The sequence below is a fragment of the Anomaloglossus baeobatrachus genome, chromosome 5 (genome assembly GCF_048569485.1).
Source record: "Anomaloglossus baeobatrachus isolate aAnoBae1 chromosome 5, aAnoBae1.hap1, whole genome shotgun sequence".
In the NCBI taxonomy this organism is placed as follows: domain Eukaryota; kingdom Metazoa; phylum Chordata; class Amphibia; order Anura; family Aromobatidae; genus Anomaloglossus; species Anomaloglossus baeobatrachus.
The window spans coordinates 561,632,692-561,898,584 of NC_134357.1; the positions used below are offsets into that span (position 1 = coordinate 561,632,692).

The 265,893-nt window shown below is 47.3% G+C and overlaps 1 pseudogene; it reads left to right on the plus strand.

The window, feature by feature from the left end:
- Positions 1–23,491: 23,491 nt before the first annotated feature.
- Positions 23,492–206,566, plus strand: LOC142313016 (uncharacterized; annotated as a pseudogene).
- The last annotated feature ends 59,327 nt before the right edge of the window (positions 206,567–265,893 follow it).

Consider the following 265,893-nt stretch of genomic DNA (forward strand, 5'->3'; position numbering starts at 1 on the left):
GCATCCACCGCTGGATCCAGGTAACCTCCGTGACAGCTCAGCCGATCACAAGGCTCTCTTCATTAGCTGCGTGGAGGTGACAGGAGCGGCGGTGTCTTCTGCTGCTCCTGTCACCTGCATGCAGCAGAGCTGGATGCGACGCTGGAGGACCGTGGATTACGCCGGACATGGAGGGCTTTGTTGTGGGTAATAAATTGGTAATGAGGGAATTTGTTAGTGTTTTTTATTTCTAATAAAGGATTTTTCGGGTGTGTGTTTTTTAACTGTAATTTACAGATTAATCATGGAAGGTATCTCGGGGAGACGCCTGACATGATTAATCTAGGACTTATTGGCAGCTATGGGCTGCCAATAACTCCTTATTACTCCGATTTGCCAACGCACCAGGGCAAATCGGGAAGAGCCGGGTACAGTCCCAGAACTGTCGCATATAATGTATGCGGCAATTCTGGGTGGCTGCTGACTGATATTGTTAGGCTGGCGGGCTCCCCATAACGTGGGGCTCCCCATCCTGAGAATACCAGCCTGCAGCCGTATGGCTTTATCTGGCTGGTATTAAAATAGGGGGGGACCGCACGCCGGATTTTTTAATTATTTATTTATTTACACGGCACACAGACAGAGCCGCGCGGCATTAAATGAAGTCGGGTGAAGTTCACCTGCTTTTTTGACACGTCCCCAACGACCAGCTAGTCGCTCTGCAGGTCCGGATCGCTGTTAGGTCGTTGGCCAGGTCTGCCTGTTTGACAGCTCACCAGAGTCTTTGTAGCGATCCCGGCTAGGTTGAGATCGCAGGTTGGATCGCTAGAAAGTCTCAGTGTGTAAACCCAGCTTTACAGTGCCACGAGAAAAACAACAAAGTGGTACAATAAGCTGTGAGTGCAGATCGTACAGACGGCTCCGTATAACATCACCGTGTGCAGGACAGACCGGGGCTTTACTTCATCTTCAGAAGTAACACATACGCTCCTCTCATGGTTGCGCTCTGTAATATAATATTTATATAGCACTATTAATTCCACAGCGCTTTACATACATTGGCAGCACTGTCCCCTTTGGGGCTCACAATCTAAAGTCCCTATCTGTATGTCTTTGGAGTGTGTGAGGAAACCCACGCAAACACGGGGAGAACATACAAACTCCTTGCAGATGTTGTCCTTGGTGGGATTTGAACCCAGGACCCCAGCACTGCAAAGCTGCAGTGCTAACCACTGAGCCACCGTGCTCACCTACTGTACACACACTGAACTTGGCTGCAATGAAATACTCGTAAAGAGTGGAAAATGTAAAGGTGTCTGAATACTTTCCGTACCCACTGTACATTGTAATTAGGTGCACCTGTTTTTTGTTTTTCTTTTTATACACACATAGGCACACACATGGCTCCGCTCCGTACACCTCGTACACATGCGGCTCCGCTCCGTACACCTCGTACACACACGGCTCCGCCCCGTACACCTTGTATACACACGGCTCCGCTCCGTACACCTCGTACACACACGGCTCTGCTCCATACACCTCGTACACACACGGCTCCGCTCCGTACACCTCGTACACACACGGCTCCGCTCCCTACGCCTCGTACACACACGGCTCTGCTACATCCACATTGTAAACTCCTCCTGACCCCACATATAAACTTCCCCTCATCCAGCACCATGACACCCAGCACAGCAGAGTCCTGCATACACTGAGGAGCTGATCATGTGACCCCTGACTCCTCCCCTCCATGTGACATCATCACAGGTCCTGGAAGCACAGAGGAGCATCTAGTGTTGGATGAGCCTAGAATGTACAGGCTGTTGTTAGGATCTGGAAGGAGTCTTTACATTGTAGCTGATTCACTAATGAAGACACTAGAATGTACGGGCTCCTTCCAGGTGAATATTAGGGTACATTCACACAACCGTCCCGTTTGTGCAGTCGGGAAAAACCTGTCCTGTTTTTCCATGGATTTATCTGTGTGACATCCGTATCCATTCCATTCCGTATATGGTCCGTGTGCCTTCTGTTTTTTTTTGCAGTCCGGAGGGTTACATACAGTCAAAAGCTAGAAAGATAGAAAGCTAGATGGATGTCTAGAGGGGTATATAGATAGAGGGATAGAACAATAGAGGGCTACATAGATAGCTACATGGATGGATAGATATTAAAACACGTCTTGCGTGTTTGAATCCCGGTGGGTTTTTAATCCTAGCCATATTAAACAAGTAAATGCAAGTAAATATACCAGTGAACAAGTGGACACTCCCCAATACCAGCTAACACTTCATGATCATTAATTAGTGAAGACAAAAAAGCAGTGTTATCAAACATGAAAATGTAAAGAATCCTTAATTCATTAGTAAATATACATCAAATCCGATCTGACATTCATGCCCTTGGGCACACATGAATCATATGTCAAAATCCATATTGCCTCCTTGTCCTATAACTCTCACAATCGATCACCTGCTCTCCAGGGATGGGGAATATGTTCCACTGCGTTGACACGCAGAGAACTAACATCACCTGCATGTTCCTGCAGAAAATGACGCAAAGCGCCCGACAAACTTCTTGAAGTAGGATTTAATGCATCATAAATATGCTCACCAATTCGCTTTCTAAGGGACAGCACACACTGCGAGTAATACAGAGCAAGTGGAATGCGATTAAAAAAAAAATCGCATTCCTCTTTGACCAATATTACTCTATGGGGCAGCTCCCATGAGCTATTGTTGTCTCAGTCCTAATCGGACCGAGAAAACAATCGCCGCATGCTGCGGTTCAATGCAATCCTGTTTCACTCGCACCCATTCAAGTCTATGGGTCGAGAGAAACATCGCATTGCTCTCGCGTTACACCGGTGTAATGCGAGAGCAGTGCGAGAATCGCATCAGTCGGCAACGGAGGCTATAGGGAGATAAATCCCTCCCTCTCCTCCGCAGCGTCGGCCCTCCCCTCAGTAGCTGTGGTCTGATTGGACCACAGTCATACGACACTTGGCTCCCGCTGTGCTGCGAGCGTGAGTTGAGTATCATGCGACACTCGCACTAATCCCCATGTGGCCTCAGCCTAAAGCAGGCTTTACACACTACGAGATCGCTACAGCGATCTCGTTGGGGTCACGGATTTTTTTACGCACTTCTGGCCAGTGTAGCGATCTCGTTGTGTGTGTGAATCCTAGGAGCGATTTTGGATCGTTGCAAAAACGTCCAAAATCGCTCCTCGTTGACATGGGAGTCCTCTCCCAAATATCGCTGCTGTCGCGTGGACGAAGTTGTTCCTCGTCCCTGCGGCAGCACACATCGCTACGTGTGACGCCGCAGGAACGAGGAACCTCTCCTCCTTACCTGCCACATGCCAGCAATGAGGAAGGAAGAAGGTGGGCGGGATGTTCGTCCCGCTCATCTCCGCCCCTCCGCTTTGATTGGCCGGCCGCTTAGTGACGTCGCGGTGACGTCGCTGTGATGCCGAATGTCCCTCCCCCTTGAGAGAGGGATTGTTCAGCAGTCACAGCGACGACGACGACCAGGTAAGTGCGTGTGACGCTGCCGTAGCGATAATGTTCGCTACGGCAGCGATCACAAAATATCGGCATAACGATAGGGGTGGGTGCTATCATGCTCGCCACCGCTAGCATCGGCTAGCAACGTTGCAGCGTGTAAAGCCCGCTTAAGGCTATGGCTAGTACAGCCAATATACTGTTTATTGCAAACTGTACAGGAGATCGCATAGATACAAAATTCACTACTACAGTTAATATATGATTTTATGTTGTAACGGTATCCTGTAGTTGATAACACTTTCTTTTGTATTGTACATACAAAAACACAACCCACATTGTTTGCAGCCACCCTTATAAGATCCTGTGGTGGGCAACCAGTTATTAGAAAAGTCTTTTTAACAAGATCACTGGGAGGAACAAAAAGTCAAAAGTCTTGTTAACGTTAGTTTCATGCGTTTGTTTAGATTGCCGCAAATAGTATGACCTGGGTTTACGATCTGCTATTTCTTTAGCCCTATTCAATAGCGCATTAGAATAAACCCTACAAGTCAATCAATTGTTTATCCGTCTACATTCCTGGGAATAGATAAGCTCAATGCTGCATGCCCTTCGTGCCCCTATGTACTCCCCCACTGGGATGTTTTTGACTATATGCCAAGGGTGGCTACTATTCGCGTGAAGAAGCGAATTCCCAGCTACAGGTTTTCTATAAAACCCAGATTTTTTTTTTTTATTTTTTTTTACCGCTACCGCAGTCACCAGTGAGACCCAAGTCTAAAAAATAAATGGATTCTCTCTGGAAATTAGACACAAATCTGCCAAATCTTGGAATAATGTGCTCTGTGATTGTTCTGCGAAATTAATGCAGTTAATTGTGGAAAAGGAACATCTTTGAATATCTGAGTTTGAAAAAGAAATCAATTGGTGGAAACATCGCTGATTAAATAAAAAGATAGTGCTTCCTATATTAAGCTTAAAAAAAGATACTATGGACACATTGGAATGCCTTGAAAAAAAGGTTACAGAATGGCAGGCCGCAGCCGCCCCAGAAGTGGTGCATCCATTTGATGCACCAGTCCTGGCGCTTTGCCCCAGCTCATCCCGTTGCCCTGGTGCGGTGGCAAATGGGGTAATATATGGGGTTGATATCAGCTGTGTAATGTCACCTTGGAGCAAGCCCTGGCATTAGTGATGTCACAGCATCTATCAGATACCCGACATAACTAAACCAGTCAGTAGTAATAAATAAAAATAAAAAAAGGGAAAAAACAGTCCCTAAGGCCTGCGACACACATCCGTGCCACCGGTACATGTGTGCCATTTTTTTAAACGTACCGGAGACACGTGCACACGGGGACCTAGGTAATCCCAATGGTTAGGAGACATGTAAGTATTTAGGAACGGAACGTGTGTCCGTTCCGTACTTACGTGTCCCCGTGTGTTAAAAACGGTGACATGTCCATGTGGCAATACGGGTGTCACACGTATCACACGGATGTAGTATGGATGCGGGGGCCCGTGTGACACGTGCCGTAGAAACACACGTGTCAGGTAAAAAAAAACAAAACACAAACTCACCTCCACGAGCCCTGCAGTCTCTGCCACGGCTGTCCCCTGCATCCGTCGCCCAGTAAATTTGAACAGCGCTTCTCCTTCACTGGGGGCCGGAAGTAGCGTCAGCGGGGCGTGGCCTGGGGCGGACACTGGCAGACAGCACCGGAAGAAGCGGGTAAGGCGGAGCTTTCCATTCTCCATGTGTTAATTCGTATAACACACGGAGAACACGTACGTGCCACAAAAACGGCACACAGGGAACAAACCACCCCTTTAACACGTACGTGACAAAAACGTTACGTTTTGTCACGTAAGTGTGGCAGAGGCCTAAAATATTTTCTCTTTAACCAATTTATTGGAAAGGAAAAACAAATCAAGGTCGTGTGTAATCCAATAAAGGGGTCCCATGACTATCCATACCATACTCAGTGTACCAGTGAATGAAGAACAGAATGTTCCCCATTGGCTGAGAGAGCAGTCCAGTGACCTGAGTTAACATAATTAGGTCAGGCCAGGTCACTGCAGGGCATAACGAGCTCCGATGTCATGAGGTTAGCGCAGGTCATTATCTGCAGTGATGAACTCTGCTGCACTTCTGACCATAGCTATCTCACCGCAAGTCTCGCGGCCGACCGGAGACTGAGACTGGGAGTGATATTGTTGCAGGCAATGGAACTTGATGATGAGCGCTGACGTCAGTTCAACGGAGATCATAACAGCAGGTAATGATTTGCGCTATCCTCCTGACTGCAGCTCTCCTCATTCCCGCAGCTGTGCGGGCAGATGCTGACACACTGTAGTGCTAGTGTGGCGCCCTAGGACCTGGTCGCCACAACGGCATTGCCCTCCTGAGGGTTAATGCTGAGCCTGGAGGTAATGGGGAAATCTACTGGCCAGTAAGTTAACATCCACCGCAGTTTCTCCCTCAGGCCAGTAGGGGGAGCTCTGAACCTGAAGTTTCAGGGAGCTTCCTTAAGCCTGACCTGGGGGAGGAGTTAGTGAGTCTGTAGGGAGCAGCAGAAGTGAACAGACACAGAGTGTGCTGTCCTGTGAATCTGGGGCCTAGAGCTGGAGCAGTTTGGCCCAGAGAAGCAGGAGTAGCTGAGAGGCAGCAGAGAGACTCGGACATCGGAGTCTGTGGTTGCCAGGGTATAAAATCCGTCCCTGGTAGCCGAATCCGAAGGGCAGGGGAGCTGCAAGCCCCTGGCCCAGACACATCCAAGGTACAGCTGCAGCATCAGGGCCCGGTGTGGACCCCAGCGGAGAAGCACCAGGGAGTGGGCCTGCGCAGCCACCTACAGAGGGAAGGGACGTGCTATTGGTCCCAGCAGCGAAGAGGGCCATTGCTGGATTCAGAGAAGCAGGGTCCTATCATAACAAAGAAAAGCACAGGAGTAGGCCTCATACTCAGCTGGCCAGAAAGATCACCCCAAGTACTTCCAGGCCGACCGGATCCCCATCACCACCTGTAACGGTCTCCCAGGACTGGACTGTTCCCAGAGTAAAAGAGGAAAAGGTAAAGAGACTGTTGTTTGTGCCTGGTTCTTTCCTCGCCTGTCGGCCCTGCACCGTGTTAGTCACACAGCACCATAGACTTTCACAAGCACCAACTGTGCCCCGGGCATTGCTCCACCTGTGGGGAGCAGTACCATCATAGCTGCCATAATATCATCCCGGAGGCCTCACACAGCAGCGGCGGCTTATTAGCCGCATACCACAGGTGGCGTCACGAACACAACCCTTAACAAGCAAGCCACATATTCTACTGACACCCACCAGGGCCACGGAGCCGGGCCCAGCCACCACTGACTACCACCGGACTAGTCCAGCCCGGCACCGGGTGTCCCATAGCCCTGGGGTGGGCGAGTCAACTTTTGGCGCTGTGAACAGGATTTCGTGCCCGGTCCCACCGGGTACTGTGCGCCTGCCGGAATTGTGCTTAAAAGATTGTGTACTGGCTGCAGACCACCGCCGCCATTAGCCTCGCCGAGCGCAGGAAGAAGGGGGGCGTGCCTGACAAAGAGCGCGAAGGGAGCGCGCCATCAGAGCAGAGCGCTGTTAACCCCGCGCGACCCGGAAGAAAATTTGAAAAGTGAACGGAGCCTGGTAAGGTTCACTAAGGGGGAGGAAGATGTCCGACTCAGAGGGAGGGCAGGTGGCTGCCATAGCCCGAGACGCCGCAGCACCAGCAGAAGCAATCCCAGTCGCCGTCGCCCCGGCCCCCACTGTAGCGCCGGTAATGCCGATCACCATGCCATACATACCGGGAGCAGAATGGCTGCCGCAATACTCCGGGGAGTCCCATACCTTGAGTGACTTCAGAGAAAGCCTGCACAGCTTATTCCGGGTGTATCCGCTGACTGAGAGCCAGAAGGTGGGCATATTAATGGGACAGCTAGCCGGCGCAGCCCAGCGTGAAGCGAAGTCATGGCCTGATACAGATAAAGGGACAGCAGCCCAGATACTGGCCAAGCTAAAGAGTACGTTTGACACTCGCACCGCAGCAGAGATAAAGATGAGATTCTTTGGGTGCAAGCAGCGGGCCACAGACAGCATAAGGGACTATGCCCTAAACCTGCAAGAGGCCCTGAAAGCAGTTAAACAGGTGGACCCAGAGAGTGTACGTGAAGAAGACAAACTCCTAACTGAGCAGTTCATAGAGGGGCTCCTGTCAGATGCCCACAGGACCCAGCTGCGTATCCTGGTCCTGCAGAACCCTGCTCTGGACTTTGCCAAGTTTAAGGACCAGGCCATCAGGGTACTAAGAGAATCTACGCCGAATGACCCAGTACCCCTCCGGCCTCCTGCTATCACGTACCCCGGGGTGGTGCCTGCAACACGAGCCACTGCAGGGGCTGAGGCGCAGTCCCTGGATAAGGATCCCACTGCGGAGCTCAGACAACAGGTCCAGGAGCTGACCAAGACTGTGGCTGCCCTTGCCAAGACCGTGCAGTCTCTACAAATGACCCCCTCGCCTGCGAAAATCGAGTTGGCCTCCAGCCCAGAGGACGTCCCATGGATGCGACAGAGAAGGATTCCGCCGACCCGAGGCAGAGACACAGACCGGTACGATTCAACAGGACAACCGATCTGCCGCAACTGCAACCAGGCGGGCCACATTGCACGACGCTGTCCTTTAAATGGGCCGAGCCTGGGGCCAGGAGCCGACCCCCAGGTGTAAGGAAGCCCGGCTCAACCCCCAGCCGCAGCAAGTATGTGGGAGGACGACCGGTCCTTCCTATTGTGCTGGATGGAATCCCGTTGAATGCCCTCCTGGATACGGGGTCCCAGGTAACAACCATCCCCCACAAACTGTACAAAAGATATTGGGCCGATTCAGACATTGACCATGGCCCAGATGATGATTTAACAATTGTGGCCAGTAATGGTCAGCCCTTACCTCAGATTGGGTACAAAGAAGTAACCATTAAAGTGGGGCGGGTGGAATTGCCATGTCAGGGGATGATAATTGTAGATATTGATCGCAAAGAATCTGACCCACTGCTAACTCTTGGTACAAATGTGATAGAAAATTGTATTGCCGAAGTGATAATTTTGTTACAGCAGGCGTCTGAAACTGCCAGCTCCGGGCAGCAGCGTGTCCTACAGAGGGAGATCGGAGCCCTGATGAGGAGGCAGCAGGTAGAGCTGGCCGGAGGAGAAATTGGCAGTGTGAGGGTAAGTGACCCCCTCCCCATTGTAATACCCCCAAGAAGTGAAATGTTGATATGGTGTCGGGCAGCAATAGGCCTCAAGGGTCAGGATTACCATGCCTTGGTAGAACCAATGTATTCAGACAGTAGGCCTGGAGTCCTGATAGCCAGAGGGGTAGCGGACGTCCGCAAGGGGAGAGTGCCCGTCCGTGTCCTGAATTGTGGGGAGGAGGAGGCCAAATTGCCCCGGTATGCCACTGTGGCAAAATTGTACACTGTCAGCAACAATACCATTAAAGCAGTGGAACCCTTGATCCCGTCCGACCAGGCGGAAGACAATGGCTCCAAGGGGCAGCCGGAAGACTGGTGCCAAAAATTACATGTGGGCACCGACTCCACCCCCTCACACCAAAAGCATGGGGTTTACCGGGTGGTACAGGAGTACGAGCGGGTCTTCAGCAAACACCCCCTAGATTTTGGGCAGGTGAAAGGGGTTCAACATCAAATCCCCACGGGTGATCATCATCCCATTAAAGAAAGATACCGCCCTGTACCCTCCGCACAGTATCAGTGTGCCAAGGAAATGTTACGGGAAATGAAGGAGGCTGGGGTTATCAGAGATAGTTGTAGCCCCTGGGCAGCTCCACTAGTGCTCGTAAAGAAAAAAGATGGTACAATGAGAATGTGCGTAGATTACAGACAAAGTAACCGCATTACACATAAAGATGCCTATCCACTACCCAGAATAGAGGAGTCACTAACAGCCTTAAAGTCAGCTAATTATTTCTCCACCTTGGATCTCACCAGTGGGTATTGGCAGGTTCCCGTGGCAGAGGCGGACAAGGAGAAGACTGCATTCACGACACCAATGGGTCTCTGTGAGTTCAATTGTATGCCATTCGGGCTCTGCAACGCCCCAGGGGACATTCCAAAGGTTGATGGAGTGCTGCTTGGGCCACCACAACTTCGAAACCGTGCTGCTGTACCTGGATGACGTAATAGTCTACTCCAAGACTTATGAGGACCACCTGAAGCACTTAGCAGAAGTGTTTGAGTCCTTGTCGAAATATGGCCTGAAGATCAAGCCGTCCAAATGTCACCTCTTGAAGCCAAAGGTACAGTACCTGGGTCATGTGGTCAGCGCAGAAGGCGTGGCACCTGATCCGGAGAAAGTCACGGTAATTAAGGACTGGCCAAGACCCACCACGGTGAAGGAGGTGCGGCAGTTCCTTGGACTGGTGGGCTACTACCGAAGGTTCATTGATGGGTTCACCAAGATAGCAGCGCCCCTTCAAGATCTCCTGGTGGGCCAGCCGAAGCAGGCTAAGAAGCAGAGCCCTCCATTTGAATGGGGCAGCCAACTGGAAACATCCTTTGTCCGGCTGAAAGGGGCTCTCACGGGAGAAGAAATTCTGGCCTACCCTGACTACAGCCAACCGTTTATACTGTACACAGACGCCAGCAACGTGGGACTGGGAGCAGTTCTGTCCCAGGTACAGGGAGGCAGAGAGAGGGTAATAGCGTACGCCAGTAGGAAGCTTCGGCCCACGGAAAGGAATCCAGAAAACTACAGTTCCTTCAAGCTGGAGTTCCTCGCTATTGTGTGGGCAGTGACTGAACGCTTCAAGCACTATCTGGCATCGGCCAAGTTTACCATCTTCACGGACAACAATCCGTTGACACACCTGGCAACAGCCAAGTTAGGTGCGATGGAACAGCGATGGATGGCCCGGCTGTCTAACTTTGACTTTACCATCAAGTATCGGGCTGGCAAGAAGAATAACAATGCTGATGCGCTGTCCAGAATGCCTCACTTACCCGAGTCTGGAGAAGACCTGGATGAACTCGAAGAGATAGAGTTACCGGCTTTCCATCACCAGGGTGTTTCACAGTGTGAGCATGCTGTGGGAGTGAAGCGCTTAAACCAGCACGAGGTCTCGGTCAATCCATTACTCCACCATAATTGGGAAGAAACACAGAATGGTGACCCGGCCGTGCGATTGGTCAAAGAGAAGCTAGCGCAAGCTGAGACCCATCTTGGCCCAGACGCTCCAGAGGAAGCCCAGCAGCTGTGGAAGGAGAGGGGACGACTGTTCACCTACCAGGGCAAGCTCTGCAAGAGATATGTCAACTATCGAACAAATGAACTTGTCTGGCAGATAGTGGTTCCGCAGAGGGATGCTCCAATGGTCCTAGCAGCGTATCATGATAACGCCGGGCACTTCGGGTGGAAGAAGTTGGAGGCCTTACTCCGTGATCGGTTCTACTGGGTGCACATGAGAAAGATGATCGAGAAATGGTGCCGAGACTGTGGCCCGTGTAACTTGAGGCGGAAGGATGATGCCAGCCAAAGGTCTCCCCTACAGCCAATTGTCACGAAGCAGCCCCTGGAGTTGGTGGCCCTGGACCACGTGAAGTTAACACCAAGCCGGTCAGGCTATGTGTACGCCCTCACCATTGTGGACCATTACTCTCGTTTCCTGGTAGTAGTGCCTGTGAAGGACCAGACAGCCAGGACGGCAGCTAGAGCGTTCCAGGCATCCTTTTGTCGACCGCACGGCTATCCGGAAAGGGTACTGACGGATCAGGGTCCTGCATTCGAGGCTGAAGTGTTCCAAGAGTTCTGTAACATGTACGGTTGTAAGAAAATTCGAACCACACCGTACCACCCCCAGACCAATGGACTGTGCGAGAAAATGAACCATGTGGTTATTGATATGCTGAAGACCCTACCGCTGGAAGAGAGGAACCAATGGCCAGAAAAGTTGCCAGATCTGGTAGACTTGTACAACCATATCCCAGTGAATTCGACCAACTGCAGCCCCGCTTACCTGATGCGAGCCAGACCAGGCAAGTTGCCTGTAGACTTTGAGATGGGGACTGTGTCGCCTGAGGCGGTTCAAGAAATAGAGGATTGGGATGCAGAACGGCAGCAGCGGTACCGTAAGGTCCAGGAGTGCGTGGAAAGGAGCCTGTCTCAAGCAAGAACGAGACAAGAACAGCATTACAATCAAACAGCCCCAGCAACTCCCTTAGCACCTGGAGAACAAGTCCTCAAGAAGAAGCGGAAGACGCATAAGTTGGATGATCAGTGGGAAAACGAGCCCTACACCATTATCCCCAATCCGGATTTTGTTGGCCACAGTTTGTGCAGGTTCATCCCGGGGGTCCTGCTATTTTTGGAGTTGTTGCTGGAGTAGCTGACAGGTACGAAGGAGTCTGCTGATCCTTATTACCGTGTTTTTCCAAAAATAAGACACTGTCTTATATTTTTTTTGCCCCCCAAAAAAGCGCTAGGGCTTATTTTTGGAGGAGGTCTTATTCTTGGAGAAACACGGTTGGTGGTAAGTTTACCCCCCAAAAAAGCAGACCCCCCCCCCCCTTCCCAGGAGACTCATACTCACCAGACCAGGACGTCTGCGTGGTTCCCAGGTCCTCCTGTGATCTCCGGTCGGTGCTGTGGTGATCACACCGTCCTACCCTGCTGCTAGCTGACACACACAGCAGATCACACACAGACACACAGCAGATCACAGATATACACAGCAGATCACACACAGCAGATCGCAGGCACACACAGCCGATCACAGATACACACAGCCAATCACAGATACACACACACACACACAGCATATCGCAGATATACACAGCAGATCACACACAGCCATCACAGATACACACAGCCGATTGCAGACACACACAGCCGATTGCAGACACACACACACACACACACAGCCGATTGCAGACACACACACATCACACAGCCGATTGCAGACACACACACATCACATCGCAGACACACAAACATCGCATCACCTCGCCTCTCAGGATTCTCCCGGCGAGAAGAGATCGGTGTCACTGGATGCAAGGTGAGTGTGTGTGCGATCCGATGTGTGTGTGTGTGTGAGAGCTGAAGTGTGCGGGTGTGTGATCACTGCAGGTCCTCTGCTCGGTGTCGGGTGAGTGTAATCGCCGGGCGCCGCTGTCTATAATGAAGTGTCCTGCAGTATCTGTATCTTTTTTAGCTGCACGGACACTTCATTATTGATCCGGGACTAGGGCTTATTTTCGGGGGAGGGCTTATATTTAAGCCTTTCTCCGAAAATGCTGAAAATCCCTGCTAGGGCTTATTTTTGGGGAAGGTCTTATTTTTGGAAAAACACGGTAGTCTTCTTCCCAGCTTCTTTCCATGTGTCTGATTCTTCATGGTATATACAACCTTGATCGTGGGCTGTTTTTGCCATGTCAGAAAGAGTTCTGACTAGTTTAGTTTAGTCCATGATTTATCTGCTATTACTCCTGCTCTGGTAGTTCTTATTTTGTCCCATTTGTTGGGGTCCAATTGATCCTTCCCCTTCAATCCAAATGTCTTAAAAACTTCCTTAGACTGACTGGCTGTTCTTTTGCCATGATAACATGTAATGAGATGTTGCAGGGTGCATCCAGCTCTTCTATCCTTTGATATTCCTTGCCCCATTCTTCGTCTATCTTCTTCAGCTTTTAGACCCTTGAACGTCCCTTGGACTAAACCTACCTATCCTGGAGATACTCAGAGACTAACTCCTTATTTGTATTCCTGCTGAAAGGTGGTGTCCTAACTGTTCAGAGGGGGCCGAGTATGTTGAATGGCGCTTGGTTACCCTTCTTGTACCAAAGGTACACTCTATATCCGATAACAATGGCAAACAGGGCTCCTCCAACTAACACTAGGGCAGTGAATATCACATCCATTGGACAGAGCAGGTACACTATTCCTTTTCAACACTCACTGATGTATGGGATCTATGACAACCAACAAGGACAACAGCACAGAAGCAAACGGCAGGAGAGCCGACACACGGAGACTAAGCACAGAGGGGCAGAGAAACAAACAAGGCACAGAAAACATTGTAAAAACATTAAAATTAATACATCTAGTTATCAAACATTTTATAGTAGGACATATTATATATGTTCACAATTCTGTTTATGTTGTAAGGCATAGCTTATCGATAAAGTTCTTTATAAGGAATAAATATTAAGATATCCATATTGAATATACATAAGTGCTGACATAGTATGGTATATTTATCTATCTGGAAGCTTCTAGAGATTACACCATGTGACATGCGTCTAGCAGTAATTTCCCTATATGGTTTGGACAGTTGTCATATAACATGACACGAGGGAGGGGGTCGTTCACTCCTGCACGTCGCCAACTGACCTAGGATCCTTCCAGCCCTTCCACCCGAGACGAAGCAAGATGAACACATGCTGTCAAGCCTACAGTATATCACCTCTGCCTTACCATTCAGGATCCAAGGAGAGATGGATGAAGGTTTTCTATTGATCAGTATGGACTCATTGAACTCTTTTACGTAAGCTAATGCAGTATATTTTTTTCCTTTTCTGTAACTGAACTGCAACTTTATAATTTAGCAATCATTTTTATCAGATATAAACTACATTTATTTTTTACACATTTTGTAGTCCATTTTTCCTGCGTCTTATCGCGTATTTGAAGAAAAATATATTTAAGAGTATATTTTTAACAAACATCTGCTGGCAAAAGCTCTTAGAGTTCAGTAGAAACCCGCCAATAACCCAGTATCTTACTCACAGTGTACCTCTTGCACGATGAGGAGAAAGATAGAATCAGACATGGGGAGCAAAAAGAGAAGAATAAGGTTCAACTACCTGGCCAGGTGATTCTGGTCCCCACGTCTGGTCCACCCCTCATCTGGATGGCAAGACAGTTCACTGCGTCCTGGGATTAGAAAGACGGGTGCCTGCTTTTTCGGGCGCCAGATAATGTTAGGTTGACCTAACGGTCACAGCTGTTGCCAGCGATGTCCGAATGCGGAGAGGGTACCGGTAACCCTCTCCTCTGCTATTCTAGGCTCAAGGAAAACAGGCAGACACTGTTATACACATAAGACCTGGAGATGTGCGGCTCTGAAATAGAAGTGTATTGATTTTGTTTACATTACAAAGTTATACAAAGTTGATTAGGGTGTAACTATGCAACATACATATTCATTAATCTACATTCATTAAAGGTGTCGATTACATGTTCCCAGCAAGAGAAATTAACATAATGACTTATATTTCCATAACAGTCTATAACGTTTCTTCTTCCCATAATAAGATGTTTTTCAGTTGTCTCTAAGTCAAAACATTCTGCATCCTTGAGTTTGGTCTGAGTTTATTACGTAAATAAGTCTGGTCTTGTTCTTGCAAGGGAGAATGAATTTCTATCATTTTTTCTAACCAGTGGAAAAGGTTAAGGCTATGTGCGCACGTGTGCGCTCTGCACGGCACTTAAAAGGTGCGCTTCAGAGCGCAGCTGAAAAGCTCCGTTCTGAAGCGCATGGTGCCGGCGAGAACGTGCGCTCTGCCTGCAGCTCCTGCCATAGACAGAGCAGGAGCTGCCGGCAAAGCGCACGGAAGAAGTGACATGTCACTTCTTGAACGCAGCGCTTCGGGCAGCAGCCGAAGCGCTGCGCTCTAAGACGCCACATGCGCATGGCCCCTGCACAATCTCCATAGACTGTGCAGGGGACGCAGGACGCATGCAGTTACGCTGCGCTACAAAGCGCAGCGTAACTGCACGAATTACGCACACGTGCGCACATAGCCTTAAGGTCCAGTCACACTAAGCAACTTACCAGCGATCCTAACAACGATAGGGATCGCTGGTAAGTTGCTAGGAAGTTGCTGGTGAGATGTCACACTGCGACCCTCCAGCGATCCCACCAGCAACCTGACCTGGCAGGGATCGCTGGAGCGTCGCTACACAAGTTGCTGGTGAGCTCACCAGCAACCAGTGACAAGCCCCCAGCGCCGCGTGGAAGATGCTGCGCTTGGTAACTAAGGTAAATATCGGGTAACCAACCCGATATTTACCTTGGTTACCACCGCACGGAGCTACACGTGCAGAGAGCAGGGAGCAGCGCACACTGAGCGCTGGCTCCTTGCTCTCCTAGTTACAGCACACATCGGGTTAATTAACCCGATGTGTGCTGCAGCTAAATGTGCACAGAGCAGGGAGCAGCGCACAATGCTTAGCGCTGGCTCCTTGCTCTCCTAGTTACAGCACACATCGGGTTAATTAACCCGATGTGTGCTGCAGCTAAATGTGCACAGAGCAGGGAGCAGCGCACAATGCTTAGCGCTGGCTCCTTGCTCTCCTAGTTACAGCACACATCGGGTTAATTAACCCCATGTGTGCTGCAGCTACATGTGCACAGAGCAGGAGCCGGCACTGACAGTGAGAGCGGAGGAGGCTGGTATCAAAGGTAAATATCGGGTAACCAAGGACAGGGCTTCTTGGTTACCCGATGTTTACTGTGGATACCAGCCTCTGCAGAAGCCGGCTCCTGCTGCCTGCACATTTAGTTGTTGCTGTCTCGCTGTCACACACAGCGATGTGTGCTTCACAGCAGGACAGGAACAACTAAAAAATGGCCCAGGACATTCAGCAACAACCAACGACCTCACAGCAGGGGCCAGGTTGTTGCTGGATGTCACACACAGCAACATCGCTAGCAACGTCACAAAAGTTGTTCGTTAGCAGCGATGTTGCTAGCGATGTTGCTTAGTGTGACGGGGCCTTTACTCTTTCCTCACACTCCATTAAGCCTGACCTGGGGGAGGAGTTAGGTAGTCTGTGAGGGAAGTTCAAGGAGAGAGGAGCTGAGTAGTACGGTCTTGTGAGCTGGGGTCTGGAGCTAGGCAAGCTCAATCCAGAAAAGCAGGAGCCGTAACGAGGCACGCAGGGAAGATTCTAGGGGAGAACTGGTCAGCACCTGTTCGCCCCCAGAAGAACACACTAAAAATTGGACATCGGAGTCTGTGGTTGCCAGGGTGTTAGATCCCCCAGTAACAGAATCCGAAGGGCAGGAGGACTGTAAGTATCCAGGCCCCCAAAACAACCCGAAGGTATAGCTGCATCACCAGGGCCCGGTGTGGACTCCAGCAGAGAAGCATCAGAGAGGGCCTGCGCAGCCTATCCTACGAGAAAGGGACGTACCACCGGTCCCAGCAGCAAGAGGGCCATTGCTAAACCCAGAGTGCAGGGTCCTGTAGAAGCAAAGGAAGAACAGGGAGTAGGCCTCAATACTCGACTGGCCAAGGAGATCACCTCAGGTACTTCCAGGCCGACCGGATCCCCTTCACCACCTGTGACTGTCTCCCAGGACTGAACTGTTGCAAAAGTAAAAGAAAAGAAGGTAAAGAGACTGTTGTTTGTGTCGGTTCTTTAGGCTAGTTTCACACTTGCGCTGGACGGCATCTGTAGCATTGCGTTGTGTCACGCATGCAACGGATGCGTTGCATATAGTGGCACAACGGATGCTACGGATCGTACAAAATAACGCAATCCGTTATAGGTTTTTTTTCCCTGACTTTACACATCTGAGCATGCGCAGTTGTGTAAAGACGATGTGTTAACGGAATCCGTCAAAATGACGGATTCTAACAGAATCCTCCACCATAGGCATCCATTATAAAAACAACGGACGCCGATGGAATCCTGCAGGTTGCATTTTTTTTACACTCCGCCAAGCGCAGAAAAACGCTACATGCAGCGTTCCATCCGCCCGACGGTCACTGACGGTCAGCGTCAAAACAACTGATGCGCCGCGGGGCGGATGCAACACAAGACCATCCATTGCTATCCGTAGCTAATAGAAGTCTATGAGGAGTATAACTGTTTCCTGCAACGGTTATCGTAATTCCTCAAGGCTGCGGATAGCAACGGAAGCCGTCCAATGCAAGTGTGAAACTAGCCTTACGCTACCTAAATAGCCCTGCACCATTTCCAAAGCCCCATGGACTTTTATAAGCACCAACAGTTGCCCCGGGGCACCACTCCACCTGTGGGGAGCAGAACTATCCTAGCTGCTAATCCATCAGCCCCGGAGGTCCCATCCAGCAGCGGCGGCTCCATAGCCGCAATCCACAGGTGGCGTCACGAATATTTCCACAAACTTTATTATTAATCACCATCCCCACAACTGCCATATTAGTTGACCCCGCCAGGGTCACGGAGCCGGGCCCTGCCACCACTGACTACCCCCAGACTAGTCCGGCCCGGCACCGGGTGTCCCATAGCCCTGGGGTGGGTGAGTCAACCTAATATAACCACTTCCCATCTTCCACCACCCTCTCCTATTACCTTTCCCCTTAGGCTGCTTTCACACTATTTTTAGCATGCCTCATGAACGTTTTGTTGGTTGTTTTTTTTTTTGCTGTAAAAGTGGATCCTGTTTTTGCAAAGAGAAACGAATGTTATTTTACAGGATCCTGTCATTTGAAGTCTGTGGGCGGGCATTGGAGTCATGTGATCGGGAGTGAGGGGAACTGATCGTGACAGACTGGAAATTCAAACGCAGCTGGGGGCAAAAGAGAGGATAGAAATGAGAAGAGAGGAGAGAGAGACTGTGATCACACCAGGCTGGTTTCTGGGCATGCTCAGTAGAGCAAGCAGGATCCTGTCTATCAGCATGCCAGCGTTCACATGCGTTTGCATGCAGTATAGTCAGGATCCAGCAATTTGCAGTATTCGGACGCAGCTCAAAAACGCTACAAGTAGCGTTTTTGAAAAATGTTAAAAAAAACCTGCAAGTTGCTGGATCCTGACTAAACCGCACGCAAACGCATGTTGACGCGCGTCCATTGCAAATGCATTGAAATTAAAACGCATTTGCACTGGATCCATTTTTGCGTTAAACGTTCAGGACGCATGTTAAAAAAAGTGTGAAAGCAGCCTTAAGGCTACTTTACACACTGCGATATCGGTCCCGATATCGCTAGTGTGGGTACCCGCCCCCATCTGTTGCGCGACACGGGCAAATCGCTGCCCGTGTCGCACAACAGCCGTCACACATACTTACCTGTCCGGCGACGTCGCTGTGACGGGCGAACCGCCTCCTTTCTAAGGGGGCGGTCCGTGCGGCGTCACAGCGACGTCACTGAACCGCCGCCCAATAGCAGCGGAGGGGCGGAGATGAGCGGGACGTAACATCCCGCCCACCTCCTTCCTTCCGCATAGCGGCCGGGAGGCAGGTAAGGGGAGCTTCCTCGTTCCTGCGGCGTCACACGCAGCGATGTGTGCTGCCGCAGGAACGAGGAACAACTTCGTTACTGCTGCAGTAACGATTTTTGAGAATGGACCCCCGTGTCGCCGATTAGCGATTTTGCACATTTTTGCAACGATGCAAAATCGCTTATCGGTGTCACACGCAACGGCATCGCTAATGCGGCCGGATGTGCGTCACAAATTCCGTGACCCCAACGACTCCGCATTAGCGATGTTGCAGCGTGTAAAGCCCGCTTTAGTTAGGTTTCCCTTATGTATGTCATTGTAAATTCCCTATTTGTAATAAATCTCCTTTTAAAGATACAGTAGCTCTTGTTAATTATGATTAACTGGCACCCCAAACCTCAGCAGATTTCTACATTTATAAAGTGTTTATGTTCTACACAGCGGTCTTGGCTCTTATATACAGCATGTTAGAATGCTGTATATAAAAGCCCACTGGTGTTGGCCGCAGCTTATAGGGCAAAAAATTGGTGACAAGTTCCCTTTTAAGGTTATGGGGGACAGATACAAAGGTATGGCTGATATAAGACGTTCATCAGATCCATACATGTGTGTTTGATTATGTATGGTCATCCACCAGAAATATTAAGTTGAAGATTCCTTCTTGGAAACTAGGTCCTGGATTTATTGGTCTGTAAAAGGTGACCGCTGTTAATAATCCTGTGGCCTTTCATCTTGAGATACCTCAAGCACTTAAAATCCATAGTGGTTTTTTTCACAGGTCGTTGGTCAAAAATATGTTGCGTCTTTGGAGCCATCACACTTACAGCCGCCTCCAGTTATTGTTGATGGTTATTTAGAGTTTCAGGTACCAAGAATCGTGGACTATCGTGTTTGCCGCTGTTTCCAATATTTGGTGCACTGGAGAGGTTATGGTCTGGAAGAAAGGATGTGGTACTAGTATTGGATGTTAATGCCAGTAGGTTGATACATTACTTCCATACGACTCACAGTGAAACCTGGCCCTGAAGGTCCAGAGGCCCTTTGTAGAAGTGGGGTAATGTCACAAGTGTGTTGAGTCCTTATGTTACCTCTGGGGGATGTGGGATCAGGAGGTCTCAACACTTGATTGATTACAGGTTCTTGCTAACTTGACTGTTATCTTGTATTGGAGCAGATATACTTTCATTTGATACAGAATGGGTTAAGGATCCTTTCCCTACTTGCTAAGATTACTAATAGCTGTAATCATAGCTGCAGCATCTAATCATCACTGCCTTTCACTATATCCACTCCTGGCATCACTCCATGCTAGTTATAGATTGTGAATACTGAACACTTTGAAGGAGCCTTCAGTTGCAGCATTGAAGTTTTCTTCTAGTGAAGCCCTGGAGTGCTGTTTGTTGACTTTCCCCACAATGAGACTATGAGAACATTGAGGTGGGTGAGGGAGTTGATCTCTGAGTCCTCAAGCCGTAAGGTGGCTTTACACACTGCAACATCGCAAACGACATCGCTGTAACGTCACCGGTTTTGTGACGTTACAGCGACCTCCCCAGCGACATTGCAGTGTGTGAAACACATCAGCGACCTGGCCCCTGCTGTGAAGTTGTGATCACTACAAATCGTTCAGGACCATTCTTTGGTCCTTTGTTTCCCGCTGTGCAGCATGATCGCTAGAAAGTCTGTGTGTAAAGGGGACTTTACAGCGACTCCGCGGCTCTGTCTGTGTAGCGTCCTGATTAGCGGTCACCTGTGAAGGATTCACCGGTGACCGCTAATCCCCCTAGTGTCCCCCCCTCTCTCATACTCACCGATCCCCGATCACCGGCGCTGCACGGCATTCACACTGCTCCAGCGGCTTTTCCTTTTTTGAAAAAGCCGGCCGCTCATTAAACAATCTCGTATTCCCTGCTTTTCCCCGCCCACCGACAAATATGATTGGTTGCAGTGAGACACGCCCCCACGCTGAGTGACAGCTGTGTCACTGCACCCAATCGCAGCAGAGCTGGAAGCGACGCTGGAGGACCGTGGATTACGCCGGACATGGAGGGCTTTGTTGTGGGTAATAAATTGGTAATGAGGGAATTTGTTAGTGTTTTTTATTTCTAATAAAGGATTTTTCGGCTGTGTTTATTTACTGTAATTTACAGATTAATCATGGAAGGTATCTCGGGGAGACGCCTGACATGATTAATCTAGGACTTATTGGCAGCTATGGGCTGCCAATAACTCCTTATTACCCCGATTTGCCAATGCACCAGGGCAAATCGGGAAGAGCCGGGTACAGTCCCAGAACTGTCGCATATAATGTATGTGGCAATTCTGGGCGGCTGCTGGCTGATATTGTTAGGCTGGGGGGCTCCCCATAACGTGGGGCTCCCCATCCTGAGAATACCAGCCTGCAGCCGTATGGCTTTATCTGGCTGGTATTAAAATAGGGGGGACCGCACGCCGGATTTTTTAATTATTTATTTATTTATTTTACTGCACAGTATAGACACGCCCACCGGCTGCTGTGATTGGGTGCAGTGTGACACCTGTCACTCAGCGTGGGGGGCGTGTCTCACTGTAACCAATCATAGGCGCCGGTGGGCGGGGAAAGTAGGGAATACGAGATTGTTTAATGAGCGGCCGGCTTTTTCAAAAAATGAAAAGCCGCCGGAGCAGTGTGAACGCCGTGCAGCGTCGGGGATCGGTGAGTATGAGAGAGGGGGGGGAAATCACCAGCAAATGAGGTGAGTAACGCGATCAGCTGCGCTGTCACTGAGGTTACCCGGTGGCCGCCACTGGATCCAGCGGTGGCCGCGATTAACCTCAGTGACAGCTCAGCTGATCACGCTACTCACCTCATTGTGGAGCTGACAGGAGCGGCGGTGAGTAGCGCGATCAGCTGAGCTGTCACTGAGGTTACCCGCGGCCACCGCTGCATCCACCGCTGGATCCAGGTAACCTCCGTGACAGCTCAGCCGATCACAAGGCTCTCTTCATTAGCTGCGTGGAGGTGACAGGAGCGGCGGTGTCTTCTGCTGCTCCTGTCACCTGCATGCAGCAGAGCTGGATGCGACGCTGGAGGACCGTGGATTACGCCGGACATGGAGGGCTTTGTTGTGGGTAATAAATTGGTAATGAGGGAATTTGTTAGTGTTTTTTATTTCTAATAAAGGATTTTTCGGGTGTGTGTTTTTTAACTGTAATTTACAGATTAATCATGGAAGGTATCTCGGGGAGACGCCTGACATGATTAATCTAGGACTTATTGGCAGCTATGGGCTGCCAATAACTCCTTATTACTCCGATTTGCCAACGCACCAGGGCAAATCGGGAAGAGCCGGGTACAGTCCCAGAACTGTCGCATATAATGTATGCGGCAATTCTGGGTGGCTGCTGACTGATATTGTTAGGCTGGCGGGCTCCCCATAACGTGGGGCTCCCCATCCTGAGAATACCAGCCTGCAGCCGTATGGCTTTATCTGGCTGGTATTAAAATAGGGGGGGACCGCACGCCGGATTTTTTAATTATTTATTTATTTACACGGCACACAGACAGAGCCGCGCGGCATTAAATGAAGTCGGGTGAAGTTCACCTGCTTTTTTGACACGTCCCCAACGACCAGCTAGTCGCTCTGCAGGTCCGGATCGCTGTTAGGTCGTTGGCCAGGTCTGCCTGTTTGACAGCTCACCAGAGTCTTTGTAGCGATCCCGGCTAGGTTGAGATCGCAGGTTGGATCGCTAGAAAGTCTCAGTGTGTAAACCCAGCTTTACAGTGCCACGAGAAAAACAACAAAGTGGTACAATAAGCTGTGAGTGCAGATCGTACAGACGGCTCCGTATAACATCACCGTGTGCAGGACAGACCGGGGCTTTACTTCATCTTCAGAAGTAACACATACGCTCCTCTCATGGTTGCGCTCTGTAATATAATATTTATATAGCACTATTAATTCCACAGCGCTTTACATACATTGGCAGCACTGTCCCCTTTGGGGCTCACAATCTAAAGTCCCTATCTGTATGTCTTTGGAGTGTGTGAGGAAACCCACGCAAACACGGGGAGAACATACAAACTCCTTGCAGATGTTGTCCTTGGTGGGATTTGAACCCAGGACCCCAGCACTGCAAAGCTGCAGTGCTAACCACTGAGCCACCGTGCTCACCTACTGTACACACACTGAACTTGGCTGCAATGAAATACTCGTAAAGAGTGGAAAATGTAAAGGTGTCTGAATACTTTCCGTACCCACTGTACATTGTAATTAGGTGCACCTGTTTTTTGTTTTTCTTTTTATACACACATAGGCACACACATGGCTCCGCTCCGTACACCTCGTACACATGCGGCTCCGCTCCGTACACCTCGTACACACACGGCTCCGCCCCGTACACCTTGTATACACACGGCTCCGCTCCGTACACCTCGTACACACACGGCTCTGCTCCATACACCTCGTACACACACGGCTCCGCTCCGTACACCTCGTACACACACGGCTCCGCTCCCTACGCCTCGTACACACACGGCTCTGCTACATCCACATTGTAAACTCCTCCTGACCCCACATATAAACTTCCCCTCATCCAGCACCATGACACCCAGCACAGCAGAGTCCTGCATACACTGAGGAGCTGATCATGTGACCCCTGACTCCTCCCCTCCATGTGACATCATCACAGGTCCTGGAAGCACAGAGGAGCATCTAGTGTTGGATGAGCCTAGAATGTACAGGCTGTTGTTAGGATCTGGAAGGAGTCTTTACATTGTAGCTGATTCACTAATGAAGACACTAGAATGTACGGGCTCCTTCCAGGTGAATATTAGGGTACATTCACACAACCGTCCCGTTTGTGCAGTCGGGAAAAACCTGTCCTGTTTTTCCATGGATTTATCTGTGTGACATCCGTATCCATTCCATTCCGTATATGGTCCGTGTGCCTTCTGTTTTTTTTTGCAGTCCGGAGGGTTACATACAGTCAAAAGCTAGAAAGATAGAAAGCTAGATGGATGTCTAGAGGGGTATATAGATAGAGGGATAGAACAATAGAGGGCTACATAGATAGCTACATGGATGGATAGATATTAAAACACGTCTTGCGTGTTTGAATCCCGGTGGGTTTTTAATCCTAGCCATATTAAACAAGTAAATGCAAGTAAATATACCAGTGAACAAGTGGACACTCCCCAATACCAGCTAACACTTCATGATCATTAATTAGTGAAGACAAAAAAGCAGTGTTATCAAACATGAAAATGTAAAGAATCCTTAATTCATTAGTAAATATACATCAAATCCGATCTGACATTCATGCCCTTGGGCACACATGAATCATATGTCAAAATCCATATTGCCTCCTTGTCCTATAACTCTCACAATCGATCACCTGCTCTCCAGGGATGGGGAATATGTTCCACTGCGTTGACACGCAGAGAACTAACATCACCTGCATGTTCCTGCAGAAAATGACGCAAAGCGCCCGACAAACTTCTTGAAGTAGGATTTAATGCATCATAAATATGCTCACCAATTCGCTTTCTAAGGGACAGCACACACTGCGAGTAATACAGAGCAAGTGGAATGCGATTAAAAAAAAAATCGCATTCCTCTTTGACCAATATTACTCTATGGGGCAGCTCCCATGAGCTATTGTTGTCTCAGTCCTAATCGGACCGAGAAAACAATCGCCGCATGCTGCGGTTCAATGCAATCCTGTTTCACTCGCACCCATTCAAGTCTATGGGTCGAGAGAAACATCGCATTGCTCTCGCGTTACACCGGTGTAATGCGAGAGCAGTGCGAGAATCGCATCAGTCGGCAACGGAGGCTATAGGGAGATAAATCCCTCCCTCTCCTCCGCAGCGTCGGCCCTCCCCTCAGTAGCTGTGGTCTGATTGGACCACAGTCATACGACACTTGGCTCCCGCTGTGCTGCGAGCGTGAGTTGAGTATCATGCGACACTCGCACTAATCCCCATGTGGCCTCAGCCTAAAGCAGGCTTTACACACTACGAGATCGCTACAGCGATCTCGTTGGGGTCACGGATTTTTTTACGCACTTCTGGCCAGTGTAGCGATCTCGTTGTGTGTGTGAATCCTAGGAGCGATTTTGGATCGTTGCAAAAACGTCCAAAATCGCTCCTCGTTGACATGGGAGTCCTCTCCCAAATATCGCTGCTGTCGCGTGGACGAAGTTGTTCCTCGTCCCTGCGGCAGCACACATCGCTACGTGTGACGCCGCAGGAACGAGGAACCTCTCCTCCTTACCTGCCACATGCCAGCAATGAGGAAGGAAGAAGGTGGGCGGGATGTTCGTCCCGCTCATCTCCGCCCCTCCGCTTTGATTGGCCGGCCGCTTAGTGACGTCGCGGTGACGTCGCTGTGATGCCGAATGTCCCTCCCCCTTGAGAGAGGGATTGTTCAGCAGTCACAGCGACGACGACGACCAGGTAAGTGCGTGTGACGCTGCCGTAGCGATAATGTTCGCTACGGCAGCGATCACAAAATATCGGCATAACGATAGGGGTGGGTGCTATCATGCTCGCCACCGCTAGCATCGGCTAGCAACGTTGCAGCGTGTAAAGCCCGCTTAAGGCTATGGCTAGTACAGCCAATATACTGTTTATTGCAAACTGTACAGGAGATCGCATAGATACAAAATTCACTACTACAGTTAATATATGATTTTATGTTGTAACGGTATCCTGTAGTTGATAACACTTTCTTTTGTATTGTACATACAAAAACACAACCCACATTGTTTGCAGCCACCCTTATAAGATCCTGTGGTGGGCAACCAGTTATTAGAAAAGTCTTTTTAACAAGATCACTGGGAGGAACAAAAAGTCAAAAGTCTTGTTAACGTTAGTTTCATGCGTTTGTTTAGATTGCCGCAAATAGTATGACCTGGGTTTACGATCTGCTATTTCTTTAGCCCTATTCAATAGCGCATTAGAATAAACCCTACAAGTCAATCAATTGTTTATCCGTCTACATTCCTGGGAATAGATAAGCTCAATGCTGCATGCCCTTCGTGCCCCTATGTACTCCCCCACTGGGATGTTTTTGACTATATGCCAAGGGTGGCTACTATTCGCGTGAAGAAGCGAATTCCCAGCTACAGGTTTTCTATAAAACCCAGATTTTTTTTTTTTATTTTTTTTTACCGCTACCGCAGTCACCAGTGAGACCCAAGTCTAAAAAATAAATGGATTCTCTCTGGAAATTAGACACAAATCTGCCAAATCTTGGAATAATGTGCTCTGTGATTGTTCTGCGAAATTAATGCAGTTAATTGTGGAAAAGGAACATCTTTGAATATCTGAGTTTGAAAAAGAAATCAATTGGTGGAAACATCGCTGATTAAATAAAAAGATAGTGCTTCCTATATTAAGCTTAAAAAAAGATACTATGGACACATTGGAATGCCTTGAAAAAAAGGTTACAGAATGGCAGGCCGCAGCCGCCCCAGAAGTGGTGCATCCATTTGATGCACCAGTCCTGGCGCTTTGCCCCAGCTCATCCCGTTGCCCTGGTGCGGTGGCAAATGGGGTAATATATGGGGTTGATATCAGCTGTGTAATGTCACCTTGGAGCAAGCCCTGGCATTAGTGATGTCACAGCATCTATCAGATACCCGACATAACTAAACCAGTCAGTAGTAATAAATAAAAATAAAAAAAGGGAAAAAACAGTCCCTAAGGCCTGCGACACACATCCGTGCCACCGGTACATGTGTGCCATTTTTTTAAACGTACCGGAGACACGTGCACACGGGGACCTAGGTAATCCCAATGGTTAGGAGACATGTAAGTATTTAGGAACGGAACGTGTGTCCGTTCCGTACTTACGTGTCCCCGTGTGTTAAAAACGGTGACATGTCCATGTGGCAATACGGGTGTCACACGTATCACACGGATGTAGTATGGATGCGGGGGCCCGTGTGACACGTGCCGTAGAAACACACGTGTCAGGTAAAAAAAAACAAAACACAAACTCACCTCCACGAGCCCTGCAGTCTCTGCCACGGCTGTCCCCTGCATCCGTCGCCCAGTAAATTTGAACAGCGCTTCTCCTTCACTGGGGGCCGGAAGTAGCGTCAGCGGGGCGTGGCCTGGGGCGGACACTGGCAGACAGCACCGGAAGAAGCGGGTAAGGCGGAGCTTTCCATTCTCCATGTGTTAATTCGTATAACACACGGAGAACACGTACGTGCCACAAAAACGGCACACAGGGAACAAACCACCCCTTTAACACGTACGTGACAAAAACGTTACGTTTTGTCACGTAAGTGTGGCAGAGGCCTAAAATATTTTCTCTTTAACCAATTTATTGGAAAGGAAAAACAAATCAAGGTCGTGTGTAATCCAATAAAGGGGTCCCATGACTATCCATACCATACTCAGTGTACCAGTGAATGAAGAACAGAATGTTCCCCATTGGCTGAGAGAGCAGTCCAGTGACCTGAGTTAACATAATTAGGTCAGGCCAGGTCACTGCAGGGCATAACGAGCTCCGATGTCATGAGGTTAGCGCAGGTCATTATCTGCAGTGATGAACTCTGCTGCACTTCTGACCATAGCTATCTCACCGCAAGTCTCGCGGCCGACCGGAGACTGAGACTGGGAGTGATATTGTTGCAGGCAATGGAACTTGATGATGAGCGCTGACGTCAGTTCAACGGAGATCATAACAGCAGGTAATGATTTGCGCTATCCTCCTGACTGCAGCTCTCCTCATTCCCGCAGCTGTGCGGGCAGATGCTGACACACTGTAGTGCTAGTGTGGCGCCCTAGGACCTGGTCGCCACAACGGCATTGCCCTCCTGAGGGTTAATGCTGAGCCTGGAGGTAATGGGGAAATCTACTGGCCAGTAAGTTAACATCCACCGCAGTTTCTCCCTCAGGCCAGTAGGGGGAGCTCTGAACCTGAAGTTTCAGGGAGCTTCCTTAAGCCTGACCTGGGGGAGGAGTTAGTGAGTCTGTAGGGAGCAGCAGAAGTGAACAGACACAGAGTGTGCTGTCCTGTGAATCTGGGGCCTAGAGCTGGAGCAGTTTGGCCCAGAGAAGCAGGAGTAGCTGAGAGGCAGCAGAGAGACTCGGACATCGGAGTCTGTGGTTGCCAGGGTATAAAATCCGTCCCTGGTAGCCGAATCCGAAGGGCAGGGGAGCTGCAAGCCCCTGGCCCAGACACATCCAAGGTACAGCTGCAGCATCAGGGCCCGGTGTGGACCCCAGCGGAGAAGCACCAGGGAGTGGGCCTGCGCAGCCACCTACAGAGGGAAGGGACGTGCTATTGGTCCCAGCAGCGAAGAGGGCCATTGCTGGATTCAGAGAAGCAGGGTCCTATCATAACAAAGAAAAGCACAGGAGTAGGCCTCATACTCAGCTGGCCAGAAAGATCACCCCAAGTACTTCCAGGCCGACCGGATCCCCATCACCACCTGTAACGGTCTCCCAGGACTGGACTGTTCCCAGAGTAAAAGAGGAAAAGGTAAAGAGACTGTTGTTTGTGCCTGGTTCTTTCCTCGCCTGTCGGCCCTGCACCGTGTTAGTCACACAGCACCATAGACTTTCACAAGCACCAACTGTGCCCCGGGCATTGCTCCACCTGTGGGGAGCAGTACCATCATAGCTGCCATAATATCATCCCGGAGGCCTCACACAGCAGCGGCGGCTTATTAGCCGCATACCACAGGTGGCGTCACGAACACAACCCTTAACAAGCAAGCCACATATTCTACTGACACCCACCAGGGCCACGGAGCCGGGCCCAGCCACCACTGACTACCACCGGACTAGTCCAGCCCGGCACCGGGTGTCCCATAGCCCTGGGGTGGGCGAGTCAACTTTTGGCGCTGTGAACAGGATTTCGTGCCCGGTCCCACCGGGTACTGTGCGCCTGCCGGAATTGTGCTTAAAAGATTGTGTACTGGCTGCAGACCACCGCCGCCATTAGCCTCGCCGAGCGCAGGAAGAAGGGGGGCGTGCCTGACAAAGAGCGCGAAGGGAGCGCGCCATCAGAGCAGAGCGCTGTTAACCCCGCGCGACCCGGAAGAAAATTTGAAAAGTGAACGGAGCCTGGTAAGGTTCACTAAGGGGGAGGAAGATGTCCGACTCAGAGGGAGGGCAGGTGGCTGCCATAGCCCGAGACGCCGCAGCACCAGCAGAAGCAATCCCAGTCGCCGTCGCCCCGGCCCCCACTGTAGCGCCGGTAATGCCGATCACCATGCCATACATACCGGGAGCAGAATGGCTGCCGCAATACTCCGGGGAGTCCCATACCTTGAGTGACTTCAGAGAAAGCCTGCACAGCTTATTCCGGGTGTATCCGCTGACTGAGAGCCAGAAGGTGGGCATATTAATGGGACAGCTAGCCGGCGCAGCCCAGCGTGAAGCGAAGTCATGGCCTGATACAGATAAAGGGACAGCAGCCCAGATACTGGCCAAGCTAAAGAGTACGTTTGACACTCGCACCGCAGCAGAGATAAAGATGAGATTCTTTGGGTGCAAGCAGCGGGCCACAGACAGCATAAGGGACTATGCCCTAAACCTGCAAGAGGCCCTGAAAGCAGTTAAACAGGTGGACCCAGAGAGTGTACGTGAAGAAGACAAACTCCTAACTGAGCAGTTCATAGAGGGGCTCCTGTCAGATGCCCACAGGACCCAGCTGCGTATCCTGGTCCTGCAGAACCCTGCTCTGGACTTTGCCAAGTTTAAGGACCAGGCCATCAGGGTACTAAGAGAATCTACGCCGAATGACCCAGTACCCCTCCGGCCTCCTGCTATCACGTACCCCGGGGTGGTGCCTGCAACACGAGCCACTGCAGGGGCTGAGGCGCAGTCCCTGGATAAGGATCCCACTGCGGAGCTCAGACAACAGGTCCAGGAGCTGACCAAGACTGTGGCTGCCCTTGCCAAGACCGTGCAGTCTCTACAAATGACCCCCTCGCCTGCGAAAATCGAGTTGGCCTCCAGCCCAGAGGACGTCCCATGGATGCGACAGAGAAGGATTCCGCCGACCCGAGGCAGAGACACAGACCGGTACGATTCAACAGGACAACCGATCTGCCGCAACTGCAACCAGGCGGGCCACATTGCACGACGCTGTCCTTTAAATGGGCCGAGCCTGGGGCCAGGAGCCGACCCCCAGGTGTAAGGAAGCCCGGCTCAACCCCCAGCCGCAGCAAGTATGTGGGAGGACGACCGGTCCTTCCTATTGTGCTGGATGGAATCCCGTTGAATGCCCTCCTGGATACGGGGTCCCAGGTAACAACCATCCCCCACAAACTGTACAAAAGATATTGGGCCGATTCAGACATTGACCATGGCCCAGATGATGATTTAACAATTGTGGCCAGTAATGGTCAGCCCTTACCTCAGATTGGGTACAAAGAAGTAACCATTAAAGTGGGGCGGGTGGAATTGCCATGTCAGGGGATGATAATTGTAGATATTGATCGCAAAGAATCTGACCCACTGCTAACTCTTGGTACAAATGTGATAGAAAATTGTATTGCCGAAGTGATAATTTTGTTACAGCAGGCGTCTGAAACTGCCAGCTCCGGGCAGCAGCGTGTCCTACAGAGGGAGATCGGAGCCCTGATGAGGAGGCAGCAGGTAGAGCTGGCCGGAGGAGAAATTGGCAGTGTGAGGGTAAGTGACCCCCTCCCCATTGTAATACCCCCAAGAAGTGAAATGTTGATATGGTGTCGGGCAGCAATAGGCCTCAAGGGTCAGGATTACCATGCCTTGGTAGAACCAATGTATTCAGACAGTAGGCCTGGAGTCCTGATAGCCAGAGGGGTAGCGGACGTCCGCAAGGGGAGAGTGCCCGTCCGTGTCCTGAATTGTGGGGAGGAGGAGGCCAAATTGCCCCGGTATGCCACTGTGGCAAAATTGTACACTGTCAGCAACAATACCATTAAAGCAGTGGAACCCTTGATCCCGTCCGACCAGGCGGAAGACAATGGCTCCAAGGGGCAGCCGGAAGACTGGTGCCAAAAATTACATGTGGGCACCGACTCCACCCCCTCACACCAAAAGCATGGGGTTTACCGGGTGGTACAGGAGTACGAGCGGGTCTTCAGCAAACACCCCCTAGATTTTGGGCAGGTGAAAGGGGTTCAACATCAAATCCCCACGGGTGATCATCATCCCATTAAAGAAAGATACCGCCCTGTACCCTCCGCACAGTATCAGTGTGCCAAGGAAATGTTACGGGAAATGAAGGAGGCTGGGGTTATCAGAGATAGTTGTAGCCCCTGGGCAGCTCCACTAGTGCTCGTAAAGAAAAAAGATGGTACAATGAGAATGTGCGTAGATTACAGACAAAGTAACCGCATTACACATAAAGATGCCTATCCACTACCCAGAATAGAGGAGTCACTAACAGCCTTAAAGTCAGCTAATTATTTCTCCACCTTGGATCTCACCAGTGGGTATTGGCAGGTTCCCGTGGCAGAGGCGGACAAGGAGAAGACTGCATTCACGACACCAATGGGTCTCTGTGAGTTCAATTGTATGCCATTCGGGCTCTGCAACGCCCCAGGGGACATTCCAAAGGTTGATGGAGTGCTGCTTGGGCCACCACAACTTCGAAACCGTGCTGCTGTACCTGGATGACGTAATAGTCTACTCCAAGACTTATGAGGACCACCTGAAGCACTTAGCAGAAGTGTTTGAGTCCTTGTCGAAATATGGCCTGAAGATCAAGCCGTCCAAATGTCACCTCTTGAAGCCAAAGGTACAGTACCTGGGTCATGTGGTCAGCGCAGAAGGCGTGGCACCTGATCCGGAGAAAGTCACGGTAATTAAGGACTGGCCAAGACCCACCACGGTGAAGGAGGTGCGGCAGTTCCTTGGACTGGTGGGCTACTACCGAAGGTTCATTGATGGGTTCACCAAGATAGCAGCGCCCCTTCAAGATCTCCTGGTGGGCCAGCCGAAGCAGGCTAAGAAGCAGAGCCCTCCATTTGAATGGGGCAGCCAACTGGAAACATCCTTTGTCCGGCTGAAAGGGGCTCTCACGGGAGAAGAAATTCTGGCCTACCCTGACTACAGCCAACCGTTTATACTGTACACAGACGCCAGCAACGTGGGACTGGGAGCAGTTCTGTCCCAGGTACAGGGAGGCAGAGAGAGGGTAATAGCGTACGCCAGTAGGAAGCTTCGGCCCACGGAAAGGAATCCAGAAAACTACAGTTCCTTCAAGCTGGAGTTCCTCGCTATTGTGTGGGCAGTGACTGAACGCTTCAAGCACTATCTGGCATCGGCCAAGTTTACCATCTTCACGGACAACAATCCGTTGACACACCTGGCAACAGCCAAGTTAGGTGCGATGGAACAGCGATGGATGGCCCGGCTGTCTAACTTTGACTTTACCATCAAGTATCGGGCTGGCAAGAAGAATAACAATGCTGATGCGCTGTCCAGAATGCCTCACTTACCCGAGTCTGGAGAAGACCTGGATGAACTCGAAGAGATAGAGTTACCGGCTTTCCATCACCAGGGTGTTTCACAGTGTGAGCATGCTGTGGGAGTGAAGCGCTTAAACCAGCACGAGGTCTCGGTCAATCCATTACTCCACCATAATTGGGAAGAAACACAGAATGGTGACCCGGCCGTGCGATTGGTCAAAGAGAAGCTAGCGCAAGCTGAGACCCATCTTGGCCCAGACGCTCCAGAGGAAGCCCAGCAGCTGTGGAAGGAGAGGGGACGACTGTTCACCTACCAGGGCAAGCTCTGCAAGAGATATGTCAACTATCGAACAAATGAACTTGTCTGGCAGATAGTGGTTCCGCAGAGGGATGCTCCAATGGTCCTAGCAGCGTATCATGATAACGCCGGGCACTTCGGGTGGAAGAAGTTGGAGGCCTTACTCCGTGATCGGTTCTACTGGGTGCACATGAGAAAGATGATCGAGAAATGGTGCCGAGACTGTGGCCCGTGTAACTTGAGGCGGAAGGATGATGCCAGCCAAAGGTCTCCCCTACAGCCAATTGTCACGAAGCAGCCCCTGGAGTTGGTGGCCCTGGACCACGTGAAGTTAACACCAAGCCGGTCAGGCTATGTGTACGCCCTCACCATTGTGGACCATTACTCTCGTTTCCTGGTAGTAGTGCCTGTGAAGGACCAGACAGCCAGGACGGCAGCTAGAGCGTTCCAGGCATCCTTTTGTCGACCGCACGGCTATCCGGAAAGGGTACTGACGGATCAGGGTCCTGCATTCGAGGCTGAAGTGTTCCAAGAGTTCTGTAACATGTACGGTTGTAAGAAAATTCGAACCACACCGTACCACCCCCAGACCAATGGACTGTGCGAGAAAATGAACCATGTGGTTATTGATATGCTGAAGACCCTACCGCTGGAAGAGAGGAACCAATGGCCAGAAAAGTTGCCAGATCTGGTAGACTTGTACAACCATATCCCAGTGAATTCGACCAACTGCAGCCCCGCTTACCTGATGCGAGCCAGACCAGGCAAGTTGCCTGTAGACTTTGAGATGGGGACTGTGTCGCCTGAGGCGGTTCAAGAAATAGAGGATTGGGATGCAGAACGGCAGCAGCGGTACCGTAAGGTCCAGGAGTGCGTGGAAAGGAGCCTGTCTCAAGCAAGAACGAGACAAGAACAGCATTACAATCAAACAGCCCCAGCAACTCCCTTAGCACCTGGAGAACAAGTCCTCAAGAAGAAGCGGAAGACGCATAAGTTGGATGATCAGTGGGAAAACGAGCCCTACACCATTATCCCCTCCAACTTTGACAATAGTAAGGTATGCCTCATAAGCAAAGATGAAGGCAAGACCTGTCAAGCAATTTCCCGAGACCGCCTGAAAGCGTGCCCTGAACGGTGCCGAATCCAAAGAGAAATGGAAGGAGTACAAGGAAGTCCCCAAAGTCAAGAGAAAGAAGGGGAGATGATTCAAACCATCCTTGGGAAGTTCCCCAAAACTTGGACCCGAATCAACAATGCCATAGTGGTACCAGTTTTGGCGTTTCCGCAGTTGGTCGAGCCAGAAACAGAAAAGGTTCCGGATCCACCTAAAGAATCGTCCGCTCCAGCACGAGATGACACACCAGCAGTGGAACAGGAGGATCAACCCCCTGTCAGTGGTGAACCTGTCATACCCTTGGCGACTCCTGGACCACAAAGGCAACCATCACGCTTACCTATTGGGGTTAGGCCCACCTGTAGTGCTGAGATAGAAGACGTACCACGTAGTCAGGGGCAAACACCAGAGCTACGTAGGTCCCAGCGCAGCACTCGGGGACAACCCCCTCTAAGGTATAGGGAGTCTACTGTATAAAGTAAAGAGTACTTATTAGAGTGTAAATAGTTATGCAAAATGTCTGTCATGTTGTGCACAAAATGTTTTCTTTTTCTTTGATTGCGAAAATGGACAATTGGGCCACTGGACTATGGGTGGCCAACACCTAAATTGTTCATAGTTAGCACCAGTGTGCTCAAACACCCCTGAAGAAAAACCCGTCCGGCGTGCATAGAGTGGGGTCATCAATGCTCTGACGCACGCCCAGAGCCTACGTTGGGGGTTTGATCGCGGCGGGTCCCCCATGGAGCAGTGTAATGGACACCCGGCAGGGAGCCACACTGGACTCTTATAGAAATGTTTAAGATTGTAACGTTAAAGAGAATGTGCCTCCCATATTGGGATGAAATGTATGACATGTTATGTTTTGTTTCTACAGTCCGGGAGTACTGAATTTAACTAAGGGGGAGTGTGGCGCCCTAGGACCTGGTCGCCACAACGGCATTGCCCTCCTGAGGGTTAATGCTGAGCCTGGAGGTAATGGGGAAATCTACTGGCCAGTAAGTTAACATCCACCGCAGTTTCTCCCTCAGGCCAGTAGGGGGAGCTCTGAACCTGAAGTTTCAGGGAGCTTCCTTAAGCCTGACCTGGGGGAGGAGTTAGTGAGTCTGTAGGGAGCAGCAGAAGTGAACAGACACAGAGTGTGCTGTCCTGTGAATCTGGGGCCTAGAGCTGGAGCAGTTTGGCCCAGAGAAGCAGGAGTAGCTGAGAGGCAGCAGAGAGACTCGGACATCGGAGTCTGTGGTTGCCAGGGTATAAAATCCGTCCCTGGTAGCCGAATCCGAAGGGCAGGGGAGCTGCAAGCCCCTGGCCCAGACACATCCAAGGTACAGCTGCAGCATCAGGGCCCGGTGTGGACCCCAGCGGAGAAGCACCAGGGAGTGGGCCTGCGCAGCCACCTACAGAGGGAAGGGACGTGCTATTGGTCCCAGCAGCGAAGAGGGCCATTGCTGGATTCAGAGAAGCAGGGTCCTATCATAACAAAGAAAAGCACAGGAGTAGGCCTCATACTCAGCTGGCCAGAAAGATCACCCCAAGTACTTCCAGGCCGACCGGATCCCCATCACCACCTGTAACGGTCTCCCAGGACTGGACTGTTCCCAGAGTAAAAGAGGAAAAGGTAAAGAGACTGTTGTTTGTGCCTGGTTCTTTCCTCGCCTGTCGGCCCTGCACCGTGTTAGTCACACAGCACCATAGACTTTCACAAGCACCAACTGTGCCCCGGGCATTGCTCCACCTGTGGGGAGCAGTACCATCATAGCTGCCATAATATCATCCCGGAGGCCTCACACAGCAGCGGCGGCTTATTAGCCGCATACCACAGGTGGCGTCACGAACACAACCCTTAACAAGCAAGCCACATATTCTACTGACACCCACCAGGGCCACGGAGCCGGGCCCAGCCACCACTGACTACCACCGGACTAGTCCAGCCCGGCACCGGGTGTCCCATAGCCCTGGGGTGGGCGAGTCACTAGCAGCAGTGAGGCTGGTGTGAGAGTGGGACACAGACTGCCTGGGTACCAGATGGAAGCCACATTGAAGTGCTTCCGTGCGGCTTCCGGGGATTTCGCAGACCCATTGACTTGCATTGAGTCACGGTCTGCAATTTACGGAACAGAATAGGACATGTTCCATCATAACCGAACGGACATACGGCATCAAATGTGTGTGGTGTGGTGTTTTTGTTTTTTTGAGTTTTTTTGGTAGGAACTGATGCACACAGAAGTAATTCCGTGTGCTAATCAACCCTACACAGAACACATTGAAGAGATGGGCCCACAAAAAAACAGGAACTGACCTGAACAAACGGAACGGTTGTCTGAATTAGCCCTTAATGAGGATTTCAGTTTTACGGGCTCCTTCCAGGTCCTGACTGCAGCCTGTACATTGTAAGACTCATTACTGAAGAAACTAGAATGTACAGGCTCCTTCCAGGTGTATAGTACAGAGTATACAGAGTATTTGTTAGGACCAGGAGGACGGGTAGGCCCAGGAGGTGGATCCACTGGGCTGAACACCTCACCGAGGGCAAGGTGCCCGGTAGCTGGAGCACTACGGGTAGCAGGACAGTCCGTTGAGAGGAGTGAAGTGAAGAAATCACTGGGACCACGGAGTCTCTGAAGGTAGTCCGGGTGACGGAGCTCAGGTTCGGAGGCCGAGATGATGTCAGGCAGAATCCGGAACCAACGGAGCGAGCAGGTGGGTCACCACACGGATCCAGGGAGCGGAGATGATAGAGACTGACGAGATGGCGGACAGTCACCGTTCGGGGTTCTGGAGTCGTCAGGACCGGTTGGCGAGACAGGAGCGACTCTACAAGAGAGATAGGTAAGTACGAGACAATGGCACAGGGAGACCTGACTCCTAGCTTAGCAAACACGAAGAACAGGCCCCGCCCACATGGAAAGGAACCCCCTATATACCCTGTACCTGCATCTTCAATATCCAGTTGGAGGACGCTGGCCCTTTAAGAAAAGGTCAATGACCGCGCGCGCGCCCTAATGCGCATGCGCGAGGCCCGGGTGCCAGAAGCCAGAGCAGGATGCGGTGTGCAGGAGGCAGGAGTGCCGGGCCGGCTCAGGACAGCAGACGGGCGCCGGGACCGGGGACCGGGTTGCCTGGAGGATGCAGGTTGAGGGAGCATGGAGGCTGAGGAGCGGGGGACCGGGGAGCGCGGCACGGGAGCGGGGAAGCGAGGTCCGGGAGCCGGGGAGTGTGGCAGGGGAGCCGGGGAGCGAGGCAGGAGAACCGGGGAGCGTGGCACGGGCACCGGGGAGCGTGACAGTATTTCAGATATACAGGCTCCTTCCAGGACCGGACTGCAGCTCTTAAATTGTAAGGTCCCTTTCAGATGTTCGTACACATACCAGTATGGTCATCCGTGTGACTGGTACCGGTTAAAAATGCATGATACTGAAATGAAACATTTTTTAAAAGATGGGCAAAACCTGAAAAATTATAGATAGCACAGATAAAATACAAAAATAGAACAAATACGATAGAACGAACATATGTATAAAAAAAGAATTAGAACATAAAATAGACAGAACAGAATAGCTCAATAGATATAGAGATGGCTAACTTCGCCAGCTGTTTTGCAGCATTTTTATTTTTTATATATATATATATATATATATATATAATATGTATGTATGTATGTATGTATGTGTATATATATATATAATATTATAAAAAAAATATGACGTGGGGTCCCCCCAATTTTTCATCTCCAGCACAGGAACAGCAGCAACTGCAGGCTGCAACCCTAAGCTCTCTGCTCTACCTTGGCTGTTTGTTAAAAATAAAGGGGATTTCATGCTTTTTTTTTTTTTTTTTTTTTGTTTTTTAAATAAAAAAAAACAAAAAAAAAAGTGGGGTCCCATACATTTTACTAAAACCAGCCAAGGTACAGCAGCCCACAGCTGCTCCAGAAGTGGCACATCCATTAGATGCACAAATTCTGGTGCTGGACCCGCCTCTTCCCATTGCATGGTGCAGTGGTAATATTTGTGGGGTTGATGCCAGCTGGCATCAAGCCCTGGTATTAGTAATGGGTGGCATCTAGCATTCACCCCTATTACTAATTCAGTAGTTGAAAGGAGACTAAAGTTTATTTGAACAGAAACCTCCTGACTCGAGCCCACATTCACCAATTAGTTGTTTTTTGTTTTTTTTTTAAAAAAAAAAAATTAAAATTGAAAAGTCCACCGTAATCCATTCTGAGGTCCCACGACCAGCAGTGTGTGTGTGTTGCTGCAGCAGCAGGGATGTCATGGGTTAATCGAAGTATCCAATGAAGTTGGATGACACCCCAGCGACATCCATGCTACTGCTACCACAGAGAGCCCCCAGCAGCATAAACCCATTACCTCACAAGAGCCCACAGCAGTGTCAACCCCCCCACCTCACAAGAGAACCCCATCAGCATCAACCTCCCACCCCACGAGAGCTCATGGCATCAGCCCCCTACGCCACAAGAGAGCCCACAGCAGCATTAACCCCCCCCCACTCCACAAGAGAGCCCCCTGTAGCTAAGCTACCAGCACTATCATGATCTTACTGCTGTATACATTATCATCACCTGCGGCGGCATCCCGACGGTCTAATGAGCCACGGCCGCATGTCATTTTAATACACCTGGCAGGGGGCACCTGCAGGCTGACGGAGACAGCTTTGATTGAAGATAAGGTTGGGGCCTACCGGAGATTTCTCCGGTAACCTGGCAAGCCAAACCGACGCTGCTCCTGACCAAAATCCGACTAAAGGTTTGTGGACTCGTTGAATGCAAGTGTATTGTGTGAGATCGGAAACATTATTGCACATTTGTGGGTACGTGAACGATGTTCCCCGCTCTGACACCAGAGAATCCTCAAACCACACAGTGCAAGCAACGTGAGGATTCACAAGTCTCCTGGCTCCGCTGCTTGGCAGTGAAGCAGAAGTAACCCCACCACTGGTCATCCCCATGGGATACCAGAAAAAATAGGGTGTTTCATGCAACCACTGTGATTTCTATGTATATTTTATGCTATGATGTATTGTGACATCTGCTGATAGGCAGCACTAAAAGGGTTAACCTCCCTCCTGCAGGGGATTAGTCATGTGACTGTTAGCATGCAGAAGGTTCTGGAAGATGCTAGAAGAAGTTTCCCTGGGCAGTCAGCCAATGACTGAAGCTGTGAGAGTCACATGGAAGGGGGAGGAGAAAGCTCCGGCTACAGAGTAGGAGATTTGTTGTCTTGGAGAGAGGAGGGAGCTGAAGGGATCTTTGGTGGAGAGGTTACTATTGCACCTGGAGGAGAAAGTTCTCTGCAGAGGAGAAGCAGCTCAGCCCTAAGGAAGGCAGACGGAGTGCGGATTACCAGAGGGACAGTCTGAGGACCAGTGACCGGATTCATTAGGAAACGTCTCCCTCCGAGGTCTGCCTGTCTACAAGTGTGAATCAACCCTTCACTGTAAGTGCAAAAACTGACCAGGTCCTATCTACCATCTGTGTATACGTCTCCATCTTCTCACCAGTAAAGAGTCATTTCCAAGATGTAGTTGTTTTCTTCATGATTGAAGATTAAGGCTAGTTTCACACTTGCGTTGGACGGCTTCCGTAGCATTGCGTTGTGTGACGGATGCAACGGATGCGTTGCATATAGTGGCACAACGCAATGCTACGGATCGTACAAAATAACGGAAAGCGTTATTTATTTATTTTTTTTTCTTCTTTACAGTACCGGCAGCTGACTATTGTGAACGATCAGCTGATCGCTGATAATAGCCGGCGGCCGAGCGCTCAGCTGAGTGCCCTGACGTGCCGGCAGCCGGGCGATCAGCTGAGTGCCCTGACGTGCCGGCGGCCGGGCGATCAGCTGAGTGCCCTGACGTGCCGGCGGCCGGGCGATCAGCTGAGTGCCCTGACGTGCCGGCGGCCGGGCGATCAGCTGAGTGCCCTGACGTGCCGGCGGCCGGGCGATCAGCTGAGTGCCCTGACGTGCCGGCGGCCGGGCGATCAGCTGAGTGCCCTGACGTGCCGGCGGCCGGGCGATCAGCTGAGTGCCCTGACGTGCCGGCGGCCGGGCGATCAGCTGAGTGCCCTGACGTGCCGGCGGCCGGGCGATCAGCTGAGTGCCCTGACGTGCCGGCGGCCGGGCGATCAGCTGAGTGCCCTGACGTGCCGGCGGCCGGGCGATCAGCTGAGTGCCCTGACGTGCCGGCGGCCGGGCGATCAACTGAGTGCCCTGACGTGCCGGCGGCCGGGCGATCAGCTGAGTGCCCTGACGTGCCGGCGGCCGGGCGATCAGCTGAGTGCCCTGACGTGCCGGCGGCCGGGCGATCAGCTGAACGTTCGGCCACCGAGAAATAAAATAAAGTTTTGTGATTTTTTTTTTTTTTTTTTTTTTTTTTTTTTTTTTTTTTTTTTTTAAAAAAAAAAAGAGCATGCGCAGTGAAAAATAAAGGTTTCCGCTGCTCAAAAAAAGTTACATGCTGCGTTCCATCCGCCCGGCGCAGCGTCAAAATAACAACTCTGCGTCGTCCAGCGGATGCAATGCTGACACTTGCGTTACAGTGCGTCGTTCATACAAGTCTATGGAGAATAGCGCAGTGCGTTAACGGACTGCGCTATTCTCCATAGTGACGGACTGCGCTGAACGCAAGTGTGAAAGTAGCCTAACTCACAACCAACTATCACCACCATCAGATTCTACCTGAAGGGGGAGCTACTGTGCGAAACTTATATTCCGTTTTTATTGGGCAACTTTGTGTGCGATTTGGAGGGACCCACCATAACGGTGACCTCATCCACCGAGAGGTGGATTACAGGCCTCCGGGAGCACAGCCTCTGCCACCAACACACCAGGTTACCACACCATATTCTCCTATTACATTTTTTTGAAAATTTAAAACTTTGGGTCAACATTTCAGTGGTAATTTTCAATTTTCACAGCCCAATGTTATACAATTTTTATTTTTTCTTATTAATCTGAGGGTTAAAATTGCTCACTACACCCCTAGATTTTCTTGAGGTGTAGTTTCCAGAATGGGGTAACTTGTGGGGGTTTTCTGCTGTCTTGTCAGTGGATCTTCAAATATGATATGGCATCTGCAATGTATTATTGCCAAATAAGAGCTCCTCCCCTTCCACCACATATGGGGTATTGTGAATTTAGCAGATACTGTCCATTTCCTCCTTTTGGGGCTAAAGCAATTTTGTTTTTTTTATTTTGTGGGAAAATAACATTTTCATTACTCCATCCACATTCTCTCATTCCCTGTGAACCATCGAAAGGGTTAATAAACTTCTTGAATGTGGTTTTGAGCACTTTGAGGGGCGCAGTTTTTAGAATGGTGTCTGTAGCGTAGTGTTTGGTATATAATTTTATCTGTATCCCTCCCCCCCACCACCATCACATGTGCTGGAGGAATAGACAAAGAGAAGCCATGTGCTGAAAACCAGTTTTTCCACTTCAGCCATCTTAGCCTTCTGCTTTCTCCTGAATGGGTGCCGCATTATGTGTGTCACTATGTGCACAGCGCCGTATAGGGATCCGCATTGTGCCAGTGGTGAATGCAGGGTATGACAGGATTCCCCATTTATTAGGAGGAAGTTCTGTATATTTATACAATTATCCTTTTGGGCTTAGCAAAAAGATTATATATATATATATATATATATATATATATATATATATATATATATATATATATATATATATATATATATATATATATATATATATATATATATATATATATATACTATTGATTAGTTGTATTTCGGTCTTCTAAATAATAGGATATTTCAAACTAACGTGTTTATAGCTTACATCTGATGCCTTTGATTAGCATAGTGTGGCCATACTGACATGGGGGGTGTACATCTTATCTATGAGAAATGGACATTAAATTCCTTTTCAGCAGGAAGCTTAGATGGAGTGTAAAGGTGGCTTTACACGCTACGATATCTCAGCGTGTGACACTTACCAGCGACCTTAAGCAACCTCCAAAATAGTGAAAATCGTTCACCATGGAGAGGTCGTCCCAAACTCAAAAATCGGTAAGGGTTGTTTATCCAGGTGGTTCATCGCTCATGCGGCAGCACACATCGCTATGTGTGACACCGCAGGAGCGAGGAACGTCTCCTTACCTGCCACCGGTCGCAATGCGGAAGGAAGAAGGTGGGCGGGATGTTACGTCCCGCTCATCTCCGCCCCACCGCTTTGATTGGCCGGCCACTTAGTGACGTCGCGGTGACGCCGAACGTCCCTCCCCCTTGAGGGAGGGATTGTTCGGCAGTCACAGCGACGACGCCAACCAGGTAAGTGCGTGTGACGCTGCAGAAGCAATAATGTTTGCAGCAGCAGCGATCACACGAGCGACGGGGGCGGGTACTTACACTCTCGATATCGCTAGAAATTGCTAGCAATATCGTAGCGTGTAAAGCCATCTTTAGGCTAGGTTCACATTTCCGTCAATTTGTATCAGTCACAATCTGCGGCTCTGGTAGACAAAGGAATCCGTTTGGCGGATTCCGTTGTTCCCATAGACTTGTATGAGCGGCGGATTGTGACTGATGATGCTGCGTTGCATCCTCCGCCCGACTGATCAGTCGTGGAACGACTGACCGCCGGTCGGCAGGAACGCAGCCTGTAACTGTTTTTTGAGCAGTGCAATCCGTAGGCTTTCGCTGCGCATGCTCTCTCTGGCTCCCTGCACACGTAAGCAAGGTAAATATTGGGTAACCAAGCAAAGTGCTTTGCTTAGTTACCCGATATTTACCCTGGCTACGTGTGCAAGGAGCCCGACAGTTCCCCCGCTCGGCCTCGCCCCCTCCCGCACTCCATGTACACGCGCACATATATGTATAGGTGTGTATATGACACTCACCTGTCCCCAGCCATACAGTCACCGGCGCTGACGTCCTCAGCACCATGGCACCGCTCGACTCCACCCACCCCGCACTTCGCCCCCTGCACACATTCCCGGCGGCCGGCTGCTGTGAGCGATCGGCTGATCACCCGGCGGCCGGCTGCTGTGAGCGATCGGCTGATCACCCGGCGGCCGGCTGCTGTGAGCGATCGGCTGATCACCCGGCGGCCGGCTGCTGTGAGCGATCGGCTGATCACCCGGCGGCCGGCTGCTGTGAGCGATCGGCTGATCACAAGGCGGCCGGCTGCTGTGAGCGATCGGATGATCGTTCTCTCTTTTACAACGGAGGAGTCCGACAATGAATTCTATTCTTGTCATCTGTTGTACAACGCATCAGTCACAAGCGTCAAGCAACGCATGTGACTGATGCAAAACAATGGAAATGTGAACCTAGCCTTAGAGTGTGTGTGTGTGTGTGTGTGTGTGTGTGTAATGGATCTTCTTTTAGGCATTTAAACATAGACCCATTATGTGATTAAAAAAAAAAAAATCAGAATCCAAAATGGATACTACAATTCCAATACTATATGTGGGGGAGGATTGTGTGTGTGTTATATATTATATATGGGGAAAGAGGAGGAGAACTTGTCTGTCTACATACTATATGGGGGGGGGGGAGAATTTGTTTGTGTAAATACATCTCTACTCTCTTGGTTTACAACCTTCCACAATCTCAATCTGGAAGAAGAGGGGTAAGAGCAGGGGCCGAGCCCAGAGGATACTAAATACTTGCATTTGCCATAAATCCATTCTGGAGATTTATTTTTTTTTTCTCTGCATTGTGATTGCCGTTCTTTTGTTCTGCCACTTAGAAATTTAGGAATATATTCTCAATTGGGCATTTCCACTATAACAACACTCTCAGCTGATTGGTCAGAGCAGAAACAGATTCCTATTTGTTGCACCTCACAGTAATCATCAGTAGGAAGAACAGAGGCACGGTACAACACAGAGCTGTAAGGAAAGATGCCCTAGAGTTATTACATTAAGGGTAATGAAGGGAGTTACTAAAGCTGATGGATCCTTTTTACTGATCTCCGATCATCTAAATCCTTCCAGGTGAGGGTTCCTTTTGTCGGTAACTTATCCATTATTTCTTTCACAGTTAAGATATCCTGGTAAAGAGCTGAAGAATCTTAATTCTGCATCCATAATGGAGAACGAAAGTGATGTTCGGGGCAAAGAGCGGCGTACAGAGGACAATCCTACAGGTAACCGGCGAGGAGATGCCGCTAAATAAAGCAGAGAAGAGTCACATTCTTCTCATTCTCCGGACCAGACAGTTCAAGGCCAGAGATTCCCTTGTTCAGATAAAAATAAAACATGATATCTGGCTGATAATGTGATAGCGCTGTATGTAATAACAGCGCTGTGCACCTATAATATGGAGGTGAAATAGAATTATGTGCCCCGGGACCGAAACCTTCATTATCTGCTGTCTCTACTGATGAGGAAGAAAGATTTTCCAACTTTAGGGTCTGTAGGCCCATTAGCTGCTATTAGACTATGAGAATGGGTTATATACTAAATACAAATATATAAATCAAAATTTTAGTTTTGTTGTTTATAGAACGCCATTGATTCCATGGTGCTGTACATAGGGGGTAACATACAAAATAGATGTTCAAGTTACAATAGACAGACTGGTACAGAGTGAAGAGGACTCTGCCCTTGCGGGCTTATATTCTATAGGATATTGGGGAGCAGACAGTAGGTGGGGTGATGGTGGGTGGCAGCTCCGGCAGTGGTAAGGCAGTGAGGCCATGGGAGACTATAGGCATTTTTGAATAGATGACTTTTCAAGTTTCGTTTGAAACTGGCAAGTGTAGCAGATAATCTGATGTGTTGAGGCAGCGAATTCCAGAAGACAGGGGATGCTCGGGAGAAGTCTTGGAGATGGTTGCATGAGGAGCGAATGAGCGAGGAGGAGAGAAGGAGATCTTGGGAGGACCAGAGATAGCGTGTTGGAGTGTAGCGGGAGATTAGTTCAGAGATACATGGAGGAGACAGATTATGGACAGCTTTGTAGGTCAGTGATAGTAGTTTGAATTGGATACGGTGGAGGACTGGGAGCCAATGAAGGGATTTGCAGAGGGGAGAAGTGGGGTGGTAGGAAGGAAAAAGGTGGATCAGTCGGGCAGCAGAGTTAAGGATGGACTGGAGAGGTGGGAGAGTGTTAGCAGAGAGGCCACAGAGGAGGATGTTGCAGTAGTCAAAGCGGGAGATTGAGGGCATGCACTAGCATTTTCGTAGATTGTGAATTAAGGAAAGTACGGATTCGGGAAATATTTTTTTAGTTGCAGGAGGTGATGAGGGATGGTATGAAGGACAAGGCAGAGTTGAATGTTCCTCTGAGGCAGCGGACTTCAGGTACTGGAGAGAGCATGATGTTTATTGTAATAGATCAGGTAGGGAAGATAGGTGAGATGGAGAAAAGATGATTAGTTCAGTTTTGGCCACATTCAACTTTAGGAAGCGAGAGAACGAGGAGGATATGGCCGGTAGCCACTCTCTGGGATTCTGGACAGCAGAGATGTAACAATAAGGAATAACGTTTGGAACACCATTCTAAGTCTGAACTGGGTGCAAAAAACCTAAAAAAACATCACTATGGGGAGATAAGGTATGCACACCAGTGACTATGTAAGGGGAATACATGGAATAGCAGAAACTGCTGTGTGAATACTGACTTGAAAAATCCAATAGCTATATGTAAGAGTGAAAATGTGAAAAATGGAATCTGCATTACTGCCATGGACATATGAATCAAGAGAAATTTAGCTACTGAATTGATCAATGCAATAGAGCCCCAACACTACGCCAAAGTATTTCTCTACGTTGGGGTCCCTAGCTTGTGTGTGTCCTCTCATGCAGTTAAAAAACTTACCGTGTATGGGAAGCTGAGACCCAGGCTATTTATGCGTATGATATGGATTGGCAATAGGTGTGGTTGGGGAGGGTTCACAAACGAAAAACTACTAACAATAAGGAATAACGTTATTCCTTATTGTTAGTAGTTTTTCGTTTGTGAACCCTCCCCAACCACACCTATTGCCAATCCATATCATACGCATAAATAGCCTGGGTCTCAGCTTCCCACACACGGTAAGTTTTTTAACTGCATGAGAGGACACACACAAGCTAGGGACCCCAACGTAGAGAAATACTTTGGCGTAGTGTTGGGGCTCTATTGCATTGATCAATTCAGTAGCTAAATTTCTCTTGATTCATATGTCCAAAGCAGTAATGCAGATTCCATTTTTCACATTTTCACTCTTACATATAGCTATTGGATTTTTCAAGTCAGTATTCACACAGCAGTTTCTGCTATTCCATGTATTCCCCTTACATAGTCACTGGTGTGCATACCTTATCTCCCCATAGCAGAGATGTAACGTCTGGGCCAGAGAGGTAGATCTGAGTGTCATCTGCATATAGGTGGTACTGAAAGCCATGGAACTTTGAGTTGTCCCAGGCCAAATGTATAGATGGAAAAGAGTAAGGATCCCAGGACAGAGCCTTATGGGATGCCAAAAGAGAGAGGGCGGGATGAAGAGGTTGTATGGGAGTGGGAGTCACTAAACGTGCGGTTGGTAAGGTATGAAGAGATCCAGGAGATGGGAAGGTCTTGGACACCAAGGAAGAGAGGATCTGTAATAGTTGGGAGTGGTCGACCGTGTCAAAGGCTGAGGACAGGCCTAGATGGAGGAGTATAGAGAAGTGTCTGTTGGCTTTGGCAGTAGGTAAGTCATTAGTAATTTTGCTCAGGGCAGTTTCAGTAGAGTGAGGTGGATGGAAACCAGATTGTGGGTTGTCAAAGAGAGTTGGATGAAAGTTGGTAGGAAAGTTCAGCGTGGACATGCTGTTCGAGGAGTTTTGAAGCGAATGGGAGCAGTGATATGGGTGATGGCTTGTAGTAGAGGTCAGATCAAGAAAAGGTTTCGTTAGAATGGGTGTGATTGCTGCATGTTTGAAAGCAGAACAGAAAGTACCAGAAGTTAAAGATAAGTTTAACAGATGGGTTAAGGCTGGGATAAGTGTGGTGGTGAGGTTGGGGAGGAGATAGGATGGGGTCAAGTGCACAGGTGGTGAGGTGCGCTTTTGAGAGATGATGTGCAAGCTCTCCTTCAATGATGGCGGGTAGAATGTTTATGGAGGAGAGGCAGTGGTCTGGTCTGTTATATGAAGGGGATGCAGTCATTGAGCAGAAAAGACTTCCCTTGTTTGGTCGATCTTGAACAATGAACAAACTAAGGCTACTTTCACACATCAGTTTTTTTCCATCAGGCAGAATCATGAAAAAGGATAAAATGGATCTGGCGCCGGATCCGTTTTATCCCCATTGATTTGTATTAGCGTCGGATTGTGCCTGATGGCCTTGCGTTGCATCCGGTTTTTGCCGGATCAGTTGTAATTGGCTAATGCGGTGGCCGGATGGAATGTCTCTTGTAACGTTTTTTTGTCTCTGAGAAAAAACGCATTGCGCTGGATCCAGAGATACGGCGTGATTTACAATGGAAGGCTATGGATGCTGGATCCGTCGTAATGCGGTAAAAAACGGATGCGGCCGCAGGATCCGTTTTTTTAAATTGAGCATGCTCCAATGTATTGCAAAAAAACGGACGAAACAGATGCAAAAAAACGGATGCGCCGGATCCGTTTTTTGACAGATCAGGTATACCAGATCCGTCAAAAAAAAGGATCCGGCGCATCCGTTTTTGCACATTCTGCGCCGGATCCGTTGCATCAGGCACTGCCGGATTGTGCCTGATGCCAAAAAACTGATGTGTGGAAGTAGTCTAACACTGACCGACTGGTACAGAATGGAGAGGTTCCTGTGCTTATGGGCTTAGTCTACAGGATAATTGGGAGGAGACAGTAGGTCAGGGTGTTGCAGCAGCTCTGGTGGTGATGTGGAATTGGGGTCATTGCCAGCTGTAGCTTTTCTGAAAAAGGTTTTCATATTCCATCTGAAGTTCCAAATGTGGTGGATGATCTAGTGTGTTGGGGCTCAGAATTCCAGAGGACAGGGGATACTCATGAGAAGTTTTGAAGGTGATTGGTTGAGGAATGTACAAGTGTGGAAAAGAGGAGGTCTTGTGATGACGTGTTGGGAGATTAGTTCAGAGCTATATGGAGGAAACAGATTATGGATGGTTTTTGTGGTCTATTTTAGTAGGTTGAATTGGATAAGTTGGGCAATGGGGAGCCAATGAATGGATTTGCAGAGTAGAGAATAGAGATGAGCGAACCGGTCGCGGTTCGGCTCGAGGTGGTTCGCCGAACGGAGGTCTCGTTCGAGTTCAGTTCGTCGAACGTTCGACGAACCGAACTCGAACGTATAGGCTATAATGGGAGGCAATCACAAACACATAAAAATGCATTATAAATGTACACAAACAGTTAATAAACATTGCCATAACACTTACCGGTCCTCGCGATCCCTTCTGCACTCTGTCTCCTGCCGCTATTCCATCCGATGATCGCTGAATCCTCCCGGTGACCTGCACTGCCAGCAGAGAAGCAGGACCTATCGTGACGTCAAAATAGCCATGTGACCAGTCACGTGGCTATTATCTCATTGGCTACAGACTGGTCACATGACTATGACACGTCATGTAGGACCTGCGAGTGCATCTCTCCGGTACACGGTGCACATATGTGTATCGCCGTGTACCGGCGACATGCTCTAGCACACGGTCGACTCCCCGTTCCGTCAGGGACCGGCTGACACAGCCGGTCATTAACGGAGATCACCGTTGCCATAGCAACGCAGTTAGCGGTGACGTCACCGCTAACCGCGGCTCCGAGAGCACCGTTGCTATGGTAACGCGTCTGTCAGCGTTACCGCTAGCAGCCAGCAGTGATCACTCACGGAATGAAGGCTGCACGCTGCTTCCCGATTTGTAGTGAGCATTGTAGTGAAGATGGAGGTTCCCCAGCCCCAAGTTATGAGCTGGTGAATCTCATCCTCACTACAATCGTCACTACTACTACACTAGAAAGAAAGAAGACAGAAGAGCAGGATCGTGGAGGGCTGACAGGGGGTAATAAAGATGGAGTCTCTAATGTGTCTGTGTATTTATTTCTATTAAAGTATTTTTTCTCTGTGTGGTGTCTTTTTTTTAACCCTTTATTGGAGATTCTTAATGGCCGGGTCAAACGTGCCTGACATTAGGAATCTCTGGCTTAATACTGGCTGGTAAAACAAAGCCAGTATTAACTCATGATTACCCAACAAGCCACCCGGCTCCAGGGCTGTTGGAAGAGTTGGATACAGCGCCAGATGATGGCGCTTCTATGAGAGCGCCATTTTCTGGGACGGCTGCGGACTGAAATCCGCAGCAGAGGCGCCCACAAACCTCGGGCTAACCTGTGCTGCGGATTCCAATCCCCAGCTGCCTAGTTGTACCCGGCTGGACACAAAAATGGGGCGAAGCCTACGTCATTTGTTTTTTAATTATTTCATGAAATAAGTGAAATAATTAAAAAAAACGGGCTTCCCTATATTTTTGGTTCCCAGCCGGGTACAAATAGGCAACTGGGGGTTGGAGGCAGCCCGTGGCTGCCAGCTGTACCTGGCTAGCATACAAAAATATGGCGAAGCCCACGTCATTTTTTTGGTGGGCAAAAAACTTCTGCATACAGTCCTGGATGGAGTATGCTGAGCCTTGTAGTTCTGCAGCTGCTGTCTGCTCTTCTCCATACAGACAGCAGCTGCAGAACTACAAGGCTCAGCATACTCCATCCAGGACTGTATGCAGAAGTTTTTTGCCCCCTGAAAAAATTATGTGGGCTTCGCCATATTTTTGTATGCTAGCCAGGTACAGCAGGCAGGTACGGCTGCCCCCAACCCCCAGTTGCCTATTTGTACCCAGCTGGGAACCAAAAATAAAGGGAAGCCCTTTTTTTATTATTTCATGAATTTCATGAAATAATTAGAAAACAAATGACGTAGGCTTTGCCCCATTTTTGTGTCCAGCCAGGTACAACTAGGCAGCTGAGGATTGGAATCCGCACCACAGGTTGGCCTGTGCTTTCTGGGCCCCACTGCTGTGAATTGCAGTCTGCAGCCACCTCAGAAAATGGCATTTTCATAGAAGCGCCATCTTCTGGCGCTGTATCCAACTCTTCCAGCACCTGCCTGCTATACCTGGCTAGCATACAAAAATATGGCGAAGCTCACGTCCTTTTTTTGTAGTTTTTTGGCAAAAAAAATAAAAAATGCTTCCCTGGATTTTCCATTGCCAGTGAAGGTAACACCAAGCAGTGGGGGTTAGCAGCCAGTAGCTGCTTGGATTACCCTTAGCTAGCAATACAAAAAATGCAGCGGGAGCCCATATATATTTTTTTTAATTATTTATTTAAATAACTAAAAATAAAATGGGCTTCCCTGTATTTTGATTGCTGGACATCACAGTGCTGTAAAAATAAATCTTTAAAAAAAGGACGTAGCGCTCCGCGGTATTTTTGATTCTCAGCGCAGATAAAGCAGACAGCTATGGGTTGCCACCCCCATCTGCCTGCCGTTACCTTGGTTGGCAATCAAAATACAGGGAAGCCCATTAATTTTTTCTATTTAAAAAATAGTTAAAAAAAAATGACGTTGGGTCCCCCCATTTTTGATAGCCAGCTAGGGTAAAGCAGACGGCTGTAGCCTGAAAACCACAGCTGGCAGCTTTACCGTGGTTGGGGATCCAATGTGGAGGTCCCCTCAGGCTCTTTTTTTATAATTATTTTATAAATATTAATAATTACACAATAAAAGTAGGGTCCCCCCCAAATTGGATCACCAGCCAAGGTAAAGCGGACAGCTGTGGTCTGGTATTCTCAGGGTGGGAAGGTCCATAGTTATTGGGCCTTCACAGCCTAAAAATAGCAGGCCGCAGGCACCCCAGACGTGGCGCATCCACTAGATGCGCCAATCCTGTCGCTTCACCCCAGCTCATCCCGTGCCCTGGTGCAGTGGCAAACGGGGTAATAAATCGGGTTGATACTAGCTGTAAAGTCACCTGAGATCAAGCCCAGCAGTTTGTGATGTCATGGCGTCTATTAGATACCCAACATCATAAACTGTCAGTACTAACAAAAACAAAAAATCGACAAAAGAAATTTATTTGAAAAAACAGTCCCCAAAACATTTCCTCTTTCACCAATTTATTGTAAGAAAAAAAAATAAAGGGGTCCCACGACGACTCTGGACCGTCTAGAATATGGGGGGGGGAGACACTCGGGGAACGTATCCCCCATTTTCTAGGAGTGCGGACCCTTCATGTGAGGAGTGTGGGAGCAATGAATCTGCACTCACTCTCCCCGGGTCCACAGCAGCAGAGTCCATGTCGTAATGGTTGCTACCAAAGCTGCAATGCCCTGCTCATGAGGTAAGGGCATGCCTAATCAGGAGAACTACTGTAGAGGAAGCTCTGCTCACTGGTATATAGGTGCTCAGAGGTAATAATAGATAAAATTAGTGAGTAACCTCGGCACTTTAAATCTCCCAGACTAAGTCAGTAAGTCACAATGGATAGTAATGCAAAATCACTCTTTATTGGTCCATATTAAGAAAAAATTTTTTTTCATAAGCATATATGTTTTTGTCCAAAACAAGTTACAAATGACGTTTCGGCCTGAGCCTTCGTCAGATTGGACTTATCTGCATGTAATCATGAAAAATGACAATAATCAGTATCACATAAGAGTGAGAGAACAATAACATAAACTCGAACAATGTAGAGGTACAATTGGGATGCAGCAAAAAAATTGCAACACAGCAAGAAATGAAACACATGATACAAATGTCATAATACAGTACAAGGACAATATAGTAATGACAAATATGGGGTCAGAGTAGACTTAGACAGCTCTGGTACGAAAGAGATGTCAATCATAAAGTAACATGTGCAGTAGGTGTAGAGCTACAGTATGCATGGCAGAGCTAATGGGTAGACCGACCATAGAAAAAGAACGGAGCAAAAGTGGAGCAAAAGTGGAGCAAAAGTGGAGCAAAAGTGGAGCATAAGAGGAGAAAAAAGTGGAGAAAAAAATGGAGAAAAAGTGGAGCACCCTTTGGTACCTTTTCATGCGGCACTAAGGGGTGCTTAGCTTTGTATTTAGCCAAAAAAATGAAAAAAAAATGACGTAGGGTTCCCCCTAGTTTTGTAGCCAGCTAGGGTAAAGCAGACGGCTGCAGCCTGCAGACCACAGCTGGCAACCTCACCTTGGCTGGTAATCCAAAACTGAGGGCACCCCACGCTGTTATTTTAAATTAAATAAATAATTAAAAAAAAAAACACGTAGGGGTCCCCCAAAATTGGATCACCAGCCAAGGTAAAGCAGACAGCTGGGGCCTGATATTCTCAGACTAGGGAGGTCCATGGTTATTGGAATCTCCCCAGCCTAAAAATAGCAGGCCGCAGCCGCCCCAGAAGTGGCGCATCCATTAGATGCGCCAATCCTGGTGCTTCGCCCCAGCTCATCCCGCGCCCTGGTGCGGTGGCAAACGGGGTAATATATGGGGTTAATACCAGATGTGTAATGTCACCTGGCATCAAGCCCTGGGGTTGGTGAGGTCAGGCGTCTATCAGATACCCGACATCACCAACCCAGTCAGTAATAAAAAAAAATAGACGACAAACACATTTTTATTTGAAAAAACACTCCCCAAAACATTCCCTCTTTAACCAATTTATTAGATTGAAAAACAAATCCAGGTCTGGTGTAATCCAAGGGGTTGCCATGACGATCCACACTGTCCCAGTCAATCAAGAGCAGGATGTTCCCCATTGGCTGGGAGAGCAATGCAGTGACCTGAGCTAACATCAATGGGTCAGCCCAGGTCACTGCAGGGGGGTGACAAGTGCTGCTGTCAGCGAGGTACATTACCTGCGCTGATCTCCAGCACTGCCGACAGCCCCTGTCACTGAGGTCAATGACCGGCGCCTTCACATCAAGTATCGCGAGAGGTCCGTGACGTCACCGCCAGTGTCAGTCTCGGGTCGGAAGCGATAGGTAATGTGACAAGCGGCGGCCATGGAGGAAAGTGACAGCGCTGAGGTCGGGATGGCGGGACTTCATCACCGCAGGTAAGCCGAGCGGGGGGGGGGGTGCGTGTGTGAGAGTGTGTGTGTATATGTATGTATACATGCCGCGGGCAGGAGGGGGCGGAGTGAGCTGAGCGGGAAGTGTGGGCTTCCTGCACGTAACTAAGATAAACATCGGGTTACTAACCAAAGCGCTTTGCTTGGATACCGGATGTTTATCTTGGTTACCAGCTTGTGGCAGGCTGCCAGCGATGGCTCCTGCACACTGTAGCTGGGAGGGGGGGGGGGGGGTGTGCGTGAGTGAGAGTGTGTGTGTGTGTGTGTGTATATGTATGTATGTATACATGCCGCGGGCAGGAGGGGGCGGAGCGAGCTGAGCGGGAAGTGTGGGCTTCCTGCACGTAACTAAGATAAACATCGGGTTACTAACCAAAGCGCTTTGCTTGGATACCCGATGTTTATCTTGGTTACCAGCTTGTGGCAGGCTGCCAGCGATGGCTCCTGCACACTGTAGCTGTAAAAAGCCCTGCTTTTTGCTGCTAGAACCGTTCTCGAACGTTTCTAGAACTATCGAGCTTTTAGCAAAAAGCTCGAGTTCTAGTTCGATCTCGAACAGCCCAAAAATCACTCGAGCCTAGAACTGGAGAACCACGAACCGCGAACCGCGCTCAACTCTAGTAGAGAAGCTGAAAAGTAACAAGCAGAGAGGTGGAGTAGTCAGGGAGCAGAGTTAATGACATACAGGAATGGTGAGAGTGTTATCAGAAAGGCCACAGATTAGGATATTATTGCAGTAGTTGAGGTGATTGAGGGCATTTACTAGCAATTTAGTAGATTCAGAGTTGAGGAAAGGATGACTGATTCTGAAAATATTTTTGAGTTAAAGGCTGCAGGAGGTGGTAAGAACAGGATGTGAGGTTTTGAAGGCCAAGGTAGAGTCAAGGGTTACTCCTAGACAGCGGACTTCAGGTACAAGGTTAGAGCATGACAAAACAATCACTGATCTCAGGGAGACTAGCCTGAGAAAACAATGCTGGCAGCCGGCAAAGGCACTCAACACAGTGAAATCCTAGGTGCATTGCCCCCTGGGAAGTATGCAAATGAAAAAAGGTCCGTGGAGCCTCTGTTAGGAGTCTTGACACGTAAAATAGCCAGATATCCCTTCGGGAAGGACCTAGCCAAAGAGTGGCTCTTTTTAGGAGACCACCATATTAAGTTGCCCTTTTTAGTCAATATCCAGCTCTTGACGAGTTTAAAGATATGACATGGGTATTTCCCTTTGTCATATCTTTAAACTCGTCAAGAGCTGGATATTGACTAAAAGGGCCACATAATATGGTGGTCTCCTAAAAAGAGACACTCCTTGGCTAGGGCCTTCCCGGAGGGATATCTGGCTATTTTCCATTTTGAGACTCCTAACAGAGGCTCCATGGACCTTTTTTCATTTGCGTTTATTGTAATAGAGAGAGTGAGTGGAGGAGTTAGGAGAGATGAGGAGTTCAGATTGAGCTTTAGGAAGTGAAAGGTGGAGGAGGATATGGCTGATAGAAACTACAGAATCTGGACAACAGGATGTCTGTGCCAAAGAGGTATATCTGAGTGTCATCGGCATATAGAGGCACTGGGTCTTTGAGTTGTCCCAGGCTGAAGGTATAGATTGAGAAGAGTAGTGGTTGCAAGATAAAGCCTAAAGGGCCTTTGACAAAGGGAGGGTGGGATGAGGAGGTAGTGTGCAAGTGGGAGACACTAAATGTGTGGTTAGAGAGGTATGACAAGATCTGGGAAAGGGCAATGTCTTTGATGCCAAGGGAAGAGAAAATTTGTAGCAGTGACTAGTCTATTGTCTAAGGTCCTGTGCGTACTGGAAAACGGAATTTTCTTAAGAAAATTCCGCTGGCACTGAAAGATTACCGCACTCGCGTAAAAACCCCGCAAAAAAAGCACCGAAATCCACATGCGTTTGAGAGGGAGATTTTATTTTATTTTTATGTCCGTTTGATTTGTATGTGTATTCTATGTGTGTGAGTGTGACATGTGTGTTTTACTCTCTGCTCCGCTTCCTCTTCCTGTCATAATGACATCACTTCCCTGCAAACCGCAGGCAGTGATGAAAATTATGTCCCGAAAAATGCAAAATACCGCAGGGAATAACGCAGGAAAACGCAATGAACTGCACAGAATTTGCTGCCTGCGTTATTCCCTGTGGGATTATACGATTACATTGCAGTCAATGGAGTGAAATACCGCAGCTACCTGCGGAAAAGAAGTGACATTTAATTGTTTTTGCTGCGGGAATCCCACAACAAAACATGCAGCTGTCAAAATCCGCCTAGTGCGCACAGCATTTTTTTTCCCATAGGATTTGCTGGTGAATCACTGCAGAGATGTTATGAACATTTCATGCAGGAAATCCGCGGCAAAAACTGGTAAGTGCGCACAGGGCCTAAAGCAGAGGACAGGTCAAAAATGAGGAGTTTAGAGAATTGTCTGTTAGCTATGGCAGTAAGTCGTTAGTCATTTTGGTTTGGGTTTGGTTAGGTAGGTTGTCAAAGAGTTAGATGAGAGGTGGTAAGAAAGTTCAGTGTTCGGTTGTTTGAGGAGCTTGTGTTAGGGTGAACTCTTAACCAGAGGTCACTTGTTGCCTACTGACTGGCTTAATTGGTGTGGATCAAGTGCATGTGTAAGGAAATCACATCAGACAGTCGGATGTGAAATCTCTTTTTGATCACAGTAAAAATGGCAGCCAAGAGAGCAGGAAAGACCATGCGGCCTCTGATATATAGGCTAAGGGCGTACACTAGTTTGGATATGCCCATTTAGAGGGACAGTTCATGGGCTAGCCAATGGGGAGATCCGTGTAGATGCTGATGGGCGGGTCTGACGTCAGTGGATGAATCCATGGTGCAGGTTAGTCCTCTAGCTTGGCCAGTGGGTCTTTTCCTTATATGGTGGTCGTCTTACATCTGGACACTCCTTGCATTCCAGCCAAGGTGTGGAGAACAGGAAATGGTGGTCATCTTCAAACCTGTGTTGCGTATCATCTGAAAAGCTGACTTGTGTAAGGCAAATTGACACACTTCTCACAATTCCCTGTCAAGAGGTCAATCAAGTATTTGATGGAAAGGTCCTCCTCAACACTTGGAGGCGAAGGGGGTCAGCGATATTGGCCGATGGCTGGACTTAGAGGTCAGGTCGAAGGATGGATTCTTAAGGATCAGTGTGATTGTGGCATGTTTAAAGCAGAGGGGAAGATACCAGAGGGTAATAAGTTGACAACATTTGTTAGGGCTGGGTTAAGTGTAGTGGTGAGGTTTGGGAGGAGGTGGGATGGGATTGAGTCAAGTACACAAGTGGTGAGGTGTGATTTGGAGAGACGATTTGTAAGGTTTCCTTCAGTAATGGTAAAGATTTAGGTTAATGGGGAAGGGCAATGGTCTGTTCATAGGGATTGTGGTGGTTGATCAATAAAGTCTTAAGGTACCGTCACACTAAGCAACATCGCTAGCAACATCGCTGCTGAGGCACAACTTGCTAGCGATGTTGCTGTGTGTGACATCCAGCAACAACCTGGCCCCTGCTGTGAGATCGTTGGTTGTTGCTGAATGTCCTGGACCATTTTTTAGTTGTTGCTCTCCCGCTGTGAAGAACACATCGCTGTGTGTGACAGCGACAGAGCAACAACTAAATGTGCAGTGAGCAGGGAGCCGGCTTCTGCGGACGCTGGTAACCAATGTAAATATCGGGTAACCAAGAAGCCCTTCCCTTGGTTACCCGATATTTACCTTTGTTACCAGCGTCCGCCGCTCTCAGCTGTCAGTGCCGGCTCCCTGCTCCCTGCACACGTAGCTGGAGTACACATCGGGTAATTAACCCGATGTGTACTGTGGCTAGGAGTGCAGGGAACAGGGAGCCGGCACTGGCAGTGTGAGAGCGGCGGACGCTGGTAACGAAGGTAAATATCGGGTAACCAAGGGAAGGGCTTCTTGGTTACCCGATATTTACATTGGTTGCTAATCTGTACCTTGCCTCCATGCACTGTATTTTAGATGTTCTGAGTGACCCCTATGCTTGAAGCTGTCGGGGTCCCGCTCCCCACTGTTAAGTAGGGAAGCTGTGTTCTCGATGGCTGACACTTGGGATTTCAGTGGGCCGCATAAGCTGGAAAGCCCTATCCCCTCATTGTGTTGATGCCTTCGATCTCTGAGCTCTTGGGGAAAGTTCATAAGTAACCTATGGAGGATAAAGAGACTATCCTCCACAGGTTAATTATCAGGTTGCGTGAAGCTACTCCCTGATCTAGGGTTCAGTACCCCGCCGTGCTCGGTACCGGTTCGGTTACTAGGTACTACGGTAGCCGACCGTTCCCCAAAACTAAGCCTGGCACCTTTTTCCAATACCCTGCGGCTGGGTCTCAGACTCCTTCAGTCCCAGACCACCGTCTGCACCTAGCCAACCTCTCCCAGGGAGCTCAACTCCCCCCTAGCTCCTCACTCTGAGGGCTACCACTCTTCTGACTCTGCCCCTCCCACCAGTCTGCCTGACCCCTAGGCGGGTGGCCCTGTTCTAGCTAGACCACCCACTGGTGTGCCTGACAGGGTGTGGTGCGAGGTATTACTAGGATTTGCATGCTGATGGAGCAATACCAAAAGTTAGGATCCCAGAACCTTGGGGAGGGGGGGGGTTTGAGTCCTGCACCAGACAAGAAAGACATGCAGACCTGGGACCAGAAAAAAATGGCCTGGATCGTGATCTCCAGAATCAGCTGAAACTGCAGAGATTTTCCGATGCTGGGGGGCGCTATTCGCTTTTTTTCTTACCACCGAAGAACTACCCTTAAATGCTAAAGTTTTAATCCATAAGCTGTCATAAGGGGGTTAAACGTTTAACCCTACTTTTGTAAGAGATATATATATATATATATATATATATATATATATATATATATATATATATATATATATATATATATATATATATATATATATATATATATATATATATATATATATATATATAATATATATACAAAGCAAGAAGGCCTGCGGAGACACCATCACATGTTTCTCAACGCTGGCAGGAAACTAGCCAGGTCTTTCACCGGGACGGAACAACCACGGGAAGGGCAGTCTCCAGTCAAGGAGACCACCTATGCCAAACATGGTATCCATCCACAGACAGCCGTTTCGGGGTATTTGCCCCTCATCAGTGTGGAGTAGGAATCTGGCTAGTGGGACATTGCCTAGTAAAAGACTATGTGAGCAAGGATGGTTGACCTTAGGGAGATCAACATCCACCACTGTGGAGACACCATCACGTGTTTCTCAACGCAGTGATTCTAGAGCAATGCCCCCTGGGAAATATTCAAAGCAAGAAGGCCTGCGGAGACACCATCACATGTTTCTCAACGCTGGCAGGAAACTAGCCAGGTCTTTCACCGGGAAGGAAAAACCACGGTCAATCATCCTTGCTTATGTAGTCTTCTACTAGGCATTGCTCCCACTAGCCAGTTTCCTACTCCACACTGATGAGGGGCAAATACTCCGAAACAGCTGTTTGTGGATGGATACCATGTTTGGCATAGGTGGTCTCCTTGACTGGAGACTGCCCATCCCGTGGTTTTTCGTTCCCGGTGAAAGACCTGGCTAGTTTCCTGCCAGCGTTGAGAAACATGTGATGGTGTCTTTGCAGGCTTTCTTGTTTTGAATATTTCCCAGGGGGCATTGCTCTAGAATCACTGCGTTGAGAAACACGTGATGGTGTCTCCGCAGTGGTGGATGTTGATCTCCCTAAGGTCAACCATCCTTGCTCACATAGTCTTTTACTAGGCAATGTCCCACTAGCCAGATTCCTACTCCACACTGATGAGGGGCAAATACCCCGAAACGGCTGTCTGTGGATGGATACCATGTTTGGCATAGGTGGTCTCCTTGACTGGAGACTGCCCTTCCCGTGGTTGTTCCGTCCCGGTGAAAGACCTGGCTAGTTTCCTGCCAGCGTTGAGAAACATGTGATGGTGTCTCCGCAGGCCTTCTTGCTTTGAATATTTCCCAGGGGGCATTGCTCTAGAATCACTGCGTTGAGAAACACGTGATGGTGTCTCCGCAGTGGTGGATGTTGATCTCCCTAAGGTCAACCATCCTTGCTCACATAGTCTTTTACTAGGCAATGTCCCACTAGCCAGATTCCTACTCCACACTGATGAGGGGCAAATACCCCGAAACGGCTGTCTGTGGATGGATACCATGTTTGGCATAGGTGGTCTCCTTGACTGGAGACTGCCCTTCCCGTGGTTGTTCCGTCCCGGTGAAAGACCTGGCTAGTTTCCTGCCAGCGTTGAGAAACATGTGATGGTGTCTCCGCAGGCCTTCTTGCTTTGAATATTTCCCAGGGGGCATTGCTCTAGAATCACTGCGTTGAGAAACACGTGATGGTGTCTCCGCAGTGGTGGATGTTGATCTCCCTAAGGTCAACCATCCTTGCTCATATATATATATATATATATATATATATATATATATATATATATATATATATATATATATATATATATATATATATATATATATATATATATATATATATATATATATATATATATATATATATATATATATATATATATATATATATATATATATATATATATATTATATACCTGGTTTAAGAGCATAAAAATTAACTGTTTTGAAAATTGTGACATTTTCGCTAAATTTTAAATATTTTTACAAACCAACGCAAATATCATCCTAAATTTACCACCGACATGAAGTACAACATGTCACAAAGAAACATTCTCACAATCTCTGAGATCCATTGAAATGTCAGAGTTACTAGTGATAAGCGGGCACTACCATGCTTGGTACTCGTACCTAGTGATGAGCGAACACTACCATGCTCGTGTGTTAGGTACTCATAACTAGTGGTGATCGGGCACTACCATGCTCGGGTGCTCAGTACTCGTAACAAGTATTTGGACACTTTCATACTTGACTCGTGTAGCAAGTATAATGGTAGTCAATGTGGAACTCGAGCATTTTTCTAGATTTTACAGAAAAATGCTTAAGTTCTCCATTGACTGCCATTGTACTCGGAACGAGCATTTGGAACCTCAGACTCGACTTGTGTACCAAGTATAGTTCTAGGAAGTTCATCACACAGGAACGGACCGGGCTACTTGCAAAGTCTGACATGGAGCACAAGAAAGTCTAGCAGACCAGTGACAGGTGTAGAACAGTCACATCGCAGGGTGGACTGCAGTATGAAGAAACATAGCTCCCAAGACCTGTGTCTCAGTTGACAAAGGAGCTGAGTCATAAACACACGTACCACCATGAGCCGAGGAGAAGGGCTGTGACATCAGAAGATATAAATCTTCTCTTCTGCTGACTGAGCACAATGGAGATGATTTATTTCTTCTGATGTTACAGCCTTTCTCCTTGGCTCACAGAGGTGCTTGTGTTGACATTAAGACACAGGACTTTGGAGCTTTCTTACTCCAGACTGCAGCCTGTCCTGACACATAACTAAGACAGACTGACATTTGAAATGCATCATTTGTTTTTTTCACATTGTTGGAAAACCCCTTTAACAGCATTATTGACTACTGTGACATTGAGGACTTTTGTCTTACAATAGGTCCTCAATATCTGATAGGTGGGGGTCTGACATTATATTCATATTATAGTAGCTGATCTGCAGTACTGAGAATTGGACGCTGAATGTGCGGAGCTGCGGTATTCTGTTCTGTGTACTGTTTGTATTCATCTTCTTCCAAACCATGTAAGAGCTGATCAGTGGGGAGCCGGGTGTTGGATCCCTATTGCTCTAATATTGATGGCTGGGACTCAAACTCGTGAACTAGGCAGTAGCTCTACCATTGAGACACTGCCTTTATTGAAAGACTTAGGAAGATTTGGTAATCTTGACCAGTGTTGCAGGCAGAAAAAACAGAAGCAGATTATTCAGCTACATACATAAATACACAATAAATAGATACTGCATCTCTCTGTAGGTGAAGGAAAGAGTCAGATTTTTTTTCCCCAATAAAACTATAATGTAAAAAAAAATGAAAAAAAAATCTCCTATCTAATATTTTTTATTTTTTTATTTTCACCCCCTTGGATTCAAACAAACAGCTTTCAAACATGTAAACCTACAAAATATATTCCAGGAATGGAGAGGTCCACAATGAAGATAAAAGTTGTGACCCCCCCTATGGAGATGTGGTATAGAATCAATAATCGGGTACTCCGACAAGAAAGGACCACAAGAGATATATAGTGAAATACAAATATAATTTGATACAAAGGTGAGAAAACAAGTGCACATTGGTAGCAAGGAAAAATAGAAAGACCCTTGCTCAGAAACATAACCCACAGAAGTACCTGGAAAGGCCACAAGATGGCAATAACACCTGCTAACAAAGTATGTGTACATGTGCTATAGTCCTGCAATAAACCATTTTTTTTATTTTTCTTACGTCCGTATTTATTTCGCCAAACTAATATTTTTTTTTTTTGGGGGGGGGGGGGGGCTAGTTTCCAAAATGGGGTAACATGTGGGGGAGCTCCCTTGTTTGGGCACATCAGGGGGATCTCCAAACGCAACATGGTGCGGCTAACGAGTCCAGCTAATTTTCCATTTAAAAAGTCAAATGACGCTCCTTCCCCCTGGAGCTCTGCCGTGCGCCCAAACTGGTTTCTGCCACATATGAGGTATCAGTGTACTCAGAACAAATTGCCCAACAAATTTTGCGGTCCATTTTATCCATTTACCCCTGTAAAAAATTGAGCGTAAGATAAAAATTTTTTGTGGGGAAAAAAAAGTACTTTTTTGTTTTTATGGCTCAATGTATGAAGCCCGTGGGGGTTCAAAGTGTTCATTACCCATCTAGATTTATGCCATGGGGGGGTCTAGTTTCCAAAATAGGGTCCCTTGTGGGGGAGCTCCATTGTTTAGGCACCTCAGGGGGTCTCCAAACGCAACATCGCATCCTCTAATGATTCCAGACAATTTTGCTCTCAAAAATTCAAATAATGCTCCTTCCCCTCCGAACTCTGCCGGGCCAAACAATTAATTTCCACCACATATGAGAGATCGGTGTACTCAGGAGAAATTGCGCAATTAATTTTTTTCCTGATACCCTTGTGAAAATGTTCAATTTTATTGCTAAAGTAAGTAGTAGTGTTTTTGTTTTTTTTTGGTTTTTTTTGTTACACAAAGTTTTTCATATTTTCTTTCCACATTGCTTTGGTTGCTGTGAGGCTCCTAAAGGGTTAATAAACTTCTTGGATGTGGTTTTGAGCAGAGTGAGGGGTGCAGATTTTAGAATGGGGTCTCTTTTGGGTATTTTTTTTTTTTTGGTATTTTCTGTCACCTAGGTTTCTCAAATCACTCCAAATGTGATGTGGTACATTAAAAATATTTTTCCTTCCTCGCCTTTTCATTGGGGGACACAGACCGTGGGTTATATGTTGTCTCCAGGGGAGGCTTGACACAGCTCCTTCACCCACAGCATATAACCCCAGCTAGGCGGGAACTAGCTCAGTTCTTTTTAGTATCAGCAGGGAGGCTGACACGTCTGGCCTGAGCCCCAGGCCAGCTCATGTTTTTTGTTTATTTCTTTTCTTTGTGATTTTTATTCTATTTTTGACTATGGGGCAATACCAGGGTGTGCTCACCCCCGTGTACGGGCAGAGGAAACCTGGCGTGCAAAGACCGTCGGTCTTCCCTCGCGCCCAAGTGGTCGGGTCTGCGTACCCCTCCAGGCTCCCTGGAAGCACCTCACAGAGGTAGCTCCAGAGGGCTAGGCAGAACAGAGTACCTGCTAGCCTTGAGCCGAATATGCGTCCCCGAGATCTTCGCATCCCAGGACCGACGCATCTTCAGACGGAGCAAGAGCAGGTAGGGAGACTACGTGTACCCGTCCCCTGCATCCAAACCGCCGCCTGAGGAGGCGCCGGTGGGGCGATGCAGGCCGTGATCCCGGGGAAGCATCATTAATTTAGCTCCCGGCGTCGGCCTGCATGTTTAGCAACGCCCCCTCCACTGCTCTAGAAGCCGCTCCCTCTAGTGGGCCGTCTCTCCCCTCCACGCTGCCAGAGAATCCTGGACGCCATTACATGAGGAGCAGACTTGGGTGAGACTGCCTCCTTGGCTCTGCAACTCTGCAGCACTATATACCGCTCTGTTCAGTGGTATATCGCTGTCTTCCTAGCGGTGTGTGCCTGCTGGCTGGCGGTGTATATCAACTTTCAGTGGTATATACTAGCTGTGCTTGCAGGTATATACTGACTGTTTGGCAGTGTGTGCCACTTTACTATTGGTATATACCAGCTCTGTATAGCAGTCCCTTTCTAATACTGCTACTAGCTCCTCACCCACAGTAGTGTAATACTTCTAAAGGCTCACAGTATAATTGTACGTTTGTTGCTGACATGCGTAAAAACCGCAAGGGTGATAAAGCTTCCCAGACATCCTCTATGGACCTGTACTATGCTTGTACCACCTGTGGAAGCTCGTTTCCCAATGGTCGAAGCTATCCACTCTGCCGAGGCTGCGATGCCCCTACTACAATGTCACAACAGGCGTTGCCGGACCAGGGGGTCTTGCATTCAGGCAGCACCCCCGTCTGATGAGGCTATCCCTACATGGGCTCTTCTGATGTCTAAAAGGTTAGATGACCTGGCCGCTCAGATATCTCAGCCTTCCACAGGCTCCCACAGCCTCCCCCCGGCTCAGCTCCCTCAGAGGAGCCCGCCTTCGTCTGGCGTATCATCCCCAGTACGTAAAAAGGCTGTCTCCAAAAGGCGCCATTGCGACCGCTCCGCCTCTTCTGACTCACACGATGGTCAGTCTGACTCAGGCTCCGTGACCTTTAGTAGTCACGATTCCCGAGACTCTGACTCTGATTCAGATGTCCCTTCTGAGTCTAGGCATATGGAAGACACACTGATAGCGGCTGTCAATCACTCTCTGTCGATTTCTGATCAGCCCTCGGACCCGACTTCTCAGTCGGCAATCAAGCGAGCCAAGAAGCCTCCTAAGTCCTTTGCCCAGGATCCGATTTTTCATCAAATCGTATCTAAACGGTGGGATCACCCTGATAGGAGGTTTAATAAAAAATCCTCCTTCATTCGCTTATCCCTTTCCCTCGGAAATAGTTAAGCCCTGGTCGGTACCCCCCGTTGTGGATCCGCCAGTATCCAGACTGGCTAAACACACGGTTATGTCTGTTTCAGACAACGCATCTCTTAAGGACTCGTCCGACCGCGCAGTTGATGGTGCGGTCAAATCTATTTTTCAGGCTTCGGGCTCCTCTCTGCGCCCCCTGTTTGCCATGACATGGGTGGCAAGAGCTATGAGCGTGTGGAGTAGGAATCTGCGCAAGTTGCTTCGCCCTTGCAATATTCCTCCGGAGGTTCTTGAGATTTTTGATTTGTTCTCTCGCCTCTAATTATCTTCTTCACGGCTCTCTAGATGCAGCCAGCTGGTCAGCCCTTATGGCAGCCAATGCTGTCTTCGCCCACAGGGTTCTGTGGCTAAAGATCTGGAATGCGGACAGTGCCTCCAAGAAGTGCCTGTCCACACTTCCCTTCCAGGGTCTTCGTCTATTTGGTGAATCCCTGGACAAGCTCATATCTGAGGCGACGGGTGGTAAAAGTACTATTCTACCACAAAAGCGGCCTGTAGCCAGAAATTTCAAAATATCTTCTTGGCGCAGGCAGTCCTTTCGGCCTGCCCCCCAAAAGCCATCGGCCCAAGGACCGTCCCAACGCTCAGATCGAGGATCCAGTCCCTCAAGAGGCTCGTCTTGGCGTTCCCACTCCAAGCAGCCTAAATCCAAGGGACCTCGCTCTGTACAGGCCCCCTCAGCATGACGCCAGGTATCCCGCAGATCCGACTTCTGTGGGAGGGCGGCTTCTGCTTTTTCGGGATATCTGGCTGGACCACACTCACGATGCCTGGGTTTGAGAAATCGTCACCTCAGGTTACAAGATCGATTTCCATTCCCTGCCGGCCAACAGGTTTCTGCGTTCTCGTCTCCCAAGGTCCGAAACGCAAAACCGGGCATTATTTCAGGCCATAGCTACTTTACAAAAAGCAAACTTTATCATTCCAGTGCCCCTGGAACAGCGCGGCAAAGGTTTCTACTCAAACCTTTTTGTCGTTCCCAAATAAGATGGCTCTATCCGCCCTATCTTGGACCTCAAACGGCTGAACAAATTCGTACGGATTCGAACTTTCCGAATGGAATCATTGAGAGCTGTACTAGCCGCCATGGAACCTAGAGAATTCCTAGCTTCCATAGACGTTCAAGATGCTTACTTACACATTCCCATATGTGTCTCTCAACGGTTCCTTCGCTTTGCCGTAGGACACCGTCATTTCCAATTCAGTGCCCTCCCCTTTGGGCTGGCCACTGCGCCTCGGGTCTTCACAAAGGTCATGGCGGCCGTCATGTCCATTTTACACCCCAGAGGAATCCTGGTCGTTCCCTATTTGGACGACCTTCTTGTCAAAGGGAGCTCTCCTCAAGTTTGCTCAGAAAGCTTGCAGATTTGCCTAGACACGCTGTCAAGGCTACGGTGGTTTGTCAATTTCAACAAGTCATCCCTCATTCCTCATCAGCGCATCACCTTTTTAGGTATGCTGATAGACACGTCTCAGTCCCGGGTTTTCCTTCCAGAGGACAAGAGGTCTTCCCTGATCCGGGCTGCCCAATCCCTCCGCTCTCGCCGTCACACATCCCTTCGGAATGGAATGAGAGTGTTAGGCAAGATAGTGGCGGTCATAGAAGCCGTGTCCTTTGCCCAATTCCATCTGCTCCCTATACAACTGGATCTTCTATCCTCCTGGGACAAGAATCCAGCTTCCCTGGACTCTGTCTGCGCTCAGCTCCCTCGTCTGGTGGACTAAAGCCTCATCCCTATCTCAAGGGAAGGCCTTCCGCCCGGTCCACTGGCAGGTAGTCACGACGGATGCCAGCCTGATAGGCTGTGGGGTGGTGTTTCTCCACCACACTGTTCAGGGACGCTGGTCTCCTTCCGAGCGCTCTCTGCACATCAATGTTCTGGAGATCAGAGCCATATTTCTGGCCCTTCAAAATCTTCAACCCTTATCACTGGCGCTCCCTGTTCGGATCCAGTCAGACAATGCCACGGCCGTGGCTTACATCAACAGTCAGGGAGGAACTCTCAGCAAGGCAGCGATGAAGGAGGTATCCAGAATTCTTCTTTGGGCAGATCCCCATCATTTCAGCTGTCCATATCCCAGGGGTAGACAACTGGGCCGCAGACTTTCTCAGCAGGCAGGGTCTAGCGGCAGGAGAATGGTCTCTCCACGACGAAGTGTTCCATCAGATCACTCTACGTTGGGGACTCCCGGATGTGGACCTCATGGCGTCTCGAATGAATGCCAAGATACGTCCCTTCATATCTCGGTCGAGAGACCTGCTAGCGCTCGGCTCCGACGCTCTAGTCTTTCCATGGTCGCAGTTCCGCCTACCCTACATCTTCCCTCCGTTTCCTCTCATTCCGAGAGTATTCAAGAAAATCAAAGCGGAGGGAATTCCGGTGATCCTCATGGCCCCGGACTGGCCCAGGAGAGCCTGGTACCCAGAGCTCCTCCAACTTCTCAGCGACACTCCCTGGCGTCTTCCCGACCGCCCGGATCTTCTGTCGCAAGGGCCAATATTCCACCAGAATACAGCACAGCTGCATTTGACGGCGTGGCACTTGAATCCCTGATTCTAGCCAGATCGGGTTTTTCTTCCAGGGTAGTTCATACCATGCTTAATGCTCGGAAGCCTTCCTCCGCCAGCATTTACCACAGGACCTGGAAGACCTATCTTTCCTGGTGTGACCGTCATAATCGGTCACCCCTGACCTTTTCAATCCCTAATGTTCTTGCCTTTCTGCAAGACGGTCTGGACTCGGGTCTTGCTCTCAGTACCCTTAAAGGACAAGTTTCTGCCTTGTCGATATTTTTTCTTTTTTCCCCAGAAGCAGCTGGCTTCTCGCCCTCAGGTCCGTACCTTTCTTCAAGGGGTAGTGCATTTGGTCCCTCCTTATCGCCACCCCTTATATCCCTGGGATCTGAATCTGGTTCTCGGAGTCCTTCAACTTCCTCCTTTCGAACCTCTGCGAGAAATCTCTCTCCAGCGACTGCCTTGGAAAGTTGCCTTTTTGGTCGCTATCACCTCTATCAGGCGAGTGTCCGAACTGGCAGCTCTTTCCTGTCGTTCACCTTACTTGATATTCCATCATAAGGTGGTCCTTCGGCCTTCCCCCGCCTTCCTTCCGAAGGTCGTATCCTCTTTCCACCTGAACGAGGACATTGTGTTGCCGTTATTCTGCCCGGCCCCGGTCCACTCCTTTGAGAAAGCCCTTCACAATCGATCTTGTCAGGGCTCTGCGGATCTACATCTCCAGAACAGCGCCGTTGCGCAAGTCCGATGCCCTTTTCGTCCTCCCAGCAGGACACAAGAAGGGCGACCCAGCGTCTAAATCCACGATTTCTCGATGGATCAGGACCGCCATCTGTGAGGCATACAAAGCACGAGGTGCCGTTCCCCCTCAATCTGTGCGGGCCCACTCTACACGAGCAGTGGGTGCCTCCTGGGCTATCTGCCATCAGGCCTCGGCGGCCCAACTTTGCAAGGCCGCTACCTGGTCCAGTGTGCACACGTTCACAAAATTCTACAGAGTGCATACGCATGCCTCCGCGGATGCTGCTCTTGGAAGACAAGTCCTTCAGGCGGCAGTGGCCCATTTATAAGTGGCCACTGCTCTGTTCTGACAGTGTTTTCATATGAGTTCACTGCAGTTGCAGTTGTTAGTCAGCTCTTAGTCTGATGTTATACACTGTTATTAGTTCAGTTCCCATCCAGGGACTGCTTTGGGACGTCCCACGGTCTGTGTCCCCCAATGAAAAGGCGAGGAAGGAAAGGACATTTTTGTGTACTCACCGTAAAATGTCTTTCTTGGAGCCTTTCATTGGGGGACACAGCTCCCACCCTTGTGGTTTTGGTTGTCCTTCTCCTACTGCTTTACACCAAACTGAGCTAGTTCCCGCCTAGCTGGGGTTATATGCTGTGGGAGGAGGAGCTAACTCTTTTTTTTTTAAATTTAGTGTCAAGCCTCCCCTGGAGACAACATATAACCCACGGTCTGTGTCCCCCAATGAAAGGCTCCAAGAAAGACATTTTACGGTGAGTACACAAAAATGTCCTTTTTTTTGTAAATTTTGTTGGACATATGGAAAATTGCTGATGAACTTTGACCCCTTCTAACTCCCTAACGAAAAAAAAAATGTTTCGAAAATTGCGCTGGTGTAAAGTAGATAAGTGGGAAATGTTTTATTAGTAACTATTTTGTGTGTGACATATCGTCCTAAATTTACCACTGACATGAAGTACAATATGTCACGAAAAAACAATGTGAGAATCGCCAGGATCCGTTGAAGAGTTCCAGAGTTATAACCTCCTAAAGTGACACTGGTCAAAATTGCAAAAAAATGGCCTGGTCTTTAAAGTGAAAACAGGCTGGGGGCTGAAGGGGTTAAAAACGCAGATTCACATCTGAACCAAAAACTCATTAAATAATGGAGAAAAGGCACAAAAAATGCAGCAAAACTGGAATAATCAGAGAAGATTTATTGTGTAGTTTGATGCAGACAGTGGCGGAAACGAAAACACAATTTATGCTATGTGTGAACACTGCTTTTATAGGCACAAATAAGCAATATTGTCCTATAGGGACATATAAATATCAGAAAACTCTGGCTGTTATGACTATGAATGAAAAGGCCAGGGCATCTGCTAAATGACCCTTACTGCCAAATGGGTGTGGCTAGGGGTTTGTCAATATTTCTTCAAAGGTTGGGAGGTATGCAAAGGGAGATTTGCTTGTGACAATAGAGATAATTGTACCTTATAGAATGCAAATTCAACAGGTTTGATAAATTTATTTTCCCAAAATTCAATTTGAGGTGAATCCTAGTATTGTGAAGCCCGTCCTGCCTCAACATAACATTGTTCGCTTGCTGGAAGCAGAGGAGTGTAAGTGTGACCTGCGTTTGGTGTTAATGTCCTGGTAGCTGGTGCTGGCGGTGATGCTGTGGTGTTTGTTTTAGGCTATGTGCGCACTTACCGGATTTTGCCGCGGATTTTCCGCGCATTTGCTGCATGTTTCGCTGCAGAAAATGTTCATAACATCTCTGCAGTGAATCACCAGCAAATCCTATGGAGAAAAAAAATCCTGTGCGCACTGGGCGGAATTTGACAGCTGCATGTTTTGCTGCGGGAATCCCACAGCAAAAACAAGTGCATGTCACTTCTTTTCCGCACATCGCTGCGGGATTTCACTCCATTGACTCCAATGTTAATCATGAAATCCCGCAGGGAATAACGCAGGCAGCAAATTCTTTGCGGTTCACTGCGTTTTCCTGCGTTATTCCCTGCGGTATTTCGCGGTTTACCTCCAGTAATGTACATCGCTTGTCTGCGGTTTTGCAGGGAAGTGATGTCATTACAGGAAGAGGAAGCCGTGCAGAGAGTAAACACACACACACATCACAGACACAGAACACATCACAGACATAGATCACACAGACACAGACACATAGAACACACATAGAAAGAAAACGGAAATATAGAAAACAAAGAACGTGGGCTCCGCTGCATATTTACCTTCCAGCCGAGGTAAGCACACAGCGGCGGCCTGGTATTCTCAGGCTGGGGAGGGAGAGGGGCAGGGTTATTGTCTCCTGCCTCACTCCCCTTCCCGCAGCCGAGAATATCAGCCGCAGCTGCCCCGGCACTGTCGCATTCATTATGCGGCAGCACCGGCGTGTCCTCGGCTCTTCTTGCCACCGTGTAGCAGTGGCAGCAAGGTAATACAAGGGATTAATGGTGGTGGGGGACCACCGCCATTAACTCCAGGCTTGATCATGGCAGCGCCTGAGACAGCTGACATGATCAACCCGTAAGTAAAATGAAAAAAACACAGACACCGAAAAATCCTTTATTTTAAATAAAACAAACAAGCCTCGTTCACCCTTTTATTAACCCCTCCCGCACCAAAGCTCCGGCGTAATCCACCGCTCCGGCGTAATCCACAGGTCCTGCGCTGCTTCCATCCAGCTGCGACTGTCACAGACACAGCGCTGAATGAAAGCAGCAGACAGCAGAGGTAATTACCGGTCATTTCCCACGGCCGGTAATGTGAACTCACTGCCGACCGTGGGAAATGCAGCGATCTGTCCTCTATCTATCTATCTATCTATCTATCTATCCCTCTATCTATTCTTCTGTCTATCTACTATCTCAGAATTAAATGACTTTTTTTTTTTTTTCAATGTGCTTTATTGCATTGAATGCAATAAAGCACATCCCAACCCGCACGCGGCAAAACCGCGGCAATACTGCGAATAATACCGCGGTAAAACCGCGGCAAACCGCATGCGGTTTTCGGGTGCGGTTTCCCGCGGTTTTTTACCGCGGGTGCGGTAATCTTTGAGAGCATGCGGAATTTTCTCAAGAAAATTCCATTTCCCAGTGCGCACAAGGCCTTACACTGCCCGTCCATTGGCACTTTTTTTTTTTTTTTTTTTTATCCTTATACAAATTGTATGCAAATAAGAAAGCCGCGGAGACACCATCACGTGTTTCTCAACGCTGGCAGCGTTGAGAAACACGTGATGGTGTCTCCGCGGCTTTCTTATTTGCATACTTCTCAGGGGGCAATGCTCTAGAATCACTGCGTTGAGAAACACGTGATGGTGTCTCCGCAGTGGATATGTTGATCTCCCTAAGGTCAACAATGCTTGCTTAAGTATACAAATTGTATGGTATATCACTATCATTTTCTCCTGACAATATTTTCATGCCCAATTATTCAAGCATTTGGAAAATGGAAGTAACAAGATGTGAGGTCAGTAGATAAACATATATAGAAAAAAAGCGTGGTGTGTAGAGTTGTCAAACTGGACTTGGTAAAACAGATGTGTGAACACAGACAAGCACAGCTAATTTGATACTTTTTTTTTTTTTTTTTTCTAACAAACTTTACAACATTTTTGGGAATAGTGTTAACATACAGGCTGTGCTGGTCCCTCCTTATTAACGGCTGTATACCATGTAATACTTGGAGGCATCATGGAGAAGCCGGCATAGTTGTGTTTTGAAGTCATCTGAAGCTGATAATCTTGTACATTCCGTAATCACGGAAAGAGCGTTTCTGCGGACGATTTGATGAATTGAAAATTATTCGGATTTGCCAGAACCTGCAAATTTAAATAAAATTCAATATGAATTTGATTCGCTCACCTCTTGTTTTCAGGAATAATTTTTATGGTCATGTTACCTATGCAATAATCAATGACTGACTTATAATGTTTGAGGTTCACACTGGTTAGTGATCGGGAATGAACATTAGTACAATTGGTCACTCGTCACCTCAAGTAAATAACACTTTCAGTAGTTAATATAAATAGCTTATGTATTTGTTTCAATTATAAATAAAAAAATGATCATATTCATAAAATATTATTCAAAAGCAATAAAACCAATTTTATTCTTGGCAGATAATGGTACCAGAAGTGTCGAACAGCCCATATCTTCATATAAAGAACTTGCCAACATCTCGAATTTATTCACCGACCCTTACAGGAATGATCTACCATCTGAGCCTTTTGCTGAAGTCCGATTTCCTAATTCATTCCAGAAGCAAAATAAAAAGAACAGAAATGTAGAAGATCAAAGAGCATTGAAAAAGCAGAAGAAATATTCATGTTCAGACTGTGCTAGAATTTTCACAAACAAATCAGATCTTGTTAGACGTGAGAGAATGCACACAGGGGAGAAGCCGTTCTCATGCTCAGAATTCGAGAGCTGTTTTAATCCGAAATTAAGTCTTGGTGCATATTTAAAAATTCACGGCGGTGAAAAAATCTATTCATGTTTAGAATGTGGGAAAAGTTTTTCCCACAAGTCACATCTTGTTAAACATGAAAGAATTCACACAGAGAAGCCGTATTCATGTTCAGAATGTGGGAAATGTTTTACTAATAAATCATGTCTTATGCTACACGAACGTTATCACACAGGAGAGAAGCCATATTCATATTCCTGTTCAGAATGTAGTAAAACATTTCCTACAAGTCTTCGTAGACCTGAAAGAATTCACACAGGAGAGAAGCCATATTCATGTTCAGAGTGTGGGAAATATTTTACTCATAAATTCTCTCTTGTTCTACACCAACGTTTTCACACAGGGGAGAAGCCATAATCATGTTCAGAATGTAGGAAATGTTTTACTAATAAATAGTCTTGTTACACATGAAATAATTCATACAGGGGAGAAGCCATTCTACTGTTCAGAATGTGGGAAATATTTTACTCATAAATCTCTTATTCAACACCAAAGTTTTCTCAGTCAGAACATGAATATGGCTTCTCCCCTGTGTGATATGTTTTACTCAGAAATCGACTTTTAAGAAACATCAGAGTTCACTCAATGGAGACTTAATTTTCATGTTAAGAATGAGATGTTTTAATCGAAAATAAGATCTGGTTCCGTGAGAAAATTGGCTTCTCATTTGAGTAATTAATGTTCAGTATATGGATGACGTTCTTTTCGGAAAACTACTCTTCTACATAAATGACCTCACGCATGATGAAATCCATTTTCAGAATGTTGGATATTTTTCACTTGGATATGAGCTCTCGATCTGTGTAAGATATTTCAGAAATTGCTGAAAGCATTTTAATAGTTTGATTGTCAGAGTGACGCACCATTATGAGTTTTATTGAACTTATGCATGAGTACATGCACATTTTTATACTTAATAAAAAGACTATAGGTTTCTACAGCACTGTGTGTGAGCGTTTCTGCCTTGTGGCCTGTGCAGCATGGGAGGGTCTAAGTATCTAGTTCCCTTCGAATCAACAGGAATGTTAAATGACTATTGCATATTGCAATGTTTAAAAGTTTTGCTACAATTAAAATGCCTAACTGACACACAAAAGCATTATTGCCTAGTACAAAAGATTTATTGTAATGACCAAATTACAACAATAACAGTATAGGAAAACAAAAATACATGGCCACTGTAGACTTTAGGCTTGAAAGGTCCTATTACATTCCTGCAGCGATACTCGTGTACCACACTGGCAGCTTTCTGCTCCTATACAATGTACATAGAAAGCTGCTAATCAGTGGTGCGGGTTTTATAGAGCTCATGCATCTGTTGAACTACCTACCAGCAAGCCAAGTAGTCCTTTTAATGATAATCTACTGCTGATTAATCAAGAGATTTTATCATAACTACAGTTAGCAGCCAAGTAAGTGATACATGGCTGTAATCAGGATCTCTGCCCCTACATTATGCTGCTCAAAGATTAGGTGGCAAAAACCTGATGACAGATTCCTTTTAAGTGGCCACTGTAGTTAAGCCCCTTATACATAATGGATTGGCTGAGTGTTCAGCCGGCAGATTTTGCTCCTGATTCCTCCATACACTGGAGCTCGGTTTGGCTCGGCTGAGCTTTATCACTGTGGGAACAAAATAGTTTTCTAAAATTAGACACGCCAGAAAAGTCAATGGACCCCATATACATTAGTCTGTCGGCCAATCCAGTTAATGGCTCTTTCGGGTGACATTGGTGTAATGTTTATGGGTCCTCTACTCATGCACTGGTTCTGTATGATAATATGCAATGTGTGGCACATTGGCATATCCCGACCGAGGACTTATTTAGCAGTGGTACCTTTCAACAAGTGTGTTTGTGACTGCGCTATTGCTGGTCTGATGTGAGTTTCAACAGGGTTAATCTGCAAAAAAACAATGGTGTCCCTGATGTGCTCAATGGGAGATGAGTAGTGATGAGCGAACCTAAACTGTAAAGTTTGGTGAGCTGTCAATCCGGCAGATCTGACCAGGGACCAGCGACGCGTGGAAGTGATGCTGCGCATGGTAACTAAGGTAAATATCTGGTAACTAAGCAAAATGCTTTGCTTGGTTACCAGCACACACCGCTTAGCGCTGGCTCCCTGTACTCGTAGCCAGAGTACACATCGGGTTAATAAGCAAACCGCTTTGCTTATTTACCCGATGTGTACTCTGGCTACGGGAGCAGGGAGCCGGCACTGGCAGCCTGAGAGCGGCGGATGCTAGTAACCAAGGTAAATATCTGGTAACCAAGCTAAGCGCTTCTCTTAGTTACCCGATGTTTACCATCGTTACCAGTGTCCGCAGCTTCCAGAAGCCGGCTCCCTGCTCCGTGCACATTCAGATCGTTGCTCTCTCTCTGTCAAACACAGCGATGTGTGCTTCACAGCGGGAGAGCAACGTCCAAAAAATGAACCAGCACTGTGTGTAACGAGCAGCGATTTCACAGCAGTGGCCAGGTCGCTGCTCAGTGTCACACACAACGAGATCGCTGATGAGGTCACTGGTGCGTCACAACAACCGTGACTCAGCAGCGATCTCACTAGTGATCTCACTATGTGAGAAGTACCCCTTAGAGACAGGATAGATGATGTAGATAAGGTTAAGGTTTATTTAGTTTAAGATTAATAGCAAAACGCGTTTCAGGGATACAATAATCTCCCCCTTCCTTAGTTAGTACCTGAGGAAGGGGGAGATTATTGTATCCCTGAAACGCGTTGTGGCTATTAATCTTAAACTAAATAAACCTTTGAACCTTATCTACATCATCTATCCTGTCTCTAAGTAGTGTGGCAGTCACCGTGAATTTTTGTAACCTTCTCTTCAGGCAGATAGTAGTACAGTACCAGCAATTGACCCCTTCCACATAGGGCATTAAAACAGCAGGGCGGTACGGTCCATGCAACACACAGGCTGTGGGCCAGAATTTTAATTTTAAAAATGAAGACATGCCTGAGTGGTAGGTGTAGACCTTTTTGCTCACAGACGCCTGGCAGGACTGCACAGTCTGAGACTAGGGTGGCAAAGACACCAGTGTCTTCAGACACCAGACACCAGTGTCATCCACGACTTGCTCAAATTAATGAACGTTACGCCATCTATGCTTTCAAGTGATCATCACGATCTAAAACTTGAAAATGTGGTGCTGTTGTCCCCTAATTAAGAATGTAGTGTAAAGACCGGGTCGGACTGGGGTGTCTGGGGCTTACCAGGGGAATTGACTCTAAGGACACACCCTACAGCTATATGCAAATACCTATTAGACGCTATCTCCGTTATAGTGGAGCGATGACTGTAAAGCACAGGCGGCTCCTGCACATCTGTTTTTTGCACCATAACTGATCTACAATTACTGTAGTTTGCAGAAAAGGTTCTTTGGTGACAAGTTATCACCGATCCACAGGTTAGGTAGGTTATAACTTATTGATCAGAGGTACCAGACCAGTGGAAACCGCACCAATCGGAAGAATGTGTAACTTTTATCCCTAACAGGACACTTTTATCCCCATTATACAATGCAGCGGCAGGTGGGATGTGTGACCGCAGCTCCATTCATCACCCTTTGGGGCGGTCAGATAAAAAAAAAAGTACAGCGCTCACAGCCACTGAGGGAATGAATGGATCAGGGATTGAGTCAGACATGAGCTCCAGTGTAATGGGTTTAAAAGTTGCACATTTTGCCGATCAGTGAAGGTCCCAGTAATCAGACCCCACTGATGAATAAGTTATCACATGCTTAGGCCATGTTCACACATTCGGTATTAGGTCAGCATGTTACATCAGTATTTGGTGAGTTTGTTATCTCAGTATTTGTAGCCAAAATCGGGAGTGGGTGTAAAATGCAGCAGTGGTGCCCGTGTTTCTATTACACTTTTCCTCTGATTTTAACACTCCTGGATTTGGCTTCAAATACTGAGGTAAAAAACTCACCAAATACTCAACGTGTCCACGTGGCCTTAGTAAAGGCGATAACTTGTTTTCACTGGAAAACCGCTGTAAGTGCATATTTGCTGCTGTGTAATAATCACAGGGCAGGGAGGAGTTAAATGTTCAGATATTTAAACTATTGGAAATAAAGAATTTCTTCGGCGCTCCATTGGGAGACCCAGACGATTGGGTGTATAGCTACTGCCTCCGGAGGCCACACAAAGCATTACACTAAAAAGTGTAAGGCCCCTCCCCTTCTGGCTATACACCCCCCGTGGGATCACGGGCTGCTCAGTTTTCAAGCTTTGTGCGAAGGAGGTCAGACATCCACGCATAGCTCCACTGTTTAGTCAGCAGTAGCTGCTGACTATGTCGGATGGAAGAAAAGAGGGCCCATACTTGGGCCCCCAGCATGCTCCCTTCTCACCCCACTCTGGTCGGGTGTTTGTTAAGGTTGAGGTACCCATTGCGGGTACGGAGGCTGGAGCCCACATGCTGCTTTCCTTCCCCATCCCCCTGAAGGGCTCTGGTGAAGTGGGATCTTACCGGCCTCCAGACTCTGAGGCCGGGCTCCATCCACAGACCCGGAGATCCTGCTGGATACGGAGCTGGGTACCATCAGGGACACGGCCCTGCAACATTCAGGTACTCTGTGTCCCCTACAGACAGGCACAGAACACGCCAGAGTTGCTGGGTGTTCTAGTGCGCCGGGGACAGTAGCGCTGTGCGCTGGGGTTATATGCACTACAGCTTTGCTGAGTGGCATTATTGTGGGGAACTACCGCGCCGACTGCCACGGAAAGCTGCGGCGCGGCTGAGACCTGTGGTGCGCCGGGGACTTCGCGCCGGCCGTGCTTTTACGACGGCAGCGCTCATAAATCTAGTCCCCGGCTTTTGCGGCCTAGTTACGGTTCGTTCCCGCCCCCAACCCTGTCATTCAGGGAAGGGGAGAGACGCGATCCAATGATCAGCGCCGAGGGCTGGAGTCTTATTTACATACTCCAGCCCTCTCACTGGGCACAGTGGGACGCCAGTTTCCCGCTCTTGGTCTGAACACGCCCACGGGCCGTCCCTCTTCACAGGACGCCGGCGGCCATTCCTGCAAGCAGTCTGGCTGGAGAACGGACATAGCCCTGGGAGACCCAGACAGGGGATTCTGGCGACCACACAACCGCTCTTAAGCGGGCGGTAAGCAGCACATATGTGCTGACCCCACTAGTGCCACAGTGTTATTTTGTGTACTTTTTGGCGGTACCTATATATATATATATTGCACTGTAGGTCGCTTCTTGGCTTTATACCCTAGATTGCTCTGAGGAGACAACAGCATGTCATCCGCAAAAAGCAAGGGTGCCAAGGCACGGGCCTCAGATGCTGCCTGTACCGCATGTGGGGCTGATCTACCGGCAGGTTCCACTGACCCCCATTGTGTGCAATGTTCGGTCCCTGTGCCACTTCGTCAGCCGGAGTCTATGCTAGTAGTGGCCCAGGCAGAGACGCCTGTGAACCCTGTCCCGGTGACGGGGACAGAGTTTGCAGTTTTTGCTGATAAGATGTCTGTGACTATGACAAAAATTCTGGAAACTTTGCAGTCCAGGCCGGTCACTCAGACCATGGGTACTGCTGATTCTAGTCCCCCTCAGTTGGAACTAATCCGGGCTCCAAGGAGGTCCCAGACATCACAGGCTGAAGGCTCTGACTCGGACGACAGTCCCAGGCAGCCTAAGCGAGCTCGCTGGGAGAGACCCTCGGCGTCATCACGCTGGTCAGGGTCTCAGCGAGAAGATTCTCTGTATGATGAGACAGAGGCAGGTAATCAGGAGTCTAGCCCTGAGACCGCTTTCAATCCGGATACCCCTGATGGTGACGCCATGGTAAATGACCTTATAGCGGCCATCAATAAACTGTTGGATCTTTCTCCCCCGGCTCCTCCAGCGGAGGAGGCAGCTGCAGAGCAGGAGAAATTCCATTTCAGGTATCCTAAGCGTAAATTGAGCACTTTTCTGGACCACTCTGACTTCAGAGAAGCAGTCCAGAAACAATGCTTATCCAGATAAGCGCTTCTCCAAACGTCTTAAGGATACACGTTATCCCTTTCCCCCTGACGTGGTCAAACGCTGGACCCAGTGTCCAAAGGTGGATCCCCCAATCTCCAAGCTTGCGGCTAGATCCATAGTTGCGGTGGAAGATGGGGCTTCACTTAAAGATGCCAATGACAGGCAGATGGACCTTTGGTTGAAATCTGTCTACGAAGCTATCGGCGCGTCGTTTGCTCCAGCATTCGCAGCCGTGTGGGCGCTCCAAGCTATTTCAGCTGGTCTGGCGCAGGTGGACTCTATCATACGTCCATCAGTGCCGCAAGTGGCGTCCTTAACTTCACAGATGTCTGCATTTGCAACTTATGCTATCAATGCTGTCCTGGACTCTGCGAGCCGTACCTCAATGGCGTCCGCCAACTCTGTGGTGTTACGCAGAGCCTTGTGGCTAAAGGAATGGAAAGCAGATTCTGCTTCCAAAAAATGCTTAACCAGTTTACCATTATCTGGAGACAGACTGTTTGGTGAGCAATTGGCTGAAATCATTAACCCCTTCACGACCGCGGGCCGTAAAATTACGTCCTATTTTAACGTGACTTAACGACCAGGGACGTAATTTTACGGCCTAAACTTCATTTGATTGCCGTGGCCATAGCAACGGCTTTCAAATGATGTCCCCTGCTGTTTCTTACAGCAGGGGACCTTTGCTTGACCCCAGGGGGGCGGCATCGCCACCCCCTATCGACGATCGATGTGATTGGCTGTTCAAATCTGAACCGCCAACCACATCGATCGCACTAATTTCGGCAAAAATAATGCCCGAATTAGTGCGATCCTGTGAGATCCAGCTATGAGATGCCGCAGCTGCTGCAGCATATCATAGGTGGACCTCAAACATGCCGCCCCCAGCCCCTGCAGCACTGATTGGAGCGATCGTGCTATGACGCGCAATCGCTCCAATCAGTGTGCAGTGGGGCGGTCTGATCTGCCGGTGGCCGACCTCCCTAGGCCTGTGCTGGCCTGCGAGCCCACCCCCAACATGTCTGCAGCGTGCAGTGGCTGGTACTTGTGGTACCACGCCACCGCTGCTGCTGCCACCGCCGTAGCTGAGGTCACCGCTGCTGCTGCACGTGAGTACTGTGCTCACTTTGCAGCCAGCCCGTGCGCGCTCCCGTGGTGCCCCTGCGCGCTGCCGTGATAGCCCCTGCCGTGCCCCCCCCGCGATCTGCTCCCCTCAACCGTCCCCCCACACCCACCCCCCCCCCCCGACATCCCGATCTGCTCCCCCGCGATCTGACTGCCTCCCCCATTATCTCTGTTCTGCTTCTGCAGCTCCCTCTCTGGTCTCCCCCTCTGCTCTACCCCCTCCCCCTCTGCTCCCCCCCCCTCTGCTCTCAACCCCCCCTCTGCTCTCACCCCCCCCTCTTCTCCTCTGCTCTCCCCCCGACGTCCTCTTACCTGTCTTCACCGGCCTGATCACATCTGCGTCCATCGCTGGGTCCTTCCTGGGCATTCTGCTGATCTGCCTGCTGCTCCTGTAAAGCTGTCCATCTCTCTGCCATCTGTTCCTCTGCAGCTCTTCTGGTCAGTGATCCTCCTGCTAGTCCTCTGGGTACTGTGAGTATAACTTTTTTTTTTTTTTTCCGTATCCCCTGTCCATTTTTACACCTCATCCGTCCGTGCGTCCCGCCAAGCGCTGATCAGGGATGCAGATAACGGATCGGCATCCCTGCTCAATTTTTGGCGTGACTTTTTTTTCCGTATCCCCGACGCTTTTTGTATCGCATCCGTCCGTGCGTCCCGCCAAGCGCTGATCAGGGATGCAGATAACGGATCGGCATCCCTGCTCAATTTTTGGCGTGACTTTTTTTTCCGTATCCCCGACGCTTTTTGTATCGCATCCGTCCTTGCGTCCCGCCAAGCGCTGATCAGGGATGCACATAATGGATCGGCATCCATGGTCAATTTTTGGCGTGACTTTTTTCCGTATTCACGACGCTTTTTGTATCACATCCGTCCGTGCGTCCCGCCGAGCGCTGATCAGGGATGCAGATAACTGATCGGCATCCCTGCTCAATTTTTGGCGTGACTTTTTTCCGTATTTGCGACGCTTTTTGTATCGCATCCGTCCGTGCATCCCACCAAGCGCTGATCAGGGATGCACATAACGTATCTGCATCCATGGTCAATTTTTGGGGTGACTTTTTTTTTTACGTATCCCCGACGCTTTTTTTTATCGCATCCGACCGTGCGTCCTGCAGCGGCCGATCAGTGCACTGCATCTGTGCGTTTGAAAAGTCAAATGGCACTCCTTCTCTTCTGAGCCCCGCCATGCGCTCAAACAATTACTTTCCACCACATATGAGGTATCTGCGTACTCAGGAGAAAATGCACAATACATTTTATGGTGCATTTTTTCCTGTTACCCTTGTGAAAAAAAAAGCTACCTAGTTGAAGCAACCGTTTTGTGTTAAAAAAAATAATTTTTCTTTTCACGGCTCAATGCTATAAACTTCTCTGAAGCCCCCAGGTGTTCAAAGTGCTCACCAAACATCTAGAAAAATTATTTGAGGGCTCTAGTTTCCAAAATGGTGTCACTTGTGGGGGAGCTCCACTGATTAGGCACCATAGGGGGTCTCCAAACGTGACATGGCGTCCGCTAATGATTCCAACCAATTTTGCTGTCAAATGGCGCTCCTTCTCTTCTGAACCCCGCCATGCGCCCAAACAATTATTTTCCACCACATATGAGGTATTTGCGTACTCAGGAGAAAATGTACAATACATTTTATGGTGCATTTTTTTCCTGATAGCCTTGTGAAAAAAAAGCTACCTAGTTGAAGCAACCGTTTTGTGGTAAAAAAAAAATTTTTCTTTTCACGGCTCAACGCTATAAACTTCTGTGAAGCCCCCAGGTGTTCAAAGTGCTCACCATACATCTAGAACAATTATTTGAGGGCTCTAGTTTCCAAAATGGGGTCACTTGTGGGGGAACTCCATTGTTTAGGCACCTCAGGGGGTCTTCAAACCCGACATGGCGTCCGCTAACAGGTGCAGCTAATTTTGCACTCAAAAATTCAAATGGCGCTCCTTGCCTTCCGAGCACTGCTGTGTGTCCAAACATTTGATTTCCACCACATATGAGGTATCTGCGTACTCAGGAGAAAATGCACAATACATTTTATGGTGCATTTTTTCCTGTTACCCTTGTGAAAAAAAAGCTACCTAGTTGAAGCAACCGTTTTGTGGTAAAAAAAAATTTTTTTTCTTTTCACGGCTCAACGCTATAAACTTCTGTGAAGCCCCCAGGGGTTCAAAGTGCTCACCAAACATCTAGAACAATTATTTGAGGGCTCTAGTTTCCAAAATGGGGTCACTTGTGGGGGAGCTCCATTGGTTAGGCACCTCAGGGGGTCTTCAAACCCGACATGGCGTCCGCTAATGAGTGCAGCTAATTTTGCGTTCAAAAATTCAAATGGCGCTCCTTCCCTTCCGAGCTCTGCCGTGCGCCCAAACAATTGATTTTTACCACATATGGGGTATCAGCGTACTCAGGAGAACATGCACAATAAATTGTATTATGTACTTTCTCTTTTCTCCCTTGTAAAAATGAAAATTTTATGGCTAAAGTAACATTTTTGTGTTAAAAAGTAAAATTTTCATTTTTTCCTTCCACATTGCTTTGGTTCCTGTGAAGCACCTAAAGGGTTAATAAACTTCTTGGATGTGGTTTTGAGCAGTGTGAGGGGTGTAGTTTTTAGAATGGGGTCACTTTTGGGTATTTTCTGTCACCTAGGCCTCTCAAAGTCACCTCAAATGTAATGTGGTCCCTAAAAAAAAATTATTTTGTAAATTTTGTTGGAAAAATGAGAATTTGCTGATGACCTTTGACCCCTTCTAACTATCTAACGGAAAAATTTTTTTTTTCGAAAATTGCGCTGATGTAAAGTAGACAAGTGGGAAATGTTATATAGTAACTATTTTGTGTGACATATCTCTCAGATTTATGGGCATAAATTTTCAAAGTTTGAAAATTGCGAAATTTTCAAAATTTTCGCCAAATTTCCTAAATTTTCACAAATAAATGCAACAAATATCGGCCTAAATTTACCACTGACATGAAGTACAATATGTCACGAAAAAACAATCTCAGAATCGCCAGGATCCGTTGAAGCGTTCCAGAGTTATAACCTGTCAAAGTGACACTGGTCAGAATTGCAAAAAATGGCCCGGTCATTAGGGTGTTTTAGTGGCCGGGGGTGAAGGGGTTAAACAGTCCAAAGGTAAGGATTCCTCCTTACCTCAGCCCAGATCAAACAAGCCTCAACAGAGGAGGGGACAGTCGAGGTTTCGATCCTTTCGAGGCTCGGGCAGGGGCCAATTCTCCTCGTCCAAAGGGACTCAGAAGGAGCAGAGGAACTCAGATTCCTGGCGGGCTCTCTCACGCCCAAAGAAGTCAGCCGGAGGTACCGCTTCCAAAGCGGCGACCTCATGACTTTCGACCTCCTCCCTCCGCATCCTCGGTCGGTGGCAGGCTCTCCCGCTTTTGCGACATTTGGCTGCCACAGGTCAAAGACCGGTGGGTAACAGACATTTTGTCCCACGGGTACAAGATAGAGTTCTGTTCTCGTCCTCTGTCGCGGTTCTTCAGGACTGTTCCACATCCCGACCGAGCCGATGCTCTTCTGCAGGCGGTGGGCTCTCTAAGGGCAGAAGGAGTGGTGATCCCTGTTCCCCTTCAGGAACAAGGTCAAGGTTTTTACTCCAATCTCTTTGTGGTACCAAAAAAGGACGGCTTTTTCCGTCCTGTTCTGGACCTAAAACTGCTCAACAAGCACGTGAAAACCAGACGGTTCCGGATGGAATCCCTCCGCTCCGTCATTGCCTCAATGTCTCAAGGAGATTTCTTGGCATCAATAGACATCAAAGATGCCTATCTCCACGTGCCGATTGCGCCAGAACACCAGCGTTTTCTACGCTTCGTGATAGAAGACGAACATTTTCAGTTCGTAGCCCTGCCATTCGGTCTGGCGACAGCCCCACGGGTTTTCACCAAGGTCATGGCAGCAGTGGTAGCAGTCCTACACTCGCAGGGACACTCGGTGATCCCTTACCTGGACGATCTACTTGTCAAGGCACCCTCTCAGGAGGCATGCCAACACAGCCTGAACGTTGCGCTGGAGACTCTCCAGACTTTCGGGTGGATCATCAACTTTTCGAAGTCAAATCTGTCACCGACACAATCACTAACGTATCTTGGCATGGAGTTTCATACTCTCTCAGCGATAGTGAAGCTTCCGATGGACAAACAGCGTTCACTACAGACGGGGGTGCATTCTCTCCTTCAAGGCCAGTCGCACCCCTTAAGACGCCTCATGCACTTCCTAGGGAAGATGGTGGCAGCAATGGAGGCAGTCCCGTTTGCGCAGTTTCATCTGCGCCCGCTTCAATGGGACATTCTCCGCCAATGGGACGGGAAGTCGACGTCCTTAGACAAGAAAGTCTCCCTTTCCCAGATGGCCAAGGACTCTCTTCAGTGGTGGCTTCTTCCCACCTCTTTATCACAAGGGAGGTCCTTCCTACCCCCATCCTGGGAGGTGGTCACGACAAATGCGAGTCTGTCAGGGTGGGGAGCAGTTTTTCTCCACCACAGGGCTCAGGGTACCTGGACTCAGCAGGAGTCCACCCTTCAGATCAATGTTCTGGAAATCAGGGCAGTGTATCTAGCCCTACTAGCCTTCCAGCAGTGGCTGGAAGGCAAGCAGATCCGAGTTCAGTCGGACAACTCCACAGCGGTGGCATACATCAACCACCAAGGCGGGACACGCAGCCGGCAAGCCTTCCAGGAAGTCCGGCGGATTCTGATGTGGGTGGAAGCCACGGCCTCCACCATATCCGCAGTTCACATCCCGGGCGTAGACAATTGGGAAGCAGACTTCCTCAGTCGCCAGGGCATGGACGCAGGGGAATGGTCCCTTCACCCAGACGTGTTTCAGGAGATCTGTCGCCGCTGGGGAATGCCGGACGTAGACCTAATGGCGTCTCGGCACAACAACAAGGTCCCAACCTTCATGGCGCGGTCACGCGATCAAAGAGCTCTAGCGGCAGACGCCTTAGTGCAAGATTGGTCGCAGTTCCAGCTACCCTATGTGTTTCCCCCTCTGGCACTCTTGCCCAGAGTGCTACGCAAGATCAGATCCGATTGCCGCCGCGCCATCCTCGTCGCCCCAGACTGGCCGAGGAGGTCGTGGTACCCGGACCTGTGGCATCTCACGGTCGGCGAACCGTGGGCGCTACCAGACCGGCCAGACTTACTGTCACAAGGGCCGTTTTTCCACCTGAATTCTGCGGCCCTGAACCTGACTGTGTGGCCATTGAGTCCTGGATCCTAGCGTCTTCAGGATTGTCTCAAGGGGTCGTTGCCACCATGAGACAAGCTAGGAAACCCACGTCTGCTAAGATCTATCACAGGACGTGGAAGATTTTCTTATCCTGGTGCTCGGCTCAGGGAGTGTCCCCCTGGCCATTTGCATTGCCTACCTTTCTTTCCTTTCTGCAATCTGGTTTGGAAAAAGGCTTATCGCTCGGCTCCCTTAAAGGGCAAGTCTCAGCGCTATCGGTATTCTTTCAGAAGCGCCTAGCACGACTTCCTCAGGTACGCACGTTCCTGCAGGGGGTTTGTCACATTGTCCCGCCGTACAAACGGCCGTTAGATCCATGGGATCTGAACAGGGTTCTCATAGCTCTACAGAAGCCGCCCTTCGAGCCTCTGAAAGATGTTTCACTTTCTCGACTCTCACAGAAAGTGGCCTTTCTAGTAGCGGTTACGTCTCTTCGGAGGGTGTCCGAACTGGCAGCGCTGTCGTCCAAAGCTCCCTTCCTGGTGTTTCACCAGGACAAGGTGGTGCTGCGCCCGATTCAGGAGTTTCTCCCTAAGGTGGTATCCTCCTTTCACCTCAATCAGGATATCTCCTTACCTTCCTTTTGTCCTCATCCGGTTCATCGGTATGAGAAGGATTTGCATTTGTTAGATCTGGTGAGAGCACTCAGAATCTACATTTCCCGCACGGCGCCACTGCGCCGCTCAGATGCACTCTTTGTCCTTGTCGCTGGAAAGCGCAAAGGGTCGCAGGCTTCCAAATCCACCCTGGCTCGATGGATCAAGGAGCCAATTCTTGAAGCCTACCGTTCTGCTGGGCTTCCGGTTCCATCAGGGCTGAAGGCCCATTCTACCAGAGCCGTGGGTGCGTCCTGGGCGTTACGACACCAGGCTACGGCTCAACAGGTGTGCCAGGCAGCTACCTGGTCGAGTCTGCACACTTTCACCAAACATTATCAGGTGCATACCTACGCGGCGGCGGACGCCAGCCTAGGTAGAAGAGTCCTGCAGGCGGCAGTTGCCTCCTCGTAGAGGAGGGCTGTTTTGCAGCGGTATCTTGAGGTATTAATTTACCCACCCAGGGACTGCTTTTGGACGTCCCAATCGTCTGGGTCTCCCAATGGAGCGCCGAAGAAGAAAGGAATTTTGTTACTTACCGTAAATTCCTTTTCTTCTAGCTCCAATTGGGAGACCCAGCACCCGCCCTGTTTCCTTCGGGATTTTTGGTTTTTTCGGGTATACATGTTGTTCATGTTGAACGGTTTCAGTTCTCCGAGGTTCCTTCGGATTGAATTTGTTTAAACCAGTTATTGGCTTTCCTCCTTCTTGCTTTAGCACTAAAACTGAGCAGCCCGTGATCCCACGGGGGGTGTATAGCCAGAAGGGGAGGGGCCTTACACTTTTTAGTGTAATGCTTTGTGTGGCCTCCGGAGGCAGTAGCTATACACCCAATCGTCTGGGTCTCCCAATTGGAGCTAGAAGAAAAGGAATTTACGGTAAGTAACAAAATTCCCTTCTTTCCCCATATTGATATCAGAGAGGAAGTGACCTCCATACACAACACAATCGACTATACCAAGACCAATAATACTACATACAAGGGAGAAATACCACCACATAGTGACCAGACAACACATTACCACCACATAATGACCGAATACAACCACCTACAAGAGAGAAATACTGCCACACCGTGACCAGATAACATATTACCAACACATAGTGATCAAACACAACCACATACAAAAGATTAATACTGCCACACCATAATTAGATCACATAGTATCTAGTGCTGAGCGGGCCCGGACTGTAAATGTCCAGATTCGCACGGTTTCAGCACTATTTCCGGGCCCGACCCGGATGCGGGATTCCGGGTGCACGATCCGGAACCGGCAATTAATAAAAATGAAAAAAGAAACAATAAATAAATGACCGAGACTCTTGTCATGACGACACACTGCTTCCGGGTCGCGCCTTCACTTCCTGTGCTGTGTACGCAATCACACAGCTTTCCGTGTTTTCCCCGCCCACCGGCCGTCCTCTCAGCTGTGATTGGTTCGTGGCTGATGCACGTGACAGTCTCTGCCATGCAGTCATCGCTTATCGCGGCTCAGTAATAGGCTGCACTCAGAGTGGGCAGTCGTGCTCTATGGCTGCTCGCTGTGACATGTAGCAGAGCTGTATGTGTCTTCGCTGGATCTCGTGTGGATTACGCCGGAGCTGGAGGGCTGTGTTGGGGTAATAAACTGGTGAAGGAGGAGGCTGCGTTTGTACTTTATTCCAAATAAAGGATTTCTCTGTGTCTTGTTTATTTACTGTAATTTACAGGTTTGTGATGCGGGTATCTCACAGACGCCCGTGCGATCACAAACCTAGGGGCCCGTGCGCTGTTATTAATCCCTGCTATTAACCTTGATTACCACCGCACCAGGGCAATCAAGATGAGCCGATATCGCCCCGGAATGGTCACATCTAATAGATGCGGCCATACCGGGCGGCTGCGAGCTGAGGATATACCAGCCCCCAGCCAGCGTTATCATGGCTGGGAATGAAAATTGGGGGGACCGCACGTCGTTTTTTTTTTTAATTTTATTTATTTAAATTAAAAAAAAAAAAATGCATGCGGTTTATCTTCCCGCAAGTCTGACATCGCAGCACAGCCGCACACATCTGACAGGAGCGTGCATGTGTTTCTAGGTACATGCACGCTCATGTTCAGACAGTGGCAGGCTGTGCGGTATGATGTCATGTCAGACCCGCACGAGTCTGACATTGCATCACCCGCACACATCTGACAGGAGCGTGCATGTGTTTCTAGGTACATGCACGCTCATGTTCAAACAGTGGCAGGCTGTGCCGGGTGATGTCAGACCCGAACGAGTCTGACATTGCATCACCCGCACACATCTGACAGGAGCGTGCATGTGTTTCTAGGTACATGAACGCTCATGTTCAGACAGTGGCAGGCTGTGCGGTATGATGTCATGTCAGACCCGCACGAGTCTGACATTGCATCACCCGCACACATCTGACAGGAGCGTGCATGTGTTTCTAGGTACATGCACGCTCATGTTCAAACAGTGGCAGGCTGTGCCGGGTGATGTCAGACCCGAACGAGTCTGACATTGCATCACCCGCACACATCTGACAGGAGCGTGCATGTGTTTCTAGGTACATGAACGCTCATGTTCAGACAGTGGCAGGCTGTGCCAGGTGATGTCAGACCTGAACGAGTCTGACATTGCATCACCCGCACACTTCTGACAGGAGCGTGCATGTGTTTCTAGGTACACGCACGCTCATGTTCAGACAGTGGCAGGCTGTGCGGTATGATGTCATGTCAGACCCGCACGAGTCTAACATTGCATCACCCGTACACATCTGACAGGAGCGTGCATGTGTTTCTAGGTACATGCACGCTCATATTCAGACAGCAGCAGGCTGTGCCGGGTGATATCAGACCCACACGAATCTGACATTTCATCACTGGTACAGCTGCACACTTCTGACAGGAGCGTGCATGTGTGTGCAATTTTATCCCACATCTGCATCTCCTGGCAAAAAACAGCCAAAAACCAGCAGTATGAAAACCATTTCATTATCGTTTTCTGCCAGGAGATGCAAATTTGTTGGTGAAGTAATACACCAAAATCCTGCACCAAATTTGGACCTCCTGGCACAAGACCGCACAAAAACAGCGTCTAAACGTTTGTTTCTTTTAAATTTTTGGACCAAGGGATGTAAATTGTGTGGGTTTTTTTTTTTTTTTTTTTTACACCATATTCCGGCACCCAATCTACACCTCCTGGTAAAAATAACCGCGGCAAAAACCACAGCAAAAAATTGCATCAAAACACCGCGTTTTTTTTGCCAGGAGGTCTAGATTGGATGCAGGAATATGGTGTAAAAATCTCAGCATCAAATTTGCATCCCTGGGCCCGCAAAAATAAAAAAAAAAAAATTCTGCCACAGGTGGAAATTTGGTGCTGAAAGCTGGTGCAGATGATTTCAGCACCAAATGTGCACCTCCTGGCAAAAAAATCGCGGCAAAATAACCGCGGCAAAAATTGCGTCAAAACACCGGTTCTTTTGCCAGGAGGTGTAGATTGGATGCAGGAATTTGGTATAAAAATTTCAGCACAAAATCTGCATCTCTTGGCCAAGAAAACTGCGATTTTTCTGCTAGGAGATGCAGGTCTGTGAACTCATTGACCTCCACCTGAGATCAGGTTACCTGCGATCACAGATGAAGGACCGTGGGAACCTCCAGCTGTGAACGCAAATGACCTGAGTGACGTCACCGCTCAATGCGCAGCTCATTCATTTTTTGGAGCTCACAGAGAGCGGTCAGTCGTGCCACTCTCTGTGATATTCAGATGTAGCAGAGCTGAAGCGGCGTGGGACCTCCTGTGGATTACGTCGGAGCTGCAGGGTGTTTGGGGTTAATAAAGAGGGCGTGTTTTGTATTTTATTCCAAATAAAGGATTGTTCTCTGTGTCTGTGTTTATTTACTGTCATTTACAGGTTAGTGTGATGCAGGTATCTGATAGATGCCTGTACCATCACACTAACTTTGGGTTTAGTAGAAGCTATATGCCGCTATTAACCCCTGCTATTACCCCGACTATTACCCTGACTGGCACCGCATCACGCCTGCGGGAAGAGCCGGTATCGTACACCGGTATGGTCGCATGTAATAGATGCGGCATTACCAGGCGGCTGCGGGCTGGAATACCAGCCCCTGGCCGGCGTTATCTGGCTGGGGATGAAAATAGGGGGAACCGCACGTCGTTTTTTTTCTTTTCTTATTTTCACCGGAATCACACATGCGAGGGGTTCACGTGAGTCTGCCATGGAAGCACCCGGCAAAGCCTTGTACGTGTGACTGTGGGCACTGGATACACAGCACAGATACAGCACGACAGCTGGGGCTGCAGCCGCGCGCTATACCTGTGCTGCCGAGTGCTTATTTTTACCACCGTGAACTGACCGACAGTGCACTGCTTTCCCCGCCCACCGGCCGTCCTGGCGCCTGTGATTGGTTACAGTTAGCTGACACGCTGACACTCAGGGTGGGGGCGTGTCTAGCTGCAACCAACACGCGCCGGTGGGCGGGGAAAACAATGAATATTGAACTGTCAGCTCTGGAAGGTAACAGCGTGACCCGGAAGGAGTGTGCCGCCATGACAGAGCCTCGGTGAGTATGCCGCGCTCGCTCCCAGCCCCCTAGCCCCTCTACAAACGTTTTTAACCTCCGGTACCCATTCACTTATGTGGGCACCGGATTCCGGAGCGGATCGGACTTATTTTTAAGTCTGTCAATGATCCGCCGGCCCCGGATAATTGGCATCCCGCTCAACTCTAATAGTAACCAAATATTACCACACACAAGGGAGAAATACCACGACACTATGACCAGACTACATAATGACCAAATAATACTACATGCAAGAGACGAATACCACCAAACTATGACAAGACCACATATTACTGCTACACAGTGATGAATACTAAAATAAATGATCATGAATGAAAACCACAATACTAATAACACTACTATTGCCATCAGTGCCATAATACACAGGAGCTCTGTTATACAGTGATCCCCAGTGACTTTATAAACAGGAGATCTGTATATAAGTAATCTTGATCACCAGTGACATTATACACAGGAGCTGTGTGTGTGTGTATATATATATATATATATATATATATATATATATTATAGTGTGTGTACATGTAATACACTGACTTACCGGTGACTTCTCTAGCTGAGGTTATTCACCTTCGCTTTTCCTCTTCATCTCTCGCTGACCGTCATCACTTCTTCCTGCCATGACGCAAATATGCAGAAAATAACACAGTCACCTGTAGCTGATCACTCCCAGAGCACATTCCACACTTTTTCCCCAATTTCTACACTACATCATTGTTCCCCCATGGAAGACAGTATCCTCAAAATTAACCTATATTTAATCAGTAATAATCTCCCCTAATTTGCCCCTACAGTAATTATGCATTATGCCCCACTTGCCACCATAAACCAATAATGTATGTCACTCATCCTAGCCCCTTTTAATTTAATAATATCTGGGGGAACAAGTGCAATTAGAAGGGGTTGATAATTGCTTCCTGCACAAAATATCCCCCCACACACTGCTCCTCTCCAAAATAGGGCCACAAAGTGCCCCTTACCATAATGTACCCCCAAAACTTGCCCTTTCTATAATATATCTCTGCATAAATTCCCCCCACTCCTCATTATACTATGCTGCTTTTCACAATTCCCTTCCTAATTGCCTCATAATGATCATTTCCCCATAAAGTCCTCCACTGCCCCATAATGTCACTTGTAAAGTAATACCGCTCCTCTCCCACCAAAGCCCCCTCATCTCAAATTACCGCATATACTCGAGTATAAGCCGACCTGAGTATAAGCCGAGGCCCCTAATTTAACCACAAAAAAATGAAACTTATTGGCTCGAGTATAAGCCTAGGGTGGGAAATGCAGCAGCTTCTCGTAAATGTCAAAAATAAAAAAAGACCACAATAAAATGTAATGCCCTCATCCTTGTGCCATGTAGCAACGAGCCCCCCATCCTTGTGCCGTGCAGCAACGGGCTCCCCTTCCTTGTGCCATACAGCAACGGGCCCCCCAACCTTGGCCCCGGTATCCCCGTGGGCCAGTCTGACCCTCTGTAAAGATCATACATTTTGGACAGTCCCAAATTCTTGGTGAAACACCCAACTACTTGGCTCGTGAGGTGTTGAACACAGAAGGAGGAAGAAGCAACAGACACAGTTGATTTAGTGGTCGATGGCTGGGTAGGCCCGGTAGTCCGCATTTTAGCTCAATGAGGTTCCCACAGTAATGCACGTTGGTTGCGCTTGTGCCTGTTCATGCATGTAGTAGTCAAATTATTTGAATTTTTACCTCTATTGAGTCGTTGTTTACAACGTTGGCACATAACGAAAGTTGGGTCATCCTTTTACGGTTTCAAAAAAGGCCCAGGCTAGGCATCACTTCCTACATGTTTGTGCCGGAATCGCCAAAAAAAAATCATCACACTAAGTGGGATCTACAACTTCATCACCAGGCTTTATGTTGTCCCACTCCTCCCCTTCCTGACTTGACATCACAGGACAGTATGCTTGCGCCTCAGGTATCTGGCTCTCATCTTCATAACGACCACCCCCGGGGGTTAACGTCAGTTGACGAGGGTCGGGATCCTGCTTGGACCTTACTTCTAGTGATGGGAAAACCCCCCCAATGTCAGTGTTTGGGGGGCCTCTCCTAAATGTTTTGTAAAGTTAGAGTTTGGGTTCTGAGATCACGCGAACTTGGGTCCGAACAATGAACTTGGACTTTACAGTTATGGGATGGGGTGGGGGGGGGTCTGTAAAATAAAGAATATAGTTTATAATAAACATTGTCATTATACTTATAGGTCCCGCGACGCATCCTGCAGACTCTGTCTCCTGGCCACTTCTGCCACATCATTGCTGTGCCCCTGGGTAACGACCACTGACTTACAGGACCTTCCATGACGTCATAGTCATGTGACCAATTTCGTGTGAATGTTGTACAGAAATTGGGTTACAGACTGGTCACATGGCTATGACATCACGGAAGGTCCTGTAAGCCACGAGGTAACAACATTCACACCAGACTGTCACATGGCTATGACGTCATGGAAGGTCCTGTAAGTCAGATGTAGCAGAGCTGAAGATGCTCGCCCGCCTTTGGACTGATGGAATCCTTAAATGTCTTCTGTTTTATTTCTAATAAAATATTTTTTTCTCTGTGTTGTTTTATTTTACTGTTAAAATAATAGACAATCACAGACGCTGTCAGAGTGGGCGTCTGCGATTGGATGCTGGAGTGACCTGAAACTAGCTCATACAGTCTAGCATCTAGAATGTATGAGCAGATTCCAGGTTCCAACAGCCAATCAGATGTCCATTCTGCGTGACAGCGTCTATGATTGGCTGTTGGGTCCCTCTTTCATATAGTAGTGTAAAAATAAATAAATCATAAAAAAAATGACGTAGCGCTCCGCAGTATTTTTGATCCTCAGTGCAGATAAAGTGGATGGCTATGAGCTGCCTCCCCATCTGCCTGGCTTTACCTTGGCTGGCAATCAAAATACAGGGAAGCCCATTAATTTATTATTTTTAATTATTAAAAAAATAATTTAAAAACAATGCATGAGCTCCCGCCGTATTTTGATTGCCAGTCAGGTAAAACAAGGCAGCTGGGGGCTGGGATTCTATGCAGCCCACAGCTGCCCCTGTAAATGGTGCATTGTTTCTTAGCGTAATTTCCAGGTGTTTTACTTGGCTCGTCCAGCGGCCCTGATGGTGGTGTCATGCTGGATAATAAAGGGGTTAATACCAGCTTTGTATTCTCAAATGGTACTAAGCCCGAAATTCATGGTGTCACGCCAAATTAGACATGGCCACCATGAATTTCTAGTAAACAACAAAAAAACACAACACATAGAAAAACATTTTTTTTATTAGAAATAAAACAAAAAAAAACATGTAGAGACTCCATCTTTAGTATAAAAAAAATTCTTAGTCCGACGTAGTCCACAGGTAGAGCAATGTCAGCTCTGCTTCATCGCTCTGTAAAGACAAGCGTCTATACAGAGCGAGAAGCAGAGAGAGCCATGTCAGCTCTGCTTCATCACTCTGTACAGAGCAAGAAGCAGGCTGACAGTGAGGGTATGATTACACTTGTATCTCGCATTGCATCAACCCGCATGGCCTGATGCTCTCTTGACAGGAACGCCTCAGCTGCATGGAAATACATGCAGGCGACCCGCTCCTTTCAGGAGATTGTGCGCCGTGCTGCCAATGATACCGATGCGAGACTTGTACAGTGACAGTCAAAGTTCAATCGAGTCCATTGGAGCCATGGACTCGGGTAAACCCTGACGTCACTGCGAACACGGCCGAAGACTGACGAGTGACGAGCAGTGCAGTGAATACCCCCGGAAGTTAACAGGACCTTCCATGACATCATAGCCATGTGACCAGTCTGTAAGCCAATGTCTGTACAACATGCACACCAGACTGGTCACATGCCTATGACTTCATGGAAGGTCCTGTAGTCAGTGGTGGTTACCCCGGGGCACAGCAATGATCGGACGTGGAAGCATAAGCGGCTGGGAGACAGAGTCTGCAGGATGCGTTGTGGGACCTGTAAGTATAATTATAATGTTTTTTAATAATGTGCTTTGTTGGTTTTTTTTTTTTACAGCCTTTGGACCTGAACTGTAACATGAGCTTTCCAGGAAAGCTCATGTTCGGGATTGTGTGAACGAACACTATGTGTTTGTAACGGACCTCGAACTTTACAGTTCGGGTTCGCCCATCACTACTTACTTCGTCTGGGCTAGGACCCAACTCACAAATATTTTGGGCATTGGTGCAGATGATTTCCATCTCAACAGTCTGGGAATCTTTGGAGCGGACCTGTGATGCCCATGAGATAGAATGTGTGAAGAGCTCTTGAGACTCGCCCATGTGTGGCTCCCCACAGTCCGTTTACTGCTTGGAGATTTGTGACATGGGTGCAAACAAATGTAATTGAGGTGGCACCTCTGAGGAATGATCTGTGTTTGATGTTGAGGTGGAGGAAGAGGAGGAGAGGCCACTTGATGCAGCACTTGAAATCCACTCCAGCACCTGCAGCTTATCAGTCTCATTTCGAAGTTGAAGTGATGTTCAGCTGTCAAAGAAATCAAGTGGAGTAGACTGTCCAGTAACAGAAGTTGTTCTCATTTCTCTTGAGATAGGATGAGCTAGAGTTTGCTCACTGGACCTTTCACTAGCAGAGATTCCCACACATACACCTCCACAGTGGCGTAACTAGAGTTTGATGGGCCCCAGTGCAAAGTTCGGACCTGGGCTCCCCTCCATGTACACCGACACATAGGGTATGGGACAATGACACTAACACTCGGGGTACGGAATAATGACTTGGCTCTTACCCTCAGCATACAGATTTCCCATGATCTGAAATCCCTCTATCAGCACACAGCTTTCCTATGTTTTGATATCCATCTTGTCCTCGGCACCCTGCTTCCCCATGCTCTGCTATACATCTTTCCCTCAGCACCCATCTTTCCCATATCAGAGCATGGGAAAGCTGGGTGCTGAGAGAAGATGTATAGCAAAGCATGGGAAAGCTGGGTGCTGAGGGAAAGAGCCTTTTCGCTCAGCACATAACTTTCCCATCCCATGCTTGTATCTTTGTCCCCCTTGTATATAGTTCTCCAAATACAATAATGGCCCCTGTATAGCCTTCCATATAGTATAATGGGTCCCACATAACCCTTCATATATTAGAATGCAGCTACATAGTCCTCCATGTATTATAATGCATTTCCCATAGTTCTCCATGTATTATAATTCACCCCATAGTCCTCCATGTATAAAGTAGCCCTCATAACCCTCCAATTATTATAATGAATTCACCAAAGTTCTCCATGTATTATAATTCACCCCATAGTTCTCCATATATTATAATTCACTCCATAGTTCTCCATCTATTAGAATGCACCCCATAGTACTTCATATATTATACTGCACCACATAGTCCTCCATGTTTTAAAATGCACCCCCATAGTCCATGTATAAGGTAGCCATCATAGTCCTCCATATATTATAACGTAGCCCCCATAGTCCTATATGTATTATAACGCAGCCCCATAATACCTTCATATTGTGTTATGCAGCCCCATACTCCTCCATGTATAATGCACCCCTATATTCCATGTATAAGGTGTCCTTCATGTTGTATAATGCAGCCCCCCATGCTCCATGTATAATGCAGCCAGCCCTCCATGCTCCATGTATAATGCAGCCAGCCCATGCTCCATGTATATTGCAGCCAGCCCCCCATGATCCATGTATAATGCAAGCTGCACCCATGCTCCATGTATAATGCAAGCTGCACCCCATGCTCCATGTATAATGCAAGCTGCACCCCATGCTCCATGTATAATGCAAGCTGCTCCCCCATGCTCCATGTATAATGCAAGCTGCCATCATGCTCCATGTATAATGCAGCCAGCCCATGCTCCATGTATAATGCAAGCTGCTCCCCCATGCTCCATGTATAATGCAAGCTGCTCCCCCATCATGCTCCATGTATAATGCAAGCTGCCATCATGCTCCATGTATAATGCAGCCAGCCCATGCTCCATGTATAATGCAAGCTGCTCCCCCATGCTCCATGTATAATGCAAGCTGCTCCCCCATGCTCCATGTATAATGCAAGCTGCCCCCCCATGCTCCATGTATAATGCAAGCTGCCCTCCATGCTCCATGTATAATGCAAGCTGCTCCCCCATGCTCCATGTATAATGCAAGCTGCCATCATGCTCCATGTATAATGCAGCCAGCCCATGCTCCATGTATAATGCAAGCTGCCCCCATTCTCCATGTATAATGCAAGCTGCTCCCCCATGCTCCATGTATAATGCAAGCTGCCATCATGCTCCATGTATAATGCAGCCAGCCCATGCTCCATGTATAATGCAAGCTGCTCCCCCATGCTCCATGTATAATGCAAGCTGCTCCCCCATCATGCTCCATGTATAATGCAAGCTGCCATCATGCTCCATGTATAATGCAGCCAGCCCATGCTCCATGTATAATGCAAGCTGCTCCCCCATGCTCCATGTATAATGCAAGCTGCTCCCCCATGCTCCATGTATAATGCAAGCTGCCCCCCCATGCTCCATGTATAATGCAAACTGCCCCCCCATGCTCCATGTATAATGCAAGCTGCCCCCCCATGCTCCATGTATAATGCAAACTGCCCCCCCCATGCTCCATGTATAATGCAAGCTGCCCCCCCATGCTCCATGTATAATGCAAACTGCCCCCCCATGCTCCATGTATAATGCAAGCTGCACCCATGCTCCATGTATAATGCAAGCTGCCCCCCCATGCTCCATGTATAATGCAAGCTGCCTCCATGCTCCATGTATAATGCAAGCTGCCCCCCATGCTCCATGTATAATGCAAGCTGCTCCCCCATGCTCCATGTATTATGCAAGCTGCCCCCATGCTCCATGTATAATGCAAGCTGCCCCCATGCTCCATGTATAATGCAAGCTGCCCCCATGCTCCATGTATAATGCTGGCAGCCCCGCAATGCTCCATGTATAATGCAAGCTGCCTCCCCATGCTCCGTGTATAATGCAAGCTGCCCCCCCATGCTCCGTGTATAATGCAAGCTGCCCAACCATGGTCCATGTATAATGCAAGCTGCCCCCTCATGTTCCATGTATAATGCAAGCTTCCCCCCCATGCTCCATGTATAATGCAAGCTCCCTCCCATGTTCCATGTATAATGCAAGCTGCCCCCCCATGCTCCATTTATAATGCAAGCTGCCCCCATTCTCCATGTATAATGCAAGCTGCCCCCATGCTCCATGTATAATGCAAGCTCCCCCCCATGCTCCATGTATAATGCAAGCTACCCCCCCATGCTCCATGTATAATGCAAGCTGCCCTCCATGCTCCATGTATAATGCAAGCTCCCCCCCCATGTTCCATGTATAATGCAAGCTGCCCCCCCATGCTCCATGTATAATGCAAGCTCCCCCCCATGTTCCATGTATAATGCAAGCTCCCCACCATGCTCCATGTATAATGCAAGCTGCCCCCCCATGTTCCATGTATAATGCAAGCTCCCCCCCATGTTCCATGTATAATGCAAGCTGCCCTCCATGCTCCATGTATAATGCAAGCTCCCCCCCATGTTCCATGTATAATGCAAGCTGCCCCCCCATGCTCCATGTATAATGCAAGCTCCCCCCCATGCTCCATGTATAATGCAAGCTCCCCCCCCATGTTCCATGTATAATGCAAGCTCCCCCCCATGCTCCATGTATAATGCAAGCTCCCCCCCATGTTCCATGTATAATGCAAGCTCCCCCCCATGCTCCATGTATAATGCAAGCTCCCCCCCATGCTCCATGTATAATGCAAGCTCCCCCCCATGTTCCATGTATAATGCAAGCTGCCCTCCATGCTCCATGTATAATGCAAGCTGCCCCCCCATGTTCCATGTATAATGCAAGCTCCCCCCCATGTTCCATGTATAATGCAAGCTGCCCTCCATGCTCCATGTATAATGCAAGCTGCCCCCCCATGCTCCATGTATAATGCAAGCTCCCCCCCATGTTCCATGTATAATGCAAGCTCCCCCCCATGTTCCATGTATAATGCAAGCTGCCCCCCCATGCTCCATGTATAATGCAAGCTGCCCCCCCATGCTCCATGTATAATGCAAGCTCCCCCCCATGCTCCATGTATAATGCAAGCTCCCCCCCATGTTCCATGTATAATGCAAGCTCCCCCCCATGCTCCATGTATAATGCAAGCTGCCCCCCCATGCTCCATGTATAATGCAAGCTGCCCCCCCATGCTCCATGTATAATGCAAGCTCCCCCCCATGCTCCATGTATAATGCAAGCTCCCCCCCATGTTCCATGTATAATGCAAGCTGCCCCCCCATGCTCCATGTATAATGCAAGCTGCCCCCCCATGCTCCATGTATAATGCAAGCTCCCCCCCATGCTCCATGTATAATGCAAGCTCCCCCCCATGTTCCATGTATAATGCAAGCTCCCCCCCATGCTCCATGTATAATGCAAGCTCCCCCCCATGTTCCATGTATAATGCAAGCTGCCCTCCATGCTCCATGTATAATGCAAGCTGCCCTCCATGCTCCATGTATAATGCAAGCTCCCCCCCATGTTCCATGTATAATGCAAGCTGCCCCCCCATGCTCCATGTATAATGCAAGCTGCCCCCATTCTCCATGTATAATGCAAGCTCCCCCCCATGTTCCATGTATAATGCAAGCTGCCCTCCATGTTCCATGTATAATGCAAGCTCCCCCCCATGTTCCATGTATAATGCAAGCTGCCCCCCCATGCTCCATGTATAATGCAAGCTGCCCCCCCATGCTCCATGTATAATGCAAGCTGCCCCCATTCTCCATGTATAATGCAAGCTCCCCCCCATGTTCCATGTATAATGCAAGCTGCCCCCCCATGCTCCATGTATAATGCAAGCTCCCCCCCATGCTCCATGTATAATGCAAGCTCCCCCCCATGTTCCATGTATAATGCAAGCTGCTCCCCCATGCTCCATGTATAATGCAAGCTGCCCTCCATGCTCCATGTATAATGCAAGCTGCCCCCCCATGCTCCATGTATAATGCAAGCTGCCCCCCCATGCTCCATGTATAATGCAAGCTGCCCCCCCATGCTCCATGTATAATGCAAGCTGCCCCCCCATGCTCCATGTATAATGCAAGCTGCCCCCATTCTCCATGTATAATGCAAGCTCCCCCCCATGTTCCATGTATAATGCAAGCTGCCCCCCCATGCTCCATGTATAATGCAAGCTCCCCCCCATGCTCCATGTATAATGCAAGCTCCCCCCCATGTTCCATGTATAATGCAAGCTGCTCCCCCATGCTCCATGTATAATGCAAGCTCCCCCCCATGCTCCATGTATAATGCAAGCTGCCCCCATTCTCCATGTATAATGCAAGCTCCCCCCCATGTTCCATGTATAATGCAAGCTGCCCCCCCATGTTCCATGTATAATGCAAGCTGCCCCCATGCTCCATGTATAATGCAAGTTGCCCTCCATGCTCCATGTATAATGCAAGTTGCCCCCATGCTCCATGTATAATGCAAGCTGCCCCCATGCTCCATGTATAATGCAAGCTCCCCCCCATGCTCCATGTATAATGCAAGCTGCACCCATGCTCCATGTATAATGCAAGCTCCCCCCCATGCTCCATGTATAATGCAAGCTGCCCTCCATGCTCCATGTATAATGCAAGTTGCCCTCCATGCTCCATGTATAATGCAAGTTGCCCCCATGCTCCATGTATAATGCAAGCTGCCCCCATGCTCCATGTATAATGCAAGCTCCCCCCCATGCTCCATGTATAATGCAAGTTGCCCTCCATGCTCCATGTATAATGCAAGTTGCCCCCATGCTCCATGTATAATGCAAGCTGCCCCCATGCTCCATGTATAATGCAAGCTGCCCCCATGCTCCATGTATAATGCTGGCAGCCCCGCAATGTTCCATGTATAATGCAAGCTGCGCCCCCATGCTCCGTGTATAATGCAAGCTGCCCCCTCATGTTCCATGTATAATGCAAGCTGCCCCCATTCTCCATGTATAATGCAAGCTGCCCCCCATGTTCCATGTATAATGCAAGCTGCCCCCCCATGTTCCATGTATAATGCAAGCTGCCCCCATTCTCCATGTATAATGCAAGCTGCCCTCCATGCTCCATGTATAATGCAAGCTGCCCCCATGCTCCATGTATAATGCTGGCAGCCCCGCAATGCTCCATGTATAATGCAAGCTGCCCCTCCATGCTCCATGTATAATGCTGGCAGCCCCACCATGCTCCATGTACAATGCAAGCTGCCCCCTCATGCTCCATGTATAATGCTGGCAGCCCCACCATGCTCCATGTACAATGCAAGCTCCCCCCCATGTTCCATGTATAATGCAAACTGCCCCCCATATTCCATGTATAATGCAAGCTGCCCCCCCATGTTCCATGTATAATGCAAGCTGCCCCCATGCTCCATGTATAATGCAAGCTGCCCCCATGCTCCATGTATAATGCAAGCTGCCCTCCATGCTCCATGTATAATGCTGGCAGCCCCACCATGCTCCATGTACAATGCAAGCTGCCCCCCATGTTCCATGTATAATGCAAGCTGCCCCCCATATTCCATGTATAATGCAAGCTGCCCCCATGCTCCATGTATAATGCAAGCTGCCCCCCCATGTTCTATATATAATGCAAGCTGCCCCCCCATGTTCCATATATCATGCAATATCTGGGATAGAGCTCTGCGTCACTGAATCACAGGTGCTCAGAAAAAATGTATATCAAATTTGGAAAGAGAACTCTGGCACACTGTCTACCCCACAAGAATAGAAACAGGTTGGGTAATCAGGTATTTTTATTGATCAAATAAAAAAAAAAATCTTGATGACACATGTATTTGTCCAAAAAAGTCGACGTTTCGGCCGTTGGGCCTTCGTCAGACTGGACTATTATCACATGTAAGGCGTAAGTTATCTGTTGGTATGTATATATTCGTAAGGAAAACGGACATATGTATGCCAGGAGAGCCCCTGCAAATGTGATATCTGTTGTATAGTTCTCTTCAGCAATTGCGATACTTAATTGTAGGTATACAGAGCTTTATTCTACATATGGCCGTGATGTCACGTAGACGGTCAGGCAGGGTAAAACATTCGGTACAGGGAGTATCAACTCTCCTATGTATTAAAGAGGATATTGGGATAAGGAACCATTCCTAGGGACACTAATGCAGGAAACAGCAGTAGTATGCTAACTCCGGCTGGACCGGGTCCAGATATGTGAGATATTATCCATGTGCTGCTCAGCGTGGAGCGTGTCTTGGTGATCCCTGCAGTGTCACTAGAGAACAAATGGTTTGTATCTTCAGCAAAGCTTGCTGGGAGACCTAGTTATTTAAACCCAAGGGGGTGTGTCTACAAAGCAGGTGCAGCTGACCATAACTGCAGGAGAGCTGTGGGTAGAGATAAGGGGCTCCAGTCCTCAAGCTGCCACAAGTCTCAAAAAAATAGGGAGACGGCCATGGCAGTTGTGACACTATAAGGCTATGTGCGCACGTTGCGTATTAACATGCAGTTACGCTGCGATCTGCACCGCAGCGTAACTGCATGCGTCCTGCGTCCCCAGCATAATCTATGAAGATTATGCAGGAGACGTGTGCACATGGCGTCTTAGAGCGCAGCGATTCGGCTGCTGCCCGAAGCGCGCGTTCTCAGAAGTGCCATGTCACTTCTTTCGTGCGCTCTGCCTGCAGCCCCCGCTCTGTCTATGGGAGGGGCTGCACTCAGCGCGCATGAAATTGGCTTTTTTTTCCATTACGGACTCCTTCTGCAGCGATTTGAAGCGCACGTGTGCTGTTCAAATCGCTGCAGAAATTTCTGCAGGGACAGAATGCTACGTGCGCACATAGCCTAACTGTGTTTGCAGATTTTTCACCAGACAATTAAAATTGTCAAGCACCACTTTTTAGATACTTCACTTGATATTTTTTTAGGCTACACAGTATCAAGTAACAAGACCTATGACTGTGTTTGCATACTGTTCAACAGCTAGTAATACGTATCAATACTTATTTGCCTGCTTCACTGGCAACTCTTTAGAAGGCACTTCAAGTACCAATCCCTATTTCGATCATGAAATTTGTGGATATGTGGCACACACACACACCTTTCCATACAGTGCACGTCACTAGACAGCATTAAACCCGTAGATATGCTCACCTACACTGCACATTTCTATTATGAACTATCGCTTTCCTATCTATGTGAACTAGCTAGAATATTTCCACTAGCTAAGCTGACTATCTAGCAGCACTAACGGCAGCAGCTTCCCTATCATTTCACATTCACAAAATGGCGCAGACAGAGGCAACATGTCCACAATTTATATTGCACATTGATATGTGATTTAGCCAGCCAATCACAGTGCCCGCAAAGTCCCACTGCTCAAGAAGGCCCATGTGCAGCCGCCCTGTCTGAAGAAGGCCCATGTGCAGCCGGCCCATCTGAAGAAGGCCCATGTGCAGCCGCCCTGTCTGAAGAAGGCCCATGTGCAGCCGCCCTGTCTGAAGAAGGCCCATGTGCAGCCGGTCCATCTGAAGTTTGCCAATGACAAGCTGGATGATTCTGAGAGCGATTGGGAGAAGGTGCTGTGGTCACATGAGACAAAAATTAAGCTCTTTGGCATTAACTCAACTCCCCATGTTTCTTTGCCTATGACCCAAAGAACACTGTCAAGCATGGAGGTGGAAACATTACATTTTGGGGTTGTTTCTCTGCTAGGGGTACAGGATTACTTCACAGCATCAAAGGGACAATGGATGGAGCCATTTACCATAAAATCCTGAGTGACCACCTCCTTCCCTCCGCCAGGACGTTAAAAATGGGTCGTGGCTGGGTCTTCCAGCATGACAATGACCCAAAACATACAACCAAGGCAACAAAGGAGTGGCTCCAATAGAAGCGCATTAAGGTCCTGGAGTGGCCTAGCCAGTCTCCAGACCTTATTACCATAGAAAACGTATGGATGAGCTGCAGTTCCGAGTTACCAAGCGACAGCCTCAAAATCTTAATGATTTAGAGATGATCTGCAAAGACGAGGTGGAGCAAAATTCCTCCTGACATGTGTGCAAACCTCATCATCAACTACAAAAAACGTCTGACTGCTGTAGTGCCAACAAGAGTTTTGCCACCAAGTAGTAAGTCTTGTTTGCCAGAGGGATGAAATACTTATTTTTCTCAGCAAAATGCAAATAAATTTACATAATTTATGCAATGTGAGTTTTTTGGATTTTATTCTATTGGTGATATTCTATTTCTCACTGTTAAACTTAACCGACCCTTAAAATTACAGACAGTTCATGTATTTGTCAGTGGGCAAACTTACAAAATCAGCAAGGAATCAAATACTAATTTCCTTCACTGTATACACAAGATAGCGGGCACACAACTTCTTGGTAGTTTCAGTAAAGGTACCGTCACACTAAGCGACGCTCCAGCGATCCCACCAGCAACCGGACCTGGCAGGGATCGCTGGAGCTTCGCTACACGGGTTGCTGGTGAGCTGTCACACAGGCAGATCTCACCAGCAACCAGTGACCAGCCCCCAGCCAGCAGCGTCGCATGGAAGCGATGCTGCGCTTGGTAACTAAAGTAAACATCGGGTAACCAACCACATCGCTTAGCGCTGGCTCCCTGCACTCCTAGCCAGAGTACACATCGGGTTAATTACCCGATGTGTAGTCTGGCTATGTGTGCAGGGAGCCGGCACTAACAGCGTTAGAGCGGTGGACGCTGGTAACGAAGGTAAATATCGGGTAACCAAGTAAAGGGCTTCTTGGTTACCCGATATTTATATTGGTTACCAGCGTCCGCAGAAGCCTGCTCCCAGCACATTCAGTTGTTGCTCTCTTGCTGTCACACACAGCGATCTGCGCTTCACAGCGGGACAGCAACAACTAAAAAATGGTCCAGGACATTCAGCAACAACCAGCGACCTCACAGCAGGGGCCAGGTTGTTGCTGGATGTCACACATAGCAACATCGCTAGCAAGTCGTGCCTCATCAGCGATGTTGCTAGCGATGTTGCTTAGTGTGACGGTACCTTAACACAGAGCATTGTTAGATAAAACTTTTCCACCTCCATTACGGTTGTTTCTGTCCTCATGGGACTCGCTCATTTCAGCAAAACCATAAGTAACAGTACATGAAAGTCATTCTATCCTCCTGTACTGGTTTTACGTCTGACTCTCCTTGTAGAGGAGGGGGTTTGCTGGATTTGAGCTCCAGGGTCTCAGACAATTAGGAAATGCCAGCCAGAACACTCATTTTGGCTAATGCCCTAGTCTGTTTTGGCCCGTTACCTTTATGAGCTGTAAACTACTCAGGATCTTGTCGCTAGACATCCTATGGTCGGTCATAGACCCTGACTTTGTCCTTCACCTTGTGCCCAAGTGAGCTCCTTCTGATTATGCAATCTCCTTTCACCAGTCTTCTCTAGCTGCAGGAACACCCAACTCATGTGGCTCTACTGTGCACTCAGACCAGATCTTAGATATGCTACTGTGACAGACTGGACCCTATCTGAGCAGCAGAAAATTGTCTCTTTACCCCTCCTACTATGGGATAGTCCCAACTGTTAACTGTATCATAACCTACCCACTGTCTATTAGTGGGCAGAACAGAACTTCCTGACAGCACAGTGAATCACATTAAACAGGCAAACATCACATTGTACAGAGGTGTATCTAGGCTTTCCAGCACCCGGGGCAAGAATTCAGTTTGTGGCGTCCCGTCCCCCCCGGGCAGCTTGGGTGGTCGTCATGTAACCAATCACTCATACGTGATTTGCACACTTAAGAGCGCTTTACCCGCCCCCGTCGTTTGTGCATCACGGGCAAATCGTTGCCCGTGGCGGACAAACTTGCTGCTACCCGTCACATATACTTACATTCCTTACGATGTCGCTGTGGCCGGCGAACAGCCTCCTTTCTAAAATACTCACCAAATCGTTGATTGTTGACACGTCGTCCATTTCTTAAATATTGTTCCTTGTTCTCGATGCAGGTTGTTCGTCGTTCCTGAGGCAGCACACATCACTACGTGTGACACCCAAGGAACGACGAACAACACCGTACCTGCGTCCTCCGGCAACGAGGTGGGCGTGACTTTCCTGCGGCTGCTCTCCACCCCTCCGCTTCAATTGGACGCCTGCTGTGTGATGTCTAACCATGTAGTTGACATTTTATAGTCTCTATTTTCACACTGTATATTAATTTATCCGTATATACATTTTTTTGGACTGCATTTATATATATATATATATATATATATATATAAATATAATCTAACCATTATAAATCAGATAATTTATGATGTGATTTAATCACAAAAATAATAATGGGATATATTTATTATATTAAATAATCACCACCTTTCTTGGTTAAGCAGCTTTTTGTATTTGTAGTTTAATATTGTCTATCTATTTTGTATGTCATTTTCTGTGCAATATAATAATCTTTTAGCCCAATACTTGGAAATTTTTGTGCTTTATCTTCTGATAGGGGCATCAGCCTCCTATTAAAATCAGTGAGGTGGATGTGCAGTACCCGGCCGCAGACACTATCAGAGGACGAAGCAGATCCAGAAATAAGCATTTCCGACCACCTGCACCAAGAACAGCTGATTAGTGGGGTCCCATTGCGCTCACATCAGAAGCAATGAGCAAGTGGCACCAAGGCCTAATGATGAGACATAGTTAGTATCACGAATAAACATTTAGATTCAGGTACCTTATAGATGATGTTGCCTCTGAGTCGTTTCTTTCTATTCGTCACCTTGTCCTGACGCCATGATGACTTTTCACATTCACATCTCGTCTCTGCAGATTTCCATCTTCTCTGGTCTTCTGCAGCACATCCCGACACGATGCCCTGAAAAATAGCAGAATTAATAAGAATTGGAATACTCCTATTTAAAAAATATTTGCCCTACACTGTGCCCCAGAATAAATAATGGCCCTCACTGTGTTCTCTGCACAAAATATGACCTCACACTGTCCCTCTTATGGTACATGCCCCACACACTACCCTCTCCTTTCCATACTGAGCCCACTCTTCACACTGTCCTTTACACTGTGTTCCCTTTTACTGCCCAGTTTTTATACTGTGCCCTCATCACACTCCCCCTCCTCGCTATGACCTCACACTGTCTCCTGATATTATCTTCTATCCATACTGCCCCCCTCCACTACCCAGTCTCTATTCTGTGCTCCCTCACATTTTTCTCATCCCTTACTGTCTCCTCACTACCTCCTGCGTGTCCATATACTCACTCCCCATCCTGCCCACTTGCTTCTCATACCATGTCACTCTTTATTTTGTGTCCTCAAAATTTCTTTCCCATTTGCTCCCCATACCATGTCTGTATACGTCACCCCTCCCTTTCCCCATACATCACCCCTCACCTTCCCTCTCCCCATACATCATCCTCCGTCTCCCCATACAGCACCCCTCACCCTCCCTCTCCCCATACATCACCCCTCACCCTACCTCTCCCCATACATCACCCCTCACCCTCTCTCTACCCATACATCACCTTGCATCCTCCCTCTCCCCATACATCACCTTGTATCCTCCCTCTCCCCATACATCACCCTTCACCCTCCCCTTACATCACCCCTGACCCTCCCTCTCCCCATACATCACTTTGCATCCTCCCTCTACCCATACATCACTCCTCACCCTCCCTCTCCCCGTACATCACCCCTCACCTTCCCTTTCTCCATACATCACCTCTCACCCTCCCTCTCCCCATACATCACCCCTCACCCTCCCCGTACATCACCCCTCACCCTCCCTCTCCCCATACACCACCCATCACCTCCCTCTCCCCATACATCACCCCTCACCCTCCCTCTCCCCATACATCACCTCTCACCCTCCCTCTCCCCATACATCACCCCTCACCCTCCCCGTACATCACCCCTCACCCTCCCTCTCCCCATACACCACCCATCACCTCCCTCTCCCCATACATCACCCCTCACCCTCCCTCTCCCCATACATCACTTCTCACCCTCCCTCTCCCCATACATCACCCTGCATCCTTCCTCTCCCCATACATCACCCCGCATCCTCCCTCTCCCCATACATCACCCCTCATCCTGTCTCTCTCCATACATCACCCCTCATCCTCACTCTCCCCATACTGTGTCCAAAGATGCTTCTCCCTCCCCATCCTCTCTTCCCACCATACTGTGTCCAAAGATAGTTCCCTCTCACCCCTATTGTGTCTATAGATACTGCTCCCTTCCCATCCTCTATCCTCCATACTGTGTCTTTAGATACTGCCCCCTCCCCACCTCTATCCCATCATACTGTTTCCACTAATAGTTCCCTCCCCCCACCCTCTGTCCTTCCATTCTCTGTGCATAGATACCTCCCCCTCACCCCATAATGTTCCTTTTCCATGTCTTCAGCTCCACACTGGAGCACTTATCAATGCTCTCTGCCGCCTCTGCGCTGTGGCCCTGACTTCCGGGTCAGCAGTCCGATCAGCTGATCTGATCACATTACAGCCGTCACTCTGACCCGGAAGTCAGCGCCGGCGTCACCGCTCCAATTGTCGTCGCGTCTGTCAGATACAAGGATAATTGAGCAGGGGGAGCCGCGCGTTGCAGTTTCTATTAATGCGGCTGTCAGCGTGAAAACTGCGCTTAGAGATTAGCCGGCTCCCACTACAGAGCGGCAAACGCAGGGAGACTTTCACAGCGCAGCATCAGGCAGTCTGACAGCACCCCCTGACAGCTGCGCAGGAGCAGGACAGGAGCAGATGCCCCACCAGCCCCCCCCTAGATACGCCTCTGCCTTGTATGGCACATTACCTTCACAATGACACAAGATATAATTCCCATTACATTACATGATAATAACGCCATTGGTGTCTTCAGGTGGGGAACACGGCAACATGTCCACCTCCTTATATTCCTACCCTCTTTAATGATGCTTGTTTTCGACTATTCTGAGAACTAGAAGACACCAATGCAATACCACATACATGCCATTAATCAATAAACTATAACCCAGATGATGTCTTCTCTCTTTTTTTGACTCTCAATCCGCCATCCTGAAGCTTGTGAATATCCAGATGAAGGAGTATCCACTCCGAAATTCCTTGAATAAAATCACTTGAACAGCAACCGTCTTCATCTTTATGTGAACAGCAGCGCGGGTTAACCCTTTCATATCCACTGTTATCTTGATATTATCAAGCCATTGAATTTCTGGTGTTCTCCTTAGCCTTGTTCTATTTTTTCCACCATGATGTCCTTCTCCATTGACTGCTTTATTCACATGACATGTCCAAAGTAGACAAGTAGTAGCATGGTGATCCTTGCTTCGAATGACATGTCAGGCTTGATTTGTCCCAAAATTTATTTTTTTGTTCTTCCTGCCATCTATGGTAATGATAACATCCTTCTCCACATTTTAAAGGTCTTGTTTATTATTCTGCCTTATTTCTCTATCGTCCAGGTTTCGCATCCATCCGCTACCATATAAAAGACCAAACTATGTACGAGCCGTGCCTTCGTCACCACTGACATGTTTCCCGATTTGAGGACAATGTCCAATGACTTAAGGCTGCTTTACACACGACGATATCTCGTGCGATTGCATTTGCGATCGCACCCGCCCCTATCGTTTGTGCGTTACGGGCAAATTGTTGCCCGTGTCGCACAAAGTCAGTAACCCCTGTCACACGTACTTACCTTGCAAACGACCTCGCTGTGGGCCCACCTCCTTCCTTCCGCATTGCCGGCGCCCGCAGGTAAGCTGCAGTTCATCGTTCCCGGGGTGTCACACGGAGCGACGTGTGCTGCCTCGGGAACGATGAACAACCGGAGCACAGAAGGATGCTCGATCTTTTGAAAATGAGCGACGTGTCAACGAGCAACGATAAGGTGAGTATTTTTGCTCGTGCACAGTCGCTCATTTGTGTTACACGCTACGATATGTCAAATGAGGCCGGATGTGCATCACTAACGACGTGACCCCAATGACATATCGTTTGATATATCGTAGTGTGTAAAGCCCGCTTTAATTGTTTATTTGCCCATAGTTATTCCCCTATTGACTTCTGGTGTCATCTTTGCATCTTGAGTGATCATTGATCTGAGTAGGTTGAACTTCCAGTTCTTCGCCACCCATCTCATCTCAAAAGGGTCCCGCTTGTACCTGGCAGTAGTCAATATTTTTGTGTTTTTTATATTGAGTAGGAGTCCCATGTTCGAGCCTTACAGCTTCACACTCCGTAATAAACTAAAGGCCGCTTTACACGCAACGACATCGCTAAAGAGATGTCGTTGGGGTCACGGAATTCGTGACGCACGTCCGTTCTCGTTAGTGATGTCGTTGCGTGTGACACGTACGAGCGACCGCTAACGATTAAAAATACTCACCTTATCGTTGATCGTTGACACGCTGTCCATTTCCTAAATATCGTTGCTGTTGCAGGACGCAGGTTATTCGTCGTTCCTGCGGCAGCACACATCGCTATGTGTGACACCGCAGGAACCTCACCTTACCTGCGGCCACTGGCAATGAGGAAGGAAGGAGGTGGGCGGGATGTTCGTCCCACGCATCTCCGCCCCCTCCGCTTCTATTGGGCAGCCGCTTAATAACGTTGCTGTGACGCCGAACGAACCGCCCCCCTTAGAAAGGAGGCGGTTCGCCGGTCACAGCGACGTCGATAGGCAGGTAAGTAGTGTGACAGGTCCGAGCGATGTTGTGCGCCACGGGCAGCGATTTGCCCGTGACGCACAACCGACGGGGCGGGTACGCTCGCTAGCGATCTCGCTAGCGAGATCGCAGCGTGTAAAGTGGCTTAAGTCCTTCATTTATGCTTGTTTTGTCACGCTGTATTACTGGTAGTTCATGCAGTGTAACACAAGATGGCAGCAGAGTGGAGAATGAGCAGCGTAATCCTGCACTGAAGCAGACCAGTAATGGAACAGCGAAGTAACCACTAGGTGGCAGAATAGTCAGAAAGCCAAGTCGATGCCAGAGATAAACAAGGTAGAAAGGGGAAATACAAAACACAAGTCAGACGAAAACAAAGGTCAGTGGCCGGTCAGAAACAGAGATGTCAGAGGGGAGTGAATCAGGTCAGGGACTAGTGTAAGGGTACCTTCACACTTTAGCGATGCAGCAGCGATCCGACCAGCGATCTGACCTGGTCAGGTTCGCTGCTGCATCGCTACATTGTCGATGGTGAGCTGTCAAACAGGCAGATCTCACCAGCGACCAGTGACCAGCCCCCAGCCAGCAGCGACGTGCAAGCGACGCTGCGCTTGCACGGAGCCGGCGTCTTGAAGCTGCGGACACTGGTAACTAAGGTAAACATCGGGTATGGTTACCCGATGTTTACATTAGTTACCAGCGCACACCGCTTAGCTGTGTGTGCAGGGAGCAGGGAGCCGCGCACACTGAGCGCTGGCTCCTTGCTCTCCTAGGTACAGTACACATCGGGTTAATTAACCCGATGTGTACAGCAGCTACATGTGCAGAGAGCCGGAGCCGGCAGCACAGGCAGCGTGAGAGCGGCGGAGGCTGGTAACGAAGGTAAATATCGGGTAACCACCTTGGTTACCCGATGTTTATCTTGGTTACAGCTTACCGCAGCTGCCAGATGCCGGCTCCTGCTCCCTGCTCGCTTCATTTGTCGCTCTCTCGCTGTCACACACAGCGATCTGTGTGTCACAGTGGGAGAGCGCCTTTGAAGAAAACGAACCAGGGCTGTGTGTAACGAGCAGCGATCTCGCAGCAGGGGCCAGATCGCTGCTCATTGTCACACACAGCGAGATCGCTAATGAGGTCACTGCTGCGTCACAAAAAGCGTGACTCAGCAGCGATCTCGGCAGCGAGCTCGCTGTGTGTGAAGCACCCCTAAGTCAAATACCGGGAAATCCAAACAAACAGGGAGATAAGGAGCAGGGATGACTGGGGAAGGTAAACACACACAGTTCAGGTAACTGCAGCAGGACAGATCATGAACTCACCAGAGCCAGCTACAAACGCTGAAAGCAAGCAATATAACTGGCACTGCACACAGGTTGCAGCACAGAGATATAGCAGGCTGGAAGCAGGAACAAGGCAGGAAAAGTTAACCCCTGACATGATCAGATCAGGAAAGGAGAAACAAGGAAATCCCAGCCCGGATCATGACAGTTGCTATCAGTGTTGTGTAGTCTGCGTATGTAAGATTGAGGATGGTTCGTCCAGCAATTTTGACTCTGTATCCTTTTTCGACAAGAAGAGAAATGATGACAGGATGCCGCCTTGTCTGACTCCTCACTCTACCTGGAACCATGCTGTGTCACTGTGTTGCATTTGAACTGTTGCTTCTTGGACAATGTAATTGTTTCTGATGAGGCTGATCAGATGGTTCGGACTCATATACTTCATGGTATTCTAAAGTTTCTGGTGATCACCACAGTCAAAAGCTTTGCTTTAATCGATTAAGCAAAAATTAATCTTTTCGCTATATCCTTTGTTCTTTTCCATTATCCATCTAATGTTATCAATTACATTTCTTTTTCCTCTGACTTCTCTGAATCTTGCTTGTTCCTCTGGCAGCTCTTTGTCACAGTAAGGCTGTAGCCTTTGTTGTAGGATCTTCAGTAGTATTTTGCTGACCTGAAGTATGAGCCCAATGGTCCGATAGTTTTCACAGTCGGTAGCATCTCCCTTCTTTGGAATAGAAATAATCACCAATCTCGTCCAGACTTTTGGCCATTTACCAGTTGTCCACATCTGTTGACACAGATACCTTGAATAAAACAGGAAAAAAAATCATACAGAAGCCTCGATAAAAGTCGTGCCTGATTCATATGGACACTAAACTGATCTCCAATGTGTCTAAGGAGAGGATACAGCCCATAATGTGGAGTCAACAGTCCATAGCACATAATACCAGCCCTGTCCCCAAGTGTGTAACATCAGCTCACCAGTGCCATATGCAAGTAACATCACCCCCTTTCCCATACTGCCTCCACAATATGCAGCAGCAAATATGTAATATCACCCCATAACCAGCACACCTCCATACACTGCGGAGCTGATCATGTGACCCCTGACTCCTCCCCTCTATGTGACATCATCACAGGTCCTGGAAGCACAGAGCAGCCATATATCTAGTGTGCGGCTCTGCAGGAGGAGGTGTGTGGAGATTCCCCATTACTGGGCTCAGGCTCCATACACATTAGATGCTGGGGGAGAACAGTCGCTCTATAGAAGAGAATCCTCCTGATTGCCCCGTGAAGGATGGATATGGACAGGGACAAGATGGCGGAGAGGATATTACACCTCACCCTAGAGATCCTCTTCCGGCTTACTGGAGAGGTGAGAGATTCTGATGACGTCACATTACACCATTCTTATCTATGGGAATAACAGATGGACAGAACTGGAGAGGTGAGGACTCTGGAAATGTCTGGAGTGAGATTTCTTACTGTGTCTCTCCATAACCAGGATTACACAGTAGTGAAGAAGACCTCTAGTGAGCGCTGTCAGGCCCCTGTGTCTGAGGGATGGGGAAGACCCCTGAGCCCAATCACGGGGCCTCCACCTCACCCCCCGATACATGAGGACATCAATGACCAGAAGATTCTAGAACTCACCTACAAGATGATTGAGCTGCTGACTGGAGAGGTGACACTGCTGGGAATGCTGGGACATTATACAGTAACGCTATGGAGGGATCGGGGGTGACGGTATCATTGTATGTGTCAGGTTCCTATAAGGTGTCAGGACGTCACCGTCTATTTCTCCATGGAGGAGTGGGAGTATTTAGAAGGACACAAAGATCTGTACAAGGACGTCATGATGGAGGTTCCCCAGCCCCTCACATCACCAGGTAATAGACAGGACTAAATACACACGGCCTATAATTATCTGTATGTAAGGAATGAATTCAGTCCCTGTATGTGTCTCCTCCAGGTCTATCCAGTAAGAGGACAACACCAGAGAGATGTCCCCGTCCTCTTCTCCCACAGGACTGTAAACAAGAAGCTCCCGATGTTCCTCAGGATCATCAGGTAGATGGAGAGAAGGGACCATGAAATCTCCCTATGATGTGTAGACGGCTGTGAAGGTCTTGTGCTCAGTCTTGTTTTATCCTCCAGTATTATATGTGTTATACTTGTGTAATGAGAGCGGTGGAGATGGCAGGATTAGAGCTGATCATAGATGGGACTTCTCCATGTGTCTGTGACTTTTGGTATGACATTTATCCCTTTCTCTACACTGAACATGTACACACGTTGTCAAAATTGTTGGTATCCCTCGTTTAATGAAAGAGAAACCCACAATGGTCACACAAATAAATTGAATCTGACAAAAGTAGTAATAAATAAAAAAATCTGTGAAAATGAAAAAATGAAAGTCAGACATTCTGCTTTTCTGCTTCCACAGAATTTGTTAAAAAATTTAAACTCATGAAATAGACCTGGACAGAAATGATGGTTCCTTAACTTAATATTTGGTTGCACAAACTTTGAGGCAATCTGTGAAATCAAATGATTCCTGTGACTGTCAATGAGACTTCGGCACCTCTCGACAGGTCTTTTGGCCCACTTCTCAAGAGCAAACTGCTCCTTGTGTCTGGTGTTTGAAGGCTGCATTTTCCAGACGGTATGTTTCATTCTCTTTCCAAAAATGCTCAATATGATTTAGGTCTGGGCCCATAGAAGCCACTTCAGAATAGTCCAATGTTTTCCTCTTAGCCATTCTTGGGTGTTTTTAGCTGTGTTTTGGGTCATTATCCTGTTGCAGGACCCATGACCTGCGACTGAGACCAAGCTTTCTGACACTGGGCAGCACATTTCTCTCTAGAATCTCTTGATAGTCTTGAGATTTCATTATACCCTACACAGCTTCAAGACACCTTCTTCCAGATGCAGCAAAGCAACCCCAGAACGTAACAGAGCCTCCTCCATGTTTCTTAGTATGAACAGTGTTCTTTTCTTGTGCTTCATTTTTTGCTTCATAGAGCTGATGTGCCTTGCCAAAAAGTTCCATTTTTGTCTCATCTGTCCATAGGACATTTTCCCAGAAGCTTTGTGGCTTGTCAACATGTAGTTTGGCAAATTCCAGTCTGGCTTTTTTATGATATATTTTCAACAATGGTGTCCTCCTTGGTCGTCTCCAATAAAGTCCACTTTGGCTCAAACAATGACGGATGGTGCGATCTGACACTGATGTTCCATGATCTTGAAGTTCACCTTTAATCTCTTTAGAAGTTTATCTGGGCTCTTTTGCTACCATTCATATTATCCGTCTCTTTGATTTGTCATCACTTTTCCTCCTGTGACCACATCCAGGGAGGTTGGCTACAGTCCCATGGATCTTAAATGTCTGAATAATACGTGCAACTGTAGTCGCAGGAACATCAAGCTGCTTGGAGATTTACTTATAATTTTTATCTTTAACATGCTTGTCTATAATTTTCTTTCTAATCTCCTGAGACACCTCTTTCCTTCGCTTCCTCTGGTCCATGTTGTGTGGTACACACCATGTCACCAAACAGCACAGTGAGTATCTGTAGCACTATATACAGGCCCACTGACTGATTATAAGACTGTGGACACCTGTGATGCTAATTAGTGGACATACCTTGATTTAACATGTCCCTTGTGTCACATTATTTTCAGGGGTACCATCATTTCTGTACAGGCCTGTTTTTCATGAGTTTTATTTTTTAAAATTTTTGTGGAAGCAGAAAAGCAGCAATGTCTGACTTTCATTTGTTCATTTGCATAGATTTTTTAGTTATTACTTTTGTTAGATTTAAGTTATTTCTGTGACTATTGTGGATTTTTCTTTCCTTAAACGAGGGGTACCGACAATTTTGACCACATGTGTACATCAGGGTTTTGTAATGGGGGTATCTGGACAGAGAGAGAGGTCGCCCCTATTCCATGGGTCAGAAGGTTGCAATGCACGGGGCACTAATGCGATCCTCGCATGACACTCGGCTCGTGCTGGCAGTACAGCAGAGCAGAGTGTCATGCTAGTATCCCTGCGACTGAGGTCCGACTGTGTGAGCGGACCTCAGCTGCGGGGGGCGGGCCGGCGCTGAGGAGGGGAGGGAGGGATTTCTCTCCCTCTCTCCTTCGTAGCCGGCTATTTCCATTCTCAAACTGCACTCACGGTACACCAGTGTACCACGAGTGCAGTGCGATTTTTCTCTCGACCCATTCACTTAAATGGGTGCGAGAGAAAAGAGTCTCGCCTTACAATCGCTGCATGCTGCGATTGTTTTCTCGGTCCGATTAGGGCTGAGAAAATAATCGCTCATGTGCGCTGACGCACAGGCTAGAATTGGTCCGAGGGGAATGCGATGTTTTATCGCACTCCACTCTCACCGTTTTTCTCGCCGTGTGTCTTAGGCCTAAATAGTTGCATCTGCTTTGCCTTCCAGTTAGCTGTGCAGACTTTTCTTGCGCTGGCGCTGCTAGGGTTAAGCAGTTCATTTTGCCTTTCTTGGCTTACCATCCTGAGTTGTCTCAGCTGTTCTGATTTTGTACTACCCCTGTTAAAAGTACTCACCACTTTACCTTAGTAGTTGCCAGTGATAACTTGCTTTTCCATGGTCCTGGCATGGAGGTGTGAGCCAAAGAAAGAGAAATTGTTTTGAATTTGATCCTGGAGATTGTTGCCTGGAAGTTTCTTTGGTGTCTTCCTATTATCTCCCTTTTTAAACTTATTTTGCTTACCTTCCCTTTTTGTACTCACCTGTTGTTTGGGAATGCAGTTTCTTTTTACTTTGTCATACTCCCTTTGTGTCATTATCAAAGAGCAGGACTAGTGTTCCTCCTGCCCTGCTCACTAGACACAGTTGTGATTAGGATAAGACAGGAATGGACACGTAATTGACGCAAGTGGTGAAAGAACCTTTCTTAGGACATCGGGCGCTCAGGGTTGATCAGAGTAAGATTTATCCTTCCTGTTCTTCCCTAGAGGCAGTGGTTTCCACCCCATCCTTTTGCCTTGCACCGTTCAGCCTCTTGGTGGAAATCGACAACTAGGGACTGCCATGGATTGGTACCTGGTGTCTACTGTCAACAAAGTCCAACCTCACCATCAGAAATTCTGATGATTACGGGATAGGCACTTAATCATACCCCTCTGGGTAAACCTGTTTCAGGGTGCAGTGCGGCTACACCCTTCTCCCTAACCTATTAGCATGTAATTCTTCAAATGGCATGATTCAGATGAAATCTTTTAGGGATCCATTCACTGTAATGAGGCAGCAGAGTTAGTCTGCACTCCTCATAGCAGCATGGCAATCATCTTTATCTAGCAAACGGTTATCTCCAGTTATTGTATTATTACAGCGGATTCTTTATGATGTTACATCGTCATCTTCTCCCCATTCAGGTCCCTACAAAATTGGATCCTCTCAGTGGAGATCTTCTATATAAGAAAATTCTCCTGATTGACCCGTCAGGGATGGATATGGACAGAGACAAGATGGCGGAGAGGATATTACACCTCACCCTAGAGATCCTCTTCCGGCTTACTGGAGAGGTGAGAGATTCTGATGACGTCACATTACATCATTTTGCACAAAGACAATTATGCACCATATAAGTATGATGCATTGAATTAGGCCAGAAATATTATTATGATGCACTTGGTCATCTATCATCACTTCTCTGCCATCATCTAATGATCATGTCTATCTTCCAACAAGTATGTTAAATCATCCACCCTACTTTTCCCAATATATCTGACCTGTTCTCTCATTGCTTCAATATCTCCCTGGCATGCTCCAGCATCTCACTGTGACCTCCCCCTCCCCCGTTCCTCAAATTCTTTTTATGACCTTTGTTTACTTTGCCTATGTGATGCTGCATCTGGTTTCTTTGATTGAGTGATCAAGAGGTTCTTGTTGCACCCCACCCCTTCACAGCTGATTGCACTTGTATATGTATATATTGGGGCAACTAAAAGTTTGCACAAAGACTTTTCATCTGCACCATATAAGTATGATGCATTGAATTAGGCCAGAATTGGGCCGGAAGTGACCGGAAGGTAATTGGCCACATAGTCAATGTAAACAATGTTTGTGTTTCTATTCACTTTCACCCCTATAATACTTCACTTTCTACTGCCCCCTCTGATCGCTAAACCCAATAATGAACTTTTCATCTCTCCCTCTATCCTCGCCACCCATCTCACCTTCCCCTCAGATATTTTCCTCCACATTTCACCCAGTGTCTCCAGACACACGCGACCATCTCATGGCCTCTCCTGTCCCCACCTACTAACACTCTCACTGCTTCTCCTCACTGCTGGGGATATCTCTCAAAATCCTGGTCCTCCTCACCACATCCCTATTGTCACTTCAAACTCTCATCCACAACCTATCACAAATTTTCGCAACCTCTCTAACCTCATGCCCATCCACCCAGCCCCCGCTCTCCTAGTCCCACTGACAGGAGCTCTATGGAACGCTCGCTCTGTCTGCAACAAACTTTCCTACATTCATGATGTTTTCATCAGTAATAAACTTTCCTTCCTTGCCATCACAGAAACCTGGCTCACCCCCTCTGACACAGCCTCTCCTGTTGCACTTTTTTATGGAAACTCTCTCACACCCCCCGCCCCACTAACAAGCATGGTGGAGGAGTTGGTTTGCTCCTGTCTGACCAATGCTTCTACAACACTACAATCTCTGCAGCTCTCGAATCTGCTGCCACCCTCACACACACCAAAACCAGCACAATCAACAGGCAACCCTGGCACACGAGTCAGACTGAAGAACTGAGACTGGCTTCCAGAATTGCTGAGCGCAGATGGAAGAAGTCTCATTCCACTGAGCACTTCGTTGCATATAGAGTCCCTCACCACCTTCAAGTCCACACTCACTACTGCAAAACAAACCTACTTCTCATCTCTCATATCCTCTCTCTCTCACAACCCTAAACAGCTATTTAACACTTTCAATTCTCTCCTCCATCCTCCAGCACCACCTCCCTCTCCTCTCATGTCAGCTGAAGACTTTGCCTCTTTCTTCAAGCAGAAGATTGACAATATCAGAGCAAGCTTTGGCCCACAATCACCACAGCCCCTCATCATAGCTACTCAGCCCTCTTCCTCCAAATCCAGCTTCTCCACCATGACAGAAAACAATCTTTTCACTTTATTCTCAAGATCACATCTAACCACCTGTGCACTTGACCCGCTCCCATCGCACCTCATCCCCAACATCACCGCAGTCCTCATCCCAGCCCTAACCCATCTCTTCAACCTATCACTAACAAGTGGTGTATTCCCCTCTTGCTTTAAACATGCCTCCATTACACCCATCCTCAAAAAGCCCTCCCTTGACCCATCCTCTGTGTCAAACTATCGCCCCATATCCCTTCTCCCCTATGCCTCAAAACTACTGGAACAGCATGTCCATCTTGAATTGTCCTCATAACTCTCCTCCTGCTCCCTCTTTGACCAGCTACAATCTGGCTTCCGACCACATCACTCTACTGAAACTGCCCTAACCAAAGTCACCAATGATCTACTAACCACCAAAGCCAAGTGACACTACTCTATCCTCCTCCTCCTGGACCTGTCCTCTGCCTTCGACACAGTAGACCATTCCCTCCTACTACAGATTCTCTCATCTCTGGGCATCACAGACTTGGCCCTATCTTGGATCTCCTCATACCTAACCGACCGAACTTTCAGCGTCTTCCATTCACACACCACTTCCTCATCTCGCCCCCTATCTGTCGTGTCCCCCAAGGCTGAGTTCTTGGACCCCTGCTGTTCTCCATCTACACCTTCAGTCTGGAACAGCTCATAGAGTCCCACAGCTTCCAATATCATCTCTATGCCGATGACACACAGATCTACCTCTCTGGACCTGACATTACCTCTCTACTAACCAAAATTCCACAATGTCTGTCTGCTATTTCATCCTTCTTCTCTGCACGATTCCTAAAGCTTAACATGGACAAAACAGAGTTCATTGTCTTTCCTCCTCCTCACTCATCTCCTCCAACAAGCCTTTCCATCAAACTTGATGGTTGCTCACTCTCCCCAGTCTCACATGCTCGTTGCCTTGGAGTAACCCTGGACTCTGCTCTATCCTTCAAGCCACACATCCAAGCCCTTTTCATTTCATGCAGACTACAACTCAAAAATATCTCCCGGATCTGTGCTTTCCTTAACCAGGAATCAGCAAAAACATTAGTGCATACCCTCATCATCTCCCGCCTCGACTACTGCAACCTCCTGCTCTCTGGCCTCCCTTCCAACCCTCTTGCAATCTATCCTAAACTCTGCGGCCCACTTAATCCACCTCTCCCCTCGCTATTCCCCAGCCTCGCCACTCTGCCAATCCCTTCACTGGCTTCCTATCGCCCAACGACTTCAGTTCAAAACATTAACCATAACATACAAAGTCATCCACAACCTGTCTCCTCCCTACATCTGTGACCTAGTCTCCCGGTATCTACCTGCACGCAACCTCAGATCTTCACAAGATCTCCTTCTCTACTCCTCTCTTATCTCCCCTTCCCACAATCGCGTACAAGATTTCCCCCGTGCCTCCCCCATACTCTGGAACGCTCTACCTCAGCATATCAGACTCTCCCCTACCGTGGAAAGCTTCAAGAGGAACCTCAAGACCCATCTCTTCCAACAAGCCTACAACCTACAATAACCCTCAGTCCAGTAAACCACAGCGCAACCAGCTCTGTCCTCACCTATTTTACCCTCACCCATCCCCTGTAGACTGTGAGCCCTCGCGGGCAGGGTCCTCTCTCCTTCTATACCAGTCTGTTTTGTACTGTTAATGATTGTTGTACGTATACCCTCTTTCACTTGTAAAGCGCCATGGAATAAATGGCGCTATCATAATAAATAATAATAATAATCATTCTTATCTATGGGAATAACAGATGGACAGAACTGGAGAGGTGAGGACTCTGGAAATGTTTGTAGTGAGATTTCTTATTGTGTCTCTCCATAACCAGGATTACATAGTAGTGAAGAAGACCTCTAGTGAGCGCTGTCAGGCCCCTGTGTCTGAGGGATGGGAAAGACTGCTGAGCCCAATCATGAGGCCTCCACTTCATCCCCCGATACATGAGGACATCAATGACCAGAAGATCCTAGAACTCACCTACAAGATGATTGAGCTGCTGACTGGAGAGGTGACACTGCTGGGAATGCTGGGACATTATACAGTTAGGTCCAGAAATATTTGGACAGTGACACAATTTTCGCGAGTTGGGCTCTGCATGCCACCACATTGGATTTGAAATGAAACCTCTACAACAGAATTCAAGTGCAGATTGTAACGTTTAATTTGAAGGTTTGAACAAAAATATCTGATAGAAATTGTAGGAATTGTACACATTTCTTTACAAACACTCCATATTTTAGGAGGTCAAAAGTAATTGGACAAATAAACCAAACCCAAACAAAATATTTTTATTTTCAATATTTTGTTGCGAATCCTTTGGAGGCAATCACTGCCTTAAGTCTGGAACCCATGGACATCATCAAACGCTGGGTTTCCTCCTTCTTATTGCTTTGCCAGGCCTTTACAGCCGCAGCCTTCAGGTCTTGCTTGTTTGTGGGTCTTTCCGTCTTAAGTCTGGATTTGAGCAAGTGAAATGCATGCTCAATTGGGTTAAGATCTGGTGATTGACTTGGCCATTGCAGAATGTTCCACTTTTTTGTACTCATGAACTCCTGGGTAGCTTTGGCTGTATGCTTGGGGTCATTGTCCATCTGTACTATGAAGCGCCGTCCGATCAACTTTGCGGCATTTGGCTGAATCTGGGCTGAAAGTATATCCCGGTACACTTCAGAATTCATCCGGCTACTCCTGTCTGCTGTTATGTCATCAATAAACACAAGTGACCCAGTGCCATTGAAAGCCATGCATGCCCATGCCATCACGTTGCCTCCACCATGTTTTACAGAGGATGTGGTGTGCCTTGTATCATGTGCCGTTCCCTTTCTTCTCCAAACTTTTTTCTTCCCATCATTCTGGTACAGGTTGATCTATGTCTCATCTGTCCATAGAATACTTTTCCAGAACTGAGCTGGCTTCATGAGGTGTTTTTCAGCAAATTTAACTCTGGCCTGTCTATTTTTGGAATTGATGAATGGTTTGCATCTAGATGTGAACCCTTTGTATTTACTTTCATGGAGTCTTCTCTTTACTGTTGACTTAGAGACAGATACACCTACTTCACTGAGAGTGTTCTGGACTTCAGTTGATGTTGTGAACGGGTTCTTCTTCACCAAAGAAAGTATGCGGCGATCATCCACCACTGTTGTCATCCGTGGACGCCCAGGCCTTTTTGAGTTCCCAAGCTCACCAGTCAATTCCTTTTTTTCTCAGAATGTACCTGACTGTTGATTTTGCTACTCCAAGCATGTCTGCTATCTATCTGATGGATTTTTTCTTTTTTTTTTCAGCCTCAGGATGTTCTGCTTCACCTCAATTGAGAGTTCCTTAGACCGCATGTTGTCTGGTCACAGCAACAGCTTCCAAATGCAAAACCACACACCTGTAATCAACCCCAGACCTTTTAACTACTTCATTGATTACAGGTTAACAAGGGAGACGCCTTCAGAGTTAATTGCAGCCCTTAGAGTCCCTTGTCCAATTACTTTTGGTCCCTTGAAAAAGAGGAGGCTATGCATTACAGAGCTATGATTCCTAAACCCTTTCTCCGATTTGGATGTGAAAACTCTCATATTGCAGCTGGGAGTGTGCACTTTCAGCCCATATTATATATATAATTGTATTTCTGAACATGTTTTTGTAAACAGCTAAAATAAAAAAACTTGTGTCACTGTCCAAATATTTCTGGACCTAACTGTACAGTAACGCTATGAAGGGATCGGGGGGGGTGACGGTATCATTGTATTTCAGGTTCCTATAAGGTGTCAGGACGTCACCATCTATTTCTCCATGGAGGAGTGGGAGTATTTAGAAGGACACAAAGATCTGTACAAGGACGTCATGAAGGAGGATCCCCAGCCCCTCACATCACCAGGTAATAGACAGGACTAAATACACACGGCCTATAATTATCTGTATGTAAGGAATGAATTCAGTCCCTGCATGTGTCTCCTCCAGTTCTATCCAGTAAGAGGACAACACTAGAGAGATGTCCCCGTCCTCTTCTCCCACAGGACTGTGAACAAGAAGATCCCAATGTTCCTCAGGATCATCAGGTAGATGGAGAGAAGGGGCCACGAAATCTCCCTATGATGTGTAGACGGCTGTGAAGGTCTTGTGCTCAGTCTTGTTTTATCCACCAGTATTCTATGTTTTATACTTGTGTAATGAGAACGGTGGAGATGGCAGGATTAGAGCTGATCATAGATGAGACTTCTCCATCTGTCTGTGACTTTTATAATATTTATTTCAGGGTGAAGATCTGACCCATATTAATACTACAGAGACATATGTGAGGGGTGATGAGCAGAGTAAAGAGGAGATTCCTACAGATAACCGCCCAGGTGAGTAGTGACCACTAAATGCAGAGAAGTCACAGATTCGTCTCCTTCAGCAGCTGCTACAATGTTGTATTAAAAAGAATGAACAAAATACAGTATATTATTAATATAAGGTAGAAGAGGTTCCCACGGTCCTCCACCTGCAACCGCAAATCACCGGAGTGACGTCACTGCTGATCACGTGGCTCACTCAGTCTCTGCCTGAAACTCACAGCGAGCAGTCATTTTACATGGCCACTTGGTGTGACTACAGGCTGCAGCCCCCAGCTGTTTGCTTATCTTGGCTATGTTTTAAAAGAAGAGGAACCACCTGCGCCTTTTTTTTTTAATTTTTTAAATAAATAATTTAAAAAAATGTGTGGTCCTCCCCCCAAATTTTGATACCCAACCATAAGATAGCCTAAAAGCTGGGGGCTGGTAGTCTCAGGGTGAGGAGACCCATGCTTATTGGCCCCCCAGCCTAAAAATAGCAGACTGCAGCTGCCCAGGATTGTCTCATTCATTAGATATGAGAATCCCGGAACTTTTTCCCAACTCATCCCAAGTGCCCAGGTGCAGTGGCAACTGTGGTATTCATTGGTTAATAACAGCCCACAGCTGCCAATCAGCCTTAGATTAGTAATGGGAGGTGTCTATGAGATCTCCCATTACTAATCTGTAAGTGAAAAGAAATAAACACAAAAACCAAAAAAAATCCTTTGTTTGAAATACAATACAAAATAACACCCTCTTTCACCCCTTAATTAACCCCCAAAATACCCAGGTCCAGTGTAATTCAGTGGGACTTGTCAAAGCGCCGGTTGCCGGTGCGAAACAGCTGTCGTCCTTGTGTGGTCAGTCCCTCTTCCCTCCGTCCTGTTTTTATGCCTGCTCCATGTAGCAAATAAACATAAGTTTTCTACTGCTTATATACGGTGAGTGCCCTCTGTTCTTATTTTTACAGGAAAAAAAATAGTTTTCTGAATAAAGACTCCCCACACTCCCTCATTCACCAGTTTTTCATTTAAACAGAAATCCTTGAAGTTCCAACGTAATTCAATGGTGTAATATCCCACGGCGCCCATTGATTCCTATGGAGCCTCATTGTCAAAACAAGGCTTTGTAGGTCACTCCCGCTCAGCGGCAGGTACAGAATTTCTCATGAGTATGAAAAATTCAGGATCTGCCACAGATAGTCACTGACTTATGGGGCCTTTTTCTAATACTACTGATTGACATGCTTTATTTATGATTCTCCACTGAGGTTCTTACTACAAAATAATGGTGACCGACACTCTGAGACATGAACCTAGGAAGATGCTGAATTCAACACTGAATTGGAAAACTACTAGAGCTGATCCTGGTGGCTGGATATCATTATCTAGTGGTCTTTGCTTTGTGGTCTTTAATTAGAATGTGAACTGTTTTGTCACAAATACCTTAGTGATATTCAAATTTTTCAACATGACTTGCAATTTCAATGGACATATTGTATTGTTAAAAAATGTGTTTTTCCAAGATTATATTATTGAAAAAGTAATAAAAGTGTTATTTTTTGCAGATGACTATATTAGGAGATCAAAGAGACTTCTAACACCAGACTTTCAATCATATAATCTTGATGTACTACAAGAAACATATGAAGAACATTGTGTTATCCCACCTGTACCCTCGGTGCTTCACAACAAAGTTCTATCTTCTGAATCATCACAGACAATTAAGGAAAATAAAAGTAGTAGAAGGGATGTTAGAACTACCAAAGGAAAGAAGACGTTTTCATGTTCAGAGTGTGGGAAATATTTTAATGATCAATCGAGCCTTATTGTACATAAGAGAATTCACACAGGGGAGAAGCCATATGCATGTCCAGAATGTGGAAAATGTTTTACAAAGAAATCAACTCTTGTTATACATCATAGAATTCACACAGGGGAGAAACCATTTTCATGTTCAGAGTGTGGGAAATGTTTTGCAGATAAATCAACTCTCGTTAAACATCAGAGAACTCACACAGGGGAGAAGCCATTTTCATGTTTAGAGTGTGGGAAAGACTTTAATCATAAATCAAATTTTGTTAAGCATCTGAGAATTCACACAGGGGAGAAGCCATTTTCATGTTCAGAGTGTGGGAAACATTTTAATCACAAATCAAATGTTCTTATACATCTTAGAACTCACACAGGGGAGAAGCCATTTTCATGTTCAGAGTGTGGGAAATATTTTAATCAGAAATCAAATTTTCTTAAGCATCAGAGAATTCACAGAGGGGAGAAGCCATTTTCATGCTCAGAATGTGGGAAATGTTTTGCAGATAAATCAACTCTTGTTAGACATCAGAGAACTCACATGGGGGTGAAGCCATATTCATGTTCAGACAGTGGGAAAAGTTTTGTGTGTAAACCATATTTGGTTAAATATAAAACAAGTCATATAGGTAATAAACCAGAACTATGTTGAGACTGTGTGAAATGCTTTTCTTTCAAAACAACTCTTGTTAAACATTAAAGAGCTCACATACAGAACATGAAAAGCCTTTTTCATATCCAGAATGTAGAAAATATTTTATTTGAAAATTAAATTCTGTTTATCAGAAATTAAGACTTATTACTCATAAAGGGGTGAAGACATCTTCATGTTCTGAATTTATGGAGCTAGGCAACGGCATAATCACCAGCCCTAGAACTGATTGGAGCTATCGGACGATAACGCATGATCGCACCAATGACTGAAAAGATATGCAGTTTGACTTCACAGTGACCGCTCTTCTCTGCGTCATTCCAACTTGGAGAGCGGCCACTATGTAGTTATGTTGAAGATCTGCTGGGTCTTGTGGTGCCATAGATTATTTTAGCCTCTACCCCCACCACTTCTGCTGCTATTGACTGAAGGTACATGAAAATTTGACCAATACACATCTCGTCTTATCTATTTGATTTATAAAGAGAAAGCCACTCCATAACAAGCTTGAATAAAGAAAAAAAACAGGAGCATTAGGGTATGTGCGCACGTTGCTTTTTACCTGCTTTTTTGCTGCTTTTTCTTCTGCGCTGTTTAATGCCAAAATGGATGTGTTCTTCTATTCAAGCAAAGTCTATGGGAATTTGGGTTTCTTGTTCACACTATGTTGTTCAAAATGCTGCCTTTTTGTGGCAGAACTTTGGTCAAAAACTCAGCTTTTCAAAGAAGCAACATGTCAATTGTTTTTGCCATTTGGGTTTTGCACTGCAAAGCTGAGTTTTTGACCAAAGTTCTGCCACAAAAAGGCAGCATTTTGAACAACATAGTGTGAACAAGAAACCCAAATTCCCATAGACTTTGCTTGAATTGTTATACAAAAGATGAACACCCACATGCATGTGAAAGACAGGATAAGTAATAGTACTGATATTTTAAGGGAAACCAGGGGAGCTAAGTGGGCAAAATTGCATACAATCACTTAGAAATAACCCTATAGCTCGACCGCTATAGCCATAACAAAACTATGGATGATAGTCAATCAAAGAAACCACAACAAGCAACAAAAACAGGGTTCCATATAGATAGCATTAATGTAACAGCCCGGTGGATCAACCGCTGCAATCACAAATGCCCAGCAGCTTACCCATGGGTAAAGAATTAAAGTTCCTGTCCGTTCAGATGCATGTGAAAAGACACTCCAACGCGCGTTTCGCTTGATTTAGATGTTAGCTTCAAATTACAGAGTAATGTCTGCTCACTCGAAATTTTGGGTGCTCGAAAAAAAGAAGTCAAATAAAGATTGATTATTTTCGGCACACCATGGGTGAAATAACAGGAGTTCAAAGAATAATATTTGCAATATAAGTCCACTTTTTATTTTTCAAGCAGAAAAAATGTAAAAAAGAATAATACAGATGTCCAAAGACCAACGTTTCAACCTTTTTGGGCCTTTATTGAGGTGCTTATCTGGAGAGTGTGTGTGCGCAGTGTCTTATAAAATAAGAGAAATGGCACTCAGGTGGACTCCGTAGTTAGAGGCTTGTGGAAGATGTAGAGGGCTCTGCGTTCACAGGAACTGACAAGTGTTTCCTGCATCTATGTTGTAGCGAACACTGTTATATACAAGAACATGTATTGTTCACCAGTCCTATATCTGGACCTGTATCTTATACTTCAGCAAAATGTAGGGAAATCCCCCTATGAGGTATTGTGTGCACAGATGTCCTATTTGCTTCCAATATCTGTGTGGCTATGCAAATAATGAGATCCACCTTGCTTAGGAAGAGAGAAGAGACATCTCAAGGGACTGTATTCATACATGCAAGGTGCTGTTGTCCTCAGTGTTCTGAGCTGGTATCATCAGTGTTACCAAAAGGCAAATCAGTCCTCAAAGGGTCATAGGGAACCTGTGTCCTGGACAAGAGTGCAGACGCATGGTGAGCCTGTAAGGGCACAAAGTTTCCAATGCGTTTCGAAGGCTAACGTGTCTCCTTCATCAGGGGTCACAGGGATCTTAGTTACCCGCTGTAATCTCAGCCGCTTGCCATCCACACTTCCCAACAGGATCATTATCCATACGGAGTGTTCTTCAGCATCTTTGGAAGCAAGTGGCGGTGTGAACCCCTGTAAAGCTCCAGTCAAGCCCTCACTACCGGATGCTTCAAGCATCAGCACACCGCTACTCCAGCCCTACTCTAGCCTCCATTTGATCACCATCTCGGTTTCCTTTCTCATCTCCCAGGCAAGTACTAGTATACAGTTAAACCTATGATTTAAGTACGGATTTGGCATTTATTGTCAGACCTCAACATACTTCTAAACTTTTTAGGGCACTTAACTAGCGTTCTTCAATCTATACTGTTTGTGTTGGGAAGCGCAGTAGTGTGTTTTGTCTATCAGCATTACTGATTAGCGTCTGTGCTCGCTTTTGGCCAGGACTTTTTTTGTCCTGTCCATTTTTCCCTACCTTTTGCACCACATCTGTGCTTGTGTCCTGCAACTACTAATCAGTGACGCATGTCACTGATCGGCGTCCCTGCTCAGTTTTGGACAAGACCTTTTCTTTTATGTCGGGACCTTAATTTGACGCACATTTGACCCCGGATGTTGAATCACATATAAGTCAGTGGAGACTCGAACTTGTGGACTGTAAAATAACCATGGTAAGGGCTAGGGCGCTGCAAAAGGAAGCAAAAAGGGGGAAAGAGCAGGACAATTGCCCTGCAAACAAATGTAGATAGGGAAATTACTTAACTGGGTTCTATAACCTTAGCAATTATGGTTACATAGCAAGTAAATGAAGAAAATACAATTTTTAACCCCTTCCCGACCAGCCGATTTTGCGCTTTCTGTTTTTTTCGCCATTTGTATTATGAGATACGTAACTTTTTTATTTTTCAGTTTATATGGCCATGCGTTTTTTGCAGAATGAGCTGTACTTTTAAATGAAACCAGTGAAATGAGTTTTGCCAGATAGTGTACTGGAAAACGGCAAAAAAAATCCAAATGTGGAAAAATTGCAAAAAAAAAAGTGCGATTGCAATATACTTTTTGAGATATTTTATTCACTGTGTTCCCTATATGGTAAAACTGATGTGTTGTTATGATGCCTCAGGTCAGTATGCGTTTGTAGACACCAAACATAAATAGGTTTACTTTTATCTAAGTGGTTAAAAAAATCAGAAGTTTGTCCGAAAAAGTGGCGTATGTTTTGCGCCATTTTTCGCAACCTGTAGCGTTCTCATTTTTTGCAATCTATGGCTCAGTGACAGTTTAGTTTTTGCGTCTCGAGCTTTCGTTTTTAACGGTAAGATTTTTGCACAAATGCTACGATTTGATCGTCTGTTATTGCATTTAGCTCAAAATTTGTGGCGATCAAAAAACGTAATTTTGGCATTTGGAATTTTTTCGCCGCTACACCATTTACCAATCAGATTAATTGATTTCATATTTTCATAGATCGGGAATTTCTGAATGTGGCGATACTAAATGTGTGTATATTTTTTATATTTTTAACCCTTTAATTTTTCCTTTCGTCACGACAGCACCCACGAGCACCCACGAGAGAGGGATCCGCCCCCTTCAGGACAGGAAACCTACAGATAAAAAGGGGCGGTCCCCCTCCCTCATCAGTTGGTTTCCTGTCCTGCAGGGATCGGAACCTACAGTACCTGGGTCCAGTTGAGTCCGTGCGGTCTCCAAGGGAACGGCGGAGCTCAGGATCCGGAAGCACGGTCGGTGGAGCTCCCCTCGTGGACTCCGTCCTCCGGTGCACCTCGTCCTCTTTCTCCTGGTCCGGCTTTGCCTCCAGGGATATGACGCCTGCAGCAGAGCGTGCTTCTACCGGAACGTGTGCGCGGCGGGGGGGAGCCCTGCCGCGTCAGCGCACGCTCCCTGCTGTAGTGACCCGGAAGTATGCAGGAGCGCTTCCGGGGGAGCGGCCGGGAAGGTTCCTAGTGAAGCCCGTGGTCCCCTCCATCCTGGCCGGACGCTGCGGTGCTGGTGAGTTGCTATGGCGGTCGGGCCGGAGCCTCTCCCTGACGCGTGCCTGCGTCTTCACCGCTGCACGGCGTGTGCACGCGAGAAGGGGTGTCCTGGGCCTGCCGCGTCCGCGTTCTGTCTCCACGACGGTGGCCCGGCTGTGCTCCTGCTTCCGCAGATCGGGGGGGGCTCGGCTGTGGATCTCTGCCAGCCCTTCCCCCGGCCCTTCTGTCCGGGGTTAGTCCCCTTCTAGGACGGTCCCTCTGCCGTCAGCGTCCCTCATGCTATGCTGTGGCAGGCGTCCTGGTGGTGTCTGCACTGGGGTGTGCGCTGGGGTGCCCTCTTGGTCTGTGCTCGGTGGCCTCTGTGCCCTCCTGCCTCTGAGCTCCTGGGCCCCTGTGGACTCCTGGCCCCTGTGGCCTCCTGGCCTCGGTGGAACCTGGCCCCTGTGTCCTCCTGGCCTCTGTGGCCTCCTGGCCCCTGTGACCTCCTGGCCTATGTGGCCTCCTGGCCTCTGTGGCCTCCTGTGGCCTCTGTGGTCTTCTGTGACCTCTGTGGCCTCTGGGCCTCTGTGCACTCCTGGCCCCTGTGGACTCCTGGCCCCTGTGGACTCCTGGCCCCTGTAGCCTCCTGGCCCCTGTGGACTCCTGGCCCCTGTGGACTTCTGGCATCTGTGTCCTCCTGGCCTCTGTGTTCTCCTGGCCTCTGTGTCCTCCTGGCCTCTGTGTCCTCCTGGCCTCTGTGGCCTCCGGGCCGCTTGCCTTCTGTGGCCTCTGGGCCTCTTGGCTTCTGTGGCCTCCGGGCCTCTTGGCTTCTGTGGCCTCCGGGCCTCTTGGCTTCTGTGGCCTCCGGACCCCCTGGCTTCTGTGGCCTCCTGGCCTCTGTGGTCTCTGGGCCTTTTTGGCTTCTGTGGCCTCTGGGCCTCTTGGCTTCTGTGGCCTCTGGGCTTCTGTGGCTTCTGGGCCTCTTGGCTTCTGTGGCTTCGGGGCCTCTTGGCTTCTGTGCCCTCTGGGCCTCTTGGCTTCTGTGCCCTCTGGGCCTCTTGGCTTCTGTGGCCTCTGGGCTTCTGTGGCCTCGGGCCTCCTGGCTTCGGTGGCCTCCTGGCTTCTGTGGCCTCCTGGGCCTCCTGGCTTCTGTGGCCTATGGGCCTCCTTGCTTCTGTGGCCTCTGGGCCTCCGGGCTTCTGTGGCCTCTGTGCCTGTTGGCCTCTGTGCCTGTTGGCCACTGTGCCTGTTGGCCTCTGTGCCTGTTGGCCTCTGTGCCGCTTGGCCTCTGTGCCGCTTGGCCTCTGTGCCGCTTGACCTCTGGCTTGACCTCTGTGCCGCTTGGCCGCTGTGCCGCTTGGCCTCGGTCCCTCCGGGCTTCTGTGCTTCGGGGCCTCGGTCCTCTGTGCCTCCTGGCCTCGTGCTTCTTGGCCTCGTGCTTCCTGGCCTCATGCTCCTGGCCTCGTGCATCCTGGCCTCGTGCTTCTTGGCCTCGTGCTTCCTGGCCTCGTGCTCCGGGCCTCGTGCTTCCTGGCCTTGTGCTTCCTGGCCTCGTGCCTCTGTCAGTCTGTCCCTCCGGGCCTGGGGCCTCTGTGCCTCCTGGCCTTGGGCCTCTGTGCCTCCTGGCCTTGGGCCTCTGTGCCTCCTGGCCTTCGGCCTCTGTGCCTCCGGGCCTTTGGGCCTCTGTGCCTCGGGCCTCTGTGCCTTCTGGCCTCGGGCCTCTGTGCCTTCTGGCCTCGGGCCTCTGTGCCTCCTGGCCTTGGGCCTCTGTGCCTCCTGGCCTCGGGCCTCTGTGCCTCCTGGCCTCGGGCCTCTCTGCCTCCTGGCCTCGGGTTTCTCTCCCTCCTGGCCTCGGTGCCTCCTGCCTCGGTGCCTCCTGGCCTCGGGCCTCTGTGCCTTGTGCTTCCTGGCCGCGTGCCTCTGTTGCCTCCTGGTCTCGTGTCTCCGGCCTCTGTGCTTCCGGGTCTTGTGCTTCCTGGCCTCTGTGCTTCCGGGCCTCCTGGCCTCTGTACTTCCTTGCCTCCTGGCCTCCGGCCTTCCTGGTCTCTGGGCCTCCTGGCCTTTGTGGCCTCTGTGGCTTCTTGCCTTCTGTGGCTTCCTGGCCTCTGGACCTCCCGGCCTTGGGCCTCCGGGCCCTGTGCCTCTGTGCCTCCTGGCCTCCTGCTTCTGTGCCTCCTGGCCTCGGGCCTCTGGGCCTCCTGCCCTCTGTGTTTCCTGGCCTCCTGCCCTCTGTGTTTCCTGGCCTCCTGCCCTCTGTGTTTCCTGGCCTCCTGCCCTCTGTGCCTTCTGCCCTCTGTGCCTCTTGGACTCTGTGCCTCTTGGCCTCTGTGTCTCTTGGCCTCTGTGCCTCTGGGCCTCTGCGTCTCCTGCAGCTGGGCCTCTGGGCCTCTTGGCCTCTGGCCGTCTGGGCCTCTGGGCTTCTGTGCCTCTGGGCTTCTGTGCCTCTGGGCTTCTGTGCCTCTAGGCTTCTGTGTCTCTGGGCTTCTGTGTCTCTGGGCTTCTGGGCTTCTGTGCCTCTGGGCTTCGGTGCCTCTGGGATTCTGTGCCTCTGGGGGCTTATGTGCCTCTGGGCTTCTGTGCCTCTGGGCTTCTGTGCCTCTGGGCTTGTGTGCCTCTGGCCCTCTGTGCCTCTGGCCCTCTGTGCGTCTGGCCCTCTGTGCGTCTGTGGTTCTTGGCCTCTGTACTCTTGGCCTCTGGGCCTCTTGGCCTCTGGGCCTCTTGGCCTCTGTGCCTCTTGGCCTTTGGACCGCGGGGGCCTGTGTTCTGGTCTTCCACCTCTGCCGCCTTGCGCCTCCCTGGCCTTGCGCCGGGCCTGGCGCCTCGGGCTTCTTGCTTCGCTTCTGGTGTTTTTTGTCGGGGCATTGCTGCCTTCCCGTCCTTGCTGCGCTGTAGGCCGCCAGTCCGCACCCAACCTTGTGGTCGGCTGTGGATGCTCTTCCTGCCCTCCCTTCCTCCCTCCTCATCTGCTGTCTTCCGTTGTCCTCTGTTCTGCCGTTCTCCTGTCAGGAAGGGTTATGGGTCTCTCGGTCGGTCCCCTCCGGGTGACTGTTTCTGCCCTGGGCGCCCTGTTTACATCCCGTCTTGCGGGTTCTGAGGGGTTGTGCACTTCCTTCTGGCTGGGGGCCGCTGCCAGCCGGCCCGTCTACCGGCTCTCCTCCCTGAGGTCTTGCTCTGGGGTTGGGCGCCCTACCCTTTGCGCCCTTCTTGCCCCTCTCTGTCATGTGCTCTTTCTCCCTTCCTTCCTTTCGCGTCCTTGCTTGGGGCGACGCTGTCCCCCCCGGGTCGCTCGGCGGCCCCTTGGCGGCTGGATGGGTCTTTTGTTTTTTGTCTTTCAGGGTTCCGGCTGTGCTCCTCTGGTGTCGTGCCGTCCTTTGCCCCGATGGCTGTGGGCTACGGTTTCCCTCGCGTCTGTGGTGCAGCCTGTTCTCCTGTCCTCCTCGGTGACGGATCGTTTTCCTGCGAGGTGGCCTCCTACTTGGTGGCTGTGGTGGATGTCTCCTCGACGGTTTTGTAAGACTGTGCCTTGGTCTTCTCCTTCAACTTTTCCGGGCTCTGCCGGCTGGCCTTTGGTTCTTCCACTAACCTTCCGTTGGCAGCTTGGCTCTTCCCGTGGTTATCCCGCCCTCAGTGTGTCTTCTCTCTAAGTCTCTCGTGGGTGCTGTCGTGACGAAAGGAAAAGACTATATTACGTACCGGTAATGGGATTTTCCTGAGTCCACGACAGCACCCTTTACACCCCTGCCCTTTCTTTGTTTGTTTTTTCTCACACTTCGGTGTCCTGGGATTGGTCTGTGTTATTTACTAATTCTTTGGCGATTCCTCTCCCGGTCTCTGCAACCAACTGATGAGGGAGGGGGACCGCCCCTTTTTATCTGTAGGTTTCCTGTCCTGAAGGGGGCGGATCCCTCTCTCGTGGGTGCTCGTGGGTGCTGTCGTAATATAGTCTTTCGATGGGGCAAAAAAGGGAATGATTTGAACTTTTAGGTTTTTATTTTTTTTAATTTTTTAAAACTTTTTTTTATTTTACTAGGTCCCCTAGGGGACTATAACGATTAGCTGTCTGATCACTCTTCCATCTCTGCTGATCACAGCTACACAGCTGTGAACATAAGATATGCTCAGCTCCTATCTCACACAGCTCTCGGCTGGGTGAAACAAGTGAATCATGTAAGCTACAGAAGTCATCACATGAACCTGTGCTACCATGACAACCACTGGGAGTCACGTGATTACGTCACGTGACTTCCGGAATCGGGTGGTGAGTACGGATCTAACATTATCGCTGTTAATATCGCGCTGTCACATATTGACCGCCAATTAAGGGGATAAAAGGCACGGGTGGATAGCAATTCCGATCGTACCTAGCAGTCAAACATGTCAGCTGTATAAATCAGCTGAGATGTGCGCCGAATAAAAAATCACATTCCATTCGGACCAATATTACTCTATGGGGCAGCTCCCATGAGCGATTGTTTTCTCAGCCCTAATCGGACCGAGAAAACAGTCACAGCATGCTGCGGGTGGAATGCGATCTTGTTTCACTTGCACCCATTCAAGTCTATGTAGCGAGAGAAACATCGCATTGCTCTCACGTTACACCAGTGTAACGCGAGAGCAGTGCAATTCTCGCATCCGCTGGCAATGGTAGAGATAGGGAGATAAATCCCTTCTGATGTGAATTCCATCAGAGATGGTGCTGTCCCTGGGAGTGTTTCTGGACTCCCTCTGGTAGCTAGTGCTGGTAGTGAGTCTGATTCTGCATTTGTCGCTCAGACAGGTGTAGAAGATGATTGCTGTTTCAGCTAGCCTATTGAGTCCAGCCTGGGGGGTATATAGGAAAGCTGTCTCTGTCTAACCTTTGCCGGTGATAATTGTTTTGCCTCATGGGAAGATGTCCTGAATCCTTGTCCTCCAGCCTTCGGGCCTTTTGCCTGCCTCTTTAGGTTTTTGTTTTACCTTTTGAGCCTTTTTTGGATTCTCCAGGAATGCTTTCAACAGCGGTTTTTCATTCCTTTTGTATCTGTTCTGTTCCCATGTCTTCCTGAGTCTGCAGCAATGCCTGATAAGTATTTTGCTCTCTAGGTTTGGGCTTGGTTGGGGCTTAATTTGCACTGAAGGGTTTTCCTGCTTGATTTATGCCTTTTCCTGAACCTGTGTTTGACAATATTATCTTCTGTTTCTTGCTGGTGAATAAGTGCTTTTCCTGCACCATTTTTGGAGAGCGATTTATTCTCAGCAAGAAAGGGAGTTGTTACTCCTTGCCTGATCAGGATTTGTATTTTGGTATCTCATGTATTTTTGTAGTTATGATCTTTCTTATTACATTTGCATTTTCCATTTAAATGTATTTGCACAAGAGTTCCTGATATAGCGGGTGGAAAATCATGTGATTTTCAAGGGAATAATTTTTATTATCAGGTATTGGTATTTTTTCAGGGTTTTTGCTGGCTGCAACCAGTAATCTATCTTATCCTTTTGTATCTAGCTAGCAGGGCCTCACTTTGCTTAACCATATTCTTTCCATATGTGTGTTGATTTTTCTTAGATCACCGTTGTTATATGTTGGGGGCTTTTTACTTTCCTTTCCTTTGGGGCGCTTCTGAGGCAAGTCAGGATTCCTCATTTGATCTTTGAGGTTAGCTAGTTCTCCGGCAGTGACGAGGCATCTAGGTTGGTTGGGAACGCTCCACCGCTACTTCTAGTTGTGTCGTTGTAGTCAGGGGATTGCAGCCAGCTAAAGGCCCAGTCACACTAAACAACTTACCAGCGATCCCAACAACGATACAACCTGGTAAGGGATCGCTGGTAAGTTGCTAGGAGGTCGCCGGTGACATGTCACACTAAGCGACGCTCCAGCGATCCCACCAGCAACCTGATCTGGCAGGGATCGCTGGAGCGTCGCTACACGGGTCGCTGGTGAACTGTCACACAGGCAGATCTCACCAGCAACCAGTGACCAGCCCCCAGCCAGCAGCGCCGCGTGGAAGCGATGCTGCGCTTGGTAACTAAGGTAAATATCGGGTAACCAACCCGATATTTACCTTTGTTACCAGCGCACACCGCTTATGTGCTGGCTCCCTGCACACCTAGCCACAGTACACATCGGGTTAATTACCCGATGTGTATTCTGCTACGTGTGCAGGCAGCAGGAGCCGGCTTCTGCAGACGCTGGTAACCACGGTAAACATCGGGTAACCAAGAAGCCCTTACCTTGGTTACCCGATATTTACCTTCGCTACCAGCGTCCGCCGCTCTCACACTGCCAGTGCCGGCTCCCTGTTCCCTGCACTCCCAGCCACAGTACACATCGGGTTAATTACCTGATGTGTACTCTGGCTACGTGTGCAGAGAGCAGGGAGCCGGCACTGACAGCGTGAGAGCGGGGACGCTGGTAACGAAGGTAAATATCGGGTAACCAAGGTAAGGGCTTCTTGGTTACCCGATGTTTACCGTGGTTACCAGCGTCCGCAGAAGCCGGCTCCTGCTGCCTGCACATTTACCTATTGCTCTGTCGCTGTCACACAGAGCGATGTGTGCTTCACAGCGGGAGAGCAACAACTAAAAAATGGTCCAGGACATTCAGCAACAACCAACGACCTCACAGCAGGGGCCAGGTTGTTGCTGGATGTCACACACAGTGACATCACTAGCAACATCACAAAAGTTGTTCCTTAGCAGCGATGTTGCTAGCGATGTTGCTTAGTGTGACGTGGCCTTAAGTTTCCAACTACTCTTTGTGAAATATTTTCAATCTTTTAATGGGATTTTTGTAGATCTTTTTGCGGTCTCCTGGCCATAACACCCTCCCTCCCCTCCGCAGCGCCAGCCCTCCACTTCGCAGCTGTGGTCTGATCACATGACCAGACCACAGTAGCATGACTCTCGGCTCCCGTTGTGCTGCAAACGTGAGCCAAGTGTCATGTGGGCACTCGCAGTAATCCCTGTGTGGCCTCAGCCTAGCATTATGACCGCTAGGACGTAATTTACTGCCCGCGGTCGTTAAGGGGTTAAGAGTTCCCCCATAGAGACTGATTTCACAGTTCCTCTACAGACGAACAGTTCTCAAAAATGCCCCTATATAGCCTGTTTTCGGATATTACCCACACAGCCAAGTTAGGAATAATGGAATAGGACACTACTTTGATTGTTGTTGGTACTGGGTCCATGATTAAGAGGGGGTTGAGTAAAAATACGTTTGATAAGTAATTTTCGGGCAAATAAATGCACATCTTTAATAGCGATAAAGGTATCTAGTTGCATAGTAGGGGCAAAGGACAGGCCCCTGCTAAGCAACCGGATTTGGACATCAGATAAAATGTGATCAGATAGGTTAATTACCTTGAATTGATCAGTCCTTTCCTTCACCGCTTGAAGAAAAGTGCCTGTTTTTCTGATTCCGCCCGAACTGGTGTTAACGGTACTAACAGATGGTGATTCATCTTCCGATTGGTCCACCTTGTGGGGACACGGGGCTCAGTGGGTGCTCTCGTACACTAAAACCCGCCACCTTTAGAAAGACAGCGTGGCTCAGGGCTCATCCCAACTGAACGCCGGCCTCCTTAACCGTGGGCGTAACACTACTCAGACAACACAGGGTGAGGGAACCACAATAATTAGACTTTATTGGATCCCCAAGCAATTAACGGCACATAACACATAACCAGCAAAACACACAAATGTAACAGTCAACAGAGTCTCACCCTTCCGCTGGCTCACCAGGGATTTAGAATGTGCATGACTCACAGGTTCCAGGGCTACTTACTCCAATACAGCAGCACCCCGCTTTCGGCGGGCACCCACCGTGACTGGAATAACGCCAGATTTAGGAAGATGTGTGAGGTCTGCAAAGTCTGTAACAGGTGACTGAACTGTCCCAACCTGAGTGTCCTCCTTAGGTAGTCCTGGTATGATGATACAATCCTGGCAGCCGGGGTCGAAATCCCTAGGCTGTGGATATGGTCTCCAACCGGAACTGGAGCCCCTAGATTGAAGCCATAAGATATCCTGATCCTCTAGTCAGCTCCAAAGAGCTTAGACTGGATCCATCAGCATCCATCAACCTTCATCAACCCTGGTGGCTTAAAGAAGTCCCTTTTATAGCCATAACCTTCCCTTAGGATACACTGTGTCCTCATCGATTGGTTGGACAAGATTGCTTCTCCCATTGGATGAATTTCAAGCTGCATGGATAATGTTCAATTAAATGATGTGCATAGAAAGACTCAGTATATCTACATGGAGTCGGCAAGTCACAGACTGAACAATGGCTACTAAGGTAATCACATTAGCAATACACAACTACAATACAATGGTTACTGGAAAAGTCTGGAGAACAATACGTCTAGCTTTCAGTGGCCAACACAATTACATTGAGTCAACAAGAGTCTTGTAAAAACAATGAGGGACTTCTCCCCCATCTATAGACAATCTATCATGCTGTCTGGCTGGATTTTAAGAAACTTTAACCCATGAGAGTCCATGTCGTCACACACCTCACTCGCCGTAGTTGCTTATGAAATTGATCCTATTTTTGGTCTGCCTCTTTTAAATGGTCCTGTTTTAAATTGCCATCTAAATATTTTTTTATTGGCATAATCAGAGACGTTACGTTTGGATTTGTGGATAGGCTCAACCAAAATTCAACCAAAATTCCATTAATGTCTTCCTAACATAAATTTGGCCGCGAGATGGACTTCTTGGATATTAAGATCACGGTCACAGATGAGGGAGCCCTTGATACTGAGATTTATAGAAAGCCCACGGCCACTAATGCTTTTCTTCATGCTAGATCCTCCCACACTCCGGCTACTATTAGGAGTATCCCCATAGCCCAACTTCTAAGAGCCAGGAGGATTTGTTCCTCCGAAGTGGCTTTTGCTAAACAGGCTCAGGATCTAACAATTAGATTTTTACATCGTCGTGGGTATAGCAGAAGAATGATAAGGCGTGGTGTAAATCGGGTAAAGTCACATACTAGGGAGTCCCTCCTATACCCTAACTATCTACAACCCAAGCCCCGTAAGGAGGGTGAGGTACGATTGATTACGACATATAACAATCGATGGAGAGATGTGGGTGGGATCCTTAGAAAACATTAGGACATCTTGAAAACCGACCCGATTTTGAGTAAGAACTTGTCACCATACCCACTTATAACAGCAAGAAGGGCTAGAAACATCAGGGACCATTTGGTCCATAGCCATTATGGGCTTGGTAAAAGCAGTCAAAATAAAACAGGCATTACTGGTTTCTTTCCCAGCGGATTGTGTAAAGCGTGCGCAAATATGTGCAAAGCCAAAACGTTTAGAGGTACTAGAAATAACAAGGAGTATGATATTAGATTATATCTAAGCTGTACCTCAAAAGCCATAATTTACCAGGCCTCCTGTCCATGTGAGTTATATTATATTGGCGTGACCACCCGAGAACTCAAAACTCGGGTGGGAGAACATGTCAGGGACATCAAGAATTCCAAGGAGGCCTCAGGTAATGAAAAATTAAAAACAATTCCACGCCACTTTAAGGAATTCCACAATTCTGACTCTAGACATCTTAGAGTCAAAGCAATTGATCAGATCAGGGTGGACATACGTGGCAGAGATATAGGCAAATCCTTGGCCCAGCTTGAGAGCCGGTGGATATACCGGCTGGGCACAGTCTCCAGACGGTTTAAATGAGTCTTTTTGGCTTTAACGCTTTCCTTTGAGTTCTGAGTGACAGATTGATACAATTCAGATGTATATAGAATACAGGTTCACACAGGGAACAAGGGATAACACCATATGATTAGACTTAACTTAAGGACTGTAAGTATTCTTCCACAGAACATAAATCACATAGGTCACTTAAATCATGCAATCCAGATGAGTCCAAATAGGTCACAAGGCGTATGATATCCAGTCACACTAGTAATAGGGTGAACCGCCGACCATCAAATCAATTTGATTCAGTCTCCACCTCGACGCGTTTCCCCACAGAGAAATATGGGGTTCATCAGGAGGCTATACAGTGTGTTGTATGGGGAAACGCGTTGAGGTGGAGATAATCCAATCTATGAAGTTGAAGGCTCACCTCTATCAATATAAAGGGAATTGTTGGAGAGCACCCCTATATACCTCCTTGGATTTATAAGGACTGAAATCTTCCTTCCTTCCATACTATGTGGCGCTGCCTGAACCATTTTTTGTGGTCCCAAGGATAAGTTTGGGCTCTGACTCCATCCCTTATTTTGTGAACCTTCATTTTTTTGACAACTGTATATGTTTATTGTACACATTGTCTTTGTATTTTTATACATGCGACCGCTTGGTCTAGTACTTATGGTTATATATGCACGTTGGTGGTATGTGGCTTTGACCTATATAAAAAATAATAAAAAAATCTTATAAATTTGGAATAATTGAACTAATTACTGTTTGATAAATATTCCTGGGACCTGGAGTCCAATTAGTGTACTAATGAAGTAAAGGTGCCTTTGACTATAAATCATACAATCCATGTGATAGCCCCTTTTGGGTAGTTATATGTTCCCTATAGTGATGCTATTATTATGTATCATTAACGTTATGTGGTGGGTAATTAGGTAAAGGTGCCTTTAAATATAAATCATACAATTCATATAACAGCCCTTTTTGGGCAGTCATGTTCCCTATAGTGATGTTATTACTATGTATCCTTAATTTCATGAGGTGGGATTGATTTAAACAAACCTCTGATGAGAGTGTCCCACATAAGGCTGCAGCATTAACACATGCTGTGCGCGGCAATGCCTGACGGGGGATTTGCAATGCCTTACTACGGTTAAAACGTCGGCGTATTGCGCATGCGCGGTGGCCATGGCATCGCATTGCCATGGCCCCCGTGGTGGCCGGTTTCCTGGCGTGACCGGAACAGGCATTGCATCATTGTTTAGAAGATCCCCCAGTCATGGCGGCGCCCGCGCCGAACGAACATGTGCTCTGATGATGGCAGACCTTGGGACACCTGTAGATAATCATGCGCTATAGCAATGTGTATATATATCCTTCGATGCCACAGTAAGTACACCTGCCTCCCGAAGAAGCAGTACGTGAAATGCGTAGAGACGCGATGGCTGCGGGCACATCACCTCTTCATCTGTCAGGTCTGTGATTTATCTCTTCTGGATTAGCATGTGATTACGTGATCTGTGTTTGATACTGGAGTGTGTTAATGGGACCGCTTGCCTGAATGGAAGCATGGAGCTGGGATGAGGTAATTACCTCTATTAAATAGAATTTTATCTGAATATTTTGGCCTTTGAAAAAATTCCCTTATAGCTCATGTGGTTTTTCATTCGGGCAGACGGCTGTATCCCTGGCACATCACTGTATGAACAATAGGTTTATCATCTTTCAGCTCTGTTATCTATCTGTGTTGGATTAATATCCGACTATGTGATTTGCGTTTGACACTAGAAAGGGCTAAATAGTACTGCTTGCCTGAATGGAACTATGAAGTTGGGGTGAGATAATTATGTTCAGTAAACTGGAACCTGATCTAAATTTAGATATAGGCTGAACCTATACTAGAATTTTTTAAAAATAGTGTATAGGTTTATATGTACAATTGGCCCATTCAGATGAATCTGCTGTGCCCGTATCTACCTCTCCCCCTGTTAGGAGGAACACATTTGTAATTTTCACTGCCCTATTCTAAGGAGCAAAAATTGTCATTATTTTTGTTTTAATTAATATATCTGTCACGCTCTCCGGGTCCCCTGCTCTGCTCCCCGGTTCACCTGCCACGCTCCCCGGCTTCCCTGCTTCGCTCCCCGGCTCCTCTGTCAGGCGTCCCCCGCTCCCCGGTCTCCAGCCTCCATCGCCTGCGGTCCCCAGGCGGCCCGGTCCCCGCTCCCGGCGCCCGTCGGCTACTCAGCCCCAGCCCGGCTCTCCTGCTTCCTGCTCACCGCTCCCTGCCCTGGCTTCTGGCACCCGGGCCTCGCGCATGCGCATTAGGGCGCGCGCGCGGTCATTGACCCTCTCTTAAAGGGCCAGCGTCCACTGACAGGAAATTGAACACACAGGTACAGGGTATAAAAGGGTTTAATGTCCAAGTGGGCGGGGCCTGTTCTTCGTGTTTCCTAAGCTAGGAGTCAGGTCTCCTTGTCTCTGTGATATACTCACCTATCTCTCTTCTAGAGCCGCTCCTGCCTCGCCATCCGGTCCTGCCGATTCCCGAACCCCGAACGCTGACTATCTGCCATCCCGTCAGTCCGTACCATCTTTGATCCCTGTGGTGATCCATCCTCTCGCTCCATCGGTTCCGGACTCTGCCTGACAACATCTCGGCCTCCGAACCTGAGCTCCGTCACCCGGACTACCATCAGTGACTCCGTGGTCCCAGGGACTTCTGCATTCCACTCTTTTGCACGGACTGTCCTGCTACCTGTAGTGCTCCGGCTACCGGACCCCTTGCCTTCAGTAAGGTGTTCGGCCCAGTGGATCCACCTCCTGGGTCTACCCGTCCACCTGGCCCTAACAGTAAGAACAGGCCATGGATCCCGCCCAAGCACTAGCGGCCTTGCAGGAGGAACTCACACGCCAGCGTGAGACCCAGACCCGCATGCTGAACTTCATGTCTTCTGTGGACGCCCGCCTGAACACGCTGCAAGCGTCGGTCACATCTTCGGCATCTCGAGCTTCCACTGTACAATCCACGGCCACAGCTCCCGTGGCAGCCTCCTCGGATGCTTCCGGACTTCGTTTGGCCTCACCACCCCGGTACGCTGGAGATCCCAAGACCTGCAGGGGTTTCATCAATCAATGCTCTCTCCATTTCAAGCAGCTGCCGCACTTGTTTGCCTCCGACCAAGCCAAGGTCGCGTTCATGATGTCCCATCTAGAGGGTGAGGCACTGGCCTGGATGAACCCCTTGTGGGAGAAGGAAGATCCGGTGACCACCAACATCCAGGAGTTCCTGCAGGCATTTCGTGGCACCTTTGACGAGCCCGGACGCGCCTCCGCGTCTGCCTCATCTCTCCTCCGGCTACGTCAGGGGACTCTGACGGTGGGCCAATATGCCATCCGTTTTCGCACCTTGGCTTCGGAACTCGGGTGGAACAATGAGGCTCTAACTGCCGCTTTCTGGGAAGGCCTCTCGGGTCGTATCAAAGATGAGCTGGCTGGTCGTGACGTGCCGTCCACCCTGGATGCCCTGATTGCCCTAGCGACTCAAGTGGATCTTCGTTTTCAGGAACGATCCAAAGAGGTGTCCCGTGAGAGACGTCCGATACGGCATTTCTCTCCTCCGCAGAAGCCCGCCGTACTTCAGTCAACGTCATCTGGTGTCTCCGTCCACGAGCCCATGCAGATCGACCGTTTGCGGCAGTCTGAACAACGCTGAGCAGAACGGCTCGCCAAGGGCCTCTGCTTCTACTGCGGAGAGGGCACACACCTTCTACGCTCCTGTCCAGAGAGGCCGGGAAACTCCAAAGCCTAGGGTTGGTAGGAGAGGCCACCCTAGGTGCTGGGATTCTCTCAGACCCGGTTACGTGGACTGTTCAAGTGACAACGGGAGAGACGCGGTTCACGGCCGAGGCGTACCTCGATTCCGGGGCAGCAGGCAATTTCATCCAGCAGGCCACGGTGGACAAGTACCAGGTGCCTGTTACTCCACTCGACAAACCCCTCGTGATTGCCTCTGTGGATGGGAGACCCCTCTCTGACACCATCTCGTGGATCACTAAGCCGGTGGAACTGCGTATCGGTGCTCTACACACCGAGAACATCGCTCTCTATGTCCTCCCACACATGTCTCATCCAATCTTGCTGGGACTCCCCTGGTTACGGACACACGAACCCTCAGTCAGCTGGGGTACTGGTGAAATCACCCGATGGGGCTCCTCTTGCCACGAGAACTGTCTGAAGACTATTCAACCCATCCGACGGCCTCCGGTTCCAGAGTCCCTACCGGGACTGCCCTCGGCCTATTGGTCCTTCGCGGACGTCTGTGATAAAAAGGAGTGAGAGGTACTGCCGCCACATCGTCCTTACGATTGTGCCATCGACCTGCTCCCGGGAACTACACCACCTCGAGGACGGATATATCCGCTGTCTCCTGCCGAAACAAGGGCCATGTCTACTTACATCACAGAGAACCTGGCAAGGGGATTCATTCGGAGATCCTCCTCTCCTGCTGGAGCAGGCTTCTTCTTCGTTAAGAAGAAAGAGGGCAACCTACGCCCATGCATTGACTACCGGGGATTGAACCAAATCACCGTGAAAAATAAATACCCCCTGCCGCTCATCCCCGAATTGTTTGATCGGCTTAGAGGAGCTCGTGTGTTTACCAAGTTGGATCTTCGGGGTGCCTACAACCTGGTCCGCATCCGCTCTGGGGTCTGGGGACGAATGGAAGACCGCGTTCAATACTTGCGATGGGCACTATGAATACTGTGTGATGCCCTTCGGCCTGTGTAACGCACCAGCAGTCTTTCAAGAATTGGTGAACGACGTGTTCCGGGACCTTCTCTACATCTGTGTGGTGGTGTATCTTGATGACATCCTGGTCTTTTCTCCGGACCTTCAGACCCACAGAGAGAACGTGCAGCTGGTACTACAAAGACTGAGGAAAAATCGTCTGTACGCCAAGTACGAGAAGTGTGTCTTCGAGCAGTCTTCTCTTCCCTTTCTGGGCTACGTAATCTCCAATACTGGCCTGCAGATGGATCCGGAGAAGGTCTCTTCCATTCTCAACTGGCCCCCTCCTTCTGGACTGAAGGCAATCCAACGCTTTCTGGGATTCGCAAACTATTACCGTCAGTTCATCCCTCACTTCTCTGCTCTGACTGCACCTCTCTCCGCCTTGACCAAGAAGGGGGCTAATCCAAAGGACTGGTCACCTGCGGCCAACGCCGCGTTTAGCTCTCTGAAGTGGGCATTTGCTTCCTCCCCTGTGCTCCACCGTCCGGAGTTAAACCGACAGTTCACCTTGGAGGTGGATGCCTCCTCCTTGGGAGCCGGAGCAGTGCTCATGCAGAAGTCCTCCTCCGGGAAGATGGTTACTTGCGGTTTCTTCTCCAAGAGCTTCTCAGCGCCTGAACGCAACTACACCATCGGTGACCGAGAGCTATTGGCAGTCAAACTGGCTCTGGAGGAATGGCGCTACCTTCTGGAGGGAGCAGTGTACCCCGTGATCATTTACACGGACCACAAGAACCTGGAATACCTGCGGTCCGCTCAGCGACTGAACCCACGGCAAGCCAGGTGGTCCTTGTTCTTTGCCAGGTTCGATTTCCAGCTCCACTTCCGACCTGCGGACAAGAATGTACGCGCAGATGCCTTGTCCAGGTCATTCATGCCCATGGAGCAGGAGGAGGAGACATCCCAGCCCATCATCTGCCCTAGTAAAATCATTCCGGTGGCCCCTGTCACCCTGGCCCAGATACCGCCCGGGAAGACCTATGTCTCTGAGACTGACAGGCAAAAAGTGTTGCACTGGGGCCATGCCTCGAAAACAGCCGGCCATGCTGGTCAGAAGAGAACATGGAGTACGATTGTACATTACTGGTGGCCATCCCTTCGCACGGACATCGCTTCTGTCTCCGCCTGCTCCTCTTGTGCCAGGAACAAGACGCCCAAACATCTGCCATATGGCCGTCTTCTGCCTCTGCCTATACCCTCAGTTCCGTGGCAACACATTGCGATGGACTTTATTACGGACTTGCCACTGTCCTCCGGACACACAGTCATATGGGTCGTGGTGGATCGGTTCTCCAAAATGGCTCATTTCGTCCCTATGGCTGGACTGCCCTCTGCCCAGGAACTCGCTGACGCCTATATACAACACATCTTCCGCTTGCATGGCTTTCCATCACACATTGTGTCCGACAGAGGAACTCAGTTCACCTCCCGCTTCTGGAGGGCCCTCTGCAAACATCTGGGAGTGACTCTGGACTTTTCTTCAGCCTACCATCCTCAGTCGAATGGCCAAGTGGAACGAGTCAATCAGATGTTGACCTCCTTCTTACGTCACTACGTCAACGCCCATCATGACGACTGGTCCACGCTTCTTCCTTGGGCTGAATTCTCCCATAACCACCACGTCAGTGAGTCCTCCTCCAGCTCTCCCTTCCATGTCGTTTACGGACTTCAGCCTTCCGTCCCATTACCTGTATCCTCTTCCTCGGATGTCCCTGCTGCTGATGCTGTAGCCCGTGACTTTGCAACAATTTGGGACTCTGTCAAGGCGTCCCTTGGACGTGCTTCCCTGCGAAAGAAGAGACACGCAGACAAGAGGCGTCTGGATCCTCCGTGTTTCTCTCCAGGAGATCTCGTCTGGCTTGCTCCCAAGTACGTCCGATTGAAGCTACCATCCTACAAGCTGGGTCCTCGCTACATCGGGCCGTTTAAAGTCCTCTGCAGAATAAATGAGGTCTCCTACAAGCTGCAGCTCCCGGCCACGATGAGGATACCCAACTCCTTCCACGTCTCCCTGCTCAAGCCGGTTGTCCTTGGTCCCTTCTCCGCTGCTGCCAGTTCGGCTCCTCCTCCTATTGCCGATGATGACATCTATGCGGTAAGGGATATCGTGGCCATGAAAACCATACGGGGCCGACAGTTCTTCCTGGTGGACTGGGCAGGGTATGGTCCTGAGGATAGGTCCTGGGAACCCCGGGAGAATGTGGGTACTCCTCTGATCCGTGCCTTCCTGTCCCGGTTGCGGGGAGGGGGGCGTGGGGGGGGGTAGTGTCACGCTCTCCGGGTCCCCTGCTCTGCTCCCCGGCTCACCTGCCACGCTCCCCGGCTTCCCTGCTTCGCTCCCCGGCTCCTCTGTCAGGCGTCCCCCGCTCCCCGGTCTCCAGCCTCCATCGCCTGTGGTCCCCAGGCGGCCCGGTCCCCGCTCCCGGCGCCCGTCGGCTACTCAGCCCCAGCCCGGCTCTCCTGCTTCCTGCTCACCGCTCCCTGCCCTGGCTTCTGGCACCCGGGCCTCGCGCATGTGCATTAGGGCGCGCGCGCGGTCATTGACCCTCTCTTAAAGGGCCAGCGTCCACTGACAGGAAATTGAACACACAGGTACAGGGTATAAAAGGGTTTAATGTCCAAGTGGGCGGGGCCTGTTCTTCGTGTTTCCTAAGCTAGGAGTCAGGTCTCCTTGTCTCTGTGATATACTCACCTATCTCTCTTCTAGAGCCGCTCCTGCCTCGCCATCCGGTCCTGCCGATTCCCGAACCCCGAACGCTGACTATCTGCCATCCCGTCAGTCCGTACCATCTTTGATCCCTGTGGTGATCCATCCTCTCGCTCCATCGGTTCCGGACTCTGCCTGACAACATCTCGGCCTCCGAACCTGAGCTCCGTCACCCGGACTACCATCAGTGACTCCGTGGTCCCAGGGACTTCTGCATTCCACTCTTTTGCACGGACTGTCCTGCTACCTGTAGTGCTCCGGCTACCGGACCCCTTGCCTTCAGTAAGGTGTTCGGCCCAGTGGATCCACCTCCTGGGTCTACCCGTCCACCTGGCCCTAACAATATCAATAAAGAGTGTTTTATGACATTATGGCATCATAGTGATTTCTTTGGAGGTTACTAGTGGTTTCTATGTATACATTCTGCAATGGCCAAGTCAATCACCAGATCTTAACCCAATTGAGCATGCATTTCACTTGCTCAAATCCAGACTTAAGACGGAAAGACCCACAAACAAGCAAGACCTGAAGGCTGTGGCTCTAAAGGCCTGGCAAAGCATTAAGAAGGAGGAAACCCAGCGTTTGGTGATGTCCATGGGTTCCAGACTTAAGGCAGTGATTGCCTCCAAAGGATTCGCAACAAAATATTGAAAATAAAAATATTTTTTTTGGGTTTGGTTTATTTGTCCAATTACTTTTGACCTCCTAAAATGTGGAGTGTTTGTAAAGAAATGTGTACAATTCCTACAATTTCTATCAGATATTTTTGTTCAAACCTTCAAATTAAACGTTACAATCTGCACTTGAATTCTGTTGTAGAGGTTTCATTTCAAATCCAATGTGGTGGCATGCAAAGCCCAACTCGCGAAAATTGTGTCACTGTCCAAATATTTCTGGACCTAACTGTATAAGATGTTGTCTACAAGGTAGCAATATGTGGTATTGTGGGTTGTGAGAATGACTTTGCTTCACCAGCAAAGTCTATGAGTTTTCATTTTTGCTGTCTGCACACAGTGGTTTTTTTTAGCTGCGTTTTTGTGATGCCCACAAAAACGCAGCATGTCAATTATTCCTGCATTTTTCACTGCATTTATCACCCATTGAGTTCAATGACATTTTCAAAAACGCAATGAAAAACGCAAATTTCAAATAAAACTGCGTTTCTATGACTAAAAACGCAGCTATAAACGCAAGGGGTGGGTAGTGCAGTCACGTGTACAGGAAGAGGATTCCTTGTGTTGGTAAACACAGAAGAGTGAATCCTCCCGGTACCGCCACCCCTGCTTCCACCTCCCGTTCTGCGCCATGTCCGGACGGGAGGTGGAAGCAGCTGCAAAATCAAAAGTGAACAGTAGAAAATAAAAAATCATACTCACCTGTCTGCAGACTCCCGGGACACGTCCGATGGCTGCAGGACCTGCCGATTATCAGCTGATGCGGTCACCAAACGTCATCAGCTGATCGTATAAGTCCAGCAGTGAGGCCGGCTTTTTACTGCCCGGCTTAAACTATCAGCTGATGCAGTCAGGTGACCGCATCAGCTGATTACCGCCGGGTCCTGCAGCGATCAGACAGGAGTCTGCACAGAGGTGTGTAGTTTTTTTGTTATTTTTTCCACTGATGCATCAGCTGATTGTATAAACGGCTTTTATACAATCAGCTGATGTGTCATGTGATTCAGGTCCTTGATCCTGACACATCATCTGATCGCTTTGCCTTCCAGCAAACCGATCAGATGAAATTAGATCTGGATTGGATGGCACGGGACCCTTGACCCAGGATTACTGCAGAGGGGGGTTTCTTTAGTTCCATAAAGATGGGGTCACTAATTGTGTTGTGTTTTATTTCTAATAAAAATATTTTTCTGTGTGTGGCCATGGTGGCCATGTCTAGTATTGGCGTGACACCATGAATTGTGGGCTTAGGGCCAGCTGATAATATACAGCTAGCCCTAACCACATTATTACCCAGCAAGTCACCCGGCACCAGGGCAGCTGGAAGAGTTGGATACAGCGCCAGAAGATGGCGCTTCTATGAAAGCGCCATTTTCTGGGGTGGCTGCGGACTGCAATTCGCAGTGGGGGTGCCCAGAAAGCTTGGGCACCCTGTGCTGAAGATTCCAATCCCCAGCTGCCTAGTTGTACCTGGCTGGACTCAAAAATTGGGCGAAGTCCACGTCTTTTTTTTTAAAAATTATTTCATGAAATTCATGAAATAATTAAAAAAAGGGCTGCCCTATATTTTTTGTTCCCAGGTGTGTACAAATAGACAGCTGGGGGTGGGGGGCAGCCCATACCTGCCTCATGTACCTGGCTAGCATACAAAAATATGGCAATACGTCATTTTTTTTGGGGCAAAAAACTCTTGCATATAGCCCTGGATGGAGGATGCTGAGCCTTGTAGTTCTGCAGCTGCTGTCTGCTCTCCTGCATACACTAGTGGATGGAATATGCTGAACCTTTTCAACCTATGATGTACCAGTGCATCATAAGTCGTCTATGTCCCTTTAATGCTGGCTCACTCTGAAAGACTCTGGCTCACATGTTAACCCGCACATCGGCTAATCTGATCAGCCAACATATGCAGCTAACAGGTGCGTGTAGATTGGAAATCAATCTGCACTTGTTAACTAGTTAAATCTCTTGACCGCAGGATTTAACGCATGTCAATGGGAAGTGTGCCGTCGGCTGGCTGCTTCATGACTTGATGACGGGGTGGCGATACGTTAGCATGACAGCCGGGGGTCATGTGATGACCCTTGTCACTGTCATGGCGTACTTCTTGAACAGCAGAAGTGATTAGACTGTGTCAGCTTCAATTCCTATTAAGAGTCTAGTAAAATCAATAAAAAGTGTAAAAACAAAATTAAAAATATATGAACAAATGTAAAACACAAATGTTGAAATCACCCTTCTTTTACCCCATTGAAAATAAAACAATGGAAAAAAACAACAACCATACACGTTTTTGGTATCACCACTTTCAGAAATGCCTGATCTATCAAAATATAAAATAAATTATTCTGATCGGTAAACAGCGTAATGAGAAACAAATCGCAGCTCCATAAATACGATTTTTTTTTGGTCAACATAACAGTGCAAGAAAAGGCAATCAAGACATTGTATCTCCCTTAAAATTATCTACGCAGAAGTGATAACCCTTATCCAGCAGTGGGTGCACCAAATCCCACATAATTTTCGCACTTTCTCCCAGGAGGTCAGTCGGGCATTCAGGGAGTTCAGTCTGGGTATCCCTCCCTTCATAAACCATAATCTGTGGGTTTACCCTGAGGCATTCTCGCGCAACTTGCTTAATTCCGTACCTGCCCTCTTACTGGGCAGGGCAGGTATTGTAGGAATTTAAGACTCCCCTTAAAATGTATTATGGATTAATCTATGCAGATGACCCTTTGGGGAATGTATAGTTGAGCAAATTTGTTCCTGAAGTGATCAATGACCAGCTGAATTTTGAAAAATCGGTCAAAATTTGGGGTCGTCTCTGGCTGGACACTATGCATTATCATTGTAATGCAAAAATGTATGGATGGCCTCAAAGTGTGTCTGGGACATAGCTATACAGAAAACTGGAGTTATAAAACATCAGCACTCCAATATTGCCAGACGTCTAGCTTCCTCACTAAACCCATGTGAAGCACAAGGCCCCAAAACATTATTATTTTTACTGTGTCAATGGGGGTACAGTCAGCAAATGATGAAGTGGTGTTTTGGGTCAAATATTGTTTGGCGTATAAATCTGCCTCATCTACCATGAGATCTAAGAAATTCTCAAAGAAAAATAATTTAAAATAGTTGATTTCTGTGAGGCCAGCAGTGCTGAATTGGATCCTGATTGGATCACAAAGTCAGGAATCTTACACTCATAACTTTTAGGAGGCGAGGTCCATCGAGGGTCACTAATGGCAGGTGGTGGCTCTTTTGCTGTCTTGGAGCGTTTGTGTGGAGGAAAAATAGAGAAAGGTGGGATCCTCTCCCTTACTATTAGGGGTACTTTACACGCTGCGACATTGCTACCGATATATCGTCGGGGTCACGTCGTTAGTGACGCACATCCGGCGCCGGTTGCGACATCGCAGCGTGTAACACTAATGAGCGACGATCAACGATCACAAAATCGTTCCAAAACGGTGATTGTTGACACATCGTTCATTTCCTTAATATCGCTGCTGCCACCGGTACGATGATGTTCGTCGTTCCTGCGACATCACACATTGCTGTGTGTGACACCGCGGGAGCGACGATTTTCTCCTTACCTGCGTCCACCGGCAATGAGGAAGGAAGGAGGTGGGCGGGATGTTATGTCCCGCTCATGTTCGCCCCTCTGCTTCTATTGGGTGGCCGCTTAGTGACGCCACAGTGATGTCGCTATGACGCCGAACGCACCTCCCCCTTGAGGGAGTGATTGTTCGGCAGTAACAGCGACGTCGCTGCACAGATATGTGCATGTGACGCTGCCGTAGCGATAATGTTCGCTACGGCAGCGATCAACAAATGTCGCATGAGCGACGGGGGCGGGTGCTATCGCGCTCGACATCGCTAGCAATCACTAGCGATGTCGCAGCGTGTAAAGTACCCCTTAGTGTTGGAGGCAAGAAGGTAGTATGCATCCTCAGCTGTATATTATCTTTGGGACAAGCGGGACATTTTACTTTTCACGTATGTGTGTAAAATAACCATATTTTATTCAGGTGTGTGTATATTTGGTGTAAACGTTTTTATTAAAAGAGAAGAAAGAGGGAAAAAAAAATAGAGCAAAAAAATCTAGAAAGAAAAGAAAAAAATAAAGAGAATATAAAAATTTTGTAAAACAAAAAACTTATTAAATAAACAGTAAAAACAATTACTATTAGAAACTACAATTCTATGCAGTAGAAAAATCTGTAGTATACAGTAAGTACTACAAGAATTTTCTACTAAAATTCTGAAACTAGAATTACTAAATGGACGTCAGTAGGGATCAGCGAAAAAGAACTGAACAGTGTCCAGTGCAGAACAACCGAAAGGTTATGGGGGACAGATACAAAGGCATGGCTGATAAAAGATGTTTGTCATGTCCGTACATATGTGTAAATGATTCACTAGGGAACAAAATTTATGTTGCATTCACAAAAACACTTGTTCTTACTTAATTCTAGTGTTCTGATCTCAAATCTGAGATGTTTTTCTCAGTAAGCTACAGTTTTTTGCAATTCAAGATTTTAGGTTTTCATCTTATTGTACAAATTTCAACAATTAAGGGCTTTACACGCAGCGATATCGCTAGCGAGCGTACCCGCCCCCGTCGTTTATGCGTCACGGGCAAATCGCTGCCCATGGCGCACAATATTGTTCGGAGCCGTCACACGAACTTACCTGCCTAGGGACGTCGCTGTGTCCGGTGAACCGCCTCCTTTCTGAGGGGGCGGTTCGTGCAGCGTCACAGCGACGTCACTAACCTTTCTCATTGCCGGCGGCCGCAGGTAAGTTGTAGTTCGTCGTTCCCAAGGTGTCACACGTAGCGATGTGTGCTGCCTCGGGAACGACGAACAAGCTGCGTCCTCAACAGTCAACGATTTTTTGAAAATGAACGACGTGTCAACGATGGACGATTTGGTGAGTATTTTCCATCGTTAACGGCCGCTCGTTTGTCTCACATGCAACGCCGCCGCTAATGATGCCGGATGTGCGTCACGGAACCCGTGACCCCGGCGATATATCGTTAGATACGTCGTTGCGTGCCTTTAGTTTAACATAATGAAGTAGAACGTCTTCTTGGGCATCATCTTTGTGAAAATGTAATAATGTAATGCAGTAAATACACTAAAAGATATGATTGCATCAGAATTTGTCTACACTTTCAAAACAGAACATATTAAAACACTTAATCATAAAATTTGAGCAAAACTTATTTAAATTCTATTCAGGCAAAAATTTGCGTTTGTAGCTCTTGTGTTTGTGTACTTGTAGAGGACAATCTTGTTTGATGCTCCAGCAGTAGTCTGCCATCATATTTTTGTCCCATCGCCCCTGATAACTCTCTTCCATTGTCTTCAGAGGAAAGCGTTCTCCCTGCTCATCACTAACAGCTCCAAGATTTTCGGGAAAAAAAAAAATGGGATTCTTTAGCTGACCGGTGAAGTACATTCTTTTCTTGAAGCCTGGAGGCTAATAACTCAGCTGCTTTCTTTGATAGACTCAAATCTCATACTAAATCATTCAATTCGGGTTGGGTAAACTGCTGATGGGTTAATGGCTGCTTAGTATCAGAAGAAGACCCTTCAGATTCTACATTAATTTCCTCATGCTTCTTATCAAAATACATGTGATCGAGATCCGGATCAAACAGCCGGAATCCAGGTCATCTGTCACACACACTTGGCCCCGCTCCGCACACCTCGTACACACACGGCTCCACTCCGTACACCTCGTACACACACGGCTCCGCTCCGTACACCTCGTACACACACGGCTTCGCTCCGTACACCTCGTACACACACGGCTTCGCTCCGTACACCTCGTACACACACGGCTTCGCTCCGTACACCTCGTACACACACGGCTTCGCTCCGTACACCTCGTACACACACGGCTCCGCTCCGTACACCTCGTACACACACGGCTCCGCTCCGTACACCTCGTACACACACGGCTCCGCTCCGTACACCTCGTACACACACGGCTCCGCTCCGTACACCTCGTACACACACGGCTTCGCTCCGTACACCTCGTACACACACGGCTTCGCTCCGTACACCTCGTACACACACGGCTCCGCTCCGTACACCTCGTACACACACGGCTCCGCTCCGTACACCTCGTACACACACGGCTCCGCTCCGTACACCTCGTACACACACGGCTCCGCTCCGTACACCTCGTACACACACGGCTCCGCTCCGTACACCTCGTACACACACGGCTCCGCTCCGTACACCTCGTACACACACGGCTCCGCTCCGTACACCTCGTACACACACGGCTCCGCTCCGTACACCTCGTACACACACGGCTCCGCTCCGTACACCTCGTACACACACGGCTCCGCTCCGTACACCTCGTACACACACAGCTCCGCTCCATACACCTCGTACACACACAGCTCTGCTCCGTACACCTCGTACACACACGGCTCTGCTCCGTACACCTCGTACACACACTGCTCCGCTCCGAACACCTCATATACACACGGCTCTGCTCCATACACCTCATATACACACGGCTCTGCTCCATACACCTCATATACACACGGCTCTGCTCCATACACCTCATATACACACGGCTCTGCTCCGTACACCTCGTACACACTCGGCTCTGCTCCGTACACCTCATACACACACGGCTCTGCTCCGTACACCTCGTACACACACGGCTCTGCTACATCCACACTGTAAACCCCTCCTGACCCCACACATAACCTTCCCCTCATCCAGCACCATGACACCCAGCACAGCAGAGTCCTGCATACACTGAGGAGCTGATCATGTGACCCTGACTCCTCCCCTCCATGTGACATCATCACAGGTCCTGGAAGCACAGAGCAGCCATATATCTAGTGTGCGCCGTGCGGTCCTGCAGCTGGAGGTAGGTGGGGAGCGGCTCCTGGTTCTCTTGGGCCCCAGGTGATAGAGTCTCAGTGGGCCCCATGCACATACACAGTTACATACAGTACAGACCAAAAGTTTGGACACACCTTCTCATCTCTAGAACAACTATTAAGAGGAGACTTTGTGCAGCAGGCCTTCATGGTAAAATAGCTGCTAGGAAACCACTGCTAAGGACAGGCAACAAGCAGAAGAGACTTGTTTGGGCTAAAGAACACAAGGAATGGACATTAGACCAGTGGAAATCTGGGCTTTGGTCTGATGAGTCCAAATTTGAGATTTTTGGATCCAACCACCGTTTCTTTGTAGAAAAGGTGAACGGATGGACTCTACATGCCTGGTTCCCACCGTGAAGCATGCAGGAGGAGGTGTGATGGTGTGGGGGTGCTTTGCTGCTGACAATGTTGGGGATTTATTCAAAATTGAATGCATACTGAGCCAGCATGGCTACCACAGCATCTTGCAGTGGCATGCTATTCCATCCGGTTTGCATTTAGTTGGACCATCATTTATTTTTCAACAGGACAATGACCCTAAACACTCCTCCAGGCTGTGTAAGGGCTATTTGACTAAGAAGAAGAGTGATGAGGTGCTACGCCAGATGACCTGGCCTCCACAGTCACCAGACCTGAACCCAATCGAGATGGTTTGGGGTGAGCTGGACCGCAGAGTGAAGGCAAAAGGGCCAACAAGTGCTAAGCATCTCTGGGAACTCCTTCAAGACTGTTGGAAGACCATTTCCGGTGACTACCTCTTGAAGCTCATCAAGAGAATGCCAAGAGTGTGCAAAGTAGTAATGAAAGCAAAAGGTGGCTACTTTGAAGAACCTAGAATATAAGACATATTTTCAGTTGTTTCACAATTTTTTAAGTATTTCTTTCCACATGTTTTAATTCATAGTTTTGATGCCTTCAATGTGAGTCTACAATTTTCAGAGTCATGAAAATAAAGAAAACTCTTTGAATGAGAAGGTGTGTCCAAACCTTTGGTCTGTACTGTACATACATATACATATTTGAAGAGAAATTCACAAAAATACATACAAACACACAGTTAGCTCCATATATATTTGGACACTGACATAAATTTAGGTTTCTTACCTGTTTACTAGAGATGCCCATCAGTGATTCTGAACCTCCTCAGGCAAGGTTCACACTCGTGAACGCTCGTTTTGTTTGCTGCCAGCGAACCAAACCTCAAATGTTTACTGAAACATATTCAGGATATAGTTCAATAATGGACATAAAGTCCGGACTTTTCGCTTTGAGGGTATTCACATTAAAATTTGATGAAGGGTAAATGAGTTTCAGCTCTTTATATGTACCATCCTGGTTTTAAAGGGCCCAAAAGTAATTGGACAATTGACTCTCTGGTGGTCTCATGGGCTGTGTGGGCAATTCCTTGGTTATTTCATTCTCAATTAAGCATATAAAAGGCTTGGAGCTGATTTGAGGTGTGGTGCTTGCATTTTGAAGCTTTTGCTGAGAAGTAAACATGCGGTCAAAGGAGCTCTCCATACAGGAGAAACAGAAAAAAACATCTGAGAAATTGCTACAATATTAGGAGTGGCTAAATCTACAGTTTGGTACATCTTGGTACATCTTGAGAAAGAAAGAAAGCTCTGGTGACCTCAACAATGCAAAAAGTCCTGGAGGTCTACGGAAGACAACATTGGTGGATGATTGGATGATTTTTGAATAATTACCATAGTGAAGAGAGAGCCTTTCACAACATTATTATTATAGCGCCATAGCTCTTTACATGTTCAAATGGGGGGCATACATAGACAAGTACAATAATTATGAACAATACAAGGCACAGACTGGTACAGGAGGAGAAGACCCGGCCCATTAAGGCTCACAATCTACAAGTGATGGGTGAGGATACAGTAGGAGAGGGTACAGCTGGTCGGGCAGCGGTATAGTGGATTGAGGGTTATGGCAGGTTGTAGGCTTGTTTAAGTAGGTAGGTCTTCAGGTTCTTTTTGAAGGTTTCAACAGTAGGCAAGAGTCTGATATGTTGTGGTATAGAGTTCCTGAGTATGGGGGAGACACGGTAGAAATCTTGTATGCGATTGTAGGAAGAGGCGATAAGAGGGGAGAGAAGCAGATCTTGTGAGGATTGGAGGTTGTGTGCAGGTAAGAACTGTGAAACTAGGTCACAGATGTATGGAGGAGATAGATTGTGGTTGCTTTGAATGTCATTTTTAGTGTTTTGAAACCGAGTCTTTGGGTAATGGGAAGTCAGTGAAAAGATTGCCAGAGAGGAAAAGCTGGGGAATAGCGAGGGGACAGGTGGATTAGTCGGGCAGCAGAGTTTAGCATAGATTGTATGAGTGCGAGATTGTTAGAAGGAAGGCCACAGAGCAGGAGGTTGCTGTAGTTAAGCCCTGAGATAATAAGGGCATGAACTAGTGTTTTTGCAGATTCTTGGTCAAGGAATGTACGGATCCAGGAAAAATATTTTTGAGTTGGAATCGGCAGGAGGTGGAACGGGCTTGGATATGTGGCTTTAAGAATAGAGCAAAGTCAAGGGTTATCCCCATGCAGCAAGAAAGCATGACTGGGGTTTTTGAGCAGCCATCCACTTTGATGGCCAGTTAAGATGGGGTGGCAGGGAAAGATGATGAATTCTGTTTTGTCCATGTTCAGTTTTAGAAATCGAGCAGAACAGGAGGATGAAATAGCAAACAGATATTGGGGGGGTGCTACTGCTATGGACAATAAGAAACACGCTGCCACTTTAAGAGACAGAAACCTCCCCGTGTTGAGGGGTAATGGAATGTTCTGCTCCCCCTGCAGAAAGTGTGCTAATGGACAGCCCGAGTGTAAGAAGAGAAGTGAGTTTCTGTTTCGCTTTTAGAAGCGTGTGAAGGAACACACAGCCGGTGTGTCTCGGAGGAATGGAGTTTTTCTTCTGAATCGAGAGAGAGACTTGCAGATAACAGGGAACAAGCGAGGAATCTGAAGCAAGAAGAAGATTTTGATCTCCTTAACCCGGCCCAGGAGAAGTGCACACCTCCGGATGAGACTGTTGTTGGGGGGCCCCCGGGACTGGATCCACGTCCCCAGCATCACTGTGAGTTGAATATTGTGCACATACTAGGGGCTAAAGTAGGCTTCAGTAGGTAGAACACGGCATCCGTGTGGCCCGTTTAGCAGAGGCCAGAGAGGTTACGTGCAGAGTAGCATTGTACCTGACTGTTTTTTGTGTTTCTTGCACCTGTAATAGTTGGAGCACCGTGCTATTGAGCGGACCAGCTAGAGAATACAAAAGTGTTGTTAAATCCCGTTTTGCCACTGTATACCCCGTGCCTGAACCTGCCTTCTCCACATCTTTCCCCGCCTGTTAATAAATACACCCTTGTTGTTCGCACCTCGTCTTGTGTACTGTAACCTACTCTGCACCGCGGTGGTCCTCTCGGCCATCGCTTCACAGACATTGTGGGATTTTGGTTAGTAAGGAGGTGATATCCGGTTCAGAGAGGTAGATCTGCATATCATCAGCGTAGAGATGACATTGGAAGCCATGGCACTCTATGAACTGTCCCAGGCCAAAGGTGTAGATTGAGAATAGCAAGGGTCCTAGAACTGAACCTTGGGACCAGGGCTGGACTGGGACTAAAATTCAGCCCTGGCATTTGGGGGTACACAAGACCACTTTTCGCATGGTGAATGTGTAATATATTTCTGCACTTGTATATGTGAGTACTGTATGGCACTATGTGAGCACTGTATGGCACTATGTGAGCACTGTATGGCATTATGTGAGCACTGTTAGGCACTATGTGAGCACTGTATGGCACTATGTGAGCACTGTATGGCATTATGTGAGCACTGTATGGCACTATGTGAGCACTCTATGGCACTATGTGACACTGTATGGCACTATGTGAGTACTCTATGGCATTATGTGAGTACTCTATGGCATTATGTGAGTACTGTATGGCACTATGTGACGCTGTATCACTCTGTCACACTAGAGCTATGTGACACTATATGGCACTATGTTCGCACTGTATGGCATTATGTGACACTGTATGGCACTATGTGAGTACTGTGTGGCATTATGTGAGTACTGTGTGGCATTAGTACAAAGAACCTCAATTACCAGAATAAAATATAAACTTTATTGATATCAAAATTTAGTTAAAATACACCCAGTGACTGTGAGCACACAGGGGCATACAAGGAAAATTGAAGAGCATTACCAAATGGGATCCCTCTAACAAGAGAGCTGCTCTTAAATATGGGGATTATATACAGATGTGTGTGTAGCATACACCCCCTTTAGAAAGCTAATTATTCCTTGATGTCCCTTAAATATCAAAAAGCATTCACTACACCATAGGGGTACAATAGGGTGGAAAGGGAGACAAACTCTATGGGGTCCCTATCTCGCCCTATACACGCTTGCTCCTACCTACCAACGGAGGGTTTGACGCCGTAACTGTTTTGGGCGCCCCCGTTCCACGTCTGCTTTCCCTTAATGCACCCTACCTCAAAGGTGAACTAGGTAGGTAGGGTGCATTAAGGGAAAGCCGACGTGGGATAGGGATGAGATAGGGACCCCATAGAGTTTGTCTCCCCTTCCACCCTACTCCGCCCCCATGGTGCCATTTATACTCATTTTTGAATGCATTGAGGATTAGTTATTTAGGTCCTTTTTGTGCATTCTTCGTACAGGTTGTACAATATTTGCATTTAATCTGATCCATGAATGTCAGTCAGAGATTCATTTTCTTTCAAAGGAAGACTATACGATTATGGGTTGTAACCATTCTGCAATGTTTTATTAATTAATTTATCTGAATTGCAGGATGTGTATTTGTAGGTCAAATTTCTTGAATTATTTATGAATTCTGAAAAATTATTTAGTATCCATTCACCTTGAGGTAGGGTGCATTTAGGGTAAGCCGACGTGGAACGGGGGCGCCCAAAATAGTTACGGCGTCAAACCCCCCCGTCGGTAGGTAGGAGCAAGCGTGTATAGGGTGAGATGGGGACTCCATAGAGACTGTCCACCCTTTTACCCTATTGTACCCCTATGGTGTAGTGAATGCTTTTTGATATTTAAGGGACATCAAGGAATAATTAGCTTTCTAAAGGGGGTGTATGCTACACACACATCTGTATATAATCCCCATATTTAAGAGCAGCTCTCTTGTTAGAGGGATCCCATTTGGTAATGCTCTTCAATTTTCCTTGTATGCCCCTGTGTGCTCACAGTCACTGGGGGTATTTTAACTAAATTTTGATATCAATAAAGTTTATATTTTATTCTGGTAATTGAGGTTCTTTGTACTTGTCTCTAAACTCAATTCGATTGAACTGTTTTTGATAAGATTGCTGTGTGGCATTATGTGCATACTGTATGTCACTGAGTACTGTATGGCGCTATGTGAGCACTGTATGGCGCTATGTGAGCACTGTATGGCGCTATGTGAGCACTGTATGACAGTATGTGAGCACTGTATGACAGTATGTGAGCACTGTATGGCACTATGTGAGCACTGTATGGCATTATGTGAGTACTGTATGTCACTATGTGAGTACTGTATGGCATTATGTGACACTGTATGGCATTATGTGAGTACCATATGGCATTATGTGAGTACTGCATGGCACTATATCACTCTTGTCACACTGTACGGCACTATGTGATACTGTATGGCACTATGTGACACTGTATGGTACTATTTGAGTACTGTATGGCATTATGTGACACTGTATGGCATTATGTGAGTACCATATGGCATTATGTAAGTACTGCATGGCACTATATCACTCTTGTCACACTGTACGGCACTATGTGATACTGTATGGCACTATGTGACACTGTATGGTACTATTTGAGTACTGTATGGCATTATGTGACACTGTATGGCATTATGTGAGTACCATATGGCATTATGTAAGTACTGCATGGCACTATATCACTCTTGTCACACTGTACGGCACTATGTGATACTGTATGGCACTATGTGACACTGTATGGTACTATGTGAGTACTGTATGGCATTATGTGAGTACTGTATGGCATTATGTGAGTACTGTACGGCACTATGTGAGTACTGTACGGCACTATGTGAGTACTGTATGGCACTATGTGAGTACTGTATGGCACTATGTGAGTACTGTATGGCACTATGTGACACATTTTTGGAGTGTGTAGCAGACCTTGATGTATTTTCTGCTCTTTGCTTCCCTGATTTTTGGATTGTTCCGCCACATACCTGTGTCCTAATCATTCTACAAGCGCTGCAGTCACTACAGGGGATTGTACCTGTTGGACAGGTCCAGGACTAATATAACTGATATCCCACTAATTAGTCCTCGATTAATGACTCCGCGCCTTCCCCCCACACACACAATACAATGCACCCCCATTACCCCTACACACACACACACACACACACACACACACACACACACACACACACACACACACACACACACACTACAATGCACCCCAATTACCCCTCCCCCCACACACACACAATACGATCCACCAAGATTAGCCACACACACAAACAAACACACACACACTACAATGCACGCTCCATTACCCCTCCCCCACACACAATACAATACACCCCCCATCACCCACTACACACACACACACGCAATACAATGCACCCCCATTAGCCTCTCACACACACACACACACAATACAATGCACGCTCCATTAGCCCTCCCCCCACACACAATACAATACACCCCCCCATCACCCACTACACACACACACGCAATACCATGCACCCCCATTAGCCTCACACACACACACACACACACACGCAATACAATGCACGCTCCATTACCCCTCGCCCTCCCCCACAATACAATACATCCCCCCATCACCCACTACACACACACACACAATACAATGCACGCTCCATTACCCCTCCCCCACAATACAATACACCCCCCCATCACCCACTACACACACACACACACACATAATACAATGCACCCCCCATTACCCCTCCCCCACACACAATAAAATGCACTCTCCATTACCCCGTCCCCAGACATAATACAATGCACCCCCCATCACCCTCTACACACACAAATTACACTACCCCATCACTACACACTCCTGCCTCACCCTCATCCTCCCTCAGAATAGAGTACTCCCCCTCTGCCTGTCACAAAGCTGTGTTCCTTCACAAATGTTCCCCGTTATGTGTCTTCAGCCCCTCCCCACTCATCCCCATTAATGAAACCTGTCTATTCGTCTCCTCCATGGAGAGCTTACCGCTTCCTGATGTCTCCTGTGTGCCGGCGCTCGCAGCACTGTGATGACGTCGGCAAGGTGCTGATCTCATCACGTTGCTGCACGTTGAGGGCGGGGCCCAGTCCCGGCGCACTGCTCAAATTTATTTACGTCTGAAAGATGCAAATACATTTGCATAGGAAGGAGGAAGCTGTGGTCACCGGCACCAGCACGCTCCTCAGCAGTGTGTGCATGCCGGGCCTGCACATCAGCGCACAACAGGGCCGGCACAGGAGAGCGCTGCCTCCTGGTCCTGCTGCAGCTAGTGTGCCCGGCCTGCAAACACTATTGAGGAGCGCGGCGGTGACTGCAGATACAGCGGCCCACTACAGGCATAGGCCCACTACAGGGATCGGCTCATCTGGCATTTGCCAGAATTGCCCTATGGTCAGTCCGGGCCTGCTTGGGGGGACACAGACGGGGGGGGCGGATGAGGCGGTAGTGTGAGGGTGGGAGACACTGAAAGTATCATCCGTTAGATAAGAAAGCGATCCAGGATAGTGCCAAGTCTGTGATACCAAGAGATGAGGGAATCTGTAGCAAGAGGGAATGGTCCATGATGTCAAAAGCAAAAGACAGGTCTAGGAGGAGAAGAACAGAGTAGTGTCGCTGGCTTTGTCGGTTAGTGGGTCATTTGTGACTTTAATTAGAGTAGTTTCAGTGGACAGATGCCAGATTATAGCCAGTCATAGAGGGAGCGGGAAGGTGGGAAGACAGTTCAAGATGGACATGTTGTTCCAGTATTTTTGAGGCAAAGGGAAGACGTGATAAAAACTGATAGACACAGAGACTGGGTCAAGGGAGAGCTTTTTGAGGATGGGTGTGATAGAGGCATGTTTAAAGCATGAGGAGAAGACACCAGTTGTTAGTGATAAGTTGAATAGATGGGTTTGGTGCTGGATGAAGACTGCAGTGAGTTTGGGATGCGATGGGATGGGAGTGGGTCAATTGCACAGGGGGTGAGATCCAATCTAGAGAGGAGAGATGATCTGTCATGGTGGAGAAGCTTGATATGGAGGAGCATCGCTCAGTAGTTATGGGGAGGGGCTGTGGGGACTGTGTGTCAAAGCTTTCATTGATGTCTTCGACCTTCTGCTTGAAGAATGAGGCAAAGTCTTCAGCTGAGATTAGAGGAGAGGGGGGAGGTGTCAGGGAATGGAGCAGTGAATTAAAAGTGTTGAATAGCTGTTTAGGCATACCTCCCAACCGTCCCGGATACAGCGGGACTGTACCGGATTTGTGCGGGTGTCACGATCGTGAGCCCTGTGTCCCGTGGCTCCGCCCACCCGCTCTCTTCCCGTCTGACTTTCTCCCCCTCCTATCCACATGAGCAGAGCCGAGCGCTGCTTCACTGCTCTGGCTTTGTGTGCTGCCGCTGTTATGGGTGGGCGGCAGCAGCACTTTCCTGGCTGCCGGCGCTTTAAATCCGGCACCTGCAGCCCAGTGCACTGCTCTCAGCTGGGCTGCTTGTGTACGAAGTTCATCTGTGGGCGGAGCTACCGCCGACATGCTGAGCTCTGTCCACAGATGAAGAGACTGGAGGGAAAGCAGCTGCAGCACCAAGCAATGCTGTATGTGCCCCCCCCCACCTACCCAGATGTATGCCCCCCAGCCCCCACACCAGATTTGTATGCCCCCCAGCACCCCCACCAGATCTATATGCCCCCCAGGACCCCCCAGCTCTGTATGCCTCCAGCCTCCTCCCACCAGATCTGAATCCCCCGCCCCCCCTCACCAGATCTGTATGCCCCAGCCCTCTCCTCACCAGAGCTATATGCTTCCAGCCACCCCCCCACCAGATCTGTATGCCCCCCAGCCCCCACACCAGATTTTTATGCCCCCTCACCAGATCTGTATGCCTCCAGCCCCACCTCACCAGATCTGTATGCCCCAGCTCTCTCCTCACCACACCAGAGCTATATGCCTCCAGCCACCCCCCCACCAGATTTGTATGCCCCCCAGCCCCCACACCAGATTTTTATGCCCCTAGCCCCCTCACCAGATCTGTATGCCTCCAGCCCCACCTCACCAGATCTGTATGCCACCAGCCTCCCCATCGGAGCTGTATGTTCCCCCAGAGCTGTAAAAGCCCCAACACCAGAGCTATATGCCCCTTAGTAATAGCTATGTTACCAGTAATTTGTATGCCCCACAGTAAAGTGTATTTCCCCCAGTATGTGTATACCCCTTAGTAACGTGTATGCCCCTCAGTGAAAAACACAGACGTTCTTCACTGACGTGCATATGTCCCTTCATACTCCGTGATTCTCGGCACACAGTGGTTGTCCATGTGCAATCCGTGATACGTGATCCGTACTCCGTGATTGCACATGGACATATACTCACCTGCCCCTGCTCCTGCTCTCCGTAGTGCTGAAGAGTCCCGCGATTCAGCATCCAGTCACCACTGTCTCACCTCTGCAGCTACTTCCGGGTTGGCTCTGGCTGCATAAATGAATATGCATGCCATAATGAACCAGGCAGGAAGAAGCAGAGAGCAGCTGTCAAACTCCGCATCGCTGGAGAAGGTGAGTTGAAAAAGCTTTTTATTTTAAATGTCTGTGTTTTTCTGGTACGTGTTTCACGGATCACACCATAGTGTGGTCCGTGGGACATCAGTGATGCCGGAAAAAAAATTGACATGTTTCTGTGTGGCAATCACGGATACGCATGTACGCCGCACGGAGACATGGTCAGTGAAAAATCACTGATGTGTGTGCAGACCCATTGATTATGATGGGTCTGCATAGGTCAGTGATTCTGGTACGTATAAAAACTAGCACATACATATCAGAATCACTGACATCTGAAACAGGCCTAATATGTATGCCCCCTCAAGTACTGTCTATGCCCCAAGACCCTCCTGTGCTGTATATACTATAACCCCAGCCCCTCCTGTGCTGTATATACTGTAGCCCCCAGCACCTCTTGTGATGTATATACTGTAGCCCCCAGCCCCTCCTGTGATATGTAGTGTGTATGTATGTGTGTATATGTGTATATATATATATATATATATATATATTAGTAGGTAGTATATAAAACCCCCATCCTCCCTTGTGATACATACACAGCGGTGTCAGTGTGCACTGTGCGTGGCTAGGTCTGTTAAAGTGATGCCAAGTGATCACATGCCAAGGAGGAGCTGGACAGAGACAAGCGGGGCTATTACCTCCAATGTGTGTATATGTATGATGTATATATCTATGTATGTCAGTGTAGATGACTGTGTATAGATTTGTCTGGTTCTATGTATTTTAGGGAATTTGTCTTCAAATATGTACCGTATATGTGCGTATGCCTGCACCCACGATCAGGACTCACTGTGTCCTGGAGGCAGTGGGTCCTGACCTGCGGGGCTGCACGTCTCCTCCACAGGAGACCACAGCTGCCTGTGCCCATGATCAGGACTCACTGTGTCCTGGAGGCAGCAGGTCCTGACCTGCGGGGCTGCACGTCTCCTCTGCAGGAGAACGCAGGAGACCGGAGCTGCCTGTGCCCATGATCAGGACTCACTGTGTCCTGGAGGCAGCGGTTCCTGACCTGCGGGGCTGCAAGTGTCCTCTGCAAGAGAACGCAGCTGCCTCTGCCCACGATCAGAGTTCAGTGCGCTGCGGTCTCCTGCTGTGTTCTTCCTACGGAGGACGCATGCAACTGCAGCAAACAATTGATATGCTGCAGTCTGGAAAGACGCTCCGCAGGTCAGTGTTTGCTGCAGAAAAAACAAGCACAGTGGGCGTGGGATTTCTAGAAATCCCTCCACTGTGCTTGTACTGTACAATGCAGCGTTTTGGACACAGCAAAAACACGCTACATCCAAAATGCTGCAAATACTGATCGTGGGCACGCAGCCTTAAACAATGTGATCAGCAGTGCTGAAAAGGATTGGATGTGGGCATGACAGATTGCAAAATGGGTGTGGTTAGGGGCGTGTCCTAAAATTGCCGCGGCATCTTTAAATGTTGGGAGGTATGGTTTAGGGTTGTGTAACAGGGAGGATATGGGGGATGAGAAGTAGTTATGTTTTGCAGCAGTGAGTGTGGACTTGAAATTGGTGAGGGCTGTTTGTATGCAATGAAGTGCTCTGTGGAATGGGATCTCTTCCATCTCCATTCAGCCGCTCTGGAGGCCTGTCTCAGTTCTTCAGTCAGGCTGGTATGCCAGGGTTGTCTGTTGATTGTGTGCGTTTTGCTATGCGTGAGGGGGGCAGCCAAATCAAGAGCTGTACGTATTGTGGTGTTATATAGAGTGGCAGCAACATCTGCATCATGTAATGAAGCAATGTCAGCAAGAGGGAGGAGGAACTCAGAGTGAATGTGAGTGAAGGATTTTAAGATTTCTGCAAGGGAGTGAAAGTTTCTAAAATGGGGGTTGAGTGCTAGGTGAGGAGAGGGAAGAGAATGTAAATATGTTGTGGTCCGATAGGGGGAGAGGTGAGTTTGAAAGGTTAGATAGGGAACAGAGGCGGGTAAAGATGAGGTCCAGCATGCGGCCATCTTTATGGGTGGTAATGGAGTATCATTGTGTGAGGCCGAGGGAGTAACTTAGTATTAAAAGTTTAAAGACATGCAACATCCAACCAAGTGAACACTCTCCAGGATGTTGGCGTATCATATCCAGATCAACCATAAAGAGAAGATTGCATGAATGAAAATACAGAGGGTTCACTGCACGGTGCCAGACACTCATAAGCCTCAAGAATAAGAAGGCTGGATTGGCCTTTACTAAAAAAATATTAAAAAACCAGCACAGTTCTGGAAGAACATTCCTTAGACAGAATGATGGAAAGAAAAAAGTATATCGAAGGCATGGTACAGCTCATCATCCAAAGCATACCACATCATTTGTAACACACGGCGGAGGCAGTGTGATGGCCGGGCATGGTAGAGCTCATGATCCACAGCACACCACATCATCTGTAACACATGGCGGAGGCAGTGTGATGGCTGGGCATGGTAGAGCTCATGATCCACAGCACACCACATCATGTGTAACACACGGCGGACGCAGTGTGATTTCCAGGCATGATACAGTTCATGATCCAAAGCACACCCCATCATCTGTAACACACGGTGGAGGCAGTGTAATGGCCAGGCATGATACAGTTCATGATCCAAAGCACACCACATCATCTGTAACACACGGCGGAGGCAGTGTAATGGCCGGGCATGATACAGTTCATGATCCAAAGCATACCATATCATCTGTAACACACGGTGGGGGCAGTGTGATGGCCGGGCATGATACAGCTCATGATCCAAAGCACACCACATCATCTGTAACACACGGCGGAGGCAGTGTGATGGTCGGTCATGATACAGCTCATGATCCAAAGCATACCATATCATCTGTAACACACGGTGGGGGCAGTGTGATGGCCAGGCATGATACAGCTCATGATCCAAAGCACACCCCATCATCTGTAACACACGGCGGAGGCAGTGTGATGGCCGGGCATGGTACAGTTCATGATCCAAAGCATACCATATCATCTGTAACACACGGTGGGGGCAGTGTGATGGCCGGGCATGATACAGCTCATGATCCAAAGCACACCCCATCATCTGTAACACACGGCGGAGGCAGTGTGATGGCTGGGCATGATACAGCTCATGAGCCAAAGCATACTACATTATCTGTAACACACGGCGGAGGCAGTGTGATGGTCGATCATGATCAAAAGCGGAAGTGTGACAGCTGGGCATGCATGGCTGGCAACGGCACTGTTTCCCTAGTATTTATTGATGATGTGACAAAGGACAGAGGAAGCTGTATGAATTCTGCGGTTTTCAGAGACACTGTGTGCTCAAATCCAGCCCAACTGATTTGTCGGTGATTCATAATACAGATGGACAATGACCGAAAACATAAAGCCAAAGCAACCCAGGAGTTTATTAAAGCAAAGAAGTGGAATATTCTGGAATGGCCGAGTAATCACCTGATGTAAACCCAATACAGACGCATTTCACTTTTTAAGATTAAACTTCAGGCCACAAACAAACAGCAACTGAAAACCGCTCCAGTAAAGGCCGGCAGAGCATTAACAAGGAGGAAAAACAGCGTCTGGTGATGGCCATGAGGTCAAGACTTCAGGCCGTCATTGCCAACAAAGGGTTTTCATCAAAGTATTAGAAATTTACATTTTACAGCTGCGGGGGCATACATTTTGCTGGGAGGGGCAGAAAGCTCTGGGGCATACATGTTGCTGGGGGGCTGGGCAGACATCTCTGGATGGGGGATACATGTTGCATGGGAGAGAGCAGACAGCTCTGCGGGCATACACATTTCTGGATGGCAGACAGCTCTGGTGGGCATATACGTTGCTGGAAGCAGACAGCTCTGTGGGGCATACATGATGCTGGGGCAGACGGCTCTCGGGAGGCATACAAGTTGCTGTGGGGGCTGAACAGACCGCTCTGAGTGATGCTGGCGCTGCGGCTCCTCTTCATCTATGACACAGGAGTGCATCACGTACTAAGTCCGCCCACAGGTGAACTTCAATGCACACAGCATTCAGCAGTGATCGCACAAGTGCTGGTGGAGCTGTCACCCAGCAAAATGCGGCTGGCGACTCGAACACTGCGGTGCCCAGAAATTTGCCATGGGGCCGCAGAACTGATCACCGTTCTTTCCAATGGCGAGTGGGCCCCGTCTGTTCAGAGCCCCAGCACTTGCCAGTTACTGTCACCAGCCCAGGCGGAGAATCCCCATTACTGGGCTCAGGCTCCATACACATTAGATGCTGGGGGGAGAACAATCGGTCGCTCGGTGGTTTATCCCATATACAGGAACACTCGGCTGTCGGCTCCTGTGTTCTCTATTCTCTGCTGACAGAATCATCCGGCCGCTGTTTATTTTCTGGAAGTAAAAGATCTGACTGTGGAGAATCCGACAGACCGGACCCTTCTCCCCGACATCCTCTGCTGTGGAGAGTGCACAGGGGGCGCAGCAGTACGATTATATAAGTGCAGATGTGTTGTTCTCGGGCTGATGCTCCTGTGTTTCCTTCAGTCTCTAATGACATCACTGCAGCTACGTCACTGATCTCAGCCGTGATGTCACTATGTATGACACGTGATCGCTGTGGCCCTTTATTGTCTGTAACTTTTGTGATGGTGACATCACTGTGACCTCAATCACTGAGGATCCGTCCTGACCGGATATTAACCTTATATTTCCCTCCACACACAATCTACACGATCTGTCTCCTCATTTGTTTCCCCTTATTATCTCCAGTAATTGCATTATTACAGTGGATTCTTTATGATGTTACATAATCATCTTCTCCCCATTTAGGTCCCTACAATATCGGATCCTCTCAGTGGAGATCTTCTATAGAAGAGAATTCTCCTGATTGCCCCGTGAAGGATGGATATGGACAGTGACAAGATGGCGGAGAGGATATTACACCTCACCCTAGAGATCCTCTTCCGGCTTACTGGAGAGGTGAGAGATTCTGATGACGTCACATTACATCATTCTTAGCTATGGGAATAACAGATGGACAGAACTGGAGAGGTGAGGACTCTGGAAATGTCTGGAGTGAGATTTCTTACTGTGTCTCTCCATAACCAGGATTACACAGTAGTGAAGAAGACCTCTAGTGAGCGCTGTCAGGCCCCTGTGTCTGAGGGATGGGGAAGACCCCTGAGCCCAATCACGGGGCCTCACCCCCCGATACATGAGGACATCAATGACCAGAAGATCCTAGAACTCACCTACAAGATGATTGAGCTGCTGACTGGAGAGGTGACACTGCTGGGAATGCTGGGACATTATACAGTAACGCTATGAAGGGATCGGGGGTGACGGTATCATTGTATGTGTCAGGTTCCTATAAGGTGTCAGGACGTCACCGTCTATTTCTCCATGGAGGAGTGGGAGTATTTAGAAGGACACAAAGATCTGTACAAGGACGCCATGATGGAGGCTCCCCAGCCCCTCACATCACCAGGTAATAGACAGGACTAAATACACACGGCCTATAATTATCTGTATGTAAGGAATGAATTCAGTCCCTGTATGTGTCTCCTCCAGGTCTATCCAGTAAGAGGACAACACCAGAGAGATGTCCCCGTCCTCTTCTCCCACAGGACTGTAAACAAGAAGATCCCGATGTTCCTCAGGATCATCAGGTAGATGGAGAGAAGGTGCCATGAAATCTCCCTATGATGTGTAGACGGCTGTGAAGGTCTTGTGCTCAGTCTTGTTTTATCCCCCAGTATTACATGGTTTATACTTGTGTAATGAGAGCGGTGGAGATGGCAGGATTAGAGCTGATCATAGATGGGACTTCTCCATCTGTCTGTGACTTTTACAATATTTGTTTCAGGGGGAAGATCTGACCCATATTAATACTACAGAGACATATGTGAGGGGTGATGAGCGGAGTAAAGAGGAGGTTCCTACAGATAACCGCCCAGGTGAGTAGTGACCACTAAATGCAGAGAAGTCACAGATTCTTCTCAGTCACCAGCTGTGGCTGCTTTATCAGGGTCTTCTAAGAAGAAGGAACAAAACTTATTATCCTAAAAATAAGGTGTATGAGGTTTCCCGTACATCCTAGACACGGGGAATGTGCAGTTTATAGTGGAATGAACACGTCCCATATAAAATTATGCCTTTTGAGTTTCCATATCCTGATATGGAATTAACATGAAAAATGTAAAAACTATTGCAAAATGAACACATATTTCATAAAAATAAATGGACAGGTGCATCTCAATAAATTAGAATATCATCTAAAACTTAATTTATTCCAGTAGTTCAGTACAAAAACACACATATATTGAGTCATTACACACAGAGTGATCTACTTCACGTGTTTATGATATATTCTATAGAGTCATTACACACAGAGGGATTATTTCACATGTTTATTTCTGTTAATGTTGATGATTATGGCTTACAACCAATAAAACCCCAAAAGTCATTATCTCATGAAATTAGAATAATTACCACAAACCATCTGCAAAGGCCTCCTAAGTGTTTAAAATGGTCCCTTAGTCTGGTTCAGTAGTCTAATCATTCATGGGGAAGACTGGAGAAGACAAATATCCAGAAGGCAGTCATTGACACACTCCAGAAGGAGGGTAAGCAGCAAAAGGTCATTGCTAAAGAAGATGGCTGTTCAGAGTTTTGTATCCAAGCATAATAATGGAAAGTTAAGTGGAAGGAAAAAGTGTGGTAGAAAAAGGTGCACAAGCAACCAGGATAACCACAGCCTTGAAAGGATTGTTAAGAAAAGGCCATTCAAAAATTTGGTGGCGATACACAAGGAGTGGACTGCTGCTGGAGTCAGTGCTTCAAGAGCCACCACACACAGACGTATCTAGGACATGGGCTACAACTGTCGCATTTCTTGTGTCAAAAGCAACTCATGACCAATAGACAACGCCAGAAGCGTCTTACCTGGTTCAAGGAGAAAAAGAACTGGACTGTTGCTGAGTGGTCCAAGGTGTTTTCAGATGAAAGTAAATTTTGCATTTCATTCGGAAATCAAAGTCCCAGAGTCTGGAGGAAGAGTGGAGCTGTTTGACGGTTAGTGTGAAGTTTCCAGAATCAGTGATGGTTTGGGGTGCCATGTCATCTGCTGGTGTAGCTCCACTGTGTCTTATCAAGACTAAAGTCAGCACAATCATCTACCAGGAAATTTTATAGCATTTCATGCTTATCTCAGACCAACAAGCTTTTCGGAGATGGAAATGTCATTTTCAGCAGGACTTGGTACCTGTCCACACTGCCAAAAGTACCAATAACTGGTTTACTAACCACAGTATCACTGTGCTTGATTGGCCAGCAAACTGGCCTGACATAAACCCCATAGAGAATCTATGGGGTATTGTAAAAAAAAAAGATGAGGGACACCAGACCCAACAATGCAAACAAGCTGAAGGCTGCTATCAAAGCAACCTGGCCTTCCATAACACCTCAACAGTGCGACAGGCTGATCACCTCCATGCCACGCTGCATTGATGCAGTAATTCATGCAAAAGGAGCCCGACCAAGTACTGAAGCATTTACTGTACATGCTCTTCAGTAGGCACCAACATTTCATGAGTTTAAAATAATTTTTTCAGTTGGTGTTATAAAATATTCTAATTTTCTGAGATAATGACTTTTGGGTTTTCATTAGATGTAGAGAATCCGGCACACAAAATAAAGTTGATTCCAAAGATAATATTTCGTTTGAATATATTTTTTATTATTATTGTTCTTGTGGGGATATCAAAAAGACATGCGTGAACAAGTCCAACTTTTCGACCAAAACCTTTGGTCTGTTTCAAGGACTGTGAGACATAAAACAATATATCAAAAAACAGAAAATTACATAAAGTAAATAAAGTAAAACATACAGTCACAATAGGAACTGTTTTCATCTATAGAAACAAAAATTGAATCACCCAATGGTGAAAGGAAAAACTGGGATTACAATAAGTTTCTCCACAAGAAGTCACAATATTTATGAAATTGAATGCAATATTTCATTTCAAAAGTATTTGTACATCATATTTATAATGAAAAGAAAAAAGGATGATATTAAGGAAGTTACTGAGTAAATAACACAAACCTCAAAGGGTTATGGTATGGTGTGTATCGCGTAGAATATTCACTCGCATAGATTTAATGCATATCACTCTTATATAGCCTATGACCAAAAGAGGGATAAATCAGGAATGGCATGAGTAGAGTAAAATACACAACTGGAGATAAAGTCATGTGAGTCATAGAAAGAAAAGGATAATGACACTGTAGGGGATAAGTGTAATTACCTTAATACCCTCACATAAATGATAGGATGACAATCGTCCTCTTATTTGACTTGTTAGGAAGCTGTATAACCAATGACACAGATGTTATACATAAGATATATGTCTTTGCAAAGAGCATGAGTGGTAAATTGAATGTATTAATGTAGAAAATATGCGTATATATACGTAGATGGTCTTCTAACCATCCGAGATGGGAGAAAATAGTGTCTCCAACGTCTCTTATATAAAATGGGATTGTGAGCAAAAACAACACCTAGCATTGATTAAATCCATAGGTTTGAACACCTGTGACTCATGATCTAGAACATGTATAAAGAAAAAATACAGGGTGAATAGCTGTCACATTACCAATTAGCATATCAGTATGATGGAAATGTCTGTATAGATAACAAACAAAACAAAGTAAAAGGAGTCACCTGTAAAGGGGTTGTCTATGTCTGGCGCAAAGAAAGCCTGAGGCAGGTACAATAAGGCACCTGAGTATAGATGAGGTAAGATATTATGACACGAACCGGTCTATTTATTATGAACTAAAATGATATAGTGCTTACCCAGAGGGTGAGATTATTGGAAAAAGGTCCTGGGTATGATCATGGGGCCTGTGTACAGAAGGCGATAAAAGGGTTACGTGCCAAAGTTATATGTGAAGCCGATGAGGCCTAGCTAAGATCATACCTTGTGCCTGTTCCTTGTGGTCGCCGTGTCTAGAGGTGCCTGGAGGTGGCCGGTGACCTGCCACGTGTGGGTTATATGGGCTGTGAAATAGATGGAGCCGCCTGTGTATTTTCTGTTTGTGAGCTGGAATGAGGCTTGGAACACATGACGCGTAGGCGCCTCCCGGGGTATCTGGAGGGCGCATGCGCGGAAGGCGGAACCAAGCGTCACAGTGAGGGGAGGTGATGACCAGTGGAGCACATATCGCGCCCGCAGCGGGCAACGCATGCGCAGCAGGCACTCCACATGGCGTGTGTAATGGGAAACATAAAGACAGAGCGGTGGATGGGATGTATCATGCGCAGGCGCAGCCCGACCTTCAGGCAGCGCGTGCGCAGAAGACAGCACAACCACGGTGTGTATAGTATGGGGTAGAAGTATGATAGGAAGATGGAATAAGTCTCACGCATGCATCGTCAAATAATTGGCGGCGCATGCGCAAAAGTGAACCATCTAAAAGTACATAAAGAAACAGTATAGCCAGCGTGTACAGGTATAACCATCCAGTGAAACAGCAGGAACAGGGATGCCCGGGTGCTTGTGATTCGCAGCGAGATGAAGGTGAGGTCAGGTAGGATGGGCCTAAAAGGAGAGGGAAGGAAAGAACACAATTAGAAAAACGTAGATGATATACATGTATCCATGATATGCATTTGGCAATATATCAGCTTTACATTACATGAGTAATTCAGGTAATATAATATTTACTGATCATGAGAAGCATCTGTTAAGGACGAAGTCATATATCTGTGAAAGAGAACAGATTAAATGAGGACAACAGTAATAGTGCGATATATCATAGATGGAAATCTCAATGAAAAGTCTCATATTCCCTATTAAGACCCCTGGGTTCGAGGGTCTGTAGGGTATGTATCCAATATGCTTCCCTTTGTTTGAGCCTTTGTATCCTATTACCCCCTCGTCTTAAGGGGGATACATGCTCTATGATTTGATATCGAAGCTGTGCTACAGAATGATGCATCCCATCCACCGCTCTGTCTTTATGTTTCCCATTACACACGCCATGTGGAGTGCCTGCTGCGCATGCGTTGCCCGCTGCGGGCAGCGCGTGCGAGATATGCGCTCCACTGGTCATCACCTCCCCTCACTGTGACGCTTGGTTCCGCCTTCCGCGCATGCGCCCTCCGGATACCCCGGGAGGCGCCTGCGCGTCATGCGTTCCAAGCCTCATTCCAGCTCACAAACAGGAAATACACAGGCGGCTCCATCTATTTCACAGCCCATATAACCCACACGTGGCAGGTCACCGGCCACCTCCAGGCACCTCTAGACACGGCGACCACAAGGAACAGGCACAAGGTATGATCTTAGCTAGGCCTCATCGGCTTCACATATAACTTTGGCACGTAACCCTTTTATCGCCTTCTGTACACAGGCCCCATGATCATACCCAGGACCTTTTTCCAATAATCTCACCCTCTGGGTAAGCACTGTATCATTTTAGTTCATAATAAATAGACCAGTTTGTGTCATAATATCTTACCTCATCTATACTCAGGTGCCTTATTGTACCTGCCTCAGGCTTTCTTTGCGCCAGACATAGACAACCCCTTTACAGGTGACTCCTTTTACTTTGTTTTGTTTGTTATCTATACAGACATTTCCATCATACTGATATGCTAATTGGTAATGTGACAGCTATTCACCCTGTATTTCTCCTTTATACATGTTCTAGATCATGAGTCACAGGTGTTCAAACCTATGGATTTAATCAATGCTAGGTGTTGTTTTTGCTCACAATCCCATTTTATATAAGAGACGTTGGAGACACTATTTTCTCCCATCTCGGATGGTTAGACGACCATCTACGTATATATACGCATATTTTCTACATTAATACATTCAATTTACCACTCATGCTCTTTGCAAAGACATATATCTTATGTATAACATCCGTGTCATTGGTTATACAGCTTCCTAACAAGTCAAATAAGAGGACGATTGTCATCCTATCATTTATGTGAGGGTATTAAGGTAATTACACTTATCCCCTACAGTGTCATTATCCTTTTCTTTTGATGACTCACATGACTTTATCTCCAGTTGTGTATTTTACTCTACTCATGCTATTCCTGATTTATCCCTCTTTTGGTCATAGGCTATATAAGAGTGATATGCATTAAATCTATGCGAGTGAATATTCTACGCGATACACACCATACCATAACCCTTTGAGGTTTGTGTTATTTACTCAGTAACTTCCTTAATATCATCCTTTTTTCTTTTCATTATAAATATGATGTACAAATACTTTTGAAATGAAATATTGCATTCAATTTCATAAATATTGTGACTTCTTGTGGAGAAACTTATTGTAATCCCAGTTTTTCCTTTCACTATTGGGTGATTCAATTTTTGTTCTTTCTATTGATGAAAACAGTTCCTATTGTGACTGTATGTTTTACTTTATTTACTTTATGTAATTTTCTGTTTTTTGATATATTGTTTTATGTCTCACAGTCCTTGAAACAGACCAAAGGTTTTGGTCGAAACGTTGGACTTGTTCACGCATGTCTTTTTGATATCCCCACAAGAACAATAATAATAAAAAATATATTCAAACGAAATATTATCTTTGGAATCAACTTTATTTTGTGTGCCGGATTCTCTACATCTACTGGACTTATATTTTCCGAGCACCTGAATCTTTTCTTCCCCTCCTAGTGAGCCAGGCCTTTTCTATTATTTTGGGTTTTCATTGGCTGTACGCCATAATCATTATTATTTATTATTATTATAGCGCCATTTATTTCATGGTGCTTTACATGTGAAATGGGTATACATTATAGGGACAAAGTACAATAATCATAAACAATACAAGGGACAGACAGGTACAGGAGGAGAGAGGACCCTGCCCGCGAGGGCTCACAGTCTACAAGGGAGGATACAGTAGGTGAGGGTACAGCTGGTCGTGTGGCGCTATATCAGACTGATGGTTACGGCAGGTTGTAGGCTTGTCGGAAAAGGTGGGTCTTCAGGGTCCTTTTGAAGCGTGTCAGGGTAGGCGAGAGTCTGATATGTTGTGGCAGAGCATTCCAGAGTATGGGGGAGGCATGGGAGAAATCTTGGATGCGATGGTGGGAAGAGGAGATGAGCGGGGAGTAGAGAAGGAGATCCTGTGAGGATCGACGGTTACGTGCAGGTACGTACAGGGAGACTAGGTCACAGATGTAAGGAGGAGACAGGTTGAGGATGGCTTTGTAGGTGATGGTTAGGGTTTTGAACTGGAGTCGTTGGGCAATGGGAAGCCAGTGAAGGGATTGGCAGAGAGGAGAGGTCAAAGAGTAGTGGAGGGACAGGTGGATTAGTCGGGCTGCATAGTTTAGAATAGATTGTAGGGGTGCTAGACTGTTAAAAGGGAGGCCACAGAGCAGGAGGTTGGAGGTTGCAATAATCAAGGCGGGAGATAATATGGGCATGTACTATGGTTTTTGCAGCTTCTTCGGAAAGGAATGTACAGATCCGGGAAATATTTTTGAGTTGGAGGTGGCAGGAGGTGGAGAAGGGGTTGGATGTGTGGCTTGAAAGAGAGATCAGAGTCTAGAGTTACTCCCAGGCAGCGAGCACGTGGGACTGGGAAAGTGAGCAGCCATTGAAATTGATAAAATGCCAGGTTTTTACCATGTAAGAAATCCTACCAAGATGAGTAATTTCAGAACTTTTTCCACCTGCAATGTCGTCTATAATATCTAGAAATACTTGGAGAAACTAACTGAAGTCTGTTTGAATGGAAAAATAAAAAGCTAAAATAATGTGGTTGCATAAGTTTGCAAAACCATAAACTAATACTGTCTTGAAATAACCTTTGAATGTATGACAGCATTCAGTGTTTTTTGAGCCAGAGCCCATCTCACGGCAGATCTACAATTGGCGATCTTTGCCCACTCTTCCCTTCAGTAGCTCCACAGAACTCACCCTGGGTATTGAAGACCATTGAGACGCCAATCTTGCCACTGCAATAAGACAACCATGGGTAGGTAAGGCAAACAGGTGGGGAAAGACAACAAAAAGATCTTCAAGATTTCTTCAGCAGGAACTTCGCAGCTGCAACAGTAACAACTCCACATCTCTGCAGAGTCAAGCTCCTTCAAGATGAACAGCATAGAAATGAGCTATAGCCAGCATAGGGATGAGTGAGGAGCGGATATTTATAGCAGAATGGAGTGGCTGCAGCTGAGATTACAACTACCTTTTAAATACGTGTAGAATGGAATTGCACCTTAACCCCTTCAGTATCAGATGGCATTAAATACACTCCACCGCAAGGTAAACAATGAACAGGCACTAAAGGGGATATGCGATCAATAATATGCTGTGAACTTCTGATCCCCTCTTGAAATCATATCAGGCTGTGACACACGTAGGTATACGTTATGAGGTCAGAAGCTTCAACTTGTAAGAGACAACATTCATTTGTTTAAGAACCTTGAAAGGTCCAATGTAGCAGGGATCCAACTTGTAGGAAGACACTTTGAGATGGATATATCTTGATTAGAGCCATAGGTGGGTCCAGACATCTCATATCTGCATGCCTCTTCATGCTTTTGGGCAATTTCATCAGTGTGGCTCTGGTGTTTTCCCAGATTTTGGAGAAACTTTTAGCGAAGTTGGTGACCACAGGGATCTCCAAAGTAATGCCCACAGGGAAAGGGATGTTGGGCTGATGACCATACACAATGAAAAAGGGCCGATGCGTTGCTCAAATGGTTGTTGTACGACAACTTTGGCCAAGGCAAAAGCTTGACCAGTCCCTGTGGTAAGAAGTGACAAAGTGGCGCAGGAAGTAGGTAAGGACTTTGTTGACACACTCCACTTGACCGTTGAATTAAGGTTGGTAGGCAGTAGTCCCAGGAGACATTCAGCAACTTGCAGGTAGCCCTCCAGAACCGGGAAGTAAACTGGATGCCCTCTGGGTGATACGCTGTAGAGCGGTAGACCACGCAGGCGGCAAATATGCTGAGTGAACTTCTCAACGAGTACTAGAGCAGATGGAAGACCAGACAAGGGACTAAAGTGGGCCATTTTAGAAAATTCATCCACCACCACCCAGATGATGGAGTAACCGGAGTATACCAGAAGGTCTGTGATGAAGTCCATTACAATATGCTGCCAGGGAGCGGGCAGCACAGGAAGTGGTAGTAACTGATCTGATGGAAGCCCAGCATGAGCAGCCAACTTAGACGAGTGACCCCACTATAGAGCTAGCTTCCTGTTAACCTCTGTGACAAAGGTCTTTCAAGAACGAAAACAAGATAAATTTACCAGTGCCACAGTAAGTATCCTAGAGGGATTAATGATATGTTGAGGCTCCTCTTAGTCAGTTGATAAAAAGGACCTGTACCATGCATCCGCTTTGATGTTCTTGTCCGCTGGCCAAAAATGGAGGACAAAGTTAAAACGGACAAAGAACAACGACCACCTAGCTTGGCATGGATTCAGCCTATGTTCTCTTATGGTTGGGGAATATATGTAAATATCGCCACTCCTCCAAAACTATCTTAATCGCCAACAACATTTGATCTCCAATCGAATAGTTGCGTTCTGGCGAAGAGAAGGCCTTGGAAAAGAAACAGCAGGTTACTATTTCCAGGTAGAGGATTTATGCATAAGGACTGCCCCTGCCACAGAGGAAGAAATATCCACATCCAAAAAGAACTGTTTTTTAGCCTTAGGACTATGCAACGCAGTATCTGATGAATATTCCTGCTTCAGGGAGATTAAGGCGATCTCAGCCTTTGGAGTCTACTCCTTCAGATTAGCACCCAAGCAGATCAAGGTAGAAATCATGGCCGTTAGAGATGAGAAATGTAATATAAAATTGACGGTGGTAGTTAGCGAAACCCAGAAACTGTTGGATAGACTTCACACCATTTGGACGAGGCCACTTAAGAATCACAGACGTCTTCTCAGGATCCATCCTCAACCCAGGTTCAGAGATTATGATACCCAGGAAAGGAAATATGCTAGAACACGCACTTCTCAAACTTAGCGTTTTCCCTAGTTTTCCCTAAGCCTCTGCAGGACCTGGTTGACTTTCCTCCTGTGTGTGGACAGATCAGGTGAGAACACCAAGATGTCATCAAGGCATACTACCACACGAGTAGATAAGATCACAGAAAATGTAATTTACAAATTCTTGGAAGACCGCAGGGATATTGCTGAGCCCAAACGGCATTACTCAATACTCACAATGACCGTTCCTGGTGTTAAAAGCGGTCTTCCATTTGTCCCCCTGGCATAAGCGGATCAGGTTATACACTTCTTGAAGATCGAGTTTAGTCAAGCTTATGGAGCCTCTGAGATGATCAAACAATTCTGGTATGAGGGACAGCTGATATTTATTCTAGATCATGATTTCATTGACATCCCTCTAGTCAATACAGGGCCAGAGAAAGCCATCCTATTTCTTTACAAAGAAGAAACCAGCTGCAGCTTGGGTGGAAGATTTCTGGATAAATCCCCCACTATATTTTCTTTGATGTACTCAGATATGGTTTGGGTTTCTGCCTGGGACAGAAGGTAGATATGACCTTGAGGAGAAGAGGAGTGGAACTGGGAAGTAGATCTATAAGACAATCACATGGTCTTCAGGAGGTAGAGTCTATGCTTCCTTCTTATCAAAGACATCCGTGTAAGACCAATAAGCAGGTGGCAAACTCAGTAGTTTGACGGAGTAGCCGGCGGTCGTGGAGGACGGTGGGAAAAAGACATTTCTCGTGGCAAGACTGGACCCCATGAAGCACTTCTTCTGACCTCCAATCCAAGATTGTCTCGTGCCATGGCAGACCCAGAAGCAAAGAATGGGACAGGAAGGGTAGCACATAGGTGATCTTTTCCAAATGCAACATTGAATGCACCTGAAGTTCCACCAGCTCAGTAATGAATTGATCATTCTCAGACAAGGCTTTCACGTCAACAGATGACAACACCATGGGACTTTGGAGACATTTAATGGGAATCTGATACCAGTTCAACCCCGCCTGTTGCATGACGTTTCCTGCGGATTCGGAATCCAGATAAAACTCAGATAGGTGAGCCGGGTGTTACCACAGGAAATGGCCACTGACACAGGCAGAGAACAGATTCTCTTGCCCAGGGTAGCCTCTCCATCAGACCCTAGGCTTGGAAGGTTTCTCGATTTCTTTGAACAGGAGTGGATTAGATGTTCAGGACTGCCACAGTAGAAGCACTTTTCTTCGAGGCGATGGACCTCTTGGCGGTGTTTTAGCCAACTTCATTTGGTCTACTTGCATAGGTTCAGGAATAGCTATGGAAGATGAAGTCTAACAAGAAAGTAGCACATCTGCAGCACCACGCGGCAGCCAAGGGTCTCACTTACCGCAATCCTGACTGCTCCGCAGGACTTTCTGGCTGAAACTGGAGGTGCTCTGCTTGTCAAACTCAGGAATGGGTAAAGCAGTAATCCAGGAACACAATACAGCAGCGGCACACTTCAATCGTAAAAGTTTTCTTCTCTTATTGACCTAGGCGTGTGAAAACAGCAGCCACAGATGGTGCAAACAGGAGCACTGAGCAGGAGGACGGCAACTTTGTGCCGATCGGTGCTTCTACGGGTCCACCTCTAGGCTGACGTGCTCAATAGAATTCAATACCTGACAAAGGTGAGCACTTCACATGACTTCAATGTGATACAAATACTGACAACCATTAAAATAAATGAACAAACAAGTCTTCTATCGGAGGCAATTAATTGACATATGTAAATAGCCATGATAGTTTTTTCCTTTTTCTGCGGCCTGAATAAAATTGGCCAGAAATGATCTATCATTTAACCCTTAGGGGCCCTATGCATTTGAATTTATTATCCAGAATGCCTCTTTTTGTAAAAGTGCTTTGTGGCCATCTCCACATCTCGATAGAGGTTTCAATACTTCAAGACCAGCAAACCAAAACATTTTTGGGTCACCTGAGTGTTTTTCTCTTCCGAGATTTATTAATCTAGTTAAACTTTAAGGGCAGAGTCACTCGCACAAGTGCAATGTGAGAATCTCACATTGCACTCAGCCCTATTTAAAACAATGCTGCAGCTCAGATCTGTGAGTTTTTCCTCAGCCCTAACAGACTGAGGAAAAAAATCTCAGCATACTGCGATTGTCTGCGAGAGCCGTGTCATTCACACCCATACAAATCTATGGGTGCGAGAGAAACATCGGACTGCACTTGGATGTTATCCAAGTGCAGTGCGATATACGCACAGACTGGCAATGGAGGAGATGGGGAGATTAATCCCTCCCTCTCCACTGGAGCTGTCATTTGATCTCAGAAACAGACCACATTTGTGTGAAACTCGGCTCAGGCTCACACACGTAGCAGATCAGGAGCCGAAGGTCATTAGCATATCGCATCCGATGCTCTCACATCAGAAGCGATATGCAGGTGTGAATCTGCCCTTAGCTGTAGTCTCTGAATGTGTATGCTCTCTAAAACGTACAAACATGGAGCACATATCTGTCGTTCTTTAGTTTTAGCCAAAATGTCTTTCTGACTTAATAGATTACCGTATTTTTTATTTTATAAGACGCAATGGATGATTATAAGATGCACCCCAAATTTATAGAAAAAAATATGGGGTCCGTCTTATAATCTGGTGGTATCTTATGTCTTACCGGGGGGTGGACGTAGCGGTGATGGATTGAGGTCTCAGGAGGCTGGGGCGGTGTTGGAGTAGGGTGATGCTGCAGGCGGTGCTGTGGGTGTCCCGGATGCTTGCTGTGGGAGCTGTGAGGCAATTGTATCCAGAAACTGTTGGCGGTGCGGGCTTCAAAGAAATGACACCCAGAGTCGATGCGTGCGCAGATTGAGCTATTTGCTCAATGACGAGATCTCATCTGTGCACGCACCACTTCCGGGCACCATTTTCCGTAAATTCTCTGCTGGGAGATCAATGGACTGGTAGGTAGAGTGTGCACAGATGAGTTCTTGAGGCAAGAGTTCAATCTGCGCATGCGCCGAGTCCTGGCTCCATTATACTTGCAAAAGAGGCCAAGAGTAAAGTAAGAGGATTTGGGGTTAAGTCAAAAGCAAATGAAAAGTGAAGGAGACCATTGCAGTCCTGAAGAATCAAAAAGGTGAAACAGTCAACAAGGTGGAACAGCAGGTGGAACTACTAAATTTGTATTTCGTATCTGTCGTCTCCAAAAAACTAATGCAAGCATAAATGATAATCATTATAGAAATGATGGTCAGGAGGAGTTCAAGTTGACAGTAAGCAAAGCATTGGTATTAGAACACTTAGCCAAGTTAAAGGAAACAAAGTCCCCAGGTCCAGATAATTTACGCCCTAGAGTCTTGAGATAGCTAAGGAAGTAATAATACCACTGCCATAATTGTCAATAAGTCACGGGAAACAGGAGTGATCCCTCTAGATTGGGAAAGGGCAAATGTCGTTCCTATCTACAAAAAGGGGGAAAAGGAGGATCCAGGAAATTACAGGCCAGTAAGCCTGACCTCCATAACAGGAAAAATCTTTGAGCAACTTGTCAAACAACATTTACTTAGGTACCTGGATGGGAAGGAATTAATTACCCAGAGCCCCACGGCTTTATGACCAATAAATCTTGTCAGACCAACCTGATTTCCTTCTATAACGGTCACTGAATGGTTGGACTAGGGGAATGCTGTGGATTTAGTATACCTTGACTTCAGTAAGGCATTTGATAAAGTATCACATAACATCCTCATTGAACAAATGATCAAGTATGGAATCGATAAAAAATCAGATGGATTCACAACTGGCTTAATCATCGGGTGCAAAGAGTAATACTAAATGGATACACATCAACCTGGAGGAAAGTCAAAAGCGGGGGCCGCAAGGCTCTGTCCTGGGCCCTGTGCAGTTTAACATCTTTATAAATGATCTGTGTGAGGGGAATCCGGAGATATGAGAGGTCGCAGACGGGCGCACAGGGGAACACCGGAGTGTGCTGCCCCCTAGCGCCCTCTAAAGGGGGGAGGTGTGAGGGGAATCCGGAGATATGACGATAAATTATGATGTTCAGTCATGTCAGTCAGCTCTCCTGAAGTCACCCCCCCTCCCTTCTCTGGTGTCAAATCCCAGTACACATCCAAAGGCAATCTCCTATGATATGGAGATTAGGTGTCTTGGCAGGCCTTTACAACAAAGGGAGAGGAAGACCCCCTGGGGGGTTGTGTCCATTCATCAAAGAGAGTGGACAGGGACTTGGCAAAACCAAAAGGAAGCTAGTCACAGCGGGAGAGCATACTGCTTGCTCCGTAATATACACAGTTATGATATTACCGTGCGTCTCAGCCATACACCCCCTACATCGTTAGAATCGGGACTTCAAGCCGAATCTCTGTATATCCTCGAAGTCTATGTGGCGCCCTGGGGCGGCGAGATATAGAGTACTGCTAGTAGGAGTCCGGTAAATGAGTCGTGCTTGGACTCAAAATGCAGAGGGGATCCGGGCGGATCTGATGACACCAGAACCGTCCCGATCGGACCTCCCAGTCCGGAGTTGCGGGTAATAGTCCCTTCTGGGATATTACTCTGACTCAAGGCAGGGGGAGTGGCAGTGCTTCCCTCTGAGGTCACGAAGGTAGGAGGGGACAGGGATTCGGCCAGGTTGATAACCACAGTTCGGACATTTTAGCTTGTTCTTTTGCCGGGGGTCACGTGTGGAAACACCTGTGGGAAAAGTTCCTGGAAACCTAGTCTAACAGCACCCCCCAGTGGGCAGACGCACAAGGTAACTGCTTGAACTGTATGCCTGTTTGTAACCCATACCTTGCCTGTAAATGTACTCTGACCTAACTGTATATTCTGTAGATTCCCTATTGTACATATTGTAGTTTCTAGTGTGGCTTAGGTCGATTAAATTATATAATTAATCTTGGGCTGTCCTGTTATCTCGATCTTGAATCCCATGTCGGTGTGTTCGGTTAATAGTTACCGTGAATCGGTTGGTGGCAGCGAGTTTGTGCCAAGGATCATTGTGGGGCAACCAGTGAGATTCGGGGAGGTTTTTATATATTCCGTTCGCGGAGGTCGGGGGAATATATACCCTACTCTCACCGGGAGCCCTTCAAGCATCGGCACAGTAGAATAGCGGCCTCCTTGCTTATTGTCTGGCAATTCCATAATTGGCCTGACTATAAGGCGGGCGCTAGAATGCGCATCACGTGCTCTGTCTGTCGGTCGGGAGGTATAAAGGGGGGGTGTGACTCCCGCTTGTTACCCCCTGATCGTGACATATTGGTGGCAGGCGGTGGGATTTCTGAGTGACTCCCCCGGCTGTTCCTGACAATCTGGAAAATGAAATTACTGGGAAACTCCTAAAATTCGCAGATGATACTAAGATAGGAGCAGTAGACAACACTATAGGAAAGAAATTGTATTCAAAAGGATCTAGACACACTCGAACAATGGGCTGAGGAGAACAGGATTGTGTTTACCAGGGACAAATGCAAATTCCTACATCTGGGTAAAAGAAATGTAAAACACATATATACTATGGGAGGAATAGAACTAGGTGATAGCACGGGAAAAGGACTGGGGCAGAGTATTGGATCCTAGATTCAACATGAGCCAACAATGATGAGATGCAGCTAAAAAGGCCAACAAAATTCTGGGATGTATCAAGATAAGCATTGAATCTAGATCAAGAGAGGTAATTATTCCCCTATACTCTGCCCTGGTCAGACCCCACCTGGAATACTGTGTACAGTTCTGGGCATCCCAATTCAAGAAAGACATCGATATATTGGAGCAAGTCCAGAGAAGAGAAGCCAAGATGATAGAAGGTCTGCAAACCCATGTCCTATGAAGTCTGGCTAAAAGATCTAGGAATGTTAGTTTGCAAAAAAGTTGGCTCAGAGGAGACTTAATAGCGGTCTACAAATATCTGAAAGGAAGTCACAGTGCAGAGGGAACTACCCTATTCTCAGCACAAGGAAGTCCAAGAAGCAATGGGATGAAACTAAAAGGAAGGAGATTCAGATTAGACATTAGGAAAAACGTTCTGATAGTGGGGGCAGTCAGGGAGTGGAACAGGCTAAAACGGGAGGTAGAGAGGGCATTCAGAGAGTGGAACAGGCAGCCACGGGAGTTAGTGAGGGCAGTCAGAGAGTGGAACAGGTGACCACGGGAGGTGGTAAGCTCTCCATCAAAGGAAATCTTCAAGCGGAAACTGGATAAACATATAGCTGGTATGATTTAAGAACGCCTGCACTCGCAGGGGGTTGGACCCCCCAATGGCCCTTGAGGTCCCTTCCAACTCTACCATTCTATGAGTCTATGATATGAAGGGCGCACCACCGACATTTTTAGGATGGCCCTTGCCTCACCCCCTGCAGCAAGCACAGCCCAACGCAGCATCCTGTAACCCCTCTCTACCATCCCCTGGTAAGCTACATTCGACTTCTAAGAGGACTCCCTCATTTTCCTCTCAAATTTTTGGGAGGAAAAATGTGTCATATAATCCGAACAATATGGTAGTTTGATCATGTGCTTCATTTAATAAACATTTGAGATACCTGCATTTAAATTTCTTTTTCGATTGTTCCGCCTGTCTTTCGAAACTTCTATATGTACAGTTGATCTTTTTTAGGCGTAATAATTGGCTATATGGTAGCACTTTTTATTTTGGGAAATTCTGGATGTGCACTTTTATAATGTAATAATGCATTTTTTGCAGTTTTTTTTCTAAATGTTGTCTGGGTGTCATTGTTCTTAGTTTCTGTATTTATATCCAGCAAATTCAGTTTGTGTCCCCAAAAATAGATGTAAAATTCATATTCATTTTGTTGATTTTGTTCTAATTGTGTACAAAATCATTGAATTCAACTGCTGAACCTGACCAGACTGTACAGATATCATATATAGTATATAGCGGAGGAAAAGTTTGATATATTTTAAGAAGGGATTAGATATCATATACATGAGCATTCCAACAAAAAGAAAAAGAAAACTGGTAGCACTCACCCTTTTGCAAAAAAAATCTTTATTACATCCAAAAAAATAAAATCACAGGAGAGGGGTGCGGGAAGCATCTGGGACGACTGGAAATGTTTCTCGCACAGCGACGTTTTGTTGGGTCCTGTATCAGGACCTGACAAAGCGGCACTGTAAAGGCTCTCTACATCAATTGATGCTACAGAAAATACCTCTTGCCACTCAAAATCCTACAGGGCCAGTAAGGAATCACCTGTGTCTTTTATGAAAGATGGCACTGTACTCAGAGCAGGTTTTAGCAGGTGTCTGCAGTGCACAATGAAAACCGTATGCTGCAAGGATTAAAATAGAGACTTCAGCCCTGTGTCTGTTATCTCACAGTCTTGCCTGCAGCACAATTTACCTGCAATGTTAGCTTAAGCCTCTCATATTTATCATTAGTGGGTCTCAGCAGCGTATGAGCTCAAGTCCGACTCAGTTACATAGATTGAAAAAAGACCTTCGTCCATCTTGATCAACCTTCATCCACCAATTATATATTTTGTCATTAAATTATTTCTAACTGACAATGTTGTGTGCACTAAGGAAATCATCCAGCCATTCTTTAAAAGTTGTTATAGTATCTGCCATTACTACCTCTTGTGGTAGTTCATTCCATAATCTGACTTCTCGAACTGTAGAGAACCCTTTCCTATATAGCTGCCCTAATCGCCTTTCTTCCACTCGCAGTGAGTGCCCCCTGGTCCTTAGTGTTGCCTTTGGAAGCAATAAGTCATGAGCCAGTCCTTTATATTGACCACACATGTATTTATACATATAAATGAGATCTCCTCTGAGACGTCTTTTTTTCTAAGCTAAACAAATCCAACTTTTTCAACCTCTCATCATATCGGAGGCCTCCATCCCTTGCAATAATCTAGTTGCCCTTTTTGAACTGACTCTATCTTCTTAACCCCTTCACCACTGGCCACTAAAACACCCTAATGACCAGGCCATTTTTTGCAATTCTGACCAGTGTCACTTTAACAGGTTATAACTCTGAAACGCTTTAACGGATCCTAGCAATTCTGACATTGTTTTTTCAGGACATATTGTACTTCATGTCAGTGGTAAATTTAGGCCAATATTTTGTGCATTTGTGAAAATTTTGGAAATTTTGCGAAAATTTCGCAATTTTCAAACTTTGAAATTTTGTGCTTATAAATCTGAGAGATATGTCACATTAAATAGTTACTAAATAACATTTCCCATGTGTCAACTTTACATCAGCGCAATTTTCGAAACAAAATTTTTTTTGTTAGGATGTTAGGGTCAAAGTTCATCAACAATTTCTCATTTTTCCAACAAAATTTATAAAATCATTTTTTAGGGACCACATCACATTTGAGGTGACTTTGAGAGGCCTAGGTGACAGAAAATACCCAACAGTGACCCCATTCTAAAAACTGCACCCCTCACACTGCTCAAAACCACATCCAAGAAGTTTATTAACCCTTCGGGTGTTTCACAGGAACCAAAGCAATGTGGAAGGAAAAAAATGAAAATTTTACTTTTTAACACAAAAATGTTACTTTAGCCATCAAATTTTGCATTTTTACAAGGGAGAAAAGAGAAAATGTACCATACAATTTATTATGCAATTTCTCCTGAGTACACTGATACCCCATATGTGGTAAAAATCAATTGTTTGGGCTCACGGCAGCGCTCGGAAGGGAAGGCGCGCCATTCGAATTTTTGAGCACAAAATTAGCTGGACTCATTAGCGGACGCCATGTTGGGTTTGGACAACCCATGAGGTGCCTAAACAATAGAGCTCCTCCACATGTGCCCCATTTTGGAAACTATGGCCCTCAAATAATTTTTCTAGATGTTTGGTTAACACTTTGAATCTCTGGGGGCTTCACAGAAGTTTATAACGTTGAGCCGTGAAAAGAATTTTTTTTTTTTTACCACAAAACTGTTGCTTCAACCAGGTAGCTTTTTGTTTTACAACAGTATCAGGAAAAACTGAGTACGCAGATACCCTATATGTGATGGAAAGTAATTGTTTGGGCACATGGCAGGGCTCAGAAGAGAAGTAGCGCCATTAGACTTTTCAAACGCACAGATGTCGTGCTTCACTGATCGGCCACTGCAGGACGCACGGTCGGATGAGATACAAAAAGCGTCGGGGATACGGAAAAAAAAAAGTCACGCCAAAAATTGGCCGATTCGTTATGTGCATCTTTGATCAGCGCTCGGCCGCTGCAGGACACACACTCAGATGAGATGCAAAAAAATTACGCAAGTTACGGACAAAAAAAGTCCCGCCAAAAATTGACCACGGATGCAGATACGTTATCTGCATCACTGATCAGCGCTCGGCAGGACGCACGGACGAATGAGGTGTAAAAACGGACAGGGGATACAAAAAAAATAAATAAAAATATTATACTCGCAGTGCCCAGTAGCTTTGCAGGAGGATCACTGACCAGAGGAACTGCAGGAGGAATACAAGGCAGAAGGTGGACAGCTTCTTACAGAAGCAGGAGGCAAGCAGTTGGACAGCTCATCAGAAGACCCAGGAAGGACCCAGCGATGGAGGAAGATGTGATCGGGCCAGTGCAGACCTCGGACGACCCGGTGGAGGCGAGTAGGGGATGTCTGAGGGAGACCAGATGGAGAGGGGGAGGGGGAGACCGGAGAAGCAGAGGCAGAATGAGAGCAGAGTAGAGATCACGGCGGGAGACAGATCGCGGCAGGGGGCACATCGAGGCAGGGAGCAGATCGCGGCAGGGGGCAGATCGCAGCAGGGGGCAGGTCCATCACGGGAGCGCGCAGGGACCATCAGGGGGAGCGCGCAATACTCACGTGGAGCAGAAGCGGCGGTGGCGGCAGCAGCGGCGGTCTGGTACTACAAGTACCAGCCGGTGCACGCTGCAGACATGTTGGGGGAGGGCTTCCCAGACCACCACAAGCTTGGGGAGGGCGGTCACCTCTAGATCAGACCGCCCCACTGCACGCTGATTGGAGCAATTGCGCGTCATAGCACGATCGCTCCAATCAGTGCTGCAGGGGCTGGGGGCACCATGTTTGAGCTCCAGCTATGATGTGCTGCAGCTCCTCATAGCAGGATCTCACGGTATCGCACTGGTTCAGGCATTGTTTTAGCCGAAACCAGTGCGAACAATGTGGTTGGCGGTTCAGATTTGAACAGCCAATCACAATGATCGTCGATGGGGGGTTGCGATGCCACCCCCATGGGGTCAAGCAAACATCTCCTGCTGTAAGAAACAGCAGGGGACATTATTTGAAAGCCGTTGCTATGGCTACGGCATTCAAATGAATTTTAGGCAGTAAAGTTACGTCTCTGGTCGTTAAGTCACGTAAAAATAGTACGTAACTTTACTGCCCGCGGTCGTGATGGGGTTAATATCCTTTTTAAAATGTGGAGCACAAAATTGGATCCCGTATTCCAGATGTGGCCTTACAAGTGATGTATAGAGGGGTAACAACACATTGGGATCACCGGATCTAATCTCTCTTTTTATACACCCTAAAATCTTGTTTGGTTTAGCAGCTGCTGCCTGACATTGAGTGCTGCTGCTCAGCTTATTTGTAATGAGAATACCCAAGTCCTTCTCCTGTTCTGTAGACCTGAGTTTACTTCCATTTAATTTATACGCAGCTATAGGATTACTCTGTCCTAGGTGCATTACTTTACATTTATCAACATTAAATCTCATTTGCCAAGTATCTGCCCATTCCGATATCTTATTCAGATCATTTTGTAATATTGTACTATCACGGTCAGTTTTTAATATCCTACATAGTTTGGTGTCGTCAGCAAAGACTGACACTTTACTATCAATCCCATCCACAAGGTCATTAATAAAGAGATTAAAAAGAATCGGTCCTAGCACAGATCCCTGCGGTCCCCACTGCTGACTATGGCCCATTCAGAAAACATACCATTTATGACTATTCTTTGTTTCCTACCTTTTAGCCATTTCCTTACATAGTTGCATATAGTTTCCCCTAGTCCCTGCTTCTGGAGCTTCAGTATAAGGCTATTATGTGGTGTATCAAATGCCTTTGCAAAGACCAAATCACATCAGCTGAATTACCAATATCCAGATTTGCGCTTACCTCCTCATAGAAATCCAACATGTTGGTTAGAGATGATTTATCTTTCATGAATGCATGTTCTCTGTCAGTTATTATATTATTCTCTCTAATATATCGTTGCATGTCATCCCTTAAAATGCCCTCAAAAACCTTGCACACCACTGATGTCAGACTTATCGGACTGTAGTTGCCTGGATCCACCCTCTTACCTTTCTTAAATATCGGTACCACGTCAATCATTCTCCAATCCTGAGGAATCAACCCTGTTACAAGATAAGATATAGCAGTCTGTCAATTACTGAGCTCAATTCCCTCAATATTCGTGGATGAGTGCCATCTGGCCCGGGGGATTTGTCAGTGTTTAACTTACTCACACGTAGGCGTACTTCTTCTTGTATTACATTAGTTATATTGGGGGGGTGCTTTGATTTTTTGACTTGTTGAATGATTTCTGGAACTGTCAATTCCTTGGTGAACACAGACGAAAAGTACCTGTTTAATATCTCAGCCTTTTCTATATCCTCTATAATAATCCTGCTATCATCTTTTATGCAGTCGATACAATACTTTTTTTTCCCTTTTGGCATTGATATTTATAAAAAATTTCGGGTTTATTTTAATGTCTTTGGCGATTTTTGTTTCAGTAGCTAATTTTGCTAGTTTTATTTCGTTTTTACATTTCTACCCCCTTTTGTGATTAGCAGCTCCTGTCTAGGGAAATGTGCACTGACAGTCTGGTGTGGACGGGCTGGTTTCTGGCCCAACATTATCCTCCTAGCGGGCCAGGCTTATATCTAACAAGGAACTGGTGGTAGACTACCGAAACGGAAAAATCCTGTTTCACTGGGGCTAATAAAAATGGTCTGTCAGCCTGTCCAGGTTGTGAGCGAGCAGGGTGTTGCATCGGTGGTTGCACAACCCACTCTCTCTCCCATCCTGTTCCTCTCTGTGCCCGCGTGCACAGGGTGTGTCAGTGCCAAGCAGACTTTACATACACATTGCAGCCACGGAACATCACGTGTTGGTGGAAGTGACGAGGTTATATCACGTAGCTCTGACGTATTAGAGACGTCAGGGTGGGGCTGTGAGGTGTACACACGGGTCGCTCCATAAACACACGAGTCCGCTCTGTACAGACACAGCTCTGTACATCTCCCACACATGGGTCCGCTCTGTACACACACAGCACTGCTATGTACATCTCGTACATACGGCTGCGCTTCATACACGTCGTACACACACTGCTGTGCTACATCCACACTCAGGGCCAGCTCCAGGTTTTTGTGGGCCCTGGGTGGAATAGTCCCAGTGGGCCCCATCCACACGCACACACATACGTACACGTACATATACATATTTAAAGACAAACTCACGAAAATACATACATAGATACACATAATACATGCATACAGGCACACACAGCTCTGCTGCATACATACAGACACACACACACAGCTCTGCTGCCTACACACAGACACACACACAGCTCTGCTGCATACATACAGACACACACAGCTCTGCTGCATACACAGACACACACAGCTCTGCTGCATACACACAGACACACACACAGCTCTGCTGCATACACACACACACACACACAGCTCTGCTGCATACATACAGACACACAGCTCTGCTGCATACAAACAGACACACACAGCTCTGCTGCATACAGACACACACACACACACAGCTCTGCTGCATACATACAGACACACAGCTCTGCTGCATACAAACAGACACACACACAGCTCTGCTGCATACAGACACACACTCACACACACACACAGCTCTGCGGCATACATACAGACACACACAGCTCTGCTGCATACAAACAGACACAGCTCTACTGCATACATACAGACAGACACACAAAGCCCTGCTGCATACATACAGATAGACAGACACACTCGGCTCTGCTACAGACAGACACACTCGGCTCTGCTACAGACAGACACACGTGGCTCTGCTACAAACGGACACACGTGCCTCTGCTACAGACGGACACACGTGCCTCTGCTACAGACGGACACACGTGGCTCTGCTACAGATGGACACACGTGGCTCTGCTACAGACGGACACACGTGGCTCTGCTACAGACGGACACACGTGGCTCTGCTACAGACGGACACACGTGGCTCTGCTACAGACGGACACACGTGGCTCTGCTACAGACGGACACACGTGGCTCTGCTACAGACGTACACACGTGGCTCTGCTACAGACGGACACACGTGGCTCTGCTACAGACGGACACACGTGGCTCTGCTACAGACGGACACACGTGGCTCTGCTACAGACGGACACACGTGGCTCTGCTACAGACGGACACACTCGTCTCTGCTACAGACGGACACACTCGTCTCTGCTACAGACGGACACACTCGTCTCTGCTACAGACGGACACACTCGTCTCTGCTACAGACGGACACACGTGGCTCTGCTACAGACGGACACACTCGTCTCTGCTACAGACGGACACACTCGTCTCTGCTACAGACGGACACACTCGTCTCTGCTACAGACAGACACACGTGGCTCTGGGGGGCCCACACACGTGGCTCCGGGGGGCCCACACACGTGGCTCCGGGGGGCCCACACACGTGGCTCCGGGGGGCCCACACACGTGGCTCCGGGGGGCCCACACACGTGGCTCCGGGGGGCCCACACACGTGGCTCCAGGGGGCCCACACACGCGGCTAGGCGGGGCCAGGCCATACATCTCGTGGGGGGGGGGAGCCCATACAGCTCATAGGGGCCCATAAACCGGGGGCGGGAAGGGCACATACCGCTCAGGTCACGGAGGAGAGGGGGCCCACAGTCACACAGCGCCGTGCTGGGGGTCGCTGGCTGGCAAAGCGCCTCCTGGCTCCTTCATCTGTGGGACTGAGCAGGACGCCGGGGGGTAGCTCCGCCCACAGATGAAGTTCAAACCAGGAGGTCTGCGCGCCTTAAAGGGACGGCGCTGCAGATTACTGCAGTGTACTGCGGTCCCCGGAACTCGGCCTGGGGGCAGCAGAACTGACAGCGAGTGGGCCCCGGCCAAGGGGCAGCAGAACTGACGAGGCCGAGTGGGCCCACCCGGCTCTCCGGGGCCCCGGCATTTGCCCGGATGTGCCGCGTGTTGACGCTGGCCCTGTCCACACTGTAAACCCCTCCTGACCCCACACATAACCTTCACCTCATCCAGCACCATGACACCCAGCACAGCAGAGTCCTGCATACACTGAGGAGCTGATCATGTGACCCCTGACTCCTCCCCTCCATGTGACATCATCACAGGTCCTGGAACCACAGAGCAGCCATATATCTAGGGTTATGGCTAAATCCCAGTGGGTAGAAGGACCTTGGGCATGACAGGCTTGGTTGGTTGGCATGGTGATGTTTCCTCCCATCTATACTGATGCAAGGAAGGGCTTCACCCCCCCCATCTGGAGCTCTTACCCCCAGACCCCCGATTCTATTATAATCAACTCCATGCGAACGTGGACTTTAAAGAAAAATGTATCTTCCTGGTATCCGCTATGTCGGCGGAGGTCCCGCCCCTTCTGGTCACATGGGCGTGACATCAGCAGAGGTCCCTTTTGGCCACTGGGATTTAGCCGTTACCATATATCTAGTGTGCGGCTCTGCAGGTGGAGATGTGTGGAGATTCCCCGTTCTTCTCTATCAGGTTTGGTCATTATTCACACTCGCCTTCATTCTGTTTTTCTTTTCTTTTGTGAGACATTAGTTTTTCATGGTGATTAAAAAACTCTAATTTCTAGATTTATGAAGTTCTCTACCAGATTTATACTGATGTCATCACTTTAGGATTTTTTCTTGTACTTTGTTTTTAGATCAGCTCATTCTCTTCTCATTTCAGTTATTATTACATAAGATACTGAAAATGAATCTATATAATTTTCAGAACTATCATGGATGGATATGGACAGAAACAAGATGGCGGAGAGGATATTACACCTCACCCTAGAGATCCTCTTCCGGCTTACTGGAGAGGTGAGAGATTCTGATGACGTCACATTACACCATTCTTATCTATGGGAATAACAGATGGACAGAACTGGAGAGGTGAGGACTCTGGAAATGTCTGGAGTGAGATTTCTTACTGTGTCTCTCCATAACCAGGATTACACAGTAGTGAAGAAGACCTCTAGTGAGCGCTGTCAGGCCCCTGTGTCTGAGGGATGGGGAAGACCCCTGAGCCCAATCACGGGGCCTCCACCTCACCCCCCGATACATGAGGACATCAATGACCAGAAGATCCTAGAACTCACCTACAAGATGATTGAGCTGCTGACTGGAGAGGTGACACTGCTGGGAATGCTGGGACATTATACAGTAACGCTATGAAGGGATCGGGGGTGACGGTATCATTGTATGTGTCAGGTTCCTATAAGGTGTCAGGACGTCACCGTCTATTTCTCCATGGAGGAGTGGGAGTATTTAGAAGGACACAAAGATCTGTACAAGGACGTCATGATGGAGGTTCCCCAGCCCCTCACATCACCAGGTAATAGACAGGACTAAATACACACGGCCTATAATTATCTGTATGTAAGGAATGAATTCAGTCCCTGTATGTGTCTCCTCCAGGTCTATCCAGTAAGAGAACAACACCAGAGAGATGTCCCCGTCCTCTTCTCCCACAGGACTGTAAACAAGAAGACCCCGATGTTCCTCAGGATCATCAGGTAGATGGAGAGAAGGTGCCATGAAATCTCCCTATGATGTGTAGACGGCTGTGAAGGTCTTGTGCTCAGTCTTGTGTTATCCTCCAGTATTATATGTGTTATACTTGTGTAATGAGTGCGGTGGAGATGGCAGGATTAGAGCTGATCATAGATGGGACTTCTCCATCTGTCTGTGACTTTTACAATATTTGTTTCAGGGGGAAGATCTGCCCCATATTAATACTACAGAGACATATGTGAGGGGTGATGAGCGGAGTAAAGAGGAGATTCCCACAGATAACCGCCCAGGTGAGTAGTGACCACTAAATGCAGAGAAGTCACAGATTCTTCTCATTCAGCAGCTGCTACAATGTGGGACTAAGAAGAAGGAACAAAACTTAGTATCCTAAGAATAAGGTGTAAGAGGTTTCCTGTACATCCTAGACACGGGGAATGTGCAGATTATAGTGGAAGAATACGTCACATATAAAATGATGCGTTTTGTGTTTCCCTATCCTGATATGAAATAACATGGAAAAAGTACAAACTATGCCATAATGAACACATATTGTATATAAAGTGGATCCAAAAAGTCTACATGCCTCTGATAAAATGAAAGGTTTTTGTCATATAAGAAATCCTACCAAGAAAAATAATTTCTGCACTTATTCCATCTTTAATGTCGCTCATAATCTGTGCACTTCAATCGTGAAACAATCTAAAATCTTTTTGAGTGGAAAAAGAACTAAAATCATGTGGTTGCATAAGTATTTACACCCTTTGTTTTTTAAACCACTATACATCAATCTTTTCAGCATCCTCTATGGTGTTTGCAGATTGGACTGTATTTTTCTGGTGATGGGTTTCCTTTAACACCTTTCTTTCTCGTTATGTCTAATTTTGGAGTACATTTCCACAAATGGACACAGTGGTTTGTCCTGGCGATATGTGGGCAGAGGAGCTGTGCTCGCATCATCACTTCTGGTAGTTCAGCTTATGTGATAGCTGAGCTCCTGCTACAACAACCGGATCTGGTGTCCGTACTGCCCCCGGCTGTTTATCCGTCTATATACCGTGATCCATGACTAATGCAACATTTAGATGGTTTGGGGAGAATTCTGATACCCGATCAGCACCTTCATGATGTCTCGCTGAGGCCCAATGATTGCCATGACAGCAGGAGGTCAAGACATTTTATCTCATTCTTGAAAGTAATATTGTTTTACAATTACCACCATATAGTAATTTTGGCCAATATTTTGTAGTAATATTTCCATCCTGGCTCTCATCTTTTAGTAATTTCTCCATCCTATACTAATGTGCCCATATTGTCCCCTGTGATAATGTGCCCATATTGTCCCCTTGATGTAATGTGCTCATATTGTCCCCTTGTAGTAATGTGCCCATATTGTCCCCTTGTAGTAATGTGCCCATATTGTCCCCTGTGGTAATGTGCCCATATTGTAGTAATATCCCGTTATGATGTTTATCACATACAAAAAAAAAATTCTTCTCACCTGTCTTCTGTTTCCTCGGTGTCCTCTTACCTGCTTGTTGTAGCTTGAAGGCACCTAGACCCCGAGATGATTGCTGTCTGGTACACACAGCTGCCGCCATCAGTGTTTTCCTACTGGGGAGCGATTTGCGACACTGCACTCCTCACATCTTTACTATTGGCGGCCGCCGGCCAATCAGAATACACCACCATTAGCCGCTGGCCTCTGATTGGCCAACGGCAGGTGCCCTTAGTAAAGATGTTTAGAGACGTTCTTCTCCGCGCAGTGCTGTACATTATATTCACCTGAGGGAAAGCATTGACGGCGGCGGCCCCGTGTACCGGGCCGCAATCTTTAAGGGTCTAGGTGTCTGCAGGCCACAAGAAGCAGCCTCACGGGTCGCATGCAGGCCACGTTTTTGACACCTCTGCTCTAGACCATGGACACATTTGTCCATGGATTTTGTCACTGAGCTGCCATTGTTAGTGGTGAAGAATGTAATTCTGGTAGTGGTTAACAGATTTAGTAAAATGGAACATTTCATTGCATTGTCAGCATTACCTAATGCCAAAACTTTGGCACAGGTGCTTGTTGATGACGTTGTGAGACTTCATGGGATTCCGTCCGATGTTGGCTCGGATCACAGAACTCAATTTGTCTCAAAGTTCTGGAAGGCATTCTGTACTCATCTAATGGGGGTGCAATTGTCTTTCGCTTTGGCTGTTCACCCCCAGTCGAACGGCCAGACTGAGCGCACTAATCAGAATCTGAAGACTTATCTCAGAAGCTTTGCCTCTGAGAATCAGGAGGATTGGGCGTCATTTTTAACTTTGGCCGAGTTTGCTATCAACAACCGGCATCAGGAGTTTACTAGTAAGTTGCATATGGTTTTCACCCTCAGTTCAGCACATTTACAGGGATAGGGGCTTCCGGTATCCCGGAAGAGTAGTGTGACGCCCAGGAGACCGGGGTACCCAGCACCGGATCGGGGGTCTATTTCTTGAGGGGATGTCACGGGTGGCTCGACCCGGGCTGTGGTCTCAGGCGATGCACAGTGCAATGGGGGGTATTTACAGGGGATAAATAAAAGTTTATAAGAGTTTTTCGTAACGCCACCCGGAATAAATGTGGCTATTTATGGCCACCGCTGCCAGTAGCTGGCCGGGGATGATGATGTGGGGCAGCTGAGGTGGAAAGCCCTTTCCGGGTAGGGCTGTGGGTCCCAGGCAGGTGAGGTAAAAGTCAATGGTGGTTATAGATAATGGTATTGTGAGGAGACTTTAGGGGTGCAGACACTTACTTGATCAGCAATAGGTTTTTTCAGCTTCGATGGTCCCAATCCTGGATAGGTGGCTACTGCCCAAATGAGAGACTGAGGCACAGGCGACGTTTAACCGGTTTACTTCAACAAAAAACTGCATAACAACAAGTCCCGTCACCGGAGTCTGTATAAGGAGGACTAAGTTACTCTGCCCTGCCAGGTCCTTGGCCTCCTTCTTTGCGCTGTCTGTGTGTGGCCCTGCTGCTGTTTGTGAACTGGCTGCCGGCCCAAACTGTCCCTCCTGGGTCCTAATTCAACAGGCAACTTGATTCCTTTTCCTCTGCTTACCCCTTCCGGGAGTACCGCTGAACTCTCTGGATGCTGCTGTGTCTGACCCTGATGAAGCTTGAATCGCCTTCACTTTTCCTGGTTGCTGTATTGTGTAAAACTAATGCAGCCACGGATCCGGTGTCCGTATTTGCGCCTTTTCAGGGGTAGATATTAATGGCTACCCGGTTCCTAAAATGTTCCTCTTCTCTGTCTCCTCCTCCTCAGACCAATGGCTTGGGCCTGGAAATTGTCAGTCTCTCCTAAGTACCTCAGAGCAATTTCTCTGTGACTGCTCCTTTGAGCGTCCCGGCTCCAACTGAAAAAACTAAACTGTCAATTTTACCTCAGATCAGAATATATCTAGGGGAGTCTCTTGAGCTCCCCCTTCTGGCCAGAGGTGGTAGTGCGGTGTCTGCTCTAGTGCTTGTATTGAGTAACTAATGATGGTTTTATTGTGGCTAATACCCCTAGGGGTGCCACATTCCCCCTTAGTGAAAAACAGTACTCCGGGACTGTGATACAATAAACAAATGATACAACAATTAATATTTACAGAGTCGTAAAAATAAAAAATTACAAAAACCACTCAAAGTGCAAAAATAGAGTTCTGTAAAAAGTCACTTCAAACAGCGTCCATTAATACAGTTCTATTCTTGAAGGTGTTGAAATAACTAACTATCCGCTAGAAAAGGCACTGCAATTAGCGTCCTGGAACTCGGTTCCATTTTTCCAGCAGAGTCTAAAAGAAAGTCTAAAAGAAAGTCGAAAAAGATCAAAAAGCAAAAGCAGTCTTTCCGGAGTTTTAGTCTATCGCCTCCGGCTGATAACTATTTACAAGTAGTTTTACCACAATCGGTCCTGTGGCATGGTTCATAGTTAATAATGAAGAAAAGTTCAAGAATATGTAAGTAGTTCATACAGGAAAGTCTCTGTAGGTACTGGGCTTAAACGTTGCAAACTAATAACTAATGACTAAACTAAATTTTTCTGAATTCTATTAAATGTACCACATAACATATACACAATTCACATTTCAACTTATTCACATTTGATAATCTGCATATTTTGCTGGTAGTTGACCTTGAGTATTACGCTGGGACCTACGTAAGGTTAGTGTACTAGGCGTACTTAGCGTTATGGTATGAGTGGATGTGTACCTACCGGGTGCTTCTGGTTCTGCTAAGGATGATTCCACGTTTGTGGGGTTGGCAAGTCCACTGTGACCGGGATCACTATAGGAATCTGTTCTTCCTGTCTTGGGACTTCTTGTGGTATAGGGTCAATTTCTGATTCTGTTTGTCTTGGGGCTTCTGGTTGTATGGACTCTGGTGTTAGTTCTGGTACTTGGTAAAAGGCCATCATTGGTACTACCACTGCACCATGGTACGTGGGCCAGGTTTTAGGAAAGTCTCCTAAGACTGTATGAATTTTTTTCTTCCTCTTCCTTAACTGGTTGAACCTGTACGGGTTGGATTACTTCAGGTTCCGAATGGATAACTTCTGGCTCTTTCAAGGTTTCAGGACAAAGTTTCAGATTGTCTCTTGACACTAGTACTGATGTTAGCCCTCCGTTTTTGCTGATAAGGCACATTTTAGGAATGTTCACTCTTGCTGGTAAAACTGTGTACGGGATGGTTTCCCACTGGTTATCCAGTTTATTGGTGCGACAATTTCTCTTTAGTACTTGGTCACCAGGTTTTAACGGGGTTGCTAGAGCATGCTGATTATAAGTTCGTTCTTGTCTTTCTCTAGCTTGCTGGAGACTTCTTTCCACACACTCTTGAACTTGGCGATACTGCTGTTGACGTAGGGTATCCCAATTGGAATCTTGCACTTCTGCATCCGGTTTCAGAATTCCCATTTCGAGATCAATTGGTAGCTTACCGGGTCTTGCACGCATAAGGTAAGCTGGGGTGCAATTTGTTAAACTTACTGGGACATTGTTATAAAGGTCTACCAAGTCAGGCAATTTCTCCGGCCATTGATTTCTTTCTGACTCCGGCAAGGTCTTCAATAAGTCAATTACAATATGGTTCATCTTTTCGCATAAGCCATTTGTTTGAGGATGATATGCTGTTGTCCGGATCTTCTTGCAACCATACATATTGCAGAACTCTCTGAAGATCTCTGATTCAAAGGCTGTACCTTGGTCTGCAAGTACTTGCTCAGGGTATCCATGGGGTCTGCAAAAGTATGTTTGAAACGCCTTAGCTGCTGTTTTTGCTGTGAGATCTTTCACGGGTACCACCACTAAGAAACGTGAGTAATGGTCCACGATGGTTAAGGCATAGACATAGCCAGACCGGCTTGGTGTCAACTTCACATGGTCTATGGCGACAATCTCAAGTGGTTGCTTGGTGACTATGGGCTGGAGTGGTGCTCTTTGGTTTCGTTGATCTTTCCTTCTGAGGTTGCACGGGCCACAGTTTCTGCACCATTCTTCAATTGATCTTCTCATACCAACCCAGTAGAATCTTTCTCTCAAGAGTATTTCTAGTTTCTTCCATCCAAAATGACCGGCACCATTGTGGTAAGCTTCCAGGACCATCTTTACATCCTGTTTAGGCACTATTATTTGCCAGACTAATTCATGTGTCTTTGGATTAGTGTACCTTCTGCAGAGCTTCCCTTGATACAAGAACATTCTGCCTCTCTCTTTCCAGAGTTGATGCGTCTCTTCCGGGGCATTCTGGTTGGGAAATGCACCTTGTTCCGTCAGCAGTTCCTTTACCAACTTCACAGCCGGATTGCTGTCTTGCGTGTCAGCCCATCTGTGGTGTGCTAATGGGTTAAGAGTCGCTTGTTGTTGTTTCTGATAGGCACCTGACTGATACTGTCCTATCTTGGGACTATGGAAGGCCGGTAGTTCAATTTCTTCAAGCTCCTCCGGTTCCTCTTCCACATTTTCCAAGTGTAGCATCCGGGATAAGGCATCTGCATTTCCATTCTTGCGGCCTGCTCTATACTTGATCACAAAGTTGTAATTAGACAGCCTGGCTATCCATCGTTGTTCCAGCGCACCTAATTTTGCTGTATCCAGGTGGGTCAACGGGTTGTTATCAGTATAGATGGTGAATTCTGCAGCTGCCAGATAGTGTTTGAAACGCTCGGTTACAGCCCAGACTACTGCCAATAATTCTAACTTGAAGGAGCTGTAATTTTCCGGATTTCTTTCAGTAGGCCGGAGCTTTCTGCTTGCAAAGGCGATGACTTTCTCCTTGCCTCCCTGCTTTTGTGACAGTACTGCTCCTAGTCCCACATTACTGGCATTTGTGTAGAGGATGAAGGGTTGATGGTAATTTGGGTATGCTAGAACCTCTTCTCCTGTCAGTGCCTTCTTTAGCTTCTCAAAGGACTCGTCCCTCTCGTTACTCCACTGGAAAGGAGGATTCCGGGCTGAGGGCTTCTTTGACTGCCCTACCAGGATGTCTTGTATGGGTGCTGCTAACTTTGTAAACCCTTTTATGAATCTGCGATAGTAGCCCACCAGTCCCAGGAATTGCCTCACCTCTTTCACGCTGGTGGGTCTTGGCCAATCACGGTTACTTTCTCGGGATCCGATGCTACTCCTTCTGAACTTACAATGTGTCCCAGGTACTGTACCTTTGGCTTAAGAAGGTGACATTTGGATGGCTTGATCTTCATGCCATATTTGGACAAGGCTTCAAATACTTCTGCCAAGTCTTGTAGGTGTTGCTCATAAGTCTTGGAGTAGACTATTACATCATCTAGGTACAGGAGGACGGTTTCAAAGTTCTTGTGTCCTAGACAGCACTCCTTCAGTCGCTGGAAGGTACCGGGTGCATTGCAGAGTCCGAACGGCATACAATTAAATTCACAGAGACCCATCGGTGTGGTGAATGCTGTTTTTTCCTTGTCTCTCTCCGCCACATGGACCTGCCAATACCCACTTGTTAAGTCTAAGGTGGAAAAATAGTTAGCAGATCTTAATGCTGCTAATGATTCCTCTATTCTAGGTAGGGGGTACGCGTCTTTATGGGTAATGTGATTAATCTGTCGGTAGTCCACGCACATTCTCATGGTTCCGTCTTTCTTTTTAACCATCACTAGAGGGGCTGCCCAGGGGCTACAGCTGTCTCTTATTACCCCGGCTTGTTTCATATCCCTTAGCATACCTTTTGCACATTGGTAGTGAGCGGGCGGTACGGGTTTATATCTCTTTTATTGGTGGGTGGTTACCAGTGGGTATTGTGTGTTCTACCCCTTTGATCTTCCCAAAATCTAGCGGGTGTTTACTGAAGACTTGTTCATATACTCTCACTAGCCTGTACACCCCTTGTTTTTGATGGGTAGGTGTTAAATCTGTTCCTACATACAACTGTTGACACCAATCCTCCAATTCTCCATGTGAACCATTGTCGTCTGCCTGGCATGACGGATCCAAGGGCTCAATGGCTGTGATGGCATTGTTGTCAACGGTATATAGTTTTGCCATAGTAGCATACCTTGGTAAAGTGACCTCTTCTTCTCCACAATTTAAAAGACGTATTGGCACCCTTCCCCGGTGTACCTCGACTACTCCCCTGGCTGTCAGTATAGTGGGCCTACTATCAGTGTACACGGGTTCTACCAAAGCCTGGTAATTTTGCCCTTTAATGCCTATTGCGGCCCTACACCATACCAACATTTCGGTTTTAGGCGGAATTACAATATGTGTTGGATCACTTACCCTCACACTGCCAATTTCTCCACCTGCAACTTCTATCTGTTGCTTTAACACAAAAGCTTTTATCTCTCTCTGTAGAATTCTTTGCTGGTCACATCTGGCAGTCTTGGCGAGTTGCTGTAAGACAGTAAGGACCTCGGAAAAACAATTTTCTATTACATTCATTCCTATCAATACAGTTGGTTCACGATCTCGCCGGTCAACATCAACAACAATAATACCTTGCTTCTGTAATTCTATCCTACCAATTTTGACAGTCATTTCCCTAAAACCTACTTGTGGTACTATCTCACCATTACTAGCCCATATACTCAATGCAACATTAGATGGTCCTTTATCAATGTCTGTATCAGCCCAGTACCTCTAATAAAGGATATGCGGAATCGATGATATCTGGGAACCGGTGTCCAGCAGGGCGTTGAGGGGAATACCGTCCAGCACGATAGGGATAACGGGACGCCCTCCCACGTACTTGTCATGCCAGGGTGTTGGACCTTGAAAGTTCATTCCTGCGAAGCGGCCCACCTTCCCAGGGGATCCTTGTTTAAAGCACATTCCCGGGCAAAGTGGCCTGGCTCCTTGCAACGACGGCAAATGGGCTGTCCATCCGGCTGGTAGCGGTCGCTGGGTCGTCCTCTCCACGCTGAGTATCTCCTGGGCCTCATCCATGGAACATCCTCTTTGCTGGTCGCCAACTCGATCTTGGGTGTAGTCTGGGATCCACGCAACTCCTGAATGATTTTAGCCATTGTAGCAACGGTGTCTGTCAGGGCAGCAAGCTTTTGATGGAGAGCCTCATTGGTGTTAGGCTCCAGGGATTTAGCAATAGCCCCTGACATGGCTGAGGTCACTGGCACTCCCTGCTGCTGAAGTGCCTCTGCAATAGTTTGAGACAAATCCAGATCCCGGGGCGCCGCTGCCTGCTGGAGACGAATGGCACTTTCCTTTAATTGAGCAAATGTCAGTTCGGGATCCTTAAAGGCCAGCATGCTTAAATGCCCCCGGTGAGAAGGGGTTAAGAGTCCCTCAATAAATTGATCTTTCAATAGCTTATCTGCTCCGGTGGTAAAAACAGGTTCTGCTAATGTAAGTGCTTTGAGCGCCTCCTGTAGATTTAAAGCAAAGTCTCTCACGCTCTCATTGGATTTCTGTTTACAATTAAAGAATCTTGTTTTAGCCTTACTGCCGGCAGTGATTTCAAAAGCTGCTTACAATCCGGCTATTATATGTTTAACAGTGTCTTTTGCATCTACTGGCCAGGCTGTGACTTCCCACAGGGCACTGCCAGCTAATTGTCCCATAAGATGACCAACACGCTGAATCTCTGTCAGGGCAGGGTACATGTTGAAGTAGGCTTGCAGCTTCTCATTAAAGTTATCAAGAGTATTTGGCTTACCTTCATAGTGTGGTAGCCATGGGGCACCTGGAGTATAGGGCATCAGAAATGGCATAATGGGCGCTGCTCCTTGCGCCGCTGGGCTGCCAGACGCTCTATTCATATTTTGTCCTTCTGCTGCGGTCGCATCACTTGGTGCATCAGCATCTCCGTGGTGCGACATGTTGCGCCCCCTTAGTTAATCTGGACCCTTCCGGTCCTCTGCTCTCGTCGGGATGGCGCACAATAGTTCTGTGGTGCAGCAGGATTTGTTTTTTTTTTTTTTTTTAGTCACAGCTCAGGCTGTGGCGCAGTTCAAATAACACAGGCAGTTATAAGGTGATTACCTCAGAGGATGGCGGCCATTTTGTCCCCATGTCTTTCAATGGGAAAAAGTCAATTTCAATGGTTTTCAATGGGGAAAATACATTTTCTGTAATAAAGTCAATTTTTGATGTTTTTCACACAGTTTTTGGCCAATTTTACTGGAAATCACGGCACACAATACCCAGTTTAGCTGGGCACGGTAGATCCTGTTCGTGACACCAATTTGTGACGCCCAGGAGACCGGGGTACCCAGCACCGGATCGGGGGTCTATTTCTTGAGGGGATGTCACGGTTGGCTCGACCCGGGCTGTGGTCTCAGGCGATGCACAGTGCAAATGGGGGGTATTTACAGGGGATAAATAAAAGTTTATAAGAGTTTTTCGTGACGCCACCCGGAATAAATGTGGCTATTTATGGCCACCGCTGCCAGTAGCTGGCCGGGGATGATGATGTGGGGCAGCTGAGGTGGAAAGCCCTTTCCGGGTAGGGCTGTGGGTCCCAGGCAGGTGAGGTAAAAGTCAATGGTGGTTATAGATAATGGTATTGTGAGGAGACTTTAGGGGCGCAGACACTTACTTGATCAGCAATAAGTTTTTTCAGCTTCGATGGTCCCAATCCTGGATAGGTGGCTACTGCCAAATGAGAGACTGAGGCACAGGCGACGTTTAACCGGTTTACTTCAACAAAAAACTGCATAACAACAAGTCCCGTCACCGGAGTCTGTATAAGGAGGACTAAGTTACTCTGCCTGCCAGGTCCTTGGCCTCCTTCTTTGCGCTGTCTGTGTGTGGCCCTGCTGCTGTTTGTGAACTGGCTGCCGGCCCAAACTGTCCCTCCTGGGTCCTAATTCAACAGGCAACTTGAGTCCTTTTCCTCTGCTTACCCCTTCCGGGAGTACCGCTGAACTCTCTGGATGCTGCTGTGTCTGACCCTGATGAAGCTTGAATCGCATTCACTTTTCCTGGTTGCTGTATTGTGTAAAACTAATGCAGCCACGGATCCGGTGTCCGTATTTGCGCCTTTTCAGGGGTAGATATTAATGGCTACCCGGTTCCTAAAATGTTCCTCTTCTCTGTCTCCTCCTCCTCAGACCAATGGCTTGGGCCTGGAAATTGTCAGTCTCTCCTAAGTACCTCAGAGCAATTTCTCTGTGACTGCTCCTTTGAGCGTCCCGGCTCCAACTGAAAAACTAAACTGTCAATTTTACCTCAGATCAGAATATATCTAGGGGAGTCTCTTGAGCTCCCCCTTCTGGCCAGAGGTGGTAGTGCGGTGTCTGCTCTAGTGCTTGTATTGAGTAACTAATGATGGTTTTATTGTGGCTAATACCCCTAGGGGTGCCACAGTAGCATTTTTTTTCTTCGCTCTCTTCGGTATGGTGAAAGGTTCAGCGTAAGCTTAGGATGATGGATGACAGGTACAAATGTATGGCTAATAAAAAGCTGGCATCAAGCCCAGTGCTTAGAAATAGAGAAGCATCTATCATACACCCAATTGCTAACTCTGTAAGTTTACAGTTAAAAAACACACAGAAAAACATAGTTTATTTGAATTAAGACTCCCCACACTCCCGCCTTTACCAGTTTCTTATTTAAAAAGAAATCTTTGAAGTTCCAACGTTATTCAATGGTGTAATGTCCCACAGCGATTCATATGAAGCGTCGTTCTCAAAACAAGGCTCCATAGGTAACTCCCGGTCTGCGGCAGGTATGGAATTTCTCATTAACATGAGAAATGTCGGGTCTGCCGCTGATAGCGAGTGACCTATGGAGACTTGTTTTAATACTACTGACTGACAGGCTCATTTATGAGTCTCCACTGAGTGTCTTAGTAAAAAATATTGGTGATCAACACTTTGAGATATGAACCGAGGAAGATGCTGAATCCAACACTGCATTGGAAAAATGCTAGAGTCGATCCTGGTGGCCTGATATCATTATCTAGTGGTCCATGTGCTGTGGTATTCGATTAAAATGTGAACTGTTTTGTCACAAATACCTTAATGAATATTCGAATTTTGCAACATGATTTGCAATTTTTGTGGACATTTTACATAGTAAAAAGAAAACAAAAAACTTTTTCCGAGTTTATATTATTGAAAAAGTAATAAGTTTTATTCTTTGCAGGTGACTGTATTAGGAGATTAAAAAGACTTCTGACACTAGACTTTCAATCATATAATCTTGGTGTGCCAGAAAACACATATCAAGGACATTGTGTTATCTCAGCTGTATCTTCGGTGCGTCACAGCAAAGATCTATCATCTGATCCTATAAAACAGGTTCTATTTTCTGATTCATCACAGGCTATTAAGGAAAATAAAAGTAACATAAGGAATGTTAGAACTACCAAAGGAAAGAAGACATTTTCATGTTCAGAGTGTGGAAAATATTTTAATTGTCAATCAAGCCTTATTGTACATAAGAAAACTCACACAGGGGAAAAACCCTATCCATGTCCAAAATGTGGGAAATGTTTTGCAGACAAATCAAACCTTGTTAGACACCAGAGAACTCACACAGGGGAGAAGCCATATCCATGTCCAGACTGCGGGAAATGTTTTACAAACAAATCATCTGTTGTTACACATCACAGAACTCACACAGGGGAGAAGCCTTTTTCATGTTCAAAATGTGGGAAATGTTTTGCAAACAAATCATCTTTTGTTATACATCAGAGAACTCACACAGGGGAGAAGCCATTTTCATGTTCAGTATGTGGGAAATGTTTTGTAGATAAATCAACTCTTGTTAAACATCAAAGAACTCACACAGGGGAGAAGCCATTTTCATGTTCAGAATGTGGGAAATGTCTTGCAGATAAATCATCTCTTGTTAAACATCTGAGAAATCATACAGGGGAGAAGCCATTTTCATGTTCAGTATGTGGGAAATGTTTTGTAGATAAATCAACTCTTGGTAATCATCAGAGAACTCACACAGGGGAGAAGCCATTTTCATGCTCAGAATGTGGAAAATGTTTTTTAAATAAATCAATTCTTGTTATCCATCAGAGAACTCACACAGGGGAGAAGCCATTTTCTTGTCCAGAGTGTAGCAAAGATTTTAACCAGAAATCAAATTTTCTTATACATCTGAGAACGCACACAGGGGAGAAGCTATTTTCATGTTCAGAATGTGGGAAATGCTTTAGAAATAAATCAACTTTTGTTATACATCAAAGAAGTCACACAGGGGAGAAGCCATTTTCATGTTCAGAATGTGGGAAATGTTTTGCAAATAAATCAGTTCTTGTTACCCATCAGAGAACTCATACAGGGGAGAATCCATTTTCATGTTCAGAGTGTGGGAAGGATTTTAATCACAAATCAAATTTTCTTAAACATCTGAGAATTCATACAGGGGAGAAGCTATTTTCATGTTCAGAATGTGGGAAATGCTTTAGAAATAAATCAACTTTTGTTATACATCAAAGAAGTCACACAGGGGAGAAGCCATTTTCATGTTCAGAATGTGGGAAATGTTTTGCAGATAAATCAGTTCTTGTTACCCATCAGAGAACTCATACAGGGGAGAATCCATTTTCATGTTCAGAGTGTGGGAAGGATTTTAATCACAAATCAAATTTTCTTAAACATCTGAGAATTCATACAGGGGACAAGCCATTTTCATGTTCAGAATGTGGGATATGTTTTGTAGATAGATCAACTTTTGTTCAACATCAGAGAACTCACACAAGGGACAAACCATTTTTATGTTCAGACTGTGGGAAAAGTTTTGTGTGTAAACCATATTTGGTTAAACATAAAAAAATTCACAAAGGGAAGAAGCCTTATCTATGTTGAGATTGTGGGAAATGCTTTTCTTTGAAAACAACTCTTGTGAAACATTAAAGAGCTCATGAGAAGCCATTTTCATATCCAGAATGTAAAAAATGTTTTATTTGAAAATTAAATTCCGTTTATCAGAAATTAAGACTTGTTACTCATAAAGGGTTGAAGCTATCTTCATGTTCTGAATTTTCTGAGCAAGGCTACGGCATCATCACAAGCCCTAGAACTGATTGGAGCTATCAGACGATGACGTGTGATCACAATCAGTGAGCAGAAATGCAGTCTGACCTCACAGTGACCACCCTGCTCTACCACATTCCAACTTGGAGAGCTGTCACTGTGTTGTTTTGCAGCAGATCTGATGAGCCTTGTGGTGCCACAGATGATTTTAGCCTGTACCACCACCACCACTTCTGCTACTGTTGACTGAAGACCTGAAGAAAAGAAGATATTCCTATCCTATTCCTGACTAGGGATGGGCGAACCCGAACTGTAAAGGTCGGGGTCCATACCGAATACATGGTGTTCATGTGCACGAACACGAGCTTTATGTGACGTTCGTGTTACAGTTCGAGTCCAGGGGCTGTAAAAAAAAAAAAAAAGCACGTTATTAAAAAAATATTATGATCATACTTACAAATCCTGTGACGCATCCTGCAGGCCCTGTCTCCCAGCGCTTCTGCTTCCGCGTCCGTCCGATCATTCCTGTTCCCCCTGGTAAGCACCTCTGGCTGAAAGGACCTACCGTGACATGCCCATGTGACCAGTCACGTGTGAATGTTGTATTACCTCATTGGCTACGGACTAGTCACGTGAGTATGACGTCATCAAAGGTCTGGTGCGCCGTAATGCAAGTGTCATCGCATCATGGTGCATAATCTCCCGACGGCAGCGGGTCTCAGCTGCATGTATTTCCATGCAGATGAGGCGCTTCTGTCCTGAGAGTGGGGTGATGCAATGCGAGACACAAGTGAAATCATCCTCTCACTGTCAGCCTGCTACCTCGCTCTGTCCAGAGCGATGTACAAGACCTGACATGGCTCTCTGTGCTTCTGACTATGTATAGACACTGTCTATGCACCGTGATGTAGCAGAGATGACATGGCTCTCTGTGCATCTCATTGTGTATAGACTCTGTTTGAGCACAGTGATGAAGCAGAGTTGACAATGCGCTTTGCTTCTCACTGTGTATAGACTGTGTCTGTACAGAGTGATGAAGCTGACATTGCTGTCCCTGTGGATTACATTGGACTAAGGATTTTTTTTTATATAATAAAGGTGGAGTCTCTAAATGTTTTTTTGTTTTCTAATAATTTCTCTGTGTTTTTTTTTTCTGTTTCCTAGAAATTCTTGGTGGCCATGTCTAATTTGGCGTGGCACCATGAATTTCGGGTTTAGTACTATCTGAGAATACAAAGCTGGTATTAACCCCTTTATTACCCAGCGAGCCACCTCCATCTCGGCCGCTGGACGAGCCGGGTAAAGCACCTGGAAATAGCGCTAAGAAACAATGCGCTATTTCCAGGGGTGGCTGCGGACTGCCGAGAATCCCAGCCCCCAGCTGCTTGGCCTTACCAGACTGGCAATCAAAATACAGCGGGACTCGAGCCCACGCATTTTTTTTTTTAAATAAAAAAAATTAATGGGCTTCCCTGTATTGTGATCGCCAACCAAGGTAAATCAGGCAGATGTGGGTGGCAGCCCCTAGCCGTCTGCTTTATCTGCGCTGAGAATCAAAAATACCACGGAGAGCTACGTCATTTGTTTTAATGATTTATTTATTTTTGAAGTACTATGATGACAGGCAATCAAAACACAGGGAAGCCCATTTTTTTTAAAAAAAATAATAATAATTAAAAATATGCGTGGGCTTCCGCTGCAGTTTCTATTGCTAGCTAAGGGTAATCCAAGCAGCTGCTGACTGCTAACCCCCACTGCTTGGTGTTACCTTCACTGGCCATAGAAAATCCAGGGAAACTTTTTTTTTTTTTTTTTGCCAAAAATCTTTAAAAAAAAATAATTATGTGGGCTTCGCCATATTTTTGTATGCAAGCTAGGTACAGCAAGCAGGTACGGGCTGCTCCCAACCTCCAGTTGTCTAATTGTACCCAGCCGGGAACCAAAGATATAGGGAAGCCCATAATTAGAAAAAAACAAAAAAAAAAACGATGTGGGCTTCACCCAATTTTTGTGTCCAGCCAGGTACAACTAGGTAGCTGGGGATTGGAATCCTCAGCGCAGGATGGCCCAAGCTTTCTGGGCCCCCCCCGCTGCAAATTGCAGTCCACAGCCGCCCCAGAAAATGGCACTTTCATAGAAGCGCCATCTTCTGGCGCTGTATCCAACTCTTCCAGTGGCTCTGGTACGGAGTGGCACGCTGGGCAATAAAGGGTTAATACCAGCTTTGTTTTACCAGCTAGTATTAAGCCAGGGATTCTTAATGTCAGGCCAAGTTTGACTCCGCCATTAAGAATCTCTAATAAAGGGTTAAAAAAAGACACCAGACAGAAAAAATACTTTATTAGAAATAAATACACAGACACACTTAGGGACTCAATATTTATTACTCCCTCTCACCCCTCCACGATCGGGGTCTTCTGTCTTTTTTTCTACTTCAACCTATGCAGCTCTGTTATATCACAAAGCACGGGGGTAAGGAAGAACGCTGCTCCTCCCCATGCAGTTTAATCACTCAATGAGTGAGCAGAAGCTGTAAGCGGTGACGTCATCGCTGCCACTCTTGCCATAGTAACCTAAGGAGCGGATTACTATAGCAACGGTGATCTCCATTCACTTGATTCCCGGCGCCGCTATTCATCACCGGCAGCCAATCCCTGCCTATGGGCTGGCTCTGTAAAGAGCACCAACATGCAGGGAGGGGAGCCGAGCATGTGCCCGAGCATCTTGCTGGTACACGGCACTCGCCGAGTAAACCGAGTACTGAGATGCTTGGGCGAGCACCTTGTACCGGCGAGATGCACTGACAGGACCTAGCATGACATCATAGCCATGTGACCGCTCTGTAACCAACGATGTAATACAACATTCACACATGACTGGTCTCATGGGTATGGCGAAAGGTCATATCGTCAGTGATGGTTACCAGGAGGGCACAGCCATGATCGGAAGAAGAAGCGGCAGGAGACGGAGTCTGCAGGATGCGTCGCAGGAAATGTAAGTATAATGACAATGTTTATTATTAACTATATTCTTTATTTTACAGCTCCCCCACCCCATCATATAACTGTAAAGTCCAATTTCGGTGTTCGGACGCAAGTTCGCATTTTCTCAGAACCCAAACTCGAACTTTTTAAAACGTTCGGGTGAGGCTCCCAAACACAAACATCAGTGGGTTCGCCCATCCCTATTCCTGACCCGTTTGTAGCTCCAATTTTATTCTAATCCACCACAATCCCTCTCTCTCTCATTCCTCATCTCCCTAACTTCTTCCCGACCCCCTCCTTCTGCCATTGAGCACTGATCAGTATTTGTTCCTTTTATTTTTGTCAGGTTTTTTTATTTTGCACCACCTCCTTGCATGCGTCCTACAGCCGCTTAGCGTTGATCAGTGACACACATTACTGATTGGCAAAAATATATGTTGAAAACACCAACGCTGGACAGGGATATATATAAAAAAAAGTTATGCACCGTAAAGGTGCACAAAACACAGTGCCAAGAAAGATCTGAATACCTGGAGCTGCATGTAGAGGACAAATAAACTACATTGATAGACAAAACAGACTACTGCGCTTCCCAACACAAACAGTGTAGATTGAGAACCGCTAGTTAAGTACCCTAAAAGGATTTTTCTGTGTGTTTGTGTTTATTTTTCTTAATTATAGCATTAGTAGTGGAGGGGCCTCATAGACCCCTATCTATCACTAATCCAGGCCTTACTGCCAGCTGTGGGCTGCCATTAACCTCTTATTGCCCCAATTGCCACCCCACCAAGGCAATCAGCATGAGCCGGGTAAAGTGCTGGGTTTGTCACATGTAATGGATGCAACAATCTTGGGCAGCTGCAGGCTGCTATATTTAGGTTGAGGAGGCATAATAAGCTTGGTCGCCCCACCCTGATAATGTCGGGCTTTATATTGGCTGGGTATTAAAATTAGGGGAATGCACGTTGTTTTTTTTTAATTATTTGCTTAATTTTTTTATTCTTTTTTTATAGGCGCATATGGTTCCTCTTATTTTCATACACAGCCAAGATAAGCGCACGGCTGAGCCTGCAGCCTGTAGCCTAGGGTTTATCTATGCTGGTTTCAATACATGGGGGACCCTACGCCATTTTTTTTATTTATCAGCAGTATAAGGACACAGACAGCATGTGTGATTCAAACCAATCACACGCGCTGTCTCAGAGGGTGGGGGTGTGGTCCAACGGCAGCCAATCACAGATGCTGGTGGAAGGAGAAAGCAGTGAATATGGATGAGAGATAATTATCGGACCCTGGATGCCGAACCCTATATAAGCCAATGGAGACTCAATCTTGTGTGCTCTAAAATGGTCATAGTAAAGGCTAGGGTGCAGGAAATGAAAGCAAAATGGGGGTAAGAGCAGTACAATTGCACTGCAAACAAATGTGGATAAGGAAATACCTAAATGAGTTCTGTCACCATAGCATTTATGGTTACATAGCAAGTAAATGAAGAAATGAACAGTTCCTCCACAGACCAATAATTCTCAAAAATGCCCCTACATAGCCTGTTTTCAGATATTGCCCACACAGCCAAGTTAGGAATAACGTGTAAAAAGCAATACGTTCTTACCCATTATCAATGAATAAAAGTAATAAGGGAATGGGCTCACCTTATTGGGTTGTGTAGCAACCAGAAGTAAAGCCTGTAACCAGCTGCTGCAGAATCCACGTGCTGAAGAAACCAAAGATCACCCGGGAAATTTCCCATTATTTCTTTTTATCTTCTTTTTTTTTCTCCTTTTTGTTGTTTTTTCAGGCTTTGTTTATGCTTCTTTATTTATTAAATTATATTGAAAAATTTATTTTTATTTGTATCAGACAATGTACATCTTAAACGCCTCCTTTATCCCATTGAACTCTGACTCACTGTCATGTGTTTTCCTTTGCCGCTCTTTTTGAATTACCAGCAGCTATTTATAGACTGCAGTACTGTTGTTGTCTGTCATACTGGTGGATTTCCTGATGAAGAAGTGGGGTCACACTTCCAAATGCGTTGAATTAAACCACTTTGCATTATACCTCTCCTGGATGTATGTCGTATCTCCAGCAGTGCAATAACAGTTCCACATTTACAGTGTTCCCGAGTGAAGTTAGGAATAATGGAATAGCACACTACTTTGATTGTTATTGGTACTGGGCCCATGATTAAGAGGGAAGCCAGTGGAAGCTGAAGAGAAGGAACTGGAACTAAATGTGGGAGACCCATCACTCTACGTGGAGACGTGTGAATACATACTCTTCCATCACGTTGTTGAAACCAGGGCTGTGGAGTCGGTAAGCCACAGTTGCGACTCCGACTCCGACTCCTGGATTTTATCAGGTTCCGACTCCGACTCCTTCATAAATGGCCAATTCGTAACAATAAATTTACTGTTGTAAAATATTAACATCTTGCTTATTCAGTGACTCACCATCATATAAGTAATCAGACCACTTAGAGCAAAAACTACATTTATTAGAATACAATTAGAAGATAGCAAATAACTTTTATAAACTTTTCTAAACTGTAAGTAAATATGCAATAAACACTGTTATGTAGTTAATAAGAAGAAATCTATAAATTTGTGCTCAGAAAAAGTATTGCCTCTGTCAGATCCTCCTTCTTGGATGCCCTCAAATCTGATCTAATTATTTTGAGGGCAGAGAACAACCTCTCTACACTAACTTGTGTTGGTGGCAAAGCAGTAACCACTCGGGCAACATCTCTGACAATGTCAGGATACAGAGAAATCGCTTGTTGCACTGTTATATTTGATGAACGGTCAAATTTCTCAATTTCTTTTAGTGCACATGAAAAATTCTGCTGAAATGTACTGGCTGTGTCCTTTGATGGGGATAACTCTTCTATGCGGGAACGCTTTGCACGGTCCTTGTGATCCAAATATTTTTCGAAATTAAATTCTTCATCATTTGATGATGAGGGTGAAGATGTGGCAGGACCACCACATTCTTCTTGTTCCTCCTGACTGTTCTGCAACACTTTCATCCTCACTGCTATTTCAAACAGAGCTTCTTTTCCTTTACTTAGCTGTTGATCATCTAGAAGAATCCGATGCATTGGGTCTACATAAACAGCTGCCAAAAGAATGTTATTTTGTAATAGTAGCTCCTCTCTCCATTTCATTGATGTAGCAATGCCACTTGCAATTAACCCTCCTCTTTGGGACAAGCGAAACATCAGGTTCTTCCATTCCTTTAAGAAAATACCTGGAGTTAAGTCCTCTGCTTGTAATTTTTTAGTCACTGTAAATGGGGGCTCTAGCAATTTTTCCAGCTCAGTCACCTGATTCCACTGACTTTCATTTAGCGTCAGTTGAGGGTTAGCCATGTCTACTAGAAAGGTTTTCAGTTCAACCAAGCGCTGAATCATTAAGTAAGTACTGCCCCATCGTGTGGCTTTGAAGTGATGGGCCAGGGGAGCCTCTGGCCTTGTAGTCGTGGCACTGATACTGAGGCAGACCCCTGGTTCCACCACTTCCTCAACTTCTGGGGCTGACTTAAGTGTGCAGTGTGAGGCGTCTCTTTCCCCGACCGATGCATAAAGAGTCTTCAGGCAAAAGTTGGAATGCATAAAAACTGACATTTATTCACACAGAAAAGTAACACTCCGGTCAGCAGAATCCGGCAGAATTGGTGGAGCTGGGGACAACCTGTCCAAACGCGCCCTCTGGTGGGGATATGCCCTAGATACTCCTCTTCTCCGGGCTCCCACTCTCCGGTCAAGCACACACTGGACCCACACCAGCGGAATAGACCCTGAGGTTGCGTCCACCTCCTTATCTCCGGTGTCCCCTGGTGTTCCGCTCACACACTCACACTTGCCGCTGCAGATGTTCACTGCCTGCTGTCCCGGATCCTTCTCTCCTCCACACACACAGCCCTACCCTAGATATCCGGCCAACTCCTCCTTCCCCGGTGGCAACAGCCGTCCCACCCGGCCACTAGGGGGTGCCCTAACACAACACATACAATAATAAAATCAACACTTTTAATAATCACAATGCCGGGTAAACTATGCTAAACTAGTAGGGGGTAGGCCCACCCACTACATGCCTCCCCTCTTAAAATCCGAGCCTCCCGGCAAGGCTCTTAACTGTAAACACATTAAAACAGCAAAACCTTTTGGGTCAGTCCACGACCACGGCGGCACCAGTTCAGCGGCGCTCCCTGTCCTTGGGGCGCTTAGTGGCGCAGCAGCGCTCCCGGTCTCTAGGTAGCGCCCGGAGGCTCAATAGCGCTCCCGGTCTTACGATGGCGCCCGGAGACGCAACAGCGCTCCCGGTCTTAGATGGGCGCCCGGAGGCTCAGTAGCGCTCCCGGTCTTAGTTGGCGGGCAACAGACCCACAGAACTTTAACATAACTGCTGCCGGTTAAACAGCACCGGACTTAAACAACAGGTAACAGTGGAGACTTACTCTGGGGGCCAGGCCCGCTTCCATTCCTCTGCTTGAGCCTGGATGTAGGCCCCCAGAGATTGTCCCGGCTGGCGGCGGATTCTTCTGAAGGACACAGGGGCGAAAGGCGGCTCCACTGGCGCAGCTGCTGTAGCTCCTCGCGGAGGTGATGGCGTCGCTGCCCGGGATGGTGGTGCGTCCAAAACAATGACCGGTTGGTTGGTCACATGCTGACTCACGGTCACTACGGGAGAAATCTTCTCCGGGTCAGCGGGCGGCACAGACGTTGCTTCCGGGGCAGCGGTCACGGTACGCCGGGGGTGAGAGGGCTCGGACGGAACCGGTCTGGCATGGCTCCGGCGTCGCTCTTGTTGCTCCTCCCACTCCAGCTCCTCTTGCCACAGTTCCGCTTCCCGGGTGGTTGGCATGCGGTTAACGGCCACTGCAAACAGGCCGCGACTACCCGCGTCCGGCAAAAACTGGACCTTTTCGCCCGGCCAAAGGGTGTGGAGACGCCGGGGCAACCCCTCCACATCCAGGTGGACCCTATTGTAAAAATAGTCGTCCCCGGTGCTGATCTCGCGGATGAAGCCGTACCCTTCTTTCTGGTTAAATTTTACCACCACGCCGGTGGTAAACTGCAGGGCCAGCTCCTCTCCGCCCGGGCCGGACAGCATCTCCCGGACAAGGGTTTCGGCCACAAGACGTTCCTGCACAGGGTCGGGCTTCGGGGACGGTGCTCTGGGGCGCGGCTCGGCGGGCGGGACGATTACTGGGTCCCAGATGAAGCCCCGGTGGTCCTTCTCCAGCCGCTCGGTGAACTCTTCAGCCGGCTCCATCGAGGAAACAGATGGTGTGGTGGCGCCAAGCTGCGGGGTCTCCCAAGGGAAGGGTGTAACCTCCGCTCGGCCTCCTGCTGGTGTAGCATATGTCGCCTTCACCTCAGTGACGGTTCTTCCGGACTGCGCGTCCCAGGTGGTTTTCCACGACACTTTGTCAGGGCGTGTAGAACCTCCCGGTCCCACCGGAAGATCCACCATAGCTGCCTCACTGGCAGGGGCGAACCGGGGGCGGCCTCGGCCTAAGGTGATCATGGCCATGGTTGTGGCCAATTCCTCCGGTTGTCCGAAAGCTGCCATCACGGATTGCTGGGTTTTGACTAGCGGTGGTGCCAAAGTGCAGACTGAGGGAGAAGGAGGCGGTCCTCTGCTTCCCGCTCTTAAACAGTATCCTCCCACAGCTTCACACAATATCTTGACCCCTCCGCGGCGGTGCTTCTTTTTCTTCTTTATACCGCCCACTCTGTATGTCTTCAATGCCCTGGGACTGGCGCCTCCCCTCTTTGGGCGGAGTACTCTATGCCTCTTCCTCGGCACCGGCCAGCCCCAGGCTCTTCTTTCGGCGCCAACTTTTCACGCCTTTTCTTCTTCTTGGGCCCGGTCCAACGCTACGGGCCCTATGGTTTCTTCCCACCAGGGTACTCTTCTTCCATAATCAGGATCCTGTACTTCAGGGACTACCTGATCTTCAGCCTCTTGGGTCCCTGGCAGGAGACTCGCATCCTGCCGACTACGCCACATGAAGTGATGGGCCAGGGGAGCCTCTGGCCTTGTAGTCGTGGCACTGATACTGAGGCAGACCCCTGGTTCCACCACTTCCTCAACTTCTGGGGCTGACTTAAGTGTGCAGTGTGAGGCGTCTCTTTCCCCGACCGATGCATAAAGAGTCTTCAGGCAAAAGTTGGAATGCATAAAAACTGACATTTATTCACACAGAAAAGTAACACTCCGGTCAGCAGAATCCGGCAGAATTGGTGGAGCTGGGGACAACCTGTCCAAACGCGCCCTCTGGTGGGGATATGCCCTAGATACTCCTCTTCTCCGGGCTCCCACTCTCCGGTCAAGCACACACTGGACCCACACCAGCGGAATAGACCCTGAGGTTGCGTCCACCTCCTTATCTCCGGTGTCCCCTGGTGTTCCGCTCACACACTCACACTTGCCGCTGCAGATGTTCACTGCCTGCTGTCCCGGATCCTTCTCTCCTCCACACACACAGCCCTACCCTAGATATCCGGCCGACTCCTCCTTCCCCGGTGGCAACAGCCGTCCCACCCGGCCACTAGGGGGTGCCCTAACACAACACATACAATAATAAAATCAACACTTTTAATAATCACAATGCCGGGTAAACTATGCTAAACTAGTAGGGGGTAGGCCCACCCACTACAGCTTGATCAATAATTGCCCCTTTTCCAGCACGTCTCTTCAAAATTGAGTCAACTTTAGGGGTTCTGGCAACAGTAGCCAATTTTCTCACCTTGCCAAACAGTGCAGCAGCATGTCCTTCTTGCAGACTGTCTCTTATAGCCAGCTGTAGTGTATGCACAACACAGCGCATGTGATGAATGAAAGAACATATTGACACAGTTTCAACAAGATCATCTAAACTATCATGTTGCTGTTCATCTGAAGCAACTTCAGTTTGCTCCTTAGTTACAATACTGTGTTCCTCTATTTCAAACATTTGTCTGTGGACCCAGAATGTTCTTCTAGCTGCTGGTCACAATCATTACTCTTTCATTAGCTTAATAGTACTTATCATATTTGAAGCCTTGTCAGTTACGACAGAAAGAACTTGCTCTTTTTTAAGTTCATAGTCTTGTAGAACCTTTTCCACCAAGACCTGGAGAAACTCACTGGTGTGATGAGCTTTGGTGTCTTTTACTGCCAATGTCTTGGTAACTATTTCATTTTTGTCACAAACAAATCGGACATTGATGGCAAAATAGTTCCCTCTGTGATGTGTGCAGGCATCCATTTTAAGAAACTGAAAGCGTCCCTTGAGAGTTTTTTTAAGTTCTTCCTTTTGTTTAAAATCTTCTTCGATTACTAATTTTCTAATACTCTCTCTCTACAGAGAAACACCAAGCTTGCGGGCCATTTCCCCATTCAGACACATAAAAGCTGGTCGTGAAAATAATGAAATAGGCACACTATCCTTTACAACAAGCTCTATGATCTGTTTTTTAAATGTATCTACTGTCATTGTCACAGTAAGGCTAGTTTCACACTTGCGTTCGGCGGAGTCCGTCACTATGAGCTATTCTCCATAGACTTGTATGGATGACGCACTGTAACGCAAGTGTCAGCGTTGCATCCGCCGGACGACGCAGCGTCGTTATTTTGACGCTGCATCGGGCGGAAGGAACGCAGCATGTAACTTTTTTTGAGCAGCGGAATCCTTTGGATTTCACTGCGCATGCTCTCTCTGGCTTCCTCCACCCGTAACCAGGGTACACATCGAGTAACCAAGGAACCCTGGTTACGTGTGTCGGGAGCCCGACACTTCCTGTTTTACTAATAATTTTAGCACTAAGGTTCAGATACGGCTTTAAAGAAGGCAAATAAGTAATTTTATTATAAAGGTTAATATAAAATACAATATTTGCAATACACTTCCCCTCTCGGTTCCGCCCCCTCCCCGCACTCCGTATGTATACACACACACAATCGCACGCACACACACACACACACAATCGCACACACACACACACTCTCACACTCACTCACCTGTCTCCCAGCGATGTAGTCCCCGCGGCACTGACGTCCTCAGCCATGGCCCTGCTCGGCTCCACCCACTTTGAACTCCGCCCCCCGCTCCCGCTCCCCGCACACATTGTCGGCGACCGAACGATCAGCTGATCACCCGGCGGCCGGCTACTGTGAGTGATCAGCTGATCACCCGGCGACCGGCTACTGTGACTGATCGGCTGATCAACCGGCGGCCGGCTACTGTGAGTGATCGGCTGATCACCCGGCGGCTGGCTACTGTGAGTGATCGGCTGATCATCCGGCGGCCGGCTACTGTGAGTGATCGGCTGATCACCCGGCGGCCGGCTACTGTGAGTGGTCAGCTGATCACCCGGCGGCGGACTACTGTTAGCGATCAGCTGATCGTTCACAATAGTCTGCCGACGGTAAAACCTGTAAAAAAAACAAAAAACGAATTGCGTTGTTTTGCAGCATCCGTTGCATCCGTTGTGCCACTATATGTAACACATCTGTTGCATCCGTCACACAACGCAATGCAACGGATGCCGTTCAACGCAAGTGTGAAACTAGCCTTACTTTGTCACTGACAAAATGTCTTGCAACTGATGGCTGCAAAGTTCTCTGCTCCTTTGTTTGGGTGGATGAGCTGGGCACTGGTTGATTGGTTTGGATGCAGTCTTTCTCATCCACTGCTTTCAGTACTTCTGGATGAAAGCGCTGTAAATGTCTCTTTAGATTAGAAGCTCTGGTAGGAGCATTTTTATCTTTGTCTGAATATGCACTTATCTTAGCTTCACAGCATTTGTTTTCGTCTGGATCATTTGTTATACACTGACAGACATAATGTTTTCTATCTTGAGTGATGGTGAAATGTTCAAATACAGCTGACTTAATGTGACACTTCTTTGACATTCTCAGGTTTTTAATTCTGCATTCACAATCCAAATGACAATTTTTTTTCCTAAACATTGCCGGACAATGCCCCATCGCAGCATCGAAGTCTCCACTAGAGTTGAGCGCGGTTCGCGGTTCGTGGTTCTCCAGTTCTAGGCTCGAGTGATTTTGAGGGCTGTTCGAGATCGAACTAGAACTCGAGCTTTTTGCAAAAGCTCGATAGTTCTAGATACGTTCGAGAACGGTTCTAGCAGCAAAAAGCAGGGCTTTTTACAGCTACAGTGTGCAGGAGCCATCGCTGGCAGCCTGCCAGAAGCTGGTAACCAAGATAAACATCGGGTATCCAACCAAAGCGCTTTGGTTAGTAACCCGATGTTTATACTAGTTACGTGCAGGAAGCCCACACTTCCCCGCTCAGCTCACTCCGCCCCCTCCTGCCCGCGGCATGTACACATACATACACATACACACACACATACACATACACATATACACACACACACACACACACACACACATGGTCCCGCTCGGCTTACCTGCGGTGATGAAGTCCCGCCATCCCGACCTCAGCGCTGTCACTGTCCTCCATGGCCGCCGCTTGTCACATCACCTCTCGCTTCCGACCCGAGACTGACTAGCGGTGACGTCACGGGCCTCTCGCGATACTTAGTGTGAAGGCGCCGGCCATTGAACTCAGTGACAGGGGCTGTCAGTGTGCTGGAGATCAGCGCAGGTAATGTACCTCGCTGACAGCAGCACTTGTCATGCCCTGCAGTGACCTGGGCTGACCCATTGATGTTAGCTCAGGTCACTGCACTGCTCTCCCAGCCAATGGGGAACATCCTGTTCTTCATTGACTGGGACAGTGTGGATCGTCATGGCAACCCCTTGGATTACACCAGACCTGGATTTGTTTTTAATTCTAATAAATTGGTTAAAGAGGGAATGTTTTGGGGAGTGTTTTTTCAAATAAAAATGTGTTTGTCGTCTATTTTTTTTTATTACTGACTGGGTTGGTGATGTCGTGTATCTGATAGACGCCTGACCTCACCAACCCCAGGGCTTGATGCCAGGTGATATTACACATCTGGTATTAACCCCATATATTACCCCGTTTGCCACCGCACCAGGGCGCGGGATGAGCTGGGGCGAAGCACCAGGATTGGCGCATCTAATAGATGCGCCACTTCTGGGGCGGCTGTGGCCTGCTATTTTTAGGCTGGGGAGAGTCCAATAACCATGGACCTCCCTAGTCTGAGAATATCAGGCCCCAGCTGTCTGCTTTACCTTGGCTGGTGATCCAATTTTGGGGGACCCCTACGTGTTTTTTTTTTTAATTATTTATTTAATTTAAAATAACAGCGTGGGGTGCCCTCAGTTTTGGATTACCAGCCAAGGTGAGGTTGCCAGCTGTGGTCTGCAGGCTGCAGCCGTCTGCTTTACCCTAGCTGGCTACAAAACTAGGGGGAACCCTACGTCATTTTTTTTTTTCATTTTTTTGGCTAAATACAAAGCAAAGCACCCCTTAGTGCCACATGAAAGGCACCAAAGGGTGCTCCACTTTTTCTCCACTTTTTCTCCATTTTTTTCTACACTTTTTCTACACTTTTTCTACACTTTTTCTACACTTTTTCTACACTTTTTCTCCACTTTTTCTACATTTTTTCTTCATTTTTTCTCCACTTTTTCTCCACTTTTTCTCCACTTTTTCTCCACTTTTTATCCATTTTTTATCCACTTTTTCTCCACTTTTTCTCCACTTTTTTCTCCATTTTTTTCTCCACTTTTTCTCCACTTTTTCTCCATTTTTTTTCTCCACTTTTTCTCCATTTTTTTCTCCATTTATTCTCCACTTTTTCTCCATTTTTTCTCCATTTTTTTCTCCACTTTTTCTCCACTTTTTCTCCACTTTTTTCTCCACTTTTTCCTCCACTTTTTCTCCACTTTTTCTCCACTTTTTTCTCCACTTTTTCTCCACTTTTTATCCACTTTTTCTCCACTTTTTCTACATTTTTTCTTCATTTTTTCTCCACTTTTTCTCCACTTTTTCTCCACTTTTTCTCCACTTTTTATCCATTTTTTCTCCACTTTTTCTCCACTTTTTCTCCACTTTTTCTCCACTTTTTTCTCCATTTTTTCTCCACTTTTTCTTCACTTTTTCTCCACTTTTTCTCCATTTTTTTTCTCCACTTTTTCTCCATTTTTTTCTCCATTTATTCTCCACTTTTTCTCCATTTTTTCTCCATTTTTTCTCCACTTTTTCTCCACTTTTTCTCCACTTTTTTCTCCACTTTTTCCTCCACTTTTTCTCCACTTTTTCTCCACTTTTTTCTCCACTTTTTCTCCACTTTTTCTCCACTTTTTCTCCACTTTTTCTCCACTTTTTCTCCACTTTTTTCTCCACTTTTTTCTCCACTTTTTTCTCCACTTTTTCTCCACTTTTTCTCCACTTTTTCTCCACTTTTTCTCCACTTTTTCTCCACTTTTTCTCCACTTTTTCTCCATTTTTTTTCCATTTATTCTCCACTTTTTATCCACTTTTTATCCACTTTTTATCCACTTTTTTCTCCACTTTTTTTCTCCACTTTTTTTCTCCACTTTTTCTCCACTTTTTCTCCACTTTTTCTACATTTTTTCTCCACTTTTTCTCCACTTTTTCTCCACTTTTTCTACATTTTTTCTCCACTTTTTCTCCGTTCTTTTTCTATGGTCGGTCTACCCATTAGCTCTGCCATGCATAGTGTAGCTCTACACCTACTGCACATGTTACTTTATGATTGACATCTCTTTCGTACCAGAGCTGTCTAAGCCTACTCTGACCCCATATTTGTCATTACTATATTGTCCTTGTACTGTATTATGACATTTGTATCATGTGTTTCATTTCTTGCTGTGTTGCAATTTTTTTGCTGCATCCCAATTGTACCACTACATTGTTCGAGTTTATGTTATTGTTCTCTCAGTCTTATGTGATACTGATTATTGTCATTTTTCATGATTACATGCAGATAAGTCCAATCTGACGAAGGCTCAGGCCGAAACGTCATTTGTAACTTGTTTTGGACAAAAACATATATGCTTATGAAAAAAAATTTTTCTTAATACGGACCAATAAAGAGTGATTTTGCATTACTATCCGTTGTGACTTACTGACTTAGTCTGGGAGATTTAGAGTGCCGAGGTTACTCACTAATTTTATCTATTATTACCTCTGAGCACCTATATACCAGTGAGCAGAGCTTCCTCTACAGTAGTTCTCCTGATTAGGCATGCCCTTACCTCATGAGCAGGGCATTGCAGCTTTGGTAGCAACCATTACGACATGGACTCTGCTGCTGTGGACCCGGGGAGAGTGAGTGCAGATTCATTGCACCCACACTCCTCACATGAAGGGTCCGCACTCCTAGAAAATGGGGGATACGTTCCCTGAGTGTCTCCCCCCCATATTCTAGACGGTCCAGAGTCGTCGTGGGACCCCTTTATTTTTTTTCTTACAATAAATTGGTGAAAGAGGAAATGTTTTGGGGACTGTTTTTTCAAATAAATTTCTTTTGTCGATTTTTTTGTTTTTGTTAGTACTGACAGTTTATGATGTTGGGTATCTAATAGACGCCATGACATCACAAACTGCTGGGCTTGATCTCAGGTGACTTTACAGCTAGTATCAACCCGATTTATTACCCCGTTTGCCACTGCACCAGGGCACGGGATGAGCTGGGGTGAAGCGCCAGGATTGGCGCATCTAGTGGATGCGCCACATCTGGGGTGCCTGCGGCCTGCTATTTTTAGGCTGTGAAGGCCCAATAACTATGGACCTTCCCGCCCTGAGAATACCAAACCACAGCTGTCCGCTTTACCTTGGCTGGTGATCCAATTTGGGGGGGGACCCTACTTTTATTGTGTAATTATTAATATTTATAAAATAATTATAAAAAAGAGCCTGAGGGGACCTCCACATTGGATCCACAACCACGGTAAAGCTGCCAGCTGTGGTTTTCAGGCTACAGCCGTCTGCTTTACCCTAGCTGGCTATCAAAAATGGGGGGACCCAACGTCATTTTTTTTTAACTATTTTTTAAATAGAAAAAATTAATGGGCTTCCCTGTATTTTGATTGCCAACCAAGGTAACGACAGGCAGATGGGGGTGGAAACCCATAGCTATCTGCTTTATCTGCGCTGAAAATCAAAAATACCGCGGAGCGCTATGTCATTTTTTTTAAAGATTTATTTTTACAGCACTGTGATGTCCAGCAATCAAAATACAGGGAAGCCCATTTTGTTTTTAGTTTATTTAAATAAATAATTAAAAAAAAAAATATATGGGCTCCCGCTGCATTTTTTGTATTGCTAGCTAAGGGTAATCCAAGCAACTACTGGCTGCTAACCCCCACTGCTTGGTGTTACCTTCACTGGCAATGGAAAATCCAGGGAAGCATTTTTTAATTTTTTGGCCAAAAAACTACAAAAAAAGGACGTGAGCTTCGCCATATTTTTGTATGCTAGCCAGGTATAGCAGGCAGGTGCTGGAAGAGTTGGATACAGCGCCAGAAGATGGCGCTTCTATGAAAGTGCCATTTTCTGAGGCGGCTGCAGACTGCAATTCGCAGCAGTGGGGCCCAGAAAGCTCAGGCCAACCTGTGCTGCGTATTCCAATCCCCAGCTGCCTAGATGTACCTGGCTGGACACAAAAATGGAGCGAAGCCTACGTCATTTGTTTTCTAATTATTTCATGAAATTCATGAAATAATAAAAAAAGGGCTTCCCTTTATTTTTGGTTCCCAGCCGGGTACAAATAGGCAACTGGGGGTTGGGGGCAGCCGTACCTGCCTGCTGTACCTGGCTAGCATACAAAAATATGGCGAAGCCCACATAATTTTTTCAGCAAAAAACTTCTGCACACAGTCCTGGATGGAGTATGCTGAGCCTTGTAGTTCTGCAGCTGCTGTGTGTCTGTATGGAGAAGAGCAGACAGCAGCTGCAGAACTACAAGGCTCAGCATACTCCATCCAGGACTGTATGCAGAAGTTTTTTGCCCACCAAAAAAATGACGTGGGCTTCGCCATATTTTTGTTTGCTAGCCAGGTACAGCATGCAGCCACGGGCTGCCTCCAACCCCCAGTTGCCTATTTGTACCCGGCTGGGAACCAAAAATATAGGAAAGCCCTTTTTTTTTTTAATTATTTCACTTATTTCATGAAATAATTAAAAAACAAATGACGTGGGCTTCGCCCCATTTTTGTGTCCAGCCGGGTACAACTAGGCAGCTGGGGATTGGAATCCGCAGCACAGGTTAGCCCGAGGTTTCTGGGCGCCTCTGCTGCGAATTTCAGTCCGCAGCCGTCCCAGAAAATGGCGCTCTCATAGAAGCGCCATCATCTGGCGCTGTATCCAACTCTTCCAACAGCCCTGGAGCCGGGTGGCTTGTTGGGTAATCATGAGTTAATACTGGCTTTGTTTTACTAGCCAATATTAAGCCAGAGATTCTTAATGTCAGGCACGTTTGACCCGGCCATTAAGAATCTCCAATAAAGGGTTAAAAAAAAGACACCACACAGAGAAAAAATACTTTAATAGAAATAAATACACAGACACATTAGAGACTCCATCTTTATTACCCCCTGTCAGCCCAATAAATCCCCAATAAACCAGCGCTGATAAGAGGTTTTTAATAGAGGCTTAAATTATAAGCAGCAATTTCAGCGTTCCAAGTGCCTTTAAATGAATTTGAAGAAACTGCACTTCAGGATTGTAGTGAGGATTGTAGTGAGGATGAGGTGCCCCAGCCCATTACTTGATGGGCTGGGGCACCTCATCCTCACTACAATCTGTCAGGGCCGGGAGGACTGATGGGCCCAGGAGGTGGATCCACTGGACCGAGTACCCCACCGGGGGGCAGGGTACACGGCAGCCGGAGCACTGGTGTGGCCGGGACGGGTATAACCAGGTCACCAGGGTCACGGAGTTCTTTAGGACAATACAGGAAACAGGCACAGGTACCCGGTAGCAAAAGACAAACAGTAACAGGACACAGCACAAGGGGACCTGAGCACCTAGCTCTAAAGACAAGCTTAAGGACACGTTGATCAGGCCCCGCCCACATGGAAAGGCCAGTCTTATATACCCAGCACAGCCTCATGTCATTTCCTGCTGCAGGTGTGCTGGGCCTATAAGACTAGGAGAGTGGGCGCGGCCTGGTCCTATACAGAACCATGTGGCTAGGACTCAGAGTCAGACTCATAAGACCAGGAGCAGGACACAGGAGAGCACGAGCGGGAGCGGCAGCCATGACCGGTGGACACGTGGAGTGGATCAGTGGGTAAGGAGTGGTGCTGGGACACGGGGAGCGTGACAGTACCCCCCCCTCTAAGCCCCCCCCTCCGAGCACAGAACCCCAGGGGCACCCCGGATCGAGACACCGGACCGGGACCCAACGCAAAGGCGGGGAAGGACCGCTGACCCCGTACCGCCTTCTTAGCCGCACGGCGCTTAGCCGATCTCCCAGCAGTGGCAACGGGAAGAGGAGGACCGTCAGAAACAGGACTGGCATCGTGGACGACCGGCCCGGGCGTCTCGGACCGGGCACAGGACAGTGACTCATCCCCGGTAGCCGGTGGCATTAGAGTCTCAATCGTCAGGGACGGTGGAACGACGCTGGAGTGCGTCGTCACTTCTGGTTCTGGTGGCACCACAGGCACAAGTGCTAGGAGCTGTGGTACAACGCTGGACTGCGTCATATTCTCCTCTTCTTGTGACATGATAGGGTCAGGTGCCAGGGGCTGAGGAACGGGCTGTAGACAGTTATCATGGCACGAGGGACTCCAGCGAGAGATTGCGCCAGAGCGCCAACTGATGTCAGGGTCATGGAGTTGTAACCAGGGCAGACCCAGCAGGAGCACAGGAGTCATTCTCGGGATGACGTATAACGCAATAGTCTCAGTGTGCAGGGCACCAATACAGAGTCTCACGGGTTCGGTGGTGTACCGGACAGGTTCGTATAGTGGTTTTCCGTCCACGGAGGTGAACCAGAGGGGTTTTGCAAGCGGGATGACCGGTATCCGATAACGGTCCACGGTAGCTTGTAGGATGAAATTACCCGCTGCTCCCGAATCAATGTGAGCCTCTGCCGTGAACTGGGTCTTCTCGGTCGTGACCTGGACAGTCTGTGTAACCGGGACTGAAGGGATTCCGGTACCAAGGGTGGCGGTTCCCACCATCCCTTGGACTTGGGGTCTACCTGGTCTCTCCGGGCAAGAACGAAGCAGATGTGTACCGCTTCCACAATAGAAACACAGGCCCCGGGCAAGTCGCTCTGCTCTGCGTTGTTCAGCTTGACTCAGTCGGTCGATTTGCATTGGTTCAGGAGTGGAATCGCAGAACGGCAGTGGCGGGGGAACGGTAGACCTCTGCGGGACAAAGGCGTGACGGACTGGTCGCTTTTCCCGGGATACCTCCTTGGACCGTTCCTGAAAACGGAGATCAATCCGGGTGGCTAGTGATACCAAAGCATCCAAGGTACGGGGAACATCACGACCGGCTAACTCGTCCTTAATGCGGCCTGACAGGCCCTCCCAAAAGGCTGCCGTCAATGCCTCGTTGTTCCAGCCTAGCTCGGAGGCAAGCGTGCGAAACTGGATGGCGTACTGGCCCACCGTCAGGGTTCCTTGGCGTAGCCGGAGGAGCGAGGAGGTAACCGCAGTAGTGCGTCCCGGTTCATCAAAGGTACTTCGAAAAGCCTGAAGGAATTCCCGGATGTCGGTCGTCACCGGATCCTCGTTCTCCCACAACGGATTTATCCAGGCCAATGCCTCGCCTTCCAGGTGGGACATCACAAAGGCTATCTTGGCTTGGTCGGAAGCGAAGAGGTGCGGGAGTAATTTGAAGTGCAGCGAGCACTGGTTCAAAAACCCCCGGCAGTTCTTGGGGTCCCCGGCATACCGAGGCGGAGCAGCGAGGCGAAGTTGCGAGGCTGCGGAGTCAACAGGTTCAGATCCAGACACAGATTGCTGCGTGGACTGAGACGAGGCGGCAGTCTGTAACGTGTACAACCGGTGGTCCACAGACGTCAGGAACTTCAGAATGCGGTGTAAGGTGTCACGCTGTTGCACCAGTTCCTGGCGTAGTTCGGCCAGCTCAGATGTTTGTGCTCCAGCGGGATCCATGGCCTGATCAATCTGTCAGGGCCGGGAGGACTGATGGGCCCAGGAGGTGGATCCACTGGACCGAGTACCCCACCGGGGGGCAGGGTACACGGCAGCCGGAGCACTGGTGTGGCCGGGACGGGTATAACCAGGTCACCAGGGTCACGGAGTTCTTTAGGACAATACAGGAAACAGGCACAGGTACCCGGTAGCAAAAGACAAACAGTAACAGGACACAGCACAAGGGGACCTGAGCACCTAGCTCTAAAGACAAGCTTAAGGACACGTTGATCAGGCCCCGCCCACATGGAAAGGCCAGTCTTATATACCCAGCACAGCCTCATGTCATTTCCTGCTGCAGGTGTGCTGGGCCTATAAGACTAGGAGAGTGGGCGCGGCCTGGTCCTATACAGAACCATGTGGCTAGGACTCAGAGTCAGACTCATAAGACCAGGAGCAGGACACAGGAGAGCACGAGCGGGAGCGGCAGCCATGACCGGTGGACACGTGGAGTGGATCAGTGGGTAAGGAGTGGTGCTGGGACACGGGGAGCGTGACACAATCCTCACTAGTGTAGTAGTAGTAGTGACGATTGTAGTGAGGATGAGGTGCACCAGCCCATCACTTGATGGGCTGGGGCACCTCATCCTCACTACAATCCTCACTACAATCGGGAAGCAGCGTGCAGCCTTCAATCCGTGAGTGATCAGTGCTGCTAGCAGTAACAGCGGTAACGCTGACAGACGCGTTACCATAGCAACGGTGCTCCCGGAGCCGCGGTTAGCGGTGATGTCACCGCTAACTGCGTTGCTATGGCAACGGTGATCTCCGTTAATGACCGGCTGTGTCAGCCGGTCCCTAACGGAACGGGGAGTCGACCGTGTGCTAGAGCATATCGCCGGTACACGGCGATACACAAATGTGCACCGTGTACCGGAGAGATGCACTCGCAGGTCCTACATGACGTGTCATAGTCATGTGACCAGTCTGTAGCCAATGAGATAATAGCCACGTGACTGGTCACATGGCTATTTTGACGTCACGATAGGTCCTGCTTCTCTGCTGGCAGTGCCGGTCACCGGGAGGATTCAGCGATCATCGGATGGAATAGCGGCAGGAGACAGAGTGCAGGAGGGATCGCGGGGACCGGTAAGTGTTATGGCAATGTTTATTAACTGTTTGTGTACATTTATCATGCATTTTTATGTGTTTGTGATTGCCTCCCATTATAGCCTATTGGTTCGAGTTCGGTTCGTCGAACGTTCGACGAACCGAACTCGAACGGGACCCCCGTTCGGCGAACCGACCTCGAGCCGAACCGCGACCGGTTCGCTCATCTCTAGTCTCCACTGCTTCATTCCCTTCTCCACCTATAATGTGCATCATAGGTCATTTATGTCCTTTTAATGCTGCCTACATGTTTTCACGCATGTAGGCTTATCTTATCAGCTGACATGTGCAGCTAACAGGCGCATGAATATCAGAAATCCACCTGCAACTGTTCATTAGTAGAGATGAGCTAATGTATTCGCCACTATTCGGTATCCAACAGATAACAGGCTATTCGCACCGTTCGGTATCCGACTAATAAAACAGCATCCGCTCCGATACTTTCATTCTCATTTCTGACTTCCTGGCGCCTGTTTTCCAGCCAATTCACACATCTGATGTTGCTTGCCCTCACAGTAACGCCGCAGCCATCTTTGTTGTGGTGTTACTGTAATTGGCTTGGCCGCACAACGTCATAGGGGCTATATAAGCCCGTGGCCATTTTTTGAACAAACAGTCATAGGGAGCTGGCGGTGTAGATAGACTGTATTGTGTGCGGGAGAGCGTTCTTAGATCCGACTAATAAATAGTCCTTGTAAGGGCTGAAGCCAGTTGTCAGTAGCTGCTAGCAGGTCCATAAATCGCCAGGCTGCAGTGCAAAACAGTAAATGCAGAACCAGCTATAGGGCCAGTGTTAGTGCAGTGCCTTGTCTTGTAGGTGAGACATTCTTGCTGCAAACTCCTAAATAGTCCTTCTAAGGACTGAAGCCAGTTGTTAGTAGCTGCTAGCAACTCCATAAATTGTCAGGATGCAAAACAGTGAATGCGGAACCAGCTATAGGGCCAGTGTTAGTGCAGTGCTTTGTTAGGTGAGAGCGATCCATCTTTAAACAAAAAAAATCCTCTTATTAGTGCTGCATACAGTATGTTAGTGCAGTGTCTGATATAGGGAGAGCTTTTTCAGAGGCAGGGAGAGATTTAAAGCTGTCCTGACATCTGCTACTAATTAATCAACAATCCCAGCACTACTACATCCCTTGTGTCTGTTCTACTAGGGATAGGTATTGCAAATTCCTAAAAAAAAGGTCCCAAAATGTGCCAAAGTGCCTGTCAGCCACCATCTTAATTCATACCAGCACAGTTGCGTCCTTATGTTGGCTTCATAGCGTACATTAAACTCCATAGTACCCTACTGCTAAAAAAAAATAGTGTAAGTATATATATATAAAAAAAAATATATATCTGTCACGGTCTGCACTCCTGCTTGAAGCCAAATACCGTCATAGCACCAACCTAGCATCCTGGTGGTGGTGCCTTCATATTTTACAGAACCTAGCTAGTAGCCTGCTGCTACTAAAACACAGTGTCAGTGTTACAAAATTTTAATTAATACTTGGTGTCAGTGGCTCTACTTCTGCCTGAAGCCAAATACCGTCATAGCACCAACCTAGCATCCTGGTGGTGGTGCCTTCATATCTTACAGAACCTAGCTAGTGGCCTGCTGCTACTAAAACACAGTGTCAATGTTACAAAATTTTAATTAATACTAGGTGTCAGTAGCTCTACTTCTGCCTGAAGCCAAACACCGTCATAGCACCAACCTAGCATCCTGGTGGTGTTTCAGTCATATCTTACAGAACCTAGATAGTGGCTTGCTGCTACTAAAACACAGTCTGAGTGCCAAAAATCAATACTAAAATAAAAGTGGTGTCAAACCCTGTTTTCTTTTAGGGCTGAAAGACATTCACAACATCTTTGTCGACTCCTCCAAGTGGTACTTTGTCCAATAAAGGTACTTTGCGTTTTTTTGGACTTACAGAAATAGCTATCGTGGGATACTATTAACACAAGTTTACCAACCCGGCATCAGTGTTGGTCTACTGCCTGTACAAAAGTTCACGTTACAGTGTTCACCTTCAAATAATCAAACCCAATAAATGGGAAAAAGAGGCAGTAAGGGCCGTGGACGAGGTGGTAGTGACAGTGGTTGTCACCCAAGCAGTGTGACCAAGCCAGAGAAAAATGTTCCTGCTTTATCTACCTCTGCCTTCCTATCCCAATTTGCTGTTCCACGTTGGAAACCACTCTTGCGCCCTGAACAGTGCGAACAGGTAACGAGTTGGCTAGCAGAAAATGCCTCCAGTTACTTGTCGAGTAGCAAATCCCAAGGGTCCACACAAACAGACTTGAGTAGCCCAGAGGCTGGGCCATCGATTCCTCAGCCTGGTCCTCCTTCCTCACAATATCAGTATGCTAAGGAAACATATGACCCCAAAGCAGGTTACTTTGAGGAACTGTTTATGGGACCCTTTGACCTTTCTTGCCTCTCACCGCGCAACACCACCAACGCACGTGAGGCCGTGATGTGCAGTGATGCACAGCTCTTTGAGCACCCAAGGCCAGAAGAAAGCCATGTTGTTGGTCGTGACATGCTGGGCAAACAGGTAGAAGTGTTTGAGGATGATGAGACACAGTTGCCTTCAGGTCAGCCTGAAATCTCCATTACCGAAGATGTTGACCTTCAGGAATGTGAAGATGACCTGGTCGATGATGAGGTGACTGATCCAACATGGACGGGTGGCATGGATTGCAAGAGCAGCGCAGAGGAGCATGTACCCATGGTCCGCAAAAAGGCTGTAAGAGATAGGGTTTCGACCACTGCCAGAGGTCAACTAACTGTGCACATGACACCACCACCTGTGTCATCTCAGAGTCCAAGGGTCCGTGCTGCGATTGTGTGGGAGTTTTTTTCCAAGAGTCCTTCGGACCAAATGTTTGCCATTTGTAAAATCTGTCAGACCAAGCTTAGCAGAGGCAGAAATACTTCCAGCTTGGGCACCTCCAGCATGTGAAACCATATGTTAGCCAAGCACACCACTAGGTGGTTGACAGCTCTAGGTAAAAAACACGATTTCCAGACTCAAAACACTGCCACTTCCCCTGGGGTGCCTGCTTCCCAAACTTGTGTGCAAGAAAGTGGCGCTGATGCCTCCTTCTCCCAACCTGGTGTTGGCCACTCAATCATCATCGACCACATCCGCTTCGGTGTCCCAGCGTTCCGTTCAGTTGTCCATACCACAGGCCTTCGAAAAGAAGCAAAAATACCCTATTACGCACCCAAGGGCAGAGACCATAACTTTACACATTGCACGATTGAGATGCCCTTGATAGCCCTTGAGATGTTGCCGTATCAGCTTGTGGAAACAGAGGCTTTCCGCAACATTTTGGAGATGGCAGAACATCGGTACTCTGTGCCTAGCCACCACTATTTTGCTCGTTGTGCCATCCCCGCGCTCCACAATCGCGTGTCCGTAAACATCAAATGGGCTCTCACTAGCGCCATCACAGGGAAAGTCCACTTAACCACAGGTACGTGGACAAGCGAAAGTGGACAGGGACGCTACATCTCACTGACGGCACACTAGGTGAACCTGGTGGCGGCTGGTACAGAGTCTGAGCTGGCAACATCCCATATAATTCCCACATCCAGAATAGCGGGCCCCACTTCAATTAGAGTTTCAGTAGCCTCCTACACAGCAACAACTCCCTCCTCCTCCTACTCTTCATCTGAATCCTGTGCATCCTCCTCAATATCCACTGGTGTCCAACCGTCGACATCATTCCCCAGCTGGGATCTCTGCAGCACTGCTTTGGCTAAGCGGCAACACACTCTACTGAAGCTCATCTATATCAGTGACAAATTGCACACGGCACCTGAGCTTTTGAAAGCAATAACTGAGCAGACAGATGAGTGGCTTGCACCATTGGACCTCCGTCCAGGGATGGTAGTGTGCGATAATGGTCGTAATCTGGTGGCGGCGTTAAAGCTTGGAAAGCTTGTACACGTTCCTTGTATGGCCCACATTGCAAATTTAGTAGATCAGCACTTTCTCAAAAAATACCCTGAGATACCAGACCTACTAACCAAGGTACGGTGTATTGGTGCCCATTTCCGCAAGTCATCTCCCTCTTTTGCTGGCCTGGCAGTGCTGCAGCAGTGCTTACACGTGCCTCGTCACAGACTCGTCACATGCCTACGAGATGGAATTCAACCTATCATATGTTGGCCAGGATCCATGAGCAGCAGAGGGCAGTATCCCAATTCCAGCTGGAACATGCCCATCAGATGCAACTGCCAGACATAAGTACTGCAGAGTGGGAGTGGATTGCAGACATTTGTCAGGTCCTAGAGAATTTTGATTACTGTACCAACATTTTGAGCAGTGATGATGCTCTTATCAGCATTACCATTCCACTGATTTGTTTATTGAAACGCTCTCTGGATGGTCTGACTGACCAAAGTGTTAATGCACCTGAGGTGTCTGTGGATCCAGACTTCACAATGGTTGCTAGTAATAAGCAGAACCTCAGCCAACAGGCTCAGGCCACCTTTGGTCAGCATCATGAGGATGAGGAGGATAATAAAGAACAAGAACGGTTTGAAGTTGGTAACCAAGGGATTGACAACCCAAGCTTTAGGGCTGTCCAGCATGGATGGCATGCGGAGGAGCAGGAGGAGAAGAAACAGACTGAGGAGGAGAGGAGATTTAGGGAGGCAGACTGTATTCTTAGCAGTAGCACACAAAAGTTTACAGTTCGTAGTGTGGCACACATGGCACAGTTCATGTCATACTGCCTTTCTCATGACTGTCGCCTAGTCCACATTTTGGCAGACAACAAATACTAGTTATGTACCTTCCTTGACCCACACTACAAAGACAAATTTGCTTTGCCACTTGTCTAGGCAAATAAGGATTGTACTACGGAAACATTCAAGAGGGCTGTAGTGGTGGACCAGTTGATGAAACGATTACCCTCAGATAATGCTGGTGTCAGAGGTAGTGTGTCATCTCATGCAACAGGATTACAAGAGAGGGCTATGCATAGTAGGAGTAACACAGGCGGGGGACTAATGTGTCAAAACTGGTCCGTTTTCCACAAACCGTCAACTTGAAATCAGATACCGGTTGGGGGAACTATGACAAAGAGGGAATACTTAAGTAAGATGGTGAGGGACTATGTGGGTGACCATATCAGCGTGCTTTCAGAGTCTACAGTTCCCTTTAACTATTGGGTGTCCAAGCTCAACACTTGGCCAGACCTCGCCATATACGCTTTGCTTGCCCTGCTGTGAGTGTGTTGTCTGAGCGTGTTTTCAGTTCAGCGGGGTCAATAGTAACAGATACTCGCACACGACTATCCACGGAAAGTGCAGACAGTTTGACAATGATCAAAATGAACCATAGATGGATTGCCCCAGAATATCTCAGGCCGCCTGTTAACAAGACCAAATAATAACTGTAGCCCCAAAATTTGTATTTCTTAAGTTCAAATAAGTTCCATTGTTTCTCATTCAAGACTATTTTGTCTTCTATCATCTGACCACTTGACTAATCTAACTTGTTATGCTGCTGCGATTTAGTTGTTCGGCCCAATCACCCAAGGCAATATTTTTCAAGCCTTTGTACATTATGCACTGGCACAACCATTGTCGAGGCTACACTGTACAGTCATGGCCAAAAGTTTTGAGAATGACACCAAAATTATATTTTCACATGATCTGTTGCCCTCTGGTTTTTAATTGTGTTTGTCTGATGTTTACATCACATACAGAAATATAATTGCAATCATATTATGAGTACCAAAAGGTTATATTGACAGAATGAGTTAATGCAGCAAGTCAATATTTGCAGTGTTGACCCTTCTTCTTCAGGACCTCTGCAATTCTCCCTGGCATGCTCTCAATCATCTTCTGGACCAAATCCTGACTGATAGCTGTCCATTCTTGCATAAGCAATGCTTGCATTTTGCCAGAATTTGTTGTTTTTTGTTTGTCCACCCGTCTCTTGATGATTGCCCACAAGTTCTCAATGGGATTAAGATCTGGGGAGTTTCCAGGACATGGACCCAAAATCTCTATGTTTTGTTCCATGAGCCATTTAGTGATCACCTTTGCTTTGGGGCAAGGTGCTCTATCATGCTGGAGAAGGCATTTTTGGGCGCCAAACTGCTCTTGGACAGTTGGGAGAAGTTGCTTTTGGAGGACATTCTGGTACCATTCTTTATTCATGGCTGTGTTTTTAGGCAAGACTGTGAGTGAGCCGATTCCCTTGGCTGAGAAGCAACCCCACACATGAATCGTTTCAGGATGCTTAACAGTTGGCATGAGACAAGACTGGTGGTAGCGCTCACCTCTTCTTCTCCTAATAAGCTGTTTTCCAGATGTCCCAAACAATCGAAAAGGGGATTCATCTGAGAAAATGACTTTACCCCAGTCCTCAGCAGTCCACTCCCTGTACCTTTTGCAGAATATCAGTCGGTCCCTGATGTTTTTTTCTGGAGAGAAGTGGCTTCTTTGCTGCCCTCCTTGAAACCAGGCCTTGCTCAAAGAGTCTCCGCCTCACAGTGCGTGCAGAAGCACTCACACCAGCCTGCTGCCATTGCTGAGCTAGCTCGACACTGCTGGTAGTCCGATCCCGCAGCTGAAACAGTTTTAAGATACGGTCCTGGCGTTTGCTGGTCCTTCTTGGGCGCCCTGGTGCCTTTTTGGCAACAATGGAAGCTCTCTCCTTGAAGTTCTTCATGATGCGATAGATTGTTGACTGAGGTGCAATCTTTGTAGCTGTGATACTCTTCCCTGTTAGGCCATTTTTGTGCAGAGCAATGATGGCTGCACGTGTTTCTTTAGAGATAACCATGGTTAACTGAAGAGAAACAATGATACCAAGCACCAGCCTCCTTTTAAAGTGTCCAGTGGTGTCAATCTTACTTAATCATGACTGATTGATCGCCAGCCCTGTCCTCATCAACACCCAAACCTGTGTTAATGGAACAATCACTAAAACAATGTTAGCTGCTCCTTTTAAGGCAGGAATGCAATGATCAAAATTGCTAGCTCTAGGCCCTGGGGATTCCTATAGTCTATTTGTACAACCAATAATCCCCACTTTTATGAAAAATATCTTAATTTTTATTCAATATAGAAAAATAACATATCACACCATTTGTGCATTATTACATAGATTATAAAGAACAATTGTCTTATGCCACCAATTGGCAACCCCTGATCTTGAATATCAAGACCAGGGTTTACAATACAGTATTAAAGACAAATTGATACAATTTAAAAACATGTATCCAATAACTGGTTCACAAACGGACACAAATTCTACCCAGTGACTAGTTCACACAAGGACACAGATTGCAAGGTCCAAACTTAACTTGGTGACTCCCCAGATGGCTGAATTGGCACTTTTGTGCTGACACTGCGGTCATAATCATGTATGTTCATCCAGGGGCATCCACACAGGGTATAAAAAGGTCCTTTAATCAAAGTCGTGAACCATCAGATATTTCCTATCAATAAGACGTCTCCACCTCGACGCGTTTCCCCACACAGGACGTGTGGTTCATCAGGAGGCTGTAAGGTAAGTATAGTCTTATCAGCTTCTCATAAAGCATATACTACGAACACACATAACAATACAATAGGTGCGCAAAATTCATCAAACAATAACATAATACACAGATAACTCACTTGTCAGATAGAAAAGTTAGGGGATATGCAGGTCCATGGCGCCACACGAACAGATCAGCAGCACTCCAGTCAATACTGTTTAGATATCATGCTCCCGTCCTCCAGGCGTCATGGAGCTGCATAATCCCCACTGCCCTAAATAGCCCATGCTTGATGAGACAGCTGGGGAGAAACCACCCCCAGACAGCGTCATCCTGATTGCTACTGCGCATGCGCCGCCAATTGCGATCAGTACGCATGTCCAATCCACATAATGCGGAGGGAAACCCTTCATCGTACTAGGTAACGCCCTCCTTGTTGTGAACTAAGGTCACATGAACAAGGATGGGCGTGTATATGAGAATACATATGCGTCATCACAGGAGCTACTGCGCATGCTCCGCCAGATATAATCAATGCGCATGCCCCATCTACATAATGCAAGGGGGAAACCTTTCACAGTGCTAGGTAACGCCCTCCTTGCTGTGAGCTCACAAAGTCACATGAACAAGGATGGGCGTATATGTGAAGATAGAAACTACAGATATACCCGCACTGTTAAAGCCGGAGATACCCGCAGCATGTAGATTAGTGTAATGCCGCCATATTCAAACATTAGATGATCCGCAGCCTTTAGAATAGTGCACGGGCCTTCAAAGGGCATATAAACCCCAATATTAGAAACAGGAGATCTCAGCTGCATAGATGCTTGTGCAGTCACACCAGAGTTATAACGTTCATAATAACATAAGGACTATGCACAGACCCCATATATCATGGATAGGATATAATATATAAAGCTGCTACAGACATCTACATATATAAAGGTGGTCATCCCAGATATAGCCCATATATACCACCCCCATATATAGCATGAATACACAGCAAATAAGCATCTAGAAATCACATGCATACACATATATGATTTTTCTCGATGGTCACTAGACCTGATACGAATACTTCACATACAATAAACAGCCCAAGCAAAAATCATCATATCTCAAAACCAACATCATTTTTCGATCTCTCCATCAATTCATTAACCCAAAAGGTTCATTTCCATAATTTCCTCCGACAAGTAAGTATGATATTTCAAATAGCCCCCCATAATAAGGGTAATCCCCCCTTCCCGGGGATCAGATCTCCCTGACATGAAAATTCCCAACACCATATGGACCTATCCAATACTAAGTGGGAAGGAAGCAATTATAGGAGAGCTGCTCATTGAGCCCCCCCGGGGCCAATGACCCCATCCTAAATATCCAGCATGATTCTCTTTGTAGCAGAACCCTGTCAAAATCGCCACCTCTCGGACTGCGTCTGACAAGCTCCAATGCTGAAAAACGTATGAAACTAGGGTTCCCTTGATGCATCTCATTCATATGTCGGGCTATGGGGGTGTCGCGCTTATTCCGAATATCCGACAGGTGTTCACCCACGCGTCTCCGCAACTCCCGCAGGGTTTTACCCACGTAGTCACGGGGACACGTGCATGTCGCCCTGTATACCACCCCCATTGACTTACAGTTAAAAAAGTCTCGCAAGAAAAATTTGTTCCCGTTCGCTGAACCAATAACCATTTTACATTGGTCCATTGACTCGCAAAAGCTGCAGCTGCCGCACCGAAACATACCCACTACTTTTCTGTCCAGCCATGTACCCTCTGGACGTGGTCCCTGGTACATGCTGTGTACAAGTTTATCCCCTATAGACCGACCCCTCCTGTATGTAATACATGGGGCTTTCGAGATAAACTTGGCCAGACCCGGGTCCGCCCTTAGGATATTCCAGTGTTTTTTAATTATACCAAACACACGTTCAGACTGAAGGTCGAAGGTGCCAATAATCCGCAAAACATTTTCATCATCCTTCCTCTTTTTTGACGTCATCAGAGAGTGTCTATTGGTATCCCTCGCAAAAGCATAGGATTGCTGCAGGACATGCTTAGGATAACCTCTATCCAGAAATCTCCCAAACATGTCTGACGCCTGAACCTTAAAGTCTGATTCCCTTGAGCAATTCCTACGTATTCGTAGAAATTGCCCTTTAGGAATCACTTTCCTAAGGGGAAGGGGATGATGACTCTCCCATTTTAACAGGGAATTTGTTGCCGTAGGCTTCCTGTAAGTTGCCGTCTGTATTTTGCCATTTTCATCCTTTGATATAGTCAGATCGAGGAAGGTAATACTTTTCTGATCACAAACATGGGTGAATCTCAATCCCAAATTATTGTTGTTGAGAGACCCCACAAACGATTCAAAATCATATATAGAACCATTCCAGAGGATGAGGATGTCATCAATGTATCGGACCCATAGTCCGATACATTGATGAGATTCCCCATCCTCCCCTCCAAAAACCACCGTTTCCTCCCACCAGCCCAGGAATAAATTTGCATAACTGGGGGCACAAGGGCTCCCCATTGCAGTACCCCTGAGCTGGTGGAAGTACTTGGTGTTAAACAAAAAATAATTATGATGGAGGGTAAAAGACAAAAGCTCCATGATAAGAGCATTATGCCTCATACACTCAATGGCTCGTGTTTTCAAGAAAAAATTAACCGCCTGAATCCCTAGATCATGGGGGATTGAACTATAAAGTGCCTCAACATCAATGGAGGCCAGGATAGTATCCGGGCCTACATTGATGTCTTCCAGGATCTGAAGAAGATGTGGGGTATCCCGTACATATGAGGGTAAAGATGTTACAAATGGTCTAAGTACCCTATCTAAATAAATCCCGACATTCTGGGACAATGAATCGATCCCTGCCACAATTGGCCTGCCCTTTAAAGGGTCTAGGCCCTTATGAACCTTTGGCAAGGCATAAAATACAGGTACCACCGGAAAATGGGGAGTCAAAAATTCATATTCATTAGATGATATTAGATTATTTTGCTTGGCACAATCCAAAATAGACAATAAAATCTCAGTAAATATCTTGGTTGGATCAGAGGGTATCCTTTCATAGGTGTTATGATCCCCCAAAAGAGACTGACACATACTCAAATATCGGGAATGATTCATGACCACGAGGTTCCCACCCTTATCGGATTTCTTGATTACCAAATTATCATTTTTTGACAGGGAGTCAAGAGCTTTCAATTCTCCCCTGGTTAAATTATGATTATACTCATCATGACCTCTATGCTCCCGTGGAATCTTTATAAGATCTTCCTGTACTAATTTCAAAAAGATATCCACACTCGTACAATTCTGTACTGGGGGTGATCTTTTACTTGGTCTCTTTAGAGTAGTAAAGGGTCCCTCCCCTCTCTTTTTGGTACCATCCTTCAACAAATCCGTAAGGATACATGTTTTTAAATTGTATCAATTTGTCTTTAATACTGTATTGTAAACCCTGGTCTTGATATTCAAGATCAGGGGTTGCCAATTGGTGGCATAAGACAATTGTTCTTTATAATCTATGTAATAATGCACAAATGGTGTGATATGTTATTTTTCTATATTGAATAAAAATTAAGATATTTTTCATAAAAGTGGGGATTATTGGTTGTACAAATAGACTATAGGAATCCCCAGGGCCTAGAGCTAGCAATTTTGATACTTAAAATTCCTGGCATGGCGGGTTTTCTAACGGGACCTGTTAATACTTTAGAGTGGGCGGAAGAGGCAAATCAGGTGTTCTCCACTAATGATTTGTCTATAGGAACTAGTGGGACAAATCTTAAAGATTCTTTTAAGGAATTACTGTCTAATTATAAAAATAATATCCGTTCCTGGTGGGAAATAAAAGGGCTGGAAAACTATATCAAGCACCAGATAGTGCCTAGGGGCTTGAGGATAAATCTGCTCCCATCTCCAAGAACATCATCAGAACAATTCCTCAGCCTCTGGCGGAAGGAATCTATTGCTTCCTCCTTGAGGCTGATGAACTTATTATTAGAGGAGGAGAAAAAACTTTTTTCAGAGTCTACGGTGGTCCTGAATTCAGGCATAGATAAGATTTTGAGGTTAAAAGGAGATCCGGATTTCTCCAGGCGTGAGAATCTGCTTCAAACGTCTATTGAGCGCTTTCAAAGTAATCTGAAGGAAAGGAAGCACTCATAATTTATACGAGATCTTGCAGAATTCAAAGAGGACAAGGCCTTTCCATCTCAACCCACGGGTAGACAGCGACCTGTGGTGTCGTCCTCGGATATTGACACCTCTGACTCAGAAAGGCCCGCAACGTCCGGGAGTACTCCTACTGAGGCGGCTGGGCGTGGACCATCTACATGGATCCCCCCAAAAAAACAGCGAAAGAGGAGAGGGGGGCATTTTGGCTATCATGGATCCCCACATTTTTCATCTTCGGGGCCCTCTGGGTCTTTTTTGGAACAGAGACAGACGGGGGGGTTCTATCCACATACAAGGGCACATCAGGCCAGGGGCGGATATTAAATTTATCTGACTACCCACTTACGAATCTTGACTATGCAGTTCTGTCTAAGGGACTTAATTTTATACCTTCGAATCAATTTGATTGTTTTGGTTGGATCAGAGACTTGGAAATGTTTGGGAGAAGGCTAAGATGGAAGCTGTTTTTTGAACATAATAACCAGGAACAACGTAAGGCCTTGGGTATTGCAGAGGAGGACTACGAGTGTTTCCAGACCCTTACGGATTTGTTGAAGGATGGTACCAAAAAGAGAGGGGAGGGACCCTTTACTACTCTAAAGAGACCAAGTAAAAGATCACCCCCAGTACAGAATTGTACGAGTGTGGATATCTTTTTGAAATTAGTACAGGAAGATCTTATAAAGATTCCACGGGAGCATAGAGGTCATGATGAGTATAATCATAATTTAACCAGGGGAGAATTGAAAGCTCTTGACTCCCTGTCAAAAAATGATAATTTGGTAATCAAGAAATCCGATAAGGGTGGGAACCTCGTGGTCATGAATCATTCCCGATATTTGAGTATGTGTCAGTCTCTTTTGGGGGATCATAACACCTATGAAAGGATACCCTCTGATCCAACCAAGATATTTACTGAGATTTTATTGTCTATTTTGGATTGTGCCAAGCAAAATAATCTAATATCATCTAATGAATATGAATTTTTGACTCCCCATTTTCCGGTGGTACCTGTATTTTATGCCTTGCCAAAGGTTCATAAGGGCCTAGACCCTTTAAAGGGCAGGCCAATTGTGGCAGGGATCGATTCATTGTCCCAGAATGTCGGGATTTATTTAGATAGGGTACTTAGACCATTTGTAACATCTTTACCCTCATATGTACGGGATACCCCACATCTTCTTCAGATCCTGGAAGACATCAATGTAGGCCCGGATACTATCCTGGCCTCCATTGATGTTGAGGCACTTTATAGTTCAATCCCCCATGATCTAGGGATTCAGGCGGTTAATTTTTTCTTGAAAACACGAGCCATTGAGTGTATGAGGCATAATGCTCTTATCATGGAGCTTTTGTCTTTTACCCTCCATCATAATTATTTTTTGTTTAACACCAAGTACTTCCACCAGCTCAGGGGTACTGCAATGGGGAGCCCTTGTGCCCCCAGTTATGCAAATTTATTCCTGGGCTGGTGGGAGGAAACGGTGGTTTTTGGAGGGGAGGATGGGGAATCTCATCAATGTATCGGACTATGGGTCCGATACATTGATGACATCCTCATCCTCTGGAATGGTTCTATATATGATTTTGAATCGTTTGTGGGGTCTCTCAACAACAATAATTTGGGATTGAGATTCACCCATGTTTGTGATCAGAAAAGTATTACCTTCCTCGATCTGACTATATCAAAGGATGAAAATGGCAAAATACAGACGGCAACTTACAGGAAGCCTACGGCAACAAATTCCCTGTTAAAATGGGAGAGTCATCATCCCCTTCCCCTTAGGAAAGTGATTCCTAAAGGGCAATTTCTACGAATACGTAGGAATTGCTCAAGGGAATCAGACTTTAAGGTTCAGGCGTCAGACATGTTTGGGAGATTTCTGGATAGAGGTTATCCTAAGCATGTCCTGCAGCAATCCTATGCTTTTGCGAGGGATACCAATAGACACTCTCTGATGACGTCAAAAAAGAGGAAGGATGATGAAAATGTTTTGCGGATTATTGGCACCTTCGACCTTCAGTCTGAACGTGTGTTTGGTATAATTAAAAAACACTGGAATATCCTAAGGGCGGACCCGGGTCTGGCCAAGTTTATCTCGAAAGCCCCATGTATTACATACAGGAGGGGTCGGTCTATAGGGGATAAACTTGTACACAGCATGTACCAGGGACCACGTCCAGAGGGTACATGGCTGGACAGAAAAGTAGTGGGTATGTTTCGGTGCGGCAGCTGCAGCTTTTGCGAGTCAATGGACCAATGTAAAATGGTTATTGGTTCAGCGAACGGGAACAAATTTTTCTTGCGAGACTTTTTTAACTGTAAGTCAATGGGGGTGGTATACAGGGCGACATGCACGTGTCCCCGTGACTACGTGGGTAAAACCCTGCGGGAGTTGCGGAGACGCGTGGGTGAACACCTGTCGGATATTCGGAATAAGCGCGACACCCCCATAGCCCGACATATGAATGAGATGCATCAAGGGAACCCTAGTTTCATACGTTTTTCAGCATTGGAGCTTGTCAGACGCAGTCCGAGAGGTGGCGATTTTGACAGGGTTCTGCTACAAAGAGAATCATGCTGGATATTTAGGATGGGGTCATTGGCCCCGGGGGGGCTCAATGAGCAGCTCTCCTATAATTGCTTCCTTCCCACTTAGTATTGGATAGGTCCATATGGTGTTGGGAATTTTCATGTCAGGGAGATCTGATCCCCGGGAAGGGGGGATTACCCTTATTATGGGGGGCTATTTGAAATATCATACTTACTTGTCGGAAGAAATTATGGAAATGAACCTTTTGGGTTAATGAATTGATGGAGAGATCGAAAAATGATGTTGGTTTTGAGATATGATGATTTTTGCTTGGGCTGTTTATTGTATGTGAAGTATTCGTATCAGGTCTAGTGACCATCGAGAAAAATCATATATGTGTATGCATGTGATTTCTAGATGCTTATTTGCTGTGTATTCATGCTATATATGGGGGTGGTATATATGGGCTATATCTGGGATGACCACCTTTATATATGTAGATGTCTGTAGCAGCTTTATATATTATATCCTATCCATGATATATGGGGTCTGTGCATAGTCCTTATGTTATTATGAACGTTATAACTCTGGTGTGACTGCACAAGCATCTATGCAGCTGAGATCTCCTGTTTCTAATATTGGGGTTTATATGCCCTTTGAAGGCCCGTGCACTATTCTAAAGGCTGCGGATCATCTAATGTTTGAATATGGCGGCATTACACTAATCTACATGCTGCGGGTATCTCCGGCTTTAACAGTGCGGGTATATCTGTAGTTTCTATCTTCACATATACGCCCATCCTTGTTCATGTGACTTTGTGAGCTCACAGCAAGGAGGGCGTTACCTAGCACTGTGAAAGGTTTCCCCCTTGCATTATGTAGATGGGGCATGCGCATTGATTATATCTGGCGGAGCATGCGCAGTAGCTCCTGTGATGACGCATATGTATTCTCATATACACGCCCATCCTTGTTCATGTGACCTTAGTTCACAACAAGGAGGGCGTTACCTAGTACGATGAAGGGTTTCCCTCCGCATTATGTGGATTGGACATGCGTACTGATCGCAATTGGCGGCGCATGCGCAGTAGCAATCAGGATGACGCTGTCTGGGGGTGGTTTCTCCCCAGCTGTCTCATCAAGCATGGGCTATTTAGGGCAGTGGGGATTATGCAGCTCCATGACGCCTGGAGGACGGGAGCATGATATCTAAACAGTATTGACTGGAGTGCTGCTGATCTGTTCGTGTGGCGCCATGGACCTGCATATCCCCTAACTTTTCTATCTGACAAGTGAGTTATCTGTGTATTATGTTATTGTTTGATGAATTTTGCGCACCTATTGTATTGTTATGTGTGTTCGTAGTATATGCTTTATGAGAAGCTGATAAGACTATACTTACCTTACAGCCTCCTGATGAACCACACGTCCTGTGTGGGGAAACGCGTCGAGGTGGAGACGTCTTATTGATAGGAAATATCTGATGGTTCACGACTTTGATTAAAGGACCTTTTTATACCCTGTGTGGATGCCCCTGGATGAACATACATGATTATGACCGCAGTGTCAGCACAAAAGTGCCAATTCAGCCATCTGGGGAGTCACCAAGTTAAGTTTGGACCTTGCAATCTGTGTCCTTGTGTGAACTAGTCACTGGGTAGAATTTGTGTCCGTTTGTGAACCAGTTATTGGATACATGTTTTTAAATTGTATCAATTTGTCTTTAATACTGTATTGTAAACCCTGGTCTTGATATTCAAGATCAGGGGTTGCCAATTGGTGGCATAAGACAATTGTTCTTTATAATCTATGTAATAATGCACAAATGGTGTGATATGTTATTTTTCTATATTGAATAAAAATTAAGATATTTTTCATAAAAGTGGGGATTATTGGTTGTACAAACAGGAATGCAATGATGTTGAATTGTGTTTTGGGGGTTAAAGTTCATTTTCTTAGCCATTATTGACTTTGCAAGTAATTGCTGTTAAGCTGATCACTCTTTATGACATTCTGGAGTATATGCAAATTGCCATTAGAAAAACTTAAGCAGTAGACTTTGTAAAAATTAATAATTGTAGCATTCTCAAAACTTTTGGCCATGACTGTATATAACAATTGGTCAGGCAGTCTCTATTTGTGTTCTTTATTGATGCTGTGCTCCATAGTGTGTTACATATGGCCCCCTGCGGAATCAGAATTTTTTTTAACTCCTTGGCATGTTATGCACTGTTCCAAATCCTACCAATTTTAAAAAAAAGTAAGCAGTTGGGAGTACCTTCTGATGCTGTGCTCCATGGTGTCTGAACCATTCCCCCCTGGGGAAACTGAATTTTTTAACTCCTTGGCATGTTATCTACTGTTGTAAATCCTACCAATTTTTTTTTTATATAAAAAAAAAAAAGCAGTTGGGTGTACCTTCTGATGCTGTGCTCCATGGTGTCTGAACCATTCTCCCCTGGGGAAACAGAATTTTTTGAAATCCTCAGTGTTAGCTAGTGGAATAAAGCCTGAGTACCAAGTGAAACAACTGCCACTTCCACAGTGCTGCATGCTTTACAAACTGTGGTCTAGGAAATAGGTTATGATGCCTCCTGCTCCCAACCTGCTTTCGGCTAGATGCAATCATCATCAACGACATCAGCTGCGATGTCCCAGTATGGCATTCATTTGTCCACAAAACAGACATTACTGAAGAATTTCAATAGAATTTGAATAGAGGGCCACAGGAGCCAGTGGTGTTGGTGGAGGACGAGGAGGGCAAGGCCAACATCCCAACGGGCACATTGTAGCTGACCTTTTAAAGTGCTTTCAAATATGTCCCAAAAAAGGAGGTGCGAGACAGACACCAATATAATGTATAAGTTGGAGCCCTTTCTAATCAAAAAAGGGAGAAAAATGTAAAAACAAAAATGTGTGAACAGATGCTAAAGTGTTTTTTTTTGAGGTTGGGGCTTGATTCTACCTTTTTTTACAGAGATTAGGCACTACAAATTGTTTCTTAGAAATTTCCCCTCTTTTACTTTGGTTTGAGAGCTGTTCTGGCGACTACGTAAAAGCTGTGTGCTGCTCTGAGCACGTTATTCCAAGACACCAGAAATGCAGTTTTGCACCTTCTACAGGCTGTGCCCATACTGTTTCTGCCTTTTTCCATCCATTTCAGCCTTTTCCTCAGTCACCACAGCTCACCGTTAGGTCCAACATGAAATTATTTCGGTTTCCCATAGACTTACGTTGCGCATGGAATATTCGCGAACAGTGCAGACCTATTCGTTGGATATTCGCGAAGTAGGATATTTTGGTACTCGATCATCCCTATCAATTAGTTAAATCTCTCGACAGCAGGATTTAATAATTTAATGCAGGAGGGTGTGGTACGCTCCCCACCCGCTGTTGGCAGCCCCATGACTTGATCCCAGGATGACAATTGATTAGCATGACAGCTGGGAGTTATCTACTGACCCTGGTCACTGTCAAGATGACGTAATTCCTGTGAGCCCTGGCATTCACAGGGGATCAGAATCGCTCTGAACAGCAGAAGCAATCAGACTGTGTAACGCTCTCTGCCGGTGTAGAGCCAGTGAGAGGAAGTAGAGGACCAAGGACCCACTGGACCACACGGGGACCCGGGCTTACTCTTTAGTTGGAGGGGCTTAACTAAACGCCTAATGTGAGTCGGACGCCAGGTATCACTCCCAGGTTACCTTGACTGTGGCAGCTCACCCCCAGGACAGGAGAAGGACTCCGGTATAGGTACAGGAGGGATGGCTGGGGTAGACAAGCAGATGGGTCCAGACAGATATGGGGAGTATGGCAGGGAGAGATAGGTATGGGAAGACAGGTATAGGTGAAAGACAAAGGGATAGATGGGACCTGACAACTAGCTAGCAGACTGGTAGCCAAACCAACTAAAAACATTAACCAGGCACCTGTAACGCCTGCCTGGATCAACAGACTCCGGTGGGATGTAATGGACAGACTAGAGGGAAGCCCCTCACCAAGCAGGACCCCCAGAACCCTGAAACCCTTTAACTCCTATACAGGGATTTGGAAATACACAGGGCCCTGGAGATTTCTACCTGTGGAAGGCTGCAGTCCGATGAGAGTAGTCGTCAGGCAGGGTCAAGCCAGGAATAGCAGAACAGGGACAGAATCGGCAGGCAAAGACGTAAACAGAAAACGTAGCAGTGGTCAGATCCAGGTCGGGCAGCGAGGTAAAAAATCAGCAGGCAGAAGGGTAGTCAAAAAACACGCAGAAGTCAGTGCACAGGAATCAAAATACAAACAGCACATGAGCCAGGAGTACAGAACTATCTCTGGCAGTGGTCATGTGACAGGAGGGGGAATAAGAAGGGTGTGGTGTCCTCCCATTGGCTGCAGGTGAATGCTGGCAACTTCAAGCTGAAAGACACACGCCACCTACAGTCAGCCAGTGGCACTGCAGGTTCCAGGGAAACCCAGCCTAGTGGATGAGCGGAGCCTGCTCCCACCGGTGCCGCTGGCATCGACTCCTTTCCCATCACCAGCACCATCCACGGCAGGAACACGGCGTCGCCTGGCGATCGGAGCAGAAGTCGCTGGAGCGGACTCCGGTGGTGACGTAACAGCACCTCCTCTAATCCCTAATGGGAGGGTGCTTAAATACTGAGTGCCTCTCAGTCACAGGCATTTCCTGGAAATAGCACCCTTTTAGAGCACGTTCTTGGGAGACCTTAACTGCGTGCGCTGGTCCCGGGAGGAGGAAGCAGATGGCCACAGGGCAGCGTGGGAAGAAACAACCCGGCCAATCCGGTAAGTTGGCTTATCTGCAGGGACGCCGGCGCTACACGGTGTCAGGCTCACTTCCTGTAAATGGTCTAGTAAAATGAATAAAAAGTGTAAAAAAAAGTTTTAAAAAATATAAAGCACAAAAGTTCAAATCACCCCTCTATTGCCCCATTGAAAATAAAACAATTAAACAAAAACAACAACAACCATACACGTATTTGGTATCGCTGCATTCAGAAATGCCTGATCTATGAAAATATGAAATAAATTAATCTGATCAGTAAATGGCACAAAGAGAAAAAAAAAATCAAAGTTCATGAATTGGGATCTCTTTGGTCGCCATTACATTGCAATACATTGCAATAAGAGACGATCAAGATACTGCATCTAATTAAAAATGGTATAATTAAAAACTGATTATTATGGCCTTGATCACTACTTCCTGATACTGAAGGAATGTGCCAATCTGGCCTTCCCATCAAGATAGCATGTAAGCGTTATACATTGCCATCTGTACGACGTGCACGGACAGCTTCCTGTACCACACCTTAGCTATCCACATGGCACTGTACGGCTGGAGGACTTGATTCCCCCCCATGTTCTTATTGTACCCTAGGACACAGTCTAGCTTGGGAACCTGTGTTGAGGTGCTTTGTACAGTGGTGGAGGTTATGCCTTACAATGTATTATGGCCAACAAAAGGACATCCTTCTGCTCTTTATACTTGACCACCAGCATGTCGTCGTTACATTGGGCTCTGCTGTCATCTTTTCTGAGCAGCTGCCCAATTAGCATCCTATGGAAGCCTTTTTGTATTTTTCATGCTGCAGCAGCTCTGGCAGAGAGGAATTTGAATAGTTGGATGCTGGTGTAAAAATTATCTACATAGAAGTGATAACCCTTATCCACCAGTGGGTACTAAATCCCACACAATTTTCTTACTCCAAAACAGGGAACATTCAGGGGGTTCAATCCAGGTATCCCTCCCTTCATAAACCCTAAATTTATAGGTGTACCCTGAGGCGCTCTCACACAGCTTGTACAGTTTAATTCTGTACCTGGCTGTCTTAGGGCGCTTTCACACTTGCGTTGTGCGTCATCCGTCACAATGCATTGTGTACCGCATGTGACTGATGCCTTGCAAATAGTGTGATAATAGAGACAACGGATTCCTGTAAAATAACGTGTTACATTAAGTTTTCTTTAGCCAAGAGAGAGCCGCCACATCACCGCACACACCCCGGCACTACTGCACCCATCATCACCGCACACACGCAGGCACTACTGCACCTGTCGCGGGCGGAGGAGGGGACGCTGCGCTCTCCCACTGCTCGGGTCCAGCTGCCGCTGCTGCTGCAGTCTGCTGCTGCTCGGTAGCTCCAGCGATGGGCCGGATCCCGGGGACTCAAGTGGCGCTCCTCGCCCGTGAGTGAAAGGGGATTGGTTTGTGGGATTGTTTATTGTCCGTGACGCCACCCACGGTTGTGGTGATTGTATGGACACCACCGCTGCTCTGTATGGGGATCCCGGGAGCGGTGACAGGGAGCAGCAAAGTTGTTGGTTCTCCCCTGCGTGGGTAGGGGGTGGTCATCCCGGGGCCCAGTGATGAGTTGGGGGATGAGGGATGGCGGGGCCGGTGCAGGGCTTGGTGGGGTGCAGGGACGCGGGGGCAGCGCTGTGCCTCACGGCACTGTGGTACTCACTCAGCCTGAGACGGGGACACAGTTCTCGGTAAAACACACGGCTGGAAAGATGGTTCCCACGGAAGGCTGCTGTTGCTTTTCCCCAGTAGTTGACGGTGACGGTCCCTTTTCCTGCACCTAAGTCTATGTTGGTAGCGATGGGTTCCCACCGGTACCCCGCTCCCCGGCTTGGATATGTGCCGGAGGAGCCCCTCTTTGCCCGCAGGCGCTGGCCCTGAGAAACTGGTGCGTTGGCGGTGGCGGTGTCTCTCTCTAACGGTTGGACTGTTGCCTTCAATCGGGACTTGGTTGCTGGGAGACCCAGAGGTCCCCTTCACTGACGGATTTGGCAAATTCACGGCGACTCCTAGCCTTGCCGGGATCCGAAAGGCCCCTGCCAATGGTGCTAGCTGCTCTTCGTATACCGCTCCGGTACCGCCGGGCCACCACCCGTCCATGGTCCTTTCGGCAACCTCCAAGCAGCCTCTCCTGCAGACGGTCACCGCCGTCTGCTAACCTTGCTGTTCTCAGTCCGGGGCACACACCCGGACCAACTTCAGGCTTTCTCAACTGTCACTTTCTCTTCCACTTCAACTCCTCTCACTTGCTCCTCTACCACTTCACTCTTAACTCTCACTCTCCCTAAACTGATCTGCCTGGTTTTCCTGCCTCCAGGGCTGTGAACTCCTCGGTGGGCGGAGCCAACCGCCTGGCCCACCCCCTGGTGTGGACATCAGCCCCTGGAGGAAGGCAACAAGAATTTTTGTGTAGCTTTGGTGTACCTATCCGGGGTGTAGGGTGTGGTGGTGTCATGACCTGTGACCTCTGGCTTGCCCAGGGCGTCACATTCCCCCTTAGCAAAATGCAGACCGTCCGCGGGCTGCCCGTCCAACACCGGTTTTATTTTTCTGAAAAGATAAAAAAACATAACAAGTATAATAACTTCATCCCACAGCGGGAGGTACTTTTCTTAAACAATACGGTAACATTTTTAACGGTTGCTGCTGCCGCTCTCTCCCACCCAAGTGACCTGGCCCTGATGCTGCCCCTAAGAAACAGGCAGCACCCCTTGACCCCAGTCCTGAACCAGTTACCCGAGCGGGATCTGTCCTTCCCCTCCAGAGGGTAGCCACCGGTTCCGGTGGGGGCTGGGCCCCAGCCTGCTCCACTGTGGGCCCTCCCTCCAACCTGCCTCTCCGGAGGCAGTAACGGTTGCTGCAACAAAACATTTTTATTTACATGCCACTAACGTTTGTGGTTGCCCTGCAAGTTCTCGGGCCTGTTCATAGAGAGTTCCCTATGCAACCTTTTGAAGGGACCCCACGGGGACAACAATGCCGGCAACGGCCGATTCCAAATCACGGTAATCAGGTAAATCCTCGGTTTAATCACTTATCATCTTTTGCAAAACTTTCAACTTTTAAACACACACAGTTGGTCCCAACGGGGACGGTGCAACGGTGCTCCGCTGCCCTTACTCTGAGTCCTCGACATCACCTGAGGGAGGGGGCTCGGCGCTCACACGGGACTCCTGGCTGCCCCTTAACTTGGCATCCAGCGCGAACCACCCCCTCTCCCCACAGTGCCGGGTGTACTGAACTATGTCGCCCGGCATCAGGTTACGACCGGGGTGCTCCTCTGGCAGGTGAGCATTCACATCCCGCCGGGCTATAAACACTTCGGCTTCCAGGCCCGGTTCATAAACAAATCCATAGCCCCGGCGGACATCAAACCGCCGCACCTGCCCCTCATACAGCGGGCCTCGGACCCGGAAGGTAGCTTGTCTCAGGCTCTCCTTCTCCCGGATCGTACGGGCCACCATCTCCGCCTTCTTTCCTTCTCTCTCACCGATTTCCAGGCCCAGCGGTACCGGTTCCCTGTCCCAGTATGGCGCTGCTGCGAGCCCCGGCGCACGGGTTGGGCCCCGCGGGACCTGCTGGACACTGCCCACTGCTGGTGATCTGGGCGGCAGGCCCTGCGGTGTCTTGGCCTTGGGCGCCGCCTTGCAGCGGCAACCCGGCGCAACCTCAGCCGAGGTGTAGGGGATGGACACAGGGGCTTTCCGCGGCTGGGCCTTCGACGTGCTGCCAATGATACCGATGCGAGACTCGTACAGTGACAGTCAAAGTTCAATCAAGTCCATTGGAGCCATGGACTCGGGTAAACCCTGACGTCACTGCGAACACGGCCGAAGACTGACGAGTGACGAGCAGTGCAGTGAATACCCCCAGAAGTTAACAGGACCTTCCATGATGTCATAGCCATGTGACCAGTCTGTAAGCCAATGTCTGTACAACATGCACACCAGACTGGTCACAAGGTCCTGTAGTCAGTGGTGGTTACCCGGGGGCACAGCAATGATCGGACGTGGAAGCAGAAGCGGCTGGGAGACAGAGTCTGCAGGATGCGTTGTGGGACCTCTAAGTATAATCATAATGTTTTTTAATAATGTGCTTTGTTGTTTTTTTTTTTTACAGCCTTTGGACCTGAACTGTAACATGAGCTTTCCAGGAAAGCTCATGTTCGGGATTGTGTGCACGAACACTATGTGTTCGTTACGGACCTCGAACTTTACAGTTTGGGTTCGCCCATCACTACTTACTTCGTCTGGGCCAGGACCCAACTCACAAATATTTTGGGCATTGGTGCATAGTTTCATAGTTTTTTTGGGCATTGGTGCAGCTGATTTCCATCTCAAAAGTCTGGGAATCTTTGGAGCGGACCTGTGATGCCCATGAGATAGAATGTGTGAAGAGCTCTTGAGACTCGCCCATGTGTGGCTCCCCACAGTCTGTTTACTGCTTGGAGATTTGTGACATGGGTGCAAACAAATGTAATTGAGGTGGCACCTCTGAGGAATGATCTATGTGTGATGTTGAGGTGGAGGAAGAGGAGGAGAGGCCACTTGATGCAGCACTTGAAATCCACTCCAGCACCTGCAGCTTATCAGTCTCATTTCGAAGTTGAAGTGATGTTCAGCTGTCAAAGAAATCAAGTGGAGTAGACTGTCCAGTAACAGAAGTTGTTCTCATTTCTCTTGAGATAGGATGAGCTAGAGTTTGCTCACTGGACCTTTCACTAGCAGAGATTCCCACTCATACACCTCCACAGTGGCGTAACTAAAGTTTGATGGGCCCCGGTGCAAAGTTCGGACCTGAGCCCCCCTCCACGTACACTGACACATAGGGTACGGGACAATGACACTGACACTCGGGGTACGGGATAATGACGCTGACACTTGGCTCTTACCCTCAGCATACAGATTTCCCATGATCTGAAATCCCTCTATCAGCACCCAGCATTCCTATGTTCTGATATCCATCTTGTCCTCGGCACCCTGCTTCCCCATGCTCTGCTATACATCTTTCCCTCAGCACCCAGCTTTCCCATATCAGAGCATGGGAAAGCTGGGTGCTGAGAGAAGATGTATAGCAAAGCATGGGAAAGCTGGGTGCTGAGGGAAAGAGCCCTTTTCGCTCAGCACATAACTTTCCCATCCCATGCTTGTATCTTTGTCCCCCTTGTATATAGTTCTCCAAATACAATAATGGCCCCTGTATAGCCTTCCATATAGTATAAAGCGTCCCACATAACCCTTCATATATTAGAATGCAGCTACATAGTCCTCCATGTATTATAATGCATTTGCCATTGTTCTCCATGTATTATAATTCACCCCATAGTCCTCCATGTATAAAATAGCCCTCATAACCCTCCAATTATTATAATGAATTCACCAAAGTTCTCCATGTATTATAATTCACCCCATAGTTCTCCATATATTATAATTCACTCCATAGTTCTCCATATATTAGAATGTGCCCCATAGTACTTCATATATTATACTGCACCACATAGTCCTCCATGTTTTAAAATGCACCCCCATAGTCCATGTATAAGGTAGCCATCATAGTCCTCCATATATTATAACGTAGCCCCCATAGTCCTATATGTATTATAACAGAGCCCCATAATACCTTCATATTGTGTTATGCAGCCCCATACTCCTCCATGTATAATGCACCCCTATATTCCATGTATAAGGTGTCCTTCATGTTGTATAATGCAGCCAGCCCTCCATGCTCCATGTATAATGCAGCCAGCCCCCCATGCTCCATGTATAATGCAAGCTGCACCCATGCTCCATGTATAATGCAAGCTGCCCCTCCATGCTCCATGTATAATGCAAGCTGCACCCATGCTCCATGTATAATGCAAGCTGCCCCCCATGCTCCATGTGTAATGCAAGCTGCCCCCATGCTGCATGTATAATGCAGCCAGCCCATGCTCCATTTATAATGCAAGCTGCCCCCCCCATGCTCCATGTATAATGCAAGCTGCTCCCCAATGCTCTATGTATAATGCAAGCTGCCCCCCCATGCTCCATGTATAATGTAAGCTGCCCCCCATGCTCCATGTATAATGCAAGCTGCACCCATGCTCCATGTATAATGCAAGCTGCTCCCCCATGCTCCATGTATAATGCAAGCTGCCCCCCCATGCTCCATGTATAATGCAAGCTGCCCCCCATGCTCCATGTATAATGTAAGCTGCCCCCCCATGCTCCATGTATAATGCAAGCTGCACCCATGCTCCATGTATAATGCAAGCTGCCCCCATGCTCCATGTATAATGCAAGCTGCCCCCTCATGCTCCATGTATAATGCAAGCTGCGCCCCCATGCTCCGTGTATAATGCAAGCTGCCCCCATGCTCCATGTATAATGCAAGCTGCCCAACCATGGTCCATGTATAATGCAAGCTGCCCCCATGCTCCATGTATAATGCAAGCTCCCCCCCATGTTCCATGTATAATGCAAGCTGCCCCCCCATGTTCCATGTATAATGCAAGCTGCCCCCATGCTCCATGTATAATGCAAGCTGCCCCCTCATGCTCCATGTATAATGCAAGCTGCGCCCCCATGCTCCGTGTATAATGCAAGCTGCCCCCATGCTCCATGTATAATGCAAGCTGCCCAACCATGGTCCATGTATAATGCAAGCTGCCCCCTCATGTTCCATGTATAATGCAAGCTGCCCCCATGCTCCATGTATAATGCAAGCTCCCCCCCCATGTTCCATGTATAATGCAAGCTGCTCCCCCATGTTCCATGTATAATGCAAGCTGCCCCCCCATGTTCCATGTATAATGCAAGCTGCCCCCATTCTCCATGTATAATGCAAGCTGCCCTCCATGCTCCATGTACAATGCAAGCTGCCCCCCCATGTTCCATGTATAATGCAAGCTGCCCCCATGCTCCATGTATAATGCTGGCAGCCCCACCATGCTCCATGTACAATGCAAGCTGCCCCCCATGTTCCATGTATAATGCAAACTGCCCCCCCATATTCCATGTAAATGCAAGCTGCCCCCATGCTCCATGTATAATGTAAGCTGCCCCCCCATGTTCTATATATAATGCAAGCTGCCCCCCCATGTTCCATATATCATGCAATATCTGGGATAGAGCTCTGCGTCACTGAATTATAGGTGCTCAGGAGAAAATTTATACCAAATTTGGAAAGAGAACTCTGGCACACTGTCTACCCCACAAGAATAGAAAAAAGTTGCGTAATCAGGTATTTTTATTGATCAAATTAAAAAAAAAATATCTTGATAACAGATGACACGTATTTGTTCAAAAAAGTCCGACGTTTCGGCCGTTGGGCCTTCGTCAGACTGGACTATTATCAAATGTAAGGCGTAAGTTATCTGTTGGTATGTATATATTCGTAAGGAAAACTGACATATGTATGCCAGGAGAGCCCCTGCAAATGTGATATCTGTTGTATAGTTCTCTTCAGCAATTGCGATACTTAATTGTAGGTATACAGAGCTTTATTCTACATATGGCCGTGATGTCACGTAGACGGTCAGGCAGGGTAAAACATTCGGTACTGGAAGTAAATAATCAACTCTCCTATGTATTAAAGAGGATATTGGGATAAGGAACCATTCCTAGGGACACTAATGCAGGAAACAGCAGTAGTATGCTAACTCCGGCTGGACCGGGTCCAGATATGTGAGATATTATCCATGTGCTGCACAGCGTGGAGCGTGTCTGGGTGATCCCTGCAGTGTCACTAGAGAACAAATGGTTTGTATCTTCAGCAAAGCTTGCTGGGAGACCTAGTTATTTAAACCCAAGGGGGTGTGTCTACAAAGCAGGTGCAGCTGACCATAACTGCAGGAGAGCTGTGGGTAGAGATAAGGGGCTCCAGTCCTCAAGCTGCCACATGTCTCAAAAAAATAGGGAGACGGCCATGGCAGTTGTGACACTATAAGGCTATGTGCGCACGTTGCGTATTAACATGCAGTTACGCTGCGATCTGCATCGCAGCGTAACTGCATGCATCCTGCCTCCCCAGCATAATCTATCAAGATTATGCAGGAGACGTGTGCACATGGCGTATTAGAGCGCAGCGCTTCGGCTGCTGCCCGAAGCGCGTGTTCTAAGAAGTGCCATGTCACTTCTTTCGTGCGCTCTGCCTGCAGCCCCCGCTCTGTCTATGGGAGGGGCTGCACTCAGCGCGCATGAAATTGGCTTTTTTTTCCATTACGGACTCCTTCTGCAGCGATTTGAAGCGCACGTGTGCTGTTCAAATCGCTGCAGAAATTTCTGCAGGGACAGAACGTTACGTGCGCACATAGCCTAACTGTGTTTGCAGATTTTTCACCAGACAATTAAAATTGTCAAGCACCATTTTTTAGATACTTCACTTAATATTTTTTTAGGCTACACAGTATCAAGTAACAAGACCTATGACTGTGTTTGCATACTATTCAACAGCTAGTATTACGTATCAATACTTATTTGCCTGCTTCACTGGCAACTCTTTAGAAGGCACTTCAAGTACCAATCCCTATTTCGATCATGAAATTTGTGGATATGTGGCACACACACACACCTTTCCATACAGTGCACGTCACTAGGCAGCATTAAACCCGTAGATATGCTCACCTACACTGCACATTTCTATTATGAACTATCGCTTTCCTATCTATGTGAACTAGCTAGAATATTTCCACCAGCTAAGCTGACTATCTAGCAGCACTAACGGCAGCAGCTTCCCTATCATTTCACATTCACAAAATGGCGCAGAGGCAACATGTCCACAATTTATATTGCAGATGGACATGTGATTTAGCCAGCCAATCACAGTGCCCGCAAAGTCCCACTGCTCAAGAAGGCCCATGTGCAGCCGCCCTGTCTGAAGAAGGCCCATGTGCAGCCGGCCCATCTGAAGTTTGCCAGTGAAAAGCTGGATGATTCTGAGAGTGATTGGGAGAAGGTGCTATGGTCACATGAGACAAAAATTAAGCTCTTTGGCATTAACTCAACTCCCCATGTTTGGAGGAAGAGAAATGCTGCCTATGACCCAAAGAACACTGTCAAGCATGGAGGTGGAAACATTACATTTTGGGGTTGTTTCTCTGCTAAGGGTACAGTATTACTTCACAGCATCAAAGGGACAATGGATGGAGCCATTTACCGTAAAATCCTGAGTGAACATCTCCTTCCCTCCGCCAGGACGTTAAAAATGGGTCGTGGCTGGGTCTTGCAGCATGACAATGACCCAAAACATACAACCAAGGCAACAAAGGAGTGGCTCCAATAGAAGCGCATTAAGGTCATAGAGTGGCCTAGCCAGTTTCCAGACCTTATTCCCATAGAAAACTTATGGATGAGCTGCAGTTCCGAGTTACCAAGCGACAGCCTCAAAATCTTAATGATTTATAGATGATCTGCAAAGAGGAGGTGGAGCAAAATTCCTCCTGACATGTGTGCAAACCCCATCATCAACTACAAAAAACGTCTGACTGCTGTGCTGCCAACAAGAGTTTTGCCACCAAGTAGTAAGTCTTGTTTGCCAGAGGGATGAAATACTTATTTTTCTCAGCAAAATGCAAATAAATTTACATAATTTATGCAATGTGAGTTTTTTGGATTTTATTCTATTGGTGATATTCTATTTCTCACTGTTAAACTTAACCGACCCTTAAAATTACAGACAGTTCATGTATTTGTCAGTGGGCAAACTTACAAAATCAGCAAGGAATCAAATACTAATTTCCTTCACTGTATACACAAGATAGCGGGCACACAACTTCTTGGTAGTTTCAGTAAAGGTACTGTCACACTAAGCGACGCTCCAGCGATCCCACCAGCAACCTGACCTGGCAGGGATCGCTGGAGCTTCGCTACACGGGTTGCTGGTGAGCTGTCACACAGGCAAATCTCACCAGCAACCAGTGACCAGCCCCCAGCCAGCAGCGACGCGTGGAAGCGATGCTGCGCTTGGTAACTAAGGTAAATATCGGGTAACCAACCCAATATTTACCTTGGTTACCAGCGCACACCGCTTAGCGCTGGCTCCCTGCACTCCTAGCCAGAGTACACATCGGGTTAATTACCGATGTGTTGTCTGGCTATGTGTGCAGGGAGCAGGGAGCCGGCACTGACAGCGTGAGAGCGGTGGACGCTGGTAACGAAGGTAAATATCGGGTAACCAAGTAAAGGGCTTCTTGGTTACCCAATATTTACATTGGTTACCAGCGTCCGCAGAAGCCTGCTCCCTGCACATTCAGTTGTTGCTCTCTCGCTGTCACACACAGCGATGTGTGCTTCACAGCGGGAGAGCAACAACTAAAAAATGGTCCAGGACATTCAGGAACAACCAGCGACCTCACAGCAGGTGCCAGGTTGTTGCTGGATGTCACACACAGCAACATCGCTAGCAACATCGCTGTTACGTCACAAAAGTCGTGCCTCAGCAGCGATGTTGCTAGCGATGTTGCTTAGTGTGACAGTACCTTAACACAGAACATTGTTAGATAAAACTTTTCCACCTCCATCACGGTTGTTTCTATCCTCATGGGACTCGCTCATTTCAGCAAAACCATAAGTAACAGTACATGAAAGTCATTCTATCCTCCTGTACTGGTTTCACGTCTGACTCTCCTTGTGGAGGAGGGGGTTTGCTGGATTTGAGCCCCAGGGTCTCAGACAATTAGGAAATGCCAGCCAGAACACTCATTTTGGCTAATGCCCTAGTCTGTTTTGGCCCGTTACCTTTATGAGCTGTAAACTACTCAGGGTCTTGTCGCTAGACATCCTATGGTCGGCCATAGACCCGGACTTTGTCCTTCACCTTGTGCCCAAGTGAGCTCCTTCTGATCATGCAATCTCCTTCCACCAGTCTTCTCTAGCTGCAGGAACACCCAACTCATGTGGCTCTACTGTGCACTCAGACCAGATCTTAGATATGCTACTGTCACAGGCTGGACCCTATCTGAGCAGCAGAGAATTGTCTCTTTACCCCTCCTACTATGGGATAGTCCCAACTGTTAACTGTATCATAACCTACCCACTGTCTGTTAGTGGGCAGAACCCAACTTCCTGACAGCACAGTGAATCACATTAAACAGGCAAACATCACATTGTACAGAGGTGTATCTAGGCTTTCCAGCACCCGGGGCAAGAATTCAGTTTGTGGCGTGTGTCCCCCCCCCCCCCGGCAGCTTGGGTGGCCGTCATGTGACCAATCACTCATACGTGATTTGCACACTTAAGAGCGCTTTACCCGCCCCCGTTGTTTGTGCATCACGGGCAAATCGTTGCCCGTGGCGGACAAACTTGCTGCTACCCGTCACACATACTTACCTTCCTTACGACGTCGCTGTGGCCGGCGAACAGCCTTCTTTCTAAAATAGTGAGGGGGTGTGGGAGGACCTAGCATCACCTGTTACAGGTGCTCAGGGGGAAAAAAAACACAGAGAAAAGAGAGATATCCCCGGCACACTGTTATGTTTCCCAAATGAAGTCCAAGAAAAATAGAAGAAGTCTTGGTGTTAATTCCAATTTTTATTTTGCAGAGAAAGGGAATAATTGTATATATAGCAGAGAGTCCGCCTAAAAACGTTTCGGCCTAACCTTGGCCTTCATCTGGTGGGACAGACTGACTAAATACGTGGGAGATCCCCGGGGCAGAATGCTGGTATGAGCAAGGAAATCTTGATATGAAATTATCTAGTTATGAAGATAAATGAGGATAGTCAGTAATAAAAATTTATCATAGTTGTCATGATGCTGTATATGACAAAAGGCTACAGCCTCTACTTGTGTGCATGTTTTGTGTCTGTCAAGGTAAGGCAAGATAATAATCTGTATATGAATTGCAAAAAACGCAATATGGAACCAGGCCTGGATGAAGTGTGGCTGAATCAAACTAGTGCATTTGGCACATTAGTCAGCACTTAGCATGTAACTAAATACCTTTGCAGGATAATGCAGAAAAATGAATCTAATATTGCCTATAGACGGGGGCTCAATGTCCAGAATGCAGGGATTGAACAATAAAGTGGAACGGTATGGCATGTGTGTATTGCAAATATAAAAATGGCTATTTTTTGAGCCTATACATTATGTTAAACTATAACATATTGATTAATCAGACAGACAAAGTGTACATGGTTACAAAATCTTGTGTATGCTTAAGGGTTTCTGTGTATACCATTGTAACAGAAACCTTATGATTTAATTACCTCAAATATCTGATGGTTTTGTGTGTTTGCTATCCATTGAAATTGAAACTATGATTTACTTTAGTTCAACAATCTGATGTTTTAGGTGTTTGCTATATACACAGACAGACAATATGTCCATTTACCTAGCTCAAATACCTGATGTGTATTCATGGGAGATTTGAATGTCTGTGGGTTTATTACCCCATTGTCTGATGTGTGGTGTATTTCTGATTCATCTATGCCCAATGACTGGCCATCAAAGGGCATGGATCAATAAGACTACAACACATTAACTCGAAGGCTTGTAATATTGTTCAAGCCTCTATAAGATCAGATGAAGTATAGCACAGACAGAAGCTCGTGTTTCCTGCCTCCGTGAGACGTCCGGGCAGTGATGTCCAGGAGTCCTCTGTCTATGTCATGCTTCTCTGACTTCCAGACAGATGATGTTTCAATGCTCCTTGGTGATGTAAGTATATTTAACTGTACTTAACCTTTGTATGTTGATTATACAAAAGTGTACGCAATATCATACTTTTCCTTTAAGTTTGTATTTCATATTAACCTTTATAATAAAATTACTTAATTGCCTTCTTTAAAGCCGTATCTGAACCTTAGTGCTAAAAATATTAGCAAAACATTTGGCGTAGTCGGCAGGATACGCAGAAGGCTTTGAGTATTTTTGTTAGTGTGATATTGCGTAAAATATGCCTCTTTTTAAGAAAAAAGTGGTTGTGAGTGAATGCATTGAGATTCCAGGTTGGGAACAGAGTCCCTATGATATTTTGGCAACCAAGTGGTCGCACAGTGTTGGTTTGAGTGAACCATGGGACAAATGTTTGAAAAATGCTGAACCTGTAGATGTGGTTGAATGCTTGCAGAAAGTGAAAGTGGAGAAAGGTAAAGAATTGGGCGCTGTTGGTAGGCGTGGATGGATCCTGTTGTCTGCATATAGAAAACAGCATGAGGAAAAGATACGTATGGTAACAAAAGTTCAGGAATTAGAGAGACAGTTGTGTGAGGTCCAGACTGCATTGGTTACAGCACAGTGTCAGAATAAGTTGTCAGTGGACAAATGTGATCGCTATCAGCATGATGCAGACAAGTCTGCTGTATGTATAGAGCAGTATAAATACAGAAAGAAGAGAGGGAAGGAGAATAGAAAGGAAGTAGCTTTGGCCATAGCCAAAGCGGGGTCAGAGGGGAACTCAGATGAGTGGAATGGTGATGTACAGAACTCATCTGATTCTGAAAACGTCACCGACCCAGAACAGGAGGATGAACATGTCAGTGGGGAGAAGGAAATTGATCCTCATCTTAACCCAATAAGAGTTCATCCAATATACCATAGACAAGTTGTAGAAACAGCTAGAGGTAAACAGAACAGGAATATGGTAGAGGATTGCAGTCAGCTTCTTGATCGTTTTTCACAAAGATCAAATGAACCTTTGATAGCTTGGATAGTCAGATTATGGGAGACAGGGGCTCATGGAGTACAGCTGGATGCTGTGGATGGCCCAAAGTTTGTTCAACTCAGCCATGAGCCTGTAGTGAAGGAAGCATTTTGTTCCTTGATAGTTCAGCGACCACATGTGGTGTGTAGTATGATGGATGTTGTGGCTATGGCATTGCAGCATAAATACCCATCTGAGGCGGACTGGCCGCCTAATGAAAAACCATGGTTTACATTGAAAGATTGTGCTCGGAGATTGAAGGAGGAGGCTATGAAAAATGCTATTTCAGCAAGTACATATGACGATTACATGCAAGTTGTTGTAAGTGTTTCTATTAGAAATTGTATCATTAGAAATGCCCCTGCAGCTTATAAACATGTCATGATGGCATTAATGGTAAATCAGACTGGGAAACCCATCTCCAATACATTGGAGGCGATCCGACAGTTAGGGGGTCTGGGAGAATGGGGTCCCAAACAGAGAGATCAGCTTAATTTTGAAGAACAGTGTAACAACGTCAAAAGTAGTACAAATCGTAGATCCCGTGTTACCAGGAGAGATATGTTTATGGCCCTGATAAAGGATGGTGTTCCCTGGGATAAAATAGATGGGATTAGTACTGACGAGATGTGGAAATTGTATCAAAAGAGAAAATTGTATCAAAGGAGAGGACTCAATAAAAAGTCTGGGGTTTCACATAATAAAAAGGTTGCAGCAAAAGATTCTGAATCTCCACAGCGCAGGCGAAGCAGGACACGGGGAGAAAGAGGGCCCACTTTCTCATCGTCACCAGCAAAGCCTATACCACCGGGGGTGTTGGATCTTTATGCTGAAATCAAATGTTTGGTGCAGGAAATCAAAGCCCAACAGAAGAGGTTGTCATCATCTTCCACCAAGATGTCTCCATCTGAAATGGAAGATAGATGGGGGGAAAAAGATAAGGGTAATATTGAGACCACAGAGGAGATTGCCGGTAATATTGAGACCACAGAGGAGATTGAAAAAGATAAGGGTAATATTGAGACCACAGAGGAGATTGAAAAAGATAAGGGTAATATTGAGACCACAGAGGAGATTGAAAAAGATAAGGGTAATATTGAGACCACAGAGGAGATTGAAAAAGATAAGGGTAATATTGAGACCACAGAGGAGATTGCCACCAATACAGAATGTACAGAGATATGTAAAGAGATAAGTATTACAAAAGCCATTCCTGCTCATAAACAATACAGAGCCATCCAAATGTTCACAAAGGAGAGACTAGAAACCAGGAGAATCCCTGTGTTCAGTCTATTGGAAGGGCAATTATTTTTGCTATTGTTTGGTTGGTCATATATTTACATACCCATGCTGCTAATTAATACAGCACAATATACCAATATGGTTGGTTAAATAGTGAGCTTTTTAGGCTGTCAAGTTAGATGTGAATCTTTTAGCATATGGATAATGGACTGGATAAAATTGTGTTTTGTGTATTATTTGAGCTTGTATTCTAATCATGTTTGTGCTTTCGTTTTAGACTGGAGTCCAGAGTTTTACATGTTATTAGAGCAATCAGGCTAAAACAATGAAACAAGTAATCATCCCATTGTGATGAATGGGTATTGTATTTACCTAATGGTTGTTGTTTGTTTTATGTGTATGGGTACCTTCACACTTAGCGATGCAGCAGCGATCCGACCAGCGATCTGACCTGGTCAGGATCGCTGCTGCATCGCTACATGGTCGCTGGTGAGCTGTCAAACAGGCAGATCTCACCAGCAACCAGTGAACAGCCCCCAGCCAGCAGCGACGTGCAAGCGACGCTGCGCTTGCACGGAGCTGCCGTCTGGAAGCTGCGGAGACTGGTAACTAAGGTAAACATCGGGTATGGTTACCCGATGTTTACATTAGTTACCAGCGCACAGCTGTGTGTGCAGGGAGCAGGGAGCCGCGCACACTGAGCGCTGGCTCCTTGCTCTCCTACCATAGCTACAGTACACATCAGGTTAATTAACCCGATGTGTAATGCAGCTACATGTGCAGAGAGCAGGGAGCCGCGCACACTGCTTAGCGCTGGCTCCTTGCTCTCCTAGCTGCTGTACACATCGGGTTAATTAACCCGATGTGTACAGCAGCTACATGTGCAGAGAGCCGGAGCCGACAGCACAGGCAGCGTGAGAGCTGCAGAGGCTCGTAACTAAGGTAAATATCGGGTAACCACCTTGGTTACCCGATGTTTATCTTGGATACAGCTTACCTCAGCTGTCAGATGCCGGCTCCTGCTCCCTGCTCGCTTCATTTGTCGCTCTCTCGCTGTCACACACAGCGATCTGTGTGTCACAGCGGGAGAGCGGCTTTGAAGAAAACGAACCAGGGCTGTGTGTAACGAGCAGCGATCTCGCAGCAGGGGCCAGATCGCTGCTCATTGTCACACACAGCGAGATCGCTAATGAGGTCACTGCTGCGTCACAAAAAGCGTGACTCAGCAGCGATCTCGGCAGCGAGCTCGCTGTGTGTGAAGCACCCCTATGTTCAATCAAGACCACAATAGGCTTGTAAATGCCCTCTCAGTATGATGGTCTCATGGTCCAAAGGTCAGATTTGGCCTTAAACTGAACTCAGGTAATGAGAGAAGAGATAGATCAGGATTATTAATTAAGGTAATTCTAATGAATAGTGGAGACAGTGACATGTTAATACAGGAGTGAGATAGAATAGCTCAGTTGCTAGTACTGTCTATTTCTAAAATGTAGATAGTCAGAGGGAGGGCTCCTTCAGTTCTGCAGAGAAGATAAATGATTTGGATCTTCACATCCTATCAATGATTGTGCAGACACTTGGGTGAAACAATTGAGTGACAAAGGTGAACCTGCTGTAGTCATTGCTCGAGGAGCAGACAATGTGCTGACAGTTATGAAACAAGACAAGTGGGAATACATCCCAACTGACAGATGAGTAATATGTGTATTTTTGTCCCTTTAGATCAAAATCTGGAAATGTTGCATCATTGGCGCCACCATGGGCATGGATCTACTTCCGTCAGAAGCCAAGCAACCTTCAAACCGAAAACAGAGAGACCAACCATGGAAAATGTGGCCTTATTGAAAACCAAACAGAAGAAGACCTAGAAGAAGAAGATGTGACCCAAAACTTCACCTCCAATCTGTATTGTGCCTATATGAACTGCACTGGGGAACATTCTCTAACAGAAGAGATGATTGCCCTAGGGACTCAGAGGACTCCATTCTCCGGACTCCTCAAAGCAAAATAGGCAGATGTCAACAATTAAAAATACAGAATCAGACAGGCTATAAAGAGATTGCTATTATTTGTGGCTCTCATACAAATAAAAAAATGCAAACGTATGAGGGCAGGAAATAATATGAGATTAACAATATAATGACCGTTTCATCATATACACAAAATGTAAAATTGTTAACAAAATCATAGATACAAGGATTACCTATAATAATTGTAGGAACACTCACTGTAGCTGCAGATGCTGCTAAAGCAGTAGGCTGATTCTCTTGTTTGGTGGTTACATTTATAAATACCACAAGTAGAGATAGATATACTAGATTTATTACATTACACAAGATAATGGTAGATGGTGGGAATGGGTACTTTCTTAGTTACCTGATTTTTGGATATATTCGTTATATATTAGGAGTAATATTTGCTATAATTTGTGCATGCATTGCTTTGTGTTGTTGTATACAGTGTACACTTTCCTTATGTCAATCATCTGCTAAAACCATGCCCTTAGGATATGGTACCTTGTATAAATAATCTATGGCTCAAAATAGCCAAGGGTGGAATGTATTGCAAATATAAAAATGGCTATTTTTTGAGCCTATACATTATGTTAAACTATAACATATTGATTAATCAGCAGACAAAGTGTACATGGTTACAAAATTTTGTGTATGCTTAAGGGTTTCTGTGTATACCATTGTAACAGAAACCTTATGATTTACTTACCTCAAATATCTGATGGTTTTGTGTGTTTGCTATCCATTGAAATTGAAACTATGATTTACTTTAGTTCAACAATCTGATGTTTTAGGTGTTTGCTATATACACAGACAGACAATATGTCCATTTACCTAGCTCAAATACCTGATGTGTATTCATGGGAGATTTGAATGTCTGTGGATTTATTACCCCATTGTCTGATGTGTGGTGTATTTCTGATTCATCTATGCCCAATGACTGGCCATCAAAGGGCATGGATCAATAAGACTACAACACATTAACTCGAAGGCTTGTAATATTGTTCAAGCCTCTATAAGATCAGATGAAGTATAGCACAGACAGAAGCTCGTGTTTCCTGCCTCCGTGAGACGTCCGGGCAGTGATGTCCAGGAGTCCTCTGTCTATGTCATGCTTCTCTGACTTCCAGACAGATGATGTTTCAATGCTCCTTGGTGATGTAAGTATATTTAACTGTACTTAACCTTTGTATGTTGATTATACAAAAGTGTACGCAATATCATACTTTTCCTTTAAGTTTGTATTTCATATTAACCTTTATAATAAAATTACTTAATTGCCTAATTTAAAGCCGTATCTGAACCTTAGTGCTAAAAATATTAGCAAAACAATGTGCTAGAAATACCTCTGCCTCTATACAGGCATACATAGAAGAGGTGAACCATGTGAGGGCCCCTGGCGTCTGGTGAGGTTTCACCAGACGCCAGGGGCCCTCACATGGTTCACCTCTTCTATGTATGCCTGTATAGAGGCAGAGGTATTTCTAGAGGTATTTCGAGTTGGGCTCTGCATGCCACCACATTGGATTTGAAATGAAATCTCTACAACAGAATTCAAGTGCAGATTGTAACGTTTAATTTGAAGGTTTGAACAAAAATATCTGATAGAAATTGTAGGAATTGTACACATTTCTTTACAAACACTCCACATTTTAGGAGGTCAAAAGTAATTGGACAAATAAACCAAACCCAAACAAAATATTTTTATTTTCAATATTTTGTTGCGAATCCTTTGGAGGCAATCACTGCCTTAAGTCTGGAACCCATGGACATCACCAAACGCTGGGTTTCCTCCTTCTTAATGCTTTGCCAGGCCTTTACAGCCGCAGCCTTCAAGTCTTGCTTGTTTGTGGGTCTTTCCGTCTTAAGTCTGGATTTGAGCAAGTGAAATGCATGCTCAATTGGGTTAAGATCTGGTGATTGACTTGGCCATTGCAGAATGTTCCACTTTTTTGCACTCATGAACTCCTGGGTAGCTTTGGCTGTATGCTTGGGGTTATTGTCCATCTGTACTATGAAGCGCCGTCCGATCAACTTTGTGGCATTTGGCTGAATCTGGGCTGAAAGTATATCCCGGTACACTTCAGAATTCATCCGGCTACTCTTGTCTGCTGTTATGTCATCAATAAACACAAGTGACCCAGTGCCATTGAAAGCCATGCATGCCCATGCCATCATGTTGCCTCCACCATGTT